This window comes from Folsomia candida, unplaced genomic scaffold (genome assembly GCF_002217175.1).
Source record: "Folsomia candida strain VU population unplaced genomic scaffold, ASM221717v1 Fcan01_Sc033, whole genome shotgun sequence".
Taxonomy (NCBI): Eukaryota; Metazoa; Arthropoda; class Collembola; order Entomobryomorpha; family Isotomidae; genus Folsomia; species Folsomia candida.
This window is the reverse complement of record NW_019091225.1, coordinates 195,770-463,963: the sequence shown is the minus strand read 5'-3', so window position 1 is coordinate 463,963 and position 268,194 is coordinate 195,770. Positions and strand designations below refer to the sequence as shown.

Here is a 268,194-nt window from a genome sequence, read left to right as displayed (position 1 = left end):
CTGACCGAGAGAGAGAGAGAGAGAGAGAAGTCCTCATGCTAATAATATTTCTGTCGTCATAAATCCTTCCCTTCTTTCTCCCTGTCCTGCATTTTTTACGGGCCGAATTGGAAATGAAATTGCAATACAGACTGGAATTTTTGTGGCTTGGAAATGGGACTGGTGACGTCTGTGTATGCACACATGTGTCCAGAATTAATGGAACTATTTGCGACGACCGACGAAGGGTAATATTTTTAAGGGTGAGATTTATTCTGGTCATAAGGACAGTGTTAAATTCAATTAATAAAATCTGGGTGTATGTATGTACACCATATGAACAAGTACGTACCCGCACTAATGACGGCATTTCAATAAACCAAAGTTGTCGTCCCTTTCGTCCTCTTATTTATCAATAAAAATGCATAGGGTTCTACCAAACTTTTTAATTCATCTATTCAATCGATACATGTTGCACTTGAATTAATGTCGATGTCCACATTATCTCCCAGCCAGCAGGACTGATAGAAAGTGCATTTTTTTCGAAAACTCTTAAACAAATGCATGCAAATGAATTCACCGAAATCCAATTTTTACCCTCTTCACTTTCCCGACCCCACCATTTAATTACCATACTTCATCCTTTTCACCCATTGATTCCTCCCGTACGATGAGCACACACACATTAAACAACCAGTGTCAAACTGGGGTTGGTAGTCTCTCACCCTTTCTTTTGTGGAGAAGAACATGGTTCAATCCCCGTCGTCATATTTTTCATGTTGCCTTCTTCTCCCATTAAAGCGCATCCCCTGATTAAACACCGAGTGACTAAATGGACTGTTGGGGTTAGCAGGCACATCGGGCCGGAAGAATAATAGCTGTGCTGCCATGCATGCACAAAAGTCATTTAGCTTTTGGGCAATGCATCAACAGTTCGCATCACATTTATTTAAATTCAATAAAAAACCATTTCGTCCGAGGGCTATAGAATAAGATCAAAGGAGACCTGGCTCCGAATAAATGTTAAACGGAGACCAAAATGGGAATCAAACATCAATTTATTAACTAAAAAGAGGAAATCCTTTACGAGCACATTGATGTATAATCGTGACATAACGGAGTACACACATATTTGTAAAGTTTATACAATTTGTTACACAATTTTGGCCATGAAACGGCAACACGTCTGTCTGCATTCCTGCCCCCTTCTTCTCGTAAATATTAGATGACAGGAAAGCTTTCCAATGTAGAAAATACAACGAACTAAGCTCAAAACTATGTAAAATGCACAAGTTTCAGTAAATTGCTCTCCACCTCAGCGAGGAGAAGAAGAAGGTGGAGAAATTTCCAAAAATAATCAAGATTCAGATTCAGCATGAGAATCAAGTAGCACAGGCACGACTCCGTCTTGTGGTTTTTTATACCTCTTCTCGCCTGTCTGGCGAGAAATGTGAAACTTTCCGAACTGTTTGCGGTGGTGGGGTTGATGATGGTTGCTTGGAGTCAAAAGTCAAGTTGTCGACGAGTGGATGTTGAGGAGTCCCATGTGAAATTGTGGTGAAATTGTGAAACGTACGAAGCGGGCATTGTGATGAGTTGGCCAACTTTCTAAAAAATTTACACCGCTTTCCTTTCTCATTTCAAACGTGACTTTTCACACCTTGATGCCCACCTGGAATTGGAGTGGAAGCAGGAGAGCAGTAGCTTTATACTGCTCTTTTCCTCCGTTTCTCTCGGTCTGTGAGTGGAATGAAAGTGGACACTATCGCTTCGACGCTTTCACCCGCCCGCAAACTGACGGAGATGGCCATCCGTCCCTCGTTACATCTATTTTTTTCGGCTACTACAAGTGCAGCTAAGTGGAGACAAAGAGGAAATTGATGTTGCTTTCTGCTTGACAGGACATCAGGATTCATTCTACTCAAAAAATTGTCTTTTCTCGGTGTACAAATGGAATTTGTGCGGTGATGAGACTCCTGGTCTGTGAGGTGTTGTAGACTTCTTGAAAGTATGTAGGAGCACTTTCAGTTGCAATTACAATTATTTGTATTGCTACATTATTCTAATGGGAATGACGTACTTAACAAGATTGCAGACAATATGTATTGTAAATATGTAAATATTTTAAATGTGTAACATGGACTGTAAGATTTAAAATAGTCTCAACAAATATTATTTTAGAACACATTTCGCTCTCAATTACATCAATACCTGGATCAATTTACTGGTAAGCGTATAATCCAGCACTCATGAGATCAAATCTTAAACATCTTGCAAATCATAACTTTTGTGAAAAACCTTGTATCTTGTGATCCATTCAAAGTCTACTTTATTTGTTAGAGAGGACAAGTAAAGTCTTCCATTTTCACAATTTGGTGGCACGTCTGTCAACACTATGTTCTTGATTTTTGAGTTCCAATCCAATTTCAGAGGAACAACGACTTCCATATTTTGAAGAATTTCGCAAAATTTGTCCAAAGTTGTGAGAAAAACATGCTCTACATTGTAAAACCCTTTAAGCATCTGAACCAATTCGTGAGGCGAAACACCTCCAGTGACGGACAACGTGGTCACTCTGTTTGGACAGTCCGACTGGAAAATTGCGTCTCTTACAGGTTTCCAGTCTAGAAAACCGAGATGATACCTGTTGTGCAGACACGTTGAGTGCGGTTTCAAATCCCCGTAGTTATTTACTTGCAAATTAAATTCTTTTGAGGTCATGTCTGGTACAACTCTATCACCGCGACCAAATTTAAAATCTGGATAAGTGTAGCTTTTCCTTGGGATCGTTTTAGCGGAGGTTGTTGTCGCTATTATTCGGTCGTCAGGAGTTATTGGCATTGATGACTCGTTCCAATTTGACTTCAAAGTAATGTTTAAATGTGGTGATGAAGTACTGTATTCTTCGGTGTCGTTGAACAATTTGGGGACTATGTATATTCCCAGTATAGGTGCCAAAATCAAAATTAAAGCTACTAGCACAACTAACACATCCCGCATGCGCCTCTTCCAAAGTTGTGTTGGATTTACGATTTTGCAGTTTTCACAAATATGAGTATCTCCATCCGGGTTGAGAATGGCATCTTAAATGTTATTTTGGAAATTAGAATTGTCCTTGCACAATGGAACACTGATTATGATAAATGAATATACCTGCTTCAGCGTTCAAATTCATACCTCTCAAGGTATCTTGCAAATACCTTACGGTAGCATCGTCTGGACTGTTTAGAACCAACTTATTCAAAACGGCTTTATAAAATACGTAATTGTTTTCTCCAAAATATTCTCGGGTAAGATTCAGCTTCACCAATGAGGCGGAATTGTTTGGAGCCAATTCATCAATAAATCGTTCATGATTTGAATTCAACTCTTTTGAGTTAAGTTTCTCAAGTTTAGCAGCCATGTAAAACGTAGTTACTTTTCCACCTATTTTGAAAATTACCATTTTTCATCAATAATTTCTCAATTGATGAATTGATTGATTTTCGTATTAATTTGACTTACCGCAGTGTTTTGACTGCACCGGCATTGTAATAAAATTTCAAATTCTTCTTGGACATGGGCCAAAATAGAATTACATTTCTTAAAAGGTTTGATGTTCAGGAGGAATCCCTTTTAATTTCCCATCCAGGGGACGAGTGCACACTCTAAGAAATTGGGTGATAGGCGTTATCACCATGCGAGTGGAGATAGCAAGGGTCACCGTAATGGTGATAAACCTATCACCGAAATTTGTCACCATTGGTAGTGACAGCGCTACCACCGTACGATGGTGGTAGTCTCTCTGCACGTGACTCAGAGTACGTGGCGGTGAGTTTGTCCTACTCCACGCATCAGACACAAATAAAGCAGCGGAGTTGTAATTGTAAAATTACTCCGTGTTTCAAAGTTTAGGAGGAAAAAAATAATACCGTTCCCAAATATTGGTGCATCTATTGACACGGTAAGAAAAATAAATTTTTATTTTGAAGTTTAAATTTACAGCACCAGGGCATAAATTTAAACCCACTCATATGCTGCGCGCCCCGATCGCTCAAGCCTATCAGTAGATTTTATTCTGCCATCGGGTTTAGGTGTATGTTGTACAGAATTTAACTGGCTTTCCAACGGTAGTACATTTGCACACGATGAGGTATGTACAAACCTCATCGTGTGGTACATTTGGTTATGAAAAAGCTAACGGGTATGCGTAATTAATCATACCAGGAAAAAACACACAAAAATTAGTTGCAAAAGTTTAAACCCGCTTCTTATTAAAAATTACTTCATAACGAAGGGGGGTTAAGGCAAGGGTTTAGCAATTATTTACATTCATCCTAGGTACTCTACTTGCAGAAAAAGCTAAGAAATGGGAAAGAATCGGGAGTTGATCATTCCGATAACAAATTATTGTAAATCTCCGCGAGCGAGACCTGGGGCACATAAAAATTAGTGCTATTACCAAATTTAACAAAAATTCAATTAAAACAATGATTAGGAAATATAACAATATAGCTACTGTACCAAATAAGCCTAAATCGGGACGGCCAACAGTTAAATCTAAGCGAATTGACTTAAATATTGCTTCAAAGGAAATCCAAAATCGTGGGATGGCACTCCAAAATTTGACCTCCGACAGCAGATGTCCTTGTGAGATCCAAATGAGCCCATTAATTGTGAAGGGGAGACCCAATGGACAAAACCTCAGGCGATGATGACCTCGAAAAAAAATGTGCCTACCTGTGAAAAGCTTAACCCGAAGCCTGAAATGGGCCAATGAGCATTCTGAAATGTCTTTAACTTGGAAAATGAATGTATTGTACGTTGCGTACAAGTCATTGCTGTTTAAGACCTTCCCCAGGTCTCCCCCGAACATAATTCACCCCTTTATTCACCAAAATACCAAGTTTTATTTTTTCCGACCATGATACCTTGATCCAGTTTTGGGTGTTTTATCCAGAATGCTCATTAGCCCGCGGTGGCACATCACCGCGCGGTGATAAAAAATGTAGATCTGTGTACCACCATCCGGTAGACGTCTATCACCACGATGGTGATAGTACTTTTTATCACCGCGTGGTGGTAGGTAACCACCATTGCGGTAGAGTCACATATAGTCACCGCTCGGTGATAGAATGGTGGTAAAATTTCTTAGAGTGCATGAAAACCAACGGATTGGACTCAATACATAGGTTATATTTACATTTACTACATACGTAGCTGGACAACCTCAAATCTCAAAGATAACGGATGATGTAAATATATGCAGAACTCAGTCAGTATAATTTAATCCCCTCCTCACTCCTGACCCAATAGACATATCAGTCAAATTGTTTTTTGAACTCACAAACCAACCGAACATACAAATAATGTAGGGTTTGTTTTTTTATTTCATTTTAATTCATTTGTATTTTAATTCATTTTTTTCTGAAATACCAACACCATTATAAAATGCACTATTTACAAAGACTTCACTTCATGGATATTGTATGTACATATAATAGCTACCCATCTCTGTTTAATTTGCATTGCAGATTTGTTGGTTTGCTCCCACTACAAATATATTTATACGGATAAACAAATATTTTCTGAAATTTTCTCAGAATGAAGCCAAGATAAGAAGAGTCAAAGTTTGTTTGTACCCAATTCACTATAAAATATATGCATTCCAGACAAAGTCTTACCAATGAATTGTGAGATCGGTCTGCATAAATAAGCATGCAATGTAACTCCTACAAGAAAATGTCCCCCTATTAAATTCATATATACACCTTCCCATTATACAACGTAAAACTCCAATGTAAAGAGTTCCACGTGCAAATTGTGCCTAGTACTCAAAAAATTTAAAACAACTCAGAAAAACAGAGTCTTTTAAATCTTTGTTTCAAATCTCTCGAGACTTTCCTCCTCGTCCTCGAAAGTCGTAAAGTTATGAGTGAAAGTGAAGTAAAAAGTTTAAAAGGAAAGGAGAGAAGAGGTTGGATGTCAGTGTCACTTGACGAGAGTCACGCTTTAAATATTATTCCTGCATTTTTGAAATTCTCCATTCTCTCGCTCGCACAATTTATGACTAGTTTCAAGGTAAATAATAATAATAAGCGAAACAGGGGGAAAGTGGGGATGCGTGTCCCATTCTTCCTAAACGACTCGCTCCTTTTCCTCCTCTCTGAATTTATTTTCCTTGAGACAACGAATTTGTAATCGGGCCGACGACCTGTTTTTCCTATTTGTATAACATTGCCCAGCATATTTTTATTGTCAGCGTTGCCCTTGTCGTAAATTTTGATCCAGGCGTGACAAAATTTTTTGGCGTTCTTCTTCATACACTTTGGGCAATGAATTGGACGTGTTTTGGTAGGTAGGGCGAGTTTTGGGTGAAAGTAACCACTTGCAAGAAATGCGATTATTTTGACCTGCAAGAAATGCAAGGCACAAGAAACTACGCCCCGCCGCTATATTTCATACGGCGTGTGGCTAGATTGCACTTTCTCCCAGTTTCTTGCACCTCGCATTTCTTGCGTTTCTTCCTTTCCCGTGCAAGAAATGTAGCAAACCTGCAAGAAACGAAACCCTGCTGGTAGGAAAGTTGAAGTGCGAGTGGTTCGTTGGTGGGTAAGGTTTATATTTACACATTTACTACCAAAGGAAATTGATCGTACGGTACTTTCTATGTAACGCACTGGATTTGTTTATGCTGTCAAAATTCACTTTCAACTTTCTCCAGAAAGGAAAATTGTCTCTCCTCTCCTTGAAGTGAGACAGGTGAGGCCACGCAATAACGGAGGGGAGCCCATGTAGAAAGCGAGGGAAAGTGTTGCTGGTAAGAAATCATGAAATAAAATATCCACGCCATAAACTGTCTGTCACTGTGTATCATATCGAAGAGAGAGAGGGAAAGAAATGCCAAAATACTCCTTAGTCAATAGTCGAGTCAATATTACTTCGCTTCATACATAACACTGAATGAAAAGAAAAGACGAAGGAGAAAAGAAAGGGGTGCGTTTTGTTGTGAGAAAGAGAAAGTGAAAGCAAAGGTAACGTAACGTTAGGAACTTAACAGCATGGCGTTTCGTAGGTTGAAAGGAAATAGCTTTCTTTTCTTGGTACATATGGACATGCTTATTGCGTGGTGGTGCTGAAGAGAAGTAACTGGCCATGTCTAAAACTTGAGTGCTACATAGTCAACCAAGCCAAGCAGTGTGTGCACCATAGTTCAAAGGGAAATGATTGTTTTATTCTTTGTTTTCGAGAAAATGCTACATGCTGATAAGTACACTGTTAAAAATCTGGTAGGGTCAGATATGTACTGCGTACTGGGATTGATTTGGTGATAATGATTACCGGATTGGTAGTAGTTTGTTTCTGAGTGGTAAATTTTTCATTGCGACAACTTTATTAAACGGTAATGATATTATTACCAGTGCCAGTAGATCGGTAGAGTCGTACTCTGGTCAGTAATGATTTAACACCAGTTTTCTAAGAGTGTACAAATACATATCCGCCATACACCACGATTGGCAAGGATTACACGGCTCCGAATTTCTCAAAGGATTTGACATCCCGTGCACTAAATGTATGATCTGCTCTGTAACGGATCACGTAAAACGAGACAAAACAATTTTTCAATGCTACATATTTACAAAAAAAGTTGCGTAATCACATTAGGATTATGTACATATTTTACACCACCACCGCCGCGTTCAGGTTATTCGTGCTAAGCGTGTATATGTAAGTAAAGTAATGACTGCCTTCAGCGAAAATGTATGTGTGTGCGTGTAATACTATTTCCCATGCCGTAAAACCATCACATTACATCCTCCACGAAAGGAACCCTTCATTCAACGAAGCAACCCCAACCAACAACAAATGGTGAAACGTTCCCAAAACCTGGGTGAAGTAGAAACCGGGTGAGTTTTTCCATTCCTTGGATCACTCGAGGGTTTCAGTCTGCTCTCAGAGCTGAGAGTGAAATGATCCTGTGGGGCTCATTTCTTCGTCTCGTCGGCTACAGGTCTGCCTGGTGACACCGCACTCTTATTTCTCCCCGACAGTGAAAAAGTCTGCTGAATCCCATCAATTTGTAAAATGTCGGGAAGTGGTTTACATAAAATTTCTTCACTTTCTTCACTCCCACCTAAAGAAACCAATGAAACGAGTCTTGCATGAAGTGCTAGAGAGGAAGGTTTAGAAAGTGATTGGGATTTTGAGACTGCATGCAATCCTTCTTAATCTTGTTTCCAATTAAGTCTTGGACATAAATCAGATCAAGCACCACGGGATCAAGAAGAAGAAGAAGCAACATCTTACCTACTCGATCGGGTCTCATTTTTAACCTCAATTCCTTCATCGATACATGGGTCTCAATTCCACCTGAAATTGACAGGATTTTCATTCAAGAGAGGAGGAGGAGGGAAAGTTTTTAAGTGACAGGTAGACGCTAAGAAGTCGTGGTTTGGTTGCACAGACTTGACTGACTCAATCTCGGTTTGGAATTTGGTTCCGTTTTATTCCATCACCACAGAGAAGAAGAAGAAGAAGAAGAGATCTCTGTCCGGAGTGAGTGACAGTTTTGTTTTACTGGGCAAAATAGAGACTTAATAGAAGAAGGGAGAAAGTTTGGTGATTCGCCATTTTTTTACAAGGCTATAACGAGACTTGAGCTGCTTTTTCCGGGGCAGATTGTACGGTCAGAAAACACACTTATCATTGCTTATCGTGTAATAAGTGGACGATAAAAGAAAAACTTTGTGGAGAAGCGGAACGCTAACTAACACGGATTCGTGAAATTATTGTAAGTTTAGATGTCTGTATTTGAAATGCATTATGATAAATTGACAGGAAATTTCAATTATTGGATTAAAAACTGCATATGGCTAATCATACGGGGAACGAATTTCTCAAATTACGCAATTGCACTCAGATGTCAGATTTCATGTCACACATTTCCCCATGGTGCACATTTCTAAAAATAATATTTTTATTAGCCCTCACATCCATATTACTCATATATTTCTGTACCCTTAAAATGTGCATCCTAACCGGTTTATCCATCCATCCATTAAAGATAAAAATAAAAAAGTGGTAAGTAAAGCCCGCAGGGTTTTAGCGGATAAAAATCTCCCGTCATTTCATTCAGTCCCAGACAACTTACCACATTAGCCAACCAAACCAATCCAAGCACTCAGCAAGAGTTAAATTTCAAGGGATATCAGCAGAACAGAAGTCCACTCTCTCTCTCTTCAATCCGTCAAATGGATGGATCTCCCAAAATGTTGGATTCTATATCAATTTATTCCATTCTATTGTAATAATAATCCCCGTTTGTGGATCGGAGAAGTGAATCAATCCACCCGGGAGCATGGACTTTCTGTTAGCAGGTCTCTACCCTCGTGGGGAGAGAGCTTCCTATTCCACTTGGTTTTACAAGAAGGAAAAAAAACTTGGATGATGAAAACTGTATGCTTAAAGTCAGTCGTACACTCTGAAAAATTGGGTGATAAATGTGACTACTTTGGTGATCGGGGTTGTTACCATTTCGGTGGTAGTATTGTGTTTCCGCTTGGTGATTATTCTGTCACCGAGTGCTCCCACGTGGTGATTTCGCTGTAGCCGAGCGGGGACATGTTACCACCATCCGGTAATACTCATCGGTCAGTAATAATCCGGTAGTAAAATTTCTTAGAGTGTCCTCGTAGCCGTGCTGCACCCCTTGCACAACTTTCCACAGGATTACTGATATCTAAAAAAAAAAAGTTGTTCTTGCGGTTTCTGTTTTGAGAGATCAAGTTTTTTTGCCTTTCTCCCCGAGTTTGGTGAAAGTCTACGTATTCCCGTGTGTTTTAGATTATACCCGTAGCGAGACTCCGACGACGACTTAAACCCTGATGTGTATAGTTTGGAGGAGGGGGGACTTTCACTAATGGGACCGGTGGCAACCACACAAACCAATAATACGGAGAGTGGGATTAATACCACGCCAAGTGAATTGAGCTGGAGGGAGGAATAACTAAGAAGTCATTTTGGGAACAATTGTGTAATGCACTCTCTCTCTCGCATTATGTGATGGGGTGTGTTGGGATGTTTTATGACCGTCTCAAATTCAGCTGCATCCATATCCATCCACTTTGAGAAGAAGGTGCAACCACTTCCTAGAAGGAGTCGTTATGCAATTTCGAAAGTAAAGTTTCCTGAATTTCCAAGTTTATTATGTTTTCGAGTTGGGGAGAGAAATTCCTCTCAAAGTCGGACCAAGATTATGGATGTGATTGCCTCTCTGGTAGACCGGCTGCTGTTCTGGTTTGGCCTTTGTCTTGAGCTTGAGACCAGTGTAAGCTTTCCTCCAGAGTAGATTATTCTATAGCTGGTGGGATCGTGTGGAGGGCTAAATGCGGTGCAGTAAAGAAATTGAAAGTTGAGCCTACGAACGAGCTGAGGTTTCCGTTTGAGAAATGGCAATAAAGTGTGAATTATTGAGGAAGCAACACGAGCTGTGTGCCACCACTGGCAATGTGACTCGTTCTGGGATAAGTTCAATTTTGGAGTGTATGTCGTGGTGATCTTGATCTAAACTTGAACTTGAGCCTGCCAGCCAGCCAGTGCCATTGCAGTTCTTTCTTTCATGTTGTGCATTCTGCTTTTTGGAGAAAAGTTGTGGAAGGAAAATGAGTCCAGATCTGAACGATGGCCACAAAGACATTAATCACTTTTTGAATGAGGCAGCTTTCTCTCTTCTTTGGTCATGGTCTTGACTTCGGACGAAGAAGAAAGGAGAGTAGGAAGAAAATCAGCCTCCAGCTCGGCTTATATGTTCGGTAACAACGGACCGATTAAAAAGAACTCAATGCTTGACAGGGCACTGTACGCGCTGCTACTTATTCGACCGACATGAAAACATCCTCAACCCATGCTTTCTCCTTTGCAGAATAAAATCTTGATTTATTTTTGATACAGTTTTTTAAAATTCTGGAAAAAATTACTTCCCTAGACTAGCAAAATAATAAAATGAAAAACACAGATAAATTCTTGATTCGTTTTTGATACAGTTTTTTTAAATTCTGAAAAAAACGACTTTCCCAGGCTAACAATATAATAAAATGAGTAACCCAGTGCATCGAGATATACATACAAAATCTGCATTTTATTAAAAAGAAACTTCACTTTTTTAAAGTCCCACCTGCCACCGAATTGAAAAACCTTGTTCTCTTTCATTATGTTATAAAATTTCGCTCGATTTTCGATTTACGTAAGCAGAGCAAATACCAACCAAACTCTATTTTTAGTTACGTAACATATTGAATTCATACATACTCAAACTTTCAAAGTATGTATTATAAATTTTTTGACATGTGAATGCACTTCTGCCATGCACTTTGAAACAAGTCAGTTCGTTAGTAGGATGCATACTTTACTACCTTTTGCATTCATTTCAATTTAACAAGTAACTTTGTTCCCTCTCTCGTTTGACCATAACAACCGACCCGTTTTTCTGGGCTGACACGATATGACAGCTTTCGAAATCCTCCTTCCCATGTCAATCACCATTTAGCCAGGGAGCACTGAGAACGCGGATAATGTTACGTCATAACGTTTTTGAAATGTAACAGTTGCTCGTGGAAATCCACTCGTCGCACATGTATCGCCAGCACCACCGTCGAGTTGACACAACAAAAGTGAGAGGTTTGAGAAAAAAGGAATGGAAAAGTAAAAATAGAAGAAAATGAGCTTTTTACATCCAACTCACGTCTGTCAGTCAACCTGCATCGGTATCGAACCAGAAAATAAATGTTCCTTCCCCTCTTATACTTTTTTTCCTCGAGTAATGTTTTACTTTACAAGGAAAAACGCATACGAACATAGTTCTCAATATTTTATAGAAGGACTGTAATCACCACTTTTACTACAAAGTCACTATTGAGTCAGGACGTAACTTCAATAGTCGTTTCTGTACGGACGTCATCATGCAATACGTTCTGCGATCATTTACGGTTATGTAACTCACAGTGCGAGGTCTCTAAGAGTGTGCTCTCCGATTTTGACTAAACTAGTGTCCATCGATCACTAATTTAATTAGTATGAAATTTAAATATTTTTTCCCACCTTAAATTTTGCTGTACTATTTTACCAAACTATATTTACAATTTTTTAAAATTTAGTGTAAAGCCGGTTTCGATTTTACGAAAATTTTAAAAACTGGAAACATTGAAAACCGATTTATCAAAATGTACCGATTTCCAAAAGACACGGTTTCCCAATGGTCATATTTGGTGGAGATGTTTGCATACAAAGAGGAAAAACGTGTAGTAAATTTAGAAAGTATACATACAATGTTTAAACTTATTGCGCATTTACTCCTCTTTGTATGCAAATATCTATGCTAAACCTGAGAATCAGCGGATATTGTGTTTTACAAATTTCATAAAATTTCATAATTAAATTTGTGATGGATATACACTAATTTGCTCAAAATCGGACAGCACACGCTGGGCGACCTCCCTTGTCAGTCGATAAATGCATGTTACATAATCAGTTTCGCTTTCACTAACTTCACTTTCACTCCCATTGTCACGGTTTGGTCGACTCGTCAAGGTTAACGAGCTCTAAAGGAAAGTTTGCCTTTCCTTGCATTATATTAACCGTGGATAAATATGTATTTGTCAATTTAACTTATTATTGAATTGCATTTGTTTATCTTGTTTTGGACCCCAAGTTATCGTTGGTTGCATTCATTTCCCTTCACTGCATTTCTGCATAATTTATCTCTTAATATTTAGTTTTCAAGGAGAATTATTACGTCAGTAACTTGAAACTCGTCCTCTCCCGCTTGGCCTGTCATTTCCACTGCAGCGAATTTGATTATTTGGTTACTTGATGTCAAAAAGTTGTCTGAAAAGTGAAAGGTGGAGGTTTGAGCGGACCCACTTCTTAATTGATTGACTCTCATAATTTCATGAAACTTCAAAACTTTGGAAACTTTGGAACGGAAAAGTTTCTCACATTTCGACTGATCTCATGTTTGATAGCAAAGTTCACTTAAAGCCAGACCACGACTACGTACCAAACTGGCTGACGTAACATAATAGGCAGTCGTCATAAACGAAATGCAGAATAGAGGAGAAAATTGACGGTTCATTTATTTATCTAATATTTGCCTGTCAAACTCGTTGTCGGACAGTAGTCGTCACGTGGCGCGAGTAACACCCATCATTTTATTCCAACCCTCCCCCACCTGACAATAAGCTATCTAAAAGGATCAGATAATAGCAACCACTCACTCCACACCCATTCCTCAACTACCAAACGTATGACATTTCCCACAAATTTCTACAGGGTGTTTCTCCCATCGATTTATTTATGGAGAAAGAGAAAGTGTTGTGTGTACATATTTATTCGTTAGTCCCAAATTGGGGGCTTCCAAAAACGGGTTTTATGATTTTGTACAATCTGTTAAAAACCGGTTTTCGATTTTTTGTAATACAAATTGTTTTGGAGCTACTATTAACCATTTCATGTTTTTCACGTAAAAATTACTTGTTCTGAAATATGTTTATCCAAAGTAATGCCTAAATTTTACCGGACTATATTTACAATTTTTTTCATTTGGTGTAAAACTGGTTACAAACGAAAATTTCAAAAACCTGAAAAATCAAAAACCAGTTTTTCAAAATGTACCAGTTTTTGGATGCCCTAGTCACAATTGTACAGATAAGTAATACATACTGGCCCGTTCTTCCAGACGCCGAGCTACAAAGCCGTCCACTAGTTCGTACAAATGTATGTACCTACTCGCCCCGGTTTATTGAAACGGTCTGACAAGACCAGTCGAAGAAAATGTCCCGCAGCGCTATTGTTCCGTTACGTCTGAATAATGATGATGTGCATTTCATTTCACCTTATCTCGGATAATATTGTTTACTTCATTTGGTTTCCCTTTCCTCCCACAACTTTCCACCGCCGCCGCTGCCAATAACGCCAAGGCAAGACCCCCTCTGGCCAAGTGGTCCGTGGTACATAAATTACGGAATCCGATCCATATACACGGATACTTATTTACTACGATTTCCTTCCAGGACGCGTTATCTCCATCCATCCATCCACCTTCTCAAAGGAAACCAATTACGGACAACAAACGCCATTATTAAATACTAGCTGCAATTCAATACACAATAGCCAAGTAGGACTTGGGCTGAGAAATATCTCCATTAAAGACTTTTCCCTTTGGTCCGTTTCCTCTTGCTTTTCCCTCGTAGCAAACTTAATAAGCACACGGGCCTCGTAATGACCAAATGCTTTCCTTTATGCAACAACAATAACGACCCAGCACCAACTCTCCATTTCTTAATTGCGATATTATTATGATGATCTCGTGTATGTATAGGTGCACTTAATGATAATGGTTTATCGGTTGAGTAAGTTGATACAAGAGAAGAGTTGTTCATTGTTGGCAAGAGAGCTTGGGTGGTTGGTTGGTCATAATACACAATTTGTATGAATAGTGTTTCGTTAATGGTCCACTCAGTTAGTTGGTCGTAATGGGTTTGGAAAGTGAAATACCTACACACCATTCAGGATGCAGGGTATCCATAAAAAATTCAGGGTTTCGTTTCTTGCGAGTTCGCTACATTTCTTGCAGTTGAAAGTAAGAAAAGGAAGAAATGGGAGGTGCAAGAAACTGGGAGAAAGTGCAAGAAATATGCGTCATGTAGCCACGCGCCGTATGAAGTATAGCGTCGGGAAGTAGTTTCTTGCGCCTTGCATTTCGTGCAGGTCAAAATAGATAGCTTCAAAAAACCACTTTCTCCCCGTTATTTCTTGCACGTGGTTACTTTCATCCGAAACACTGAAAAAAATAGCCCCCTTTACGACTGGACATGGTCGTCGTCATCGTCCTTGTCGCCTATTCTGTTAAGAGAGGTACGACACATCCTTGTTGTTCCGGTTTCTCTCATCTCATCTCATCTCATCTCATCTCCTCTCCTCTCTTCTCACCCCGAATTTGTGTGGACGTCACGAAACACCTCAACTTAACTGATCAAGTTAATCCACTCAAGTGTCGTTTCGAAAGGAAATGAGATTTCCATTCTGCTCCTCCCTCTTGTCTCCCCGCTTGTGTTTATCCTCTCAGAGATTTTTCACGGTTGAGGAGAAATTGAATCGTGTTATGTATTGAATAACAGGAGAACGAGACGAGACGAGAGATGGGTGCCTGGCTCGCACCGAGAGAAAGGACAGGATGGGAATTTAGTTTACATATTTGCATTTTAAACACGCCACTTTCCATTCTCCGGAGAAAGTGGGTGGGTTCGTGGAGGAGAAAGTGAAGAGCACACCTTGGCGGCGTATAATTCCGTCACCCAATTCAATCTCCCTCTCTTCAAGTGTATTGGATTCTATGCTTTCACCCACCCGCTCGGTTGTGAGTTGATATTGGACTTTTGACGACGAGAGTGTCCTCAATCTCATTTGGTGTCACTTTGTCAATTCAATCGGCCCTTTCTTCTCCTCCACACGCTGTATTCCGCTTTGTACTCGAGAAGAGAGTTGAAGAGGTGATTGTTTAAAATGTAGATTGTCTCAAGCTTCGTTAGAAAGTTTGGCGGCGTGGTGGTGGCAAAAAAAGTGGGAATATTTTTCGCCCAGGTTCCTTCACTCGGTTAGGATTAGTTACCTTGCTGCCATTCGATCGAGTCTGCATAGATTTTGGGGATGGATTGAATTTCGGAACATGTTGACTTTCCGGATGAGAACATAATATTTTGAGACATATTTTTTGTAACGAGCTGTACACGAAATATGGGAAAAGTTGAATAAGGATACAGTGGAGTTATTTTTACGTGACACGTCATTTGCGTATTTTTGGCCATTTTAGAGTTTATTTGACATATCGTTGAAAATGGGGGCATAGTGAGATTTATGCAAATGAGGTGACATGCACATCTTGCTTGCTCATCTATACTTCACTTCGTAACCCATGATGACACTCATTTTCTTGCTTATTACGCACGTGAAACGCATGATGCCACGCCACGCCACGCCACATAATAACAATGTAACGTAATGTTGCACATTATGCAAAACCAAGCGTCCTGTCAACAGGGTCGTCTTCTCGAAGAGTGAAAATGTTCGTCTCACTCACATATCTAATATTTTATCTCCTTTTTTCTCTCTCCTTTCCAGATTTGAAATTTCGTATTCAGCCGAGACGTACCCAGAAGATTTGATCATTTTGAACTCTGCTAACCAAAGATGGAGACGAGCCATCAAATTTGCATAATCTTGATGCTAATCATCATCGTGTCGGCGGGTGAAAGTGGGCTTTCTCCAGATTTGCGGATTTCTCCTCAAGCTTCCTCCCTCATTGCGGAACCACCACCACCACATCGGGGTAAGAACAAGACAAGCTCTTTGTTGTTTTGGTGGTGAGAAATGTTGTGCAAATTTTTTTTTGCAATCTCAATCCAATGATTTATGTGGGCTAAGTCAAAACTGGATTGGCGGACTGGATCACTTTCTTGAAGTAGTGTTTACACAGGAGCGGCAGAAACGTAGGATTTAATCCTTTCTTCTCTCCTTCTCTGCCAAAGCGAGGCGACCACAGCATTTAATCATAGTAATGGATTGCTTTAATAATTTATCCGTCCTCCTCCTCCACCGCCTCCGTCGGTCCGTGGGTCTGGTTGTTGGGGCGAGGAGACAGAGATCGGAGGAGAGGTCAAGGAGGGGGCACGATTTGTACTTGTCCGTCTCCTTATCCCTTTGAAGCCATTATCTCAATTTGTTTGCACAACACAACCACCAATCCACCCACGCAACAACCTGACCGAAATCTGGGTCAGGTTCTGTGAATGAATTGCTAAATATTCAAGTAGAATATTTGCGTTTGTATTTATTTATTCCTGCGTATTTATTCATGTCGGGCAAAGCCAAATTCATGGGTATAAATAAATAAGTCAATTTTGTAGAATTTTTGCAATTTGAAACGCCGATTTGCGAAAGTTTATTCAGTTCAATAATAATTATTGGAAATTTAGGTGACTTTCACATGTTAGTTTTTTTTAGGTACAGAATTTTATGAGGCTCGAATTTTTTTCGGAATTATTTGACCACATAAATTAGTCTACTTTCTCTCTTCATATATCACTATAAGTTCCCCGGTTTTTGTGTATTTATTCATGCCAGAAATTAACTAATGGGTATAAATAAGTCAATCTCGCAGAATTTTTGCAATATTTGCTAATATTTGCTACATTAAAGCGCCGATTTGCGAAGTTCTGTTCACTTTTAATATCTAATGTATTATTATGGTCATGAACTCGTGATACGCGTAGTACAGGATTTGAAGAATTCAATCTTTTTTAGGAATAATTTAACCCAGTAAATTTGTCCACTTCATATATCACCATAAGTTCCCCGCTTTCTGTGTATTTATTCACAGAAAGACATAAACTAATGGATATAAATAAGTCAATTTCGTAGAATTTTTGCAATAATTGCTACATTAAAGCGCCGATTTGCGAAATTTTGTTCATTTTTAGCCCGAGTCAGGGCTTATGGAACCGTCATGTCCGTCCGTCTGTCTGTCTGTCCGTCTGTCTGTCCGGCACGATAGAGCCAAAACGGCTGAACCGATTGACTTGAAATTTTTACCACATGCATATTGGACAAAATTAGGAAACGAGTTCGAAGATGGGCGAAATCGGTCCAGTGATTGACCGGTGGGGGTCATCGGAGTGGGTGGGGTCTTATGCACCAAAATTTCAAAATTGTCGTAGAAAGCTGAAATTTGGCACAGAGGTTGCTAATGGCTCCTACTAGATAAAAATGACTTCAAGTTGGAAAAATTTTCATCTTGAGCGACCCTATGGGGTGACCCATACCGATTTTTAAAAACCATCATATCGAACTGAAATTTGGTGGAGAGGTTGCTTATGGGGTTTAATGAAAGAATATGATATGATATTGGTAAAATTGTTATCAGGAGCGACCCTATGGGGTGACCCATACCGATTTTTAGAAATTGCTTTAAAAAGATGGAATCCGGCACAATGATACTTAATGGCTTCTAATTAAAGAATATGAAGTTAAAAGTGAGCAAAGTGCAACCAGAGTGACCCTATCGGGTGACCCATACTGATTTTTCAAAATCGTTATATTGAGCTGAAATTTGATATGGAGGCTGAAAAAGTGAAAACCACTGTTGGATAGTACATGCATACAGCTTAGAACTTCATGATGTTAAAGAAGCCCACTGGTCATGGTGGTCAAGGCACATGATTTGTAACTAATTCAAAAATTTGGTACCAAATAGTAGAAACTATCTAACAAACTTTTAACCATCCACAACACGGAAGTTGGTGATATTATGTCGGTCGGATGTCCCTGACTCGGGCTATATGGAGTCTGCACTGTAGGTTTTAATATCTAATGTACCATAAAAGGTCAGAAATTCGTGATACGCACAGTACAGGATTTGACGAATTCAATCTTTTTTAGGAATAATTTGACCCAGTAAATTTGTCCACTCTTCCTTCATCTATCACCATAAGTTCCCCGCACATTCCCTTTCTCTCCACTATTATGTACATTATTATGTATCATTTGTCCTCGAAACAAGCCCATCTGTTCTTCTGTCCTCCACTCCCTTCATCGTCCCACAATGCACACACAGATCCAGTCCAGACCAGACTACAATACGAGCTCATTTGCACTTTGTGGCATTTGTCTCACTTACAAAACCCGACATGCCAACAGAGATCATTAATAATGTCACTTGTTCACTATGTCATCTCATTTTCTGCGTCTTTCTCAATGAGCGTGACGCACCACAGACGGAGGCGAATAATGAGGAAATAAACGCGATGGACATTAAACTCGAAATGTAATGTCCCCCACAAAACCGAACAATTCGCTCTAATCGGTCAGAAAAGCAAGTCATTCTCGAAGCCACATTATTCACACGAGCAATCCATCCGAAATTGTAACACAGTCATAAACACGCGGTAAAGAAGAATGAGGAGCGTGTTACACATCTTCCACCAACGGTTTAGGTATGTAACTTATGCCGTTGTTTGTGGGGTGCCACTTTAATTTACCGAGCTCCCCGAGAAAACTACCAGAGTTGTTGAGTGGCTTTGGGATTTGAATTTGGAAAGTGAGTCGTCGTCCTTCGTGGTGAGAAGAACGAGCTCATAAACAAACGGGGAGCAATTTGCATTTGATGTCGGCAATAAGTCCACACGGTTTGTTGGAAAGGTGCGAGTTTACATTTTACTGCTTTCGTCTTGCTCATTATAATTACGAAAGCTACATAATAACAGTAAGACCGAGTTAGCCGAATGGGTGGGAGCATAAGTTGGTAATGAAACTCTGTAGCAAGCAGTTGTCCTCGTGAGTGAGAAATGGCGGAAGGGAAAGTTACTGCTGGCTGATGTATTATGCTCGTTTTAATACTTTCCTCTTCCTGCCCCACAAGTCAAGTCGACCGAGTTGAGATACGACGCGTTTACTACTTTACGACCTGCTGGCTGGCTGGTGAAATTTGTAGTTAGGCAGCCAAGAATTGTATGTACATATTTTGGTAAAAGAGTCCATGTTTGAGGTGTTACTTTCGGAAAGATAAGGGCCACTACGGAATGGAACATCATAAAGTTGTCCAGTTTATTGCAGATTTAACAGGAAAACTTCCACATATGTGTGTACACACCTTCATTAGACTGGATTTACTTGTGGAATGAAGCAGGTTAGTAGGTAGTGGCTGGATAAAGTTATGTCTGCCGTGGTCTACTTTCTCCTCTCGCAGAAATTTACGAGGGGAGAGAGCATGTGTCTGGTTTTTAAGAAGGTGGACACTTGCAATTTTATGCGTCCAACATAATTTAAAGTTGTGTCGGGGACAGGGCGCATAAACTTTTTGTTGTCCGTGGTTTCTCTTAAGGGGGTGATGCAGGGATGAGCATTTTTTCTAAAAAATTAAAAGTTCGGGAATTGCATGCAATTTTCCCATGAATTTGGTTGTCAACCACATATTAGAAATGAAATAAGTAAATCTTATCTTGGTCTTCATCTCTGAAGATGAGGAATAAAGTTCCGCGATTGATAAGATCCGTCAAATGGATGACCAGTGGGGGCCATATGGGTCGGGTGAAGCCCGTGGTGCAGAATATTATCCTTTGTAAAATTTGGTTGACAACCACATTCATGGGAAAATTGCATGCAATTCCCGAACTTTTAATTTTTTAATTTTTTAGAAAAAATGCTCATCCCTGCATCACCCCCTTAAGAGAAACCACGGACAACAAAAAGTTTATGCGCCCTGGTCGGGGAGCATCACTTAGTATGCTGAGAGAGAGTCTTATTTATCTGCCAGAGAGTAACAAAACCTGGAATGGAATGTCCAACCGCGTTCAAATGTGGAAAGGTAATTTGATGTCACGACCTGTCACCAAAACTGTCAACGGCAGAACAATCTCAATCTCGAAAAGAGACAAAGCCTTTGGGGACGCTGCTCCTCCTCCTCGAGTGAAATTGAAGATGGATGATGATAACTTATAACTTGTACTTTCGGCCATTTAGCAGACACTTGAGTGGTCGTGGATGGATCTGTCTCGAGTGGCCGAGGAGCCGACAGAGTTGGCTTTATTGTAAAATTGGTAAAAGCAGCGCATACACACAAGTAGCAGATTGTGGAGGAAAGGAGATTTATATTTGACTACTGCTGTGAATGTGGCGAATGACATAAATAGACACCGACCGACCAGTCGTCTCGGTGTCGGCAGGGTTTCGTTTCTTGTGGGTTTGCTACATTTCTTGGAGTGCAAAGGAAGAAAGGGAAGAAATGCGAGGTGCAAGAAACTGGGAGAAAGTGCACGAAATATGCGCCAATTAGCCACGAGCCGTATGAAGTATAACAGCGGGGTGTAGTTTCTTGCTGGTCAAAATACCTGCAAAAAACTACTTTTCTCCCGTTATTTCTTGCAAATGGTTGTTTGCCCCCCCGAAACACTGGTCGGAAACCTGCTCTTTTTGGTGGACTGGACTGGAGAAAGTTGTCCCTTTTCGTCCTTTCCTATATTTTCGAGGGGCAGAAGAGAGACGGGAACAAATGTTACGTCGCAAGAAGGTTTTCTGTGCGTTGTGCTGTTGTCTACACGAATAAAATGTCCATCCATCAGAAACAGTTGCCTTTTGGCCGTGACACGTCTGTCAACATGGTCCGTTACATGCAGCTCGATATTTGTACTATGTAGACCTGAACTTGAATTTATCGTAGTCGCGTTGCAAAACAAGTCTCGTTTTCGTTTTCACTGAATGCGTAAATAATTGTGTTTGTTTTTAGCAGGGCTGGAAGGATGTCATTTTCCGGTGAGATGGGAAGGCAACTGGTTCCAATCCGGTGTGCATCAAACAATCACAATCAATCGGAACACGATCAACACGAAGGGACGATGCTTAGAGATGGATGGAGAAAAGTATCTCGTCTATAATGAGTAAGCTAATTTTAGATTTTGGAAAAAAATCAGAAGTGAAAATGCACGATTTTGAGCTCCGTTCTTCCCAAGGTTTGGATTTCCGGGTGTGTTACACCCACAAAAAGAAGAAAATCTGCATGGAGAACACAACAGTCTTACATATCTAAATACGTGATTTGTGAAGAAATCAAATATTTATTGCTGTCAGAATAAATAGTTTTCACGATTCTTTACATAAATAAAATATTTTCACAGCGATAAAAAGTTAATTTCTTCAGAAATCATGTATTTTCGTAAGACTATAGCATCCCACATGAAAATTCTAGTCTTTTTGTGGGTGTAGCAGCCCTGGAAATCAAAATCCTTGGTTAAACGGAGCTCAAAATCATGTATTTTGACAAAGGAAATATTTTGCCTACCCCTGAAAATTTGACAACATTTAAACATTTTAGTGCCATTTTAGTGCCATTTGCAATATTTTCGGTTAAGTTTTTAATACTTTAATCACGAATCAGATAACGTATCCAAATACAATACCATATAACGAAAGCCACAAAAAGCTAAACCCTCCTCCCCCTCTCTCCTCCTGATTAACTAAGTTATTTCAATCACGCAAATGCAAATGAACCCCTGCACAAAAGGGCGCATTAAATTAAACTCAACATTATCAAAACTTTCTTATCCCTGCTTAAAAATTAGTGAAAGCGGAAGACGAGAGGAGGGGGACCCATAAAGAGAAATTGTTAATCAAGGAACAATTCACCATTTAAATTATCCACCAACCCACCAATCGGATTAAAATGGGCGAACCGTGTACTTTAAGTGGTCCCCGCAGGATTACAAAGAGAAAGTTAATTGCACACTCTGCTTTTTTCGCCCAATAAAGTAAAGTTGAAAACCTTTTTTTAGTTCCCGTCCATATTTTTTACCTGGCTTAATGACCCCGAACCCCTTCTCTTTCTCCCTTCATGTTTTGCTTTATTGGATTAAACTGTCCCGATAATGAGGAGGGGAAAAGACGACGACGATGACTAACAAACCCACCGACCGACCAACGGTGGCTGAGTAATTTTCACTTCCTTCTCGTTGTTGTTTTGTTGTCAGTGGCCGCGGAAGCGTGGGGACAGAGGGACAATGTCCTCACGGTTATTCAATGTCCGCATCATCTGCCCATGTTATGTAAACCCCGCCCTCCCCTATCCTACAATGTTAATGTCCCCACGGCTTCCGCGGCCACTGGATGTATGAAGGAGAGAAGCATTATTGCTGTGCGGTTACTGCACTTTTGTACTTTCTCCCGTACATAATTGTCATTTATCACGAGGCACAGTTTATCACATTTACTGCAATATTATCACCGGGATTAATTGCTTACAGGATAATTAACTCATTATTTGCGACTGGGTGTGGTTTGGGCCACCATTACTGTCGCGTCTCATTAATAAATGTTTTATTATTGTGATTATTACGTGTCTGATGATTAATTAAACTGCTCCCTTTCAGGAAGGAGAACTGCTATCGGTGCGGAATTTTTCACGAGCGGCACTACAATTTGATCACGTACAAGGAAACGTTCTGCATTACGGAGAGGACCTCGATCGAGAATCTCTGCAGAACGGATAAGTTTTCTGAAAATTTGTACTCAATGTTCCGCTTGGACGCGGTGCCGATCGACTGTCCATTCCGAGCACCGATGACTTTTACGTACAATGAGTGTCGAAACCCGGTCTCAAGTATTGAGGCGTGTTTAAAACCGTCCCAATTGTTGTTTAACTATCAAGCGTGTGCTGATATTCCGGGCAGTGAATCGACGGGTAATTAGAAAAATACGAGTTAAAAGTGGGCTTCAAATGTCTCACAGCGTATGCTCTCAGATTTTGACGAAATAAGCGCTAATCGATAACAAATTTAATTGATATGAAATGTGCGAAAGATACGATCTCCTAATGCGCAAGTTTGGCAGAGATATTTGCATCCGAAGAGGAAAAAACGCACAGTAAACTGGAAAGTGTAAAATCTATCAACTTTATGACGCGCTTTCTCCTCTTCGGATGCAAATATCTCTGCTAAATGTGAGCATTGGCAGATCTTGTCAGTTGCAAATTGTATATTAATTAAACTAGAGATCGATTGACACTAATTTGCTCAAAATAGGAGAGCATACTCTGTGAAACCTCCATTTTTTAAGTGAAAGTTGAATTTTTCTCTGGATAAATTGCAGTGGAAGAGTTGAGCTGTCTCGGCTCCTGGAAGGAGGGATCTTACCGCTATCTCGTCGGGTTAATTTCCTACCAGCATCACGCCTCTTATGAAGAAAGGTTCAGGTGAGTGTGTACACGCATAAAAGCAGTCTCGTATAATTTAGGAAACCAATGCATAAAATACTGGGTTTCTCAGGTGCTTTGTCTACGAGAAAGTGAAGAAGGGGTCGATAGGGCTGGGCCTTTTGGGGCATCAAGGATATTCCAACAGCATTGTTCGAAGTTCACCATTAACATTTAATTCGACTTCCTCGTCCTCCTCGTCCGCGTCCCTGACATCCGATGCGAACAGCAATAATAACAATAACGCCAACTCCAACACGGTCTTGTACCGCATCTCGGTCGGTGCGGATGCGACGTGTGATGGCCTTTCCCCGTACGAGGGATCCAGAACCATGACTTTCAGACGAGGTAAGGACGCACCTAAATAAATACGCAGTCAACAAAAGTAATTCCGGTTTCCTTGCTTAAACAAGTCTGAGACGGGAGAGTGGAATGATGAATGAGCTTTTTGGACAAGTAAATGACATGCTCCTCCAGGTCGACTGGTTATGGTTTGCGTTGCGTAATGCCCTGTAAACTGGGAAGGGTTGCAAGTGCAAGGAGTTTATTATTATGAGGAGAGGAAGCAGAAGTAAATCTCAGTTTTTAGCCCGAGCCAGGGCTTATGGAACCGTCATGTCTGTTTGTCTATTGATTACGCTCGTAAAACTTGCCCAGTCGACTTAAAATTTTGCATACACATAGAATATGCAAAATTACGAGGCGAATTCCAAGATTAGCAAAATGTGTGAAAAAAGTTTAGCAGTCATATAAACCCACCTCAATTATTAGTAAGAACCTGACTCGGGCTAAATAAGGCTGCAATATGGTTTTTTAAGTAGCAAGCCCATTATTCTGAACGAACCATGCATCATTTTCTATGCGGTTTCGAACCCTACTCTCTTCACTTTTGCTGACTGCTTTCCCTTCACTCCGTCCATCCATCTAATCCAATGCCATCTCATCAAATGGTAATTCTTCTGCTGCAACTCTGCTGCATTTCCTTTGATTGCAGTCTGCGTGCATGCAAGCAATGGAAACATACGTACCTTTGCTTTGTATGCTTTGTGCTTTCACTCTTGAAATCTCCTGCCTCCCTCTTTTCTTCCTGCCGCTTTTAAGAAATTCATTATTCATTACGCTGAAAACAAGGGGAATTCAAATTACTTGTGAATGCAGCAATTCAATGATACATACTTTCCAGTTAGTGGAAGATGGATAGAGAGAGAGAAAGAAAGTGGTAACAGAAGAGAAAGCAATCTGTATGTGAAATTTGGTCCGAAATTGACCATCTCTTCAAAAATTTCTTACTTTCCAGTTAGTCCGAGAAAGAAAGTGGTAACAGAGAAAGCAAAATTTGCCTCGAAAGTGACCATCTCTTAAATATTTCTGCTCTCTCAAATTCGCTACGAGATCACGAGAAAGATGTTCATGTTTAATCATCATCAGTTTAGAAGAGAAAGTAGGAATCAATTCTGGGCCAATTTTCTCCAAAGAGCAGTCGGTACATAGATATTTGCGTGTTGAAAAGAGTTTACTTTACCCCACGACCGGACTCCTCCTTCCGGAATGGATGGAGATGTTGGACAGAAGCCTGGGTGGGTGGGAGTGGTTGCAAAGATAACGCAGCATTCCTCCCCAAGGAACCATTTCCACGAGAGAGAGAAAGACAAACAAAAAGTGCTCCTTGTTTTACTTACACGACTGAACTGACGGACGGAGAAAGTCCGTAAGTAGTTCATCTCATCTCTGGCGATAGGTGAAAGTAAAGTGTTTTCTTCTTCTGTGCGGGGAGATCGTGAGATGAGAAACACCTTCTGGATTACTTTTTAGTTGTTCTGACCATCTGTGATCAAAACATTCATGATCTGAGCCCTTCTTCCACCCACTTTCTCTCGATCAAACAGTGGCCGCGGAAGCTGTGGGGGCATTAAAATTGTAGGGTAGGGGATGGAAGGGTTCATATAACATGGGGAGATGATGGGGACATCGAATAACCGTGGGGACATTGCCCCTCTGTCCCCACGCTTCCGCGGGCACTGCTATCAGGTCACTATTGAGTTAAGAAATTGCCAATTTTTTTTATCTATCGTCCGTCTCTCCCTGCCCGACACCTCCTCGATCTTGCATTACATTACGTAATCCATCCAACCGATGGACCAGACCACATAACAAATATCCAATTTATTTTTTTTTGTCTCTAGCTGTCCAGCCCCCGAAGCAGTGCTACTTTCCATCCTGGCTGCAAATCCATGCTCGTTGGCACACCCTGGATCAAAGGACACTCTTCATGTTTAATTCCACCGTGATGCGAATGGCAAATGGGTCAAAGGAGCACGTCGCAAATATCGGGACAACCACGGACCTTAACAACTTTGCGAATCCAAACGTTTTGACAAGCATTGCCCTCTGCTCGCAAATTGTGGAAAATCCGTCGCCCGATGAATACACGGTGGTCTTACAGGTCACCTCGTCCCAGTGGTAAGTGGATATTATTAATTTCATAGAAAAATAAAATCGTGTCAAGCTAACATAAAAAAGTAACGTCAAAGCAATTGAAAATTCCTTTAAAATGACACCACATATGTATAACAATTGAGGTCCAATTTGGCGTTTGACCTCACACCAAGGTCAACTTGACCTTGACAGCAGGGATCCTATTTTCTAACTCGGCCGAAGGTCACAAATTAGGAGCACAATCGTGTAAATGACATTTGCTTCTGTCGAATCGTTCTGGTCTGGAGATATCTTGCTTACAGACGGACGGACGGACAAAACGATACCATAAAGCAGATGACGCTACTTAAAAAAAGCATATCAAACTAATATCGTGTTCATTTGTATGCTGCATTTTATTAAACAGCGCAATTACTAAACGTCTCCACTATTGTTTTTCTTTCTCCTTCGTGACAACAATTTTAGTCCGTATTTACATTGTTGTTCATGTCGTAAGTGGACTGTCAGTCCGCGTAAGTAAAACCACCAAGGAAGCCGACTTCTCAAAATGATTAATGGTTTAACACACTCGAATAAATAGTGGAGGGTTGCCTTTGGCTGAGACAATGCTACTGCACGTTTTCTCATCTTGTCATTTCTTCACGGCTGGTAAATTGTTTTCGTAAAACCAACCAGTGAAATAAAATAAATGCCTACTTTTGGCAGAAAATAGAAATTGTACAGCACTCTACTCTCGAAGCTTAAAACAAAAAAGGGTACAATTTTTTTCCGTCTCAAACCATGCAAAGAATTCTTAACTTACGGCAAGAATGTTCCCTCTCTCGCCCAACTCGACACTGATTTAGATTTACTTTGACTCCGGAATTTAGTCCCATTTTCAGCTTAACTGAGAATGAACCGAGTGTAAAACTTTTTTCGCTTAAATGAAAGCAACATTAGAGAGAGGACTTTGCAATTCAAACATACATATTTTTTAGGACTTTTTTGAGACGAAACTCTTAACTTGAGCTGTGTAAACTTTGTTAAAAAGTAAGACTTTTATTAGGTGGTCTTCCCCTCTCGGAACGTATGTAGTCAGCATTTAAAAACTTGAAAAGTCAACATTTGTCGATCTGTCAACTGACAAAAGAGGAGCATGCAGGAAAAAAGAACGGGGTTTAATCAGTAGGTCGGATCTCGGCAGTTCTTATCACATTTGCTCATCATGTCATCCCAAACTTGTACTTTTACTAGGGTTTACGTGATTTTGAAAAATAAAATTTCCAGTGTGCAGCCCGAGTCAGGGTCAGAGTCCTATTTTAAATTTTTGTCCAACGAGTATTGCTAAATTATAATGAAAATTCTGTAACAATTTCTGCAAAATTTTGAAATTTTGGTGTATAAACCCCACCCACTGACATACATGCCCCACACCTGTCAACCACTGAACCGATTTGGCCCATACTCAAACCTATTTTCCCTTAGAGTATTTAATAATAATAATATTAGTATTATCAAATACTCTAAGTATTTTCCTAACTTTGTCCAATATGAATATGGTAAAAATTTTAAATCAATCGGTTTAGCTGTTTTTGCTCTTCGTGCCTGACAGACAGACATGACGGTTCCATAAGCCTTGACTCGGGCTAAAAAGTACGTGTGTAGTAATTTGGTTGACTAGTTAGTCTGCATATTCTTTCTGTTTTTACTGTAAAGTGAGGAGAACAAGGACTAATGAATTTGACATTTTTCTCCAGTTTGAAACGGATATGTGAATTATATAATCCATCTCGTTTTCCAGCTTTCTCAACCCGTCCTACATTTGTTCACGGATTGTTCGAAGAGATACGCACATAGTTGAGATGCAAATGGGGACATTAACTCGACAAGCTGACGATGCCTGTCATCCCATCAATTTCAACGCTAATCAGTTGCCGTATACGACGCTAACTTGTGAGTGACAAGAATCTCGAAGAAATTGCGAAACCTGTCATAGATTTAATTAATTCCTAATTTACTAAAAACTTATTTACAGCGTCCAACTCTGCAAAAAAGCGGTGTCCAAGTCTGGGTCACTTTGGCATCACGAGTCTCGCTCAGGAGGGTCGAAGTGTGCGAGACACGTGTAAAAATGGTCACCGATCCTTCTCCGTGGGCTGCAGTAGCAAAAATACGATGGAATTTCGAGTCCTCTGCAACACGGATGCCCATCCTGAAGTTGTTTCCGGTAAATTAAAGACAGATTTCTGTATAAGTAGTTTTTTCTAAAAAATAGTGAAGTGAATTTCACGCACCAAGCAGAACTGGAACGTTGCGAAATTTATTGATGACGTGGTAAAAAAACTTGAACTAGAAAAATGTAAATCTTTCTCGTTTCAGAGTACGCATGTCACGGTTGGTGGGAAGAGAATGGCATAAATTACCTGATAACCACGCTGACATCGCGATCCATCTCGTCTCCGGGACCACGAAAGTACTGGTAGGTTATTTTATTGCAGTGGCGGCGGAAGCGTGGGGACAGAGGGACAATGTCCCTACGCTTATTCATGTCCCCACGCTTATTCATGTCCCCACGCTTATTCATGTCCCCACGCTTATTCATGTCCCACGCTTATTCATGTCCCCACGCTTATTCATGTCCCCACGCTTATTCATGTCCCACGCTTATTCATGTCCCCACGCTTATTCATGTCCCCACGCTTATTCATGTCCCCACGCTTATTCATGTCCCACGCGTATTCATGTCCCCACGCTTATTCATGTCCCCACGCGTATTCATGTCCCCACGCTTATTCATGTCCCCACGCTTATTCATGTCCCCACGCTTATTCATGTCCCCACGCTTATTCATGTCCCACGCTTATCATGTCCGCTATTCATGTCCCACGCGTATTCATGTCCCCACGCTTATTCATGTCCCCACGCTTATTCATGTCCCCACGCTTATTCATGTCCCCACGCTTATTCATGTCCCCACGCTTTTCATGTCCCCACGCTTATTCATGTCCCCACGCGTATTCATGTCCCCACGCTTATTCATGTCCCCACGCTTATTCATGTCCCCACGCGTATTCATGTCCCCACGCTTATTCATGTCCCCACGCGTATTCATGTCCCACGCTTATTCATGTCCCCACGCTTATTCATGTCCCCACGCTTATTCATGTCCCCACGCGTATTCATGTCCCCACGCTTATTCATGTCCCCACGCGTATTCATGTCCCCACGCTTATTCATGTCCCCACGCTTATTCATGTCCCCACGCGTATTCATGTCCCCACGCTTATTCATGTCCCCACGCGTATTCATGTCCCCACGCTTATTCATGTCCCCACGCTTATTCATGTCCCCACGCTTATTCATGTCCCCACGCTTATTCATGTCCCCACGCGTATTCATGTCCCCACGCTTATTCATGTCCCCACGCTTATTCATGTCCCCACGCTTATTCATGTCCCCACGCTTGTTCATGTCCCCACGCTTGTTCAATGTCCCCATCGTCTGCCCATGTTATATAAACCCCTCCCTCCCCTATCCACAATGTTAATGTCCCCCCAGATGTCCCCACAGCTTCCGCCGACAATGTTTGATTGTCCTTACTTTAGTCTCAAAGCATACATACATACACATAACTAAATGCAGTAATATCGTTCTTACCACCTTTGCAGCTTCATCTACCGCGACATGCCAATCCCCCTCGAGTCGAAGACATATCAAGAAAAGTTAAAGTTGCGAAAGAAATCCTTCATCGGTGGTGACGACGAGCTTTTCCAGGATCACGATTTCCAACGGATAATGCAATTCTCAGCAATACTTGATTCCTGTTCACGCGACGTGTCTCCAGGGATCGAGGGTTTTCTCGCCTTCAACGTGACAAGCAAAGGTTCGCCTTTTCCGAAAAAAATCCAAATATGTTTGATAATTTTTAGCCAATGTTTCCCCCAATGGGGCAACTTGCTTGCTTAAAGAATGGGGGGAATTGCAGCAATAATTTTTTATCTGCTATTTAGGACGTTGCAACGACATATCAGGGTCATCAATACCAACCCTCTTGACAGACTTATGGCTGCTTGCCACCATTGTGCAGATGGTGATTGCGATGCAGTAGTGGCTCCTGAGATGATATCGTCCCATCATTGTAATGAAATGGGGAAGCTCCTTGTCCTCCTCGTCGTTGGCGTCTCGTCGTCAAATATTCTGAAAAAGTACGTACCACGCTGCGCTTACAGGGGAACAAAAAGATTTCTTTGGTTGATCTTCTTCTTGAGAAGGGATGCGTTTTAGAATAATGGATACGACACGGAGAGAGAGAGAGAAAGTTGCAGAAGAGAAGTAAATAATGTCATCGCCATGTGTTGCACTGTCTGCGATGACTTTCACTGCTGGACGAGCACAAGAAAAAAATCCAGTTTTTTTGCAATGTATGTAGTATAATCACTACCACCAGTGGCCGCGGAAGTTACGCTGTGGGACATTAACATTGTAGGATAGGGGAGGGAGGGGTTTGTATAAGATGGGGAGATGATGGGGACATAGAATAACCGTGGCGACATTGTCCCTCTGTCCACACACTTCCGCGGCCACTGATCACCGCCCACCCCACCCACCCTCGAGATAGATAAATAATACAAATTCTTAGTGCGTGCACTTCTTGGTATGAATTACTTAGCTCGTAATAAAAACAATCGATTCATGGAATGGAGGACTGAATGTGTAACAGGGTAATACAGGTTGTATACTATACTAACTTATGTATGTAATACTGAATGTATTAATTTATTAGTGATGAAAATGAGGAGTAAGTTGGCACACGGTTTTGCACAATTATTATAATATACTAGATATTCTTCACCTGTGATACATTTTAAAATGTGTACGTTTATATTTAAGTGAATGTACAAAATTACGGAATAAATGGTATAATTGTGTCGTATAGGTCATAAATTATCTTGTGAATTATTATGATTTCTTATCCAAATAAAGATTGTGTTTTGCAAAATAAACTGATAAGCTACTTATTCCTCGCATGGAGAGAAAGCAAATTTGCGAAGAGACTGAGGAGCTGACCACTAATCATGCCAAACCAAACCAACAACCGTGTGCACGTGGTATGACCAACTTCTTCCTTCTAGATGAGGTGATTTATCCCCAATCCTGTCCCATTTTCAAGTCGTCCGGGACGGATTTTGGAAACGGACCAAACCCGCAGTCGGAGCCTATGAGCTGGACGATATGTCAATTTGGAGAGATTTGGAGCAGAAACTGTCTCTCTCTCTTGAGGTGAATGTAGAGACACGAATTGAAATTCGGAGTGGATCACCGCACTAGACTGGAGAGATCATTCAATTCCACAATGACTACACACATGCCCCACAAACCGTCACTTTCTCCGACTCCTTCAATCATACTCGTTCGTTTCTGAGCCAGTGAAAAATATTGGGCGGCGAACAAAGTGTAAAACATTGATCCAGCCAACAATATAAATTGACAATAAGTTGTATGGCAGGCCGAGAAAGAGAAGAAGAATGAATAACACGATGAGAAAAGCATTACTCATCCGTGAGATAGGCGAGCGAAGGTAAGTTTTTTGCTCTTTTCGCTCCACCGGTGAAATATATTGCAGAAAATCGGAGCCTTGACAAGCAGCAGCTGAGCGGAGAAAGGCGAAAATATCAAAAATGAGGAAATAAATCGATGAGTTCTTTCGTAAATGGCAACTTTTCCACTTGAACGACCCCTTTGCCCGTAAGGCCAGTAGTACGTACACACATAACAACGTCATAATACTACACAGCCGGCGAATATATGAATCTGCTTGGGAGAACATTTTCACATTTTTGGCACGATTTGCTGCATTCTCGGATTGACTTTCTCTCACCATATCGCCATCCAATATCCGCAGAGGGTGGATATGTAGCTATTTTCGGCGGTTTCATTTGGTGACGACGGACGGTTAAATTTTGTGGGTTTGTTCCCTAACTCGCTTATAGCATAAAAATTTCAAAATATTTTTGAATATTTAATATTTCTAGGTTTTCGACATAAAATTTATTAATATTTCCGCTATTAATTGAAAAATCCGTAAATATTTTAGATATTTTTCAAAAATACATATAGTTTGTAAATATTTCAAGGATATGAAACGAATTTTTTTCTCAAAGAAATTCGACTACAAAAAAATTCAGCAATACACATTTTGCGAAAATGTGTTTTTTACATATTTCGTAAATATTTTCCCGTTTTTTTCGTAAATACATAACCGCTCTCTGATTATCCTACATACATGATGTATATGTAGCGGGATTCATACGTATGTATATGAAATTTATTTGGAGAGCTTCTCATGTCCGGATGCTCAATCTTACATGCATTTTGCTCAAGTCAGTAAGAAAAAATCTGTTTTTCGACATTTGCTGCTGCACCAAATACACGAGTAACAAAAATCCGTTGAAATATTCGGAACGCGGTCGAGCGAGTTAAAGAAGCTTGACTGCAGTCGAGGAATTGAAAAGTGGGTGATTTATCCCTTTCGTGTAAGCAACAAAAATGCAATAAAAAGTAGAAAAGTGTGATTTTATTCGGTGCAAAAAATAAAATTGGATCTTGTAAAAAAATGTGATACTTTTCCTCCTAAATATTTATAGTTAGTTAGTTAGCCAAGTTACTGTTCAGTAAAAAGTCATGTCGAATGTGATCCAATCGAGCAATTCATTATACTCGTGTCGATCAAGGGTCCAATTAGTGCGGGTGCTTTCACCTGAATGTAAGTAAGTAACTTGACTTTCACTACTTTCACAACTCCTCCCGAACCCAAGACTAATTGCCCTTCAATCAAGCTTAAGGAACTTGAGCTGGGCAGTAAACTGGATGGAATACAATTCATTGGGCACTTGAACTGACCACTGTGTGAGCCTTCACTTGTCCGTCATCATTTCCTCTCGTGCAGCCTCAAGTAATCCTTTCACCCATTCCATTCTTCGTCCTAAATACCAACCTAAACTGACTCTGACTCCACGAAAACAAAGAAGACCTTCCCATTTAGCGTGAATCCAATACATGTATTGATACCGAATGGCAGCATGATACCAACCATTCTGTTCCCTGACTGCCTGGCTCTCCATTTATTTGTATTCTTCCCTGCTTGTCATTCAGGGAGAATTAGAATTGGCAATTGACTTGATGCAGGGTGGATGGATTACATTTATTTTTACTGGCATCTCACCCAATCCGACATGTGGACCCTTGGCGGATGGAGTCAGACATAAGAATCGACAGCAGCGAAAACTACTAAACGTTGTTATTTATTTAATAGGATTACCAGGCTAAAGAGCTGTTTCAGCTCAGTGTCATTGCCAACCAGGCAATAATCTCGACAGTCGACAAGAATCCCGTCCAGAAATATGTAAGGGTTGGCCAAAAAATGTAACAATGATGCTCCATCTCTTGTTAAATATTATTCTTTCTCCTCCTCAACGAGATGAGAAACACGTTTCAAAATTTCTCAAAAATATGTTCCTCACTGTGTGCCCTTCTTAAATATTGGGTCGTTTAAGAGACAGTCTTGTTGTGGTTTGGATGGATCTCGTGTAACGATCAATTTGAGGGGTACAAATTGTACCCCGGATAATAAAACTTAATGTCTTGCTGGGTGCTCGTACCGTACACACCGTTATGTCAGCAATTGTAATGTGTACACGTTTTATTTTTAGTGCAAAACTATGCACATGTACGTACGAGAAGCATGCGTTAGTGTTGATCCTTCACGCTGATATGGTGAGACATTAATGGAATGTGGGATACTTATGACTATCATCATCTACCCCAATTCGTACCCAAATTCTCCCTGTACAAATAGATACACAAAATAAATCAATAGTATAAAATCACATGAAAACGCAATTTACAATCTCCGCTCCATCCATGCACCAACAAAACATTTCATTTGAGCTAATTGTACTGCAAACAAGCGTTACAACAAACTGCAAGGCGTGAAGAGTTCGAGAAGCCAAGCCATCAACTTATTTCCCTGGTGGCTTCACCCTAATCGGATTTTTACGGGATCGTTTCTACGTACGTATTTTTGGGAAAAATTGAAACTTCATGGCACTTGCGAACCAATTCAGGCCTACCCTTCCTTCACGCACCCACCTTTATTCAGTTGGGTGGGCTTTTGATGTTTTTATTGCCACTTTCTCCTAAGCAGCAGACTCAAAAATCTCAAGGGTTCTGCTCCTCTCTCCGATCCGATGAATTATTAACAATAAGTCTCCCAGTCTTTTTGGTGCGTGTAGCAAATGCATGATTTATTCGACTCGATTATCCTTCATCCACATATGGAGCGTGTCCTAATTTTTCTAAACTGCGAGAGGAAAAAATGTAGAGAGACATCATTGAATGGGTCCCATGCGGAGTATTGAATACCTTCCGAGAGAGGCAGAGGAGCTATACGTATCTGTCCATTTGGGGACTGGATGGGTGACTTTTTTGTATTATTCTCACATAAAAAATATACTTAGGCTCATTCATAAAATGTAATTTTGTGAAATTTAGTGAAAAATCGCTCCAAGCGTGGCCTACACAGTTGCAGTTAGGAAATTGAGGAGGTAAAAATAGTCTGATTATACATATCTTGAAATGGAGGTGTCCCAGCGTATGCTCTACGATGTTGAGTAAATTTGTGACAATTGATCACAAATTTAAGTAATATGAAATTTGCAAAAGGCATGATCCTCAAATTCGTAGGTTTGGCAGAAATACTTGCATCCGAAAAGGAGAAGCCACGCAGCAAATTTTGAAATTTGTGTCAAATTTGTCAATTTTAGGCTGCGCTTTCTCCTCTTTGGATGCAAAAATCTCTGCTAAAGGTGCGTATTGGGAGATTGTGTCTTTTGCAAATTTCATACTAATCAAATTTGTGACCGATTGACACTAATTTCCTCAAAATCTTCTCGCATACGTTGGAGACCTCCATTTTTAGTCCATAAAAGTTGGCATATCTCTCTCTCTCTCTGTAGAAAAAAAAACTTTGTTTAAAACCCGAACTGCTTGCCATCCTTTAAATAAAGTGAAAAGCAACCCCAGCCAAAAAGTAAGTAAGTCTAAGAATAAGAAATGAAATGATATGTGCAATTTTTCCTCTGCGGAGGAGGAGGTAGAGCAAAAATTTATTGGGAAGTTTCAAATTTATGAAGCTTCTTGGGAAAAGGAAAGGAAGTCGTTTCTATTCATGATGGAACTTCTAATGGCTGACTGGCTTCGTTTTCTCCGTCTCTCTTCATTTTCCTCAACAACTTACTTTCCTGACCCCAGGCTACTCATCTTACTTGCTGCTTGACTCTCTGCTTATTCTCAGACTTTTGGGTGGTTCGTGGGAGGAGAAATCACACAAATAAGCAGAAATATAGAGCAAATACGCAAAATGCTAATTTCACCAGAGAAAAGATTGGGTTAACAAGCAGACTCGTGAAATGAAATGAATGTCTGCAGGATGTTTGCATCTTTTTTGTATACTTCTTCTAGTCAAAGTAGAATTTAAATAAATAAAGAATTTTAATGAACTAATATTTCTTACGTGGACTAGTTTCTTCAAGGAGAAAAGTTTCCTTTTAGTGTATTCTCAAAATCTTTTGGTGCTTAAGTTATCCGTATTTCGCGTAATTTTTTACGTTTGACGTCGTAATCAGCCAATTAGAGTATTTTTATGTAAATATCGCTTTTAAATTGGCTTAGGCAAACTTTTATGTTCAATGGAAGTCATAATAAATAAAGTAGGTTTTTGACAAATTGCACTGAGGATTTCACCCGATTTCGTGGAATTGATTGTGTGGAATAAACTTGTCATCGTGCCCAGTGCAATTTCAATCCGGTTATTCTTCACAATATGCATGTGTAAAATAAAAAGTGGCCGCGGAAGGGTGGGGACAGAGGGACAATGTCCCCACGGGTATTCGATGTCCCCATCATCTCCCCATGTTATATAAACCCCTCACTTTCCCCATCCTACAATGTTAATGCCCCCACAGTTTCCGCGGCCACTGTAAAATGAAGCGATTTATGACATTCAGTTACGCAATATGTGCACACGAGCCAAGAAAAATTACTTGAACTCATTGTTGCACAAATACGAGAAAGATACTGGGAATTGTGTACGGACAGGATGCTACAAATAGCAGTTATGTACACACAACTAACGACGCCATTACGGAGAAAACATGATCATCAACTTCAAACTGCTCAGAATATTCATTTATGTAGGAACGTATTTACATTGCAGGCAAATAATAATGCGTGGTGGTGTGTCGTGACCCAGGAAAAATAAAATAAAACCAGACTGAAAATGGCATCATTATGACCGGTAAAAGGAGTAAGGTGTCCACATAATTTGAAGAAATGTGGTTTTGGAAGAGACAAAAAAACTATTTGCGAGATGGTGGCATTACTGTAAATCATTGTGTTGGGCATCCTTTTAGAGATAAAGGCACATTTATTTACTTGAATCATCATTTTGGGGAAGAAATGCACCACAGCAAAAATATAACATGTGCTTATCTGATTCATAGACATGTTATCAACTTGATTATTGCATTTATTGGATGTGGATTTGTACTGTTTCTTTATATAAAATGAAGAAGAGACGACCATATTTTTCTAATGAACTATGTTACATGATACGAATTGAAGTTGTGAAATCGGACAATGTGTAAGATTCGAACGCCAAAACACAAGTTTTAGTCGTAATGATTTATTTAATTAAATGGTGGTGGCGGCGCTGTCCACTCGTTTTCAAGTGACGTCACATTTTGGACCACCATTTTTTATTTCGTCTTTTCATCTCCAGACTCCAGCACAATTTTTCACAAATCATTTCCGAAAAATACCTGCTCCATATTCAATTAAAATTTTAATTGTGGAAGCAGCACCATGATGTCGAAGGCCGATCAATCCGTCGCTGGACCTTCTCACGGGGGAAATAGCAGCCAGGTCATGGCTGACACCGTCACCACGACCTCCAAAACTAATTCACATCAAAAGAGAACGGAACCGGAGGAACAATTTGAGGTGTATTTAAGCAGTGACGAAGAGGATCAAGAGGAAGAGATTGAGGAGAAGAAAATGGTGAGGAAATGACGACTTTGAAGTGTTCCCTAATAATTTTGCGGTATATTCATTGTCCGGTTGTTATCATTTTTCCAGAAAATAGTTTACACCCTGATGGAAATTAGACATTGGGTTCAAATAAAGAGAAAATCCTTCGCACCAAGCACCCATGCCGTACCGGTGAGATTATTGATTAGTGTTTCATTTCCAATTTATTCTGAATTTTAAGTTGGACTCATTTTGCCTGGTTATCTTTTGTGCAGACTTCCGAAGAGGCTCGGATTGCCAATCGCAAGTTTCACAACGTTGTCAGCGCGTTGGACGACCTTGTTGAAGTTCTGGACGAGAATAGACGCCGAGGATGTCGCCTCTACGAGATGAGAAGAGCCCAGAGTAATAAACTAGGAAAAGTCGCAACAGCAACAGAGCCAGAAATTGTTGATGACTGCGTTCAGGACGAGGAAATGTCGACAATTCCGGCACCGCCAGCCACACCAAGACCGTCAACTCCAACATTGCCAGTCGCTCCTCCAAGGCCAGTCTCGAACCAATTTGCAGCTCAGAGAAAATCAAGGCCGACTGGGGAGCGAAAATCAAACGACTCTACCAAACTCAAGTCCACCTCTGGCAGAAGCAGAAATATGGTAGTCTTTTCTTATATAGTATTTCATTCTAAGTATTAATTAGTATTAAATAATAATAAAGGATTACTTGTGGCTAGTCAAGAGTAAAAGATTATAAGGTTGCATTATGTTTCCATATGCCTGTAAAACGCGACTTCTTTCTACCACGATTGCTTGACATTTAGTATCTAGGTAACTCTTGGCTCTTTTAACGGTTGCGACAAATGGTGGAGTTACAAATAAAATAATTATTTTTTTAATCGTTGGTACACGTCCCCTGGGCCTGTGTACCAACGACTTTGACCTTTAATAACTTTTGAAAGGGCAGACATAGAGACTTGATTCTTAAAGATGAAATCATCGTAATTTTTAGCTTGATTTTTTAAGCAAAAAATCTCGAGGCTACTATTTCGAGAATTAAATTTGAAATCTGCAGCGTGCAGCCTTTATTTAGCCCGAGTCAGGGTCAGTGTCAGCTTCTAAATTTTAGTCAGACGACCTGCACCAACTACTATTCGTAATCGGCAAAAATGTTCCCATAATCCAGCATGCAAAATTTCAGCTCATTGACCAATTTTAAAACCAATACGGGTCTCAGTCTTCTGAGACTTTTCTGGGCTGGGCCCACAAAAATATTCATTTTCATATTCTTTAGTCTGATGTGCCCTTACCTATGATACAGAATTTCATTTTTATTCTACCAATATAAAAAGCAATGTGGGTCACCTTGTTAAATCTCTGTGGAAAAAATCTTAATATTTACTTCATATTTTTCAATCTGGTCTACCCCCGCAGGGTCATGCCAAATTTCAGTCTTCTACGAGTGTCTGGAGCGAATTTCATCTTTTTAATACAATTTTTAAAAATCGATATGGGTCACCCCCTTAAAGGTCCCTCCACATAAAAATGTTTTAATTCATATTTTTTCATCAGGGACCATTAGCAATCTCTGCACTAATTTCAGCTCGATTGGATAATTTTCAACAATCGGTATGGTATCGGGTCCCTCCAGTCGAAAATTTTCCCAATTTAAATTCATGTTCTTCAATTAGACACCATTAGCAATCTCAATGCCAATTTTCAGATTTTGAAATACTCCACCCACCCAGATGACCACCACCGGTCAACCACTTAATCGATTTCGCCCATCTTCAAATTTAACTCCTCATTTGCCACATACTACACATACCAAATTTAAAGTCGCTAGGACGAGTTTAACGAAAGTTATCGTAAAATAATCGAACGGACAGACGGACGGACATGACGGTTCCATAAGCACTTTGACTGAAAATTACATTTCCAACTGTAACCAATGACATTTTCAACAATTTTTAGTTTTCTAAAAATGAAAATTTATTTTGTAACTCGGCCATTTGTCGTAACCTTATAGATTGATAAAGTGTCAAATAATCTTGTCTTTCTACCTAATTATTGAATAATTAATATCCTTCCAGAGTTCCAAAACCAAACGCCACCGTTGCAACATTTGTCGCAAAATGTTCTCCTCCAAAGCTGCCCTGACCCTTCACGGTTTCACCCATCTCACCGAAGAAGAGAAGACCGTGGCGAAGCAGGGTTGGAAACACGTGTGCTTCTTTTGCAAGAAGAGGTTCTCCGCGGAATCTCGTTATCATATTCACCTGGTCACTCACACGAAGGAAAAATGCTTTCGTTGCGACCAGTGTGGGAAGCAATACAGTCGGAACAATGACTTAACAAGGCACCAGCACACCCATAGCGCCAACCCAAAACCCTTTAAGTGCGAAGAATGTGGCAAAGCGTTGTCCTCCAAGAGATATTTGCTCATCCACAAAAAAATGGTTCATCAAAAGCTGAAGGACGTCGACTGCCCCCAATGCCCCAAGAAGTTCAGCACCAAGTCGAATATGGTTGTTCATCTGAACTCTGTTCATCTCAAAATTCCGCACCCTTGCCCCCATTGCAACACGTCATTCACACGGAAAGAGAGTGTTCGAACACACGTGAAGAAGTTTCATTAAGAATCCCATCCTTCTCTTTCTCTTGCTAAATGAAATTGCATCAATGGAATTTTCAACCGTTTTAAATTATACAGATAATTTACAGATTTTACAATTCGATGAAATGCAATAATTGGTAACAATTGCTAAAGCAAATAATAAAACTTGTAAACATATTGGTTAATGATTTGTTGGATTTGATGTTGCAAAAAAATTAGTCAATTTTAAATAAATATGTAATACAATTTTCTACATGCTCTTATTTTTGGCAAATAAATTTATATGTAAATTGATCTATTTTATCCAATAATTTGACCTCGATTCAACCATGATTTACATTTCATAACGTTCATTCCTTTGCCTGTTTTCACTTACACAATTCTTTCACGTTCATCCATATGCCAATTAAGCCCGGTCAGGAACTGGACACTAAAACCCGAGTAAACTTTCCCTTTCTTTCTCTCTCTCTCTCCAGTAAACTTTATACCTTCTGATGGCATTCTAATCGAACCTTTGTTCTCCGAGGACTGGACACACACTGCTCTGCTGGCCCCAATCTGATATGGGCCGGAATGATGATGATGTGGAGTAGATAAGATGGAAATGAAGAGAAAGACGAAGGCTATGAAGTAAAATGGCACATTCTTCCGAGATAAGGGTGCATTTTATGGTCTGCTGGTTATACTACGCACAATGGAGGTCTCACAGCGTATTTTCTCAGATTTTGAGCAAACTAGTGTCAATTGATTACAAATTTAATTAGTATGAAATTTGCAAAGACAAAATCTCTCAATGGTCACGTTTGGCAGAGATATTTGCATCCAAAGAGGAGAAAACACGCAGTAAATTTAGAAGGTGCAAAATTTGTCAACTTTAGAGCGCGTTTTCTCCTCCTTGGGTGCAATACCTCTGCCAAACGTGACCATTGGGATATCATGTCTTTTGCAAATTTCATGCTAATTAAATTTGTGGTTGATTGACACTAATTTTCTCAAAATCCGAGAGCACACGCTGGGAGACCTCCATTGTACGGTGGAAGGAAGAAGGGAATGAAGACGGCTGCTGAATCATGAATACGCGGAACTCGTGTACCTACTTTTACCTCCTCAAAGTCTGATCCGGTCTGACCATCCGGTGAGAGAGAGAAAAGCGAAGGGGAGAAAGTCCGGAAATAAAGGAAGAGGGAACGAATTTTTGATTCCCATCAAAGATAAATGTAACCCATTCCGACTTTATGTAATAGTTTTTGCGCTTCGTTTCAGACATTTCATGACTGGTCATCCTTTCCTCCCAAGAAGGATTAAATAGTCGAAATTGAAGTTTTCTTCCGCTCCTCTCCTTTCGAACAGGGTTACAAAATTCATTCGTGTTCGACGCAGCAGACAAATTCCACCAGGCAAATTCTCTCTCAATGCACTTCTCATCATTGAATTGAACATTTCTCAAATAATATTCTCCTCCGTATGTGAATGAATGAATGATCGAACACATGGTTCAAGTTGATCCCCTCAAAAAAATTGACCACTTTTCCTTCGTGGCCTGACTTCAATATTTCTAATACGAGATGACCAACCAACTTTCTTTCATGTTTTACCTTATGGTCACTCACTTTTCCTTCAGGTTCTTCCTCCTTCAAGTAAGTCTACCAAATCCGCTTTTTATTAGACTTCCACGTAAATGGAAGAGACAGAGAGATGGAATATTCAAAAAAATGATGGATGAGATGAAACGACGACTTTTTTCTCCTCAACTTATTCCACCAACCTCAACCCTTTGACTTCTTGGTGGGGAAAAAGTATTAAAATTGGACGAATATTGGAATTTCGAAGGAATCACATATGTCCGAAACGTGGCGTGGGTTGTAAACTCGCCAAATTTTTTTTACAAGTAAAAAATACAGAAAGTTTTTTGTGACATTTTTGAAATATCTGTATTCATTTATCATAAATATTTTTCCTATTGTTTCAAATTCGTGATGGACCCTCTTTTCAAGTATGAATGGGAATCTGCCTCGGCAAACGTCAAGTTTAAGGTTGGCAGCCTCCTGAGCAGATAAGGCACCTCTTCGTAGCGATCATGCGAAATTGCTCGATCCATAATCGTCAAGTGGCGAAGATACGGAAGATTATCCGCAATGCTCCTCAGGCACCAGTGCGGTCTATTATTAGCACACGGACGCAGTTATTACAGGTAAATGCATAATAATCATAACTCGTGCTGATGGAAATGACCTCATGATAAGGTGAAACTCTTACCCAAGCTCGTGGCACGTGAGTCGCAAGGAAACCAAGGAACGCAGCTCGTTCAGGCCGAGATGCAAGGACAAATTTGTTAGCGTCCAACTCGTCCCTTGCTCAGCCTCGATGCGGAGGTCTTTCAAATCTGAAATTATTATGAGAAGCAGTAATTAACTAGATTATTTATGAGATGGATAAAGGCTATGAATTGTGTTTGCTTGCTTTTTAAGAGGGCGAGATGCGGTGTGACCCTGGCCTTGGCGCAGTCAGCCTTCCCGTCTACCACGTTGAACGGGACACCACACCCACACGGGAGGCGATGCTCGGTTTTCTGAGTCTTTTGCAAAAGTGAGGCAGGCAAACTGTGCAATTTTTTGGAAATGGGTAATTATTGCACTATTTTCATTGTTTTTTTTTGCAAAATATTCATAAAACTCTGTATGTAACTCACCCAGTTATACCGGAATCTGACAGTGCGAAAGAGGTCGTGATGCGAAGTGCCTCCAATGAAGGCCACCCCTCACAAATAATCTCCAACATTTTATCAGAGACTTTCTTTTTTAGGAAAGAACAAAACTTATTTTTAAAATTTCCCTAAAAATAGTATCAATTATTTTACCTTCATCATAAAAGTTTTCAGATTTGGAAACGCTGCCACAAGACTGCGAAGGACTTTGAACGCTTTCTTTATCGAGTGACTACCACTCCCAAAATTGATCTAATTCAGAAATATTTGAACAGAATTTTAATAAATAAACCCATAAATCAATTAGGCATTGGTTCCCCTTACCGCGAGATACTCCACCGTGGGGGCCGTTTTAATTGAATCTTTCACATAAATGTCTGACGGATTGACATTGCTTAGCTGCAATTTTTCCAGAACTGGAGCATACGAACAAATCGAATCCAGCATGATGGTCCCACACCAATTCGGGAGGCGAATCGTGTCCAACTCCTTCATCGTGGTTGGAAGCTTGAAGGCAATCTCGGGATTGTGGAGACTCTTGATTTCCATGTATTCCAACGAAGGGGCCACATTCTCCAAAAATGTCGTGAAATATTCCTGCGTCACGTCGCGAGACAGTTCAAACTCAATCGTTTTCAAGTTGGGGAGCTGCTTCTTGCCCAAAATGTGAAACCCCTTATCATCAAGACTTTTGAGGCTTAGAAACTTTAAGTTTTTAAATTCGCAGCGCTGGAACAAATTCGGCTTCAACATGAACGGCCACTTGTGCAAGTTCAAGTTCTTCAAGTGGGGTGAAAGTTCGAGGAGTTTTTCGAGCAGGAGGGCTTCATTTGATGCCCAATCGGGTTCACAAGATAGCACGAAGGATTCCAGGTGTTCCAATTTCTCGCGACCCTGCTTCTCTCCGAGGGAGTAATTGTCGATAAATATTTTCACCGAGGTGGCCTTTCTCTTCCGATAAGTGGTCGAAGTCAGTTCTGCAGTTGCAAATTCTTCCTGAAATAGGTTGAGGCTTAATTGCTTCAAGTTTTTGAGGTGGTGAACTTGCGATAGGAATCCGGCGAGGGATGCTCCTTCCAAGTTGAGGACCTAGTAAAGAAAATACTGTGGTGATACGGAACGGATTATGATATCCGGCTGACTACTCAACAACTTTATTCTTAGCTGACGATAAGTATGTAGGACTCCGCCAAAATCATCAAAATCACTACATTTTAATCATTTCTCGGCTCTCTGGGAATTGATTTTAGAATTATGGATGGCTAATTTGTGAGCAGGTCGTTTCTAATTTAAAAAAATATACGATACACTCCAAATTTCGACACTTTTTGAAGGAGGAGGTCTCAAGGTTAAGAAGCCTTCAAAAAAATTGAAACTGGCTTAACAAAAACTCACCGCCATTCTATCAATCAACACTGACTATTGTCGTGTAGAATTTTGGAATAAATTTCCCAAACTGAGAAATGATTAAAAATGTATTGATTTTGAAGATTTTGGCGACAATTCATCTATTCCTACGTTGATTACAGAGCAGAAAATAAAAGGATGGTCAGAATTGTTTTTGGATCCATTTCAACGCCATTTTTTTTAAATGTGCAAAATACGTTTATTACTAGTGAATAAAAGATCAGAAGTCCTGACAATTTGTTATAAAGTTAAATGATGCTTTTCTAAAATTCTTTACTTACCAAAAAAATAATTCTGGAAGACAGATTTGTAGAGCAGGTCGTTGCAAATTTATAAAAATATACATACACTCCAGATTTTGGCAGTTTTTGAGGTTTAAAAATCCTTCAAAAAAATTCGAACCCTTCGAACTTGCCTTTAAAACCTACAGTGCAGACTCCATATAGCCCGAGTCAGGGACAGAGTCCCTGACTCCTCCAGGGTCACTCTGGTTAAAATTTGCTCACTTTTAGCTTCATATCCTTTCGTGAGAAGCCATTAGGTATCACCGTGCCGGATTTAATGTTTTAAAGTAATTTCTAAAAATCGGCATGGGTCACCCCACAGGGTCGCTCCAGATAAGAATTTTACCAATTGCATGTCATATTCTTCTATTAAGACCCATTAGCAATCTATCTACCAAATTTCAGCTTGGTATGACGATTTTGAAAAATCGGTATGGGTAACCCCGTAGTCCCTCAAGATGAAAATTTTTCCAACTTGAAGTCATTTTTATCTATTAGGAGCCATTAGCAACCTCTGTACCAGATTTCAGCTTTCTACGACAACTTTGAAATTTTGGTGCACGAGACCCCACCCACTCCGATGACCCCCACCGGTCAACCACTTGACCGATTTCGCCCATCTTCGAACTCGTTTCCTAACTTTGTCCAATATGCATATGGTAAAAATTTCAAGTCAATCGGTTCAGCCGTTTTGGCTCTATCGTGCCGGACAGACGGACGGACGGACGGACGGACGGACGGACGGACATGACGGTTCCATAAGCCCTGACTCGGGCTAAAAACTGTAATTCTATTAACTAACCTCCTGACTAAAAATTTGTCGTCCAGAATTTTAAATAAACTCCCAGACTTGTGAAATGATTTTAAATGATTTTGGCGATGAGTCATCTATTCCTACGTTAATTGTAAAGCAGACAGTGTTTGGTCAAGTTCAACACCATTTTTTAAAAATGTGCAAAATACATTTATTATTAGTGAGTAAAAGATGTGAATGACTGACAATTGTTATAAAGTTAAATGATGCTTTTCTAATAAAAGTCTTACTTACCAAAAAAATAATTGAGGGTCCAACCACTTGGAAAAACTTTGTGGTACTTGGATCACCCATGTCATCAATTTTTAGGAAGAGTCTGCCAATCGGAATGTCCAAACTTCTACTCATCACGTGCGTGTAGTAGGACAAGCCCCGCTGGAGGATAATTGCCCCCTCGATCTTTCTCCGGAGGACGTAACAGGCCGAAGTGTTCCATCGCTTGCAAACCTGACGCACTCGGAGGATGTCATTGATCGGGAGGTAGCTGAAGATCTCTTTGAGTACCTGCACATATTTACATATTTACAATGGGAACGAAAACCAGATCATTTTTTGACAAGCTCAGTTTGAGAACCCAGCCTTGCAGAACCAACATTTAGTTCGGAACTTGCCCAGATGCGAAAAAATCAGAGCGTTATTGTCGCCGCAAGTTCGCGAAACGTTCGGTTTTCAAGCGGAATCTGTGTCTTGCAGCGCAAACTTTTCTTGTATGATTCCTCTTGAAAATCAAGCGTTTTCGCGAACTTCTGGTGCCTGAAATTCTCTGAATTTTGCACACCTGCGCTAATTCCGAATTAAATGTTGCTTCTAACGATTTAGTCTTCCAAACTGAGGTGGTCAAAAAATAATCTGGATTGAACAACATGGTTTACACGCCCTTATTGTTAGTCAATTTTATGCATAATACGCAAATTATAAAAAATTGCATAATAATCTTCTCACCTGCGCAGTTTCAATTGGATGCGTGGCCACGTATCTGTTTAAGAAAGAGCTTCTCATAAATTGGATCGACTTTTTCGCTTCACCTCCTCCCCCAGTTTCGTTGACCAGAGTCAGGGAAGACTTTGCAGAGCCACCGACCACTTTTTTCTTATTTCTTCCCGGCCAACACGGCATTATTGCTACTGATTGTTTATAAATTAGCGTAATAAAATTTTGCGTGTCAACCTTTCCAGGAACGAAATCGCAAACAATACTACGCACAATATTTAGAAATCGGGTGTTATAAAATAATCACTTATGCATTAATCGGTTGAAACTGGTAAGTGTTTACTTGCTACGATTTCCTCCGAGGGACAATGAACACTCAATTTACCATTGTAAATATCTACATATTTGCAGTTTGACTTTGTTATTGAAATATGTACGAGATAAATCAATCAGTCACTACATACTCGATATGCAGAGGATACCTACCTTCAAATAAGCTGATAAAATAAGTGACGGTCAGGTTAAATAATATTTATGTGGGACATGGACATGTCCATGTCATTCATGTCCCAGGGGAAAAGATACGCTGGAAAATTGGTGGCCATGCCATTTGCATGCACAATACTTTGCATGTTTGTGCTGCGTGTTTAAATATCAATCTATGCTAAAAAACATGATATGCATGTATTAATGCCTGCCGCCGGCTGGACATATTTCGTGTCTATTGACACTGGTTGATAAAAACTGCAGTTTCATTGTTTGACATGATCTCAAAGGTTTAAGCATTGCCCAGGTTTTGTCTCCAGGATAAAATGTTAACTTAACCTTCAAATTTTGATAACGTAATTACTTAATCTTACAGTTTTTTTCACCATTTCGACGAATTACACGAGTTGATACTGCTTAAAGAATTGAGCATTGGACATAATTGAATTGGGAAATTAAACGCAACAATATACTTACTTAATTGTTCATCTTATCTTGGTCTTATCTTCGTCTTATCTGAAGGAAAACTTTTGCCAAAGTTGGGTCTTGTTCTGTTCTCTTATTAACAAAAGTGTCAACCAAAGTCTCTCTCTTTCTCTCACCACTCACAAAATTCTCTCAGAATCAAACGCAGCCAGAACCGGAAGGAAGTCGAGCCCCTCACAAAGAGGAAGTCGTAGTCTGAACTTTCCAAGATAACGAGCACCAAAATCAAGTCATCTTAAAACTAGAAATGACACGACAACTTTATTCTTAGCTTAATTGCGTACAGAACAGAAAATGAAAGTATGGACAGAACTGCTGTCCGTTTTTGGGTCCAGTTTTGACGTCATTTTTTAAAAATTTTCAAAGCGAGTTAATTATTAGTGAGTAGTAGATGAGTTGAGTACGTTCTTGAGTGCTTACAAAAAATTCGTGGAGTTTATCGTGATTATTTGTCTAGTAATCTTACTCAGAAGAAAAATAAATGAGAGTCCGGCCACTTGGAAAAATTTAGTGACACTTGAATCACCCGTATCATCAATTTAAATCAAGTATTCAAAATTAAATTAAAGGGTATATTTTTTATCTAAATGATGATAAGATTTTCTCTACTTTGAATATCTTCACTTCACTTACTTTACGTAATATGAATTGACTGAATACTTTGTATTAAATACTTTTTCGAATGCCAAATGTAACAAGCTTTGAGAAAAGGCAAGTTTGGTTTAATTTAGTAATAAAGAAATAAATAAATACTTTTTTCAGATTTTTGGGTCCAATTCAACGTCATATTTCAAAAATTTTGAAAAATTCATTTATAATTAGTGAGTAGTACATAGATGTGAAATAAATAAAATATGTATCATAACGTGTTAATATTAAAATAAACAATTTTAATGTTAACACAAGATGAAATAAAATGAGACTAATAACTTAATAATTAGTATTCTTGTAAGGATTTCGTCATTTGAGCAGCTTATACTTCAAGTCCATCCACTGGCCCACATGAAACGCGTCCCTTCATCTGAATCGAATCTCACAACCAAATGTGTCCGTTCAGTTCTCTGAATGAAACAAAGTCCATTAGCAGCAGTCTCTCCAATTGGAATGGTCGATGATGTGAGACGAAATCAGTTCAGTGTGTCCCATTCCGAAACTTGGGTTGTTTTCACCCCAAAAGAAAGAACAAATAAACTCTGCGTCTCGTCGTCTCGTTCTCCAGTCTCGAGAGACCATTGAAAAATAAAAGTGTCACAGATTTGTACTAATAAATAGAAATTACCTCCCATTCAATCTTGATCTCATTGTACACACGACGACGAGACTCGGCGTTACTGCTATTATTTCCACTCTGTGTTTATGGAAGTGTAAATAAGGGCTGAAAATACATAGGCACAGTCGGAATGAGAATGAAGTGAGACTCGGCTCATTTATCCACTCACGACGAGCTTGTCTTTGAACTCGTCAGTAACTCTTGTGTCGCTAAATTGTTTTTTTCTCTCTGCAATTTCCATAAACAAAGGATCAAGAGGACGTGTGTACATACGTAGAAAATGCATGATTTGCCCAAAAATCACTCAAGTGAGGATGTAATACTACGAAATTTCTGAAACAACACAACTTTATCAAAGTGATGGACACATGAGACGCACAATTTTTATCATTATTTTCATTTTCATCCCTATCCATTTCTTTCTGTTCACACGTTCATAATCCCACGCTAAGAAATCATACAACGCAATATTGGTCCATTAAATAAGATGGATTTGTTTTCATCCCCGCGACGACGACGACGACGAGGACGACGACCTACTCAATTTATAGAATATTGATACCAATCAGCAATTGATTTGATGTTGATGGAGTATGAATGATTTATCGTGCCCAGTCCTCAGTCTTCAGCAACATATTTATATGAACCCATACACAGCCACAAAATGCATCCCACAATACGGTTATATTCCATGACCCAAAGTCATCTGCAGCACGGAAAGTAGGCGTGTGGGGCATCATTATCAGATCGAATGGTTGACAGTAATAATGATTTTGTCACGTTTTATTTTATTGCAGCTCCCACTACTCGATAACTGCATATCTGCTTGCTACACACATATTTATTGTCTTTGTTCCACGCACTCCTCGTTTAAATGGGCAGTTTACACACTATGGTAGGAAGAATAACACTATCGAGATAGTTGGGTACGTGTATCGATCATCATTCATCCCCCTCGTCCAGCTCGTCCCCTCCTTTGCAATTTACACCACCCCATCACCTTCCATAAATAAGTAGAGATACGTACGTGGAAATGCACTTCCTTCCCTTCTTCCTTTAAGACGGCGTGTTAAGAGAGCGAGAGAAAATCGAATATTGTGCAGGCAGTCATTAAATTAGGTGGATTGAGAAAATGCGTGTCCGGAGGAAAATGATGACGATTGGACGGACGGACTGGATGGGCAACGAATTGTTGGGAAAGGTTCGTCTGGTTCTGTTTGGTTGATCTTGTTCCATTCTTGTATTTCTTTTAGACAGGGTTCCACCCTGGTTTTAACCAAGAATTTTGGAAGTCCAAAATGTCAAAAAGCGTAGAAAATAGAAAATGGTACAAGTTTTGATCTGTAATACAGCATGGTTTAGAAAATTTATTAATTTCTCACAAGAAAACTTTTTTCTAAATTTTATGGCATTACAGACCAACCAAAATGCTCAAAATTAATGGGAGATAAGGGAGATTACATATCTGTGTTTTTGCATAGGGGTTGCAAAAAAGTCTTTAGAGAACTTGTAACATTTTGCCCCATTTTCCAATGTTGGACGCTTTTGGACCGTGTCCACTGGACACTGTTCAGTCAGTAGTTTAGGACGTCCAAAACGAAACACTGTTTTTCGGTCTGGTTGAGGAAATAAGGATGAGGGTGAAAAGGGTGGCAGTGCAGTTCGTATATAGAAATGACAGTGAAATCTACAACCCCAAATGAACACCCACCCTGACATTTCGAGGTAATAAATGGCTCTGGATTAAGGATCGTCCTCTTTTCTCCTTCCCCCAAATATGATTTTGAGGTTAAATTACGTATTATTATCGAATAGCTGACTGAGTTAGGGGAGCTTGCTTTCTTTTATGTCCACATTAAAGGTATTTGTTCAAATGGAGGAAACATACCTTGCACATCGCCTCGCACCGTTTTCTTTCTCGGTCCGTAATATCTGCACACTTTGAAAAGAAAATATTTAGCTAGGCAGTGAATTTTAAAACTCATTTCGACCCACGATAAAAAACAGGGAGGGAGCAGAAAATAGGATAAAACTCAAACTTATGCACTTTCTCGAGGTAATAAGTAAGGAGAAAAATACATTTCCACTTTTCAAAAGGGATGAAAAATCCACCTAAATCATGGCACAAATCTGGCCTACGCGACAGCCAGTAAATGAGCTTGGACCTGAATTATGATTACTTTTAGGCAGGGAAAATAAATAATAAAAAAATGCTGAAATAAAATAAAATGGGAAATAGACACGGTGCGAGTGGAAAGTTTTTACCGTTCGTAATCAGATTTCGAGCTATAAATGCATCAAGTACTTATGTACAATGGAAGTCTTCCAGCGTACTATTCGATTTTGACCAGATTAGTGTCAATCGGTCACAAAAATTAATATGAAATTTGCAAAAGGTACGAGCTCCCACTGGTCACGTTTGCCAGAGATATTTGCATCCAAAGAGGAGAAAACGCATAAAAGAAAGTGTAAAATTTGTCAACTTTACTGCACTTTTTCTCCTCTTTGGATGCAAATACCTCTGGCAAACGTGACCAGTGGGAGCTCGTACCTTTTGCAAATTTCATATTAATTTTTGTAATCGATTGACACTACTTTAACCAAAATTGGGAGATCGTGTCTTTTGAAAATTTCCGATCTCGCTTCGTTCCCACGTTATACTGCTAACAGAGAGACAGACAGACGGACAAAATCTTCGCATAAAGTATCTATCTGAAGCTACTTAATAATCCAAACCTGAAACCTTTTCTCATCTATTAGTCACAATAATAAATGTACTTTGAACATTTGTAAAAAATGACGTTGAACTGGACCCAAAAAACTGAAAACAATTTTACATATTTATTTCTTACTAAACCAAACTTGCCTTTTCTCAAAGTTTATTATGCATTCGAAAACATATTTAATATAATACAAAGTATTCAGTCAATTTATATGCATTACATAAAGTAATTAAATTGTGATCCATTGACATTAATTTTGCCAAAATCGGAAGGTATTGGGAGATCTTCGTTGTTAGTTTCATAATTGTGAAGAATTTTTACACAAACTTTTCCTCAAAATTTTCTCTATACTTCATCATCCACCACAATAATGATAATAATAATGCACAAAACATCAACTTGAAGGATGGCTGGATGCAGGTTTGTTCCTTGAATTTATTCACTTTTCAATTTTTTCAGCCAACAAAATCCCAGCACTTTCGTACAATTCTTCAATCAGTGAGTTCGGCAGGGTTGGATTTCAGAGGGGAATGGATTACAAGGTTCGCTGGGCTTCAAACACGAGTCTTTTGGGACTTTCTTTTTGTTTCATTTTTCACTTGTTACATACGCACAACGTAACGTGGGGATAAAGGAGTGGATTTTATGTGTGTGTGTACGTAAGTGAATTGAATTTATAAATTTTGGAGGAAAAAATACATGCTAGAAATGCACTCACTCACTAGTGCAGTTTTTTGAGGAGGGGGTTGTGGTGGTGGGGATGAAATGGATGCGATGTGGGTGAGACGACTTAACGTACGTAGAAAGCACAAGAGAAAAGTGTCAGAGAGACTGTCGACGTCGGCATTGTTTCGTTTGACTGATTTGCATCCAAATGCATCACATTTGACGTGAGGACATTGTCGGAGGGTGTGAAAGTTGCATAAGTACTTGTTCTGCATAAAAGGAGAAGAAGAGGGAGGCTTTAATGCGGGATAAATTCGGATAAAACAAAAACATGCGGCAAGACTTGGTACAGAATTTTATTCAATTTTGAAAAACAAAATGCCAGAAATGTACGGACAATAACTCGAATTTTGACACGAGATAGAGCAAAATTTATTATCCATTTCTGGTTGATAATATCCATCTGTAAAAAAGTCGTGATATTGACAAACACAATAAATAAGAATCTTGTCATGTGTCTCAACGTCCAAAACTGAAGGGGAAGGACGTATTCTCCATTTTTCTGCTGTTGGTCAAACTGCATCAAGACGTAAATGCTCACGACATGCACTACTGCAATTCCTTAATGGATGGAAATTCACCCTCGCCTTGGTCTTGGTCACACTCCGAATAAATAAATCAAATTTCAAGATTTCAAGTGGAAATAAGTGCCGTCTCGTAATTCGTATCGATATTGGTTTGTGACATGACATGCAATCGTCTCAGACGACAATTGACGACGACCCAGCAAACAACGTGACATTGGCAGTCGACCAACACAAGCAGAGGGTGAGTGAGTATGTATTAATGGTGAAAAAGTAGTATGCTTTTCTGCTACTCGAAGAAATCTGAATGATTAATCTGTACTTTTCGTGACCAAATTTTTAGTTTGCCTTGCGAAGGATAAGATCGGGAAAAGGGTTGACAGATATTGGGAGTCTGGGAATTAATGGGTGGCAATTTATTTACTGCTGCGTATGTATTCCGCCGACATGCGTTGATGGGTTTCATACGTCGCTAAATTGTTGTTGTTTTAGGCTTTGAGAAGGGATAACAGAAATTAGTGGTTGTATTCTAGAGGTTGTTCACTAACTGATAGCAATATTTTTACCATTTGTGTGTATTTATTAGGGTCTCCCAAGTTTGTAAAAAAGATCTGAAAAAGCGAAAAGCTAAAAAATCTGAAATCCGCTTTTTTCGCTCAATACTTGACTGTCCCGATTTTTTATCGCTTGAATACTCAGGAGCAGAGAATGGCTGGTCAGGAAACTTTCGAGTTTCTTTTAAAATTTAAATTTGCTTCATGTTGGATATGATAAAACAACTATCTAAGATCATGTAAATCCAAAAATTACCAAAATGGGATGAAAATAGGATTTTTGGCAAAGGTTTGAATGCGGTAGTTTTAGTGGTTGCAATGCTTTTCAGGGGGTGTGGCGGGCGCAGGTGGGGCAATGGAATAAAATCCTCCCTCACTTTTCATACACTCACCTGATATTGCAATATATTCCATAGGGCATCAAAATCGGGCGATGTCCCCTTAAACATGTCTCTGAGAGACTGATTTTTCACTCAAAGTAGTAAAAAGAGCGAAAAAATCATCTTAAAGTAGATTTTATTTTTGAGCAGAAAAAGCGGAAAAAAGATCGGAATCGCATGCGCAGTGCGGTTTACAAAAAGAGCGAAAAAATCGTGAGCGGAAAAAGCGATTTTTTTTACAAAGTTGGGACACCCTATTATGCACACGTAGTTTTCTTTTTTTACATGGAAAGAAAAAATCGGAAATCTATACATTTTTTTAAAAATCAGACAAGGAATTCAGCAGCCAACAAAAAATATGTCATCGCCACGAGTCAAAAGCTACGGTTTTATGAAAATGAAAAGTCCCCGCATTGCGAGAGAGATTTTTAATATTAATAAAAATTATCCACTGTCAACAACTGTGTTCTGTTTATTGGTTTTATTATTGGCAATTGTTATACAAATTCTGTGAGAAGAACGCATTTCATTGTATTGTATCATTTCGTTATTTAAAATTATATTTAATTTAAATATTTATTTATTTAGAAAATAAAAAAATAATCTGTATTATTTAAAACGGTTGAAAACTCCATTGATGCAGCTTCATTTGGCAGTAGAATGATTGAATTATGAGGGATGAAACTTCTTCATGTGGTTTCGAAGACTCCCTTTCTTTGTGAATGACTTATTACAGTGGGGGCAGGGGAGCGGAACATAGAGATGAACAGTGTTCAGATGTGTCCTCATGTCGCACTTGGTTCTGAACTTTTTGGGGCATTGGGGGAAGTCGACGTCCTTTAGCCTCTGGTGAACTCTTTTTTTGTGGATGAGCATAGATTGCTTGGTGGTAAAAGCTTTGCCACATTCTTCGCAATTGAATGGTCTTGGGTTGGCGCTGTGGCTGCGCTTGTGCACCCTTAAAGGACCCCTCTGGGAGTACTTCTTTCCACACTGGTCGCACCGAAAGCGCTTCTCCGCCACGGTCTTCTCTTCTTCCTTACGATGGTTGGAACGGTGACTTATTAGGTTTAATTTGGTAGAGAAAGTTCTTCTACAAATGTGGCAGCGGTGGCGTTTGGTTTTAGAACTCTGGGCAAAGGATATTGAAATCGATAATTAGGTAAAGAAGAGTTACACTTTACAGGCAAATGGGAGCGTAATGCAACCCTGTACTAATGGAATAGTTCCCGTTGAGTAATTATCATCAATCCATAATTTCAATGTTAAATTTTTACGTAATAGTAAGTATTATTTATTACTAAATAAATATTCCAAATCTTAGAATTTTTATAAGAAAAAATTACCATCTTTTTGCCAGAGGTTGCCTTGAATGTAGTGGAGTCGCTTGGTTTCAGAATTGGTCTTCGAATCCGGGTGGATTTTCTCCTGGTTTCACATTGGTTTGAGATTGACCTTTGTGGAGTGACAGGCGGTGTTGGAGTTGACGGTCTTGGTGTGGCTGGAGGATCCGGAATTGGCTCCGACCTTTCCTCGTCTTGAACGCAGTCAATTATTTCTGGCACTGTTGCTGTTGCTGTTACGAGTTCTCGTAGACGCTGGGCTCTTCTCATTTCATAGAGGGGATATCCTCGGCGTCTATTATCGTCCAGAACGTCGACAACGTCGTCCAACGCCATGACAAGTTTGAGAAACTTGCGGGCAATCCGAGACGAAGTTGGATATCTCTCTTCGGAAATCTGCGCAAATTGATAACCAGGAATGAGTCAAACTTAAAAAATACGGAGTAAATTGGAAATGAAACAGTAGAATCTCACCGGTACGGCCGTGGGGTTTGGTGCGAAGAATTTTTGCTGTATCCGAACCCAATGTTTAATATCCATCAGTACGTCAGCTATTTTCTGGAAAAATGATAACAACAGGACAATAAATATACGCAAAATTATTAGGGAACACTTCAAAGTCGTCATTTCCTCACCATTTTCTCCTCCTCAATCTCGTCCTCTTCATCTTCGTCGTCACTGCTCAAATACACCTCAGACTGATCCACCGGTTCCGTCCGACTTTCGGTTTTTATCGTTGAGGTCGTTCTGATGGTGTCAGCCATGACCCGGCTGCTACTTCCGGCGTGAGAAGGTCCAGCGACAGATTGATCCGCCTTTGACATCATAATTCTGTTTCCAGAATTAAAATATTTTAAATTAATAAGGAGCAGAAATTCCTCGGAAATGGTTTGAAAAAACGGACTGGAGACGACTGGAGTGAAGACAAAAACACAAAAATAAAAAATGGTGGTCCAAAATATCATAGAGAGAGTGCCACCACCACCTTGAATTCAATAAAATCATTATGACTAAAACTTGGATTTTGGCGTTCAAATTGTACCAAATAATCCGAAATTTTACGTTATGAAATTATACTATGAGGAAATTGGTACATAATAAATTACACAGTTTGTTAAAATAATTCATTGTCTTCAAAATTAGCAAGGCGTCAAATAATTGGCTTGGACATACAAATAGATTAGGAGGTATTCAATTTATTTATTTAAAAAAAATAAGCGTTCCCCAATTGCAAAATTTGCCAACGACTTGTCATCCTAAAAAAACTGTCCTTTAATAAAGAAATAATTGACGTGATGCATCTCACGTCCGCTTTATCCTTAATACGAATTGATTTTTATTGCCTTCAAGATTATTGTCACAAAAGTACCTGTGCAATCAGACCACCGATTAAGAATGCAACCGTGTCCTTTTATGAATTCAGAATGCATTTTATTACGATTATTATTATGTATTATTCATCCCGTTATTAAGCATGAACAACCACCACACATTGCAATCAGTCCTTGTTTAGGATGTGTCTGATTTTATATTCACATATATTTATGTTCACACACGAAGATAAGCATAATGTATTACTTGCATTACTTCTTGCATTACTTGCATTGTCATTTTTGCACTTTGCAAAAATGCGATGAGAGTGAGAGCCATACATTTTGCATGGGCATTACTAAACACATTGCACTATTTACTACCTGTTGGTTAGTAGTGGAGGATTTGTTTAAGCAGGTCTACACAATGCCACGCCCTAATAAACTAGATGCACTTTTGCGAAGGTTATTGAATACCAAAAGTTATGCAGGATAACAACAACGACGATAACACCTCGGTGAGCAGATTTTTACTCGTACTCTAGAAAAAAGGAGGAGTAACAACTACATCCTTTAATTAACTTCTGATTACAGATTAAATATTAATCTGATAAGTACAATGATAAGTAAATAAGTTCCAAGTTAATTGAGTGCAAATTGGATATGACTTTGATAAATTAGTGTGGTTTTGGGTCCATCAATTTGGGCGTATTTCGCACAAAATGCAATACCGCATTCTTGCCAAAGTAGGAAACAATTTTATGCCCATAAATTGCAACATATTTGCACTGCATCCTTCTCCAGCCCTTGTCATATATAAAAATCTACATCAATTTATTCCTAATCAATTGTTCACTCAACAATAATATGTACAACAATCGACAAATCTTACTCAGATTTAGCCAAGAATTCAACAATAGGGTTGTGCAGGAATGCAAATGTCACGTCAGTCATGTCACCAGATAAATGGCCCTCACAATCAAACCAATAGAGATCAATTTATTACTTATTCGCAAATAATGTCGTTTCATCGGTCAATTTGATGCGATATTGACGTTGAAGCTTCAGGAGCAGGGGTGAAATTTACATATTGCTTTTTATTATTTACAATCCACCATTGTCCCCACGCTGCCTGGCTGCCTGCACATCACGCGCAAGGTTAATTGGGTGCTAACGAGACGTTCACATGCAAACATTAATTCAATAAAGGGATGATGAAGAATGAAGTGAAATGATGTGATCGATGGCAGTATTATTGATCCCACATCACCACCGGTCCATTATTAGCGAGGGATTGGTCATTACTGACATGACACGGCGTAATAGCGTCAGTTTAAGGTTTCTCTTGTACAGGAAGGCCACAGGTCTGGGGGACGGACAGAAAAGGATTTCCGTTCGGTTGGCAGTCTAAAAAAATGTTTTTGGTTTCATTTGAAAGTTTGATTACCTGAAAAAGCGATAGAAGATCATTGAATGACTGTAACGCCACTGTTGTTATTTTTTTAAGTTGTTATTAAGCCCGATTCAGATTGTTATTAAAAAAAATAATACCTACAAGCACTACAACTTTATTTTTTATTTTTTGACAGATTGTGGTCATCTTTGAATTTATGCAATTCCTAATTTTGCATATTCTACATATGTACATGCATGTGCAAAATTTCAAGTCGATCGAATAAGTTTTACCTGCGTAGCCTAATCGATCGCCAGACAGATAACCACGCCGAATACATAAGTCCTGACTGACTCGGGCTAAAAAATCAGCATATATTTTTAATCGCATTTAACTAATTGATCAAATCAATTGCAAAAAAGGTTACGAAATCTAACCACCTCAAGAGTCAAAGTCAAAACAGTAAATAAAAACATCAGAAGCTTTGAACTTTAAAGTTGCAAATTAAGATGACATAATGAGTGGGATGGGTCAATACTTTATTTTAATCATCTGCCCATTACATAATTGTCTGAACTTGGACTTGGTCCCAGGCCCCATGAAAAAATGAGTCAAGCAGTCGAAATCTGTCAATTAGTTACTGATTGATTTATCACAAGTAAACGTAAATCTAACCTAATTTATTTATTATTAGAATGTGAACTCAAGTATCTATTATTTCAAATCAAGCCCTGTTTAGGGAATCGGGCGACATTTGCAAGCCAAGGTAAAGGGTAGTTGCACAATCCTACTTATTATGTAGTCCAAATAAGCACAATCCAGGGTACTCAATCTTATCTTGGGTCCTATTTTCACGTAGATTTAGTTAGTGGGCCAGTGTCAAATGTCAAACTTCTCGCCACCCAGTTAGGACAAGAGGAAAAATGCCTGCCTCCACCACCCACCCACTGCAAAACCCAAGTGATTCGACCGATTGATTACTTTTAAAAATAAATCACAAGACAAGACAATTAGTTTGTTATCGATTGTCTGATATTAATCTTAATCATCAACGCATAAAGTTTCGTTGAGCCCAAGTCACTCACTCAGATATTGAAAGGCAACATGTGCATGAAGAAAGAAAGGAAAAACCTGGTGGGAGATGGGAGACGATGACGAAGAATAATACAAAATGCTTTCAAACGATTTTGCAACACGTGAAGAAAAATTATTTTAAAATACGTACGTATTACGACAACAACACGGCCAAAATATTATTGTAGATATAAATGTGCACTTATGTATAGAGGGTGGATATGCATTTACGAAAAAAAAATTTTTACGAAATATGTAAGAAAAAAACATAAAAACAAGAATTTTCGCAGTATTTCTTAATATTTATAATCCCGTGGATTTTTTATAGTCCAATTTCTTTGAGCAAAAAAATCCGTCTCGTATCGTTAAAATGTATAAAACAATGTACATATTTTCGAAAAATGGCTAATATATTTACATATTTTTCAAATAATAGCAGAAATATTCATAAATATGTTTATATCTCTGAAAACCCAGAAATTTTTAACAATGTGTAAAATTGTTTTGACATTTTTGTGATCTATGCGACTTAGGTAACATCCCACAAAGTTTGACCGTTGGTCGACATCAAATGAAAACGTTGAAAATAAATACATATCCACCCTCTGATAACTTACATTCATATGTATGTAAATATGTGGAGAAAATCGCAGTAAACAAATCCAAAACTACTGACTGACCGAATCAAAACGAAATCAAGGTAGGTATAAATTTTATATTAATTTCGTTCCATTTAATTCGAATGAGGTCTAGGTCAGTCCTCGTCGTGGGGAATATTCAACCCATACGTATGCATGTACATACCAATAAATATTTAGATTCTACATTTCTCTGGAACTAATTGTTCAAAAAGTGCTTAGTTAGTCATGTTACTATTAGTTAGCTCTGGGCATGATAAAATCTTCCAATTATACAACTCTAATGGAAGCTGCGTGAGATCTGGCTTAAATTCGTATTCATTTCTGCCCATACTTAACAAAACGAAAATGAAATTCCCCTTTTCTAAATATCGATCAGCAACGGATAACTCAATTTTGTGGGGCGATGATGATAACATTGATCATGCAGAATTTGAAAGAAAGGAAAGTAAGAATGTGGCCCAAACAGTTTTATGTACATGTTTATAATCGGACACACTTATCTCGGCAACATTGACACATTTTTTTTATTTCACGTGTTCAAGACCCAAATTTGTACGGAATTCTAAATATGTACGAGGTGGATGATTAATTAGAAAAACACCCACAACAGCAACAATCGATCCCACCATTTGATACAATCGGACGAATGCATGAATATGTACGCGTGGCTAAATATTTACAGGGCTCACCCGTGACTTGTTACATATATAGAAACAATTTGTAAAAATTGCTGACACCTCGTGAATGAAAGAAGATGACTAATAACAAAGTGGAGGAGGTAAAAATCTTGGGCATAGGCAGACAATGGACTTTATTTACAGCGTTACTACTCCACTCCACCCACCACAGATCAAATATCGGAAATGATTTATTTACTCAGGTCAGGTCAGGAGCCATATTTACAAATTGAATAAAATCATAAAATTGTAAATCAAGTTCAAATTATTTTTTGAAAATTAAATATTTATAAGCGTGAAAAAAGTAAGTAAATTCTTTGACACCTTTCGAACCTATTTATTTATGATGATTAGGTACAATTTGCCCATTAAGTTTCAGTCCACAAATAATGATCAATTCGTCAATGTTCGTACAAGTGACAAGACAGCCAAACTGCACCCGTTGGGCATTTATTTTGTGCTTGCTTTGTCTTTCATTAATCTTTCGCAGATGAGCTCAAGTGCAGGATAAGCGGAATTTGTTGGTTTATTTTATTCTGCATTTAAACGAAACAATGGCCAGAGGAAAGAAATACACACCCTTTTGGTAAGGTCAATTCAATAAGAATGTAAATTGCACCCTGCTGCTTCTTACCACGGCTGACTGACTCGTATATTTGCCATCCTGCCAAATAATTGTGTTAACTAAAGCGTCAACGTCTCAATTTTTGTAATTTATGACGCAAAAGTTTGATTTAACGAGTAAGATAAGATTTTGATTAGTATAATAAATGCTCACACGTTGGAAGAATTTGGGTTCATTCAATTAACAATTTTTACAACTAAGTTAAATAAATTTATTTGATGGATTTGCATCCCGAAAAGTGTAAATTCAGAAAAATAAAGATTACTAAAATGCAATTTAGATTAAATAAGCGCGTGGAGATGTATTGATTTTAAATGAGAAACCCTATCGATTAACTATTAGCATTATCTGAACTCTAAAATTCATGGATAAGATAAGCCCAGCAAAGTTATCGGTCGATAATGACCAGACGACAAGTCCATCCCGTCTTGATTTTGCCTCTGACGCTTTGGCACCACTCCATTATTGACGCATTCCGTTTGGACATCTTTCCTCTGTACACAAGATCCTTCAAAAGTCGTGGGTTGATAAATAGTTGACATTTCGGCCGACTTGGTGGTACTCGTCGTCGTCGTAATATTTATCCTTACGTATTTATCCTTACTGCCAGCTGGCTGGCTAGCTGGCAGATTTGGTGGATGGATGCAAAGTTATATAAATCTGATCAAATCATTCAGCCGCATCTATTGTCGTGGTGGAATTGGTTCTAAAAAGTGGTCAAGCTCCCTTCTCGCCAAAAAGGCGCAATCTAATCTATTACCAAGCCATCAGTTTAGTTTAGTCAAGTGAATCAAGGAACGAACGAGAGCCATTCTCAGAAAGTGAATCTGCAACAAGTGTCTCACACTATTTCGTAGTAAATGCAAGTGATGCACGTTTTTTTGTCTGTATAAAATAGCGACTAATAAGGTGACAGTTATCGGGAAATTATAAAAAAAACAACGCTTCCTTCCGCATCGTGGATGAGACGATAATGTTCAAATTTGTGATATCGGATTAAATTATTAAAAATCGAGTGCTTATCAATTTTTATTTTACCCATGTCGTTCCAAAATTTTGGGATTTGTACACTTTAACAAAAAACTACAGGATTGCTGAAATTTTTGAAAAAAAACATGGAGTTTTTTAAGAAGGTATGTCAACATTCTCGACTCGACGTAAATCCCACTTTTCATTTCTTCACCGTCGTTTTACATGACAGGTTTGATCGTAATAACAAAGGAGCTGGTCTGGTACCTGTAAATAAATAAGTAGCAAAAAGGCACGAGTTTGTAGTACTTATCAGTCAGTTTTACAAGCATATCGACAACCCCGTGTGATGGGTTACATTAATTATCTCCCAGGCAGGCATGCAATACTTGCTACTTTTGTGTTTATGTCATAATTTTCGTCATCATGGTTTGAAATCGAAAGTTATCTTCGTGTTGTGTGTGCCATGTAAGTAAGAAGCTGACAAGAGAAATGTGAGATTCGTATCGTCGTAAGTGAGTCGATGCATCTCTTTTTACGACTGGATTGCCTACTTGTATTTTTATCTTTTGGCTACCGTATAGGTTGTTGTCTGATTTTCGATTTTGAGAGCTTACTTACATGCAATATGCATTAAGTAAGATCAAGCAGCTTTTTGACACTGCAATATTGACAAGGAAAAATCAATGCAGTTTCTTTAATAGTTTATGATAGGTGGATGTTTTTGAAGATGAAATTTTGAGACTTGATTCCAATTTCTCTTAATTTTATTGTCGTTTAAGTGGATGATTGTTGGATTCAAAATTTTGTAAAGTTGGACGCCGTTAAGAAAAATGTGATTAATTCGAATTTTATCAGAATTAATAGATCATCCGATTGATTTATTAATGTGAACGATTTTATTTGGATTTTACACAGTACGACAGATAACTTTGGCAATGCTGCAAAACTGAATAAAAAAAACTGGATAAACTGGACCATTTATTTAACCTGGTTTAGTTTTAGTTTGACGATATGCAAACTAAAGAGGACGGAGACACATGCATGCAATTTTATGACGATGTGTCCATTTCTTGAGGTAACTGTTATGACCATCAGTCAGCCTCCAGGGTGTTCTTTTTGGTAATGATGATACAATGGGAAGAAAGGCGAGGTTTTATTCCTACGAGAGGAGTACATATAGACAAATGTATCATCAATAGTGTAATTATTTAAGGATAAATACTACCTGTGTCGATTTTTTGCACCAAATCTGTCGGCCTTCACATCACACACGGAGAACGAGTTCTTGCTTGAGAACCACACCACAACCACCTTTTCAATAAATCAATCAGACTGATCTAGAATTGTAGAATGTGTACCAAGATTGTGCACAGAAGATTGCTAGGAATCATCGCCTTTTATGAAATGAAACAATGGGTGCAATAAGTAATGAATGCAATGTCAAGTTGCTAATTCAGCATTGGAGATGATTTCGCATTTAATTGTAATCGTCATAATTACAGACGGAAGTTTTAGTTCGATCAAAAAACGCCGATCCTTATTGAACTTGACTTTTATCGCAGTTTTTAATCGCATTGTGGGTCAATTTGGTCTCTAATTTTGCATCTGTCATCGTTGGATTGATGGCCGATGAGATAATTACTTATGGTATGACATTTTGACTTTTCAGACTATTTTTTGCCGTCTCCTCCTCATCCTCCTCATTTTCGTGGACATCAGCGTGGCCCAAACGGGGTCCAGTTTTTTCTACTATTACTCCCCAAATCAGCCCATGGTCGTGAATTCTCAAACGTTCGGATCCAATCCGCAAGCTTATCATCACTCGTCCACGAATCCGTTCGACTTTATCCCGTCCGACCAGACGAGGGAAGATCGACAGGGGGCGGTATACCCCACGGGGGAGGAGAGCAGTCCCTTCTTGCCCCAGAGGAACATTCCGTCATCCCTGCTGGACAAGATTGCTTTCACCAATGGGCCACCAACCCTGCCCTCGTTACATCCTCAGTACCAGTATAATTATCAGGTCAACACGGACCCACCACAAACACCTCCAACACCGACGAGAAGTGCAAATTCACTTTTCCCAGGACAGACGCAACCTTCAGGGAAACTCTTTAATTTCTTGAACCAACCGTTCCAATTTTTTCAAAATAGTTTCAACCGGTTTCACCACCAGCAGCAGCATCAACAGCAACAAGAAGAGTATGATGATAATCGACAGTCTCCGGTAAGCTATAATACTAATGAGGGGAAAGTAGCGTCGCAAGAATATGTGAGCACGCCGTCCAGAGTGGTAACGGTGCCACCACCCACGAACGACCAAAATCAGCAAACGATCTACAGTTACTACGATCAGGGACGACTTTCTCCGGCTCGTTTTGTTGTGCAAAAGCCTAAAAGTAAGTATCAACATAAAATTTTGAAAGGTGTTGGCTGTTGCTTTTCTGTGAAAATTTGCGTATTTTTTGCCCAGCCACCCCTCTCACTTTCTCCGTAAACCAATATTTCACCTCAAAAACGACCAAGGGTCCGGCCTCCTATACTTTCACGATCGAGGCCAATCCTACCGTTGGCCCTACGGCAAAAGTTCAGGTCAGCGTTGGATCAGATTCCCTCTCGTCTACTTTCCCCACACTGCCACCTGCCCTGTTTTCCCCTTCAGTGGCGACGAGAGAGAATAAAACGACGACGCAAGGTGAACGTGACGACGTGAATGTAGTTCAGTACGAATATTATGACGATGACGTCGTAATGCAGCCAGTAGTGACCACTACACCGACAAGTAGTTCAACACCACCTGTGGATTCACAGACACCAGAACCGCAAAATCTCGTCACTGAGAGCGCATCCTTTCCATCTTCAACGCCAATTTCTACCACGCCAGAGCAACAAGCTATCCCTGAAACGACGCCATTGCCAACCACCACCACCACCACGACCACCACTGTTTCTACTACTTCTACAGAAAAGATCAATATTGATCAGGAAAATGGTAACAGTGTTCGAAAACCCGTGAAACGAGTCATTATCGTGAGGAAGAAACTAGTCTCAGGGAACAAACAGCAGCGTAAGAATAATAATGTCGCAATAACGGTGAGTTATTTCACTAAATAAATATGTAATTTACTATTTAACGATCTACAAATACTTACAAACATGCTTTCTCCATGCATAAATATTTCAGGAGGTCGACTCCAAATTCAACAATGAGCTTGTAAATTCCGAGAAAAATCAAATTATTGAAAACGTTCCCACCTCGTCAACCTCCTCACGTCCTGAACCATACGAAATAATTTCGAGTCCCGTACCACCAAAGGCACAGAGAGTGAAGCGGCCACGATTCAGATCTTCAACTCCTGCCCCCACAACTACAACAACGACCTTCGCCACCACTACCACTACTGAACAAGCCCCCATCATCCTCGCCGCCGAAGATATCGAACCTGCTACGACCACAAGTCAACCAGAAGTCCAAACCACCACCACCACCGATGCCCCCACAACGGTGAGACACAAACAAAAGGAGGATTACTTTATTGAGCCTCTTATCACCACCACCGCTTCGAAAGCCGACTCACTCGTGTCGACGGAAACACCTGTGGCTCCAACAACAACCGATGCGAGACAAACGGATGAACAAAGAGATGCGGAATTCGAATATTACGAATATTATGACGACCAGACAGAAAATTCTTACAAGACGCCGTCCGTCACTTCCTCAACAGAGCCTTCTTCTACCACCACCACGGAACTGGTCTCCACATCCACCGAACTTTCACCATCGTCACCTTCTTCCCTCCGAGAGGATAATGCTGCCGCGATTGAAGATTCCAATAATCCCGTCACCACAATCCCAACAACATTGATCCTGGAAGCGGAGGAGGATGAGTTGATAGAACCATTGTCAACCACTGAGCCATACATTTCATCCACCTCCGCACCCACGACTGAAAAGGAAATCATGTCAGAGAGAGAAACCGCCACCACGACGGAACAAATACATAAGTCGGCAACAACGGAGGAATCCATTATCACGGCGACCACATTCAGACCAAGCAATCGACTGTCGACACAGGACGACGAGATGGACGAGGAGGTGACCACGATAAGGCCAGTGATGGACTATGACGTTGCCAAAATTGAAGGAGAGACAGCCACCAACGGACCACAAACTCTTCTAGAAAATACTCGTAACAATTTGCAAATTTTTAATGCATACCCAATAATTTGCACATTTTGGTTTCTGATTCAAAATTTTTAATTTCCATTTCCAGAAAATACTACGGATCTCACCGACTCGACGAATAATGCAAATCTGAGCACAACTACTTCCCAATTTGAGCACGACTTTCACCAAGAAGAGGAATATTTCTACTCGCAGGAGGAATACATTGGGCAAGATCCTCTCGAAGATGAGCGGATTCAAGAAGCTCAGAGACTCGCTTTACAAAATGCTCTCAAGAATATTCGAAGTCGGCAGCAGAACGCGTCAACGACAGACAAACCCGACGAGGAAAATGCAGATCCGGCAAAAAAATTTATTCGAAGACCTACAAATGTCAATTCCTTCCCTTCCAGTACATCGATATCCGTCTCATTCAGCAGCACGGAGCAGGATGATGAAGAGTTGGAAGACTCCAGATCCAATATTATCCACAAGATTCAAACTTTCAGGACAAAATTGAGAAAAGTGGTGAACAGGACGGGAAAAAAGTCAACCACTACAAAAAGACCGAGACGCGTTACGCGACCGCACAGCATCGTGACCCCGGCAGAAGTCGTGGCAGAAACGTCACCCCCAGTCCCCGAGAAAGTTGTGGAGGATCAAATAACTACAACTTCCACCACGACAACGACAACAACCTCCCCACCGGAAACTACTCCTAAGAAGAAAGAGGAAAAAGTCAAACCAACTCCACCCCCAACTTTGGGGTCTCTCATCATCACAGAAATTCTCCCCACGTCCACGTCCACATCCACCCAACCCAACACTACTACGACCGACGCAGCCATGCAGGATGAGCCCAGTGAAGATAACCAGGAACCCGTCGACTTTGAGACAGAAGACGACGATGACCGCAGAATATCAACGCTAATCTCGTCAAATCCAACCACAATAAAATCCACGGAGGAACCGGAAGAGATAATTTCCTCCTCCACCACGATAATCACGCAAGAAGGACTTTCTTCATCTCCACAAACCACAGAACTTCCGCTCAATATCACCACCACCACGACCACGCCAGATGAGACCCTTCTTGTCACCGAAACGTCCACCTCAAGGACAATTAGGGAACGAAAAGTCAAGGTTATCCTGAAAAGAAGGAAGGGTGCGCCGAAAGGGACGGGAACCGTGGCCAGACAAGTAGTTCGTACCAGAACGAGGGTAAAACAGCGAGAAGACGCAGAGTAAAGAAAAAAATTAGCCAATTTTTAAATTATAACGCAATCTTTGCATGCACTGATTTTGATTTCATGATACAATGCTTGTGAATTGGTGCTTTAGGATTAAATAGATTTAAGTGAGGTGGTGGTGAATGTTGACGAGTTTCTTCCAGTAAAGTTTGTATTGTACGCCATTTAATTTTAATAAACTTGTAAATAAATTATAACAACAATTACTATTTAAATACACATACATAATTGTAAAATGTGACTATGTTTATTTTGAAAAAAATCACCAATATCTTCACTTGTCATGGGTTCAGATTTCATGTTCTTCCGTTGTAGGAATAATTACCACCTGAGAATAAGTAGTGAGCGGAGGGTCGTCTGGAGGCATCACCTCTTCTTCTTCTCCTTGTTCTTCTTCTTCTTCTGAATAAAAGCAATCGCTTTCACTCTCCGACAATGACGACGACGAGGAACGCGATGTTGTACCTGAGCGATTATTATTATTACTATTATTGGAATGCATGGCTTGCTCAGCTTCTCGGATTAATTTTTTCAACTCTGAAAATCTAGGACGGTCGTGAGGGTTTCTTAACCAGCATCGCAGCATGACTTGATATCTGCAAAAAAATATTTCATAATTTGTCGAGTTTGGAAAACCAATCGAAGTTTAATACCCATTTTCTAAGCGGTTTATAATAAGTTTATTTAAGAAAATGCTAACTTTCACCTATACTGCGCAGGCTTGTTCAGACATAAGATTTTTGAAGTCAAAATATGAACAAAATCATCATTTCATAAAAATTTTTACTCACATTTCCTCATTTGCATAACTCGGCCTGCACAAATTTCTTCCACTTTTCAACTCCTCGATGAGATTCTGCACGAGGTACGCATTGTTCGGGAGGTCATTGTACGGGAGAAATTTACACCGGTTGAAGAGTTCCCAGAGCAGGACCCCAAACGCCCAAATGTCCGTGTCCTCCGAAAATTTTCCCGAATCCAATGTCTCCAGTGCGACCCATCGGACCGGAATTTTTTCACCGCACCGCTAAAACAAAGAATAATTAAAATCCAATCTAAGCAAACCTGAAAAACTATAAAACTTACGGAGACGTAATAATTTGATTCGTTTTGGTAGTGATTGTCTACTTGTTCCAACGTTTTCGAAAGACCAAGATCTGATATTTTAGCCGTCCAGTTTTTCGCCAACAAAATATTTCTTGCAGCGATATCTCTATGTACGATCTGAAATTTACGGAATTTAATAATTAATTTATATTTAGTCACGCTTTATTTTAAAGAAAGCTGTAATTTATCTAAATCGCTTTAATTTCTGTAATTTACCCCCAAACTTGACAAGTATTCCAGTCCCGACGCAATTTCGTAGCACCATTGAAATATCTGCGTGGTGTTGATTTTGCACTGTGCTGCAGAGTAGGAAACATCTCCTTCCGGTGATCTGCAAGATTGGGTACATACATATTTAACTAGTTACTATTTAATTGCACAAATAATTAATTATGTACATACCCCGGCGAAGAAGAACTGATCACTCCAATCGCCGTGTAATGAGTCGCGTTCACGGGTCGAACTTCGTCTTGAAAATTATAATCAGGAATACTTCTAAGAAATGAGTCCATGTCTTTAAGATGGCACAGCTCAAATACAATTTTCGGTTTTTCTATAAAATAAACAAAATAATACATTTTTTAGCTTTAATTAAAGTTATAGTCAAGTAGATAAGTAACCTTACTCGTTTGCAGCATGTTATGCGTGACAGCTCCAAAGAATCGGACCACGTTTTCATGCCCATCTTCCAATTGTTGCAGCAATTTGATCTCTTTGAGAAAATCTTCAAGCTCTTTTTGCGAGGGGTCGTCCTTCAACTCTTTCACGGCTACTTCGATGGTTTCACCACTCGCGAGGGTCAGAAGACCTTCGAAAACTTCGCCAAACTGACCCCCACCAAGTCGCTTTCCTAAAAATGGTCACAATTTTATTGTTTATATTGCAAATTATAACAGAAAAAAAAATGTTTGCAATTTTAGAAATCAGTTGACAAGAAAAAAATTGAGGGTTAAAATCTCTTGGAAAAAACGACGACTTTTTACCAAAAATTCAATTTACCGAATAAAACATATAAACTCTAATTTTAAACAAGTAAAACTACATAAATCGCGAGACGAACCTATGACAAGATTTTTTTGCCAGTCCTTAATTTCAAATGCCGTGTTGTACGGCAGTGACAGATAATAGTTTGGATCACCACGCTTTCTTACGCCTAGTTTTTCACCCTCATTAAATTCCCTCTTTCCCGATTGATTTTTTACTCCTTCGTAAAAATCTTTCTTCAATTTGGCCAGTGCTTTCGTTTCCCACTTAAAAAAGTTTAATTATCAATTAATTAGTAATCATTAAAGTTAAACTTGTACAATTTTGTACCTTTCTTCTCAAACATTTCGCTCCTATTGCCATCATTGTGAAACAAACGATCAAAATGCCACCAATCACGGAGAGGAAAACCCAATAAGGAAGTTTAGATTTGACCCATTCAATTGTAGTCGACTGGGTTATCGTTTGGTTGAGAATTGAACTTTTGGCGACACAAGTGTACACGTCTGTAGTGTGGCTGGGCCGATTACTGCTCGTGACATCGTAGATGACCAGGATAGATGACTCTAAAACGTTTTCACTCTTTCTAGAGTAGTTAACTGTATGAGTCCCATCGACATCCTAATAAATGTATGAATTTTTATGAAATTTCGAACTAAATACTTCAAATAAAAGTTATATATTTAGAAAAGTCCTTACATATCCATTCTTCTTCCATGAAATTGACAAATTTGTCCCAGAAGCGATGCAAGTGAGATTGTGTTCGTCGTCCTCACGACTTTCTTGGGACACTTGTTTTGCCCCATTTTCCCCAGTGAGAAATTTCAGAGGCGAATATGCTACATGAAGACATGAATTTTTGTCTAACCTTTCAAAAGTAAATGGTTTCATAATTATGTAAATACTCACGACTAATCGAAATGTTCCTCGATATTTCATACCACTCATTCGAGTACAATTTTGGCACTCGGCATATCAATTTGACAATATCGGTATCGTTGAAATGAATATCTACAGATTTTTCGTAACTGTCACCCGTCCGAGTAACAACCTCGCCTGCATAATTAAAATTAACATTAATTATCACGAAATTCACGAATAATTAATTGTTATTAATAATTAGTTAAACAAATTGTTATGTAAATATGTACCCGACGTAAAAGCTGGTATTTTATGACCATTTTTAAGCTCGACCAGCCACTCAATCCCATCCGCGGCGAGTGTACGGGACGCATTACATTTGAATCTGGACTCTTCATAAAGCGAGAAATTGCCAACATTTTCCCACGTTTGGTACTCGACGGGGATAAAGTCGATCGCCTTCTTGTAGTCGCGTTTCGGCGAAGACATTCCGGTTGCAGGGTTCAAATTTAATGCTAATTACATATTTAGCAAAAAAAGATAATGTTTAAAAACCAGTCGTCAAATTATTACGAAATTTCTGTCAATTTACCCTTGTTGCCTTTCACATCACTGAAAATTCCTTTCGTGATCACATCTTCATCACTTGAGCAGAAAATGAGTCCTCTGAACGAATCATTTGGCGAAGTTGGGAGTGTGAGGCAGTTATGAGACGTGTAGTTCTTACACTCGTCCGTATGAAATTTGCAGATTTGAGAGGATGCTAGCTGACCAAACTGTGGTAACAAATAATTTGCGGCAATTGACATTAATTAGGCTTTCAATTTTCGTATTCCATATAATTTCATGTAATTTCATGTACATATTCCTACCGGAGTTCCACAACTCTTGAGAAATTCGCATTCTAATGGATTACGACATGCTACCGAGGACATTGACGTAGCTTCGAGACATCTGTACTCGGATAATTGGAGCAATTGAAACCCCAATTCTGACTTATTTCCCATACCTGAGTAACATTTAATTATCCGTCATGATTAAAAAAATAGTAGTATTAAAGTTAAAAGTATTTCACATTTTCATACTTTTGCCACAATTCAGACTAAATTTTGCATAATTTCCTCTTCTACTTGCCACGTTGAAATTGCTATATTCCGAACACATGTATTCACCACTGCATGAAAAATTGGATATCATAAAGCCTTCCATGGGATTGTATGGAACGGTTGGAAGAACTTGTTCTCCGTCCTAAAAATCGCGATTAATCACGTGCAGAATTTCAATGAATTTTCAAGCATTGATAAATAAAACGTAAATAAATAAGCAGGACAGGGTTATAATGTCGAGATTTTGCTGAGTCGAAATTAATTCTGGTACCTTAAAGAGATACATTGGATAAGAAGCGTTTGTGGTCAAGCAGGGTAGCAAAACAAGTTTATCTTCTTGGGTAGAGTTGACTTTCAAAGTAATCAATTTATTTCCAGCGTACAGGAGATGAGGACTCGTATTTCCTGGAAGTCAAGATTTACAGGCTACAAGTTAGCATTTATTTATGCGGATAAGATACGATTTTAATAAGTACTTTGAGAAGACTAACCTGAAGTAAAAATATAAGTGGATGATTGTACAGCGACATTTTCAGCATTATCGAAACTATTCGCAGCAAGTCCTTCCGCAGAATTGTCGACACATTCGTACAGCCCGGTGGCACTTTTATGCGATGCTAAAACCACGGTGACTTCATTACAGAAGGTTTCAGGGTCACTCCGTGACGAAAATCTAGAGCTTGACGAGTCCAAGATGCTATTAGCCTGCGAAATATGTACCAATTAATCTGATTAGATCTATTTTCATGAAAAACTATGCATGACAATTGATGACAAATTTTACCAATAATCCATGAAATTTCAGAGTTACGGGAGATCTTGATAAGCACTTTACTTCAAAGGTATCCCCACTCGGGATTTCATATGAAACATTGCCCACACTTTTACTGTAGGCATTATACTCAACGTTGCCATTTGCCGTTTTTCTGCCCACAATTATTTCCCTATCCTTCCCAGAAAGGTGTCCGCATTTTGAGATCGCGTCATCCAAACGAGGATTAGGAGATTCACCGGTCGGCAAAATTGGGATTGATTTCACCACAACGAGCAACAAAAACACATGAAAATATTTTATTGTTGAGAACTGGCACATTTTTGCACGTGGAAATTTTCTAGTTCACTTAATTGTTTAGCATGTAATTGAGCAGATTCATCGAAACTATTTTTGAAGTATCACTGTTGCAGGAAGAATTAAGGTCAGGTTTACTAAATTCAAGGGAACAAGTGTTTCATGACTGATAGTTTTGGTAATGTTGCGTTGTTTGTAACTGTACGTATTTACATATTTACATTTGTGACTAAATGACTTTATGAATTATGTAACTAAAATGCCTCATGATTATTATTGGGGCGCGACAGGTTTGCGCCATCGGCGAAAGGTTGTTTGTATGTGTCTGCAAATATAAAAATAAATGTTTTTGTCAACTACCTTATTTATACGCTAATTTTAAAACAATCACATTTTCTCAGGTCCTCAAAAATAAATTTGCACCAACTTTCATGCAAACTTGGCTACGTAAATTCACCACGAATCCATTTAACAATTGCTACGTAGCAAAAACTGGTACTTGTCTGTTCAGAAGAACGAGCACTACTGCAAATTTTGTACATATGAGCTCACGCTCCGCTATAAAAAAAATGGCAAAAGCATATATACATACATAAGAATCGTATACTATTTTACTATGCATGCACAGTACAGTCATTGATATTGTCGATGACGACGGTCTTCTTCATGGAATTGGAGTGGCATTCGCGAATAAACGCGTTGGATCAACCAACAAAGAACAGGTTAGGATAGCTATAGCACATCATCCTTGTTCATGAAACAAGTCGCTTCTTTTAGGGATATTCTTTGTGGTAAATAGTTATTTATCTGACTGTTCAGTTAGACGTGCTTTGCAAGCCCCATAATAATAATTAATTGAGCTGTGTATTAAGTTCTGGATGAAGCTTATCAGAGAAATGGTGAGAAAAATATATTGGAAGTGTACAAAAAGTAACAAATACCCACAATTATCCGTCACAAGTTTATCATTTTAATCTTTTAACCTTGATTAATCCTTATTTTTAAGTATATTATAATTTTTAATCGTTTTATGCGTTTCAATTTTATTTCAGTTTTAGTTATAATTTTAATTTTATAGGTATGATAATCAGTCTCTTTTCAGTCCAGCCTTTGTATGGTTAAAGAATTGAAGCTGATGAAGAGTGGCGAATCAAGATACCCAAAGATCAAACAAAATACAACGTTATGGACATACGTATCATGTCCAACTGGTTTCGTATCTTTAATAAGAGCCGATTGCGAATGGTGATTTCCACGAAATTTAATGTCCTATGTGTGTGGAGTGCTAATAAGTAGCTTAACATGGCAAAGTTATGGGATAAATGTGTACTTACAAGATTCAACGAAATGAAAGACTCTTACCAAGTAATCACAAAGTAGTCAACAGGTCGCAAAAAATGTGATAGATGAATAAGCATAAAATAGTACTGGATGGTTCACGTATGTACATATGCAGAATACGACATACTGTATATAAACAAGTACTATTAGTTGGTTAATATCTTCCAGCAGAGCTATCGCAACCTCAATTAAATACATAAGACTCTCATCCACTAAACAACTTGAGATATGTGTTACACAATAAATGTACATAAATTATAATCCCCCAGTCGGGCTAATGTAAGTACTATATAGTATTCGAGACGGGGAACTTGAGACAAGTATAAAAGAAGTCTTAAACCGTACTTATCTTTCTTTAATCTTTATTATATTGATTTAATTAAGTTTTTGTAAACTATTTATTTCAAGGAGATCATTACATATTCGTGACTGTCAGTAAACAAACAATTATTAAGGGGTGAAGCGAAGCGAAATCCCTTTATGGAAATGTCTTGTCTGTCTGTCCGTATCCACGATAACTTTAGAACGGGTTCGAATTTCGACATACGGTTTTCGTCGACGTGCTTCTAATTTTTTGTAACGGGATGAGTTCGAAGATGGGCGTTGTAGGTCATAAGGTCACGGCGCCACGGTGATGACGCCAACGGTCAAAGGTGTCGAATTTTTTGTTTCCACCGTTTTAGAGGATTTCAGAAATCGCCATCATTTCGACGTGCGATGACCGTGTGACCGTGTCGCTTCACCCCTTTGCTACATTTCGTTTGCAACAGTTTATTAATTTAGAAATCTATCTGTAGAGTAGTAAAAGCTGAAGAAGGGAAAAATCCTCACGGCTGGTGAAAAATGGACCCTGCAAATTCTCGAAAATTCCCAGAAGCTTTTAAAGTTTCCGAAAAAGATTCTCCGTTTTCCCGGCTAACGAAATTCGAACCCACGAAATTTACTTGGAATCATTACAATCTCACGTAGAAAGAATGCATCTGCCCATAAATTTCTCCATATTCGGACCTTGGAATATCTGAGATTTATTAGAAATTAAACATTTCACAACAATTTCTTTTCAACGTCGAGTCATTACATGCAAAATTTCACATAAAATAGTTATTATTCGATTTGCTCTACATATGTTTCACAAATGTAAATGGCTTGATGACGACGATATACATATCTCGATTGATACATATATATCACGCTACACTTAACCCATACCCTTAACCTTATAATGCAATGGTGTGAAGTGTAACACTCAGATTTTGATGAAATTTTGGAGTTATGCAGTCCAAGTCAATACAATCAACGTTTCCTGAGGCAGTTTGCGCCATGGTTGGAATTTGTCAAAATATTTCACGTAAATTGTCACTTTTCCTTAATTTGAGCAGCAACGACTTGGCCGACCAATCCTTCCTTTTTAGTAATTTAGGGAGGATTTAGAATAATTATTTATATAGATCAACTTGGTCAACTTAAAGCAATAGATTTTCCAGAAAAGTGTGTAAAAATGTAAGATTGCGCAACAATTATTTACCTACTTTGCCTTATTATTGTGAGAATTAAGTGAATTTTGTGCATATTATCCTGCCCTATGTACACATATATGTACATGCATACATGCGTAAACAACATGTCATTGTGAGTCTCGTACGTAGTCTCGTCTTTACACGTGGAGCAATTTTTAAAAATTACAAATTACATATATTTCTGATAAACATTTAAATACTTATCTGCATTTATATTTAATACATTTGCGCTAATGTTATAGCTTAACTATGACGCAAGTTAGCCGTTATAACTGCATATGATTGAATTTTTGTTATTATGTACTCTGACTCTGGGTCGTAAATTACAACAAAATGGATTTACGAATCGTAAGTACAACTTGTAGTTAACAACAATTACCTGGAAAATATCAAGTAACTTTACCAGGTTGAAATTTACCATCACAAATAACGAAACCTACACTCTTACATAATTCAAGCAGCCGTAGTAGTAGTAAATAGTAGAAATTACATTTCTCAAAGATGAATGAAATCATGTCCCATTTTCCATCCTATTAGTTTACTCCGACGAGACGAGATGGTGATTCTTGGTGAGCCGTTCCTGTGGTTGAATCAAGTTGAATTTCCCTTAAGAGCAATTTGCCTAAGAGCATTTGAGAGCTTTCACAATTTCCTTCCGACATTTCCAGAATGGCCGAGAAAGAAGAAGAAGACGACAACAAAACAACGGCCCCCACCACCAACGCCACGCCACGCCACACTAGTTCTTTTTTCCAAAAGTGGTTGTTGTCGGTCTCATCTCATCTCTTAGCTGAAAAAAGAGAAAAAAACTCAACAGTTTTCATCTCCCTTTTTTCAGTCGGTCCTCCTTGTTCCGTTGTGTCGAACAGTGGCCGCGGAAGCTTGAGGACAGAGGGACAATGTCCCCACGGTTATTCGGTGTCCCCATCATCTCCCCATGTTACATAAACCCCTCCTTCCCCCATCCTACAATGTTAATGTCCCCACAGCTTCCGCGGCCCCTGGTGTCGAATAATGTTTCCTCGCCGTCTCGAAAAAATAAAACGTCTCCCTCCCAATCGCACCCATTGGAAGTGGTGCCGGAGTAAAGTGCCTTATGGAAAATGACTCGAGAAATGAAAGTGAAAGTATTCTTCAATTTTACTCCGGAGATAAAATATCACAACCAACCAACCAACATCGCATTTTCTGCTTGTTGTTGTTGTTTTGGCCATTTCAAATTTTCGAAATGGAAACATCCCACCAAAGAAGAAAGTGAAAGTTGATCAATATCTCGCCAACTACCATTTCCCGTGCGTGGAGCAGGCAGGCAGGAAACCACCACCGCAAGCAGTATCCAAATTCACCTCGTATCAAACGACGACGACGGAACAAGGAATGACTTTGTTGTTCCATGCCTGGCTGTCAGTCCAATTTAATAAGTTTGTGTCTTTATGCATGTATATTTACGCCGTGGAAAGTTTAAGTTTGCTTTGAAACCAACTAATTATGAGAAAAGTTTGTGTCTTTGTTTACCAAATGATTTCACTTCGCTCCACAAGTTTGGAATTATGTGGAAATGGTTCAAAAATAGGACGGCAATGTGTACTTAATAGCTCATTAAAGTCTACTTGGAGATACACAAGTATGTAAATAAATACAGTAATATCTGTACCTTAAACTACGTAACAGATTTCCTGATGGTAATTTTTTTGATACCACAAATTATGCTGCCCACAATCAAAACTCTCATCATTATTTTATGGCACAGGGAACAAAGATAATTTTTTGTTAATTACGAGCCTTCTGAACAACACACCGCGTAACTAAAACCATCCAAGTAAAGAGACACCTCCACTTTTTTTACTTAAACACAGGTCCACAAATTAATGCTGGTTCGTTCGTTACAATAACCTACACGCAGTGCAGTCCGTAACATATGCACGTTTTAAACAAAAGACGCTTCGCGAACCATATACTGCACACATAGTTTCTGTAGATTCCGACTGTTGGATTCAGAACAGCGGGGGTTTCTCGGGCAGGAAACGAAACTATAAGATTCCGCTTCTGGACATGAAATAAATGTTTTACTGGAGCATTTCAGAATTGAAATGAAGTTTGTATTTGCAACCAACGAGAGGAGACTATTGAGTCTTGCTGCATAATAATATTCCTGCTGTTGCCTCCCGTCCCATGAAAATAAACTACCAAGACAAACTGTCTCAACTTGTGTATTACCCTTTATTGAAAAACTACTCGTCGTCTCATCCACCAACTTCTGATATTCGCTAGTCAGTCCATATGCACATCCTGCATTTGATACACAGCAGCAGGTCGTTTTTATATGAGATTCAAAACTCAAGGCGGAATGGTACATGTCATCGTCCTCGTAGCTGTTGAATAATACGTTGCAGTCCTGCGAGATCGTTGTCGACCGAAAAACGCCGCAATTCAATGCATCTTAAAAAACCTACTTTGAAACTTTCATCAAGACCCTATTTTTTTGGGGGGGGGGGACGAAAGTCATCAACTTTTTTGGGAGGAAATTGCATAAGATTTTACAGCGTGTACGTATATAAACTACTCTTCTAAAAAGATTCATCCACTCGCCAAACTAACCATTAGTCCGTTTCAGAATCAGTTCAAATCCGAAAAATCCTGAGGGTTCTGTATCCCATAATAAGTTCCCTTTTTGTGGGATAACATTCACTCACTCACCATTGTATTTCACGAGCAGGAGCAGAAGACCGTGTAAAAGCAGAGAGCTGAAGAACTCTGTAGTAAAAGCTCAGCTTTAACCAGTTTGCCATCAGTCGCCTTTTGGGTTTGAGGGGATGCGGAACGACGACGACGGTTGGTAAAAGCTCTCTTCTTCTCTTCTCTTGTCGCCTGTTCTGTGGTTTGGTTTGGTAAAAAGCAAACGGTGGTTTGGTTTGTTCAGTTTGGTTATTTTGGTTTCGTTCTTGCGGTTGGAAAAGCTGGTTGAATGAAAGAGACTTGTCTGCACTGCACACACCACTTGACTTTCTCTAGAGATTCGATTTCGTGGTCTGCTCTGGTCTGGTTTGGTGGCAGTGTTAATCTGTATTAATCCGTGAGAGTTCAGTGTGCAGAGAGAGCAGAGAAAACAACATACGTATGTTATATACGGCATTAAATCAAACTTCAAACTTGTGACCAGACAGAGAAAGTGGAAATTGGAGAATGAGTAAATCATGGGTCGTGGTGGTGGTCCGTGTCGTCGTCGACGCTATTGCATAATGAACTAGCTCTTATTATTACATATTCCTTAGAATTGAGTTACAATTGTGTCCCCGAAAATGAAAGTCGTCCTGTGCAAAACTAAATAAGTGAGGATTGCGAAATTTTCTCTGGGTGCAAAAACTCGCATGTCGAAAATACAATTACTTTTCTCCCAGCATATAATTTTCTCGCCTTCATTTTACATTACACGTCGAGCGAGCGAGTGAGAAAGGCGTAATAAATTATTACGAAATATATATTCACGGAAATAATGGCGATCTAATCAGTGACACTGACTGAATTTTACGACATGAGGAGGAATCAAACTAATAAAATTCAAACTCAACGTTCATCTCCTCCGCCTCCTTCATGCCGTAAAAGTGCATGATTTAATCCAATCCAACCAAGAAATGAAAAGTCAACTTCAACCTCCAAGTAAGTACGTAAATGCCCAATAAGTAATAAAGTGGTCTTCATATTTACACATACATACGTCCTGTTCTTCTCTCCTTGTTATCATCATTTTCTTAACAGAATTGACCATACATACATAGCTTTGATACACAAATCTCACTGACTGACTGACTATGAATGCGATGACCTAATAAATATTGTTGCAAGATTAGGAATATAAATAAATTTGCTCTGCGTGACTGCACCCCCGAAACGATTTAAGGAGAAGATGAAGACGAAGAAGTACGTACGTAATACTGCTCCAATTTTATTTTCATCTATTTAATCCACCATCCATCCATCCAGAGAGAGAGAGTAATAAAAAAAAGTGGAGAAAAAAAGTAGAAATTGCTCTCATGTGGACTGTGTGCACCTCACCAAAATGGAATTGGTTGTGACATCGATCGATTATATCCGTATCGCGTTTGGAAATTTGAAATATCATTCCAATTTCATTTCCTCGGAGGAGTCGGTGTGTAATCATCGACCTTATTTTAAAATAAAATTCGTATATGTACTGACAATCCAGACCAGAGACGTTGCAAAGGGATCGGTGGATTGGATTGGATAGATTTTCGTATGTAGCATCATTATCCCAAAACTGGGCTTTTGTACCGTACATATTTATTATATTGAAAAGAAATGTGTGTGTGATTTTAGTCCCATAAAATATCTACCACCCTGTTTTTCTTCCAAATCCTTAAAAAATCATTCCTTTTCTCTTCTCTCACCAACCAGCCAACTACTGGGAACAAACTTGTTAACAAAACAATGTAAAGAATCCAATCCACACACCTGGAGTCTCACAAACCAGCAAACCACACAGTGTTCTTATAAACCGTAATACCACCACCGTCGTCGTCGTCATCAGTGACTTTGACTGAGCACAATTCGATATCCTTGTCTTCTTTCTCTTTCTGATAGTGGAAGCAATCCGCAGGAAAACTCTTCTTCTTCTCAAGAAGAAGACTTTACTGGGGACTTTACTTTGTTTTATCTCAGCCATGTGTGTCTCTGCCTCTTATTCTCTCCATAGTCGATCCTGTTTGTATGTATGTACATACAGACTTATGTGTTGCTTTAAGTTAAACAAACACAGACAAAACGGTGACATTTGTCTCTTCAGAAGAAGAAGAACTTATATAAACCTCTCAGAGCGTTTTTCCTTACGAAGAAGGAAAAAAGGTTTGTTAACGTCATTTTATCAGCAGAGGTTACATACAAAAGGCGTTAGGACATGGTTTTGACGAATTCATGCCTTAATTGCGGGATGGATTTTAGTCGTAGAGATTTCTAACTTTTTTTATCTGAAAGCCCATGTCTCAAACTATAGGTAAGCATATCTGGCTTCCGATTTTGTGTACTCTGCGAAATGAGGCAAGGTCAAATTTGGAGAGGTGTCCTTTTTTAGTTTTCCAAACCAGTGTTCTTATAAAATGGCGTCGAACAAAATATTTTTTTCTGAGGTCCTGATGCAAAAATAGTTTTTGCGACTATTTTTAAGGGACTTAGCATGCTTTTCACTATATAAAACCACTTTTGCCTCATGCTTATCTTTTAAGTCCGTTTTACAGTCTAATTTCATACTTGTCCTAATGAAATGCGCTCTTTAACGCAACTCTTCCACTTTTAAGGCCCCCACATTTTACGACTTTGATGCTAAAAATCCCTAACGTGGTTTTTATCCAAGGTACATATAGTATATTGCACTGTAAGTACTTTTGACAAAATTTTGATAAGTGGTTACACCCCACGGACTGAGTTTTCATCAGACCTAATAAACTTTTTGGAAAAGTTCCCGTCGTTTTCGATGTCGAACTTCAGAAATAATTTAACTAACCAAAACGCAATAATTTTATTATTTTGTCACTTGTACCTTGTAGATAAAATAGTTCTGCAGCAGGGGACACCAAAAGATTATTAAAATTTATTTTCGAAAAAATTTGACCATTAATTTTCCAAATAAGTTCACGAGTTTTTTAGGATTCTGCGACAGCTGATTAGCTCGGGTCCTTCTATAAAACTGTTTACACAAAATCTTGACTGTTTGTTTTAATATTACTTAGGACACTTCCAGCTTTACCCTCAAGCTGCATTTGACCCGGTGGGTCAACTTTCAAGGTCAGCAGGTTAATTTTTCCGCGCACGGTCTGATTTATCATTTTTTGGGCAAACTATCCGCGATGATGGAAGGCCCACGTTGTGTGATTCATTACGGATTCTTTTATTATTACATGCAATGATTATCTAGGGTTATTATATTAACAATCATTCACCTCTGACCTCTTTGGTTATCATGCTATATAAGCAATTAAGTTTGGAAAGTGTTTTTTGGCTTCTACCAACTCCGGGGGCACTGTAGGGTGCATTTGTGAAGCTATCACCCTAAAATTTTAAAGATATCTTTTTGAGAGTATTATCTTGCAACCTACCAAAAATCAGTCCAAAATTCAACTCCCCGCCAAAGATATTCACCCGAGAATTCGTCAAAACCATCACCTAACGCCTTTTGTATTCGACTTTGTCTCGTTACTTAGAATGGAGGTCGTCCAGAGGGTGCTCTCTGATTTTGAGCAAAGCAAACTGGTGTCAATCCACCACAAGTTTAATTAGTATGAAATTTGCGAAAGGCACGATCTCCTAATGGACACATTTGGCAGAGATATTTGCATCCGAAGAGGAGAAAACGTGCAGTAAATTTAGAGAGTTTAAGATGTATCAAATTTAGGGCGCATTTTCTCCTATCCAAATATCTTTGCAAAACCTGAACATTGGCAGATCGTGTCTTTTGCAAATTTCATATTACTTAAATTTTTTACACAAATTTTCTCGAAATCTGAGAGCATACGCTGAGAGACCTCCATTGTCAGTTTGTGAGGCAAGGTGGGACTTTTTCGACGCTGCACGTTGCGTCCGAAAGACTTATTAATACTTGTTAAATTCCCTATCTATCGTATCATATCGCAGACGACGGAGAGAGATGAGGTGGTTAAAGAATGCTCATTATACGTATGGATGGGCGTTCAAAATCTATTTTGAAATCCAAGTTGGGTTTGTGGTCGTATCTAAATCGTGTCATGACATGTCAAAGTCGTCTCGTCATGCATGTTATTACGCACAGACCCGAGAGAGCAGAGAGCATCTCATTTCTTATCGGACTTGTTATAAAAATCTCGTCGTCCGTTCCTTGGCATTGCATTGTTTCAGTAGTTTTCGACTTTGTCCGGCTGTCAGCACGGAGAACATTTCCGTTTTATCATTTCTCCATATTCTCATTATTATTATGACATGGAAGAATATTGTAAACGAGCAGGTGAATAAATATTGATGCAGATAAGGCCAGATTATGTACCTCCCCGAGAAGAAGAGTTGTATAAGAAGGGATTGATCATAGTCAATAAGAAAGGAAAGGAAACGGCTGCCTATCCAAAAATCAGAATCACATTGTTAAAAGAGTCGACTTTTTCGTCTTGATTGATATTGATGAGTGACTGAGCAGAATATATTCAAAAGCAGCAATCCCTTCACATCAGTCTCAACTTTTGACAAGTTGCTCTTCTCACAAGTCACACACTAGTTTACAACAATACCTACGTAACCGCAGTGGCCGCGGAAGCGTGGGGGGACACTGACACTGTTGGAGGGAGGGGTTTGTATAACATGGGCAGATGATGGAGATATCGAATAACCGTGGGGACATTGCACCTCTGTCCCCACCCACGCTTCCGCGGCCCCTGCGAGCATGTACTCGAGATGCAGAGAAAAAGGCACCAGAAAATTAGGTCCGTAATATTTACTACAGTATTTGTGCAGGAGTAAAAGGTAGGCAACTTATTTTTTCGCCCGACCTGTTTGATTGAAGGAAGGTTGATTTTCTCAGCTTGGTCGTCGTCGTTTTTGTTTTGTTAAGTTTTCTTCAAGCCTGTCAGCTGCATGATCTTCTCGTGATGATTCTTCTCTCTTCTTATACAACAACAGAAACGCGTAGGAAAGAGAGTGTGTTGCATGCAATCGCAATCAGCATCAAGTCTCACTCAAGAATTTGTCGGAGAAAATGTAAGTAGGTAGTAGAAGAGAAAAAGTCAATGTTTTATATTCCTTCTGGTTTGATGATCTCTCAAGAGCTTCGTGAGTAAATAAGTCCCAAGGCACCACCGTTTCCATCAAAAAAATCAAGAGCTCTCTCCATTTGACCCCGTTTACTTAATACCAAGTCACTTCTGTTTACTCGCCCAAATTCTCACCACCTGAGAAGAGACTACTTTTATTTTATTTATAAAATATTTTATTGCATCTCTAACTCTCCCTCTAAAATTCGTGCTGGGTTTTGTTTTGTGTAAGTACACATTTTCAAATTTATTGTAGGAGGACGTAAAGTGTTAAAAATTCGATGGTTTTTGATCGTGTTGCATTCATTTATTTGAGGAGGGAATAAATAAATTCTACAGGTTTTAAATTTTCTTTGGCATCTGGAATCCCACCCACCAGAGAAGGGAAAGGATATCGTTAAAAATTCTGTATCATGGTATTTTTAGGATGCAGTTTTAAGACGAGAAAACTTGTGTACAACGATGATAACATAAACTGGAATGAAATTGGGCTAGCTGAGCAGTGGCCGCGAAAGCCTATGGACAATGTCCCCACGATTATTCGAGGTCCCCATCATCTCCCCATGTTATATAAACCCCTCCCTCCCCCCATCCTACAATGTGAATGTCCCCACGCCTTCCGCGGCCACTGCAGCTAAGTGAGTTTAGTTTAGTTTAGTAGGAAAAGGTGTAGAAGTGGAAAAATACATAAGAGAAACGAGGAGAAGAAGAAGTCCTCTTCTATTTCTAATTTCTATATACGTCCAACTTTTTCTCATTCGAGTACAAAAGTCCATTACAAGCCGTATGTACAATGGACGAGAACAAAAAGTGAAAAGAAAACAGAGAGGATATGATGGCGGCGGTATACTCTATTCGAGCTGATTATTAAAGACCTCGCTTAAATAACCGGCAGCCTGTCGGTCGGATCCCTTTCATGTACAATATTTTAGCCACGGTGTTAATACGAGAAGGAAATGCACCTTGAATTTATTTAGTGAAATAAAAGGTAAGGGCATCTTTAGAGTTATCTCACTCATCCTCTTAGCACAGTTCCTTTCAAAACCTCCCTTAATCTCATCCAGGAGCATCGTAAAACAAACGAGAACTAGTGGTTATACTGTAATGGATTTAAAATACGTCACGAAACGATGCCATTCCCAGCGCAATACGTATGAGATGAGAACCAGGTTAAAAATAAGTGTGATACGGAAAGATTGATATTTATTTTTCTAAAAAAAGCAAACTTTTCCCTTCGAGAATTACAAAACGATAGGATAGCCAGCGGGATGGAAAGAAAATATAGGTGAAAATCCACCAACTGCTAACCATTGTTTTTCATGGATTTGCGGCTTTGTCTCACTCTCGAGAAACCAAAGTTGCACTTCGAAAGCTAAAAGAACACAAGAAACCTTTATTCTGTTAAGTAAACTTGAGAAGAGTAAGTAAGTGTAGCGTATTTATCAAGGGACGCCTGCACGGTTGGATGGATGGGTCGCCTCTTATTCTACAAGTAGCCTTACTACTGACGTGTTACTTGATACCTTAATAATAACGAAGGGCCAAGTCGGGCCACTTAATAGCACGGAGCGAGAGGAATCCTCCCATTTTTCAAGGACCTGTCCATCTCTTCATATGTTCCCTTTTACTCAGGATCAGCCATTCCATCCAACAAAGCGTCACATTCTAATACAAAAATATGTTTCAAAAATTGCTTTCCAACTTATTTAAACTGTTTTGAGGAGCCTCTCCTGGAAGTGGAATTGAATTGCAGATGAATTGCATGCATAACATAACATATCGCATCGTATTTTGTGCTATCTCTCATTTCTTCGTCCTCCTCCTTTTTTATATTTACTTAGCATCTCGTTATGCAATCCAATTTTCCCAAGGAGCAGCAGCTACGTACGTAGAGAAATCGAAAATAAATCGAAAGCACCACGACGGGACGGGAGGAAAATAACAACAAAACCTTGAAGAGAGAGAGAGACAGACAGGGCGTTTTTCAATTTTTAAATTCATACATGAGCAAAACATCCCATCCAGAATCCACGGGAAACGTGGTGTGATGGAAGTGCCAAGAAAATTTAGATTCAAACTTCCATCCTACATACATAAATTCTTGACATGTAATTCAGTCCAGTGGAAATAAAGTGAGACGATATTCTATTATGCTGACCACCAAGCAGACTTGTCCAGCTTTTTGGTTTACAAAATCAAACCCAAACCCAAATAGTGTGGTTTGGTTTACGCATCGTCGAGCTAATTTTCTTGTGCGTGAACCACCCACCCACAACTAACCAGAAACTAAACCACACAAAAACGAGGGTCAACTTTTATTTATGCAGACATGAGAACAAAGACTGCATATGTATTATATATTTACGGCTTGGTTATGTACTGGATTGGTTGGTTGGTTGGTTGGTCAATTACTAGGAGCAGAAGGTTACATAACGTATTTCATGTGTGTGAAATTGACGAGTTGGTTGTTTCTTATTACCACTTTTTTCTCCTGCCCAGCCAGACTTATTTAACGCAATGACAAACTTTTTCAAATTTCCGTAACGAACAATGCACATTATTTTCATAATTATTATCTATGTATTCACTACGCTTGTTAAAAAATTACTCATTATAATCGAGTTTCTCCCCCTAAAAAAACATCAAACTCACTCACTCAGAGGTGATTATGGGTTTGATGTTTTTTTTGCGTAGTAATTTTTAAAATGTGCGTACATGCATAGTTCGAAAGAGAGGATGCACTCGATTTGTTGGTCGGTCGTTACGAGGAAAATGCAATTGTTATCTTAAACATGCGTGAGAGAATAAGTGTGTGCGAGTGAGTGCATGTGTCAGTCCAGTCCAGTCAAAAAGTCAATCCACTTTAAATTGTAAATTGTGTGACACCCTCAACATTTGCTTCATCATTTTCACAATTGCACTGACATATTTATAACTTGTGTTAATTTTGTTGAACGAGAGGATGAGTGAGCTGTCGGTCCGTCCCGGGTGTAAGTATGACGAAGTGTGTAAAAGTTAATCAGGAGATTGATTAATGAGAAAGAAGGCCATTAGAGGAAGGAAGGAAGGTGTCAGGGGATGAATATGAATGAGAACATTAAAAATCTCATAATCCATTACGACGACGACTCCAATTGTGCAGCTTTAGAGTGTTACAGCTCATCAACCCTTTCAACTCTACCGGCCAGGCCGAAATCCCATACGTTTTCTTATGCGTTACATAGATTCATGATTTCTGAAGGGGAGAGAAATAGTCTTCCAGTCAGTGTTCCGTTTTTTGCCGGTTTGGTGCATACATTTCTTGCACTGCAAAGGAAGAAATGCAAGAAATGTGAGGTGCAAGAAACAGGGAGAAAGTGCAAGAAATATGCGCCATCCAGCCACGCATCGTATGAAGTATCGCGGCGTGGCGTAGTTTCTTGCATTTCTTGCAGGTCAAAATACCTGCAAGAAACCACTTTCTCCCCATTATTTCTTGCAAGTGGTTACTTTCCACCCGAAACACTGCTTCTCCATTTGAAAAGTCGACCGACACAAAATTTAAATATGTAAAGTCGACAAACGCTGAAATTAAGTTGAGAAGATGAAAAATACAAAAGTTTTTTGCAGACAAGAGAAAATAGTCGAGTTTGCCATTTTATGCGAAAATGCACTTCGTTATACGTTACGCAAGGCGAAATTAGCATATTGTGCCGTCCTCTGAGAAATATTATATTTACTCTCCGGAAAGAGTTATGATTCGAATGGAGAAGGTCTGCCTAGTCGTCTCCCCTAATTAGCTTTCATCTCGGGGAACACCATACACTAAAAACTTGAGCAAAACAAATTATGCCCAGCAGAGTGGGGATAAGGAGAAGAATGGGTGGTGGGGGATGTCGTCGTCGTCGTCGTCGTCCACAATAAATGAGAAGCACACTACGAACATTTATAGCAATATCTTCCGTAATCAACCCTTACTGCATTGTTAATTCAAGTTTTGTGTACACGCTATCCTCCTTCTTATTACGCAAGTTGGGACAGTTTTGTGTCTGAAATCGGGTAATTAGTTCTCCAAAGCAGATGCAACACTTGGCTTTATTACTGTCATAACTTTGTTGCGTATAATTTAAGACTTATTCCACACGCAGGGCTGACTTCCACTCAATGTCAAGTCTTGTGCTATTTTAGTATCGAGATGGTTTCGTTACTATAAAAAGTACGTGAAATGTAATGTCTTCGCTTCCCTAATAAAATGATTCTCATTATTTCCGCATCTTTTATTATATCCTCCAATTCTATTGTTATTTCACTCTCCGTGACTGGATTTGACTGAGGCTGAGCTGCAGGTGGTGAGATCCAGATAACGCCTCATTCAACTTCGATTAAACATTACCCTTCAAAAAGTCAAGTTCATCCTGGATGAATTTGTTCCTTCACGCACTTTTCATTCCCATGTCATAAGCAGTAAATGTATATCTACAAAAATAAATGACTTGTACATATTTACTCCTCAATTTCAATTCAACCTCACGAAATGAAATGAAATGTGTGATCTGCTGGTGCAGCAAATGAGAGAATGGAATCTCTCTCTTCTGTTTGTTCTAATTATCTCTGAACTGCAGCTTGTTCTTGGTGCTCACACGCGTTTTATTTTATATTATTATTTGTGACGTTTATACGTACAGAAGGGCAGATGTTTTGTTAGGGGAGCTATTCAAGTTATCACACGACACGCACATATTTACAACTCAACTTTGTGCTGCTGACACTGCATAAAATTTTAGGAAGAGGACACGCATAATAAGTATGAGTTTTGGTGTTGAATTTTAATTCCAACTTTTCCTCAAAGAAAGATAGATAATTTCCTATGAATTTGGGTAAATTTTCTTATATACACACACAATAATTGCCCTACGTGCTGCCATTTTTATACGTACCTTGATCGATAATAATACAGATAAATATGACGTGAATGTGTACATACTTTTTCGATGGATGGGTGGTCGTGGTCCTATTATGTATCTAGATTAAGATTTTTGGGTGTGATGTTTACCCCCGAAAAAGGGTTTGATGATAAGACGAGGAGCTATTAAGAATCATTAGTGTTTTTCGTTAGGTGGGTATAAAATAAACGTTGTTGGTATCGACCACATTAAATAATTATCAAAATAAACACTTGGACGGAAGAGTCACGTCGTAGTTTACATTATGTTTTTCGAGCTCCAAGAACCGACCCACCGAATGTAAATGTTTACACAAATTAAATTAAATGAGGCTTTATTTTGCTTCTTTCGTGAGAACAGTTTAATGAGACAGTTTATTTATGTCGGTGCATGGTGGTTCAAGCTATTTAATCCAAAACGATGGATCAACAACTGATATTACGTGTAAGTTGAGCTAGAAATGCGTTATGTAACCGACGTATTTCTGTACAGTTATTTCTTTTGGGACAACATTGTACCCAAAGTTTATTGTTACTTGGCCATGTGGTGATAATTAGTCATCTCAAGTATGTAAGTAAATACAAAAAGTGTGAGAAAAATTGGGAAGGATTTATAGATCGAAATCGGTAAATAATACTTGAACATGGGTGCCGTTATTAATGGATCGCTGCGTCCTTTTGTCAGTCTGGGCTAATTTCTCCTGTGGATTTTCTTACCTAGAAAGTCTGCTGGCCGGCCAGCCATTCAAAGAATTGAATTGCACAGCAGGCGACAATTTAACCTCTTGAGTTTCAGTTACACATTTATGTATCAACAATGAAGAAATGGATGGAGGGGGTCAAAAAACGTTTCACTTTCATAAATACGAACGGTGCTCGAAATAGGTAACAATAACATGAAGTATTGTGGATCGAGCAATCAAGGATATGGATGGATTTTGAATTAGCCTGCGGATTTTGATCCTTGATTTGAACCACCACAATTTCAAACTTTAAGCTCGCTCTGCACACAAAATCAGAATATGTATGGGCGATAAGTACCTTATTAAGTTGTCCTCTGCTTTGGAAGGGATTTTCTCTCTAATTACAAGTGCGTATTGTCCTCGTCCTCCACGAGTGTCGTCTTTGTTATCCAGACACTACACGACTCTCTCGGGTGGCGGTGGCGGTGGCGGTGAGGATGTAGTTAGTTTCGTAATGTTGTGTGTCGAGCCTAGAAAATCTGGCACACAATACGTATTGATTTTTCGAACGCGAAATTAATATTTGATAGTTAAATAAAGTCTCCTTGTGCAGAATAAATGGCTGCAGAAGAGGGGAAAAGGAAACTGGAGAGAGATTCACTTGTCGCACCGAGCCAGACATAAGCGAATTCTGATCGCTCTGCAAAATTGGGTAGGGTTCTGTCCAAATCTATTTAAAAAATTGTGCATGAAATTGTTTACGCGAAAGTCACAATTTAAAACGGGTTGTTCATACAAAAATTTTGTTTTTGTGTCTAGATTTTTAAATTCTGACTGTATACTTTCATGAGTTACATTTGACATTAATTTAAAATTTCGAAATTTTTTAAACCGAAAATTTGACCACATAACCCACATTTCTACCACAGACAACGATACCCTGTCTAATACACGCTCAGATTAGCTTTATCTTGCGGTTTCTCTCTCTCTCTCCTTGAACTTTTATTTCGCAGAAATTCCACTTGACATTTTACAATCAAACAGTCCTCCGTAATTCGCTCATGAAAAAATATGCAATTTTTTTACACAGTTCAAAGGAATTCAAACATGCTAAAAAAGATGTCTGGCTTTCTTTATCCACAGGTTTAATCAACCCCACGAAGAGTGTTTAAGATGCTGAGCAAAATGAGAAAGTCCCGTCAAATTTCACTCCTCTGGGTGATTTGGAGTGTGCTCGTGGTGAGCGAAAATGGCGAAACGCTCCTTTCCGATCCCAACTATGATGAATTGATGTCGGAACAATCAGCCTCAAATTTAGCGTTGAACGGAGGAGCCACGGCCGAAGCGAGAGGTAATTTTCTTCTCATATCAATTTTCTAAATGAAAAAAATCCCGAATTTTTTTATAAATTCGTCGTCGCCCCATAAATATAAAGTCATGATGTGATAAGCTTGAGATAATTTCCCCAACCACGCACGCATCCCATCCACCACGTCGTAAAGCAAGTAATGAAATTATGCCTGACTTTCACTCATCCGCAACAACTTTCGAATTGACAATACCGTCGAGTATTGTGTCCTGTAACTCATTTCAGTTGTTTGGAATCATGGCGAGATGGATGACGAAGGAACGAGGGTGGTTTTGTTACTCGATTTAAACTTTGTTTGCTGTCAACTTTTCCATGCTGCGTGTCGCACATGCATAAAATTTAATTCGGTGGTTGGTTGGTGGTCGGGAGAGTTTCAAAATATATTGTTCCATGTGTGTGTGTTGCGTTACACCAAATCATTTATCGTCGTGGGCAAATGAACATGACAAAATTATTGTTGTTGTATTGTGTGGGGGTGCTCGTCTTCTCCTTTCCAGATAATGTAATAAACAGGCTTAAACGAAGATAGGAAAGTGGCGTCATCCAGTAAAATGTAAAATAATACCACATGAAAATTATATATTTTTGACCTTAGGTCTTGTCCTCATTAGTTGGTCGGTGGTCAAAAATATTGACGGAATTGATTTCGTGGTGAAATTTCCTTTAAAAATTAAGGTTAAATTTAATTGTAGACCAGGCCCCCTGGCGCTGTGGGGGTGGTCTGATTGACCCCATTATCGAATTCGACAGAGGTCTAAAAATTAGAAGCGCCATGGCGAAAGCGGCGTTGGATTATGTTGCGGCGTCCTGGAGACATCCTGCCCACAAACGGACGGACAAAACGATCCAAATAAGCAGCTAACACCACTTCATAACGTTACATCATACACAGCTCCGAAAATTCCCTTCCGCCTCCCGCTTCGGTTCATCTATCTCCGCAAATTCAATTATCTGCAAGTAATCCCAGTCTGATTAAAGTTGAAAGGGACGCCTATATCTGCACCAGACCGGGGAATAGCTCATCTCTGTCGCTCTGTCTGTTTCATCTCTATCCCGTCATAATCATCATCGGTCTGGTGGTGCGGTGGGCATCGTGGTGGTTTTGGTTTTATATGCTGTTGCCCTTCCTCCCGTTCTTGCTGAGGTTTCCCTCAAAATTTTGGAAAACCGGTTTCAAATTCAACAACTCTCCCTGGAAATATTATTATTATGTACATCCTCTCTCTCTCCGTGCACTTTGTTGTAATGAGAATGGGCTGGTTGGCGTCGTCATTACGCTGTGGTTTCGTTCGTTTTGGGTGGAGAACGACGGAGGTGGAGGAGTGGAGAGAGATTGCAGATTGAGAAATTACAATTTTGATGAGAGAATTAAATAAGGGGAAGGTTAGACTCGAGGAAAATGGAGAAGTATTATCACTCAGATTTGGCTCACCTACTATTAAAAGATTCACTTTGATTATATCAAACTTTACTTTTTTGACGAAAAAGTTGAATCTAATTTAAATACAAATTTATTATTTCATTCCCCGTCTGCGCGCCAACCGAGGAGGATTTGCTCTTGCACGAGCTCTCCTAAATTTATTTATATTATATTAATTTTAACTAAATTTAATTGGTAATAACATTAATTTTAATTGGCAATGTGCGAAAATCGTTCTTTATCAAGCTGGTCAACTATTCCAGTCAAAATTTGTTTATTAATTCTTTATTTTAATGTGTTTTTTTACAATCTGAATTACCACGCGGCCTCTGTCCCTCACTCCTCGGTTGGTTGGGGAATCAAAAATTGGTTTGTATTTCAAAATTTAGTTGGTTTTTTGTGCATTTTTCCAACACAATTTATAATTTAAGTAAGTTATTAATTAAAATTTGTCAATTGGTTAAATATTGGATTATCTTATATGTATCTAAATTTTACAAACATTACTAGTGTTGGTATGCAACCAACATAGTCGCGCCAGTAGGTAGCGAGTTAGTTTTGTTTTGTTCATCTAGTTAAATTTATAATTTGACGTCGTTGACGGTAGTAGTAATGGCTTAAATAGGATGTAAGCTCACGAAAATAGGCTAGTGTGCTATGCTAAATTCATTTTTGTGCATTCCCTAGTACTAGTAAATGAGGATAATAAAGGCTATTATTATTATTATTATTATTATTATATTACATTTCCGCCCCTTTTTTAAGACTTGTTTTGCACCAAGTACATATTTTTCCATATTTTGCATAAGATGACCTTTTAATATACGCGATTACAACATTCTGACGGAGGGCAAGGTGTCCATAAAGAAACTCATTATTACCAACTCCCGTTTTTTCTACCTTGCTCAAAACTTCTTTTGAATTTCAATAAGCCAGTCTGCATCATGTCATTAATTTACTTGGAGAGTAGAGTGCCTCCACCAGAAAATTCTGTACGTGCCAAGTACAGCCGAGGTAATTGGGATGTTAGAAATCCAGCTTTTTGACAGGGATGGAAAAATGCGTAGAAATTAAAAAGGAAATGATCACATCTTGGTGGTTAGCTAACTAGGTGTAACTTTTAGTCGTGGGCGGATGGTGTTCACGAAAAGGCTTCTTCTTCTTCTCGAAAATTAGTGAAATGAAATTGAAAGCTAGTCATGAAAGGAATTAAGTAGTAGATACTTGGCGAATCCATTGGGTATATGTTCACTCCAAGTAGGGCAGAATTTGTGGGAGTATCAGGCTCAAAGTAGCAAGTGGTCAGTCGAATCAATCCTGGTTCGTTAAAAGAGAAATAAAAGAAGTACATTCAACACCCCGGGGGAACCATAACCATCCCGTCCTCCCCGATACCATCACAGGCAACGGATTAAGTTTACATATTATTCTCCTCGGATAGATTCTAGATTACGAGGAATAAGGCAGCTAGTTAGCTATTCAGAGAGAGAGTTGGATAAGTTGGACTGCTGGGCAGGGGTCGCGGAAGGGTGGGGACAGAGGGACAATTATTTGATCATCTGCCCATGTTATACAAACCCCTCCCTCCCTTGTCCTACAATGTTAATGTCCCCACGGCTTCCGCGGCTACTTCTGTTGGATCGGGCAGCTGAATGAAACTTTACCCATTCAATGAAAAGATTACACGATCGTGACAATCTACCTCATTAAATGAGGATTTTGTGTAATTGTCCACCACTGCCTGAAGTGGATTCTGGAAGCCGTCCAGTCCAGTTGCTTGATTGAAATGAAACCAGTCAAGGATTCAATTTACTAGAAAAGTTTTTGAAATTGGATGGTGCAAGTTTCAGAATTTTATTGAAATGAGCCAAAAACTTGGAGAGATAATGGAGAGAGAAAGTGACCAATTAGATAATTTGAACTTGAAGCTTATCGAATTTCAAGTTCGCTCTTTTTGTTGGATTGCATTTTCTGTATTATTTCCTAAAAAAAAGTGGTGATAGCTTTTTTCTATCCGGACAAAATGAAACTTGCTGTCAATCCGAGTAACAATGCCAAGTAATAAAGTTGTCACGATGTAATCCTTACTACTCTTGATCCGTCTTGCACACTCTTGAGCCCGACTGACACAAGGTCCGGATCGAGTTGGACAAGATAAGCCGAAATCAATAATAACAATACGAATCGTCTCTCTCATGATATATTTGCTTGGTAAAGATTATAGGACAAGAAAAAACATTTATTGCATTTTTATTGAAATGTCAAATAACGACAATTTTAAAAATTAGGACAGCCATGACATACATAATTATAATTTTCCAAGTTTTTCAATCATTTCCTCTGCGCTTTAAAAATATCTCTCGAGACATATATCTTGACTACTTAATTTTCAGGAAAGTTTCTTGCATCTTGTACCTTGTATACATGAGCAAGGAATACTTTATACCTTGTGCCTTATACTTCTTCAGTAAGTATCTTCATTTTTGTATCTTGTATCTTACCCACCCCACCCCTGATAAATATTTTCCTCCCATACATACGTGACAAAGTTTGAGTTTTCCCGATGCATTTATTGTTCCATCAAAAGAGAGAAGAAGGACCATCCCGTATCATCATTACGGACTCTAAGGCCAAGTTTAGTATTAAATTAGTGTGCGTGTGCTCCTACTTAATTACATTTGTTTCGCGAGTTTGTTGTATCACTGTCTCGTCCTTCCTTCCAGTCTACTTACACAGTCCCCTGTTCTCTACTCCCCAAGTTTTTCCCGTGCTGCTGTTCCACTGTTCTTATGTCTCATATGTCTTTCCAATTAAGCGAATTTCCTTGGTTTGCCTAACTATGTATGTATTTACCACGACGAGACGAAGAAAGTAACTCTGTGCCCGAGAGAGGAACTAATGGATGTCAAAGTTCTGTCGACCAAGTTGCCTGTCATTTTATATGTTGCGTTCGTACAAAATCGCCAGTGTTTCGTTTTCGAACCATCCAAAAGCGTCTAAAATGTCCAAAAGTGTCCATCTTTGGAAAATGGGGCAAAATGTTACAAATTCTTAATTAACGACTATTTTGCAAATCTATGCACAGATCTCCAATTAATTTGGAGCATTTTGGTTGGTGTACAATACCACGAAACTTGGAAAACTTTTGTTTTTGATGTTGTCTTATGGGAAACTAAAACAATTCTAAATCATGCGTATGTATTACACATTAAAATGCTCAAAATTAATGGGAGATTGAGATCACATAATTTACACGTCAACGGATATGAAACAATTCAATAATGAACTTTTTGCCCCATTTTCTATTTTGGACAGTTTTGGATATTTTGGAAGTCCGAAAATGGTTAAAACCGGTTTTGAACGCCTGTTTTTGCCAGTGATTAAAACCACCGCGAATCCCTGTCATGTCGACACAGACGACAGCGAGCAATGCATCCAACCAAGGAATCATAACAGGATTTGATTTGATGATAAAACTTGGACAGCAGCAGTCCAGTTTGCTTTTTCTTTGAAGTGGATGAGTGGACAGTGGTTGGAGTTGTTCGGACCCGAGACAAACTCGCCGTAATAATTTTATCACACAAAAACAAAGATTCCTTCTTAAGCGAAACGGAGCAGAGTGAGTAGACAGACATGTCATCATGTTGTCGATTTTGTCCTCGGACTGTGTGGGATTTGGATGCCAAAGTGGGAGGAATGAGACGATGTAATATGGGAGCTTTGTACTAGAAATGTCTCAATATGAGGATCTCAGGCTCGTAGGAGGATCAAAGAAGGAAATTGTTTTTCTACGAGGGAAGGATTATGTCAGACGTATTATTTTACAGGACTGGGATGACGTACATAATTGATTTACTGATGATAAAATAGGGCCATCTGATACATAAACTCAAGTCAAAAATTAATATATAAATAAGTCGAAATATCGAAATATTCAATCGAACTTATTTTTTTACCTCCAGCTTCCGGATGTCACTTTAAAGAATCATTCCGTGGATCTTGGTTCCAGTCTGGTATTCACCATGCGATTACAATTGCACGGGATGCAATTAGCACAAAAGGACACTGTGTTGAGAAGGAGAATGAGAAATACCTCATGTACAATAGGTAAAGGAATTGGACATACCAAATTAACAACATTTTTGAACAGTGGTCTCGGAAGCATGGGGACAATTATTCGATATCCTCATCATCTACCCATGTTATATAAACTACTCCCTCCCTCATCCTACAATGTTAATGTCCCCACAGTTTCCGCGGCCACTGTTTTTGAAATACTTGTCCAACTTTTCACACGAATTCTTTCTCCCACAGGCGTGAAAATTGCTACAGATGTCTCGTCTTCAGTGGGGAGAAGCACTACAACATACTCCAATTTAAAGAATGTAGGTTCAGTTCACACCTGTCAAAAGCATTGCATAATGTTTCTCACATCGTTTTAAATTTTATTCACCGACCACATTTACAGCATTCTGCATTCCAGAGAAGAGATCTCTGCGCGAAATTTGCTCAACAATCACGGGAGATGCGAATCTCTACAGTAAAAATAACTTCTTATTAAGACCTGTCTCATATTTGGGCTTGGTTTGCTAAAGTATTTTTTGTTCTTAGCAATGTTTCGGCTGGAAGCTGTCCCGATGGACTGTCCTTTTAAAGGTCACTTCACCGTGAGCTACAACCGGGGCCAAGGAGAATGTCACTCTCCCATCTCAAATATGGTACGTACTGATATTTCTTAATAACAAGAATCTCATCGAAATTGGAATCTTGTCCAGAATAGTTTCTCAGTAAGTATTTTCTTGTTTCAGGATTCTTGTACAAAGTCGTCCAGACTGGTTTTTAATTACCAATCTTGCCCAGATATTCCTGGCAGTGAAAGTTCGGGTATGTTGCAAGGCTTTCTTTAATTAATTTCCCTGTTTACGCAAATCTCGTGGAGTAGAAATGGAGAAGGAGAGGAGAAAAAGAAAGTTGAGGGAATTTTTGCCTTGGGATACATACACATTTTCCTCGCAGTGGAGTTGAGGAGACTACCTTTAAATTTTTCCTAGCATACGCATACATACATAGTTCAAGTCTTAATAGAACAAAAGTGCGTAACTCTAGTGTGTATTTATGTACATATACCACGATTTAAGAATTTTGGTAGAGTATCATCCAGTAATTGTTCCAGTCTTAATAGAGAAAAAGTGCATAGATTGAGAGTGCACAGTGGCCGCGGAAGAGTGGGAACAGAGGGGAAATTCGGTGGTTATTGCGGTTATTCGATGTCCCCATCGTCCGCCCAGATTATATAAACCCCTCCCTCCCCCATCCTACAATGTTAGTGTCCCCACATGTCCCCCACAGCTTCCGCGGCCACTGGGAGTGCATAGTATACCACGATTCGAGAATTTTGGTCGAGTACCATCCAGTAATTGTTCCTTCCAGCGGATGCCAATAATAAGCCTCGTTATTACGAAGGAAGGCCTTCACTTTAATATTCATCTTCTTCGCCTTCGTCATCTTCATCTCAACTTATTAAGCACCGAACAAAGTTATCTTTCCTTCCTTTCTCTTGAGACAAGGAGACCTCCCTCCTCGAGTTAATTTACGCATTGTGTGCGTACCCCAGACTGAGCTGCTACTTCTTCTTCTTGCTTATTATTTACTACTTTTGCCTGTTCTCTCTCTAGCAGAGAACATCAACTTGATTACTTGAGATGCAAAGAATGAGTTATTTCCCATTGTATTCTAATGTTTCGCTTATTTATTTATTCGCTCAGTTGAGGAACTCACCTGTTTAGCCAGTTGGAAGGAAGGGTCATCTCGCTACTTTCTGGGCTTGATTTCCTACACGCACCATGCCTCGTATGAAGAGAGGTTCCGATGTTTTGTGTACGAGAGGATCAAACATTTTGGACATTCGCATTCTTCAGGCAAATTCCACACCCATTCTCACAGCTTGGGCAGCAGCAGCAGCAGCTACAACAATAATAATAACGCGACTCCTACCGTGGATCAAGTTTATCGGGTAGCCCAGTCTGGAGATGCGTCTTGTAATGGTAGGAATATTGCACACCCACTTTTTTCACGTCACGTGCCGAAGAAATCTCTTCGATCTGAATTAATTCCACGTAATTTTGCAGGTCTTTCATCCATGGAGGGATCAAGGACGATGATACTGCGGAGAGGTGAGTGCGTTTTAAATTCAGTTAAAAATTATCATCCGTCAAATTCGCATCAATTTTCTGATGAATAACAACACCAAATTTTTAGCATGTGTATTTACCAAAAAATATGCAACAATTCTCCACCCCGTTTTAGTAAATAGTATGTATTTACATTCTTCTTTTATGCATTTTAATACGCACAATTGTGTCCTTATCATGTCATCTCGTTTGGATAAATGTCACCATAAAATTCCAAATTCTTCCTTTTATTCTCCTCTTTTTCTGATAATAACGTAACGAGAAAGAATGGAATGTTGTGAAATTATCTATGAGACCGTGGGACATGGAACAAATGTTGTTACTACTTTTTCCTGCCTAAACTGCATTTCCTGGTGAATTGTAAAAATGTTTCTTGTTGAGGGGATGATATTTAGGAGGATGGCAAGCAAGCAACATTATGTCGTTACTTTATTTTCAACACTTTTTTTCCATCTCCAAAACCACAATGTACAAATATGTATCCGCTACTGGTGGGTTTCCTCTTTTTAAGGGGGGAAAGTGCAGCATGTATTCATTCACCAACATGCGAGGGCGGAATGGAATTTCACAAAAGAATCTCAACTTCATTTTTTTTCACGTGGGATTATTTAGTTTTAGTTTTTTTTACTTCATTGAACATAAGTGGTTTACTTGCAAAAGAATGAGAAATTCTGTCTCATTTTAGTTTTGCGGGTTTGCCATGATTTTAGCGTCGATTAACAAAATTATCGAATACTTGCTGATAACAAACGTTAGTAGATAAAAATGATTTCCAGTAATTTACTGGCAGTAAATAATTTATTTACAAGTTATCAAAAATTCATTTTAAAATAAATTAAGTAGAAAAAATATTACACGCATTTTTTGTACTCTGGACCAGCCCAGAATCTCAATGTCTATGTTCTCACCAATCCCAAGTGACTTTTATGAAGAAAAACTGAACAAACTTTTTATTCTACGCAATCCAAGTTATGTATGTGATCTTGGAATGTGAAATTCTCCAGAGTCTCGGCCTCCCCCTTTTTCCGGAAGTATTTTTATTCCTTTTCTCTCTCCCATTTTACCCATTCCCTTAAAGCAGCCAGTCTTCGTCTTAAATAGTTGGCTGGTTGGTGTTGAGTGAGTAATGGGCAATTTCTCAGGTATCCATACATAGAAGATGGCTAACTTTTTGAAGAAAAACTTCACATCGTAATAATAATAGGACCGCCTCGCACTATTAACTCCCCATGAGATCATTTAGTTTGCAGTGAATTTTTTTGTCTCTCTCGAGCCTTGACTTAAAGGAGAGAAAGTTAGTCAGGAGAAAGGTTGAGTGAAAGTTGGGTTGAGGTTGCGGTGCTGCTGTTCGTCTTACAATAATAACTTTCTCCTGGTGGTTAGTGCGTATTTTTACTTTCTTATGACGGCTCGAGAATTCTTCCGGGAATGCTGAATTATGTTTGTTGGGTTAGAAGTCGTCGTCTCAAAGCTAAATTATCTCTCAGATTTTTTTCTGATTCGGGAGGAGAAAGGATCTCCGCAAATTGGGAAGGTTATGAAAAAAACATTTATGATGAGCTATCCCTCTTCCTCCAGAGTAGATTTCTGAGAAAAGTTTGCTGTCCGGGGTTTTAAAAGCATCTGCAACAATTAACGCCTTTTAAGAAACTTTTCACCTACAGAATCACCCACAATGTGCCCAAGGTGGCTGAGCTGACTAACTTTGGAAGGAGTGAAAGTGCAGACAAAATCTCAAAAATTAAGTTAGCTCGACTTTCTCTGCTCGTGGTTCCTACTTACAATGGAGGTATCCCAGCGTATGCTCTCATATTTTGAGCAAACTAGTGTCAGTCTATCACAAATTTAATTAATATGAAATTTGCAAAAGATACGATCTTCCAATTTTCAGGACGGAGATATTTGCATCCGAAGAGTAGAAAACGCGCAGTAAATTTAGAAAGTGTAAAATTAGTCACCTTTTTGTCGCGTTTTTCATCTTCGGAAGCAAATATCCCTTTCAAACCTTCGAGATCGGGCCTTTTCCAAATTTCATATCAAGTTCCGCCAGTTTGGTCAAAATCGGAGAGCACACGCTGGGAGATCTCCATTCTAAAAATAAGCAGAATACCCACCAGCAACGGATAGGTTAGTGGTGTTGCTTACCAAGTTAGAAAGCCGTCTGGCCTTTGTGTCCAAGACCTCCTCCATAAATCAGATAAATGCGAAGTTCACGTTCAAGAACGGCCAAAAAATGCAGCCTGTTTTTTTATCCGAGCCGACTTCAGCATGCACCATCACACCGAATTATATTTACTTTCCTTTACCACGTGCTTTCTCCACTGGAAATTCCACCAGTCAGCAGGATTCGTGGCATAATCAGACAACCAGCGCTGTGAGAAAAAAAATAAAGCAGGATTTATACATTCAAAGTGGTGGTGGCGACCAGAAAAAAATGGTGTAGGTGGGTGGGTGGGTGGTAATGCTACTGGAGAATTCAGGACTGCATGGAACAAAGATTTGGTGTAATATCTTATCTTTCTCCACCTATGTGAATTTTATTTCATTCTTTTCTCTCTCTCTCTCTTTCAAGTCTCTGAACGGGAATAAATTCAGATCCGGCCAGATTTTTTTCCACTTTCTCCATACTTTGGACCGAGTTTAGAGAAATTTCATGGGGCGGAAGGAGATCAAACGAGTTTTATATAAAGCTCGTTTTTATTTAGTGCATGAACTGCATTTCTCCCAGCTTTCTTTGGCCTTGTATGAGGCGAAAGAGTGACTGCTGCCGCTGTGATGGGTTGCAATTCACTTACAACATTTTAAGAACATTGGATTTTGATGGGACGATGATAAAGATGAGATGAGCTGGCTGGGAGTTAAGTGAGAGGAGACAGAGATGAGGGAAGAAAACGCCAAATGGCTTTTACAGTCTTGCGAGAAAGTACGTAGATTGATGTGGATAGCGAAAAGAGAAAGTTGTTAGGTGCACGTGTGGATGTGGAGGAGGAAAATTGTCCAGGGGGCAGAGAGACGAAGAACACGAGTAATAACGGTACAATCCTGTGCAGATCAATTTTTTAGGGGAAAATGTATTACAAGATGCGAGTGGGATTTGCATTATTAAGTATTTTGTTGCATTATTATCTACACTTGTCGGGTTTTAATGTGCTCATCTTTTTTTGGGGAAAAAGTTGACAACATGCCCAAATCAAATGTTTACAGTGTTTCGGATGAAAGTAACAACTTGCAAGAAATGACGGGAAGAAAGTGGTTTCTTGCAGGTATTTTGACCTGCAAGAAATGCACGGTGGGAGAAACTACGTCCCGACGCTGCGCTGTCCTTCATACCGCGCGTGTCTAGATGGCGTATATTTTTTGCACTTTCTCCCAGTTTCATGCACCTCGCATTTCTTGCATTTCTTACTTTTCTTACTTTGCAATTCAAGAAATGTAGCAAGAAACGAAGCACTGCTAATATTGTGCATTTTTCTTTCCGTACTATCGCTCGTGTTAAATGAGAAAATTTTCTTGTCGCGTGGCTAGTTGGTGAAAGCAGTCGAGAAAATACTTGATTTTTTTTTGTACAGTGCCTGCCGCCAAGCCGTGTCAGTTCCCCTCGTGGATCCAGGACCACTCCCACTGGCACACTCTCAACCAGGGGTCAACCTTCACGTTTCTCTCTGGAAATCTGCAGTACAGCAATTTTTCCGAGTTGGCTGGAACCGGGCCAAATTCTCTCGCTATGAATGCAATGTGCTATCAGGTGCTGGACACGACGACGAGTAGGGGACAAATGATGACCGATCCCGACTACGACCCCACCAACGTGGTCATCATCCACGCAACGTCGGAATGGTAGGGATGAATTTCTTGTAAAAACTGTCGTAAATTATCTCAAATTTTTATTTCATGCAGCAAAACGGGCTACGTTTGCACCGCATTTCACCAAAGAGATGACAATATAATGGAAATTCAGTTTGGTGAGTGAAAGTTTTTTTGGGGAAAGTTTTTTTCAAAATTCCTGCTATTTTTATCTGGTTATTTAGTTGTACCTTATTTTCCAAAATTCTCGACCCGCTGTTTTGTATTTTTATCTGGTTTTGATATCCCATGGAATTTCGACCTTGACAGCGTTTGTCTCATTATGTACCATTCCTGGATATCTTTTAAATTAATTTCGAATTCACCATGTCCGAATCTTACATAAAGTCCCGAATTCCATTCCTACTCTGCACACAATTTCTGTATGCACGTTCAACCGGACGAAATAGCACGTACATTCGATGCATTTCTCTCTCTCCATAAATACATACGTGCAGTTCCATCCTCTTCTTCCTGTCTCGTCCTTGCAGCACACCAGTAAATACGAAAATGTAAATGATTTGTGCACTTTAATTGAACAGGAAGCATGGCGAGGAGAGCGGAGGATGCCTGTCAAATATCAAACTTTAACTCGTCTGCGGAACCGTATGTCACTCTTGTTTGTAAGTTGTTTTGCCCTTATTTCACTTAATCTCGTTCCTGGCATTGATGTTAATTAGCTTTCGAGAATGCTTATCTACATCTACACGTACATGCACTCCATGTACCTAAATACTCGCATAGTCAATATAACATGGTGGGTTTGGTACGTTACATTAGCTTTTAAATGTCATTCTCTAAATACATATCCATCACACCATCAAAAGTCAACTACCTCTCGAGCATTTTGCTGGTGGTGGAAATGTCAAGAGCAAATGTAATATATTATTTTACACTCACATGTAAATACCACTCGCAAGTAAGTAATTTGTTAAAAGTTATAACAACATGTCGCAATTTAAGCAACCTTATCAATCATTTCTCTCATTTTATGCCTAAGAAGAAATTGCATGTTTTGTTAAATAAACTGAAAATCATGTCTCCTTTATGGAATGTTTTTTAGCTAGAATAATAAAGCACCACATTTCTTTCTTCCTTATTTCCATAAAATGTATACTTACGTAAAATTTAATTGGGCCCTCTTTTTCATTAAACTTATTATTATGTACACACCACACGTCCCTCTGGCGAAATGCATGTATGAAATGAAACTAGTCGGACAAAGAGAGGACGACGACGTGCTTCTTGAAAATATTTTTATGACATTTTAGATGATGAAGGCAGCGCATGAATTCCAGTTTAACCCGTTATTAGCATCTTAGCTGAGGAGAGCGATTCTCATTAAAAATTCACACAATGTTGCTGCCTGCTTAGAGGGGTGCAGTTAAGGAAGGAACGCTGAAGGCTCTGTCAGCACACACACACAGGTTTTCGAACTCGTTGGAAATGAAGCAATAAAATAAAGGCAAGAGACGTACGTGGCTGTCTTTTATCCGGGAGTGCGAGCATGTGTGTGTATGTGTGAGCCCAAGTTTTATTAGTGATCCCGAAATTTGAAACTAATAAAAAGTTGGGCTCTTATTACTTACGCTCGTTGCATTTTTATTTGTCCAGCGAGGGCTAGAGAGCGAGAGAGAGAGAGAAAATCAGGGAAATAGATGAGGTGGAAGAAACAAGAAAAGTGATAAGTATTCAGCCCACGAACGACAACCTTTTTGTTATCCACTCATTGAAGGATTAAGAGGAGGTGTAGTTGTACGTACGTACGTACGCTTAACTATTTGTTGTGTTTCTGGGTCATAAAATAATGCTCTGGTAGCAGTTAGCAGTTTGTTAGTGACGAGGGATGATAGCAGTGGCCGCGGAAGGGTGTGGGGACAGAGGAACAATGTCCCCATCATCTGCACATGTTAGATATATAACCCCCCTTCCTAATCCTACATTGCTAACGTCCCCAGATGTCCCCACAGCTTCCGCGGCCACTGGATGAAAGTTGGATAGAGAGCAACATATTTACTAACTAACAGCATTTCCTGATCGGCTGGCTACTTAGATTTGCTGGAAGGTTACACTTAATTGCGATCGTGTCCATAGTAGTAAATATGTAGTCGTCGTGAATGCATACATACTAGAAGAATGCACTCCGTCTCGAGTAGCACATATCTAGCTTGCTGCAATATGTGAGCAAATTAAGCCATAAAACTTAATGGAGACGTTGTAGCGAAGAATATTATGTGTGCTGAGCTGAATGAATGGGAAGGTTTGCACAAGAGATTTTTGTGTATAAAATAATGGAACAAGATTTCCTCCGAATTTTGGCCCGTCGGTATGTAAAAGGTGACATCATGTTTGCACTCTCAATTCTGTGCGAGCGTGAAGAAAATCAAGACATATTTAGTTTGGCAGAATGTTGCCAGTTAGTTTGCTTACTTACTTTTCCCTCTTGTGGTCTGGTCTGGTTGGTCTGGCGACTTTCTCCTTCTTCCTTCACCGCAATATATATTGTTGATCGCTGATCGTGTCCTGGTTTCGTTTGCTCAAAAGTATCCAAGATTTGAACAAGTCGGAACCCACATTCGGTTCAGGAGGCATTCTTTCCTTGAGTCTTTTTGGCCAGAACTGTTGACTTTTCCTGACTGGAGGCTTGCTTTGCTTGCGTTGTGTTGTCCCGGTCTCGATCCATACAAAATCCAAGCAATTGAGGAAGACGAAGAAGATTGTGGAGAATTGCAACTTGAGGAAGAAGAAAGTATCCCCGGTTTGCTACGTTTCCTGAATTTTAGCAGGCAAGAAAATAACCCTTCAGGGAAATGGGGATGGATGCAGCAGGAGCACCACCACCTCCGCTGCTGCTTTTGCAGAGGAAGCTGGAAACTAGGAAAGACAACGTCTGGAATTCTAATTCTGGAATGTCAGCCTCCAGCAAAAAGGACTCGAGAGTAGCAAAAGTCACAACCAACAGATCCGATAAAATATCACCAACAGTACATTCATTCAGCTTATGGCTGAATCTGTGCCTCGTGGTTTCCTCAACCCTTTTGACTTTCACTCAATAATAATCTCGCCTTCCCCACTTTAGCACTTTTAATGATTATCGCTCGATAAGGCACGGAGGAAAATGGATGGAGGATTAAAAGTTCAGTACTCAATTATTTTATGGGTTTCTCTACCAGCTCAAAGTCGAATTTTGATTGTCAACTGGATTCAAATTAATAAGTGGAGTGATGGAAATGATAAGGACTTGGTTAATTTATTGACGGCGGTGGTGATGATGACGATTTCCCTGCAGATATATTTAGGGAAGAAAGGAGAGGAGGAGAAGAGAGGATGGCTGATAAGCCAACTTTCTCTTTGTGAGAGTTTATTTGTTAAATTAGAATTGAAGGCTTGACGGAGAAAGTGAAAAATAATATAATTTCCTTTCTCGTTAGAAAGTCAGTCACTTATCCGACGAGATATCAAACTCTTCTTATTTGGTCTGTGGCGGTGGCGGCGAAGGTGTGAGTGTGAGTGGAGAAAGGCGATTAAATATTTGTGATTCAAAAGTCCTCGAGTAGTCGATCTCCAACTTTTTCGTTTAGCACTCACAACCAAAATCTAGGCAGTGGTAGATGAGGACTCAATAAGGTGCGATAGGTATGTACATATCTCACCCATCACCCAGCAGAGGTGGGGAAAATATTTTAGGAAAATACAGGATTTTGAGCTCAGTTCTACCCAGGGTTTGGATTTCCGGGGTTGTTACACCCACAAAAAGACGAAAATCTACATCGAGAAGGCACTAGTCCTACGAAAGTACAGGTTTTTGTTAAGAAAGTAACTTTTTATTGCTGTCAGGATACTTGATGTTTTTTAAATCGTGAAACCAATGTATTTTCGCGTACATTAGATTGCGTAGAAACTTTAAACCAAAACCCTAAAACTCCTAAATTGTCTTTTCAATTTTAGTTGTACAACACTACATAATTTAAAATTAAACCATTCCAGTATTTTAGTAAAAAGAAATCATGAAACATCAAAATTGTAAATAGTTGCAGTTTAACGTCATTTATTTAATTCACAAGAGAATTGCAATTACAAATTATATTAGATGTGGTGCCGGTCCAAACAAACATAATATGTCGTTTCATAGCATAATACTTTTCTGTAAAGTTCTATATATTACCGTTTAGTTTAAAACAGGCTTCTTGACTTGGTCGGAGAATCGAACTCGTTGCTCGGAGAGTAAGTGGGAATCTCCGACCAAGTCAAGAAGCCTGGTTTAAAATGTATTTTGACAGTGATAAAAAGTTAATTTCTTCACAAAACCTGCATTTTCATATGACTGCTTTATTCTCCACGTGGATTCTCATATTTTTGTGAGTGTAACACCCCCGGAAATTCAAACCATGGGCAAACCGGGGCTCAAAATCCTGCCTTTTTCCAAAGTATTTTGCCCACCCCTGCCACCCACCCAGCCAGTTAGGCAAACTTAGTCACCAGTCAAATGGTGAGTGCCGTGGTTTGGTTAGAGATTGAATGATTCCTCCTCCACCATCCGGCGGAGGAGCCTCGAGGGCTTTCACCATTTCAATTCTTTCCCAGTTTTAAAGCTTTTTCATGTAATCTGAAAATCTGCTGTGCGGTCTGGGCCGCTGGCAAACTGATTCTCGACTCGGGGAGAAAGTTGTGATGATTGCGATATGTTTTTATATTTACTCTTTCCACACGATTTAAGCCCAAAGTGGGTTACCAGCCAAACCAAACCAAACCAAGCCACATATTGGCCACCTTATGTATGCATTCTTCATATAGACTCACTCCGGATCTTTATTATTGCACGATTGCTGACGTATATGAGATTTCTTCAAGGTTTTTCTTCTTCCTTTATTTTTAGCCGCAACGCCCCAGAGGATCCAATGTCCCAATGTAGGTCACTTTGGGGTGACGGGGTTATCCTGGAATGGGAAACGAATTGGACCAGACTCCTGCCGAAATGAGGAGCGAGACGAAGAAGATGGCGAATCTAATGTGAAAAATAAGAGTCCCAATTCTCTCTCGGTGGGGTGCTCATCTCCGGAGTCGATGCAAATCCGGGCCAAATCTCAAATTTGTGATAATATGGACGTGTTTGCAGGTGAGAGAGTTGAAAAAAATGAGAAATTGTCTGATATGAGATACCTGTTTTTTCTGTGAGGGTATCATTAATCACATTCCTCGAGATCAGAGAGAAGGAATGTGACTTTGTGATAAAATCAAGAAAGAGAGTAATTGAACCCTAACAAGATTTTAAGGGGCTCCCTCCCCGCGTAAGGAACCAGTGGCCGCGGAAGCCGTGGGGACAGTAACATTGTAGGATAGGGGAGGCAGGGGTTTATACAAGATGGGCAGATGATGGGGAAATTTGTAAAGTTAAGACGACGCAAACCAAATAATAGCAAACTCGGAAATGTATTTGTTAACCAGATCAATCTGGTTGAGTATGTACATAACATCAAAATAATATAATTCAACAGATAACAGGGAATCAGTGGGTGCGCGGGCCGTGGGGACATCTGAGAAGTGGGGACATTAACATTGTAGGATAGGGGAGGGAGGGGTTCATACAACATGGGCAGATGATGTGGACTTCGAATAACCGTGGGGCCATTGTCCCTCTGTCCTTCCGCGGCCACTGTGCGTAACCATACTGTCCACACTACTGGTCCACATGGTCAGATTGGAGGAATGTTGATTAATGTTTACTCATTGCGCGCTTCCTTTTAGATACTTGTCGGTTATCTCATGCCATTTTATTTCATTTGTTCCTCAGACTACAACTGCCATGGTTGGTGGTCGGACGGGAAGAAGGGGATAACATACGTCGTGACGACTCGATCATCCTCTCACCAATCTCACCGACCACAACGACATTGTTTTGCTTTCCGAGATCTGTCCTGGCGTTGGTCTCCCCATAATGCGGAAAAGCAACGCGTCCGCTCCCACCCTTCTCGCCATGATTTCTCCACCAACGGCGATGATGATGATGGTGATGGCATGGAGGACGGAGACAATTTCGGTGGTCAACTAGATCCCACGAATGGTCGTAATAATAATAATGGAAAAGTCCAACTGCTCGAATTCTCCTCGTTCTCTGACTCATGCCAACGCAACGTGGATCTCGGACGGGAGGGAGATTTCGCTTTCAATTTGACCAAAATTGGTACGTAATGTCCACTACCTAAGGATTCTAATGCTTTTTTCACTTGATAATTCACCACCCCAAAGCACACACATACATAGTTGACAGCTCAGTAGGAAACTTGGTTTATCGTTGCTTTACAGTACACCACGCAGACGACGCATCTATCTCAAAATCTCCAAATCCAAGTTTTTCTTTACATTCTTTCTCCTCCAGTGAAAGCAAATTTGGCACAAAAAAGTTCAAAATTCTATTATCTGTATTCGTCCTGCCTGGGACGTCCCCTCCTTCGTAACATGTCACATCTGACCAATTCTATTCAATCCGCTTATGTTCGACCAGACCAGCCAGCAATGAAGCAATTTTTCTCACCCCTACCGATCAGATGGCAACTTTTTGACTTATTTGTATTTATTGAAACTAACAACGAGTAGTCCCCCATCCGGCACAATCTGTTTGCTTAGTAGGAGAGGTCCAAAGTCAAGTCAGCGTTGTCTTCGTAGTCAACCCTTCCGGGAATTCCTCGTCTGAAGGGAGGGAGTAGAAAAGTCAAAGAAAAATAGAGACGGGAATGTGGAGACGTGGACTGGACCGAGTTTAGTCCACTTTTATTTGTTTTTATACTGACGGACTGACTGACTAGAGGGAGAGAAGGACACAAATCCCAATATTTGGATAAGAGCATATGTCAACATCATGCTGCTCCCTCGCTTTAATCCCTTATCCACTCACTCACTCACTGGCTTATCTTATTTCACAGGTCACTGTTCCGACATCAACGCTGCACCTGATTCCAACCCGAATCATCTCATCCTCCTGATTTCGCTGACCCTCCTCCTCTTCTTGGGACATTTGTGAGTCATCTGCATACATACATCAAACAAAAGTCCCTATAAACACTGTTGAATGAATTGAATTACTGTACGTAACAATAATAAATACGATGCAATGTTGAGGTTGTTTTGTTAAGGTACATATTTAAGATTTATATCAGAGAATGTTGAATATTTCCATGTTTATATGTGCCGATTAATGAAAAAGATAAGGTATTTATATCCCCGGATAAGACAACAACAACAAAAACAATTACTTCAGAATGTTATGCAACATGACATGCTGCTCCGCTATCTTTCCTGAGTGACTTGCAAACTTTGGACAAGCACGAAATAATAATAAAGTGCAGAATCATCACCAGCATCACGACGGACTTGACTTCTTGAAACAGGGTAACAATCTCGAATAATAATTCCAGTTTAGAGTTTTAAATCATTGTGATAATAAAAATATACGTACGTATTAACATTTACATATTAATGCTAAAATAAGTAATGGATAATGTGTAAGTAGGAAAATTGTTGGAATATTGTTATACATACTTGAGGACACAGTTACTTAATAAAAAAAGTAATCCGATACAAGAAGACACCAAAAAAAGTTCTCTCTTATTTTAGTGGATAAGTGGAAAAATATTTAAATAAATGTGTGAGACAACTGCAGACGACCAAAAAGTCTGGAAAAGTTGGATAACGTCACCCACGTCATCACGTCACTGTGATGCACCCACCAACTATGCAGCTTATAAATAGGAGGAGAAAATGAGATTTACAAAAAAGAACTTGGATATAACGTATCATCATCATGTCATGTGATTCCTCTCATGCACAAAACATAAGCCCAGCTAAATTCTCACTGCTGCTGCTCCTGCCGTCAAAATTTTAAGCATGACCAGTTTCCATTCTGGAGACTTAAAACTTCAAAACTCAACTTTCTCTCCCCTCTTTTCACTACTCGCCGGTGGTGGTGGTGGTAGCCTAGCTGAACAGGAGCCAGGAGTGGATTTGCCCAGATACGAGACAGCTTTTATACTTACTTAATTTACACTTTATTTCACCTCGGTTAACTTGCATCCAACTTTCACTCGGGGACATGAGCAGAGCAGTGGATGGACGAGGACAAAGTTAAAAATTGAATTTAAATTGCCCCAAGTACTTTCTCTTCTACAGGGGAAAAGTTATACACCGGCATTATGTCATTATCCATGGTTGATGGTGTGCAAGTAGTCAAACTTTTGTGTACATGTATCGCATCTCTGGCTCCCCCTCATCCAAATATGGCATCTGTTTCGTCTATTTCCTCCCCCTAAATATTTTAAATCCCATGCACTACACCAAACTTTTCTCTAATTTAGACGAGTTCTGTTCTGATGTTTTCACTTTCACTTGGTTACAATCCTCATTACCTAAAATTTTGGGGAACAGAGTTCTTTGATGTCTGCATTGTTTGTTGGAAAATAAGATAGGGCGACGTATATATTTTTAGATGGAGAGATTTTTTTTCGCTCTGGTCAGAGGAGCCACTTCATCATCGTCATCGTCACGGTAGTCGTAATAGATTACGATGTTATGATTAAGGGTGGGGTTTCGTATTTAATATTATTTATACGGTACGCACAAGTGTGTAGATTGTATGGCTCGTGGGCATGGCGCGTTCCGACGACGAAAGTTGGAGTGGCTGGTGATCTTGCTTTGTTGTTGCATTTACTTAGTTCGTGTCCTCAATTGGTTTCAGAAATGTGTGGGTGGGAGTGAAAGCTGAAGGGAGAGAGATTCAGGCAGATTATGCCGTCCCGTATAATTAAGGAGGGCGAAGGAAGAAGAACAAGACGAATATTATGAGCCTCGCCTCTCTCTCAAAATGAATGAGAAAAGGATATAAAACTTTTCACACAACTGCGACTCGACTGCCACGATTAGTGGACTTTCGTACAGCAGAAATGCTCCAGTGCACCCTCTCATTCATTCATCAGCAAGGGGCAAATCTACACAAAAACAAAACCAAATCCATCGCCAGCTCTATTTTACTTACTTCCTTCCACTCGTTCAGAAATGGTGGGTGGTGGGAGTGAAAGTTGTTTCGACATTGTAGATATTTCTGTTAGTGGAGAAAATCATTTCATTTTATTTTATGAGGGAAAATTGCGTAGCGTTTTCCTCCACGTTGCGTCATCTCATACGTGTAATTGTTGTGGGTGGGAGGGTGCGACAACGACAGGGAAACCGTGGGGCTGAAATATTACGGAGCGGAAGTGAATTATGTGATGGCCAACGCTACTCACACACACACTCACAAAACCACCAGTATTTTACGCCACGAAAGTAAAAGCAGCAGCAGGTCTGCTCCAAAGTAAGTAAAGGAAGAGAGCAAAAGCACTTTTGTTTAGGGGCAAGGGTTGCCTGCCTGAAAGTTCAGGACACGCGCTCACGCATTTATCTCCCCAAATTACTCTACGTGCGTATGTCACCTGTAGCTGTCAATAAGATGACGGGATGGCCTGGCCGGACCTCTAATAGCGTAACAGAGTAAATAAGCTTTTAGTGGTAAGTGTGCACGAGGTCAGAGAGGGGGCATTTTTGTCCCGAGAGAGATTTGACCTTTGGGGCCGAACAAACCACTGCAAGTGAGTCAAAGTGAGGTTGTAAATCTTTCTGGGCGGCAGATTGCAAAGAATTGTGTTTGCTTTTGTAAACGGGAAAAGGTTGGACAAAGTTGGAGCATGAAAATGATTGCTTCGGATTAAGCCAGCATTTGTTGGAAGAGTAGTTTGTCCCGTCGGACATGCAAGGCTTCGCTCAAATCCACACAATTTCAGGTAAAAACGGTCCCACTTCCTGTCCACCCTTGTGAAACCTCACTTTCACTCGTTTCCGCTCTCTCGCTGCGTGCACCAGTGGTGAATAAATTCGGGAAAAGTACTTCACAATGGAGAAAAGTTGGGTGGTGATGCATTGTGGAATTATGTATCGTGGTTGGTAGAAATAATCCCGCAGTACAATGGATGGCGGTACAGTGGCCGCGGAAGAAGCCGTGGGGACATCGGGGACGTTAACATTGTAGGATAGGGGGGGCAAGGGGTTTATATAACATGGGAAGATAATGAGGACACCGAATAACCGTGGGGACATTACCCCTCTGTCCCACGCTTCCTTCCGCGGCCACTGATGGCGGAGTGTATATTACAAAAACCATTCCCATTCTCATACATACTTTTCTCTTTATTTTTTGCGTGTAAGTCTGTAAAGACATGGATTCAATTTCATAGTGCATACATATTTGCGAGTCGGATACATACCTATTTATAGAAAAATCCTGCTATTTGCTCGACAGCGAATTATGTCAAAACCGAACCGACGACAAAACCCACTTTTGTCAAACTTTCCTCTCACAAAAGGTGAAAGGACATTTAATTTCGCCATTTAATTTCCATACAAATAGTGATTTATGTGAAATTAGCAAGCTCCAAGTAATAAAGACCACCTCGAGGGAGCATTTATTCTTTTGATGAGTCCTGCCTAAGTGAGTGAGTGGTCAATAGTGCATATAATAATACATAAAGGAACACCTCACTCGGCGTCATGCAACTTTTACATTAGTCGATTTATTTCAGAATTTCTCTCCTTTATAAAAATGTCAGTGGGACCTTTCTCCGACTTTTTGGAACTCTGCGACAAACAAAAACTGCACCAAAAACAGGTCTGAACCCGACTTCCTGTTCGGGTCGTAATAATAAAAAGCTGTTTTATTTACGCGAGTCGGTAACAAATAAAATATGCTTTTTACATCTGAACCTAACCGCTAACTAACTAACTAGAATCTCGTTCTTGCATCAGTTTAATCGGATGAAGAACACAACAAAACCTTAAAAAAGCTGTCAGCTATTCTTCGAATCAATAATGCCAAACACGACGCAACCCCATGCTCACTCACTGTTTCTCAATGTCAGGGGAACTAATTTACTTAGGTAAATAAGAACCTAATGCGGACTATTCTAAGCCAAACCGGGAGGGGTATCTTAATTTAAATCCTTATAAATTAAGTCAACAATGTGATTATGCACACACACCGAGAAAGTAAAGTCGATATCAATCCTCCCTTCGGAAATCCAAATCCAACAATGGAGGTCTCCCAGCGTATGTTCTCTTCGATCAAAATAGTGTCAATTGATTAAAAATTTAATTAATATGAAATTTGCAGAATACATTGCATGCAAATCCACAGGTTTGGCGGAGGTATTTGCATCCGAAGAGGAGAAAACGCGCCATAAAGTTGACAAATTTTACACTTTTTAACTTTGCTTGCGCTTTCTCCTCTTCGGATGCAAATGCCTCCGCAAAACATGAGAATTTACATATGATGCATTTTGCAAATTTCATATTATTTAAATTTATGATCCATTGACACTAGTTTGCTCAAAATCTGAGAGCATACACTAGGAAACCTCCATCGTCAGTCATACATGCACTCCACCCCCACATTCGCTCTATTTGTATGCGTATTGATTTCCTTCGCTCCAAACAATATTGACAATCCTTCCTTACTTCTTTTTTTACTACGTACTACCATTTCTATTATCCATCAGCATCTTATCTGGTTCACCTTATCATCAAACTACACCCATATTTCGTGGAGAACACGTCGTAAAGCTAAACCATTGCTGTGTATGTCACTCTGTTTTTTTCCTGAGATGAAAGAACTCTCGTGAACCCCTTCGTTTTTCCTCAAATAGAAAAATCGTAATAAAATTCACGATCCAATTTCATTTCATGCAGGAAAACAAAACAAAGAAAACATTACATGATTCGCATAGCACAACATAAATCGTAAGTAAGGTTTCCCCCGTTTTTATTTTATTTTCCGGGGAATTAAATCCAACAATACAACAACAACAAGTCGAAACCCCACCAACCAGCCAACAATTCCCCCATATTTTTATGATTACGACGAATTCAGCAATAAGTCGTACACAGTAAGAATTCCTACAAAAGAAGATGAGAAGGAAGACATGAATATGAAAATAATATGAAAATTGGTTCTGCTTTTTTATGAGTTTAAGCATTCGTATGACATATCTCGTGCTTTGTGCTCTTTCTTTGTGAATAGTCAATAATTTAATAAAAACACAATCAACCGTATGAACCACCACTTTGAACCCTTTTTCTTTATTCTGCTCGCTGGTCCACTCTTCTTTGTGTCCAGATATGAAAACTGACTGAGAGGAACACGAATTAAACTCTGATTTGACAGACGTACACGCGAGAAAGGGGCAGATTTTGGATTTGACTTGACTGTGACACTCTGTTTTGAAAGGGAGGAAGATATAAAAAAAACTTGATTTCTGGTCATGATTCTCAAGTACGTTTTTATATAATAAACTTTTTTATTATTATGTAAAACTTGGTGGTGGTGCTCAGAGTGATGGAATTTTTCGTCCAGATTGTGGTCGTATGTAGTTAGTTGACACGATTTTTTTATGGAGAGGGGTTTTGACAGCGAGATTAAAATCGAAGCATAATTTGCATGATTTCTAGCTTGATTGTTGCCAGCTTAGTTTCTATCGTTCAAAGAAAACCTTCACGTTCATCTTAAATTATTTGATTATTTAATTTTTAAAAAAATTATTTATTGCATACTGGCGTCCAGCACGTGCAAAAATTTGGTAAATTTGGTACGTACGTACATACATGTCTATTAAAACAGTTCGTATTTTGAGGTTATCAAACACTATGAAAACTTGACACTCACTCCCCTTTATTTTTACATAAGTGTATAGTACATAAATAAATAATTTGATAATTGTGGACAACATTGCCAAAGTGTACAAAACGGGAAACTGGAAACTTGAAGTGTCACGTTATGGTTCGAGAAATAGGCTTTCACACAAAATAAATAAGTTTGCAGTGAAAACTTTGCACTCTAAATCGTTGTCTTTTTTCATCACTACTTACACACGTTACTAAATTTATTTTGTTTCATTTAACATTTGTGTCAACAACAATACGTTCCGATAGAAGTTTGCATCTCTTATACGACGTGCTTAATTATTTATTGCTGCATATGCAATATTGGCGTTCAACACGTGCAAAAAAATCACATTTTGTGGTGTGGTGGGTACACATATTTGTTGATAGATTGTGATTTACAAAATGGAATTTATCCGGATATGGAATTATTTATATTTATTAAGTCAAGATAAGGTCAACGGCAGTCAGGAAAGAAAATAGGACTAATTTTTATGACATGATTTCGACGCGTCCTCCTCGTAAGGAAATTATTGCCGTAAAAAAAGTCATCCAATTAACCACACTTTAACCAATTCATCATATTTATGAAATGACATGAATAATAAATCCGAATTTAGAAAACCACAATAAATATTATTGAGGGTCCGAATCTTTTTTTATTTCACAAACAGTTAAAGCATTTCAAGATTTAAGGTTAAATGAAGATTTAAATTCATTCATTTCAAGAAAAAAAATATTGTCCATTTGAATCGTTGACTTGATCCCATTGTGTGCAGCCAGCCATGAATTATTAGAAGCAACACTGCACGGTGGCCGGAGTGCTGGGACAATCCGAAGTGGGGGCAGAGCTACCAGATCCATGAAGCATTTTCCCAGCAGCAGTGCAAGCTGCGGCGTCCGTGCAGACCTAAAAAGGAAATAGATTTAATTTATAATGCAAACTTAATCAATCATAATTTCAGTGGTTCGTCTTTCTACATTTCTTGCACTGCGAAGCAAGAAATGCAAGAAATGCGAGGTGCAAGAAACTGGGAGAAAGTGCAGGAAATATGCGACATCTAGCCACGCGCCGTATGGAATACAGCGACGGGACGTAGTTTCTTGTGCCTTACATTTCTTGCAGGTCAAAATATTTAGCTGCAAGAAACCACTTTCTTGCAAGTGGTCACTTCCACCCGAAACGCTGCATAATTTAAATCTTAATCATAATTTAAATTAAATCTTACTCCGCTCTTTCCAGTGCAGGCAGCATCTTGCGTATACTTGCTGGAGTCTTGGGCCAAGGCTAAATACAAAAATGGACAAAATATTTTAGAAAATCGTTCAAAAATTCGAAGCATTTTTCATGGAAGGTATGTAGCGTTTCCTTACCTTGGACCAAGATTGCGGAGAAGAGAACGAAAATCAGGATTTTGTTCATTTTTGAAATTTTGGAGATGATTTTTGCCTGAGCAGATTGGTTTTAGTTATTGAAGAAGATGAGTTGGTAGTGATAACAGTGGGAAATATACAGCAGTCTTTTATAGGTGACCAAATCAATTAAATATGTTAATTTTATTGCGGCACAGCCTCCATAATGGTATTTTTACCATTATTATGCATGCGTATCCAATCATTTCCAGTCTCTGTGTCCTATTTCTGGTTTGAAGGTTGTGCGTAATAGTTTCTCGAAGAAATTATTATAAAATGCCCGTTCATAGTCAAGGATGAATTTTGAACATGGTTGAAATACAAAGTGCTATGTGTGGTTGGTTGTATAAGTGGAATGGAATCATTAAATCTTTACATCTATTTCACCATAATGACGGAAAATTGCTAAATCCAGTTCCAGTTTTGTCCTACTTTTTTGTGTCCCGTTGGACATTGCACACTTATTACCATACCCCGGAAAAATATTTTTTTATCCTACCCTACTCATGTTGAGCTCAACACGAGTAGGGTAGGATAAAAAAATATTTGTCCGGGGTATGCTTATTACAAATACACTTCATTATTCTCTTCAGCTTGGAATATTTTAGTCTTGTGACGCTTGAAAGCAATGCTAATATGAAAATCGAGATAAAAGCGCTGCAAATCCAGAATTCTGGATTTAGAAATCATAAATTTTGTCGAGTTACAAAATAGCATATTTCCGATCTGTTTATAAGTTTTAATCATTTAAAATATAAAATTTTACAAAAGACGTTAAAATGACGAAGTAATTAAATTACGTGAAATTAATTTTTTTCTCAAAATGAAGAACATATTTGATATTCCACAAAAAGAATATATTCCCTGTAACGGGAAATGGTTCTAAAAAATGCATTCTTCACAATTCTACTCTAACCCAAAATTCATAATAAATCGACATCTGCTCTTACCCGATATTAATCTTAATCTACGAAATCTAACACATTCATATTTCCAGACTCCACTGAACGTGGTGTCCTATATACAAAAATTTAATAAATTCATTGCCCATGCACGATCTTAATCACCACCTCGGGCTTTTCCAGCAGCAAAGCAATATTCAACTTGTACCTATTGAAATAGATGGTCTTTTTTTAAACCCACTCTACTCACTCTTTTAAAAGTGTTTTAATTTTCACCCGGCCAACCAACCAACATACATTCGTAATCGAATTATCAAGAAGGCAAACCCGTCATTATCACCACAATTTATGAAAAGCCGATCCACCTCTTTCCAATACGGGTAATTATACCAAATGTACGTACATACGTACGCGGTGGACATGAGAGAATTAAGGCGCACATGTACATGCAGCTGAATCAGTAATGCTTACGTAATCCAGTTTCGTTTCGTTCGTGTCCGAAAAACCAGACTTTTGGTCAGCCAACACTTGAATATTATGGGTCATGCTTAGCCACAGTCAACTCAAATAAATATCCAGCACCCTAAAAATCCGGAGAATAAAAATAGTCACGAGAACAAAAAGGGCTTAATCATGCATCCTCCAACCAAATGCAGACTGCACATTTATCGTGGAAAGGAAGGAAGGATGGTCAAAAAGCAAATAATTTTTCATTTATTTATTTATTTCTCGTCCTCCTCCATACATAAATCTACTCGTGGAGATATGATGATATCATATCCAATTAAGGATCCATTTCACCCAGCTTAATTTTCTCACGCCTCACATTTACGTTTATTTATTTAGATTTGGTTTCAGCTTTAACTCGTTATGCACGAAGTGCTTACTTGAAATTGAGCTAAATGGCCAATTCAATCCCGATTCTTTACCAACCAACCATCTCATCTTTTGTTTCGTTGTGTGGAAAGTCAGCCCTCATGGGTTGCCTACGTATTTTCTTCCAGCTTTGTGGTCTATGCTTCTCCTGCAGAGAAGTTTATTTAAAACACATAACATAACGTAAAGTTTGTACGTGAGCCAGCAGTAAAAGTACGTTTGCAGAAGGAACCAGTGTTTCGTTTTGGACCTACAAAAACTTATTTGGTATTGTCCAAAAATGTCCCAAACAAAATGTCCAAAAAGCGTCTAACATTGGAAAACGGGGCAAACGTTACAAGTTCCTTATTAACGCCGTTTTTGCAAATTTATGCACAGGCATATGCAATCTCCCATTTATTTTGAGCATTTTGGTGCGTAATACCACAAAATTAGGAGAAACCTTTATTTTAACGCATTTTCTAATGAAAAATTAAGAAATTTTCTAAACCATGTCATATTACACAGCAAATTTCTCAAAATTAATGGGAGATTACATATACGTCAATGGATTATCGAAAGATTCAATAATACTTGTAACATTTTGCCCCATTTTCTATTTTGGACACTTTTGAACATTCTGGACGTCCAAAATTGGGTGTCCAAAACTGGTTAAAACGATTTCGTACTGTCTTTGGTTAAAACCACAGCGAAACCCTGGAACTGGAACGATCATCACATCAGGAACCGATTTGTGGGACAAAAGGGTTGCCAGAGTTTGGACGGAGTCACTCCGTCAGTTCATCGTCAACAACGGAACCATTAATTTTATTACGAATACATTACATCATCCTCGTCATAAGGGTGCTTCTCTCTTCCTTCCTTAATGGCATATGCCCCATGTTGCTCACCAAAGGAAAATGAAAGTGAGCATAATGGAGCACTAAATATCAATAAAAATACACGGTCGAATAAATTGTAATGTAAAACAGGGTTATTTAACTCATCATGAATAAAAAGGATGCGTATGAAAAGTTGTGATTCCCTCCAGAGCTCCCAGTCATCCAAAGTTACTGCACTGCACACGTGGTGACCTGGTTTATGCCGAGGGGCACATTTTCAACGCACCGGATGGGATACTGGACCATGGAAAATTATTATCTGCGAGGCGTGAGCGCATAAATGATGACTTGAATAATAACAACGAGAGAGATTTACATAAACAAGAGCAAATTTCAGCCTGTATTTTAATAATTTTAAATATGACACAAAAATTTGAAATGAAAAATAAAATAAAAGTTGAAATCCAAGAATATGATGCGAAACTTTTAAAACAGTTCTTTGCGAAATGAGAATCCAAACTCGTCACACTTAATCTTTAAGGAGCGAGCTAACGCCGGGGGTCCGCAGTAAAATACCGTAACTTTCCCCTTCTTCTGGTCCTGCAGTTGTTTGAAAACCTAAGAAAAGAAGAAATGTAAGTACATACCACCAAATTATGCGCATTTGCCCCGTTCTGCACCACCCACCTTGCTCCAATTTGGTCTTCCTGCATGCGTCCTCGTCTTTAGTCCGGTGATGAGGTCGCGTTTTTCCTAAATGTAAAATATTTCGTTATCAATAAACATCTCCACCGTGGTCGCAAGAGAACAAAGGACTAATTTATTAATTTACCCGATCGTGCAAAAGATCTAGGGCAAGTTGGAGCCCGACCGCTTTCATATCAGTTTTAGCGAGAGCACTCGTTATATACCTGCAAATTTTGGGAGGTAATGAATTATTCAGAGGTCTACTCAACGCCTACACACTCCAGTCTCAAGTGACAACAGGGACGGTGTAGTGGTGCTGTCATGTCATGCTGTCGTGGTGGCAATAGCACCAACGACCACGACCACGAGGAGGTTAACCATTTCACCTTCTCGTGAATATTTTATCCAACGACTTACATGTGCAGGTCTAAAAATCTCTCCATCGCTCCGCCCAGCTCGGCTTGCTCAATTTCGAGCTGCGACAATAGGTGGACAAACCATTCAAAGGATCTTTGATCCCTATTTATCCAGAAAAAGTCGACCTAGATATACGCAGCCAGAGGAAAAGAAGTGTGTCATTTGGGTGAAAGTGCAGTAATAATGGGGTGAAAGTAACCTTTTTCAAGTTGATCACCGACTGTGGCAATTCTGCACACCATGTGAATCTGCATCTTGGACAGCAAACCCTGGAAAGTCAAGAATTTATTGTATTTTTGGATTATGTTATGTTACATTAAGGAGAGCCGGTGAAAAATATGGGTGTGCATACCTCGTGGTCCAGTATCGGTGCATAATGGACTGAAGAATCGAGGCAAATGGCGTGACCCCTATTCCCGTACCTATTTTAAAACCATGTCAAATTGACCAGTAACAAATTGACCCGGACAAATTGACCCCACGCTATATTGACCCCATGACATACACGTACCAAGAATACAGTAAGTAGTACGGTACTACTTACTGTATTTTTTGGTATGGGGTCACTATATCGTGGGGTAAATTTGTGGCTGGGTCAATTCAACCCGTAACCTACTTACCTATTAGAACAGCATGTTGTGCTCGGAATATATGACTCGACGGCGCTCCATACGGTCCATCGACATAAATCTGTCATAAAAATCCCATTCTCTGTAGTAAACTGTATACATCCACACAAACAGACTGCTACCACCACTACGTTACATAAGTGCTATCTCTCCTCCTCCTTCTACGATCTAGATTACTGGCATCTCTTTCCTCCTCCAGAGAACGACGACAATTTCAACCATACATATCACTAAAGAAGAGTCCTCTCATCTCCACTATCTGGGACATTAAAGTCACATCTCGGTTTCGATCTTGGCCTCGCATTTCGCATGGCTCGTGCATGTCGACAAGCAGTCCGGGGACAATTCCATCTTACTCTTTGTGTCTTATAAACCGTGTAAATAAAAAGAATTCCGTACCTCCAACGGTCTCCCCACGACCAGTGACCCTTGACCCGTCCTGGTCGTCCCCATAATGGGGTGGAGCTCATTAGCCTCAATCACTTCAAAGACGTCCAACGAGGTGTCACAGTTGTTGGCTCGTCCTTCCTCCGCCAGTCGGTCTTTATCCGCACCACCACCACCAACGTTCTGCTGCTGTTGCTGCTGCTGTTTCTGCTCGAGCGTCGCAGTGGCCCCATCATATTCATAGCTGGGGGTTTTGAGAGAGATGATAACTGGTTTATTTCGCATGTATCGTAAACTTCGTGGGACTCTGTTGTTCCGTTCGCTGAGTCCGATAGGAGATGAGACACTGGTGGATCGGGTGGTGGACGGTTTTCCACCAGATCCATGACCTAAATCTTCCTCCACCTCATTCACAGATGCGGAGCGGTGAAAGTTCTTGGGAGAGTTCCTTAAGCTATGGACAAGTAATAAAATCCAGCCGGAGAGAGAGATGTTAGTGTTAATAAATCTTGTGTTTTGAGAGCAATAAAACTATAAATATTCATAAATCTTGCAGCGTCGAGTGCCTCGTAACGTAACTTACTTGAGCTTAACGACACGCTCGTGGACATTTGGCAAAGATTTTGTTGAAGTTAATTGTGGCCTCGGTCTCAGTCTGAGGGGGACCTTTTTGTCCCTAATTATGGCATCTTGCTCACTCATTGTTTCCACTGAGCTGGACAAGTCTGTAGAGTTTGGGGGAAGATTATGTTACACACAGTGTGACAGAGGTGGGTAAAATACTATGGCAAAATATAGGATTTTGAGCTCCGTTCTTCCAGGTATGTTACACCCACAAAATGGTGATAATTTGCGTGGGGAAGACATCAGATGTATGAAAATACAGATTTTGTGAATAATGTAACTTTTTATCGCTGTCAAAATACATTTTAAACTAAACGATGATATAAAAAACATTACAGAAAATACCGGAGAAAAAGACTTAGAAATTCGAGTCTGCTCTGAATTTGCCATAATTTAATACACATGTAAAACAATAGATTTGTCCTAACAAAAAACCATACAGTTGTAAATAACGGGAAAAGATTGATCTAATAATATTTTGTAATTCTAATTCACTTATGAATTTATTAACTGACGTTGAATTGTAACAAGATTAAAATCTTGAAGTTCTTACCATAAATTGGGCTCTCTATCTGTATATATAAATCAAGTATTTTGACAGAAATAAAATATCGTGAAAACAATACATTTTGACACCGGTAAAAAGTTAATTTCTTAACAAAACGTGTACTTTCGTAAGACTATTGCCTTCCCCACCTAAATTTTCGTCTTTTTGTGAGTGCAACAGGCCCGGAAATCCAAACCCTTGCAACCCAGAACGGGCTCAAAATCCTGTATTTTCAAGTATTTAGCCCAGCCCTGCACTTCAGACTGTACATAATGCTACCTAATTATGTACGAACCTTGAGCAGATCTGTTGACCGAAGTTTTCGACGAGTTTGAAGTGGGATCGATCGTTTCTTGCGAGTCCGGCACGCCCACCGTGGGCAACCGATTCCTCCTCTTCTCCGATACCGCGATGAGCTCCACATTTCCGGCGCTCTTATCTTCCCCAAACTCTCGCCTTTTATAGAAACAAATTGTCAACTCCCAAGCCATAAATTTCTTTAATTTAACATCTTCGCATACTTATTGTAAGCATCAGCAGATTTTATTGTCGCGACGGACACAAATGTGTTGAGCCGATCTCGTCCGTAGTCATCAATAACATTAATTTTCTGCTGCTCATTCTCAAAAAACTCGTACAACCGGGTCGTCCATTCTCCAACGGCTCGTATGTGAAGCCAAATGGCGTCTATCAAGAAATTGGATTTTATTTCGCGAAAGAAAACGTATCAACTCCAGTGGCCGCAGAAGCCGTGGGGACATTAACATTGCAGGATAGGGGAGGGAGGAGTGTATATAACATGGGCAGATGGTGGGGACATCGAACAACCGTGGGGACATTCTCCCCACACTTCCACTGCCTCCAACTATAACTAACCGGATTGTTCAGGAGCACTGGAAATGGTGAAAGGATGCCATTCATACTTTGCTATGCGGGGAATACGGATAAACACGTAATCGCCGGGATGGAACTCGAAATTTGGGGGGCGACGAATCACCAAGTGAGTAACTTTGGAAGGAAGCAGGATTCCCGAACTGACAGAGGTCCGTCCTCTCCCCATTCTCCAATTGTAGTAGCGAACAACCTGAATTAAAAAATGACAGCAAGATTGAATTGATGCAAGAGAAGAAAAAAATATGTGTCTGACGTAGAATGACATGACGTGTGTATTAAATGAGCGTGTCAGTCAGTCCGCAAAAAAAATATGTGAATCGATATTGATCGACTTATATATCCACACACCTTTTCTATTAAAAAGATAATTCCAACGGCAATAAACCATTTCCAAAAGTTGGGGGCGTGAATTATCAATATAATCCAGAATGCAGAGTAGAGAAGGTGCGTCCAGTAAAACACCTGAGCATATCAAAATCACAATTAGAACCGGAAACAGAGTCACAATTAGTCCGGTATTTTTACCTCAAAGCATCCACCCCTTCGTACAAAGGGTAACGAGCAGATAACCATTATGGTCAAAATCATCATTAAGGCGACCCCCGTGTTGAACGCGTAGCCTGGAACGAGCCCCAGACTGAGGACGCCTTTCTGACTCGTGGGTTCCGGCACGAAGAGAAAGTCCAAATATGTCCAATTTCCAGAGTTGACGACCGGCGATGGTACGAGGCTAACGTCTGAGGAAAACCAAATTAATAATAATAATATGTAAAAGTCAGGCAATAATGATGAATGAATTTCACTCGAGAATCATAATAAAACCGTTTTACCAATATTAATCAAATGCATCACGGTGTGAAGAATCCCAAAGAAAAATATGAACCATCCGGCCATCTTGTGAAAATACATGTGCTGTCGTTTTGTAACAATAAATTCATCATGTCATTTTCATGCTAAAAAATGCATGCAAAAAATTAACTGCAGACCTGATCGATTGGCAGAAATGCAGAGGCTCCCCGCGACCGGAGAAAGGTCAAGAGACCTCGTAACATCCTAAAAAAATCAGGTTTTATCATCAAATTTACTAGAGAAATTAATAGAATGCAAGTAATTAATTTACTTACCATACGACGATAAATGTACAATTAAAATTTAAGCATTGGCCTAAAAATGAGGTAAGTCTTTTTCAATTCAATTAATTTAATTCTTGATTCAATTGATTTACGTCTCGTGTCAAATAATTTATTACCTGCGCCACGAGCCAACATTAAGAAAATAGTCTTATCCGGATCATCCCGGTGAAATACTATGCATCTCGACACGAATAAACTGACAATTTTTAGAAGAAATCAAATTCAAGGCACTTAACTTAACTATTTTAATTATTAATTAATTATAATTACCTGACATTTGTGACCAAATATAAACACAACCAACACAGGTACACGGTATTATTCTTGAAATATTTTAACGACATTTGATGAGGTTTAAGTTTCTTTAACGAATTTTGTAATCTCGACCGATCCGACTCTTTCGGTTTTGGAGGGACTAGCCACCGTTCAATACTTTTTCGGGAAAAATAGAAATTATTGTATGCATACACAGATGTATTTCATAAATCGTTTACCTGATGGAGAGATTCTCTAATAATCCTTCATGCTTTTGTAACTGCGCTTTCAACGCGTCAAACGTCAGCGCCCCACGCCGTTCCACGTCAGCGTCCTCAAATAACGCCATGGTCAGCTCGTGGATTTGATCATCGCTGAATTTCATTCCGTTTTCCTCCATACTTTACAAAATATGTTTTTGTAATTTAATTATTAAGCTAAATTTTTGATTCAACAAGTTTTTATTTTACCAAGCCCTCATAACCTTGCCCAACTCCTCGCACTGGATGGAACCGTCGCCATCGACGTCGTAAATTTTAAAGAGAAATCGCAGCTTGTCATCAGGCTCTTTTCCGGCGAATTGATGCATCTACAAAAAACATCATTTGACATACTTTTCGCTATGTTAAATATTTTAGTTGAACTTACAGCATCGATAAATTCCTGTAAGCTGATTGAACCGGAGGCATCATTGTCAAAAATGTCAAATACTCGATCGGTAAAAAATTGCTGAAATAATTGATTAATTATTTATTTGACATATATTTTTTTAATGACAATAGAAGAACTTACATTTTTAGTTTGTATAATTTTCTTAAAGTCTTCCTTCGTAATTTCATTATTTTGTCCGACATATTGTCGAAATAAATGTTCCAACCTGAAAAATAGGCACATTTTGCAATACATATTTTAACCCTAACATGACTAGTTTACTACAAATTAATTACGTACCACTTAATACTCTCCTTCGTTAATCTATTGTTCGTTCTGTAAAAAAAATATTTTGATTTGTGTGAATGTCTATAATATATTTTTTAAATTTAAAATATTTAAGTAAGTCAAAAAATTTGTCAAAAATTTAAGCAAAAATTCATGTCATGTATGCTTTAAAACCTAAATTATTACCTGGCAGTACTCAACGCCGAGATAAATTCCATGATTTCCTCCGCCGTAACAACCCCATCCAAATCCCGGTCGATAAGCCGGAAAAATTTGTTTAGAACCTGCCCCATAATTTTTCCTTCACTTATCACTCATTCCCTTATTCCGTAAAATAAAGACAAAAATCACTACTTTACATACATTCTTGGTCCGGAAGATCATACAAAACTGATCAAACTGGACATTGTCTTCGCCACACAGCGCGTAAGCTACAGACTCCACAACCTCCACGAAATCCACTTGTTTCTCCTCTCTGTAAATATTAATGAGTCCAATAAATCAGTCAAATATGGTTATCTCCCATCTCTCAGCAATCATTCTTATAGGCTTAATTATTAAAAAAGCCCTTTTCAAGACGGCATTTTTATATTTATAAACCCATCAAAAGTCTGTACCACGAGCCGTATATGTATCTCCTCCAGACGAGAAACACAAACATTTCGCAAAAGATCAAGAACTTTTATATTGAATTAAATCATCTTTCCCATGTGCAGCAAAGCACAGCAATTCTCTTTTGCGGACCAGAAAAATCTTCGCCTTCTTAAGAAGATCACAGATTGGAGTAAACTGAACACAAGATTTTATGAATCATTGTATTGTACTGATGAGAAGAGAACGAGATTCATGATTCTCGGTAAATTCTGAGAACCTGTTGCTGGCCAAGTTGAAGTCAAAGGTTGAAATGTATGTATGTAATACGGTCGGTTAGTTGCAAATGTTGCATGACTAAAGCCATCATTTATTTTACTTACTTCAGTAAGTTGGGGACAATATGCGAAAAAACAGCAATTACTATTCCTTAGTGGTTACTCATCTCATCATATGTCCCAGTATGGCTAAACTACTACTCGGCAAGTGTAACATAATTGGTACTGGTTTTGTATTTGTGTTATACAAAGCCGACTGACTGGAATTATTTGGTTTTGGTGTGTTATAAAAATGAGGAATATCGTAAGTATTAGAACGTCATAAAATTTCGATACTTCGTGATTCCTCCTCCTCCCCTCTGCTAAAATATACAAAAGATCGTGGAAGAATTTGCAAAAAAATGTGTAAGAGCATTCACAACAATTGTGGTGGGGTCCAGGAATGTTGGTAAGAATGCTAACAGTTTGCGTGTCTTGTCAATGTTTCCTCTCTCGTTGACTGACTAGTTAATAATTAAATGCTCAAAAATCATGCAAGTCGCACTATTTCAATAACAAAGTTCATGCTAATTGCTCACTCATGGGGCCGCGGAAGCCGTGGGGACATCGGGGGACATTAAAATCGTAGGATAGGGGGAGGAGGGGTTTACATAACGTGGGGAGATGATGGGGACATCGAATAACAGTCCCCACGCTTCCGCAGCCACTGTTGTCCACCATGAAAAAGTTATGTTTGCTTGTACATAATTTAATAAGTTTGCTTGCATTGTTGTTAAATAGTTGGGTTAGAAGGAGGAGGCTGGTTTTCTTTATAAAAAGTGGAACAACAACAACACCTCGGTAATAACCAAACCATTGGGACTTTAGGACAACGGCGGTGGTGGTGGTGGCGTCTATTTGGTAATTGATTGATCTAATCATTGAGATTGACTGGACATATAAAAACTGAAGAATTCGTAATCACTGGACTGATCTCATCTCATACATTTAACGGATGAGCTGAGCTGAAACATGAATTGAGAAGAGTTGTAATCCCATTACATCATTTACATCTTGACCAGCTTTACTTAACTTTGATCTCTTTAATCCCAAAATGCTGCACATATTTCCATGTAAGTATGTACTTCGCACGTTAAAGACTCATAAATTTAACGAGATTGACACTGGCACCAGTACCAGCAATAAAATGGGAACAAGTAATTTGAAGCACTAATAATTTAGTTATGGATAACTATAAATGCCATATTATTCACACCTTGTGCATATTTTCCAATCAGACAACCTTCATCTTTAATCATTTTTTTGCAAAATTACATGATAATTAAATTATTTAAAAAAATCTTATTAAGTAATTTGTTTTTCTTGATACCTTTGCAAAGGTATCAAGAAAAACAAATTTTGTAAATCAACAAATCAACAAATGATGAACAAAGGTAATCCTTTGTTCGCGAAATTGAACGCGTATGCAGCAACAGGTGTGATTTTGTCTGCCTAGATGGAAGTAACATCTTTCCTTCTTAAACAAAGAGATGCTATCTAACAACGTACGTACACTGTAGGGATGTTACTAATTAATTAAATATAAATCGTTGTAACATTAAAAGTGAGTTCCTCGTCTTGTAATACGGGGATAATAGATACAACTTGGACAAAATGGTCACAATATTTTGACATACTTTTGACGACCTCTTCATCACAAAGGGGCAAAATAGATCCATAATTTTCGAAATTTTGTCAAAAACTCAAAGTTGCTGTAAAAATTGTATAATTTTTTTGGCTATTCTACACATTTTGTGCATTTTGCACTGATTCCACCAATTCTTTCGCACCATTTTGCGCCACTGATTGTTCGATACTAATTGTGTTATTCAATAGGGGAGGGATTCCTATTTAATTGGCACAAATTGATGCAAAAAAAACTCGTTAACAGATAAGAGGAGATCAATTCCTCCCATGTTACGCAGGGCGAGCTAAAGAATATTATGAAATTTAGATTCGTCTTTAAAATTCTAACTTTTTTTTCATGAAAAATGAATTTTTGCTACTAATAAGGCAAAATTTAAACTACTCGAATGTCTTTCCACAGTCTTAACGCCGGTGGCAAGAAATTTACAAAGTACATATTAATGATTTAATTGGACTACATGTAGCGGTTGTTTGATATGCTAGAAATTTGGGTAATAACAAAAAATTCTGTAATTACCTGTCCAACCGAGATTTGAGAAATTCAATCCACTCATCCTGATTCAGCTCTTGTTGCTTCTTGTAATCAAACAGTTCGAAAAGTTTCCGAAGCAAATCCTGCAAAAAATATTAAAAATGCAATCATGAATTATAGTATCGAGAAGTTGTGGTTTCTTTTTTGCTCGAGTATTGTTACTCGGTTCCATCGCAGCCATTACATTGTCAAGGATTCACTCAGGTGGGACAAAAAGTGCAGCAAACTTGCAGCTCAATGAACTAATCAAGTGCAATAATGCACTTTTGTGCAAAGAAATCCTGTGTTAATTTAGTCTTGAACAAAACCAGGCTCACATAAGCTCTTTCGATTCATAAGTGACAGTTCCCAGCAGGATGTAAAAAATAGAAAGAAAATGGAACCTTCAAATTACAATTTTCAGAATTTGATTTTCAGAGTTTTAAGGTTATTGCGCAGCGTGAAGAAAGAAATTTAATGGATTTTTTATACATACGTTTCATTTGATCCCGTTTAACACATTTGCTTGAATTTACTTCCTGAAAATGTGTCAAAATTTTATGTACAAATTAGAGATGGTATTTTACCATAATTTTGTGTACAGTAACAAGATACTTTTTTGTATATATTTGGTGCCAAAAGTAATTTTGTATAACTTTGTACAACTGCATAAACTCTCAAATAGAACATTTGGAAAGAAAATTGTTTTCTCCAGATTTATAATAAATACAAAAAACCGAAAGTTACTAAACAATAGTTTATATATTTAATATTTGAACGTATTTCAAGTAAATACATTGCACTTCATAAAGTCTTACAAAGTATGTATTTCGAAATCATTTTTCTGACTCTAAATTTAAGAAAAAATTGCATTTACCTACACAGCCTCATAAATCTGGTCATGACTAATGCCTGCCATGTGCCAGTCCGGAGTTTAAATATTGATATCGCATTCTCAGAATCCATTCTGAGAAGAGTGACACGACATTCTGCTGATGTCATTCAATTAAATTAAACTGAATTCACGGGAAAGTATTCCGGTACATTTAAATTGTATTGGACAAGAATTGTTTCCAAAATGACCACTCAAATTCCACTATGAGACTTTTGATCAAGTAAAACTTTGCAAATTCTTGTGCCAGCCAGCTTCATTCGTCATCATCATCTTCGTGATTTGTTTAATGCCACGACATTTCGATTTCATCAATGAGCAAAAAACAGTAAGACGTAAGTACTTACACACATGGAATAATTTAAAACTTGACAGATTCAAAATTAGATTTATGCAGCAGGACCGAGACGATCTGCACGTCAAGGTCTTCACAACCATGCTGAGGATGAGACGAGCCACGCGAAGCATATCAGTATTCTTATAGTGCAATATTACATATGCTAATCATTCGTACGTATGTAGCTTAATAATTTTGATATGCAAAAAATACTTTGATTGATTAAAAGTCAATTTTAGTTCATAAGCAAAAGGATGTGACAATTCGTACAAATTGATTTGCATATAATTATCTGATCATATGTAAATTACTCTTAATTTTGCATGCAGTTTGTTTACTGAAAACTTTGCAATATGTGAAATGTCACAAATTGAAACCACTTACACACATGAAATAGATATTTTAATTGATGTTGATATCGAGAAGGTTGTAATCGACCGGAAAATAATTAACGTTCAGGTTTTCGTCAATGATATCTGTCCATCACATTCGTCATATAAGAATGTTGTACTGTATTCTCGACTAGGAACTAAATAAATTGGTGTAATTTTTTTCACTCTCTTTTGCAACCTTCAACTCATTATTGTCCACCCCTGCAAATCATCGCAGTCTCAAATCTCACTGCTTAAAAACCTGGTTTAACCAAAATGAGACAGGTGCAATCCGTCACTCACACACGACCACAATAAAAGCGCAACAATCTACAAACTAAGCTGAGATCACCAATACTCAGAGTGAGGAAACTACATATTTCGCAGCACCCCCACCAACCAACAAGTCATCAATCGAGTCGTGATTTTTTTTTCGCCAAAAAGTGAGACCCGGACCTATGATTAGAGTTTCTCATGACGAAGGCTGAATCTATGTAACCCTTGTTAATATTAACTATATGTCTCATGAAATAATGGGCGGCGTGGTGCTGTCCACCTCTCTCGCACATGCATTATTTACTGCATATTTTGTAGCTCTAAAATCTTCTTGATCACCGGCTTTAGTGATCAACAAAACATTATTCAGCCGTGTAAATACTTTGCCGGAGGCTAAACTATTTACATCATTCGGCTAGACACAGGCTTACAACACTGTGATTTTTGCAGATTCTTGGACTCAGCTCAACGTCATTTGTAAAAAATTTCCAAAATGCATTTATTATTACTGTTCATCCAATATTAATAGTCGCAATTTCTTGGAAAATTTTCTGAGAGGTTATTTGGTTGCTAATTGAAAAATAAATAATCTGCCAGGTAACCTTTCAGAATTTTTTGCGACTAATAATACTCAATATTATTTGACACTTTATCATTCTATACATGTTGCGACAAATGAATTGTTTCCAACACAAATTTTCATTTTTGAAGAAATTAAAATTATGTACTGAAAAAATGGTGTGAGTGGACCGTTGCTAAGCTGGAAGATTGAGATGACCCCCCAGGTCAAATCCGGCTCAAGTGATCTCACACCCTCCAGTGGGGTGTCAATCGATCGGTCTAGATCATACGATCACTTTGGTATATTATAGAATTTTGTGAGATAAGAATTGGCTGTGAAATTCCTGAAAAACTTATATTTTGGAGATATTCTTCAAAATAAACGTTTTAGTTTTCTGAAATAGTACACTCGAGATTTTTAGCTTAAAAAATCAAGCTAAAAATTAGGATGATTTCAACCTCAGGAATTAAGTCTCCATATCTGCCTGTTCAAAAGTTATTCAAGGTTAAAGTCGTTGGGCCCGACAAGGGGACTTCCGGCCCAAAGATTTAAAAATGAAAATTTTTTTTCAAAATAATTCATTTGTCGCAACCGTATGGGGCACCGCCCATAGAAACGATGTCAGTTAATCGTGAATAATACTGGATGAACACACGATTGCTTGACTTTTAGTGCCTAGTTACCCTTAACGGTTGCGACAAATGGTCGAGTTACAAATAAAATAATTATTTTTAAAATCATTGGTGTCTGAAGTCCATCGCACAGACACCAACTACTTTGACCTGTAATAACTTTTGAATGGGCAGACATAGAGACTTAATTCTGAAAGATGAAATCATCGTAATTTTTAGCTTGATTTTTTAAGCTGAAAATCTCGAGGGTACTATTTCGAATAGTAAACTTGAAATTTCCAACCTTTATGTACCCCGAGTCAGACTGCAGTTATTGGTCAAACCAAACATTTTCAATGAAATTTTATTGTACCAAATACATTTAAACTTGTGGGGTGCATATTTTTTTTAGTCTGTTCAGCCATTTTGTCTATCGTGTTCCGGAAGGACATATGGTTCGATAAGAACTTACTGAGGCTAAAAAGAAAGCAACTTTGCGGGGCCTTTTAAGATTGCATTATTCACTGATTCTAAGAGCAGGATTCGTAACGAACATGTGCATATAATTTATTTTTGGCATAAACCATTACAAAACACTAACTTAATAAACTCTGAAATTTTTTCCTATTTTAATTCATATTGTTACATTAGGAGCCATTACCAACTTTTCTATCAGATTTCTGCTCGATGTGACGAATTTGAAAAATTGGTATGGATCATCCCATAGAGTCTGCCCAGATGAAAATACCTTGAATTCATACTCTTCCATTAGTAGCCATTAACAATCCCCACAAAAATTTCAGCTCTATTGGATGAGTTTTAGATATCGGTAGGGTCCATCCAGATAAAAATTTTTACAATTGTACTTTGTAAAAATTTTTTCAGTAGAAACCATTATCAACCTCTGTACCGAATTTCACCTTTCTACGACGATTTTGCAATTTCTATACATAATACCCGACAAACTTATATGACCCCCACCGGTCAACCACTTGTTTCGCTTATCTTCGAACTTAACTCCTCATTTGACCCATACTACATGCGTTCAAAATTTCAACTCAATCGGATTAGTTTTACAACAGTTATCGCAAGACGGGCAGACGGACGTGACGAGTACATAAGCCCTGACTCGGGCTGCACACTGGAGATTTTAAGTTTACTATTCGAAATAGTACCCTCGAGATTTTTAGCTTAAAAAATCAAGCTAAAAATTACGATGATTTAATCCTAAATAATTAAGTCTCTATGTCTGCCCATTCAAAAGTTATTAAGGGTCAAAGTAGTTGGAGACTCAAACGCCGTTTTTGAACCAACGATTTAAAAATGAATGTTTTATTTGTAACTCGACCATTTGTCGCAACCGTTAAGGGAGACGCGTTACCTAGATACTTAAGGTCAAGCAATCGTGGGATGAACAGTAGTTATTAATAGATAATATTTTCGTGATAATCTACCGTACACAAATTTTATACTTTTCAAATTTACTGCGTTTTCAGACTTTGGATGCAAATATCTTTACCAAACGTGTTATTGGGCGATAGTGTCATTTACAAAAGGCGTTAGGACATGGTTTTGACGAATTCATACCTTAATTGTGGGATGGTTTTTAGTCGTAGAGATTTCTAACTTTTTTTATTTGAAAGCCCATGTCTCAAACTATAGGTAAGCATATCTGGCTTCCGATTTTGTGTACTCTGCGAAATGAGGCAAGGTCAAATTTGGAGAGGTGTCCTTTTTTAGTTTTCCAAACCAGTGTTCTTATAAAATGGCGTTGAGCGATATATTTTTTTCTGAGGTCCTGATGCAAAAATCGTCTTTGCGACTATTATCAATGGACTTAGCATGCTTTTCACTATATAAAACCACTTTTGCCTTATGCTTATCTTTTAAGTCCGTTTTGCAGTCTAATTTCATACTTGTCCTAATGGAATGCGCTCTTTAACGCAACTCTTCCACTTTTAAGGCCCCCACATTTTACGAGTTTGATGCTAAAAATCCCTAACGTGGTTTTTATCCAAGGTACATATAGTATATTGCACTGTAAGTACTTTTGACAAAATTTTGATAAGTGGTTATACCCCACGGACTGAGTTTTCATCAGACCTTATAAAATTTTTGGAAAAGTTCCCGTCGTTTTCGATGTCGAACTTCAGAAATAATTTAACTAACCAAAACGCAATAATTTTATTATTTTGGCACTTGTACCTTGTAGATAAAATAGTTCTGCAGTAGGGGACACCAAAAGATTATTAAAATTTATTTTCGAAAAAATTTTACCATTAATTTTCCAAATAAGTTCACGAGTTTTTTAGGATTCCACGACAGCTGATTAACTCGGGTCCTTCTCTAAAACTGTTTATACAAAATCTTGACTGTTTGTTTTAATATTACTTAGGACACTTCCAGCTTTACCCTCAATCTTCATTTGACCCAGTCTGTCCGTTTTCAAGGTCAGCAGGTCAATTTCCCGGTGCACGGCCGGATTTATCACTTTTCATGGAAAAGTATCAGCGACGATGGAGGCACAACGTTATGTAATTCATTGTGGATTCTTTTATTATTTCATGCAATGATTATCTAGGGTTGTAATATTAACAATCATCCACCTCTGACCTCTTGGGTTATCATGCTATATGAGTAATTCAGTTTGGAAAGTGTTTTTTTGGCTCCTTCCAACTCTGGGGGCACTGGAGGGGGCATTTTTGAAGCTATCGCCCTAAAATTTTAAACATATCTTTCTGAGAGTATGATCTTACAGCCTACAAAAAATCAGTTCAAAATTCAACTCCCCGCCAGAGATATTCATCCGCGAATTCGTCAAAACCATGTCCTAACGCCTTTTGTACAAATGTCATATTAATTAAATTTGTGGTCGATTGACCCTAATTTGGTCGAAATCGCAGAGCATACGCTGAGAGATTTGCATTCTGAGATCAACTGGTTAACAGATTTGCATCTGCGATAAGTGAGATTATTTACTTCCAGTGCAGATTTCTGTTTTTGGCAATATTGTAAAACAATATTTGCACTGAAATAAATAAATTGATTTAGATCAACCAGCCAGGGAGAACGTCTTCACTAACCTTTTTGCTAAATATGTCAACAAACATGACCTCGCTGATCCCTTTTTGTCCCATCGTCACAGCCTGCACCATTTTCCTCAAATCTCTGATACACTTCCGGTGCGCATTTTCCAGGAAGCATTCCTCCTGCATGGACGGACTCGCCAGAGCAGAGCAGTCCACATACTCGCAACCACTGCTTTCTCCCTCGATGTCAACCGCGTCCGCTTTTCCCTTCGCCTCCACCACGACGGAAAAGCCATCGTCCACTTCTTCACTAATGTAGGCCAGGTTGTCCACCCCACTGCCCGTCGTGCTGGTGCTGGTCTGACTCTTGTAGAGACGATGTCTGGCCAGGAAGAGATCACTTTTTGTCGCGTGTGCCGTCCTTGATGACAGTGACGAACTGTTTGAGCTGTTTTCTCCGAGTTCGATTACCTCAAAGTTTCCGATTTCGACTGGAATCGAATTTGTACTGAATTGATAATCTGTGGCTTCTTTACGTTTTCCGTCGGGGAGAAAAACGTCGTTTTCGATGTCAATAATCCCCACATTACTGGACGCGGAGGAGGAAGAAGACCTCCGATTCCGCACGTTTCCTCCTGCCGCACTGTCCGGACTTGTGGATTCTGAGTGGATTCCACTACTGGCCAAGTCCTCTTCAATGGAACAAGACTTCGGTGTGTCGCCATTTTTACCATTTTTTTGGTGATGCCCGTTTTTCTCGGTTAATTCGTGCTTGCTTAATACTTCGGGTGCCTTGAAGGGCATCACGTCCCCCTCAGATTTGGATTTTTGCCTCCTTTTATTCCGGTTGTGGAGGTAATTCGTTACTTGTGACATTTTTAATGGGCTACTCTTCCCATTATTCGACTGAACTTGGTCCCCCTGATTTTCCTGCTTTTGTTGAACCATGTTCTCAATACTGACAAGATTTCAACCACCCACACGCAACATCCACTGTTACGCAAAACTAATCTCACACTCAATTAAATATTCGCGATACGGCCAATTTATCGGTAACCCTCACAATGTCAAGATTCCATAAATAAACTAATATCCAGCAGAGAACGACGACGACGCCGTGTCCCGCATAATAATAAGGTTTTCACTGCACAAAGTAAAACCACGTCAATCTCACTCAAGTGACTTTACCGAAAGTATTCACACACCTTTATATGCAAACTTGCCCTTTGTTGGTTTAAGCTAATCAGCAGAGAAGTAATAAACCGTGTTCGTTGTTACTGGATAAATTGGTGTAATGAAATGAATGAATTAATGACGCTATTTTTGGGTGGGTGCTATTTTTTCTCAGTAGCAATCCCCACCGAATATTTTAATTGTTGGCAGTAGATACTGGATAGATGCTTGAAAAGTCGCAAATTTAACTCATTCAGAAAAAAGTCGGAGGGCACGAACACAATACAAGTTTCACGCTGCGTCGAAAGGTCTAGGCCTCGATTAGCAAATACGCGATTATTCGTGCTAATAAAACAATACAAATATTTGCGACGACTCGTTAACAAACACAATAATCATTCTGGAATTAACTGAACTGGTTCTGCAGCAGCGAGTCAACGGGTGAATCTCATTCTGAGGAAATGTATCTGGTTATACGGAGCGTCGTCGTCAACTATTGTTGAGTTGAGCTAATCAAATGAATGAATGAATGAATTGATGGTTTTATAATGCGACACATTTCGACCACTAATTGTCCAATGTCACACGTCTGTCTCCCTTTTTTTGGCGACTTTTGTGCTAATTGGCAATGTAATTGTGGGTGAGCACAGAACTTTATTAAATTAGCATGTCAATTAGCATTGACAAGTCCGTACAAATAAAATTATTAATCACGTACACCAAATCATCACTGGACGCAATGGAAATCTTCGAGAAAAACAATCCACACGCTTTCTTTTTTTAAAATTTGTCACGGCGTTAACGCATGACAAAAACTATTTCCAATTTCCAAAAATTTTATAATTCCGAAAATATTACTTTCTTATCTCAACAATCTACGACGACACGACCACCACATTTCTGGAACAACAATGTCACACAAGAATGAACCTCATCCAAGCATGCCTGCCAACACTCACTCGCAAACTAAAAATCTAATCCTTTCGACGGTTTGATTGATGTTTCATTTTCCAGTCTTAACATTAAACGCCTAATGAGCGGATGGATTATGTTCTGTTAGTTGAACACACTTATAAACTTTTTGAAGACATCGGACAAAAAAACTTGAGGCAAATCAAGCTATTCTGAGACTCTGCCTGCAAAATGTGGTACATATCTACACACAAGCACAAGGAACACATTATTACCATTATCATCATCAAGTCTTAAAGATACGAACAGCGACTTGAAAAAAAAATCTTATGCATAAAAATGATGTTCCACCCTCCATCTCAGTCAGTACCTTTCCGTGTTGTTGGGCGAGCTAATAAGTCTGTGGGTATATTTTAGTGAGCTGGAGGTTCTGAAGAAAATTGATGTGTTTATGGCCAAGCAAGTCATTGTTGTTTCAAGTGAAGAAACAATGGAAGAAGAATTCATCGTGAAAATACCCAGGCTCAAATGGTCTGCATAATCATAATTTGTCCAGCCGATTGAGAAGTTGGTGGATGGAGATGATGATGGTGTGAATTTTGATTGTAATCTCTCTCTCCTTGTATTTTTATTAATTCGCGCATGTATCAAGTCTCCAATTACGTTAGTAATCTATTCATACCGCTTTTTGAAAGGTTAACGAATTACTAATTCATTTACAGTGACGTACAATCAAAAATGTGGTGACGTCCTGTAACGTGTACGTGTGGCGTGATCGGTTTCAAAGACTTTTACATAATCGGCTCTCCTCCTGGGCTTGTAAGCGTCGAATTAACACGCAAACAATACAACGTACAGGTCATCACCTAATTTGTTTCTCTACTAAAAAAGTATCAAGAAGACAATTACTTTTACTTTTTTGTGGTTAACGTAATAACTAAAATGCAATGTCATTCCCAATTTCTGCAGAATTTTCTGCTTGGAAGTGGTTTTCCCCCAGAGATATTTTACTAATTTGTCCAGCACGATTATTCCTCACACTCCAAACTGTCATTCGTATAATTTCTTGGTCATTGTTGTCTTGTCATTGAACACATGCTTCATGGCGCAAAAACATGGTTTAAGAAATCATTACGTATCAAAATCACGAGAAAGATGGCTAAAAATGACAATGACAAATAGATAGCACTGATTGACGTGGGGTACATGTCTTTCAATTTAAAACATAATTCCATCGGAAGAATTTGAGTGAGGTTATTGTCGTCGCAAAGCGAATTTAAATTCTGTTAAGTGAGAATGACGCCAAATACCCGGATACTTATCTGAACATCGGTGGATAAATAGGAAGTTTATGCCAGTTCATTGTGCGAAATTGAACTTGAAAAAATATTTGAGGAGTCAAGATAAGCGTTTGTTTATTACTCTTGCAAAAACATTTTCCATGAATTGGTTGGTCGCATCATTGATGATATTAAACTCCTGAATATTCTCGGCATGCATTCCATTCGAAGTTTGCAAATTGTTTGTTCCTTGCAAATAATTGCATATGCATCTTCACAAATGATACCTTTCAGTTGTGCAAAACCCAATGTTTACAAGACTTTCATTTATTTCTGCAAGCTATTCAAAATTGTGCACAACATTTTTGCAAAATGTCCTGGCAGACAACAAACTAATACAGATACTATCTTTCCATCAAAATATTTTCTAGATTTTATGATAAGCCCAATTTAAACTGGGGAACATAATTTGCCAAAGTAATAATTGGTATCATGCTACTGCACAAATGTCATAATACAGATTTCTTTCAAGTTTAGAACAATACAAAATTAGTATCAAAGTCAAAATCAGAACGAATCGTGACGCAGAAAGAAGGGCACTTGCTGTTGCACCTGATTATCTGTATTCGACAGTAATAAGAATTAGGGATAATCCGGATATTTTTGGTGAACAAACAGCTAACTTAAATTAAACAAAGGATGCATTTGCTGGCCTGGCCTTTAACAATACTTCAACTTGGTAATAAAAACTATCACTGAGTTTTATCTCCCATTATCTCCCACCCAATAATAAGCAACTACGTAGCATTAATAGTCAATAGGTCGGCTTCCTCGTTATTATCGGCTATGCGTTCCTTCTTATTGAGTGTTGTAAAAATAGTCATAGGTACTCGCTCATGCAAATATTACGAGGCGTTTCCTTGCGGCAATAATTCAACCAAGAATACAAACAAATGTTCAAAGGTAAAACTGAACCAAGTCTAAAATGCATCGTATTTATTTAGAAACAGAAAAAAATTCCCGTAGGATTTTTTGTATTGCAGAAAACTTGAGATTGCACGAAAGAAATAATGTTTGTTGCAGTTGATTCTGAAATTCTTGACGAATAAACCATAGATGAGAGATTGTGTTGCAGCAGCACTCTATATAGATAGCGCATTTCAGAAGGGAACGGTCAGGGGAGGGGCGGAGCTAAGCAGCAGGTGGCACTCCCACTTTCACCCAAATCTGCGGCAATCTCAAATCACACTCACCTGCTTAAAAATGTTTACTTTTTTCATTTCACACGAAAAGTGTTAATTAAAATTAAGAAAACAAATATTTAAAAGATAAACAACTTGATTCTAAACGTATTACTTATTACTATTAAAATTCCATAACGTTGTAACATAAATATTCAATGTCTGGATCGTGGCAAACGCATTTTAGTTAAACAAAACTTCAAACCTTCCAAAGGGTGAGTAATTTTGAAATAAGTCGTCCCAAGAGTCAAAATAATGATTAAATGTTCTTTTTTGCAGTTTATCAATATACTGCCTATTACGTTTACGACACACGGGTCGTGTACCTATCGTGGAGTTTGTGGCTAGGCTGGTTTGCAGATTATTTATTACATACATATAATCAAAAATTGCTCCGCAAAATACCACACTATTTACATGGATTTAATTCTGGTGTAATTTGTATTATCTAGAGAATGGTGACACGCTCTGGGTCGATAAATCCTCCAACTCACCATCCAGCAATGCACCAAAATCCTGCAATTTTTAGCCAGCTTAACTTTATGAAAACTACGGCCTCCCTTGAACATTTGTATTTTTAATTTGGTGATTTTGAATTTTAGGAAGTCCTGCTGGTCAATGAAAAAGATGAGAAAAGTGTCGGCAAAGGATCGTCAACTGGTGATACCATTACGACATCATATTTTAACGACTTTGTGCATGAAAACATGTTGTTCTGGGCCTGTTCAGTTTCCAAGCCTGAGGGCTACCGAACCCTACAAGTGTGGAGAGAGAATAAATACCCATTCTTAGCTCTTATTGTTCTACAAAAATAATCCAATGACCATTGTGCGAAGGTAAAATTGATTAATACCGATTTGCTATATTTATGTATTATATGTACTGCTCGCGCCCACAATATTTACAAAGTTACTATGTATTTAGAATTGAAGGAGAAACAGATCCTTCGGTGGTGCTCCCTTGACTTCACCAAGGTGTTGCTGACAATGAAGATTTCCTTGTCGCTGCAAGACAGGATCGCTATGAACGGGACATGACGCAACATTTACGTCAGCAACAGGACGAAGCCTACTTACAAAGTTTTAAAGCTGATCAGGAAAAGGAGAAACGAAAGAAGGAGTAAGTAAAGAAATTACAGGAAGAAGAAATGGAAAAACAAGGAAAAATCGACGAAGAAATTCAACATATTGAGGTGTGTGTATTGTAAGTATTATTATTAAGTAGTTAGTTCTGGAATAACAAATATCCTATGTTTAATCCGTTTAATATGTCGTACAAAAATTAAACTTTTTGTTTTCTTTCTACAGGATATTAAACGGCAGCAAAAGGAAGCTGGTGAAGCACTGAAGATCAACCCCCAGTCGATCATCCCGACACTATCCGTACCATAATTAAGATTCCAAATGGTACAAGACTGGAACGACGTTTTCTTAAAACAGATTCATTATCGGTAATTAATTATTATTTATTTCTACTTCTTCTCTTCATGAAAATAATATTAATGGATTTATTTATTTTTGCTTTATATAGCATCTCTACCAGTTTGTCTTTAGTCATGCCGAAGCACCCAACAATTTTGATATCGCCACAAACTTCCCCAAGCGCAGTCTTCCTTGCAAGACGACGTCCAAAGGCAATCCAACTCCTCCGACATTCATGGACGTTGGATTAAGAAAAAATGAAATGTTGTTTGTATATGATTTAGAATCATAGTTCATTAGTTTTAATTATCGTAATAGCTTAATCGTCACCTCAATCCCTGATATCTCAATTAATTATTCTAACAATTCATTTTATAGTCATTTTAATTTCGGTTTGGTGCGTAATTTTATTGCTCGTAAAATCAATCCCAATTTTTATCACAGAGAATATTTATTAGATATTCTCTTCGTGTCGTCGTATGTTATTAGTAAGATCAAATCTTGAAACGTATCGACGTCATCACATTGTATTGTATCCAGCATGTTGGTTTTAGAATTAAACTATTTATTTAATTTTTAAAGGTCCTCCAAGATTCGAACAATTGCATAATTTATTTTACTGCATGAGAAAGTTTCCCAACAAGTCTCATATTTACCTAATTCTCATGTTGCCCTGAAAGTGGGCTGTAACTTTCGGGCAGTTTTGCTCGAAAGTGCAGCCCCTTTTTTTAACATGACAAGAATACAACTGCCTGTTCCATGTAGACTGGGGCTCTCTATCTCTCTTCCCTGGAATAAACTGCGTGATTGGTGGTTTTGGACGGAGAAACGTGCTACACATAAATCCGATAATTTCTTCATGAGGTTAATAAAACTTGACACTGACATTTTAATAACCGGACTGGCTGGTGTACACACATTTATGATGGTGATCATAATAAATATGAAATCGAGTACATACATATGTATTTATGTACAACACTTGACACTACTGTCCGGTTTATAAAATACATTGATAAATAATTTCTTACGGACTGTGGTTATTTTTGCGCAAAAATTTACGAAACGTAATCGGATTTTTAAGAAATAGATACATAACAGATTTTCAATTTTTTTAATGTTTTTGTAATGTTCGTTGATTAATAAATTATACATTTATCCGAAGGATGATTTGAAATGTATATCCTTGTTAATTTGCATAACCAATAACATTTAAATCAAAAAATTATAACGGAGATTATAATACAAGTGTAAATTAAGAGTATGTACATAAAATACTCCTAGCTTCATGGAATACATCAATTCTTATGAAGTATACCATGGTTAAAGCAAGAGCTAGTTATCCTGCACCAAAATATCCACAAACCAAGAGAAAACTCATAAAATATGGGAAAACAATGAAATAGAATTTTACCGTATAAAGAAAGGTGCTAATTTGTGGTTCATTATTGGGTTTAACTCGTCATGCAATCATCATTTCATTACCACAAAGGTGGGTGGATCTCATGCGACATCTTTCAATTATGTACATACATTTCGAACATGACGTGTAACATTACAGCACACCTAATTTTCGCATGTCCTTCACGACAATACTGCGTCATCTCGTCATGAATGTGAATGACACTGTCAATCTGATAATTAATTAATGAAATGTGCATATATTATGTGCACGATGCTAATTACATGCAACACATGGAGAAATTGACTCCTGCCAATTTTGTCAACTTTATGAGAATTTTATTGTCAATTGTTGCATGCTTTTGCCCATAACTTTCGCTACCTACTTATTACAGCACACAAAGTAGCGAGGTGGTCACAAATAGTGAAATGGTAATCATCAGGTGTCAATGAAACCCCAAAAAATAAAAATACTTTGAACAGATGCCAATTCTGAAGCAGAAATTTAATAATTTTTCGAGGATGGAGCAATGCCATGTCAATAACCAACTTAACATCCCCATTGTTTAAAATTAGTTACAAGCCCTTGTATAATTGGGTCAGAAAGCGCTGTTTGTGTAAATTCAACCACCTCCAATTGATTTTCTGAACGAAAACTGCACCCTCGATGCAAATGTACATACGTGGACCCACCTGTCCTTTCTTTCCTGCTGTGACCACGAGTCCCTGATGGGCAGTCGTGCCTCGTTTCTCAGACTGCATTCAATACGAGTGGATTTCAAATTTGACATTTATACCCCATCGTCCTCATCGTGCACACATATTGTGCTCATTTTTATGGCAAGTGTTCCATTATTTGGGTGAAAGATGAGCAGGAGATCATCAAAACTGCCAGAAGGTGTGTAGTAATAAAGTTACGATTTTTTCTTTGGATGACGGCATTGCATTCTTGTCGTGGTTTTAGAATTAAAATCAGCCAAACATACGTAATCCAATCCCTGCAGCGTTTCTTATGTGACTTACTTTTCCATTCATGTGTGCAGGCCAGGTATATCAGGGTTTCGTTTCTTGTGGGTTTGCTACATTTCTAGCACTGCAAGGCAAGAAGTGCAAGAAATTCGAGGTGCAAGAAACTGGGAGAAAGTGCAGGAAATATGCGACATCTAGCCACGCGCCGTATGGAATACAGCGACGGGACGTAGTTTCTTGTGCCTTGCATTTCTTGCAGGTCAAAATATTTAGCTGCAAGAAATCACTTTCTCCCCGTTATTTCTTGCAAGTGGTCACTTCCACCCAAAACACTGGGACACATGTACGTACAAAAGGCTTGTATTTAGAGAGAAAGGCAAATTACTTGTCAAATTTTTTGTCCCAAGGAAAACTATGTACAAACAAATACCAACATTTGACAACTCGGTGGTCATTTAAGCTTTAAAAGTCCAACTTAAATGATGACAAATGATACTCATGCGGAATCTCAGTACGGTGTTTTGACGCTATGAAAACTCAAAGGTTGCATATGACTTGTTGAGAATTACGTACGTACTTTACTCTTACCAAACCACAAGTGCGCATTTTGTAATAATAATAATAATACTACAAATAATAAGTAGTGGTTGGTAGCATGCGGCTCCTCACAGAGCACTTGTCGTAATAACCATAAAAGTAAATAGCATTTACACATTACATTAGACAGATTCTTATGTAAATTGTACTCACATCGCACGCAGAGTGATGGGGGAAACTTTTTCACTAAATAAAATCAGTTTAGTTAAAGAAACCCATTTTTACATATTTTTAGGCATTTCATTTACAGGTTGGGCATTATTGCCATAAAATAAACTTTCGTCAGTGGCATGACATGTAAACAAGTCTACAAATCGTACCTTCAGCCAAGGCCTGAAATACAATTGTTCATACATAATTTCAAGGAGAATGAAGTATTTATGGACATTTTGTTTTGAATACAGATGAAAAACAACGGTGAAAAAATATTGTAAGTAGAAAAATAAATTAGATTAGTGTACAAAAAATGTTATACTTCGACGCCGTATAGTCGCTCTCTCGCTCTTACAGTGAGGGATTTCACGTCAAGTTCGTAACCTACGTAACTGCGTTAGGTTTGTAAGTTTACACACTCTTGACGTGAGTTGACTTTGTAAACATTTTCGTAAACTTTTTTTTGTAAAAAAATATCACATATAAAACGTCATCAAAATGTTGCTAGCCAACTTTATCCTAGCGTAGACCAAATGAAATGTAATTATTTTTGAATTTTTTTGCCTAAAATATCAGTTTTTCAGGAATTACACAGCCATTTCTTATGTCACAAAATTCTATAATATACCAAAATGATCGTATGATCAAGACCGATCGATTGATCGATCCCCACTGGATGAAGTGTGTCAATTTAGCCCGGATTTAACATTTGGGGACTTCGGATAGCGACCAATATTTTCGGCTGGCAGCAATCTTTTGTTAAATAATTAAATTAATTTGCATGTTGATGGGACGAAATCACAAAAAAATTACAATAGACAATTCGTCTCTAAGACAATTTCAACCGAAAATGCAAATATCAAACTCGAATTATTTACGAACTTTTGTTTACGAACCAAAAACATGCGTTTGAAGTGCGTAAGTTTCGTAAATGTTCGTAAGTCAATTTTCCTTAGAAATGTGTGTAAAAGTTCGTAAAAGTTTGTAAGCTTACAAACCTTACGCAGTTACGAAGGTTACAAACTTTGACGTGAGTTCCCTCAGTGTTTCCCTAGGTTTACCAGGTGTCATATAATGGACAATTGGATGGGAAACAATCTACAAGTAGAATTTTTAAACCAAATTTTTGATCCACGTGTTATCAAAATTTTGAATAGTGCAATAATAGCATTGAAATTTGTAATCAAAATTTGTAAATAAAAAAAAACTATGTACTTCATATATTCTTAACTGAAATAATAATTAACCAAGCTTAAAAAACTGTTGTCAAATTTTATTAATAACGCTATTAAAACAATTATCATTTTAGCCATGTTTTTTGCAGCAATGAAGAGACGGATACAATGAGAAAGAGGACTTTCACTTTTTCAAGAATGGCCAATCTTTTGACGTTGTAATCACATGCCATCCAAAATTCTTCAAAGTTAACAAGTAAATTAAAACAATTTTGCGTGTGACATTCGACGCGAATAAATATAAATCTTTCGTCCTTGTCGCAACAACTTATTATGCATACATCATACTTATGTCATGTCTTATGTACATATGTACATATCTACAAGTTTCGGCTAACAAAGCATAAAAATTGCCAATTATTCCGCTAATAATCGCACCTTGCTAAATAATAATAGCGAAAATGCAGTCAGCAAGAAGGCGTCAAACGGGTATGCAAGGTAATTACGTTCGACTAATACGGAACAGCGGGGGGACATCAAATAAACCATAATTACTGGATTGGATGGGATTAAATGGGCAACAATGAATACATCTCATCCCTGACTTGATTCTCAGTAATGTAATGTTCACTTGTTCACGCATAAGTAACAACTTAATGACACGTTATAGTTGATCATCAGTCCTTTCATGGATGAAATTCCGCTGATTACGGCCATTTTAGGATGTCAATTCTTCAAATATTCATACTCTTGGTGGACCTGTTCTTCATTTCGTACCCCACAAATCGTGCCCGTAAAGTAAATTTATAGATCGGTGAAGAAGGGAATTTTTTAAAAAGAAGCCAAATTCCGATATCGAGTCCACGTCGTGTAGCGTGTTCCGACCACACAAATCAAAGAATGCAATTTGAACTGTCAACCACACAACGGAGCAACTTATAACCCAGAGCAATTAAGGTTTTCAAAGCTTCATTAGGCAAAAAAAACTGCAGTTACGTTTCTAACTTATCCGACATGCATGCATAAACATTTTTATGGCACGTGCACACCCTGGTAATAATTTTCACCAAAGTAAAATACAATCAATTATCAAGGTGATTCCAACAATTTTGAAGAAATTTTGATCATTATGCTTAAAAATTCAATCAGCTTTCTCCAATTACACTGTTAAATGAGTGGAATTAAGTAAAAGGACGTCACATCACGAGCTTATGTAATTGTGTGCTCATCAATGAGTGAAATTAATGCCATGTGTCCTGTCCCGTCCCTTCGTCCTCGTCCAAATACGTTTTTTAAGCACTGAAGGCAGAATCAAATCAAACACCATTTACTTATTTTTAAGCCAAGGATAATTGTAATTGCTGCTAAACAAATACGTAATGAGTACTTTTATTTGATTCTGCTCAACTACATAACTTATCTTCCGTGCACATAATAAATATTTTTGGCCTATCCTCCACCTCCCTCCTTAAATACTTAGGTATCATGCATGTACTTATCATCGTGTCATGTCATGTCACTTCGTGTAATAACACGAAATCGTCCTTACGTACCTAATCGGCCTCGATATATCATTTCTGTTTTTGGTTGGTCACTTATTTTTCTAAATTCCACTTGTCATTGTAAAAAAATCCTAAATGTTGACCAACCACAAGGCAGACTTTATTTAGATGTTTGGTTGGTGGCCTATCCCTTCTTCAGAGAGTGTCATATCAAAGCAGGAGACGATTATTTATGGAATATGTAGTACATACATATTCCATAAATAATCGTAAGATAGTAGCAAAAAGTACCTATTTTTTGAGAATCCTACACAAATATGAGAAAAGTAAACAATGAATGAGTGACCTCATCTCTTTGTCTTGAATGAAGGGGAGCTTCTACTTTAACATAACATAACATTAACTTAATTTAATTCCCATTTATCTTTTCAATTAAAATTTCATTTCATAAAATGTTTTAGAAATTGGTAAATATTTAGTATTATTTATTTTACTCGTCTTTGTCTACATATCTCCTAGTAGTTATTGCAGCATAAATAATACGTAAAAACTTGTTGTCCAAGGTGGCCCATGTACAAAGTACAAGATAATCTTCACACCTTTTTTACCTCATTTTATGCAGTAAAGAGAGCTGTATATCTGTATCTGTATCTCGATGAAATATGAGAATAATTGGCACTCAGGAAAGTTAATTTACGTAATGTGATGTGATCTGCATATGACACAAACAAACATGCAGGAGGCAGTAAGCAACTTCCATAAAATTGTGTACATGCAAAAAAAAAAGTTGCGCCTGGTTTGGTGGTCAATGGTCGGAATTTACTTACTTATCTGACGATACATATGGAAAGTTTGCAGCGTCAAAATACTTAATTTTGCATACCTTGCCCAACAAAGAGGGAGAACCATTTGTCAATGTAACTTGATCTCATTAGGTGAGATGAGATGGGCGTAATTAGCATAAGAACAAAGCAGGGAACAAGGATACGTAGAAAAATTGGTTTACAATTCACAGGTGTGAATAAGCTAAAAAGTGTCATAAATTTGATACAGGTTGGATGAAAAGTTTCAATATACAACATTCCGAAATAGGGGAAAACGAACGTGCAGTAAATTTGGAAAACGAAAAATTTAAGGCACATTTTCTCCTATTTGGATTCAAATATCCCTGCCAAAATTGAGAGATCATGTCTTTTGCAAATTCCATTCTAATTAAATTTGTGATCGATTGACACTAATTTGTACGCTGGAAATCTCCATTGTTATTGGTCACCTTTCCGTTTAAATTACAAAAAGACGAGAAGTTGCAATTCATAATGAAAATGTTTTTTTTCTGCTAAACCAATCATCATAAGTCATCTGAGAAGGATGAGACGAACCCACCCGTCCGCGTGTTTGTTGGCTACCCGATTATTTCTTAATCCTCCCATTGTGCGTTCAGAGGTGACATAAAATATGAGGTTTCATGCAAAGTTGTTTATTATGAGGGTAGGATTCGATTGTCTACTTTGCAATTGAACACGTAAATTGTACTCAAGTGTAATCAAGTAGCAGAGAAAGAATATTCTATGAAGAACAAGTTCCAAAAGAGAATGTAATAAAATATTTCAAAAATAATTGAAGAAACTTAGAAAATCTCGAATTAAGAGACAGTCAAAAATTTCAAAAATCTTTAATTCAAACAATTTAGAAAATCTCGAATTTAAATTATATTATATGTTTTTGTCGGTGACAAATATCTTTCACGTTTCTCATATCCAAATTTCACATTATTTTATTGGTCACGAAATCAGTCTTTGTTTCCAAAAGCCGCAAAAAATGGGCTGCTTTCATTTTCATTATTTTTAATATGCATAAATTGAGAATGTCAATTTTGGTGAATATTTTTACAGAAAAATGTCATATTTTCTCCATTTTGTCCAAAAATAAGAAAAGCAGACTCACCTCTTCCTCAATTCCTTGCAATTGGTAGACAACTTCCTTCTGATAAAGCGAGACTTGGCTGAGAGCCTTCGAAATCCGCTTGTACGCTCGGCTCTGTCGAATTATCTCCGCACTGGAACGTCTCCTATCTGTCGTTTCGGCAATTGTTGTCGCCGCACTAAGAACACTCGTCTCACTTTCTTTCCTTTTTTGCACCACTATTTGTGACTCGTTTAGTTCATCGGGTTTCGCAACAATGACGGTGTTATTATTGTTATTATTAGTTTCAGAAACTTTATCAGTCTCACTTTCCCCTTGACTCTTGGTCACCTCTTGTTCTTTGTCGTACTTGCTTTTGTGTCGTTTATGGTTGAAAGATTCCTCGTCCTCGTCCTCACTTTCTTCCAGGACGAAGGACAAGTTGGTCTTGCCGAGTTCCTTGTCGGGACCTTGATGCGCCGAGAAACGTCGCCGAGGTGGCGGTGGTTTCTCCAAGTCGGAAACGTCACCATCCTTTTTGTCCAAGGTTGACTCCGCGTTGCTCATTTTACGGAATTGCTGCAATTTGTTATTAATTCAGGTCACTGGATCTTTACGTATTTAGACAGTAAATCTGATTGCAGGTTGTATTTATTTCAGCTAATTGTTCACTAATTATGAATTTTACCTCTGCTGATCGATTTAAAGTGCGAAAACACTCCGAATGACACTTTGGACATTGAATATTTGCCCACCCATCTTTTAAGATGGTTAAACTTCCACGACTTCCACGTTTTATGAACATGGCTTAAAATTTCTTAAAATTTACAAATCTGCCAAGAAAACTATCTCACTCTAACAATAAGAGCTGCATTATTATTAAGGAGACGAATTACACATGTCAACCTTCCAGAACCGAAGGTGGAGATTTGGTTACTGAGAAAAAGCGAGAAATTAAATGCAGTTTGCAAGGTTGTGATTTTACAATTTAAATGTAAATACAATAACATTTGTCGTCTCGTAAATGTGGTCGCAAACATTAACCAAGTTCACAATGGATTCTAAAATTAAAAAGACCTTAAGTTCAAGTCTTCTCCCATCCAATACAAGGCACGCTTATTGTAAAAATTTTCATAATTTCGTCGTAAAATTTTATTTTGTGTATTTTCCCACATCTTTAAACCTTTAAACCTAAACCTTTAATTACTTTTCAAACGAACAGAATCAATATTTCCTGACCTTTAGTTTCTCTTACGACGTCGCCACATACGTAACGGAATGATGAATACGAAGTTAAAAAATAAAATAATTTTATGTAACGCCTAAGTGCTTACGATTTACACGTGTGTGTGGGTGTGTTCTCAATTAAGTTTTCGACCAAAACCATATTTTTGATTGACACCTCGTCACATTTGACATCACTCACGCACTTTATCTGATTTTTTGTTTGCCAAAAACATTCACGCACAATTGTGAAAAAACTCAATCAATCAATCAACACGAAATCTTAAATCGTTGAAAACTTCTACATGAAATGTTTTTACATGGAGTGAAAAGGCAAAAATATACCAGTAGAGGAAGCCCTTTTGTGTGCACACAATTCTTGATAAAATCGCGTACAGAATTTATTGTTGTGATATCAATATTTGTAAACAAATTCAGACGAAATTGCGTTTTGGTACCGTAAAAAATAACAACTCTTCATGCACAAGCCAAATTATTATGACTGCTTTCTTTAATAATCAGAGGGTGGATATGTATTTATTTTCAACTTTTTCATTGATTACGAGATACGGTCAAACTTTGTGCGTGTGCTTAACTTTTTAGATCATAATTTTTGTTTTTACATATTGTCACTTATTTCTAGGCTTTCGGACATATTTATAAATATTTCAGCTATTATTTGCAAAATCTTTCTGATATTTTTTTTCAAAAATACATATATTTTGAATATATTTTGAATATATTTTGTAAATATTTGAACGAAACGAGATGAAATTTTATTGCTCGAAGAAATTAGACCACAAAAAATTCATATAAAAATTTCGCGATAATTGTATATTTTTTTCCTTTTTTTTCGTACATATATATTCCTTAAATAGTCTCGTGTTTTTTCGTAAATATTAACTACACATTTCAGCGATTTTTCGTAAATACATATCCGCCCTCTATTAATAATTACTGTTTTACAACGTGTCATATTTATGCATTTCTCTCTCCATCCAGTCCAGTAACGACGATACGTTATGCATCGGGAATTAACTACGCCATAAAAAAGCCCAACTTACTTTTACTCTTTTTCCAAAGTGGGAATTTTATCACGGATTTCAAACACGTTCGAAAGTAAATAAAGTCAATTTAACAACGCCACAAAAATCATTCCCACGGCGTCTCCTTGATTCCATGCCATGTATGAAAGTCCAAAAGTTGGTCACTTTGATTGGTTCAAGTTGTTGGTTGTTGTAAACTGACGTGAGTATCCGTATGACAGAGTGCTTTAATATTTTCCTTTTAGTCACTTTATTATTTTACGTCGAGCAGAAGTGGGCAAGATCTTGCTGAATGGTGACAGAGGGCAAGCAGATATTTAGGAATACGTGGTACGAGAAGAATAATAATAAGTGTTGCAAGTTGAGATGTCGTCGGTAAAAATCTCAAGAATCTCACTCAACACCAAGACCAACCACTAAACGTAAAGTCAACAATTTAACAATTATATAAAATCATAAAGTGAAGTGAAATTTGCAATCGTATGAACTGACTGAGGATATTCCACTGACTAAAAATCTCACTCGGCGTCCATCCATCCATCCATCCCCCAACTAAACAATCAGCCAGTTAGTTACCTTTTTGATATGATAATCACGAGAATATAGTGAAAGAAAGGATGGCTTGTGGAAAAGTGACCGATTAAATTGGCAGTGCCCAAGCTTGGCTGCGTGTACATGATCGATGAGGGGAAGCACTGCAGCCTAAGAAATAAAACTGCAGAATATTTAATATAAGGGGTAAGATTACAAATACATTTGTGTTTTAAGACAATGAGCAAGTAACATTGTTTGAGACGGTGTGGTAGACAAAAACTGAGGAGATGCAAACAAATGAGACCGAAAACTATGTACTTTTTCTTCTGTATCATATCTACTCGTTTAAAAAAAGTATGCATTAATAAATTAGAAAAATAATACAAAAGTTGTCTCATGTGGTATGTTTACAAAGTTGGATTCCTTCATTAATTGTCATCCTTTTAATGTGATATTCATGTTCAGGCGTAAACAGGGATGGATAACAAGACACAGACTGCAAATCAAATTTAAGAGAAATGGCGACTGATATGAATGGAAATTCAGAAAATTGTGGTTGTTTAAATAAATGTAATGCGATATGAGTTAGACAAGCCTCCAGTCCAGTCAGTCCTGTCTCCATTTTTTAATGTGCATTATGCATACGTTCATTGTAACAATGAAACTTTGCCAGATTCGAGGAAAGATTGAGTTGACGTTTATTTTGCATTTGCGACAGTAGTCCATTCGTATTTTGCAAATTTAGCTTGACGGGCCACATGTGTTTAATTTAAAATGCAAAATCCATCCCACTGGCCACTTGTCACTTTCTTGTTGGATTTACACAGCTTTTTTTGGCATGCATGCACCACCACCTGGTCAAAAAGATCTTGGTGAAGAAAACGTAAAATTATGAACAATGACACTTTCTACAAAATGAGGTGGCAGTGGCAGAAACATTGCTGAACCTTGAAGCCACTTTCTTCAGCGTTTTGAGCAGCATCACGGTAGCAATGACTCGAAGAATGTGCACAATTTATGGACTAATTTAACAATGAAAATCAGTGCATGGCTCAATGACCAGACCGACTTTAAATCTACATGTGTCTAATTACTGCGTATTGTTGAGAGGACCTGCATCCCCAATTTGGTCAGAGGAGGATTTACAATTACACAAGTAAACGCTTATTATTGTTGTGGTGGATTGATCATCGGGATAAAAAGGTGTTTAAAAAAGTGATACAATTGATTTTAGAGTGGGAGGATGTGCAATATTTTAGTAATTGCCATATCTGATAAGAAATGAGGATTAAATCCATACCACAATTTCATTATTGCTCCAAATTTTAAAAGAACAGCGACTTAAAGTTGAAACGCACGTCCTTCGTCTGTTTGAAGAGATGATGAAGATTAATCATTTTACACCTCTTGCATATTTTACACATGTACAAATACAGAGTGCAAGTAAATAAATAAACCGTTACAAACGAACATAAAAAAGTGGCGTCATACAGTAAAATGTAAAATGACAGCATATGAAAATTATGTATTTGTGACCTTTGACCTCCTCCTTACGATCATGGATTGGTCAGAGGTCAGAAATATTGACGGCGTTGGTTTCGCAGTGAAAATTTCTTCAAAATGGCACGCTATATGTAAATTAAATTCAATTTACTTATGGACCACACCCCCTGTCGCTGTGGGGGGTCGTCCGATTGACCCCATTGCTGAACTCGAAAGAAAACTAAAAATTAGAAGCACAATGGCTAAACGGTGTTTGATTATGTTGAGGCATTCTGGAGATATCTGTCTACAGACGGACAAAACGATCACAATAAGCAGTTGACGCCACTTAATAATGCATTCACCCATCCATCCATCCAATGCAACTGCACTTACCATGCGCAAATTACAATAGTTTAGCTCTTGTGTGCATAATAATTGTTCGTTTATGTACTTTTTCCTCGTCGACTCCCCTGAAAAGGTGTGATTAAGAAAAAACGCCGCTGCCGCCATCGTCGTCATCATTGTCATCGCCAGAGTACATCAAGAAGTACAGTATTGCTCTCTCTTAATCGTCATGTTTCTCAAGGAAGGAGTAATTAGCGAACAATAAATATAAATCAACAATCAATTTACAATTTATTACCCCGCGGTCGTGTGTATGTAGAGTGAACTGCATGCACAACAATATGGCTAAATTGTGACGCTTTTGAGAGTAATGTGCCGTAATTATTGCACACAGAGCGAAACAATGGTAATAATTGCACGTGGGCTTACATACGTAGCGAAAGAACGTGATTTATTTGTCATCTTATTGTTTTGGCACCTTGATTTGATAACCAACAAGACGCGACAAACATCTTCTCCTGCCAAAAGAGAGAAAAAAGACATGAAAAATTCCATATTTTTGATAAAAACCATTTTGCCAGTGACCATAAAACATTTAATGTCAAAACTTTTTTTGGTTTGGGAGATAGTTTGGGCGAGAAAAAAAAGCGAACTGGACATGTTACCACCAAGCAAAGCACAAGTCAGCCTACACGTTTATCTGTACCTCTCATGTAAAATGGGCCATAAAAATGATTAATTAGAAACAACCCTTGATTTACAGAGACTACTTTACCACATACAATTTAGCGTCAGATCCATAATCCCTTAAAAAACAGCTCTATTTCTTTTCAACAGCAGTTTTTTTGAGGGGATAATTATTGTAGTTTTAATGTTATAATCAGAGACTGAGATTCTCTGAGATTCTCTATGCAACACTTTTGCTATATAGCAGATTACTCCAATTTTCACAAAATAGTTATGTATTCTGTTACATATGTACATATGAACTTGCTTTGGCATTTCCATATCTGGGTCGCCTTGGTCGTTCGTTGTGTTGTGCAGGTTGTGAAGAGGATTGCAAAATTCCCATGGACAAATAAATGAGTTCATTTTATTGTAGACTTTCTGCAATACGACCAGAACTGGTGCAGAGACAACGAAGGAAAGCGTGGCGTAGGTGGAAGTTTACGATTATGCAGAAAATATTTTCTGCATGTATGTGCCAGGGTAAGAAATTAATCTTATTTTGCCACGAAATGGACCGATTATCGATTACTGATGTTTATATTACCATTCATCTTTTTCTTATTGTGTGTCATCATTTTGACAGAATTGGGCTCAACCAATTTCATCTTGCCATTTTTTCTCTCTCATTTCATGGTAATCCACACAATGAGCCAATGATTCTATTGTGAATATTTTGACCTCAAATTATTGCATTGCATTTAATTCTATCATTTGTTTGCCACACAATACTTTTGGGAAAACTACCCATGAAAATTTGCCAATTTTATGCAGTTGCACCTGCAAAACAGTGTGATGACCATGATCCAAACAGTTGCGAATTAGGGGTATTTATGTATCTAATAATAAATATATGTATATGAGGAGGATCCCCATTTGTCTGCTCAGACGAAGCTTGGGTCTCAAATTGATAACACAAATTATCCATATTGATAAAAAATGGGGCATGTAAAACTGCAACAAATTATTTTCTTGCTACTATTTTTTATACGGGAAGATTTCGGGGCACCATCGTCCTCCCAGGATGCGGAAGGTATTTATATATCCAATTGCACTCTAAAAATTTTGGTGTCATTCTAATATTGAATTACGTAATCTGTGATCATTTTGCTGCTGCCAGGTAGTGGAGCAGACCCTGTCTTGTGTAAGCTAATTATTATAAGCGCATTCCTGCCTACAGATTAATTAAGCTTTTAACTGCTCGCATAATTACGATACTAAAGGATTTGTCACATTTATATTCAGTTGTGAGGGACGACTTCAATGACACGAAGAAATATTTGGTCATTGACGACATGGTGCTGACAAAAGACCTCAACAAGGCTGGCCTGATAAATCACGCCTGGCCAAACGCCATCGTTCCCTACACCTTTGCGTTGACGATAAGTAAGCAATTTTTTAAGTGCTTAATAATAATCTACTTAAGAAAATCGTCCTTAACTCGTATGAATATCAGAGGGCGGTTATGTATGCATGTATTTTCAACTTTTTCATTTGCTCGACTACTCACAAAAACTCACAAAAAATTTCGAAATATTTTTACATATTGTCACATATTTCTAGGTTTAACTTTAAAGACATATTTGTAAACATTTTCTCCATTATTTGAAAAATACGTAAATATCTTAGGTATTTTTTCAAAAATACGTATATTTTGTAAATTTTTGTAAATATTTCAACGACGTGAGACGAAATTTTTAGCCCAAAGAAATTAGATCCAAACAAATTTAGAGATTTATCTCAAAAAAATGATCGCTTCTGTCGGTTTGGTCTAACATATTTCGTATATATTTATGCGTTTTTTGTAATTATTTTCGAATTTCGGTAATTTAATGTAAATACATATCCGCCCTCTACTGATTATGTTGTATGCATAAGGAACTTAATTAATCATGCATAAAATTGTGATTTGATCGTTGTGTAATTATGTATCACGACAAATAATTACTCACATGTCGACACGCGAGTTGTTGACAAGTAGAAAATTACTCTATCAATTATAAATTGGAAATTGAATTTGCTTTGCTTCAGTCCCGCAGCAAAAGGCGATGATAACTTCTGCAATTGCCGAACTCTCGACGAGAACATGCCTCCAATTCCGACCCGCAAAGAAGGACGACGCGTATTGGCTTTTATTTCAAAATGACCCCATGAATCAGGGCTGTACATCGTACGTGGGATGGCAAAATAGGAAAAATCAGGTCTATTAACTGCACTGTAGAATATTATGCATTCAAAAAAACTGTCTGTCTGCTAGTTAACGGGCTAATTAATCAATTAATTAATTTGCACATTTTTTATTCAGCAAGTCCAACTAAGCACGAACTGTGCGAAAGGAAATGCAATTCATGAGATTATTCATGCCGTCGGCTTTTACCATGAACACACGCGAAACGATCGTGATGAGTATATCGTGGTGAATTATGCTAATGTAAATCCCGGTATGTGCATAACTAATAATTAAGAAAAATTACAATTTTTTCCCCAATTTTTAGCCCGAGTCAGGGCTTATGGAACCATCATGTCCGTCCGGCCGTCCGTCCGTCCGTCCGTCCGTCTGTCCGTCTTACGATAACTCTCGTTAAACTCGTCCTATCGACTTGAAATTTGGTACACATGTAGTATGGGGCAAATGAGGAGTTAAGTTCGAAGATGGGCGAAATCGGTCAAGTGGTTGACCAGTGGGGGTCATATAGGTGGATGGGGTATTATGCATCAAAATTTCAAAATTGTCATAGAAGGCAGAAATTTGGCACTGAGGTTGCTAATGATGTCTAATGAAAGAGTATGAATTTAAGTTGGAAAAAATTTTATTTTGAAAGACCCTAGGGGGTGACCCATACTGATTTGTCAAAATCGTCATATCGAGTTGAAATTTGGTAGATAGGTTGCGTATGGGGTTTAAGGAAGAACATTAAATGAAATTGGTCAAATTTTTTATCTGGAGGGACCCGAGGGGGTGACCCATATTGATTTTTGATAATCATTTAATTGAGCTGAAATTTACCATTGACGTTTCTAATAGCTCCTAATGAAATAATATGAAGTTAAATTAGTAAAATTTTTATGTGGAGCGATCCTAGGGGGTGGCCCATACCGATTTTTATAAATTGTCTTAAAAAGATGAAATTCGGTATGGTGATACTTAATGGTCTCGTATGGAAGTATATCAAGTTAAAAGCGAACAAAGTGGAACCAGAGTAGCCTAGGGGGTGACCCATACCGTCTAAAAGTAGCTATTTTAAAAATTGGTAACTGATATTCGAGAAATTGGTCATACTTGAATTGGCGAGATGAGAAGAAATAAAATTAAAGTGAAAGCTATTCATTGCGTTTTCTATACAGTTCAAAAAGGCACGCAAAAAGGCAAATAGGCAAATAGGAACAAATAGCAACAAGGCTGACTTTTTGCACACACTGGTCACCCCCATTGGTTTGGAAAACGGGCGTAGACGACTAAAAGTTGGCGTGGTCCTGCAGGGTTAGATTAGCTTAATAAATGTAAAGTAAACTTTAAGATTTTTTTGCCAGGAGGACCCAGTGGGGTTTTTGGAATTGGTTAAAGAAGCTGCAATTTTTCTGCGACGATTGCGAATAATTCGCAATCGACAAAAATTTCCCCATAATGACCGGTACCAACTACTATTAGTAGTTGGTTTGTACCGGTCACTTGACAAACATTTGGAAGAGGACTCTGTCCCTGACTCGGGCTATATAAACACTGCACACTGTAGGTTTTTGTTGATGTAATTTTTACATGTTTACTAATTTTTGGAACAGGACAAGAAAACAACTTTCGAAAAGAGAACGAATTGGACCCACCACCCGAAACGAGCGTGTTTGACCATCCGTACAACTATGACAGCATTATGCATTACGGGACAAATTATTTTTCAAAAAATGGTGCCAAAACTGTGGAACCTTTGGTTAGTCAGTCGATTGCTATTTTTGGTACAAAATTTGCACTTGTTTGATTTTGCAGAACCATCCTGGTGCCAGTGGAAAGGGAGACAACATTGGGCAAAGGGAATATCTCAGTCAAGGCGACGTGGACATGCTTAACAAAAAATACGATTGTACATACATAAAAAAAATTTAAAAAACGCTATCAAAAGTATGCCATAAGTAAAGTTATCGAAATTTGTAGGTCCCACGTTGGCAAATGTAGAGGATGGCTTGCAATCTACAAAGCCACCCGCACCGATAAATGCGAACCCGGTGTGCAACTTTTCTCCACAGTTGCCAATTTGCAGCAAGGGAAAGGTTGAAGCTTAAGTAGAAGAGAAAACTAGTAAAAATAAACGATACTGTTTTATTCTATAATAATAAACAGATTTCATAAATTTGTAATGGATGGCTGCATAATTAATTACAAAGTTAAACTAAAAACCCATCGAGCTCATTTATTACTATTTCGTAAAATGCACCAAATTTCTTAGCAGTCAAGTGCATCTCTTGTCACGGGGAATCGCAACTTTGAAATACATATACGTTAAATCAATAAAAACGAGCAATAAAAACGAGTGAAATTAGATATTTACGTGATGTGTGACTTGTGAAGGATTAAATTCAATATTACGATTGCTATTTATTAACAAAAACACATTTATTGATAAAATATAAAGTACACTTAATTATTGATAGTTGGCTTGGGCGCAGTAGAGGAAAAACCTGATTTTGGTGTGTTGCATGGGAAAACATTCATTTGATTCAGATAGGCGTCCGAGATCACCATTCGGCCCTTTACAAGATTTTTGAAACAAATTAACCTATCATTTAAACTATACTACATCGTAAAATAAAGAAGTTGAAATGGATCAGTTGAAGTTGATACTGGATCGCTTAGCAGGAGAAGCGTTAAATTATTAGGGATGAAAGTTCTTCACGTGTGTTTGAACATTCCCTTTCTGAGTGAATGACTTATTGCAGTGGGGGCAGAGGTGCGGAATTTTAAGATGCACTCCGTTCATATGAACAACCATTTTCCCCTTGGTGCTGAACTTTTTGGGGCATTGGGGGCAGTCGACGTCCTTCAGCTTCTGATGAACCATTTTTTTGTGGATGAACAGAGATCGCTTGGTGGACAACGCTTTGTCACATTCTTCGCAATTGAATGGTCTTGGGTTGGCGCTGTGGCTACGCTGGTGCTCCTTTAATTGACCCTTCTGAGCGTATTGCTTTCCGCACTGGTCACAACGAAAGGGTTTTTCCATCGTATGGGTGACCAGGTGAGTATGATACCCAAATTCCGCGGAGAACCTCTTCTGGCAAAAGAAGCACACGTGTCTCCAACCCTGTTTCACCACGGTCTTTTCCTCTTCGGTGAGATGGGTGAAATGGTGAGAGGTCAGGCTTGATTTGGTGGAGTAATTTTTGCGACAAATGTTGCAGCGGTGGCGTTTGGTTTTAGAACACTGCATGAGTAAAGGATATAGTGAGCCACAATTCTCGTAATCGTAATCGTAATCTCGATTATAACGTAATGGTAAATAATTAAAATCAAGGAAAGATTACCTTCTTTCTACCAGAAGTGGAATCGTTTGATTTCCGAATTTGTCTCCCAGTCGGCCTTGATTTTCTCTGAGCTGCAAATTGGCTTGAGACTGACCTTGGAGGAGCGACTGGCGGTTCCGGAGTTGTCGACATTTCCTCGTCTTGAACGCAGTCAACTATTTCTGGCACTGCTAGTTTCAGCAGATGATGGCGTTGAGCTCTCCTCTTCTCATAAATAGGAAACCCTCGGGGTGTCGTATCGTCCAGAACGCCGATAAGATTACCCAGAGCGCGTCCACACACGTTGATCAGTTCGCCACATGAGCGGAAAATCCTACACAAAATTGGAGCGGATACCTGGAAAAAATGATAACCAGTAAATTTAAAAAATACAAATAAATTGGACGCGAATCAAGAATCAATGTGACAGCCATTGACTAGAAAAATGATAACAACAGGACCACAAACTGCGCAATTTTTATGGCCATTTCCTCACCATTTTGTTCTCCTCAACCTCAACCTCGTTCCCAAACTGTTCCAGCAGGAGTTCCTTTCTCTTTTGATGCGGCGTGACCGTTGAGGTCGTGGTGACGGTGTCAGCCACGACCTGGCTGCTAATTCCGGCGTGAGAAGGTCCAGGGACGGATTGATCGGCCTTTGACATCTCTGCTTCCAGAATTAAAATATTTTAAATGAATAAGGAAGGAGCAGATCTTTCGGAAATGTGAGTGAGATGAAAGGACGAAATAAATAAAAATGGTGGTCAAAAATGTGACGTCATTTGGCCAGCGAGGAGGAATAGTACCACCACCACGGTTTAATTAAATAAAATCCCGATTCTTACCACTTCGATTTTGGCGTTCAAATCTTACACATCTTCCGATATTAGGAAAACATAAAATGAAATTAAAAATTGCACTTTTAAAAAATAATACTGGTCATGGTGGCCTGCATAGGTCCTTGAGATTAGCAAGACAACAAATAACTAGCTCGAGCTTATGAAGGGCGGATGAAATATGGGCTTTGTTTTAACATATTTAGCGTTTTGCAATTGCAAAAATTTGCAAACGACTACTTAATATTGGTAAGTTTTTTATAATGTACAAACAAGCAAGGGAACATCAAAATGTCAAAATAATAAACGGTCAGAAAAAATTGTAATACATGCAATGCAATAAAAACGGGCAATATTAGTTACGTATGCATGTAGGATTAATTTTTTCTAAATAGACGTATCTTTATTAACAGAAACACATTGAACGATTTTGACCATAGAACTTTAATACGGTATAACTAATTATAAATTATGTATACCCTATTAAATTTAGGATTTCACACACACTTTGAATATTCGGGACACAAAACCAGAAGATCTTGTTAATCAGTATTTGGTCTCTGAGCTATCCACTCCTTAATTTGTGGAACGGCGTAAAAGTCATCTATCAATTTTTTAAGGGCTGGATATCCATCCACGAGTGGAATTTTGCTTCGATTCATAAAAATCGTCATACAGTGAGCAAACACGATGTCCACCCAGGTCATATTTTTCCCCACGAGCCATTTCTCATTCTCTTGCGCGATTTTGTCAAACTTTCCCATGTAAAATGGAATCGTGACTTCTTTCAGTTGCTTAAACAGTTCTCCTTTTTTCGCATCTTCGTCCGGAACCATTGTGACCCCCATTAATTCTAAAAATCGTATCGTTTACACACTTTTTACATGAATATGATGCTTTAATATTATTTACTTACCTCTCCCAAAATCCCTCATGGCATCAATAATCTCGTCACATTTTGCCTGCTCAAATTCATCAGCGCCTGCCAAGTTGAACCTCAACGCCAAGAATCTGCAGATCGCGGAAGATTGTGCAATCGTCTTTCCGTCCACTTCGAGAACGGGAATTTTCCCCTAAGGAAGTGCTGATGTCAAAGAAATTATTTCCGTCAAATATTTATTTTGAATCCAATCTTAAACTTACAATCCTTCAAGTCTGCAGGCAATTTAGGGTAAGTTGATTCATTTTTAGGAATTCGGTGGTCCTCGAACTCCACGCCAGCCACTTTGAAGAGGTATCGTGCCGGTTCGCCAAGACCTAATACATATGCAAATGCGGAGATGGAAGAATCCTTACAAAATTGTGACTTACTTAGAAAGTGTACCTAAAAAAACTGTTTGATTATTTACCTTGAAGATCGTAATAGGTGAGTTTGTATTGTGACATGTTATCGCAATTTGAAGTTCGGAACAGAAAATTCCAGGTGAAGAGAAACCTTGTGTCCGGTCTAACTCTGAGCAACAACTGTGTGACAAGTCAAAAAATTGTATGCATGTATTTGTAATAAACCCACTTATTCGTGTGTTCTGTTGTGACTCAGCGATCGATGTCCTTCAAACTAATTGTCCGTATCTGCTTAAGCACTGTGAATGTATTTTATGCAACGTTATGTATACGTAATAATACGTATGTCAATCATCACATGCTTTGATGTACGTGTACATTTTTTTGCAAACTACAATCATTCAAAAGCGTAAGTATTGATACACTTCGACGACTAGAACCGATTTATGCAAAAAATGCAAAAACATTTACAAAATTTTAGATAAGATTTTTCTACTTAATCGAAACATATGATTTATTCCGTCAAAGTGAATACATGTATGAAATTGAGATTTGTATATAATTATCCCTCGACCGGTCGCTCTTTAATCCACTCTTTGATTTGTGGCACGTCCTGGAAATCATCCAACAATTTTTTCAAGGATGGATAATTTTCCACCACTGGCAGTTTAGTTCGAGCGATGAGCATCAAAAGAAAATGGGCAACGATGACATCCGCCCAGGTCACATTTTTCCCAACGAGCCATTTCCCATCATTATCTTTCGCAATTTTTTCAAACTTCCCCATGTAGAAGGGACACGTAATATCCATCATTTTCTTCATCATCTCGGCTTTCTGGGCGTCATCCGTTGCCGTCATGATGCCTCTCCATTCTAAATAGTTGGGTAAGACTGTAAGATAAGGTCCAATCAAAATTGACAGTATTTACATAAATACCCTGTGCAAAATCCCGCATGGAATCAACAATCTCGTCACATTTGGCCTTTTCAAACTCATCAGCGCCTGCCAATTTGAACCGGTTTGCCAAGAATCTGCAAATCGCGGATGACTGCGCGATCCTCTTTCCATCCACGTCCAACACGGGGATATTTCCCCAGGGGAGAGCTGGTACGAAAATCAAGTGCATATTGTAATCTTCCATTTTGACATGAATTCTATCCGTCAAAAAAATGTTTCGACTCACAATCCTTAATATGGGCCGAGAGCTTGGGATAGGTCGTGTCGTTTTTTGGAATTCGATAGTCCTCAAACTCCACGCCAGCCAGCTTAAAGAGATATCTGCAAGGTTCGGCAAGACCTATGGATTATGATAACAAGTTAAATCGGGTAAATTACGAATGTACTTGATGCACATTTTTCTATGAAATTTTGTAAAATTTACCTTGAATGTCGTAGTAGGTGAGCTTGTATTGAGACATGTTTGTTGTAGCAAGTTACGAGAAACTGGACACTGAGGAGTTGGGCCGGATTCAGAAAGCAAACTGTGGTACTGGTGCGATCGATGTGATGTATTTATATAGCAATGTCCTTCAAATTTATTCGTATATTTTAGCTTTGTGCGTACATAAGTCTGGTCTGTATTAATTGTACATATGCTATGCATGACTCATTGTCATATTCATTCGGTTATGTAGGACTAAAAAAGCATGGATTTGTCTATAATTATAAAACACACCTCTGTTTTCGTCACGTCAGGTGCCTGATGCTAATATGAACATTGCGTGTGTAATGTAAAGATTTAAAATCATGCGGTTATCAATTGTCATATGATAAGTTTTAATAACCGAGAAAAATATCAAACTGTTGAATGTGTTTAGTGGTACATACTAAATGATGAAGTGCAAGGCACACTCGGCACACATAACGAAATAGTTTTGAGATCTGGAGGCAAATTGAGACAGAACGTGTCGCCTTTAGGATCTCTTGTCAAAGAATCCAGTTAATTTGAGACTTAATAAAATCTATCTAGCTTATTTGCATAAGATCATATCAAAATTAGTACATACACTTATAAACCACGTCCATTACACATATTTCGCATTTTCGCAATTTTTCAAGTATATAAGAGGTTTGCCATGTTTTACTAATTGAATGCAGTCTTAGGATTACGAATAAATATTATTATTGGATTAGTGTAAACCGCTTTGTTGATCTATTCAATCCGCGTCCTTGGTAAAAATCAATGTTTGTCTTATTAATAAATACTGAAGAATAACGTGTCTGCCATTCGGACTGACTCATGTCCATATTTCGCTACATCATTTGAAATGCATATTATTACATCTCTATTACCTACTTACCATGAAAATGAGTTGATTTTTGCATTCATTGCTGGACAGAGCGGAGCGACCTTCACTTGTTTTATCATAAAAAAACAACACACTCGACTTGACGCCACGATGATGGGGAGGTAATATGCAATGTTGGATGAGATGGTTCGTGGGATCACTCGGTAGAAAGAAACATGCGATGCGATGCTTGTAAAAATTGGTTAGACGAATGAATTCCACTACTTGAAAATTTTGGGACACTATTTGGGACACTAGTCGTAAGCTGGGGAATTATTTGGGTCACTATTTGGGTCACTATTTCCCGATCGACTCAACAATTATGTACTCTGGCACATGACAATCCTGATCTGAGGAAGATTAGATTTATATGCTGCACGTTGAGTTTCATACTTTTTAAATAGACAATTGCCTACTGGCATTTTATTTCTTACTAAATTTCAAAAGTCGAAAGGATTTCGTATTTGAAAGGAATAACGCCTGAATTGGAAAAATTATAGTTTTCAGAGATAAAATTCATAGATAGATTAATGCGTTATTGACCTGAGGTGGGAAAAATCCTTTATTTTTTCATTTATTAAAATTCAGTTACAGGCCTCTTTTTAATCCATTCCTTAATTGCCGGAATTTCGAACACAGTTTTCTGCAACTTTTCAAATTTGGATAATCCGCAGTAATTTCGGGACCAACTGTTACTTCGAACAAATCCAAATAATTTGCATACTGAATGTCGACCCATGTCAATTTCTCTCCGACGAGATAGCCTCCACTATTTTTCTGGCTGATAATTTTATCCACTTTGTTGAAATATTTTGGAACTGTAACTTTCACCAAGGCCGTTTTTAGCTCTGCTTTCTTCTCAGCATCCTTCTCAATAAAATAAGCTCGCCATTCTGACGAACAATCAAATTCAACTATTAATGTTACCGATTAAAATGCTAATTCGTGTAGATTTTATTTTTAAAAATGTCACCTGCAAAAATGTCAGAAAGCACAAATGCCAGCTCGTCAATTTTTGCATTTTCCCAATCATTTGATCCGGACAGGTTGAATTGTTTTGCCAAAAATCGAATTATAGCGTTCGACTGGGAAAGTTGTTTGTCTCCGATATGAAGAACGGGCAATAGACCGTAGTCATATTCTGAATTTGAACAAAATGTTATGAAATTATATTATTAGGCTTGCAAACTAAATTTCAAAATTTTATTGGAATACTTGCACTCCACTAAAATTTCAAATAATTCAAAATTTGGTTTAAAATAAACTCACTTTCTTTATTGTGTTCTGGCCACGTTTCTCTTGGAATTCGAATGTCCTCGAACTTGACGCCAGCAACGACGAATACCATTCTTATCGGCTCGGCGATGCCTACATAATATTTAGAAATAAGTTTGCGACATGTTAACTTTTGTCGAAAATGCAATAAGTGCAACAGGTATCATATTTACTTCGCATGTTGAAATACGTAAGTTTGTAATCCTGGTCCATCTTCTTGTCTCGCTAATAAAGTTAGAATTTTTTAAATCCAAAAACGAAATGCAACTCAAAAATTTATGTATTTTCGGAGTAATTAATTTGTCAGACAGATGCTCGAGGAAAATCGTACTGACTGACCGGTATGCAATTGCATTTAAATGCAACTATTCAATTGACCCTTATTATCTTCATCATGCATCGTTGTGTCATTTCATCAGTCTGCAATCCAGTAATGCTTGAATGAAACGTTATGTTATGAATGATTCAAGTGGTCATCATTTTTTTACCCTTATGTAATAAAATGCACTTGACTTTTAGTCCATGCTTTTTGCATTGTGGAGTTTTATTACACAGAGCAAACACCTAAAATCACAGCGTTGATGTTATGTAATTAATTGACTGAACTTTGAATTATTTATTAATTAAGAATTATTCGCAAAAATAATAATAAATAATGAATAATTTAACATAATAAAACAATTAAAAATAATAATACAAAAATTATTTCTCCTGCAATACATGCAAATAAAATTTAGAAAATGCACAAAAATGAATATCATCACGAATTTAATGATGTGATTCATTTAATGTGATTCATCTTTTGCAATTTAAGATATTAAATTAATATATCATACACTTATTTCAAATCCATTGCGGTTTAAAAATAAATCTAGAATAATTACAGGTTAAAAATTAATTATAAAAACCATTCTGGAGATTTATTTATCATGAAACTGAATTGTGTAGGCATTGAGAATGAGAGAAACTTCTCCCGGCATTCAAGACTTACAAATTGAGTAAAAAGTTACACGTAAACATTTGTTTTGACAAGAGCTAATTTTAGTTTGTTCAATATGAATTAAAGTTAACAGTTAAACTAAATATTTGTTCAGTAAGTTTGCCAGTTTACTAAAGTTTACCCAACCTAAACTAAATGCCATAATTCATCGTTTGGAGTCCAATTTTTGGACAGCTGCTAACGAAAGTTCGATTTTTGTATTTTTGTAAGTTAAAGTAAATTTTTGGTGTAACATTTAAGTAATTTTGGCTGGTAATTTATCACCAATTCTAGAAATTGTACTATTAAAATCATTTCCAGGAGAACAGCACCTCGACTCTGAACCATTGTGGAGGCTGACGACGAGAAGATCACCTGTTTCCTGTCATAATTTGAAACTTTCACATTAAAATTAACTTTCAACATGAAAATAGACGTGGAAGGAGACATGGAGCCTGCCGAAACCTTCAAGGGGTTCAAACTTCCGTGAGTCCGCGAGATAAGATCAGAGTTGGCATTTACCAAATCCAGAAAAGTATTTGTTGTTATTTACTAAATTACATTTGACTTTGCAGAAACGATGGAAAGTTCAGTCTTCCCAGTATTCCAATCCCATTGACGAAACAAGAAGCGATGGAATGGTTTTCGACAAGACGACAAAGTATTCGCCCCTGGTCCACGTTCTTTTCCACGTCTCGATTTAAATATCCCAAATCAGCACAGCGCCTGAGTCGTCGAGTCGTGCAAAATGTAGACCATTTTCAGAGCAATTACTTCTTCGTATTCATTGGATTGTTCATTTACTGTTTGTAAGTTTGTGGAATATTATACCATTTAAATTCTCGTAAGTTTAATAATATCCCGACTTTTTAGGATAACATCGCCTCTCTTGCTGTTCGCATTTGCCATCGTTCTCGGAGTATGTTACGGAATCTTTGTCAAGAACACGAATCGTCAAGTGACCTTGTTTGGGAGGGAGGTGTCTCTCGCTCAGCAGTACAGTCTCGTCGGCCTGTGTTCTATGCCCCTCTTCTACTTGGTGGGTGCGGGTGGCGTCATGTTCTGGGTCCTTGGAGCTTCCTGCTTTCTCATCATGGCCCACGCTGCCTTCTACGACTTCGAAGGACTAGTTCAACCGTCTGAAGAAACCTTTGAGCTTACGATGGAAGAAGTTGTTTAAATTAAATACATACAAATGAAAACCAAATTGTATGCATGTGGTAGACAAAAATGTCATAATAATTATGACCTCTCGAGTCAAGATTGTGCGCATCAATTTATTAATTCTTTACCCCGTGAATGAAATTAAATACCAATAATTGTTCTGTTTTAAACTATAACAAATATCTATATATGACTGTGATTTGATTGCGTTCTTAAAATATTAGGAATAATGCATGTGTGAAGTTCATGGTTAGATTATAAATTAAAATAATAGCTTTACTGTGTTGAGATGACGGAAAAATAAATGAAATGCAATATTTAAATAAATTATGTCAAATACAAACAATATATCAATTTTCACTAATTTTCAGCCTAAAGCAGGTAGTTTCTACGACTCAACCAGTCTTGCATAGAACTGTCGCTCCTGTTTTTGTGGCTCGAATTCATCACACCGCAGCGGGATTGATCCAATGTAAAAATCACAAACAATCACAAATATTTGTGCACATGTAAATTAAATCTAAACTTTTTCACGGCACAGCTCAGTCACAAATTAATTTTTGGAACACGAAAGTTGTTAAGGCGTGACCAGCAGTAAGATGAAGAAGAATTCTGTTACTGCTGCAAAGGTGGAGAAAAAAGCGACGACATCGCTGATTATCTTGAATAAGCATGCGAGGGATACCAGGCATAACCAAACGGTTGGAACTACACGCTATTTTCCAACGAATACTTCGGTAAGTAAATTGTTTGTTATTTTACATCGTCGTTACTTCAAAAATGTGGCCCCAAATATACACGAAATTATAGTTGAACTATTGCTAACAATTTTCAGAGTATCGACGCCCCTAAAAATTCACTATTCAACTTTAACTTTGGCGTTGGCCATCATAAACAACAAAAAGTCCTCAAAAGGGTTAATTCTACAATACCTCCACAAAGGCCGGAAAGGGTTAATTCTACAATATCTCCACAAAGACGGGAAAGGGTTAGTTCTACACAAAGACCGAAAAGGGTTAGTTCTACAATAATACCTCCACAAAGACGGGAAAGGGTTAGTTCTACAATATCTCCACAAAGACCGAAAAGGGTTAGTTCTACAATAATACCTCCACAAAGACGGGAAAGGGTTAGTTCTACAATTCCTCCACAAAGACCGGAAAGAGAACTTAGCGACTCAGAGGAAGAAAAACCTTCAATCTGGCGACGACGACCACGTCAAATTTCATCATCGTCGTCATCATCTTCAGATGTATGTGTGCCTCTTCTTCATCACAAGTATGAAATATCACCACCACAAAATGTGAAATCGGAAGATGATGAAAGTGATGAAATTAGTGAAATTACCCCATCCCCACCACAAAATGTAAAGTCGGAAGATGATGAAAGTAATGAAATTAGTGAAATTACCCCATCCCCACCACAAAGTGTAAAGTCGGAAGCTGATGAGATTGAGGAAATTGTCCCATCCACACCCGAACCTAGTGAACATAGTGATACTGGTGTACCTAGTGCACATACTGATGTCGAAAATGATGAAGAGAATGCAGATATGCAATTCAGAATCAATGCTGACGAGGCTGCATTTTTAGAATTACGGAACTCTGCTGCCACCGGGAACAATGTTGAAATCAGAGCATCCATCGTCAACAATTCTGTCGACATTAAAGAACTAAGCGATCCCTTACTGTTTCAAGAATCTGATCCAGGAGTTATGGTTGCTTCGTTTGGTCTGTATGAAAATAGAGTTACTGGATACATTAACATCGCTCCGAGAACATTGAAACCGATGAGTATTTCTAAAAATGTTCAAATTGTATGTTGCTATTAAGTATTTATTACATTAAGTTTTCGTTTTATTTTTGTTTTACTAATGTATAAACTGATTTTGTTTGGGTGTATTTGTAGATCTGTTGGGTATTGAAAGGCAGCGTGGTCGTACGATCAACACAGTATGAAGTCGTTGACGGAACTAATTACCTCATCGGAAAATCTTTAACGACAGGTGCTTGCATTGTTGTTCAACCATATACTCCGTACATGATGGAAAACAATGACCCCCATGAGGTAGCGGTTCTTGGATATGTCATGATCTCTCTTGATGAAGGCAGTTAGGTTATTTTTAAACGCTTTGTTACAAAGATGTTATTTTATATCAAAATCAAAACGAGACTACTTTTTTATTCGAAATAACAAATGTACCACAATTATTTGCCTTATTATTAGTATTCTTTACATATACATATATTGTATTTATGAGTGACACGATGTTTTGTCAATTGACAATTACTTGTGTTAAGCAGCCTTATGATAGATCGCTTTCTTTTTATTCATTGAATAAATTCAACGGTATAACTTTAAATCGATAAACTGAATCTCAACTGTGATAATAGTTTCAGTATGATTGTCTTTATTATAAAATTTATATTACGTCTTTTGTTTCTACACTCCACTAAAAATTGAAGAATCACCCGATCTGAATCAATATATTTTCATCCATGCTTCCCCCCAAACTTTCCTCCAAATTTCCCATGTCCTCCTCCTCTGTGACCATGACCGTGACCGTGTCCACCATGTCTTCGTCCCCCACCGCCATGAAACTTTCGATGTATTTTTTTCAATCCTGCGTCCGCTGGGGTAATTATTGTGGCAAGGGTTGCAAGTAGAATTGCAATATAAATGTAAATCTACATATGAAAAAATAATGTGTAAAATATAAAATTGCATATGAAAATTGAGGCAATACAATAAATTACCTTGAGATTCATGGCGAATCAGATGTATCGATGATGAGAAGGATAACAACAACTAACGGCACATTTTTAACGTCGAAGATCTATATATGTGAAGACTTGTTCCTGGTCCAGTACCCATAATAGTTTCCTTCACAGGTTATTAGCAGACACGAATTGTGGATTAATGATTGATTAACCTGTCTTAATCAGAGTTTTGTGGAATGAGCATAATTTTCCTATCTTAAGTAGCTGGTACTACTAATAATTGCCTTGTCAGGCGGAAGGGAAGATGCCCAAAGGCGTCGATTAAAATTCAGACAATGCAATGGGAATCTTATGAATTTGTTGCTCGTCACGTTTCATAATGAAAAAAATTAATTAGTTTCAAGGTCAATTGTAAATATCTAGCAGTTGCAATACTGTTTTTTAATTTCATCAAAAATTGAAAATAAGAATACACATTTTAGATCCTTAAGCTACTACAAAAGTTGAGAACGGGACAGAATAATACTCTCACTATTATTGAATTAGCATAGCCTAGCTTATATTTATTAAGAACACTGAAATTTTAGTAACATTTTACATTCAATTAACTAATTTTAAATAATAAATCAGACTTGTGTCGAGATTCAAAAATTTTGGTAAATTCTGTTGTGTGCTGAACTATTAATTCTGATTAGAAAAGCAATACATACAAGGTAAGAGCTGAAGCCATTGTAGTTTAAAACTCGGTTACTGGTCGCTTATCAATCCACTCCTTAATCTCTGGAGTTTCAAAGACAGCCTTCTGCAGCTTTTTCAAATTCGGATAAGCTGCAGTAACTTCAGGGCCAGTGGTAACTTCAAACATTTCCAAGAAATGGGCGTATTGAATATCAATCCAAGTCAGTTTTTGTCCGACGAGGAAATCTCCACCGTTCTCTTTTTGAATGTTCTCCACTTTTCCGAGATACTTTGGAACGGTGGTCTCAATTAAGGTTTTCTTTAATTCTTCCTTCTTCTCTGGGTCCTTTTCCATGAAATACTTTCGCCATTCTGAAGAAATATGCAAATAGAATTGCTTTTAAAAAACCTCACAATTTGCATATCGTCGCTACACACTATTCCCATTATATTAAGCACATATTAATGTCATACCATACCCGAACGGAAATCAACCATAACATCCGCCAATTCATCAACTTTAGCAGCTTCCCAGTCATCTGCTCCTCCCAAGTTGAATTTTTTCGCCAAAAATCGCGTTATAGCGTTCGATTGGGCAAGTTTTTTGTCCCCCACTTCCAACACGGGCAACTGGCCATATTCAAACTCTAAATATTTAAAATAGAATTAAACAATGTACCAAATCTCGTACAAATTAGAGTTCAAATTTGTTTTAACCACATACTCTCCTTATGCTGGGCCCACTCCTCCCTTGGAATTCGCACATCTTCGTACTTTTGACCAGCGACTGCGAAAATCATTCTAATCGGCTCGGCAAGACCTGTATAATAAATAAGCAAGTAGTATTCAATAATTAATAATAATTCATTAACTACTAATCTTACCTTTCATGTTGAAATACGTAAGCTTATAATCCATTTCTGCCATTATGCTCGAGAGATGCTGCTACCTACAAAAAATAGATTCAACATAAAATTTAGTTATTTCACGTGGTTAACAATTCGAAATATTCTGAAACACAGAGGGCAAGGACAATTGAACAATTTTAGGATCAATACTTACCAGTTCAGAAATATTTAATTGTTGATTTTTGCAGCCGTCTGTCTGGAAAGAAAGAGGAGTGATTTTTTTGTTGTCAAAACCAAGCAAAAGCCAACTACCGACTGAAGCTCAAACAAGTGGACTCCTCCGATTTGTTTCAAACCAAAAACCAAACGCCGGGTCCACCACGCTCAACGTACTTATGTGGACGTTGCAAATAATTCGCGAATTGAGCAAATACACGCCAAATTCCTAGATTTTGTGGTGTATCCTTTTCCTTTATGTGCTCACCGTCTACCAGGCATATTCATTCACTCTCCTCTGTCCTTGTCCAGCGGTGATTGTTCGGTTTCAAGGACATTTGACACATTAGGGTTATTTTTGCAACTAATATTTTTACAACCCGGACAAGGATCATTAGTCATCTATATGCATTTGAAATGAATGAAAACTTAATGTAAATTAATAATAGGTGTGAAAGAATTACATATTTTTGCAATGAGTGCAGCATTTTATTTTTTTCGATAAAATGTTTCATACATTTTGATTGGAAGTTGTAGAATTATTTGGAATGAGATCTTTTTACAATGGGTCTGCACCATTAGCCATTTTTCCTGTGTGTGTAATTGGGATAATCTTTTCGTTAGCGTCCCCCGTAACGACCTTCACTCTTGGAATGGTGATCATGAGAACGCCATCGGTACTCAGCTCGCAGACGACTTTATCATCAAAATCGTCAGGATTGATATCTGCAGGGAGTGGATATCGACGCGTGAAGGAGCGAGTGATGTATCCATGCTCATCCTCTTTCTGGAAAAGATGAGATTTTGAAAATCATGAAACGTTCATTTTAACATTCCAAAATCTATGCACGAACTTCTTCATGTTTCGCTTCCACCACGACATTTTTATCCACTGCTTTCACCGTGAGTTCGTCAGGGCTGAAATGCTGGCAATCCAGTCGGATCTAGATAACAACACAATAGAATGACGACATTGCAAAAAACCTATCAGTACAGCTTTGCTTAGCCCGAACCAGGTCCTAATTAATCCTAAGTTATTTTTCGACTCCTTACTAAATTTTAGCTCAATATATAAACTCTTAGAAATCGGTATGGGTACCCCTTATTACCCCTCCGGTTACTTTTTGTTCATCTTTGACTTCATATAATTTCATGAGAAGCCATTAGGTGTCATCGTTCCGAATTTAAGCTTTTTACGACAAGTTCTGAAAATCGATATGGGTCACCCCAACGGGTCCCGGCATATGAAAATTTTACCAATTTCACTTCATATTCTTCCATTAGGGGCCATTAGCAGCCTCTATACCAAATTTCAGCTCGATTGGATGATTCTGAAAAATCGGTATGGGTCACCCCCTCGGGTACCTCCGGTTGCCAAATTTTCCAATTTCACTTCATATTCTTTCATTAGGAACCATTAGCAACCTCTGTGCCAAATTTCAGCTTTCTACGACAATTTTGAAAATTTGGTGCTTAATACCCCACCCACTCCGATGACCCCCACCGGTCCAAAACTTTTCTGGTCGAACCCATCTTCGAACTCGGTCGTTGCATTGCCCAGATACATGTCTGTACCAAATTTGGTCCAAATCAGTCAACTCGTTCGAGAGTTATCGAAAGACAGACGGACAGACGGACGGACATGACGATTACATAAGCCCTGGTTCGGGCTAAAAAATATTGATTTATTGACGAATCAATAAAGCCAAGCCACACAAATGTAATGCATTACACCGATTCGTTTCGTTTCATTTTTCTTATCACAACAAAACCAAACCTGAAATTTGTCCTGGTTGGACGTCACTTCGGAAAAGCCAGACTTCCTGTGAGGCAGGAGGTGGAGGGGAAAGTGGTGGTGCAGATGACCAAATGAGGGCGGAATGTGGACGTCAGAGTCCATCGGTATCCCATTTCCAAAATGTTGACAAAATATCCGATGCGGAGAATAGTTTCCGAAGGGGACCAGAGTTCGGAGGGGGAACATTATTTTCTGTATGAATTAGGAATATGTTATAACTTTTGTAACTATATAATGACCACGTTTTTAGAATTACTTACGACAGGTGTGGCAGGTCAGTTTTTCGGAGCTGTAGAATTCTCAAGTACTGCTCGAACACAAATGTCAAACTTTATACCGTCCGATCTTACTTTTAGCCTCTGGACCGACGTGATCAAACTGGGTACGTGAGACCTTGCACGATATGTATGTCTCGGTATATTAGAGAAAGTAGGCCTACATGGAATGCTGGCTACTTTCTCTCCATTCGGAGAAAGATCAATATTTCTCCAGAGAAAGTTTCTCGGCAAAATTCCATGCACTGCGGTGTATTTCATGCAATTCTTCCATTCACTTGCAGTTAACATGCAATACGTATTTATGTACATAATATCATGAAACGGCATCATGGTATAAAACCAATTTCAACTGGATTGAACGAGTAGCTAGTACATACATACATGCATAAAATTTGACTATGATAAGTTAGTGACTAGTTTGGTAGATACTTGAACATTTAAAAATCTCAATTTTTCATATATGCTATAATTGTTATCTCTATTAACAAAATCATGCCCAATTATGAATGAGAATGAAAATCATAGTCCTGTCATTTAAAATCAATTATTAAAATTTCGAGCAGACAAACAACCTTGACATCCAAATCCAACGTAATGAATGGTATTCGTATTATGAGATATCGGGAAGTATTATTATCATTTTTACTGGAATAATATATAATTTCCGGATGACGTATAAAAAGTAATGAATTTTCCCCAATAAAAAACATAATGATGCTTTTTTGCAGTTATGAATCTGTGGTCATTACTTTTTATTTAATTGTTATAATCCAGTTCTTAGTTATTAATAGGTTAGAAAAATGCATGTGAATCGAAACCCATCATTACAGGCATGCAGTGTATCCGTTAGGTATATGAAAAATTAATGCTCTTCCCATTAACCTACCTGAAAACAGAAGTTTATAAAATGAAAGATCAACCTGAAATATTTTACTGTATAAAATTGCTTGGTCTGTCAGCTTGTTGATATTTTTGCACAAAATTTATCATTTTCAACAATCATGGAAGTATTTACAGATGCTGAACTTGCAGCTTTGGAACAAGTACATAAAAAATCATATATTTCTGAATTATAAATTTTTATAAATCTCCACATTTTCACAGTTCCGACCTCGTGTCGTTGACGTACTTCCGGACGAGTATGCTAGAAAAGATGAAAACTTAATCCGATGGTTGAGAGGTGAATTTTGACTACTTTAAATATTATTTTTATCGTGTCAAAAAATATATTTGTAAGGTATGTAATGCATAAGTTTATCATAAATAGCAAGAGATCTGGACTTGGACAAAGCGGAAGACCTCGTCAAAAAGGTATTGGGATTTGCGTAAAAATTTACAGTTTTGCACTCTGACAATTTAATACGAATATTTCCAGTCAATGCAATGGAGACAGGACAACAAGATCGATACCATAATTGAGTCCGGGATTGATTCTGAAATGCAAAAATTGTTCCCGTTTTACATCGACGCGATTGACAGGGAAGGCCGAGTTGGTAAAAAAAGACAAATTGATTTATTATCAGAGCGATGTTCTGGGATTTTTAGGTGAAAATTTATCAACATTATTTGCATGAATTCAGCCCTCACATGTCCAATTGGAGAATGGGATGTTCGAGAATCTGTCGAAAAAGATGGCCCCGAGAAATTTATCCGGTATTCGCGACAACTTCTCGAAACTGTGAGTCGCAGGGTGCGTGCCGTGCATGAGGAATCTGGAAGCAATCTGCCCAAAGGAATTCGTATGATTAGTTATCACTTATTTATTAGGTAATAATTAATTTATTAATAATTAAATACTAATTATTAGGTTACACCATGATTTGTGACTACGAGGGATTCGGGCTTCGCCAGCTTGCAAATATGAAAAGTAAAGTTTAGACTAAAAAAATTTTCAATTTCAGAATGAATATAGGATTAAATTTTCAATATTTAGGTGTAAATACCATCTTGCAGATTGTTGGATCATACGAGGTACTTATGCATATATAATTTGAGATATACTATTCGGAACTTGTTAATGATGTTCTTTCAAATGCAGGCACATTATCCCGAGACGCTGAATACCGCATTAATCATAAATGGTAACGCATCATTATTACTTACATGAAAATGAAAATCACTAACTTATCGTTATCAAGTACTTATCAAAAATTATCAATCTCAGCTCCAGCAGTGTTTTCGGTCCTATTCAATTTAATGAAACCCTTAATGACAGCTCGAACAATTAATAAGATTCAAATCTACTCATCCGACCGAGCAAAATGGGAACCCGAAGTTTTAAAATTAGTCGACGCGTCGCAAATTCGACCCAGATTTGGAGGTTGTAAACCATAAACAACATAACATTTTTGTAATAGTAATGTAATATTAATACGCCATTAGCACATTTGAGGCAAATAAATGATACGCAAAATAATACAGGTCTTCTTAATGTCGCATTATGAAGTTATGAAATTATGAAGTTATTATGTTTATAAATTTTCGAATTTTCAAATGTTTTTGGGCACGAGTGTTTGTCAAGATAATACGACCGAGTTTTCCTTATCGGATTTTATTATTTCTCGGAAAGTGCATGGAATCATTCTGCCCTGTTGTATTTATGTACCGTGAGATTGAAATATGAGGAGGCAAAATGCTTGTTGTCACTGTCACTTCGTATTTTATAAACAACCGACCGACACGACACACTCCATAATTTGCTATTTTAATATTTTTTAACAAATTTTCTACGTAATTTCCGAAATGAATTCTTCGTCAAAGAGTAATAATAATAGGACCTTGAACAGTTTAACTGCCAAACGTCGCTCTCAACTTCAACAGAGCTCATTGAACGTAATTAAAGTATTAAATTAAATCTAAATAAATTTGGTAATACTTAATTATTTTTTTCATACACAGGATTTGACATCAAGTTCTATGTTCTCTGTGCCGACTTCTGTTAGTGCTCAGAACACCAACACGGATAACAAGAACGCTGATTTAAATGATCCAGATTTGCTGAACAATTTAGAAAAATTGATGCGCATACAATTTGACGACGAACCACTTCTTCAAGTCGCAAATTCGCCAAATTTCATGGATAGGATGCATTATCAAACTGAAATGTTTTTACAAGATCATAGTCTCAAGGTAATTAAAATCTATATATTTTAGCTAACTTACAAAGGGTTTTTAGAGAAAATAGATTGTTATTTGTTTTTCATTTAGGAAATTGCAAAAGAATATCAAAAAAGAAAATTTAAATCAAAAGACGATCAACTTCTTATCACCAGGATGGATGACGTTCTTTCAAAAATAGAACAGTCACAGGAAGAAGCCCTCGCTATTTATTGTGAAGCCAAGAATCAGGTAATAAATGACTGCGTTAGTTAAATAAATTACTTCTCTACGTATGTGATAACGAATGATAAATATGCTGTTTAATGTTAATTGATTCCAGCCATTTTGGATTCCCGCAGAGATAGATCAGCTTGACCTTGTTTACAGATCTAAGCTTCAAGAATGGGCGAATGTAATGCATAAATTTTCAACTACTTATCAAGATTCTATCCAGCTTCGATTTAAACGACACAGCCTGGCACCCAAGAGTTCTCCGCAAAAGGGCAACGTGGGAGGAGAACAATTTGTACAACAAGTGTCTTTTATTAATGAAGAGTTAGGCAAGGTTTCGAAAATTTTAGATAACCTTGTAACTTTATAATCCATGTAACTTCTTAATTATTCAGCTATTTTAGTTCGGTCACTTATTTTCAAATGATACGCTGTCATATGTAAAGTACATTTCATCCCTAATCTAATATAAGCCTAAGAAGCATGCTATCTTTTATCTGCAATGTGATATAAAGTAATAAATAGTTCGATATGTGTGTAGGTTAGAGAAACTTAGTTTAAAATAAAAAGTAAGCAGTCTAAAATAAATTCCGTTAAATTAAGAAGAGTACTTGCTTAATTGAACTTAAAATTGCATTAGTAATATTGAATTATTGACAAACATAATACAATGTCAATATTTGCATGCCATGGCTGGCACACCTCCATCCACTCGGCTATTCGATGCAAACTGTAAAATTGATGACATGTATTACTTAATTATTATATTTATGACGTAATCCATCCATGCCCATTAATGTCATCACTATTTAGGTACATCATTAGATCATCGCATGATTCTGACTTTGTTAACACCCATTTCATATTACATAGTTCATATACATTTGACATTTCTAAAATCCTTTACGCTTATAAATTGAGTTCTATTTAGGTTCCACCATTTGATATGTAAATAAGTAACAAAGTTGGTGATAAGCCCATATTTACTTATGTTATCATTGTTTCAATACATGCATGCATGATAAAAGTTTGTGAAACAAAACGTATCGTTGTTCCTCAAGCTCCATCGATTTGAGTGTGGGAACAACCGGACCAGATTTCGCTTATTCACTTCACTCCACAACAAGCATGTCAATAAAGTATTGATTTCGCCAAGGATCGATCACTGCCAACTTTGCAACTGCAATTAAAATTAAATATTTTAGTGGAGCTACTTTTTTTACGAACCACTCCACACCATGACCACCTCACCAGCAATTATATTGAATACAAGGTTTGAATTTTGAAGACGACCGTGGTTGTCGAAAAAGTAGGTTAAAAAAATTCGGACAATTTTTTATCAGGTTTTTGAAGTTATTATGTGATATATATCACACTATTAATTGCTCATGTTGATTCTAATTTACAGGGAGTGGAACTAGTCACTTTTAGGAGCAGCAAAACAAGAGCTTCTCAATCAAATTCTAAAGATACTCACTCGTTTGTAATTATTCCAATTAACGGAGACTGACTGAACTAAAGTGTTTGACAATTCGGTGATTTGTAAGGATTTCCCTTAAAATGGAGACCAGAACGACTCGTTATCGCGGAGAGCGTCGCACGTTCGAAAGTTCTTCATCTAACTTTGAGCTTCCAAGTCGCTCCTATGATTCCAAGAAGAGACAGCGTCGTACAGAAGAACCCAGCGTGCTTACCTTACTTCCAGTCATTCTGTTTACCTTGGCAGTTTTTTGCTTTATACGGTATGTCGACTTTCGTCTTCCAACGCCATTAAGCGTCGCCGATATTGGAGAGAATCCGAAGAGGTAAGGATCTAAAATTATGTGAAACTACTGTGATTAAAAGAAGTTTACTTAAATTGTTCTGTTTAATATTTATCACTCAGTTTCATTGAAGAAAGAGCCAGGAATGATTTAATAATTTTGACAAGTGTGGGACCTCGCGTTGCCGGAAGTCATGTTAATGATATCACCACTGTAGACACGTTGACGAGGATTATGCAAGAGATTCAAAGAACAAAGCTAGCAATTCATAATATTGAGTTTGAAGTACAAAAACCAATCGGATCTTTTTACATGTAAATTAGTTATAGTCCTTTCTACTTATTTTTCCAATTAACGGGAAATTTATTGTAAAGTTTAATTTTTTTCAGGAAATTTCAAGACGGTTTGACATCGTCGTATTCAAATGTAAGTGTACACAAGACATAATAATTAATAGTTGCGAAACTCTTCTAAAACATTGTTTTCTGAGCACAGATTCCAAATTTTGTTGTCAAATTGGAACCAGTGAATCGAGTTACAAATGATTCCGTTTTGGTAAACTGTCATTTTGACACTGTGCCTGGATCGCCTGGTGCTAGTGATGATATGATAAGCTGCGCTGTCATGTTGGAGGCGATACGAGTGCTTTCTCGAGATCCAACCCCACTTCGAAATACTATCGTGTTCTTGTTTAATGGTGCTGAAGAAAATGTCTTGCAAGGAGCACATGGATTTATCAAGGGGAAAGTTGCTGGATCGGATGAGGTTGGACACGAATGGACGAGAAATCTAAAATGTTTTTTGAATTTGGAAAGTGCTGGTGCTGGAGCAAGAGAAATTCTATTTCAGACAGGACCAGGTTCGATATAGATAATATAATTTTGCTAGTCATAAAAAATGGCAGACGTACTAATTTTCTACACGTTTATTTTTAGGAAACGGTTGGTTGGTTGAGTCGTATTCCAAAGTTCCTTATCCGTGGGGCTCTGTTGTTGGTGAAGGTAGTTGAGCATTATAAAACATGTTTTCTAAAAACCAAATAATTATAAAGATGTCGTTCCTTTATAACAGAAATCTTCCAAAGTGGTCTGATTCCATCTGATACTGATTTTCGCATTTTTCGTGATTTCGCACAAATTCCGGGTTTGGATATGGCCTTTGTTAAGAACGGATACGCTTATCATACCGAGTTTGATAACGTCGAAAATGTAACTCCTGGCAGTTTACAACATGAAGGAAGTAACGTCTTAGCTCTCTTGGAAAGCTTGGGAAATGTGGATTTCTCTAAAATTCAATATGGCGACACAAAAATGGTGTTTTTCGATGTGTTTGGATATTTCATGATCTCTTATTCACAAAAAGTAGCTGTCGTGTTCAATCTTTTCCTTGGGTTTCTTGTCTTGGCAATTGCTTGGAATGAAGGTTGGTAAATATTTATATGTGTGGGTAATAATTCATTCGTATATCTAATTCAGGTAAATAAATAATGTTAAATAATTTCCTTAGTTGACCGAAATGTCGGAACAATGGCGTGGCATGTTTTCTCGACCCTTGCCGCTTGGACTGCTGGAGTAATTTGCGCCCTTATTGTTGGACTTTTACTCAACGCCTTCAAAATGCCTAGTCCATATCACTCTTACCCAATGTCTGTATTTCTAATTTTTGGCGTGCCATGTCTCATTGGTCAAGTAATCGTCTACTCTTGGGCACTGAAAGAAGACAACGACTTTACTTGGATTGCAGGAAAAACTACTCTCGCACTTTGCCTCATCCTTACAACGCCTTTCACGAGAATCGTTTTCTCCATCACGTTTAACCTGTTGTTTGGAATTGTTGGATGGTACATTGCCAGATTGATTTTTAAAGGTAACCAACCAAAAATAAGTATTAAATACAAGTATGAGGTTAGCTGTTTGAACTACTCGTGTGTGTGTGCTGTGTCAGTTAATTAACGCTTTTTTGGGGAACCCATTATTTATTGTTGTACAGGTGTCTCTTCTTCTCCCGTATCTGTAGGATACAAATTGCGACTTGCGTTTTACTTGGCCGTCGGAGAAGCATTTCCTATGGCGCTGTCCCTCTACTTGGTGGCTGGATGTTTAGACACGTTCGTACCCATCATGGGTCGCTCTGGTTCAGATTCAAACCCAAATTTATTCATCGCCATTCTAACATCATTCACTCTGACGGTCCCTACTGCCACCGGAATTGTTCCAATCTTTGTGTATTTCAAGAAAGCGTTTCTTCGTGGGAGCGCCATCGTTATGCTCGTACTGCTTGGTGTGCTGATTTTTGTCGTTGGAAAGGTGCCATACACTGATACGACACCAATGAGAGTTCATTTGATTGTAAGGAATAAAATTATTTGCAGTTGGAACTTACGTATTTACAACTACAGTATATGTCTAATTATCTAATAATAACTTTTATTGTCAGGAGGTGGATCGGACGCATTTCGATGCTGATCTAACTACCGTAAAGAAACGTGACGCTGGACTCTGGTTATTCAATGTTGACCCAAACATTCCCATGTTTTACGATATATTGGGCGAAAATATACCTGAATTGAAGCACAAAAACCACGTCGAAATTGATGCCTACGACTGTGAAGATTTATATTGTGGATTACCATTTATCTTTCCCGTCAAAAAATTGATTCGGTAAGTTTACCAATTTGCTGGTAAGCAATTAAGTTATCTAATTCCAAATTTGCTGTCTAATTGTTTATAGGAGATCGCATTGGATTCCAAAACAGATTACACTACCTAATGAAATGACTTCCAGAGTAAGAATGGAAATTACTCAAGACAGCTTTATATCAAGTGATGTTCGTCGAATAACTTTCTCCTTCGTGGGACCTGATCACATGACGATCAACTTTAGTCCTGGTAAAAATTATGACATCGTCAAATGGACTCTCACAGACAACGTTCCGGAACCAATGTCTGTCCTCTGGAAGGGCAGACCCACTTACTTTGTGTATCACGCTAGAGGGATTGCTTTTGAAAGATTTGACGTCACCATTGACTTCAAAAGGAAGGCAAAACCCGACCCCACATCCAGCGACCCTCTCGTCGACATAAATTACTCTGCATTTTATCTGCACGGCGCTGAAATGAAATCACCGGAGATGTTGCAGTTTATCAAAAAATTGCCCTCGTGGACGTATGTGCTAGGATTTACTGGTGTTAGTCATGTATACCATGTCCCTGTTTAGTCATATTTCAACTCAAGCTTTAATTTTTGTTATACATAATTATTTACGTTACATGGAACTAGCTAACTCATCCTAAATTCATTAATAATTTTGTGTGTACTTATATTTTTGCGTGTTGTGATAGAATATTCCTAAATATTCTGCCATTAATTAATTAGTCGGTTTAATGCAAAGGGTTAAATTTTCATGAGCAACCCCATGATCAAATTTATTAGTCAACCACTGCCTAAGAAGCTAACCTGTACTTATCCTAGCCTTCCAATTATACTTCCTTGCTATTACTTAAATATAAGTAACATTCTGTTAATTAAGTATTAAATAACTCAATGCAATCAATAAATAGAATAATAAAACAATATTTAAACCCAGCACCAAATTATTTATTTATTTAATGTTTAAAATTCAAGTGTCCAGCGAATAATGATTATCTACATTTCGTTAAAAGAAGAACTAGTTTAGTAAAAAGTATTTAGTAAAATTAAAAAAATTGTGACGTAAACTCTAATCCACAGGTACACATATTAAAATGTTTGCAAGTTTCAAACTTGAAGTTTGCAATGCATGGGTACTTTATGCACCAGTATTTTCATGTTCCAACAACCATTTCTTGATTGTTGAGCCACCCATAGAATAATTTCCAATTTCGCCATCTGCACGAATTACACGGTGACACGGAATCATGAGTGGAATCGGGTTCTTTTTCATTGCAGTTCCAACGGCTCTTGACGCTTCTATAATTAATTAATATGGAACATTGATAAGTAAATTTTAAATAAATAAATATAAAACTTAACAAATGTATGACTGCTCTTACTTGGATTATCAATAGCAGTCCCAGCCAATTGTGAGTACGTAACCGTTTTCCCAAACCCCACCTTCTCCCCCAACGCTGTCCATACTTTTCGCTCAAATTCGGTACTGGAATCGGTTGGAAAGCAGACGGGGGGAATTTTTCCAGACAAATTTGAAGGATTTTCAAAATATGAGACAAGCCAATTCACCGCTTTGTTCATGGGAGTTGATCCTTCCTCCGCCTCCAATGCTTTCTTGGGTATTTCTTTTACATTTCTGTAATAAGTAACACTGTTAAGTTCAAACCTTCTTATCAATTACATAGCTTACGTAAATAAATGCTTACCCTGCAGAAACGTTCGGGTCGAAATTCTCGTCGATTTTAGTAAGGGCGAGATGATGCACTCCCTTATCGCACGCTTTAAGGGTACACACACCCAACGGGGTCGTGACCTCTCGTACAACGATGGGGGTCTTAGTCTCTGAACAAGTTGCCATTTTTCTATTGAGATTCCAAACTCCTGCATCAACAATGAAATAAATTTTTAATATTCCAATAAGTTTCTGAATGTGCAATAACAAATAAATAGTACAACAATACCTGCTGAAAATCGTAAGATGTGCTTTTGGTGGATGTGGATCACTGACAACAACATACACGAGGAAAACGTAACGATTTATACTGAAAACTGGAACAAGTTTTATCCTGACTTTGTTCAACAAACAAAAACGTTATGACGTTTCTTCCTAAATCCCGCTTTCCCCACAAACGCACAAACTCAATTTGAGATTCACTTGGAGAAAGTCGTCTCAACTTTCTCCCCTGCTAAAACACATTGTTCAGACAAAGCTCGTTTCTGGGCTTGGTGATTTCACCACGATAAAGACTAATTTATGATCACCACTCAATTTTCCGTATGAAATGGGTAGCAAAAAACAAAAATATCATGATTTATCATTAAAACTGAAAATTATCCGACCAAATGGAACCCATCATTAGCGAAAAATCACTCAAATTGCAAATCCTGAAAGTCTTTTATTTATTATAAACATTCATTCCCATTTCCATCATGATATTAAAACCTACAAAAAACTAGATAAATATAATGAAATACTCCCAACAAATCAGAAACCAATTTAAAACGGATTTATATTAAAGTTTTGAATTTTCCAGTTAATAAATTCTTATCACGCTCATCACTTATTTCCCATTTATTTAATCTCCACCCAATCCTTTCCTATCTCTAGTTCTGCCCTGCCATTGTTGAAACAACTTTTATTTCTCGGAAACTTTTGAGCTGAGAGCGTTCTCTTATGTATACAACTCGTCGTCCTCCTCCCTGCCTGCCTGCCTGTCAGTCAATCCAAACTCCAAAGTCGGCCAGGGAGAAAGTCGAAAGAAAGCAAACTCAAACTTCAAATCCGAATCGGATGGAATGGATGGACAAATCCCCATTTCTCACTTCTTCACCTGATCTCACTCCAGATAAATCTTTGAGTACTGACAGCCTAAGAAGATGGAAGAGTGCTGAAGAAAAGCCTAAGTCGTCGACGTCCTCGTCGTCATCATCACGTTGGCAAAGTTGTTCCTCTAAAGAAAACCCCGTGGTCAAGTCGGAACGGAAACAAGAAAATAAATCTGTTTGGCAGCAACTTTTCGTACAAATCTTAATCATCTTTCTGCCCACTTTATACTTTCTCAAAGATTTACAAGACTTGGTTCAATGATCAATATTATTTTTGATTTTACTCAATACTTATTTCACTTTCACCCCCACTTAGTCTGGTTTATCGGGGCTCAAAGGGTGAAAAAATAATCTGCACGGCTTACACATTTTTCTTTCAATCACTAATTTCAACGGAAGCTTGCCTGTCAAAGTCTGGAAACGTTAATATGCTCGATCTCTTAAGGTGAAAGCTGAGTGTCAAATCTTGGAGGGAAATCATCCCATTTTCACTCATGTCTGTATGCATACCGAAAATGTGTACTATTTATCTACTAAATAGACGTGAATTCGAGTCATCAAGTCAGATACTGTTTCAACTCTGAGGCTATGTACGTACATAATGACGCCTCGAGGAAAGTAGAAAAGTTACATCACGACTTGATAAAACCCTTGTTTGTTGGTTGTGGATTAGGCCGAGAAGATGAGGTTGTCTTGAGTCATGACAGATGACAAACTGTTTTCATCAACAAAATCCAAACAAGATGCTCGCATGCATGGGATCGCTTCCCTTCTTCTTCACGCAACTTCACATCGGGCTGTCGGTTAATATCACGTTTCATTTCATTTAATCATTAAACGTGTACATACACATCTATCCATCTTTGTTCTTCGTCATTCGTGGTGAATGTGAGAAGTAAGTGAAAACAAGGGAGAAAGTATGCGTGGGTATGTATCACAATGTGCATGAGCGATCGCTTTCACCACGCAAATACACATGTAACCCTACCCACTAACGAATAACAACCTGTATATTTTGCTGGGGGCTCCGGATGAGTGATGTAGATTGAGGAGATGACTCTGTTTCTTTGGGTGTAATCAGGTTCCCTCAATTTCGTCATCCATCAGCATTACCAAATAAGTCTTTGACGTGATTGGTTGGAGCGGGTGTAATTTGTTAAATTAATAAATTAGTGGTGGTCTGGTGCTGTTGGGGGATGGCATGCTTTTGGGAGATCAAGAAGGCCTGAGAAATGTCCGCAATAAGGTGAAACGATGTAAGAAAAATTCGTATGGATGTGTTTTTATTACTTTTTAGCCCAATTTGAAGAGAAAAATGATGGTGTTGATGGGTGATAATTTTTTTAAACACGAAGATTTGCATAATATTCAAAGAGTCATTTTTTATATAAATATTTTTTAATGTTTTAACACATTGGCCCGTAGTACAAACATCAATAATAAGCATTGTTTAAATTATGTTGGTTTCATGTTTTTTAGCCCAACTGGTAAATATTTAGTAGCATGTAATAAGTCGAGTCGTATATGGGGAGAAATTTACACGGATTTTTTCTAAAGTCCTACTTTTTTTACTCAATTATGGGAAACTACGTATTTCATAAAAATACTTAATTTAAATACAGAATTAAGCTATCATTATGGTTAAACATTAATTGATTAATTAGTTTTATCATGAAATTTTTTACAAAAGGTTATTTTTGGATATACATATTTATAGTACTATTTTTTAATAATCGTATGTAATAATAAGTACTTTCCATATTTTCATGCGTGCAGAATTTTCTTTTTGTGCTATCGGTTTAATACAGCGATTTCTATTCATTTAATTTCGTTTCATATCTCTTACAGAATTAGGTGACTGACAACTTCAGGCTAAATAAATAGATAGTTGGTGTTTGGATGCGGTTTTTTTTAGTGAAGGTATAGATTTACCAAAAGCGATAGAGTAACTACATGATGAAGCACTACTAATAATGCGAAGGTGTCAGCGGATAACCTCAGATATCGACCGGGTCAATTTTAATTTGCTCAGTGGCAAAAATAAGAATTTTTGCATTTTTCTTAATGTGTCAATTTGACCGCTTGGTGGAATTTTCAAAAGTAGATTCAGCCAAAACTTGGAGTTGTCAGAACGCTGTAACTTTCTTGATTTTGGAGCTATTAAAACAATTGAGAACATGCACATATGCCCAAAATTGTGTTCAAATTTTGAAAATTAAAAATCTTGTTGAATCTTGGGGTTTTTCAAAATTTAGAAACAGGTAAAAAATGTATAAAATCGAAAAAATTTTAAGAAACTATTTTCGAATTCGCTGTCTTCTTATTTTTGCCATTGCACAAATTAAAATTGGTCCCCTCCAAATATCCTGCTACCCACTGACCCCTCCTCATCCCTAATACAGTGTATGAATAACAATAAAAAAGCGATACACGAGAAGAGTATAGAATTTTCACAATCAGTTCATTTGGTCAAACACATCACAATTCTTGAATTGTCAATCAATAGCTTAGTATAAAAATCTGCACTCTTTTTCATTCCTCCACTTTCTCCTTTTTTGACCGTGTTCTTCTTTCGGCATCATCTGCTCCTGACCTGAACCTTTTCTCAGATTGGGTAACATTTGATGAGAGTCAAGCTCTCCACACATCGCTTCACACAAGAGTCATCCTCATCTCATCCATTGTTGCGTCATGTCACCATCACCACTGACGAGACGAACGAACAGTTGGACAGGACAATGGCAACGAAATTCCTTTCATTGCTTTTTCCCCTGTCTCACAGAATCCAAGTGATCCGTGATTTCTCTCTCGCACAAAACAGCTACTTATTTCTTATATTGGGAAGAGGACTGGACGTACATTTTGAGACTGGACTGGACATTACATAATATTGGATTTCTCTCTAAGCTAACCCCACCACCATTCTTCTGCTGCTGGCCTCGTCCTCCTCTTGCGGTTGAGACTGGGGCGAAGATGTCAATAAAGGAGATGAGATTCTTCCCAAGAAGGTTTTGGCAAACAGAGAATAAAACAAATAGCTGACTACACTCGGCGTCGTAGTGGTCACAAAAAGGGTAATATTATTAGTATTATCTGCTATCCCTCCCGGACACCCGACCAGAAGGAGGGCCAATAACACCATGGCCAAAAAGCAGGGATCACAATGGGTTGAAGAACGGGATCCAGCACCACCCGTCGTCATCGGTTCGGCACATTGTCCTGAAGCAGAAGTAGAAGAAAAATTATTATATCACTTTCATCTCAAGTAAAACGGAGATTAAAAGAGAGAAAGTCCTTAAAACGGGAAAGATTTATTTTTTGGAATGTGTTCCGATAAGAAAACACCTCTTACCGTCTATTGTGAGATTGAAAGCCCAAATGCCTTCCGCATTAGGTCTCACGTCTCTGCGACAGGTCTCACTACTGCTAAAAAACGAGAGACCCTCGTCCGTCTCGAGGTATGTGAAACAAAAACGACGAGCCGACGTCGATGAGCGACTTAATGGCGATGCAATCAAGTACCCCGTCCCATTCTCCTCCCAAGTTCCGTGGCACACGTAGGCTGATTATCGCAAGGAGAAAGAGAGAGAGACATTCCATTATTCGGGGAACGATATTAATGGGCACACTGATAATGGGGACGATTCTATGTTTTTCTAGACAAAGACTTACATGTGATTGGCTCTTGGGTTATGCATTTGCTGTGAAAGTCCATCGTGGCTCGTTGGCCACAACTGAAAATGTAGCAATTATTTATTTATTTCTCAATTTGCCCCAAAGAGAAAGCAGCAATATCTCCACTTACCCGACCACGACACTGTGGAAAGCTCCGTGTTGAGCTTGCTGTATATTTTGAACGCCCCCCGTGAGACACAGGTCACCCCCAGCGACGAGTCCGCTGGCCATGTATTTCCCTAAATACGGGCATCTGTGACTGTGGGAATTCGCTTCTGCTCTAATGAGGGTCACATAAGGCAGATTTGGTCCTAAAGCGTCCACTTTCCCACAGTCATAGTCATCATAGCCTTTCTTCCCTATTTGCAGTTCGATCACGTGGGAATGCCTCCGAAAAAAGTGGATGCACACGGTTGTACTCGCGCTGCAAGGAAATATATAAAGTAGACTCGGAAATTTCAAAGACGACGAGTCTCATCTTTATCCGCATCTCAACTTTCATGCATCTCAAACTCTGCCTATTTTTTACTACTTTCCACACTCACCATCCTTCCGTATGTTGCGCCACAACTGCAACATGATCCTCGCCGAGTTCTTTGATATTTTGGCATGTGATCCGTGTCCCCCCAGAGAGCAGAACGTACGGGTTCCCACTCCCGGGAGAGGAGAGGACAGAATTTCCAAAATTTCCGGTATTGTAATACACCCCACCCACGCCACCACCACTCCTTTGGTGCAGATAACCTCCGGATGTCGATGATGACGAGGATCCGCCGTCTTGCACCGTTGTGTCGGCAATCTGCATGGTGGAATTTTTCGGATTCGTCTTCGCTGAGACTTTCCCATCCAACGAGTGCCAATGATGCGATGACACCCAGGCCGGGAATTTGCATTTCACTCCGCCACTCTCATTCACTGGAGGAGAGATTAACAATGAGCATATTATTTTATATAAGGAAGGGACTCGATCTTTCTTCATAAATACTTTGGCTCCCCTCTTTTCAGACGGAAATTAACCACCAAGCAGCGTCTCCCATCAGCCAATTTTATTCCTCTCTCTCTTTAATTCATTCATTCACATTCCTCCCGTGGCATGAGAGATGCAAGTGTAACGACTGCTTGATGATGACGACTTGCTCAATATTTGACATCATCACGAAGGAAGGAAGGAAGGAAAGATTCTGTATGCAAAATTTGTCGAACTTGGTCTTCCTTCCTCCCTTCCTCCCTTCCTTCCCCTCGCGCATCAGCTCAAACGGAAATGAGGAGAGATGGCTTATCATTGTAAATTCAACACTTTTTATCCTCACCTCACCCTATTTTTCCTAAAATTTTGTTCTAAATTTTTGTGAGAGATTTCCAAGTCATTGTTACATATTCTTGCATTCTGCGATTTTGGCGTTATTTTAGATGTACATAAATACACTTTCTGCAAATTGGTATTAAATCGTTACTGACCGGAGTATGTGTTTATGACTCTACCGGCACGGGTAAAAACAGGCATTACCGTTGCTAACAATGTTGTGGTACTGAAAAATTTACCACTCAGAAACAACCTACTACCAATCCGGTAGAAAGTTATTACCAAATCGGTACCAGTACGGAGTGAATATCTGACTCTACCAGGTTTTTAAGTATCTTTGTCTAATATTATCTTGATGACATTAACTATCAACAATTAACTTGAGCACGCACCTTTAGTGAAGGTCATTGTTTTCGCCCCCTCCACCGGAGACGAGAGCCCGTTGCAAGTTGCATCTCCCGACTGAGCCAATTTGACGATGGTGTGACCTTTCACAATCTCGTAAATGAAGCATCGGTACCGATCCTCGTTACTCGCGGCGAGCTGATAATTTAATTTGCCGACCAAATAATGGTAAGTGCTGTCCCGCCAGACACCAAGACACTGCAACTCCTCCACTGAAAGTACAAGAGAGGAAATGAAATGCCACCCATTAATGACTCCGGCCACTCCACCACTCACTTTACCATCCCGTAAAATAAAGTAAAAGCAAAAACCAAGCCAACTTTTACACTTGAAAATGCACCACGGCACTCTGGATACTTTCACCACGACCACGACGTCCACGTCTTCTTTGTACATGCGACAAACCAAATTGGCCTTGAGACCAGACAGATCCGTACGAAACTAGTCATTCCATTCGCCTCGTGTGTTGTGTCCGGTGGTGAAAGTGATCGCAGAGTGGTTTGCTTAAGAAGGGATCGCTCAAAAAAGTGTGGTCAAACTTTCTTCTTTTTCAATCAGAAAGACCACCAAGGTTTCGATCCAAGTTTTAATCATTCATCGGGTCAGCAGGGATTACACTCTTGTTTTTTTAGGCTGCATAATTCATTGCTTTTACTTTTTTCTTGACGGACATATTTACCTTTGCTTTCCGTTTCTGGATCGGGACATGCTTCATATCTCAGGAGAAGTCTGGATGGCTCGGTGCACGTTTCGACATGACTGACCGGGCTTTTGCAGAGGCCCGTCCCTTTGTTGTAGGTGAAGGTGTACGGCCCCCTGAAAGTGAAAGCAGAGAAAGAGAGTTAACTTAAATTGGTGGTGGTGGTGGTATTCGTCTCCAGGGATGAATTGTTGCTTTGGTCTCATTCTCTCTCCGATGTGACCCACCTTGTCTGCCCATCTTTTGTTTATTTTAGCCCGGCATTTACATCATCTCGTCTGATCAAGTAATTCTGGCAGTGCGGGCAGTGTTTCGGGTGAAAGTAACCACTTGCAAGAAATAACGGGGAGAAAGTGGTTTCTTGCAGCTAAATATTTTGACCTGCAAGAAATGCAAGGCTCAGAAAACTACGCCCCGTCGCCATACTTCATACAGCGCGTGGCTAAATGGCGCATATTTCTTGCACTTTCTCCCAGTTTCTTGCACCTCGCATTTCTTGCTTTTCTTCCTTTCCACTGCAAAAAATGTGGCAAACCCGCAAGCCACGAAACACTGCTCGCATTCATACATATGCACTAAATCTCACCAAAGAAAGATCCACCCTTGTGGTCTGGTCTGGTCTGGTGTAGATAGACTTGCATAATAATCATCACTCACTAAAACTCACCCACTTTTGCATCCTCTTCGCCTTTAATCACTTTGCTTTGCTTTACTTGAGGGCAATTTACAAAGCTGAAATTTGACTACTTATTTCGAGTGGATCATGTAATGGGTATAACAAACCGTGGAGGAGGAGGCGTAGTAGAAACAGTAGTGGAAACAGAGATCTCTCCAGAATTGTGCAACTCTCGCTTGCCCAGTTATTAAGCAACCCGAACGCTAATTCCTCTTTGATCAAAAGGGCTCCCTCTTAGCGAAAGTAGAATAATGAGCAGATACATTCAACCCATTTCACTTCATTGCTGCTTAATTGGCTACTTTGGTCGGATTGAGGAGCGGAATATGGAGATAAAACTTACTTAAAAGGACACGACACTGGTTGAGCGTCTATCCGAAATAGCGAGTAGAGCGTCGCATCCCCGGGTATTTGGCTGCACAAATTGTCCAAGGAGTCCTTCTCGGGACAATAGGGACCTGCAAAGTATTCAATATTTCATTTTATCACCAAATCAAAAGACCTCACACGTTTCAGGAACAACCCAAAATTCAGACGGTTTGAAAAAATTATAAACTTTGATAAATCGATTTCATTCCCGTCAAGTTGAGAAACATGAAAAGCTACTCAAAATATTAGTGTAAAGTTTTAGCTTGGGAAAGAAACCAAACGCTAAAGTTTTCATTGTGAAACGTGAGCTATTATTGAGTCGGATATATTATCGACGACTTTTACTCTTTACTCCAATAAACGCTTACCACACGTATAGCAAATTGCTCAACTACTGTCATCCAGTGGCCGCGGAAGCCATGGGGACATTAACATTGCAGGATAAGGGAGGGAGGGGTTTATACAATATGGGCAGATGATGGGAAATTTTGTAAAGTTTAGACGACGCAAACCAAATAATAGTAAACGCAGAAATCTATTTGTTAACCAGATATTCGAGTTGTGTAGCATCAGGACACTATAATACAACAGATAACAGGGAATCAGTGGCTGCGGAGGCCGTGGGGACATCTTGGAAGTGGGGACATTAACATTGTAGGATAGGGGAGGGAGGGGTTCATATGCCATGGGGAGACGATCGGGACATCGAATAACCGTGGGGGCATTGTCCCCACGGTTCCGCGGTCACTGTATTCCATCCCATTTTCCGACCATGAAAACGCTGCTGTACCTACGTAACTTGAGATATCATCATTTGCAGCAACCTTGATCTTGCCCCTATAAATATACCCCATACGTGACAAACTACCAAGTATGAATGCATCCCACTCGCACATTTGAGACTGCAGTCTCCATTTTCATTCATGAAATACACATGCATACCAGGCCACAAAAGAATATGACATAAAGGACCATTATCCCTCCGCCCGTCTAAAAGAAAGGAAAGAAAGATCAGTCTTTCCGGCTCAACAAAGTCATGTCGGAAGAAAATGTGCGTAACCGAATTCAATATTCAATGTCAGACTGCTTCCGTCAAAAGCCAAAAAAAGACAGGAATCCTTCTCTTTCGTCTGTCATGCCTCCAATCCAATTCAATCCACCCGTCCATCCGATTTGCAATTTATAAGGTGGCTTTCTCCAAAAGTGATCGTCATCTCAAACTCCTCCCATGCAATTGAGGGCACATTTTTACAAAAGTATTTACGGGTGAGTGATATCCATCAAAAACCTAAATATGAATGAATGATGATACAGGTATAGCTTACTCCATGACCAGAGGGCGGATATGTATTTAGTTTCAACTTTTTCATTTGATGACGAACGACGGTAAAACTTTGTGGGTGTGTTCCCTAGTTCAAATAGATCATTAAAATTTCAAAATATTTTTATGCATTGTCACATATTCATATTAGGTTTTCAGAAATATTTCCGCTATCATTTGAAAAATGCGTTAATATTTTAGAAATTTGTTAAAAAAATACATATATTTTGTAAATATTTCAACGATGTGAGACGAAATTGCTTAGCTCAAAGAAATTGGACTGCAAAAACCCCCGAGTATTCAATTCAAAAGTACAAATTTTTCGAAAATTCTCATTTTTATGAGTTTGTTTGTACATATTTCGAGAATATTTTGGCGTTACTTTTATTAGCAAATACTAAATATATATTTCAGTTTTTGTTTTGTAAATACATATCCACCCTCTGTCTACATATGACAGAAGTGAATCTTGGCTGCCGTGTTTTACCGAAAGTAAGAAAAATTTCTACTCGCATTATATATATTTCCCTCGTCTTTCTTTTCATATCCGCGTCAGTCAGTCAGAGATGCATTTCTTAAAGATGCGACTGCACTGTCCAAAAATATCCGCCTGCACCATTACGATGCACGCCTCGTCCGAATATGTGATCTTCTTCCCCTGGAAAAAGAAATCCCCTCACTTTCTCTCTAATTCTTGAGATGGATGGGCTCAAATCCACCTTGACTTGCAGCACCCTCGCATTATTCCTCCCATTACAGGAGAAGTCCGTCATCCAACCAACCAACCAACCGCTTCATGTCCCGTTATGTATATTATATTGCTTTTTTATTCCGAACCTTCTGCCCAGGATTTGCTTGACTGGGTGGGTGGAAGTGTATGCAGGAAGTGAATTGAGGGGAAAACTTTTGTGATTTGGAGGAGCGATTCTCTTTCCGACTTATCAAATGGATGGATGCGGATGATCACGGGATTATTTTCAAATTTCGAAATATTCGAGATTGACTCGAAAGGTGAGAGAGGAGAGAAAGCGGGCTCAAAATTCCCCTCGGGTCCCTGACTATAAGTAGCTTCCTCCCAGACCCTGCTGTTGCTGGGGTTTATTATGCATGCATGTACGTGCACGTGTATAATATGTATCGAGGATGGATTTCATGAGATGCACCTTGTGCACGAAAACGAGTCATCCTAAGCCCGACTTATCTCTGTGCATTGATGTACTTGCAATGAAATAATTAAAGGTAGGTACGTACACCTGTGCTCGAGTGAATACTTACAAATTCTTGTTAGATGGGACGAGAGGGATAGAAAATGTCTCGGTGATATTGTTCAGGTTCGATCTCAATCTATCGGAAAGGATTTAAATGTTGTACTTACTTTCTTTGTATTCGACGACATTGTTGTGCCGAGAGTTTATGACCAGACATCGGTGGCAGTTGGTCGCTCTGAAAATAATAATAGCACATCGTTAGTTGGTTTGTTTTGATATTTACAAGGTTTAAAATATCATGGTTAGGTACACATTTGTAACAAAAATAATTCTGTGTGCATGCATTTTCGTAACAACAATTAGAATGTTAACCCATGTCAATATTAAGGAAGGGTTTGCCTCTGGCCAGTTTATTTTAGGCAACAATAGGCTAAAGGGTTCATGAAACATACTCCGATTTTACACTGATTTAAGTAAAGTGCGAACTTTTGTTGAAAACAGTTTTAGTTGATTTTTAACCTTAGCACTGACACCAGAAAGATTATTATTATTTAGAAATGGTTTGCGGAAAAGGACGAGATGGACATTTTCCTGCGGTAAGTATAAGTTAATAAAACCATGCAGAGTCTAATAAAGCACAACTTACAACTACATAAGTTACTATTACATATTGGATACGATACGAATAGCCATCTATGACAAAGAATTTCACATTTTGCACCATGCAGAATTATATGTGAATTTGCCCAAAGTATGATGTCATGTATAGTAAATTCGACAGTATGAAAATGAGACTCTACTATATTTCATTCATTTGCACAGACGCATCAAATTCCATAATTTGCATGAGATCGACTCCCTTCGCATTCTCTACACCTCCATCCTACTACATGTTCTTCAATATTTACACTAATACAAATTTAACTAATACAAATTATTACATATTAAGTGTCCAAGTGCCTTTATGATGAACAGAGATCGCCTGAATAATCTGATTGATTCTAAAAGTACGTACATTTTGCTAAATATTCCTGTATGTATTTTTTAAATAGTTGTAACCAAAACGTACTCTAATACAAAAGTATTTTATAGTGCGAGAGCTCGCTGAGTTGCGCTCTCAGCTCGTAATGTATAATGCTGAGGTTACCGAAAGGAGCAATGCCATTCCTGGTAAACTAATTTATATATTATCAAGAAACCTTAATTGTACTATATGTAATTTTTTAAGATTATGCAGAGGTCCAGCGCCACGATGCCAATTTGGATTCGGCTCGAGTAGTGGAACCGTTATCGCAATGGTCATCTCAGAACAGGAATGATAATATCAAAGGTTAGTAAATATGTGCATTACGCTATTATTATGTGCATATGTATATTTGGATTTTTAATTGCTTTTCTATTATATGTAGGAATGAGGGACGAATTAAAAGGTAGCTTAAAGTTATTTTAATTTCATATAATGGTAATGCTAACTATAATGGAAAAATAAATTCTGCTTAATCAATTGAACTGCAGAATACGAAGACCTTGTTAACGAGCAGAAACGCGACATCCAGAATTGCAAGCGAAAGGTTCGCTCACTTTGCGGAGTCAGGATTCCAATTCCGTATGACTTGGAGGGACTCATGATAGACGGTGAAGATGACCAGTAAATTTAGGCCATAATGATTATTCAATGGTTACTTATGTGTGTCAACGGTACTGGTTCCTGAAAGTGTGAAATTATTCATTTCCAACTCTGTCTAAAATTATTACTAAAATTGAATTATCTATTTCCTGATTAACTTTATAAAGAATTATCACTATCATTACAACCCTCACACGACGTTAAGTCCCATTTCCACTTTATTGTTGGCATCTCGTACGAAATTTTGTTGAAAGCGGAGCCTCTGGCTGGTCAAATATCAAGAATTCCCAGGGCATATCTCATTTCACAGTCAACTTGACCACAGTCAGCCGCGCATAGTAGTAAGTCACGTATGTCAAAGGTAATAATACAAACAGGAACTGCTCTCGCCCTCACCAAACTCTCTAAACTTTCTCTCCATTTCCATCTGACTCAAATTCAGAGCACTTCAACACAACTTGTGCTGTTGGGAGAAAGTCTCATGTCTCACGGCCACATTGACATGACTCTACAAACTACTATCCAGTACAGATATACAACGTTTAATATCACAAACAACCCAAGAGCAAAACCACCACATCCCGTGGAGGAGGAGGAGGAAGCATTGCCTTCAGCATACAGAATTAACTCAGCAGAATTAACTCAGCAGAATACTCTGCTGCTTCTGCTGCTGCTGAAACCAAACCACAACAACAGGAGGGCCGTGATACTGCAGTAAACTATGAAAATACCAGTAAGTCATCCAAAAGTTGAAGAAGAAGACTGCACCATCGAGTCATAATTTCAGAAATGTTTATTACTTACTACGCACCAAGAGTTTCGTTTCTGAACGCTATTACTCTGTCTGATCCAAAATTTAATTACGCATTTAACACACGAACTAAAATCCAATATGGCCTGCAAGAAAGTCGAAACATAACGTGTGATGTGACCCATTGCAGTGTCCACACCATCCGCGGACATGTTTTGTTATTCTGCACACTTCATTTTATTTAAGGCATGGAATCATAATGCGATACCGTGTTATTCAGCCGGATTTCGGCTCTCACTTTCCCCACCCACCCATCCACCTTATAATAACAACAACAAAGTAGTCTACTCTCGAGTCAAAGTGGGATATGTAAGTGTCACGCGGAAACGACGGAAATGCTGGGCTGGGTTTTCTTCTTTCTGTTATTCACACGTCGGGCTGTGTGCCCCGGGCAGTATCACATTTCGGTTTTAAGACGTTCCTCGACTTTCTCCTGCATGCATGACACATTACACCCACGCAGCGACGAGTCGTCACTGCAACTTTTTCCCCTTGTAGCGGAATTACGCATGGGTATGATGATTTCATAGAGAAATTGCACTACTTTGAGAAACACGCGTTACATACTTTGTGAATCTATTTCCATCTAGACAACTAATTCGGGACAGAATACTATGTAGAAGAACGGGACGGAAATGAGGACATGAAAATAAAAGAGCGAGCATCAACCTGACTCGGAAGAATGGACGCAAAATGAGCAAAAGAAGTAAGAAAGGTATCAATATCACTTCTTCTTCAGATACTCTCGGACGATGGATACCTTATCCGTGTCCAGTGGCCGCGGACAATGTCCCCTTGGTTATCGATGTCCACATCACCTGTCCATGTTGTATAAACCCCTCCCTCCCCTATCCTCCAATGTTAATGTCCCCAGATGTCCCCCCGGCTTCCGCGGCCCCTGTCCGTGTCCCATGTGTGTGCAGGTATGTATGTATCTCATTGTGTCTCCTCAATGGGCGAAGGAAACAACACTGGTGGTGGTGATGGTGCTCCCATAAAAATGAGACCCTCCTCGATCCCTTGTCCTTTTCCTGGCCTGCCTGGTGGATTGGCTGGGTGTGTTAAAAAGAGTGGAAAATCGAAAAGAAATTGATTCTCTTCTTTACCTTTCTTTCTTTCTTTCTCTCCGTCCGTGATTGTGAGAGGTATTATTTCTCTCCGTTCCTTTCTCTTCTCTCTCCCCAATTCCACTTTTTTTGTCCACAGGCCACTTTCTTTCCGAGATGAGGAGATATGGACTCCGAAAAGTCTAACCCAGTAGGAGAAGAACAACCATGTCGACATTTGATCATATCTCGCCCGAAAACTGTCGGAGGGGATTGTATGATTTATTAGACGTGGGGTTGTTTCAATTATTTGTGCAATTGTGCATTCCTTCAGGGACATTGCGACGAGAACGACTTGACTGTCACCGAGCCAGGAAGTAACCAACTCATCAAGCGAGCAACCTTTCTCTGCGATGTGATGCGATGTGATGCAGTAATAATAAACGGTCGGAAACAAACGTAACAAAGTGGCGTCGTATAAACAATGTAGAATTTTATTTATGACATGACATGAAAATTATGTAATTTTATGACTTTTGACCTCGTCCTTACGGTCATGGGTTGATCGGAGGTTAAAAATATTTCTACGGCGTTGATTTTATGATGAAATTTCCTTTAAAATGACGCCCCATATGCAAATTAAGGTTAAACTTAATATTGGTCCACACCCTCTCGGAGTGGTCCGATCGAACCCATTATCGAACTTGCCCGAGAACTAAAAATTAGACGCACACTGGCGAAAACGGCGTTTGATTACGTACAGGCGTACTGGAAATGTCCTTCTTACGGACGGACGGACAAAACGATCGCAATAAACGGCCAACGCCACTCACTAATTCTACACTTTCGGGTTGCCCCGTTGTTCCCTCGTCACAATCATACGTACGTAATGTGCTTGATACATAATGCAAAGCGAGGGATGTTCCGTAATTTTCCTGGTGTGTCCCAAGATAAGGATAAGAAGACACACGGGGAGGGAGGGAGGAGGATGGCGGAGAATGACAAAATAAGAGAACAAAGGTATGCATGTAGTTGGAACGGAAATAAATAAACGAGGGTCACATAATCTTCCTAATTAAATTATCAAAGGGTGTCAGATTTCAAATTCCTTGCCAATTAGTAAACTCCCCTCCGACCAAATCGTGCCAAGAAGTGCACCCTTTGTTTACTTGCTCCACACAACTTAAAGATTTGGCCAGAATAATGAAGCTTCGCACAAATAGTGTCTCTTCTCCCTGCCGGAACTTTATGTGACGATAACACAAACATCTTAATTTTAAAGTACACACGACACGACGTTCTACTCTACTCCTTGAACTGAATCCATTTCAAATTCGTAACGTACAAAATGGTGGAGAAATTCTCGACGAGAGGTAAGAATTAAGTATTCATCAAGAGTAAGTAAAACCCTTCCTTGCCGTGGATCGAGAAAATCTTTCATCAGAATTCCAGATCAGGATTCCTTCCCCGAGAAACTCTAGTACTTAATATCATACCGTCTTCGAATCGAACTTGGACGATAATAACACCGCTCAAGACACAAATACGCGGAATAATCAGGGCTCCACGTATTTACTGGGGAACCCATAATTTCCACAAATTGGTCCCTCTCTATCCCTAATCTGGGGGGAAGATATGATTCGTACGTGCCAATTTTAAGGGGCACGATAATAATTTAATTTTGTTAGCACAGTTTATTCCTGCAAAAACCTAAGTTTTTAAAAAATATGCTATACCAAGAGACCATTTCCCACATTTTAAAAAAGCAGGTTCATCCATAAAATATTTCCAATATATTTTAGATAGAAATGCATCCAAAAAATTGAGAAAGCACTTTTCCCCCGCCAAGTGAAGGTGACTCTCATTACAAATTCTGGCCACGAAGATGGGGGCACAGCAGCAGCAGGAGGAGCGGTGCGGTGGGACGGCATCGTCATCGCGTCGTGTGGCATATCATGTGATGCACATAACGGTACATCCACCTCGAAAAGAAGCGAGAAAGTTGTTTCCTTCCTTCTATTCCATCTCTTTTATGGGGAAAAGGGGGGAAAACCTGGCTGGTCTGGTCGGTGGAGGAAGAAGAAGAGTTGCAGAGGCGAGCAAATGAGATCACATCATATCACACAGCAATCATACAGTCTTGTCATACCTCCTTTCTCTCGACAACAAATGATGCTCATTTTATCAGCAACCTCATCCCAGCCTTACATATATTTCCTGAAAATCTCGGCTCTTCTTCTTCTTCTTCCCCGAATTCATTCATCCATTTGAAATTCTATCCTTCAGGTTGTATCATTTCGCAGGAATTATGAAGAAAAAGGGGTGTATGAAATTATTTGGATCTTCTCCTCCGTCCACCATTTTTCCTTCCGTGGGTCTAATAAGACTTAATAATTGGGAGGAGGAAGTCCCATTTTCTTCTTGGAGCGGACGGGCGGCCTAACCGCGTGTGTAATTATGTCACTGGCCCAGTTATTCCGCTCCAGAGAGAGGACAAACTTTATCATGACAGGGCAGCGCAGTCGAGAGATTCCCAAGAGCCGTCTGTCCCTTTATTAATTCACATTTTTGTATACGAATATTTAAAATGCAACAGAGAGCTGCGTTCGTACCGCGAAGAAGAACGAGGGCATCTCTTTCACTACCGAGACCAGTACCGGCAGGGTTTCGTTTCTTATGGGTTTGCTAAATTTCCTACAGTCCAGACAAGAAAGACAGGAAATGCGAGGTGCAAGAAATTGGGAGAAAGTGCAAGAAATAGGTGTCATCTAGCAACGCCCCGTATGAACTATCGTGGCCGGAAGTGGCTTCTTGTGTATTTCTTGCAGGTCAAAATAGCCCTTTCAAAAACCACTTTCTTCCCGTTATTTCTTGCACGTGGTTACTCGCACCCGAAACACTGCCTACCGGACTTTGGTGCTCCGTTGGTGAAAATGTGAGCGAGACCACTTTCACTTGGACCACTTCTAAGATATGATTCCGCTCGGTGGTTGGTGGGAAACAGCCCATTTATAAAATTCCATTTGCGTATTTCACAAAGATCCGCTTAAAGTTACGTACCTACGTAAAGTCATCCCGCAAGATTTATGGGGCTTTTTAACTCGTGAAATTAAAATGTTGGACAAATTCCGTGGAGAGATATGTACGTATGAAACTTTCCAGTTTTAGGATAAAATGTCACACGAGATTTTACTCGTGTGTTGATGAATAATAGGGCAAACCTAATTTCGTCTCTATAAGAAGACAACGTAACGTATTAGACAACTAATTCGGGACAGAATACTATGTAGAAGAACGGGACGGAAATGAGGACATGAAAATAAAAGAGCGAGCATCAACCTGACTCGGAAGAATGGACGCAAAATGAGCAAAAGAAGTAAGAAAGGTATCAATATCACTTCTTCTTCAGATACTCTCGGACGATGGATACCTTATCCGTGTCCAGTGGCCGCGGACAATGTCCCCTTGGTTATCGATGTCCACATCACCTGTCCATGTTGTATAAACCCCTCCCTCCCCTATCCTCCAATGTTAATGTCCCCAGATGTCCCCCCGGCTTCCGCGGCCCCTGTCCGTGTCCCATGTGTGTGCAGGTATGTATGTATCTCATTGTGTCTCCTCAATGGGCGAAGGAAACAACACTGGTGGTGGTGATGGTGCTCCCATAAAAATGAGACCCTCCTCGATCCCTTGTCCTTTTCCTGGCCTGCCTGGTGGATTGGCTGGGTGTGTTAAAAAGAGTGGAAAATCGAAAAGAAATTGATTCTCTTCTTTACCTTTCTTTCTTTCTTTCTCTCCGTCCGTGATTGTGAGAGGTATTATTTCTCTCCGTTCCTTTCTCTTCTCTCTCCCCAATTCCACTTTTTTTGTCCACAGGCCACTTTCTTTCCGAGATGAGGAGATATGGACTCCGAAAAGTCTAACCCAGTAGGAGAAGAACAACCATGTCGACATTTGATCATATCTCGCCCGAAAACTGTCGGAGGGGATTGTATGATTTATTAGACGTGGGGTTGTTTCAATTATTTGTGCAATTGTGCATTCCTTCAGGGACATTGCGACGAGAACGACTTGACTGTCACCGAGCCAGGAAGTAACCAACTCATCAAGCGAGCAACCTTTCTCTGCGATGTGATGCGATGTGATGCAGTAATAATAAACGGTCGGAAACAAACGTAACAAAGTGGCGTCGTATAAACAATGTAGAATTTTATTTATGACATGACATGAAAATTATGTAATTTTATGACTTTTGACCTCGTCCTTACGGTCATGGGTTGATCGGAGGTTAAAAATATTTCTACGGCGTTGATTTTATGATGAAATTTCCTTTAAAATGACGCCCCATATGCAAATTAAGGTTAAACTTAATATTGGTCCACACCCTCTCGGAGTGGTCCGATCGAACCCATTATCGAACTTGCCCGAGAACTAAAAATTAGACGCACACTGGCGAAAACGGCGTTTGATTACGTACAGGCGTACTGGAAATGTCCTTCTTACGGACGGACGGACAAAACGATCGCAATAAACGGCCAACGCCACTCACTAATTCTACACTTTCGGGTTGCCCCGTTGTTCCCTCGTCACAATCATACGTACGTAATGTGCTTGATACATAATGCAAAGCGAGGGATGTTCCGTAATTTTCCTGGTGTGTCCCAAGATAAGGATAAGAAGACACACGGGGAGGGAGGGAGGAGGATGGCGGAGAATGACAAAATAAGAGAACAAAGGTATGCATGTAGTTGGAACGGAAATAAATAAACGAGGGTCACATAATCTTCCTAATTAAATTATCAAAGGGTGTCAGATTTCAAATTCCTTGCCAATTAGTAAACTCCCCTCCGACCAAATCGTGCCAAGAAGTGCACCCTTTGTTTACTTGCTCCACACAACTTAAAGATTTGGCCAGAATAATGAAGCTTCGCACAAATAGTGTCTCTTCTCCCTGCCGGAACTTTATGTGACGATAACACAAACATCTTAATTTTAAAGTACACACGACACGACGTTCTACTCTACTCCTTGAACTGAATCCATTTCAAATTCGTAACGTACAAAATGGTGGAGAAATTCTCGACGAGAGGTAAGAATTAAGTATTCATCAAGAGTAAGTAAAACCCTTCCTTGCCGTGGATCGAGAAAATCTTTCATCAGAATTCCAGATCAGGATTCCTTCCCCGAGAAACTCTAGTACTTAATATCATACCGTCTTCGAATCGAACTTGGACGATAATAACACCGCTCAAGACACAAATACGCGGAATAATCAGGGCTCCACGTATTTACTGGGGAACCCATAATTTCCACAAATTGGTCCCTCTCTATCCCTAATCTGGGGGGAAGATATGATTCGTACGTGCCAATTTTAAGGGGCACGATAATAATTTAATTTTGTTAGCACAGTTTATTCCTGCAAAAACCTAAGTTTTTAAAAAATATGCTATACCAAGAGACCATTTCCCACATTTTAAAAAAGCAGGTTCATCCATAAAATATTTCCAATATATTTTAGATAGAAATGCATCCAAAAAATTGAGAAAGCACTTTTCCCCCGCCAAGTGAAGGTGACTCTCATTACAAATTCTGGCCACGAAGATGGGGGCACAGCAGCAGCAGGAGGAGCGGTGCGGTGGGACGGCATCGTCATCGCGTCGTGTGGCATATCATGTGATGCACATAACGGTACATCCACCTCGAAAAGAAGCGAGAAAGTTGTTTCCTTCCTTCTATTCCATCTCTTTTATGGGGAAAAGGGGGGAAAACCTGGCTGGTCTGGTCGGTGGAGGAAGAAGAAGAGTTGCAGAGGCGAGCAAATGAGATCACATCATATCACACAGCAATCATACAGTCTTGTCATACCTCCTTTCTCTCGACAACAAATGATGCTCATTTTATCAGCAACCTCATCCCAGCCTTACATATATTTCCTGAAAATCTCGGCTCTTCTTCTTCTTCTTCCCCGAATTCATTCATCCATTTGAAATTCTATCCTTCAGGTTGTATCATTTCGCAGGAATTATGAAGAAAAAGGGGTGTATGAAATTATTTGGATCTTCTCCTCCGTCCACCATTTTTCCTTCCGTGGGTCTAATAAGACTTAATAATTGGGAGGAGGAAGTCCCATTTTCTTCTTGGAGCGGACGGGCGGCCTAACCGCGTGTGTAATTATGTCACTGGCCCAGTTATTCCGCTCCAGAGAGAGGACAAACTTTATCATGACAGGGCAGCGCAGTCGAGAGATTCCCAAGAGCCGTCTGTCCCTTTATTAATTCACATTTTTGTATACGAATATTTAAAATGCAACAGAGAGCTGCGTTCGTACCGCGAAGAAGAACGAGGGCATCTCTTTCACTACCGAGACCAGTACCGGCAGGGTTTCGTTTCTTATGGGTTTGCTAAATTTCCTACAGTCCAGACAAGAAAGACAGGAAATGCGAGGTGCAAGAAATTGGGAGAAAGTGCAAGAAATAGGTGTCATCTAGCAACGCCCCGTATGAACTATCGTGGCCGGAAGTGGCTTCTTGTGTATTTCTTGCAGGTCAAAATAGCCCTTTCAAAAACCACTTTCTTCCCGTTATTTCTTGCACGTGGTTACTCGCACCCGAAACACTGCCTACCGGACTTTGGTGCTCCGTTGGTGAAAATGTGAGCGAGACCACTTTCACTTGGACCACTTCTAAGATATGATTCCGCTCGGTGGTTGGTGGGAAACAGCCCATTTATAAAATTCCATTTGCGTATTTCACAAAGATCCGCTTAAAGTTACGTACCTACGTAAAGTCATCCCGCAAGATTTATGGGGCTTTTTAACTCGTGAAATTAAAATGTTGGACAAATTCCGTGGAGAGATATGTACGTATGAAACTTTCCAGTTTTAGGATAAAATGTCACACGAGATTTTACTCGTGTGTTGATGAATAATAGGGCAAACCTAATTTCGTCTCTATAAGAAGACAACGTAACGTATTAGACATACATAGTTTCACCACTGCTGGTAGTAATAAAATGGGGCCAAAATTCAATCAAAAAGCACATCCTCATCCACCCCGAACTGAGAAATTGCTACCTATAGGAAATTACGAATGTAAATAAAATTCATCAAACAACAATGGCTGAAACTTCATTGGACATAAATTCACGTCAGCGCTCAATTCACCATTCAATGAATCTCTCTCTCTCTCCAAAAGAGAGAGAAGGAAACTTTCAAGTAAAATTGTTTGCGAAACTTTCACATCACATGCATATAATAGGATCAAATAGGTTGGTGAGTGATGAAATAAGGGGAAAGTATACGTTGAAAATTGGGGCCAACTATACATACGACCCGACTGATTTCCTCGACTTCCTCTGCTCCTCGAATAACGAATCACATCATCACTAAAAAAATCTAAATTTCAATAGCCTGAATTTTATCGGGAGCACTTGCAGATTGGAAACAGTAGTGGTGCTGAATCAAATCTCTCGACTTGAAAAGCTGCCAATAGTCGGAGGAAATTTGGGAAATGCAAAATTTACAGGATTCATTCATTCACTATCATATTGACTTTTTACAGCTTTCCCCAACTTTTCCGGACTGCTCACTTGCTCCGGATCGGTTTTTTTTTCTGGAAAGGAAAAGTTGTTGGCTTATTCACATTTACTTTACGATTTGAATGAACAGATTTTTATTTTTGTAGGGGAAAAAAGTTGTGCAATTTTGTAGTGAATGGGAAATTTGAATAGAATTGAGGCAGGCAGGATAAATAAAATTAGTTTGTTAATCAGCGACAATGATTGAATAATATGGAGCAATATGGACACTTTTAAAAAAAAAATGAATAGGTACACGTGCACCGCCTCGTTTTTATGGCCATGCGTGATCGTAAATTCACTTATGTAATTCCACTTATTTAAATTCTTGTGTGAAGCATCAAAGCATTTTTTTCTCCTGGGTAAAAGTCGCCCTCAATAAAAAATACAGTTGCGATACACTCTTTTTCATTGATCTTCAAAAGATGGCTTAATAAAAAAAAGGTGCTCAAATCCGTCTTAGTTTCTATGTATTTATTTCATGCTAAATAAGTACCTGACTCGATTTCACGCAATAATGCCGAATTTTCCACATTTAAGCGTAATTCGTCTCAACCTTTTTGCAAATATCTTCAAATAACTCTTTGTCCCACCCACCACTACAACCCAGTAAATATTTGAGCCAGTCAGTCACTAAATTTTAAATTGCCCAAAAACTGAAATCTTTCTCTCTCTACTCACACTTGAGAAAAAGAAATTGGAGCAGAACAAAATTCCATCCTTTTTTATCACCAGTTTTATGAATGATTCCACACTTCTCTGAAGAGAGAGAGAGAGAGGCGTTTCGATGTAAATTGAGAATTTGAATAGCAAGCAGAGGCAAGCAACCTCCTAAGCAAATATGGTGGGAGGAGATGGGGAACGGTACAAATTGCCACTTTCTGTATTAAGTCATCCGATATGCGTACACTCTAAGAAATTGGGTGATAGGCGTTATCACCATGCGAGTGGAGATAGCAAGGGTCACCGTAATGGTGATAAACCTATCACCGAAATTTGTCACCATTGGTAGTGACAGCGCTACCACCGTACGATGGTGGTAGTCTCTCTGCACGTGACTCAGAGTACGTGGCGGTGAGTTTGTCCTACTCCACGCATCAGACACAAATAAAGCAGCGGAGTTGTAATTGTAAAATTACTCCGTGTTTCAAAGTTTAGGAGGAAAAAAATAATACCGTTCCCAAATATTGGTGCATCTATTGACACGGTAAGAAAAATACATTTTTATTTTGAAGTTTAAATTTACAGCACCAGGGCATAAATTTAAACCCACTCATATGCTGCGCGCCCCGATCGCTCAAGCCTATCAGTAGATTTTATTCTGCCATCGGGTTTAGGTGTATGTTGTACAGAATTTAACTGGCTTTCCAACGGTAGTACATTTGCACACGATGAGGTATGTACAAACCTCATCGTGTGGTACATTTGGTTATGAAAAAGCTAACGGGTATGCGTAATTAATCATACCAGGAAAAAACACACAAAAATTAGTTGCAAAAGTTTAAACCCGCTTCTTATTAAAAATTACTTCATAACGAAGGGGGGTTAAGGCAAGGGTTTAGCAATTATTTACATTCATCCTAGGTACTCTACTTGCAGAAAAAGCTAAGAAATGGGAAAGAATCGGGAGTTGATCATTCCGATAACAAATTATTGTAAATCTCCGCGAGCGAGACCTGGGGCACATAAAAATTAGTGCTATTACCAAATTTAACAAAAATTCAATTAAAACAATGATTAGGAAATATAACAATATAGCTACTGTACCAAATAAGCCTAAATCGGGACGGCCAACAGTCAAATCTAAGCGAATTGACTTAAATATTGCTTCAAAGGAAATCCAAAATCGTGGGATGGCACTCCAAAATTTGACCTCCGACAGCAGATGTCCTTGTGAGATCCAAATGAGCCCATTAAGTGTGAAGGGGAGACCCAATGGACAAAACCTCAGGCGATGATGACCTCGAAAAAAAATGTGCCTACCTGTGAAAAGCTTAACCCGAAGCCTGAAATGGGCCAGCTCATTACCAGACAGTGACAAGGGGAGCATAATATGGTGGTGGCACATCACCGCGCGGTGATAAAAAATGTAGATCTGTGTACCACCATCCGGTAGACGTCTATCACCACGATGGTGATAGTACTTTTTATCACCGCGTGGTGGTAGGTAACCACCATTGCGGTAGAGTCACATATAGTCACCGCTCGGTGATAGAATGGTGGTAAAATTTCTTAGAGTGTATGTACATATGTACACATCCAGCCGTATGCAGAGATAGCGGCCCATCTTCTGTCCTGATTTTTTCCTCTGGCCCTATGTTTCGGATGAAAATAACCACTTGCAAGAAATTAAGTGGTTTCTTGCAGGTATTTTGACCTGAAAGAAATGCTAGACGTAAGAAACTACGCCCCGTCGCTGTATTTCATTCGGCACGTGGCATATTTCTTGCACTTTCTCCCAGTTTCTTGCACCTCGTATTTCTTGCGTTTCTGGCTTAGCAGTGCAAAAATGTGCCAAAATTGTAAGAAACGATACACCAGGTGAAAGTGGCCATTTGCAACAAAGTGGGTTTTTGTAACTATTTTGACCTGCAAGAAATACAAGGCGCAAGAAACTAAATACGACCTACCGCGATAGTTCATACGGCGCGTAGCTGGATGGCGCATATTTCTTGCACTTTCTCCCAGTTTCTTGCACCTCGCATTTCTCGGTGCAAGAAATATAGCAAACCCTCAATAAACGAAACCCTGCAGCCTTTTGCATGAACCCTCCATATTGCGGAGGATGTGTACCCATCTAATTTTTTCCTCCTCTTGTGCGTAGCTCACTTCCCACGGGGCGACGGAAGAAGAGGTGCGATAAGCGCTTTTATAGGAAGTACGTAGTAGAAGGGTCTCCTGCCCTCACGACGATCAAACCAGACCGTGAATTGCAAAGAAGAAGAAGAAGCGATGCAAAAGAGGAGATCACTCCCGAATGTGACGTTGTGCAGTCTTTAAACCAATTTTATTTTGCAGCCCGGATGGAATCTTGCTCTCAGAATCTTAGCAAGTGACTGACTGAGCAGTGAAAGTAGGCCGAATACACAGAGAAAGGATTTGCTCCTCTTCATCTTCATCCTCGCACATCACTCTTTTTCTATTTGCCGATACTTACTCGCACACATTACACTTCTTCTTCCTCTCCCATTACTGCCTCGCATTATGAGTGTACTGCTGGGAGCAAAAAGACCAAGAAAATATCATAATATCGTCTTAAGAGGGGAAACGGAAACGGAGAGAAGGATCGATTTTTTCCCATGTTTATTTATCCCAGTTAGATATTTATTTTTTTGATGGGTGTGTAAATATCGGGCAATTTTCGAAAATAATTTATCCAGGCGGTAGATAAGTAGCGTCAGATAGATAAATCAGCAGATTGGGCAATCAGACAGAATCGGATCGTCTCACGTTGTCCCAACAATGCACGTTTTATTTTGAATGCAATTCGATCAAAGAGGAGGAGGAAGTCTCATCTGATTAGATCCAAACTGATATTGTGCATGAAGCGTGGTTCTCAAGTTGTCGAAACCCATCACATTAACCTTCATAACGAGATCGAGAAGAAGGGAAAGTGAGAAGAAAAACCGACCAATATTGCGTAATACTCGTTACCTATGTATGTAGAGGGGCGTCAGTGTTTCGTTTTGGGAAAAAGTAACCACATGCAAGAAATGACAGGAATAAAGTGTTTTTTTTCAGGGATTTTGACCTGCAAGAAATGCACGGAGCTAGAAACTACGCCCCGCAGTTCATACGACGCTTGGCTAGATGGCGCATATTTCTTGCACTTTTTTACACTTTCTTGCAGTTTCGTGCAGTTTTTTGCACTTTCTTACAATTTTTGGAACATTCTTTCGGCTTCTTGCACTTTCTTCCAGTTTCTTGCACCTCGAATTTCTTGCGTTTCTTACTTTTCAGTGCAAGAAATGCATGTAGCAAACCCGCCAGAAACGAAGCACTGATCGGCGTCATTCCCTTGCACCCAGCTTGTCTCTACATCTCATCACATTATCAAGGGCGAGATGCGAATTGTGATCGGTGCAGATCAGAGGAAACCTTTCTCAAAGGTCTTTCTCCCTCCCTCCTCCGACGTAACGTAATGCAGCCAAAGCATTCATAAAACGTGATGAGGAGTCGTAATGCCCAATGTCAATTTAAAGTGAAAAAGCTGACACCCTTCTTTCTTCTTTAGAGAGCGGATGAGAACTCATCTTGTTTTCCATTTCCGACTTGGCTTCCCGCCGACGACTGCCCTCCGACCACTTTCACTTTTGTAGTATTTATTGCATTTCTTCCGCCTGAAAAGAAAGCACATTTACCAAATTAGGGGGACATGACGAATCGTAATTCACCACTCCTCCGCCTCCGTCTGGTATTATTATTATTCATCCATTCATTCATTGAGAAAGTGGTGGTGGTTGTCTAAAAAACAGTGATAGTGGAAGTTGGGGGGGCATTATCATTGAGAGATTGGAGAAGGAGGGTCTTATCAACACGATTTTCCTGAATTTCTGGGGGACAATGTCCCTCTGTCCTCCTGATTCCGCCGCAAATGCTAAAAAATTGGAAATCATGGACACGACGTTACTCGTGGGACAAAGAAATCTCAAGCAGTATGGATGGCGTCCCTCCTACTCATTCAGATCTTGTTCTTGTTCTTGCACAGGGTTTGGCCCAGTCACATTAATTAGTTTAAGTATTTCTCTCGTTCTCTTTCGGACCCTCTTGGAAAAAATATTGTGATTTTGACTCAAGTGGTTTTTTGGTTTGCTTTCTTCTCGAGAAAGTAATTTATTATTTTGCTCCTGATATTGCCCACTAACCAACCAACAAAGCTTACTTTCTGGCTTTGAAGTTTTTCTCTTTCGGTGAAAGCGTCGTCCTCGTCGTTGATTCAAATTTCGAGGAGATACGCATTTTCATTCCGTCACTTACACAATTCGTCGAGACTTCTTGAGAAAGTGGGCACAATTGCGGAACTGACATTTCCACCCTTTGTTCCGTCATACTTGCTTAAATTTTGTGCATATTTATCGTCAAGAATATTCCGGAGAAATTGAATCTTACAAATATCAAATTACGTTTCCATCTAATTTCAAGTGAGAGAAGTTAATTAAGAAGATAAAAACGAAGGCAAAAACCCATGTGACACTTTGAGCGACATATTTCCCTTTGAATTCTGTTTCATATTCAAAATTACGAAATTTCTATCTAGAGGAACGCTGATTTCATTTGTGTCGCTGTGCTCTCTTAGAAATCCAGAATTAAAATAATACCAAGTGGTGTTAATCCCATGACTCTACCAATATGGCATTGATACTAATACCGTGTAGTAATAGCTCATTACTAAAATTTTACTATGTCGGTAGCAAATTTTTACGGTCCGGTACAATATTAATACCAATCGGTCGCAACTTTAATATCGAGAAATAATCACATGCCTGCCTGTACCAGATTTCTAAGAGTGTATATACCCACATATTTCCACAATGTCCCATTTATTTTCCGGCGCTTGATCCACTTTAATTTAATTTAAGTAATTTGACTAGCTTATGAAACTAAATTAAATTTTCGCTACATTCTCAATCAACATTAATTGCATAAAAGTCAGTCATAAACATGATTAAGTCTCCGAGTCTCCGCGCGTGTGTCTGTTCATATTTATTTATTCGGAAACTAAATATCATCTCCTTGTTCTCTTTTTAATAAGCAAATAGACTTTCTCCTTCCCACGCACGTAAATAACTTTGGATGCGAGGAAGAAAAAGAAAGGCGGCTGAATTATTTGGTCGCCGACCTTGGCGTTCAATTAGGCTTTATTACGACACGCTGTAAACAATTAATGGCCACGGCTCGGTGGTCGTGTTACGTGTTTGAGAACTTTTATCTAATAAAAAGTAATAATTCTAATTGCAGAACCAAGAATAAAATACGCGGGGCATGGACGAGAGGACGGACGACATAGAAGAAGATGCCCATCATCTATGATGATGATAATTTCCATTTCAAGGGTGGAGGATTCGTTCCTGCTGCTGCTGCTGTCCTGTAATTTTCCGCGTGCCCCAACAACTCCGGAGTCCTCTCGTTAATATTCAAATGTAATCTATGTATAGGAAGGACGGGAAAGAAGAAGGGCAACATCTTCTTTCTGGCAGAAGAGATAGTAGGGCGACTGTTTCGTTTCGAGCGGGTTTGTCACATTTCTTGCACTGAAAAGCTAGAAATGCAAGAAACTGAAGGAAAGTGCAGGAAATGCGCGCCATCTACCCACGCGCTGTATGAACTATAGCAGCGAGAAGTAGTGTCTTGCGCCTTGCATTTCTTGCTGGTCAAAATTAGTGAAAACACCAGTGTTTAGTTTCTTGTGAATTTGCTAAAATTCTTGCACCTCGAATCAAATAATGCAAGAAATGCGAGGTGCAAGAAACTGCAAAAAAGTGCAAAAAATATGCGTCATCTAGCCACGCGCCTTATGAAATATATTGGCGGGGTGAAGCTTCTGGCGTCTTGTAATTATTGCAGGTCAAAATAAGGAGCCTCAAGAAAGCACTTTCTCCCTGTTATTTCTTGCACGTAGCCACTTCTACCCGAAACACTGGACATTCAGCCTCTTCTGGGTGGGTGAATGTAGGGGGAAGCAGGCTAATAACTAACCCAAACCCTACGCTACGCTACGAGAGAATACGACTCCACGGGATGAAGTATCCAATTAAAATGAAAGTTTAAGAGTTATGACGGGAACATGGGAAAGTTGGCTGCACGAGAGGGAGACATAAATGAGTGGGGACACTCTCGTACTCTACTCTTGGCAAAACTTGACTTAATTTTAATTTCCGCAAACTTGGATAAAATTCACCCAACAGGATTGGATCAGCGGATCAAAATGTTTGTAATTTCGACCAGATTGTAAATAATCAAAGTAAGAAGTTTTTACCAGCACGAGGGGATTATTACTAATCTTAAATTCCCCTGTATACATACACACTTACAACTAAACTAAAAGCGCATACAAATAACGTCTCATGTGAACAATGGATCCGAATCTCGCTTTCACTTTCACTTTCCCCTCGTCGTTCCGTCCAGGGACAAAGAGGGGAAGGGATTCTCTAGGCTGAGAATAATAAAAAAGACAGTTGCAAAAATATACGACCTAATTATGCTGCCCACATATTGCATTACACGCGTGCTTAGATGCCGGTCGGGCTTTCTCTCTCTTTTGAAATATGGGCTTTCCCTCAACAAAAACCGTGTATGTATGGAGATAAGATCGCCCAGTGCAAGAATCCTGCCCCTCTTTCTTCCCCTCGCCAGTCAGTAGTTGTGTAAGTGAAAGCGGAATTTTGAATTAGACCAGATTCCCCAAGAATTATGTTCATATTATTCATGCATTATTATGGGCTCGCTACATACACACTATTTATTCCATCCAAGCTAAAGTTGTTGCTCAAGAGGAAAACTTACTTTTCAACGAAGAGGAATTTATCTCCCATCATTTCATAGCACGTTCCTTTCCCTTCGATGGATTTGCTGTCAATCAGGACAGGATTTGGGATCCCGGATTGGAACCATTTTCCACTCCTGAAATTTTGTTTACGCACAAAAATCTTTAGGAAAAGGTGGATCACAATTTTTGGGGAAAGTTTCTGACTTTTTTTTTTACTACTCACCATGCATCGGGGAGACGGCAGTTCACTGAAATGTGAAAATTCAGAATTATTAATACATACGTTTACTTAAAAAGGTGGGTGAAAGTCGGGTGGACTTTCGTCGACGACTAGATTATTATTTATTGGAGGAATTTATCATGGAGAAAACATTAATAACCGACATCAATCTGCCCATCGGGCAATTCAGGATGTAAAAATGCTTTCTACTTTCCCATTTTATTACAGTTCACTCCAGGGGAGCTGTATTAAATCCTTCAAAAAGTTGAGATATAAAACTTCACGGAAAAGATAAGCCGTTTCTACTCGTTGGTGGGCATTACTTTTACTTACGGACTGGACCACATTTCAGGACTTGTCTGTGCATTGGTGACTATGTAAAAGATTGTATCGGCAAAGTGAAAGTAGGTGGCGGACGGGGAATTAATGTGGGTTTGGTGGGTGGCAGTGTTTTTGTGGGTGGCGAAAAAAAAGTTGCGAGTTTAGTGCACCATTCGGACCTTGCAGAGTGCTTGATGATACAATGGGTGGTACAGGGTTTCGCCTTGGATGTTCAAAACTGCTTTTGGAAGCTGTCCGGTACAAAAGTATGTAAAACTGTCCAAAATTTTAGTTAGTGTTTCGTTTTGGACGTCTAAAACTACTTTGGGTCCACAACTGTATAGAAAATTCTTGGATGTTCAAAATGTCCAAAAAACGTTCAAAGCTTGGAAATGTTACAAATTCGTTATTAATGACTTGTGTTGCAAATTTATGTATGCATAGATGTGTAATCTCCCATTAATTTTGAACATTATAGTTGGTGTGTAATGCCACGAAATTTAGAAAAACTTTTGTTTTAACATGCTGTCTTATGAGAAATTAAGAAATTTTCTAAACCACGTCGTATTACACAGCAAAATGCTCGAAATTAATGGATTACATATACGTAACGGATTATCCAAAGATTCAGGCTTAAAGAACTTTTAACATTTTGTCCCATTTTAGGTTTTGGATACTTTTAGACAATTTGGACATCGATCCAAAACTGGTTTTGGACACCCTGTTGCAAACAATGGTTAAAACCACCACGAAACCCTGGCTGTCCAAAACGACACCAACTTTTACTTTTGAAGGCGTCCCGTAATTTCAAATATCATCCCCGAAACGGCAAAATTTCCACAAATCTCTCATAAAAAATCACCAGTAGGTACGTAGCCGCTTCTTTAAGTGGTTTGTAGTTGAGAGAAGAATGGGATAAGTCGCCAGTATATTGAGAAACGCATGCAGATTTTATATTTATGCCACAAAAGCATTAGTCGGATGGCCATTAGGGTCCAAAAAAAGTTTAATCATTTCTGCAATATGACTCTTCTTAAGGATTACACTTTTAGCAAAAATCGCATAAAGTTGAGAGTAAAGTGAAACATTAGGCAATCTCGGGCTACCATCGGTCGTCGGTAGCTGGAAAACCACCACAAAATCCGCTCCTCCTTACACAAGAGCCTCTTAAATCTGGAGGGTATGCGTGTAAGCCTCGTTGAATCTTAAGCAGCAGAACATCATTCCTCTTGTACTTTGAGTACCACTTGGTCACTTGGATCATCATCATCGCATGGGACACCACCACCCACTCGAGATGGTCATAAGCAGCGGCCGCGGAAGCGTAGGTGGGGACAAAGGGACAATCGGTTATTCGATGTCCCCATCGTCTGCCCATGTTATACAAACCCCTCCCTCCCCCTGTCCAACAATATTAATGTCCCCAGATGTCCCCACGGCTTCCGCGGCCACTGGTCATAAGTAAGAAGACTACGCGCTTTTCGAATCACTTGAATAAAACAAAATCACCCACCAAGAAAGTCATCATTCTTAAAGAAAGTTACGATTTAAATAGGTGTGTTAGCAAATATTTTGAAATGGGATTCTCTCTTCTCTTCAGAATTGCTTATAGTTTCAAGAAATGCTGCACAATTTCGAGCAACAGAACAGACATCAGCTTGGGAGGAGTAATCCCCTAATCTTTATTGAGGATTTAAGTTACGAAATTCCAAACGTAGTGTAAGCCGTGCCAGTCGAGTCGAATTTAGGCAAGGCAATGGTACACGAACGTCGCATCGCTGAGATTTACTCCGTCTGTTTTGCTTGGCTGCCAGTCCGTGTTTAAGTTTCCGAGCTGTTTCAAAGAGTCATTTGGTAAGTAAGTGATGTCCATTTGGGGTGGGTCGTGATGGTTTCTTTCGAAAGAACGGCGTCATCACTGATTGAAGATTTACTACTAATGCGACTTAATTCTGGGAGAAACTTGAACAAAAAATTAAGACGGGATGAAAACAGAGACAGTAAACAAAAAATGTGGAGAAATTCTTAAATTCAAGTCGCAATGGAGGTCTCCCAGCGTATGGTCTTAGATATTGACCAGACTAGTTTGAATTGATCACAAATTTAATTAATATGAAATTTACAACCTATGGGCACATTTTGCAAAGATATTTGCATCCGAAGAGGAGAAGTCGTGTGCTAAAGTTGACAGATTTTGCACTTTCCAAATTTACAGCACATTTTCTCCTCTTCGGATGTAAATATCTCTGCTAAACGTGACCATTAGGAGATCATGTCATTTGCATATTTCATAATAATTAAACTTGAGATCGATTGACACTAATTTGCTCAAAATCGGAGAGCATACGCTGGGAGACCTCCATTGTAAGTTTTAGAGCCATCTTATTTACGAGAGGACAGACACAGAACAAACTCATATTTTACTAAACTAAAATATGTAACGCATTCCGACACGGCTTGACTAGTTTCAAGCAAAATTTCTCAAGGTTTAGACGACTCAACTCGCACTTTCTCTAATAAGAGAAATACTTTTCCCATTTTTCATCATCAAATGAGACTAAAAATGTGCACCGTACTTATTACGACGTATGTATACCAACTATGCATCCTCTTACTTTCGAGCAAAAACAAACGCTCAAGATTATCAAGACGATATCTTCCTCCACCTCTCTCGAGGTGAAAGTAAGTGTGAAATGTGTGCGAAATTTTGACCCAACTAAAAACTTGTGATCTCTCCCACACTTATTTCAGTCTGGGATCGATCGAACTTTCTCCACCAGAAAACAAGCTGCTTGCGACCAGTGGCCGCGGAAGCATCGAAACAATGTCCCCACGGTTATTCGATGTCCCCATCATCGCCCCATGTTATACAAACCCCTTCCTCCCCTATCCAACAATGCTAATATCCCTCGATGTCCCCACAGCTTCCGCGGCCACTACTTTCGACTGGTTTGTTTGTTGCTGGTGCGAAAAGACGAAGTAGAAAGGAAGACCAGACCACCACAGACACCACCACCACGATCAAATATATGTAATGCATATTTGATTTATGGCTGTGGGAAGGACTCGTTCGTAAATATAAATCCGCCACCGAGTGAGGATTGGAGGCTGCATGTGGAATAACTCGAAACGAAATTTGTAGCTGGGACGATCAAACAGCGAGAAGCAAGCCGCAAGAAAGAATACTGATAATGTGGGAATGAACGAGTGTGTATGTGTGTAAAGGAAATAACAAAACAGACGAGGAGAAAGTCGACACAGATGAAATCAGCATGTTGTGGATACATAGATTTGCCCCATTTTATCGCTCGAGCCACATATGCTCAAAGTCCGGTGCGATCTGGATTGGATTCTGTGTTCTATTTATTTCGCAACTCCTCTCTTGTTCCATCCATTGTTTCTTTCGTCTCATATTTGAATCTGACCATAAGTAAATATGTATGTACATATCATGAAAAATGGTGGGTGTCCAGTGAAAGTTGGGATTGTGCAGATCAGAACAGAACACAATGCAGAAATATATTTGGATCAGTGCATATGTACATAAACACGGAAAATATTGCGGGATTTTTGCCCCTTCACTCTAAAATATTGCGACATTTGGTCGATGCAAATCCGTGTCAAAATTCAAAACTTTTCGGATTTAAATGAAATATGTCTTAAATCCGGGCAGCTTTCAAACCGCTTTGTCCATGTCCACGGATTTTTATTTTGTCTACGACGCAAATTCCTCTCTCCAGCTGAGAAACGGTCCCCTAAAAGTATCGATGTGCCCCCAGTGCTCAAAACTCATCCTCGGATTAAAGGGTTACCATCTCTAAAATGAATATGGGTACATGCAAAGTGTAAAGTTTACACATAACTTTTTTTTAGATACACAATTGTATTTACTGCACACGATGACGTCTTCCAAACAAAAATGCAGCCTCCGATTCGACATACTTTTCCCGAATAGAACGTGGTTTACATTTTCTTTGGACAAGTTTTTTTCCATAAATCAGCATTCTTCAAACGTGGAACAGGGAGACAAATGGCGTCTCCTTATATTTTGTCAGGTCAGCGTGTATCCCGGATTACTCCAATTTTTGTTTGGTCCTCCTGTTTTATCAATTGGTGAAGTGGAGGTAAAGTGAAAGCCCCAAGAGCAGTTTGAGCAGTGGTGTTATTTATGGGTTGGACTTTTAAGGTGTCGTCGTCTCAATTGGGGTGAAACTTGGGAGCAATATGTAAAATTTTGCTTTATTTTCCCACGAAACTAAAACTTGTATTTATGATTTTCAGATGAAGGTAAGTAAATAATTGGGGTCTCATTTTGCCATAAATTGTGCCCTTAATTTTCGTACGACCTACACACATTTCCTTTTACAGGACACGTACAATTTTCCCAGTCAAAATCAGCCCCTCATTCTCTCAGACTTGTCAACCATTTTGCTAATCATGTTGTCAGTTGCAACGTATTATGAATGCTTGTTTTCGCGAAATAACAAACTTCTTACTTACTCACCAACTCAGGGTGGTACATACATAAATCCAATATAAATTATTCATATCGTACCACATACTCTCACAGGATTGACAGAAATAAATGGATTTCCCAAACTCAATCACACAAAGGAAACCATATTGGTTTCGCATAATGGAAACCTAAGCTAAATTTAACACGCGAAAATATAATGTCGCAAAATTGCGAAAACTGGAGAGATCATACCCTCCCAACTCGACAGCCTGACAGAATATTAGTTTCGCATTTACTTATGTACATACAAAGACCAGAGAAAAATGGAGGAAGTCGTTAAATTTCAAAGTAAGTGCATGGCCAGAACGCGAAACGTGCTCAATTGCGAATTTTTCTCCCCCTTTCCAATTTCGCCGATCTGTTTCGCAGTTCCTTCTTTCCTACCAAGACGACAGGCCAACCAGCCAACCATCATTGAGAAAAAGTAAGTAAGTAAATGACAAACAGGCGGAATAATGGGTGAACATTTCTGAAAATTAATCTTGTCAACGAGCCCGTAAAATAGGGGGAAGTGTGGAAAGGAACAAAAGTGTGAAGATGTAATACGCGTCAAAGTCGACTTGTTTGTTGGCATATGACCAAAATCTTTAAGACTTAAACCCGGAAATATCTATGTCGGGGAAGAAAGAAATCCAAAACCCTTCCCTGAAAACAACAACTGGGTCCCAAAAATACTCTGTTAATAATCCTCAAAATCATTGCGGTGGATTGGATGCGCAGTCCCATTTTCTTAATTGGCGTCCCATTGAAAAGAAACACGACGGTTTTGATTACGTGGATGAACCAGAAATCATTACAGCTCTTCCAGGAAGACGAAAAAGTCGAGGTCAATCCCAATTTGGGACTAAACTTGGAGTCCCTTTGACCTGAAATGTGGAGCTTGACTTGTGTTTCCGGTCTTTTTTAACGAGCAAGGCAGCATTCGAACTCGACTAAATCCTGGTTATATTATGATACCACTGCTTCGACCGCACTTCAACCCGACTTTTCCTAATCCTCCCACGAGCAGAAAAGTTGAGACGTTGCCGACAGAAGGAACAACCGGAACTCATTTTTAGTCTGTGAATAAATGGGATTTTTCATTATGCGTAACAACTATGAAACAGGCGATTTCATTCATTCACCAGTATTTCATCCCGTCTCTGCTACTTACTGGAGGCTGAGTTATTATCCATTCTGCTCTCTTAAAAAGGAGGAGGGAGCAGAATGAGACAAGCTATAGAACGCTTACGTACTTGTGTCTTTTGGGAGTAAAAAAAGTTTCATCTTGGTAAAAAAGATGGATAAATTGCAAACCCTTCATCGTGATTCCTTGCTGGTTGGGTTACGCTTGCCTAATTTTAATTTTAGATTTAATGTATGTACGAATAAACGGTTATTTTCAATAATCTGCGTAAAAACAAAATAAATATGACCAAAACGATATTCGTTCGGATCGGATACAATGGGGTCGGACAAGCCATGTGTGGCATTACTAATCTTTAGAAGCATAATTAATAAGCTTAAAATTTGTCCGGATTCCGGACAAATTTTGCATTTTACTTTGTGCCAAGTAATTTTAACATTTGACAACTATTAGTTCATTTAATCTATGTCTGAGACATTTCAAATCTGAGATTTGAAATGTACGTTTGCAACTGACTTGATATATGAGCAAAATCGTCATCGTATTTACACAAGTTGCATTTAACAAATTTTGACGTCGAGGTTTGACCAAAAATAAACAAACTGTTTTATTTACTACATATTTTCTCCATTCGACCACAAAGCTGTGGATATTGGATGCTGTTCCCTGAGTATTACCCGCTCAGAAAGTGTGTGCATGTGTACATCCATCCGAGCGATCCGCCCCATAAATAAATAAGTGGCACATAATCAGATGGCAAGCACATGGGTGTTGAGTTGACATATTCTCGGCCGGAAAACAAGTACTAAATCTTCCTGAGAGACTGCTGTATTTTTTGTCAAGTCAGCTTTCCACGGCTCCAACAGAATGATGATCCCCAATATTTCAGCAAAAATCCAGACTTACTCAGGCTTATCAACACCATAAGCAGACCGAATGACCAGGCCAGTCGTACTCTGACCTCAGCATTTTTAAATTTTCTGGTTAAAAAATTGAATTTTTCTCGGCTTACTTATCTAAATTTTCCTTTACATACATTTTTCTCGGTATCTTCACTGCTACAGCCGTGTGGAGAGAATTGTAACAATTTTGGGGGTTTGGAGAAGAACAGTGTTTCGTATCTGCATGTTGTTATAATCTTAGAAAACTGGTATTAAATCATTACTGATTGGAGTACATGTAATGACTCTACTCTACCGGAACTGGGAATAACAGGAATCACCGTTTTGTAATTTTGTGGTAATGAAAAACTTACCACGCAGAAAGAAAATACTACCAAGCCGGTAGGAAGTTATTACCAAATCAATACCAGTACGGAGTAGATAAGTATGTGACTCTACTAGATTTTTAATAGTGTACATTTCTTGCACTGTACAGCCAGAAATGCAAGAAATGCGAGGTGCAAGAAACTGCAAGACATATGCTACGTACCGTATGAAATATAACGGCGGAAAGTAGTTTCTTCCCATTTCGTGCAGGTCAAAATCCCTGCAAGAAACCACTTTCTTCCCATTATTTCTTGCAAGTGGTTCCTTGCACTTAAAACACTGGCGAAGAATTTATTACAAAAAGAAGAAGAGCCATAAGGAAGGAAGGATGCGCCAGTTAGCGTAATCTTAACAGTTTCGGATATCATTCAGACTTTGGAATCCTAAACTATCATCATCAGCACGACGACCATAAGGATTTCGTTTCACTCTTCCCTCTCCTTCTTGGTGTTAAAATTGCTTCAGCTAAACCGACAGGCGTTGCAACATTCGTTTTGTTGCTAATTAGAAATTCCTCCTCGTTAAAGACCTCATCGCTCCATGCTGCTTAGTGGAAAGAATTTCCAAAAGATAAACTCACGTCCGTATGCACACCAGTTGGATGCAGTTGCACGCACAGTCCCGTTTTCGGTCGAGGGATGCGATGCTTTATTACTTTTTACGTGTCCCGTCGGGAATTCGGACTCATTTTCAAATTATTTTTATGGCAGCGGTGCGAATTATTTGGAATTTTGAAGAATGTCTTTGCTGAGGTTTTAGTGCTTTGGGGAGGAGCTCAGAATTTTAAGGAATTGTTGACATGTACTTTTTTATAATTGTAAAATTATTTATGCGTAATTTAACCAAGGTTCTAATTACAAATGGAGAGGTTTGCAGAATGTTAATTGACTAAGAATTTAAATGGGGACATGTTTCATAAAAATTTGTATCCTCAAAAATTTAAAATTAGAATTTTAAGAAATTGAACATTTTTATAATTGCAAAATTATTTATGCATGATTTAACCAAGGTTCTGATTACAAACGGAGGTTTACAGAATGTTAATTAACTAAGAATTTAAGAAGTTTCATAATTTCTACCCCAAAAAAATTAAATGTCGAAAACTACTAGCACCACAATTTTCTCTAATTTGCATAAGCTGGAATTAAACTTTACTTTGTTATGTACATACATACATAATTTATTTCATTGGAAATTCATTACGTACACGAAACCTGTCTCCTGCTCGTGTCTGAATTTTAAATTTTATCCAGCCTAAATTACGCTCCACTCATTACAACTTTTGTCTGACTATAATTACACGTTATTATACCGTGAAAATACAGCATTATGTTCAAAACAACCGATACAACTACATAAAGGCGACACGACTATTGTCTAGTCTAGTTTTAATGCCACCTAAGTACATACGCACGTAGCAAATAATAAACTGATGACAACTTTCACCCCAGAACTTCCATCCTTTCATTCCCATATAAACCCCATCCTTCAAAGTTTCCAGTGGGAACTAATTATTCCATTATTGAGCATCAAATCCCTAATATAATGAGTACTATTGAACTTTGAAATTCCCAAAGGGAACATATTCATAACTGCGTATACACGTCCACGTCTATCTGTTAAGCAGGCAGCTCATTATTTCCTGCTTAATAAGTCATACCCGTCATTATTTGAATGCGGGATCTCTCTCTCTCTCTCCCGTCAAAATTAGGGTAATAACGAGTAAGCCAAACATCTGAGCTCTCTCTCTCTCCTGATGACAAATGGTTATGAGGAGAAAGCAGGCAAGAACTCGATCCTCGGTGAAAGGAGGACTTAAAACGTTACGATACTTTTCCTCCTCCTTTGTTGGCCGCTCTTTCGTCACGGCGGAGAATCAATTTTACCAGGAAAACAATGAGATTCGAAAGCTCCACGTCGAAATAAGTCAACTATACAAACCACCCCAACATTTATCTATTCATAAAACTAACTTTCCCCTCCGTGCAGTCACTCAGCCTACTTGGCATAATGGAGTGCACTACACATTCCGTAGTGCAACACGTCAGGAATGAATTCGAAATTTAAAATTCCTCCACCAGTCAAAGTTTCCTTGACTTTGTTGCAGCTGGGATCAAAGCGTCAAAGGAAAATCTTTTACGGCAGGTTTTTATTGTGATCTCAATCCTTTTTATCTCCTCCTTAAAATATGACAGGCATGCCGGCTAGCGTCTCCCTTCCCTGGAAAAAAGTCGTCCTATGTACGACTCTAACAAGTCGTAGGATGACTGTATCATTCATCTTTGTTTTGTGGTTTGGTCTGCTCGTGACATCGTTTGGGTCGTAAGGAATGGGACGATGATAACCCGAAAAGATAAGTTTACTCAGTCATAAAAATGCATTTTCCAGATGGGGTTACATACATATTTACAGACCACACGAGACCAGACCATCAAATGAATAGTCTCACTAAGCATGGAGGTCTCCCAACGAATGCGCTCTGATTTTGGTAAAACTAGTGTCATTCGATCACAAATTTAATTAGTATGAAATTTGCAAATGAAACGATCTCCCAATGCGCAAATTTGACAGAGATATTTGCATCAATTGCATCCGAAGAGGAAAAAAACGCGCAGTAAATTTGGAAAGTGTAAAATTGGTCGGTTTCTCCTTTTTGGATATATACCCTTTTGCAAATATTTGCAAAATATTTGCCAATATCTCCCAGAAACATGACCACTGGGAGATCGCGTCTTCTGAAACTTCGATATCAATTAAATTTGTGATCGATTAACAATAGTTTACTCAAAATCGGACAGCATACGCTGGGACACCTCCATTATAAGCTGACTTCTGGTTCTCAACGAAAAAACAACAAGACAAAGATAACTCAGGATTGTGAAAGAATGCAAAATGCTCATTTATTCGTGCCGCGACGAGAAGAAGATGAAGATTTTCCTCCTCCACGGATGGAAAGGGTGGTTAGTTTGGCTTGAGGAGGAGGACGTTCTGTCGTCTCAATGTTAATGTTTCCCTTCCACACTTTGTCACAGACGGCATTGAGTGATGACTTCAATATAAAGCGAAACCAGAAAAAAACCAACATCAACACGACGCCTTCACTTTTCAAGAACTTGGTTATGGAACAGATGAAGCGCGCAACTTGTAACTTTGTTTCCAACGGGGAGATTAGTTAGCAGGCTTGTTCTCGTGCAGGGTGTGAGCACAATCATGCCCGTCTTATGAGGGAGAAAGTAGGCCCGTGTTTTCTGAAACCCTGCAGCCCACGGAAAAGAATGCATCAAGCGAGAGAGAGAGAGATCCATTAAAATGAAGTGAGGGGTTTTCCCTAGACATCCAGCTGTGTGCAGAATGTTGACAGTCTCATTTTGCATACTTACTACCCCACCAACTTAACTCGAGAGAGAGAGAGTCGTGACATTTCACCAGCATCAAGATTCGTCAAACTGTCTCCAAGTCTAAATTGTGAAATTCAAAACCAAATTTTGAATTGGAGACGGGTTCGTTGTAAGAAGTGTTTCGGGGGCGAGTAACCACGTGCAAGAAATAACGGGAAGAAAGTGGTTTCTTGCGGGTATTTTGACTTGCAAGAAATGCACGGCGCAAGAAACTTCTATACTTCGTACGGCACATGGCTAGATAGCGCATATTTCTTGCACTTTCTCCCACTTTCTTGCACCTCGCATTTCTTCCGTTTCTTGTTTTGTAGCGCAAGAAATGTAGCAAACCCTGGTTGTAATTTTTGTATGGTATCTTTCTTGGCATCAAAAACGCCCGCATTAATAGACCCACAAACACTATACATTTCCCCCAGAAACAACCCTTCCCCACTTCTTATTACACTCTGAACTTATTTACCACGTATGAAATGAATAACACACCCCGCCGAATTGTGTGTGTCCCTCTTTTCCATCAGACCAACTATTCGAAATGACTTTCTTTTGAATCTTTGAGCCCCACGGTTGTTTTGCCTAACTCGGTTATTTCCAATCCAATCCGGCATTTCACGCACCCGTACGCACACTTCCACTCCACACACAAATACCTCCCTCCATTCCATTATTTACTATTACCATTACACAACATGATCACGGCCATGCGATGATGATGATGGGGAAAACAGGGAAAATAAAACCCGACAAAGTCAGGGTTACGATAAATGCAACAGGGTTACGGCATCCTTTTCCCTTTGATTTCCAACCCGTGAAAGCCAGCCAACCAGCCAGCCATGCATGCATTTCCTAAATTGGAGTGCATTTCATATTCAAAATGTACATACGTACGTACAAAATTGTCCCCACTTTGTCGCACAAAAACTGTCAAAAGTCGTCACTCCGTCAAACGGTGACATAACGGATTAAAATTTCACCAGCGACGATGAGTCAGTCCGTGTTTATGCATTATTAAACCGTGTATGTACAAGTTCGGCTCATGGGAATTTTATTTAACCATGTTGCACCCCGCATTCCATAAATTTTATGGCGGTTTTAGTCTTTAGCTGCGATCCTGCTGGTTTGGTGAACAAACTTTGTTCCCGAAGAAAGAGAAGCGAAGCGGAGCAATATTTTATTTTCCCATTTGTAATTTAATGCGAGTCATTTTCTCGGCCGAAATGACACTAACAATTCTCAAGTACATGGGGAAAGTGGGAAGAAAACAATGAGCGAAATAAAAGTTTGCTTGCATCATTCAATTTATTTCGATGGGAATTTTTATGCGGGGAGACAAACCGTAAAGATTCGTCGTAGAAGGAGAAGATGACGCACTCTAAGAAATTTGACCATCGGGATTATCACCGACCGGGCGGCAGTTTCCAAGAGAAGGTTGGATATGTCACCATTCGGTTACAGCGGAATCACCACGTGGGAACACCCACTACTAGCTGCATCACCAAACGGAAGCATACTACCACCGAAATGGTAACAACCTCTATATTTGTCCCCGGATTTATTAGAGTGTCCCCATTCGGATGTGAGATTGAATCTAAACTCGTAAAGTAAATCTTACCATGATCATGATTGTATTTATTTGTGTTGCTGTATCGCCCGTAATGTGGACTATCTTCTTGATGGAGTTGTTCCTTCTCGTCAGAATCCGAATTTTGATGTGGCATTTCCATTATTTCGTCCTCCTGCACTTCTTTGCCATTTGCTTCTGGGTGATGATGATGTTTCTGCTGCTGCTGCTGCTGATGGTAATGGAAGTGAGAAGAAGTCTCGTCATCATTCTGGGAATCACGCCTTCTCCCATCAACTACTCCACCGTCGTTGTCGTTCCCATTGTTCACGTTGTTGTTGGTGGTGGCGGCGGATGGTCGGTGATGATGGGAGTGGTAGTGCTGACGAGGGGTGTTGTGGTGGTTGTGATGAATATTATGGGTGCGATGGTGCTGGTGGTGGTGATGATGACTTTTTGGCGGAGTGAAAGTAAAATCCTCGTCCAAAGTTGAGGTGGCCATTGTGTCTGGAAATAAAAAGAAAGACACAAAATGAGACGGAGGTGACATTCGTTGGAAGAGATGAAGAAGGTGAAGGTGGTTCATCTTCTTCTGAATGTATTGGCACCTTTTTTTTACCAAAAACTAACTGAGAAGATTATTAAGTTAAAGTGAAAGTTTGAAGATAAATTAATGATTTTTAGATAAATTTGATATCTTCTATGCCACTAGATATTTGTACATTTTGTTATATACGCAATTTTCGACAATTTTCAAAATTCGTCTGTAGTGCCTCAAAAATTGCAACATTTGGTATGGATATTTCACCGACAAATTTTTACCACAAATTATTAAAATTATTAAAATTATAGAGTAATATTTGGTCAAGTTTGAAGCCAAATTTATGAGTTTGACATAAATTTGATATATTTTATATCGTTAGATAGACGTTTCATAAGAACGTTTCGTATATCCTTGACATTTTTTTTCAGGTCCACAACTTTCAACCATTTTCAAAATTTGTGTACTTATAAAATCCCCAAATTTTTTTTTTAATTGCCCGCAAAAATTTCCTAAATCAAAAACATTTTCTTATCGTTATTACGATTATATCGTTACATTATCATCGTTGAACAAAGCACCATAATTTTAACCCAAATCAAGCATTTTGATATTAATTACTTATATCAGCAGCTACTTTCTTCAACGTTCAAGTCTACAACAGTTTTAGAAATTTTATCACGCCTCCATTTTTCAAGGCCATGTACCATTTTCTTCTAAATTCTCCTAAAATCGTACACTGACTCACCACCTGCCTTATCCATCCAGCCCAGCCCACTATTAAGGAAGAGAGAGACCATATTTATCTAATGTATTCTCTCAACACTTCAATAAATATAAATTTCCGATTCTTCCCCCATCTCGCACCGGGCAGGAGAGGAGACAGGTCGTTCCTTGGGTGAAAATGAGGGATACTTTCTTCCTCACCAAGCACCGTGATCATGATGTGGCGGTGGAGAGCGCAGTTTTGGACCACTCAACCCCCCACCGCGTTTGCTTTCTCTCGTAATTTCCTCCGAGAAAAGTTAATCATTTTAAGGCGAGAGAGAGACTACACCGAGGGCAACCTTTTCACGTCCTCTCCTCTCATCCCAATAGTCAAAAAAGAATAGGAGAAAAACTCGCTGCGAGAGAGCGAGGGTCGCCTGAATTGGTCGTAATGGTGGGGAGAGAAAGTAAGTGGCAGGGATAAACAATGGCATGCTCAATGCACCTAAAACTCAGACCTGCAGTGAGATGCAGTTCCTCTTTGTTGTTATTTCTTACTTCTACTTCTCTTCCACTAATAAAAACCCTGTGAAACATTTTACAAGTCGTCGCCGTACTAATTGTAATGGGAGCCATAACCTTATCGCGGTTCGTTATATCAGATCATTACCCGGCCGCCTCTTAAAAGTTTACTTTCAGTACCTTCGTATTATTTCAATTATTGAATAAAAAATAACCCAATTTTTCCACATCTTCAAGATTTTCTTTTGGAGAAAGCAAGCCCAGCAGTCCATCATTTTTCTTTCTCGCCAAGAAGCAAAAAAAAGTTTTCATTTGATGTATAATTCACCCACCCACCCACTCGAGTTGACGCCAGTAAATACAATTATACTCGTGACTCTCTCTCTCCAACTGCATTACAGCCGTATCACTTTGTAACTGCCAAAAACCGGGTGTGAGAGTGTGTGCCACAGCTGGAGCTGAAAGGCGAAAAAGTCTGCTTTTCACTCTGATGCACCAACACCCAGAGAGCGAGGCATCGGCATCATTTTGAATGAATGCTCATATGCTCCTTTCTCTCACCAAACCCACGCTGAAAAACGGGAAGGGTTCTGCATTCCATTTTCGGGAAACGACACCCGATTTCTGAAGGAAATTCTCCACGAACAATTAGAACAAATAGAACCCCCGAGTTTGACACAATTTCTCATTCAGAAGAGCCGTGTAACAGAAAGGGAAATCTGTGTAGCACGGACTTTCACTCTCGTCGTAGCGGTCGTCGTCCTCCCGACATTTAACCCGTCACATCACGGTGACGAATCTCTCGCGGAACAAAAAGAACAAGTGTCAGATGTGTAACGGGAGGAAGACAGATCTCTCGCGGGGAGAAAGATTGGGTGCGAAATTAATTAGAAAAGGAGAAGATTGACGGATTTAGGACAAGTAGTAGGAAACTTGAATCTAGTAAATTAACGGTCTTCTTCTTCTTCAAGAACGGCTTTCTCTTTAGCTGTTTATTTACACTTGGAGACTATTATGTAATTATACTCGCGTGAGGGCACATCCTCACCACCACTATTAACATTGTTCATAAATACTTGGTGAAGATACAAACTACGAATGGAGGTCTCCCAACGTATGCTCTCAGATTTTTAGCAAACTAGTGTCAATCGATCAGAAATTTAATTACTATGAGATTTGCAAAAGACACGATCTCCCAATGGGCACGTTTGGCAGAGATATTTGCATCCGAAGAGGAGAAGCGCCCCATAATGTTCATAAATTTTACAATTTCCCATTTTACTGCACGTTTTCCCATCTAGGGATTCAAATATCTCTGCAAAATGTGACGATTGGAAAATAGTGTCATTTGAAAGTTTCTTACAGTCATATTGGTTATAACCTTTCTGCCCAAAAAGTCCTGTTTCGATAGGAATCGAGCGTGCACGCGCTCTTCCCAACTTTTGCACGAAATTTTAAACTTTGTCCTAGAGATGCGAAATTTGGCATGCACATGCACCAACATATGCTACATCATAATATAACATCAATTCCCGTTCCATTCGCTATAAATTTTTCAGGAAAAATCAAAAACCAAATGTCACTCGTATTCAATTTGGTTTTTGATTTTTCCTGAAAAATTTATAGCGAACGGAACGGGAATTGATGTTATATTATGATGTAGCATATGTTGGTGCATGTGCATGCCAAATTTCGCATCTCTAGGACAAAGTTTAAAATTTCGTGCAAAAGTTGGGAAGAGCGCGTGCACGCTCGATTCCTATCGAAACAGGACTTTTTGGGCAGAAAGGTTATAACCAATATGACTGTACTAATTAATTTTGTGATCGATTGACACCAGTTTTGCCCAAAATCGGACAGCATACGCGGTGAGACCTCCCTTTTAACTAGTAAATACTAACTTTCTCCTCGCTCCGTTTTGCGGTGACGACAAGTGGATAAAACTTCCAAACAAGAAGTTGTACGTACAAGTGTCAACGGGTAATAAATGGACATGCGAGTGAAAGTTATGTATGTACGCCATATTAAATCTGAGATGGACCCATCTTGACGTGACGTTTTGGAGATTATACATAAAACTCATACAATTAAATGAACCCGTTGGCCATCATACCACCTTCATACGAAACCGACCCAGCAATATGACGCCCACCACCACCAACCAACTGCCTCCAAATATAATAAGTTACTCACTCACTCACTCCCTCGCTTTCTCCCCTGGACATAATTCTCCCCGAGTGAAATTTTAATTCGCTAATTACACTCTCGCGTAATTCAAAACTTGAAAACAAAACCGCACTTTCTTCCCTGAAAGTTGTCCCGTCGTAAATTAAGGAAGGAAACATGAACCCCAACTTTTCTTCCCTGCTGCTGCTGCTGCGGTATCCCTCCCCGTGACGTGACAGCACACCCGATGGCTTCACATTTGCTGCCTTGCCTTGTTTGTGCGCTAATTCCAGTTTACGTTACCTCATTAATTCTGCGGGGTTGGATTTCTTCGACCCAAAAGCGGTGGAGAGTTGTCTTTAAATATGCTGGATTCCTGTGTGATGCAATGCAATGCGATGCAATATTTGGACATGGCGTGTCACTGCACAGCACAAACATCGCGAGAGACAGGTCGTACACGGCGTCTCGCTGTCAACGAGAGACGAGTGCGGTTAAATCCCACGGGGTTAGGGACGAGGTAATAGTTTTAATTACGTAAACTTCCCCCAAATGAATGCGAATGCGAATGAATGTGCATGAAGGGCGGCGGCGAAGGCGGCAAGGAATCGTTTAAATAAATAATTTGATACGGTCTTTCGATAACTTGGTATTGATCTGGAGAGCAGAGCGGTAGTCGTGTAAGTAATGTGATCATGGGGACGGTATACACTCTTAGAAAAGTGGTGTTAAATCATTACTGACCGGAGTTCATATATGACCCTACCGGTATTACTGTTTAGTAATTTCAGGTTACTGAAAAATTTACCATTCAAAAACAAACTACTCATATTACCAATCCGGTAAGAGATTATTACCAAATCAATACCAGTGCGGAGTAGTATGTCCAACAATTCTTGTAAATTATGAAAGAATTTATAAATACTGATGAAATTAAAAGATTCCAGACTTTCCCCGCTTTATCGTACCGTGACATTTCGGTCATCATATTGATGTGAAATATCTGATGATACGTCGCCTCATTTCGTCCATGTATTTTATCCTTATTACTTACACATCCCAAAATCCCACGTCACTTTCTCCTCCTCAAGAAGAGAGCTTCCGGTCAGTGGGGACATCCACTTTCCACCTTATCCTCTCCTCTCTCCGCTCGCACAGTGAGTAGCAAAAAAAGTGTGAGAATCCTCTCCGGACTGACACTTGATAGCAATCCTATTACATTCATAGGCATTCTGGGACAAAGTCATTTTTGCCTCGACTTCCTCTCACAACTCACTTTCGGACAATCGCTAACTAAAATCTGAGAGACTTCGGAAGAAGAAAAAACCGTTCCTTTCCTTGCTCTTCACCGTATTTTATTGCCACCAAAAGTAAACCGAGACAAGGCAAAGAGAAGAAAGCTGTGTTCTCAAAAATCCTCCCGCTTTCACCAATTCTTTAACTGCTATCAACTCAAATCTAAACCAAATTACGGAGAACCTGTTACCACCCGAGCAAGGCCCAGCACTTGACATTTTTCCACATCCTACAAAAAGAAAGTACTTCGGAAACATGACCAGCTTTTCTTCTCAGACATGATTGCCAGCGATGACAACGAGTCCGTCCGTCGTCGTCGATATTGGCAGCATGGCGAATTGAATGGCGTTATGTAACCGTTCCCCTTAATTTGATCGGGTACCCATACATAGACATACACGCACTGGACTTGGTGTTCAACTCAAAGTCCTTGAGTTTTTGCCAATTCTGAGACTTTTAACCTTTTAACAGGATTATATTGCCTCGATCCGGTCCGTTCGCTAGCTCATGATCTGATTTGATTTCGATAGATTTCACTCCTTGAGTCCGGTCCAAATGGGATGACATTATTATTGCCGGGAAGAAGAAAAACTACTTACTTTCTCCTCTCCTCTCATAATATGATTATTAAGCCCAAGTTTTTTTCGACACTTGAAAAAAATAATGTTACGCCGAAATTAATTTATGTCACGTCACGCCGACAAGGAGGACATCATTTGTTCCATATTTTTCTTCTTCCCCGTGTGAGAAAAGGAGACAGGTTTAATATGCTGTGCAAATAAATCGGATCGTGTGTGACTGGATCGATGGCTGCTGCTTTCTCTCCGTGACTACTACTTGCAAATAATCACATTAATCCAGCATAGTTCACACAATCAATAAGTCCCACTGGCTGGCTGGCTGGCTGGGTCTCACGACCAACAAAGTTTTGTTGTTTGTCAAGACGAAGAGAGTTTTTAGTTTCGTTTGCTTGCTAGTTTTTTTTCATGTGCAAAAGTCCCAAGTTTTGTATGTATGTACTTTCTTATGGTGGATTGTTGTGTGACAGCTCGGTTGGTGGGTTGGTTGGTTGGTCGGTTGGTTGGTGAATCTTGAGAAATATTTCCGCTCCAGAAATTTCCGATCCTTATAATCGAAAACGGAATTTGTTGGATTGTGATCTGAGGGTTAAGCCATATGTGTCGCAGTAGAGAGAAAGAAAGCTTAACGAGGGCGAGACTGTGGGTTATGGTTTGGGGAAAGAAGTGTATAAATATATTTACTTGGACTCGATACATTTAGCATAAGTAGATAAATAGATGGATGGTTGAACTACTTTTTGACGAGGGTAGTAGTTCTGGTCTGGTATTTATGATGCATACAAGGACACATTTTATGGCATGATAAGCCACATTAATAACAATAAATAAATTGAAGGTCGAATGGGTTAATATTTCATTGATTCCTTCCTCATGGAAATAATGGCACGTTTCTAACCATGAACTTTCTCTGTTTTTTGCGATATCGAAACAACGATGGTATTCATTACGAGTCGCATCGTTAGCTACGTTAGCCAAGAAGTTTCGCGAAAAAATTTGGCTTCAAAATTCATTTTGCGAATTTGCCCATCTCCGGATTTAGTTCGCAATTTTTTTCTCTAAACTATGTGGCGATACAAACATTCAAACTCGTAATGAATACCCCCAATGAATCTGAATTGTATCCATTTTCCAGCCAAATCCGAAAATGCAGCCCTCGAGCAAGACCCACCAGCAACAATCCTATTTGGCACTCCTCTCTATTCAGCCACTTTCTCTTAACGAAGGCTAAAGTAACGATCATCATCATCACCACCACGGTGTCTGTCTCTGAATAATAGCGGTGAGCGAAATGAGCGTGGTGAAAGTCAATGGAGAAAGTGATCATTGTGGGGAAAACTTGCTCAACTCGCTCATTTATTTGTGCGGTGGTTGGTTGGTCTTTCTGAGCAACAAACAAACCAATGAATGAAGTATGCAGTGCGAAGAAGGTGAAGTACCTACCACCACCACCGCCGTTCTTCTTCTCCTCTCCTCTTCGCCAACTTATCTCCTCACTACTGAATTATTTCTCCAAATGCTACCCCGACCCGAATGGCTTAGTGGATTTGGATTGTTTTATTTGAAACTATTCCATTCCACGACTTCTTCTCCCTCACTTTTCGACCCACCGACCGATCCCATCCCGCGCCGTATTCAATATTACTTCCGAGAGAGCGCACAGGAAATTGGAGTCCACTACGGAAAGGAAAAGCATATTGGTGAGGATTTCTGTGCTAACTCTCTCAGAATTCAAAGAGCCAAACCACAGCTATTTGTTCCACTTCGACCCATTGTTCATTCGCGTTGTTGTCCTCCTCACCGCCGCCACGACGAGAACACGACCCAGTGTTTCGGCTGGAAAGTAACCAACCACTTGCGAGAAATAACGGGAAGAAAGTGGTTTCTTGGGGGTATTTTGACCTGCACGAAATGCAAGGCACAAGAAACTACGCCACGCGCGTGGCTTGATGGCGCATATTTCTTGCACTTTCTCCCAGTTTCTTGCACCTCGCATTTCCTGCATTTCTTGCTCCTGTGCAAGAAATGTATTTAGCAAACCGCAAGAAACGAAACACTGCCAGCGACCACGACTACCCTCTTGTTCTCCAAGTTTTGTTCTCCCATTTTGTTTGTTGGCATCAACATCGGCGGGTTGTGAATGCATAGTATGGTAAGTTTGGGGATGGGACGTGTTATAGAAGAGCTGCTTTCATTCGCTATACATTTATCTCAAGTTTCCTTTGTTTGGACCGAGTTAATATTAGGTTTGATAGTTACGTTACGTTACGTTATGCATGTAGTTCGATGAGACAATGCTACTCAGACGATTGGACTGGCTTTCCACCGTCCACTGTATTCGTGTTGTACACATAATTTAAATTGTAAAAAAATGTAAAATCGGGCAAAATTTTAGTGAAAGTTTGAAGCCAGATGAATTATTTTTAGATTAATTTTATAAGTTTTACATCGCACCAGATTTTGCACTTAACACCAAAATATTTAGTTCTGGAAATTTTAGGAGCTATGTATGCATTTTCAAAATTGGTGTGTAACTTAAACCCAAAAAAAATTCAAAATTTGCCCAAAAATATAAAGTACATTTTTTCCCAAACTCATAATTATTAAAATTGCACAGAATTTTAGGCAAAGTTTGAAGCCAAATTAACGATTTTGAGATAAATTTGATATGTTTTATATCGCAAGATATTTTTCTTCTAAGCTATTTTCTTCATGTACGTGATTTTCAACCAATTTCAAAATTCGTGTTCAATAAAATTACAAAACCTAATAATATCTAAAATTTCACAAATCAAAACCATTGTCTTACCATCTTCCGAATACATGGCGGACACCATGACCACTCCACTGATTGAGAGCGCGCAAAGAATCGCGACGCGAAATTGGCAGTGATACATGTCCCTCATTTTGAAAAAAATTGTTTACTTCAACAGGTTCTCAATTATGGGTGGATCATCAGAGAAATCTGAAATAAAAAAGAAACGTCGTCAGATTTACATAATAATTTTGTCGGCATTTTTGTAATCTATTTTATTCGAAAAACAAACAAAATTGCATTCTTCTTCAAGGAGATTGCATAATAATTCAAAGTGAATACATACATGAAAATCAGGACTGTTTACTCATATCGTGTAAGGCGACAAGTTCTCAAAAACTTTTTCATGCCGTAACACATTTCACATTTCTTTTACGATTCTTCAGATTCGTTCAGTTTACAAGTCACTGCTTCCTTCCTACATACATATGCACGGAATGTGGACACAGTGGCCGCGGAAGTTGGGGGACATTAACATTGTGGGGATAGGAACTTATTAACATGGGCAAGATACAATTTTGCTGAATTTCTCGTGGGACAATGTCCTCCTGTTTCCGCGGTCCCTGTACCGAAATAGACTTTCTCCTCCTCGTCGACTCCTTTGTTCAGGAGGAAACTTTTCAGAGAAATCTTTTGCATTTTTCTCTCCGGAAAAATTGAAATGTTTTCACAAGTCAAAACTCAAATATTGCGATTTGCTTGAGAAAAAACTTTTTTTAACTCGAACCTTTTGACTCGTGTCGATTGTGTGAGTGAGAGCAAGTGTGAATTTAAGAAGGGAAAAGTGTAAGTAAATCGGTGCTCCTTGCCACCACCGACCGAAGCCGTCATGTAAAGTGCTTGTACTTTAAGTTTACTGTTGTAGAAAGCTTTCTCAAACTTGCTTAGCTTGAATTGAGTGAGTAGTGAAGCTGTCCCGAGGGACACATGAGCACTTTTTTTAGCCCGGGTCGTCGCCTAGGTGGTGCAAAGTTAAGTTGTTCTCGCACTTTCTTCTTCAAGGCAAGAATGGGACGAGAGGGGAGAAGAAGAAAGGTGCGTGTGATTGTGTTTACATCAAAGTAAAAATTTACATGTGTCACATTTTACTCATGGAGGAAATAGAGAGAGGAAAAAAAATCTCGCCAAATTGAAGCTTACGAGGAGACGAGGAACAGATTGGGTTTCCGCTTTGAGGAGAGAGAAGAAACGACAGGTGCGAAAAAAGGGAGGTGGACGTTTAAGCAAACGTATGTGCACAATTTTCTCCAGAGGCATAAATGTTAAAAATCTGGTAGAGTCAGATTTACTCCGGACTGGTATTGGTTTGGTAATACCTTGCTACCGGATTGGTAGTAAATAGTTTGTTTCAGAGTGGTAAATTTTCCATTATCACAACATTGTTAAACGGTAATGCCCGAGTGTCTCAATAAATGGATGACAATATATGACGATAACTACATAAACTTTTAACTTTAATAACATAAAACCCAAAAAATTTCAAAAAACTAAACATATAAAATAACTTTTTACCAAGTTATGAGAATTAAGTATTAAGCTGCGTACATTTTTAGGCAAAGTTTGAAGCCAAATATACGATTTTGAGGTAAATTATGTATATTTCATATTATTAGATGAGTTTGCCACAAGTTATTTAGATTGTATTTATATATGTACTCTGGTCAGTTATGATTTAACACCAGTTTTCTAAGAGTGTATATGTACAAATACAGACTTATGTAGCAATTTTGTCCCGAAATGCAGCCGCCTATCTGCCAAAATGCTTGTCTGACACGGGTTAAGCCATTAATTCTGATAACCTACAAATGCCTCCGTCCAATCCACCACCCCGACAAACAATAAACTTATTAAGCCCTGGTCTCTCCGACTTGGAAGGAAGACGTTGGATCGAGCGGAATTTACATGCAATCTTTGATTGTGAATTGTCACGCGACACAATAAACCCGACTTTCTCCGGCCTCGCTTTAATACTTGTGTACCACTATTTTATTGAGCTTTCCCTACATTTTCGACCTATATATAGAAGTACAAACAATGTCCGCGGAAGCGTGGGACAGGGGGACAATGTCCCCACGGGTATTCGATGTCCCCATCATCTGTCCATGTTACATAAACCCCTGCCTCCCCTATCCTACAATGTTAATGTCCCCACGGCTTCCACGGCCACTGAGCACACACAATGTTTATGTACTTACACGCAAGATGAATTTACGAGCAACATGCTGTAAATCAATCTTTCGTTTCGATCTGTGCGTCAAATTTATTAATACCAGCTTCTTCTACACCGCCTTTATTTACAACAACACTTCTACTTCTACCATTCGCCCTATTTTGCACAATTGTTTAATCAGGCATGCAAATCTGAGGCAAAATCTGATAAATTATGATGTGTCTTAATGCATAATGACTTAAACATTATGTCCCGTTAATCCGCGGATCGATAATAATAATATGTAAATATGCAATCCGACGGAAGGAAACGTGGAGAAATTTATTTATTAGTGAGCATGTAAAACTACGTCATTATTATCACGGATAATAAATAATAATCGTATCTGATTCAGCGAAGGATTTTATCAAGCGTTGTACTTTCTCCCGGGACTTGTTTCCCGTGTGGTGCAGGTTTTCATCCGATTTTGACTTATCAAGAAAATGCTTTGATGATGTTAGCCCATAAATATTTTTGAGATTTAAATGTAGCTTGTGGAATGACCGGAAAGTTGAGAAATGTTGGTGAAGCCCGGTGGGGAATCGGGTATCATGTATTTATCATGCATAATCAGAGGGCGGATATGTATTTATTTTCAAGTTTTTCATTTGATGACGACGGATAGTCAAACTTTGTAGGTATGTTCCCTAACTCAAATAGATCACAAAAATTTCAAAGTATTTTTTCATATTGTTACATATTTCTAGGTTTTCAAACACATAAATATATTCATGAACATTTCTGTCACTATTTGAAAATACGTAAATGTTTAGATATTTTTTCAAAAATACGTATTATAATAAAAAAAAATATTTCCACGATTTGAGTTGAATTTGTTTTTACTCCAAAAATATTAACCACGGGGCATTACTTTAGAAAAATGCAAATTTTGTGAAAATTTATTTTTTCATGTTCTTATGTACATACATATTTCGCAAATATTTTGGATTTTTTTCATATTAAATACACATTTCAGCCATTTTTCGCAAATACATATCCCCCCTCTGCTTACAATACACAAAACCGCATCAAGAACACAAAACCCGTCATTCATTCCTCGCTTATGTATCCTTTCCTTCCTTTGATATGCTCATGCACAAGTTGGTAAAAGAGAAAAGTATTTGTGTTGTTGTTGATGATGAGATGATAACGATGGGCGATGATCGGTACGAAATGAAAGGCTTATTAATGCATGCATGAAATATCTCCACACTTTATCCACTCCACGAGCCAACTTTTATCATCACTACAAACAACCCAACACGACGCCATGAATCATCACAACAAACCGCCATCCATGAAAAGGAAAAGTTTCATAAATTCACCACGAACCAAAAACAACATCAAACAAACATTTGCGGTTTGTTTTATACACGTTACGTTACGTTACGAGCATTTCACTCGGGGTCGTTTTTTGGTCTTGGTTGGTTAGCCAGGAGGATGAGCAGAGGTCGACATCGACATTGTCGACACGACTACTGCACCACCGACGATATCAAGAAGGGTTACGACGAGTTGGGAATTCTGCCAGTGACCGCGGAACAAGGGGGGCACAGGACATTGCCCCAACAAAAATCATAGCTTGCCCATGTTAATAAGTCCCATCCCACAATACTAATGTCCCCCAACTTCCGCCGCCACTGAATGCTACGTTCTTACGTCGTCGTCCTCGTCGGCGGAAAAAGACAAAGATAAAGGTTCAAATATGAGCAAACTACACGAACAAGCTGCAGCCCTCCGGCGAAAACATATCCATTGGTTAAATATTGCATTGTTAGCTCAAAAAATTTATCCGCAAGAGTGACATCAAGGGATCAGATGAATGCGACGAGGTTGGAGGCAGATGGGTAAATATGGTACATTTATTACGTCCATTTCAACCATGATTATCCAGTTAAAAGGCTAATAAGTTGGGTAAATAGGGAAAATCTTGGAAAATATTTCTATTTTTCCAGGAATATTTTGAGATTTTATAAATTTGGTTTATGTTAAGTGCCGATTGCGAAAATTTTCAGTTGTAATCAATAAAAAAATAATATCAGATACTTTCTCTATAGTGAGGGTATTAATAATATTGATATATTTACGAGTGATTTTACCAGCAGTCCTTTTTCGAACTTTTGTGCAGCCCATGATAGACTTGGACTTCCTCGGATGCTGGAAAAGGAGGCAGAGAAAGAGAGAGACGGAGAAAAATGTTCAATTTAATGGGAAAACAGCTTCCGGGCAGCAAGGGACAATTTTGTCCCTGTCCAAATCCACAGAGTTCTCTTTCTTTCTCTCTAACCCAACCGGGTCGTTGGTTATTCGGGTCTCCCAAGTCAAGTCAGCAACTCGACCCACTCTTGAAAATATTTTGCCGTCTCTAACTCTGTCCTCCCGTTAAATTAAGAATGATACCACCACGAGCAGTATTCGAGGACCACTGCTCTCCCACCCAACACCCACGCACCCAGGGTTTCGGGTGCAACTGCAAGAAATAACGGGGAGAAAGTGGTTTCTTGCAGCTAAATATTTTGAACTGCAAGAAATGCAAGGCGCAAGAAACGACGCCCCGCCGCCATACTTCAAACGGCGCGTGGCTGGATGGCGCATATTTCTTGCACTTTCTCCCAGTTTCTTGCACCTCACATTTCTTGCAGTTCATACTTTGCACTGCAAGAAATGTGGTAGCAAACCCGCCAGAAACGAAACCCTGCACGCACCTCCTTCTCTTCCATTCCCCATTTATCCCCCGTTTCCACGGTGGGCCACATTTTTCCTGCTGGGGTGCGATGGGAGTGTCGCGAAGGACTCGCTGATTCGGCGGAAAGAGAGACAGTGCACCCATCATTTATGGCTGTTTGGTCTTAAAAGCTGTTAAATGCTTTCTCTCTCTGCATTTCCGATCTCCTCGCTCGAAACATTGTCCACCACGTTGCGTGATTTATGGAGTGTGCAGGTTACTCATGTCCGGTTGTCCACCCATCCGTTCTTCAAACTAAATACCGCACCACCACCATCACCATTAAATGAGCAGCAGATCGAGTGATTTTACAGAGAGGAAACTCTATCCGTAAGTAGCAGTGTCATCAAATAAAATAAGAGTGGTCGAATGGGTTGATACTGCCCAGGCTGTTGTTGGATTAATGACACTCGAACAAGGAAACTCTCTTACACAACTTGACAACAAATGAGACTGGGTTTCAGGAGAAACTGTTAACAAAACATGACACCGACCAAAGTCCGATCTGGTCAGGTCAAGTTTGGGAGATAGTCAAATGTCCGTGACAAAACGACCACAAAAACTCATCACACACTCGATAATGCCCATGCCGCGAGAGATATGTACCCAGCCGTATGTTAATGTGAGATGAAACTTTTCCGGTTCCCGTCCACATGAAATATGTGGAACTCGAAGTGAAACAAACTGGCCAAAAGCTGCGAACTATGGAACGGGGAAAGTAGTAAGTAGCGGTTTTTAATGGTACGTGACCGTGTCAACTTGTTGTAACGGACAGGAAATTTGAGATCATCAGTCTAGAATTTATTTAACTTTTGATGCCAGTGTTTCGGGTGGAAGTAACCACTGGCAAGAAATAACGGGGAGAAAGTGTTTTTTGCAGGTATTTTAACCTGCAAGAAATGCAAGGTGCTAGAAACTACGCCCCGCCGCTATATTTCATACGGCGCGTGGCTAAATGGCGCATATTTCTTGCACTTTCTCCCAGTTTCTTGCACCTCGCATTTCTTCCGTCTCTTGCTTTGTAGACTACAAATTGTAGTGCAAGAAATGTAGCAAACCCCAAGAAACGAAACACTGACTTTTGCATATTCGTATCGAAAAATTATTGCTTTTTTCCTTACTAATGTCTGCCAAGGTCATTAATTTGTCTGTCTCGTTTTCCTCTAATACTTAATACTAAAACTTTATTATTTCACTCCGCTTTTTATCTTCTATGCCACTTTCTCCCCCACAATTAAACACGGCTTAATATATTTAAGTTCGTGGCAGAAAGTCGTTTCAAACTGGCATCTTCTCAAGTATCACATTCACTTTGCATCAAAAATCATTTAATCTCACGCACTTTCTCCAGTTGACTCGTCAAACAGTAGGCAGTCCGTCAGTTGGGGGAGACGATACATAAATTCGTCTGTCGCATTAAAAAACTTAGACATCGAGCATATTATATTTAAACGCATGAAAATCTTGCCAGTCACCATCTCCAGCTTTCTCCATCCACCCAAATATCCCAATTAAATTTCAAATTTAACTTTTCTCCGTAATCTGTGGGAAGGAAATAATTGCTCTTTTTTATTTCTTCTTGATTTCTTTTTGATCTCTGCACAACCGTTTCAGTCGAACGACTGCTTTTACTTATTACCCCGAAAAAGTTAACCTATATCATCATCCTCGTAAAGTAACGTTGGATGGGATGGAATCGTAAATATAGTGGTTTTTGTGGTGTGCCGGAATACGCCTAAAGTTTATAATTACACTTCTGAATGGAGGAGGACAAGCATGTCTAATTTTATTTTGCTCCTTTTTTTTAATAAATTAAGCTACTAAATTTTATTGTCAAGTCGAGCAGAGAAAGATCAGAGACGAACGAGGAGGAGGAAAGAAAGCAAAAGTGATTCGGATTTGAGTCAAAGTATAAAAAATTGAGATAATCAAGACACAAAAGGCGCAATCTATTCCGCACCCTAAAACCCTTTCGTATGTACGTCGGTATTATTGATTGTACCCGCTTTAAAATTAAATCTGCCCCTTCTGCATATCCCCATTTTTTTCATAAAATTACGTTAGATCGCAGCGAGTTAAAGTATTTTTGAGCTGGGAAGAAAAAAAAAATCTCGATAAAATTGTTCTCGCTACATTAGCCAGCCTCGCGTCCTTCCGTTATTCACAAGTCAAAGTCAGCCCGTAATAATATTGCTCCTCCGCTCCTGCCTGCCTGTCGGTGGATTACGGGCTTTAGATAAATTTCCTGCCTTTTCCTATTATTATGGGAAACTTGGAAGCATACGAAAAAGAGTTGGTGGTGGTGGTGGTACATACGGCTCCAAGTTATGTAACAGTTTGGCTAAACCTGCCCCCATGTGTACCAGAAAAATGCAGAATTGAGACGAAAGTTTAGTTTAAATGAGTCAAGTTTTTGCGAGAATGACATGATTAAGAGAGAAAAGATGCAGAGCAGCGTATGAAAAAAGAATGCGGATCACATCACAGCTTTAATAACGTCATTGTTGCCTTGTAAAAAAATATTTTACATACGAATCCAACTCCAACCAACTAAACAAAAGTATTCAGATTGTTTTCTCTTCGTCATAACTTTTCTATGGGCGTACGTATTCCAGTCAAAAAAGTACGTAACCTTTCCATTTACTGTTCCTGGCTGCCCCCAATATTCAAGCTGCATCTACATATTGTTTTAGAGGCCGAAATCTCTGCTCTTCCTAAGCTGGCTAGGCATGTGTTTAGTTGAGCTTGTCCCTTGTTTGGTGGGTCGTGTAGTGGAGCATTATTATTGAGCCATCACATCGCAAAGCACCCTTAAGCCTTAAAAAAATCTGAATATGTATTAGATTTTTTCCCCTACGACACAGCTCTTTGTTGTTCTTCAGCCCCTCTTGAGCCGCGTCTAATCAATTTTTACGGCCTATTATTTCCCATGCAACATATTCTCTCTCTCCATCTTGTTCCCAATATCATTCTTCTGGATGGGCAGTAATAGTTTACTGATGAAAAGATAAAGTAGGCTATTTATTGGAGATGCCCTGATTTCTACGGAGGCATCCATCCATCCATCGCCCGCTTTAATGGAGGAAAGAGAAGCGAGCGAAATGATCCGTCCTTGTCGCTGAATTGGATTGGATTTCAGTCTCGGAAAACTAGGTTGTTTCGTATTAAGAGCGACGTGGGACTCGTTAGTGGGAACGGAAATTTGGAATTTAAACCATACATACTTCACTAATTTTGATAAGCGTCTCATCATCAAACTTATCTCTTAGCAGGTTCAAATAACCAGAACTGGGCCACAGTGGGATAGACAAAAGTTATGAATTATTGTCATCGTCCTACCAAAACCATGTCAGTTTCAGTTTTAAATTAATTAATAAAACAATTCCCACAGATTCGCCCCCTTTTCCCGAAGAAGAAATGAATCTTCAGCCTCACACTGAATTAAGTGCATATGAAAAGAAATCAATTATAAATTTGCCTCTACAAATTAACAATGCCAGTAATTAAACCCAGATTTATTTAGTTTATATTCCTCCAAACGAAGGGTTGATCCCCACATTCTCCTCCGCGATGATGATGCATCGTCACCATCTCCTCCATGAATTTTAGACTTTATTGAAGTGACAGTGACTGGTGTTTGGGTGGGAACGGTGGCGGCGGTGTGTTGACTGTGAATGTCTGTCACACTCGGGCATGATGTACGACATTTGTCTGTTGTCCTAATAAGTGATCGTTCCTGGAAAAGGAAAAGGGAGAGAGCGAGGGGTTAAAATTGAACTCTGGAGCAAATGGGTCCTCTTCTGTGTGGTTTGGTTTTAGGAGAGTGTGTCGAATGTTGATGTGGAACTTTGTCCTCGAAGAACAAACAGGATTGTGGTTTTACTTTGTCGCGTGTCCCTACACTTTGGTCGGATCGGAAAAGACTCCCTTCAGTCCCGATGAGATGAGAGTCATGATTTCCTCCTCTCCACTTCCAAACTAGTTAATGCCTCGTGTGCCGTGTCGTGTGTGTTCCTCATCGCAGCAAGTGCATTTTGATTGGATTCATTCTCTTCCTCCAGTAAAACTTATGCAAACACATCCCGTCCAGATTATGGGATCTGCTTGGTATCTTCTTTGGCCGGATTGGAGAGGGAAATAAGTGTCTCGACGGAATGTGTGTGGATTTTTGGGTGACAATTTTATCCGTGTAAGTGGAATGAGTAATCATTTTTCAGCCGTGTTTCTACTTATGTAAGAAAATTGCAGCTTCTCCATGTAATTGAGAGTTAAGCTATGGGATCCGTTTGCATGTTCGACTGTGTAACGACCATGCACGAGCACATATCAGAATCATTAAGCTAGGAGGAGACCCCTTGAGACAGAGAAAGCTTGGACAGACAGGATCTAACTGGATGGAGGAAATGCATCAATGAATATACGACCTCGTTTTCACGTTCTGCTTCCCCCAGCAGCAGCCTCCTCCTCCCTCCCAGGGACGCACCACACCACACCGCACCGCACCGCCAGACGTGATGCAATCAAAATCGAATTCCAAATTCAAACTTACGTACCAAATGCCGACAAAACACATACGCTCACACGACCCTGGACCAGAGTTGAATATGGATTCAGCCAACTATGGGGTAAGTAGTAAGGTGGTAAGTGATGGTAAGTGACAGTGACAGACCATGCCATTCCTTTCCGGGTGAATAAATGAAATGAGATGAAATGTACAGGTTTCAGGGGTACTTTTGTATTGTTGGGAGCTATATTTAGTAAATAATATGAATGGATGGGGAGGCATTGGAAAAACTAGTTTTCAGGATGTGCAAAATTCGAAAGCAGTGTTTCGGGTGAAAGTAACCACTTGCAAGAAAGTGGCTTTTCCAAGTATTTTGACCTGCAAGAAATGCGAGGTGCAAGAAACTGCAAAAAATATGCGACATCTATTCACGCGCCGAATGAAGGATAGTGGCGGAGCGTAGTTTCTTGCATTTTCTCCCAGTTTCTTGCACTTTACATTTCCTGGATTTTTTGCTTTGCAGTGCAAAAAATGTATCAAACCCGCCAGAAACGAAACCCTATTCGAGAGGATGAAGTTACAGAGAAAGTTTTACCTGCAATTTATTTAATAATTTTTAGAAAGCATTCACCGTCCGTGTCAAGTATCTAGTTTTCATCCTCATCTCTCTAATTCGATGACAGGAAGAGAATCTGCTTGTGTCTGTGACACCATTGTTTTAAATAACTCGTTCACCTTTTCATCCTCCGCCGCCCACACGCATTTAAACATTTAAATCCCACACCGTGTAATACAACCTTATGCATCTTTCAAAAATAGATATTGATCATCATCTCCTCTTCTCCCGTGTAATAAAAATATTCAAATTAATTCCACCTCTCTCTCCAACTTGGGAGGATATTCCTTCAATAATTTATTATTCGAAAACCAACCGCACTCACTTTCCCCGACAAGCAGTGAAGTGAATCATTTCAATTTTCTATCGTTGTATGGACGCCCACGAGAAACTTTTATTTCTAAAAATAAGGTTTCCTATTTTTCTTGTTAGTAGTTGAATGAAAGTGAATTTTTTTCCTCCTCCCCTGCTAAATATTCCTCGTCATCTTCCTTCACCCATCGGGAGGAGATCCCGTCCCACCGGTCTGACATCTCAGATTGTTCATTAATTATTCACTCATTCACTCCCATCATTCTTAATTCTTTTATCGTGCCTCCACTCCTGCTGCAGTAGCGAACAATCAACAAACGCGTGGGTAAAAAGGCCACAGTGTAGAGTTGCTTAGCCCGAGTCGGGTTGTTCATAATAATTTTGAGGTGGGTGTAATACAACAACTTTTGGTTCTCGATAGATTTTACTCAGATTCGAAATTGATTCGAACTTAAAGTTGCATATTCTACGTGAGTACAAGATTTCAACTTGATTGAATGAGCTGTACGAGCGTAATTCATACAGATACATAGAAAATCATGACTGATACATAAGCTACGTATGACTCGGGCAAAAAAGTCAAGAATAATGAATTCTAACTTGATTCCTAACTTTGCATATTCTACAAGTTTTGTGCTCTTCGACAGATTTTACTCAAATTCGAACTTGATTTCTAATTTTGTATGTTCAGATATAGGTAAAATTTCAAATCAATTGGATGAGTTTTACGAGCGTAATTGATAGACAGACCGACAGACAATCATGATGGGTACATAAGCCCTGACTCGGGTTAAAAAAGTCAAGAATAAGGAAAAGTTTTTTCCATCTATTTTTTTACTTCACCACCAAGCAAGCAAGCAGTGTATCCATAATAATGCACACATTGCGGAGGAGGAGGAGGAAGGCAGAAAAGTGCGTAAAACGATGGGAAACGCGTTTTTAAAACGACTAGCTTTCTTACCTCGGTCATATATTATTCAATCGGGCATCTTCTTCCCTGATCTAAATCCCATCCGACCTAAACCTTGACTTTTTTAAAAAGAAGAAGATTCTCCTGCTCTTCCTCTAGATACCGAAAAGACGGAAAAGTTAGTACTAAATCCTGCATTTACTTGACAAGGTGGGGGTAAAATTGTCATAAATTCTGCCTCTTGTCATTTATTCCGGGAGGTTGATAAGCGTACTTATGCAAGATCGATATAAATACATCCACATTTTGGTATTATACCCCAAAAAAGATGGGATCCATTTGGGAAGTTAATTCATAAAAATTTATTTCAGCCGTTGAATACATTACGATTTAATTCTGACTCTTGATTAGTATTCATTTCCTTCTCGTGACGGGTTTCACTTAACGTTAATAAATACATTACTTTTAGCTAACAGACATCCATTCAGGTTCGATTATTGTAAGAAAAATATATCGTCTTCTTCGACATTACGAATTCGGATTGACAAGTAACACGCGTCTCGGGACTAACTTTATACCTTCTCCGGGGGGAGTAGGAATAAGGAATAGGCATAAATGGGATATTTTGCTTTACCCCCTTCCACTCAGCCTCTCCCTTCGTCGTCCCATTCTAATGGCTTCTTATTTCAATTTCCTACTCGTCCATCCAGCCAACCTAATGACATCCCGCTCCCTGAGAAACCTTCTTCTCCTGCTAAATTGAAACTTAAGCGTCCAATCATCCCTACAACATCACTCTATCCACATATATGCACACCAGTGGCCGCGGAAGTGTGGGTGGGGACAGAGGGACAATGTCCCCCCGGTTATTCGATGTCCACATCATCTGCCCATGTTATACAAACCCGTCCCTCCCCCATCCTACAATGTTAATGTCCCCCGATGTCCCCATGGCTTCCGCGGCCACTGTACATACACCCGTAATATTAACGGCCCTCCTAATGATGGAGAAACTGAGCAAATAAACAGCGCTCTCTCCTTCTCTCCCAACCATTAACATTTACATTAAATCAGCTTAACCAAAAACAATAAAAGCAAAGTTAAGCAAACCATAAAACCGGAGGGAGGCATAAAAACACTTTGAGTAAAAGTGGAGGAGAGTAAGTCGTCTTCACTTCAATTCACGTGGCCAAGTTGTTGCGTAACCTTTTGCATACGTAGTCTTCAAGAAAAGAGCAACGCAAAACACACCAATAATGCACAGAGAAATCCCACGCTGTGCTGCGAGCCTAAAGCTCAACACAACTTTTCCCCCAAAGTACAATTCACTTAAGAGGTTACGTCATTTGAAGAACAACTACCAACCAAAACCATGAATGTTTTCAGACAATCTCGCCCGTTTAGCATATAATTCCCATAAGTTTTACCTACCCAGAGCAAAATGGGAGCTTCTTCTCTACTTATCTGGCGAGGTCAGCATGGGTCGTGAGCTAATGGAGCTACTTGAAATAAATGAGGCGAAATTAAAATTATGAATGCCACATTTTTACAGATTATGTACCACGACCACGAGAAGATAAGTGCGTGTGTGGGTGGGTGTTGTGTTTTGCTCCTAATGGTTGGTTGACACCACTTCACTGAACTACTTATTTACTTACCATTTTGTGTGCCCTTAATAGAAGCAGACAGTTGAGTGCTTACTAACCCATCACATCGCCAACCAACGTTGTGCAAATAAACAAAGATTATTGAAACTGAAAGGAGGGCTTTTTCTTTTCGGGGGGATTTTCTCCGTGACGTCGTCCTCGCTAGTGTTGCGTTTTGCAGGAAAAAATTCGTTATCAATTTGCTCACCACCGCATCCCGAGCATGGTGCAGGACCCTTTTTCACAAAATATGTAGCTAACCTTGCCTGCTTGCGATATGTGATTTGCTTCATTGCCCTCACTCGCCCCGCTTTTGTATCATCCTCGCTCGATCGGTTTTGCAAGTGCGTCATTCTTCGGTTGGCAGATAAATCCTAAACACGCTTTCGTTTCGGTTTCTTTGTTCATTTGACTCTTCTCAGGATGACGAAAAGAAGAGAAAGTGAAGTAAAGTAAAGCTTGGACTAAACTGTGCTCTCGTTTCCACAGTGGCCGCGGAAGGGTGGGGACAGAGGGACAATTTTCCCACGGTTGTTCGATGTCCCCATCATGTTATATAAACCCCGCTCTCCCCTATCATCCTACAATGTTAATGTCCCCAGATGTCGCCCCGGCTTCCACGGCCACTGCTCCTCTCTCTTCAGTCCGATCAATGTAATCTTTTCGCTTTTACGGCCCCGATTTTGTTTTGATTCGTGTTGACTAGTGTTTCCTGAGACTCGCATTGTGTCGAGGGCATTAAATGTACACAAATAGTGGACAAGTTCCTTTGTGATGTGACGATGGGAAAGGTCGCAGTGGTCGAAACGATTAAAGTGATTATCTTTAAAAAGGATTGTTAAGCAGTGTGGGTGGGTGGGTGGGCTGCGGGGGTGGTGTGCACCAACACCAACTTCTTCTTCCTGCCAGGCAGCCTCATCAATATCCATCACGTAATAAAACCTAGTTTAGTTATCCCAGCGTGATGAAGTCGTCAAGCAGAAGTCGTCGACGAGGAGGAGAAGAGTTGGTCGGACATAATCCTGATAACATAATGAATCGATGCAATGCAACGATAATGCCCCATCGAGCAGAAGACTTTTGTTTGTGAGTGAGCAGCCCAATCCTCTCACTAAAACTTACTTCCAGCCTAACTCATCCCCACGTTCAGATAGACTTTCACTTTCACTGGAGAATCTTCCTATAGGAAAATCGATCCTCGTCCCGAGCTATATTTGCACTTTTTGAAAAACTTTTCCAATTCTCCAATCTGACGATATCTATTTGGAGATTGCTCATTATTATCTATCTGCGGATTTTGTGGCATTAGAATGACAATGGAGACATTTGTAAAACGAGTGAGGAAATGAAGAATGGAAAGATTTGATTAATTCTGGAGATTCGTCGTTATTTAAGTGAACCGATTTTACGATTTTGATTTGGGTAAAAAAGAAAGTCGTTAAGCAGCTTTTCGTTACGGTACACAATGGGCATGTTGAGTAAACAAGAAAAAAATAGTCTTCTCACCACCAACCAAACCACATAATGCAACAGTCTCCCCAACGATAAACAGGGGAAAGCAGTCAGGAGAGGAAAAAAGTAAAGTTAGTAAACGAAGCAAAAGTATCTCGAGAGAGAAAGAAGATTCATTTATTTCTCTCAATCATCTCAAAGTAACAAAGTTCCCGTTTCTCCATTAGTTATGGCTTCACGTCTCTCTCATCCTTGCAAAAACTGCCAACCCAACCACCACATCTGGCCGCGTACATAAGCACTTTCTCCCGTTAGAGAACCGACTTCAAGTAGCTCAAACTGCACACAAAGACAATGAGCGAAACCTACGCAAAGTGGCCGCGGAAGCGTGGGGACAATCGGTTATTCGATGTCCCCATCATCTGCCCATCTTATATAAACCCCGCCCTCCCCTATCCCACAATGTTATGTCCCCCGATGCCCCCATATCTTCCGCGGCCACCGCCTACCCGCGTATATGGATTTGATGAAGATATCATTTATTTTGCCAGTGTCATTTCTCGGATGAGAAGATTGAAATTTTTTTACTCGAAACAAAAATCCATTACTCCTCCTATTTTGCCGCAGTGTGATATGAAACACGAAGAGAAAAATCGGGCCGCAGCTTGGTGCAATTTTTCCAAAAAAACTATTTTGCATTTCACCTCCGCTCCAGCCAACCCAATCTGCCCTCATCCGATCAATATGCATTACACGGGATTTTTTGGAACGGAATAAAAATTACAACTGCCACATGCCTCGACTACAAATGGCATGCATGCAAGCAAGCAAACATTGTTGGCGGAAATCCGAGTTGCAAATTACTTTCTTTTTCCCCACTCCCATTTTTCTTTCCTCTCCCGATAAGTAAGTCGTCTTATGGATTTATGTACAAGGAACGTGCAATAATAAATGTGGTGGTGGTGGTGGTGTGTGTAATGGGATGTTCAATACGGGTCATTTATGTCGCTGAATAATCGGACATGTATCTAACGGCGGGCGGAAAAGTGTAGAATGCATCAAATTGATATTATACACCGCTGCTGAGTGATAAAGCTAATCTACTTTCTCTCTCCTCTCTCTCATGGGGACAGAGGGGCAATATCCCCACGGGTATTGGATGTCCCCTTCATCTACCCATGTTATATAAACCCCTCCCTCCCCCCATCCTACAATATTTACGTCCCCACATGTCCCCACACCTTCCGCGGCCACTGTTTTCCAAACTATGCATGCATGTACGTACACAAATATGTACGGATTGGGCCTTCGCACGCGACGCGTATATTTTATTACGGACGAAACAAGGGCATCATATCCACTCCACTCCACGCAAAACCGGAATTTTATTTATATTTACGACCGAAATATTCCCGGGTATAATATAAACTCAATTCAATAACGTGTATACAAACATACGTTGTTGCGTACGTACGTACAATGTTTGCTGGTTGGTGGCTGGGCAAGTGGAATGCGAACCGTGTTGGTTGAACAGTTCGGTTCATGACAGAAAATAATTACTTGAACATAAACCCAGCAGACCTGAAAATTAAGAAGAACTGCGTGTTGGAACTGTTCAGCCAAGCACACGCTTCATATCCCGTCGACTCGAGAGAGAGGAAACGTGTATTCCCCGTAAAAACTGACTGGATACGTATGGGATCCTCCTAAAAATGAAGATGTCATCCTTCCCCGTTATTAAGTATCAGTAAAAACAGGATTTATCACCCGCCTTGGAGAACGCCTGCCTACCCACACGACCAGGTAAAGCTGCCGTAAATGAGTAATCGCCATTTACCAACATAGTCAAGCTTGATAGCCCAATTACACCGAATTAGAATGTAAATTAAGTGGATGTAGTTGTAAGCAGGCATTTAGTAATTTAGCCACAACTGCACCCACCACCACCTTCTTCTTCGTTATCCTGGTGGATTAATGATGAAATTGTGGCTGCAAACTTAAAAGTGTTTTTCGCCATGACATGCACCCACGTATTTACCAGACCGCCAAGCAAGTAAGTAAATTGGTGCACTGGTTAAGTTGGTTTCATTACGTTGATAGTCTACTTTCTCCTCATTAGCGGAACTGGACTGGTGGTGGTGGTGGTGGTCTGATGGGAAGTAAGTAAGTAGGTTGAACTCTACAGGGTATCAGTAATCCAGACTGCTTTGCCCTCTGCCAAGTCGGTGGTGGTAACTGTAAATGGGATGGGGATTTGCTTTCTCTTTTATGGAATGGGACCGGTTGTTGTGGTCTTCGCTGTGGTGGTGGTTTGGTGGACGCATAGGTAACCTAAGCCTCCAAATTAAATGATTACGCTATGAAGATGAAAGTTGAAATTAATTATGAATCCGGCCCGCCCACCAGGTTTGCAATTTTAAACGAATTAATATTCTGAAACACTAATCAAGTCGGGAAGAAAGCAAACCAACGAGAGTATGAAATGAATTGTTTATTATTGCGATGTTATGTTGCAATATTGGATTCCATAAAGGAGGACGCCCAGTCTAGTCGGGCAATATAAAATTAATTTTCTAGTAAGGAAAATATTCAAGTATTTATTTATATGGACGGATCGAGGGCCCCTAGCGCAGGATACCGCTAAACCACAGCACCTGTCTTCGTAGGTAGGTACACTCTTAGAAATTCGGTATTAAATTAATACCAAGCGGTATTCATATATTTATGACTCTACAAAATGGTATTGATAAGTAGTACCGACCCTGTAGTAATAGCTCGGTATTAAAGTTTTACCAGATCGGTAGCAAATTTGTACGGACCGGTGTAATTTCAATACCAAGCGGTAACAACTTCAATACCGAAAAATCAATACCAGATTTATAACAGTGCACACATATGCATCCCAGAATTTATAGTTTCGATTATTCTCGAGTGTCCAAGCCCAACCTTGCGACGAACGACGATGGTGACCGCCACCGCATACCGTTTAAGAGGAACGGAACCCACTACTTACGTACCTTCATAATTCTAAAAATAAATACGAGTCGTTGCCCAAAACCGCTGTGACCTGACCATTGACGTAAATATGTACGGAACGTAGTAAATCGTATGATGCATGCACTCCTAGGGCGAAAGAAAAGCAGATAATAGAATAAACTAGCTGGGAAGAATTGTTGTCCGGTTATTAACATTTTATTCCCGTTACGTCGACCGGCCTGGCATAAAAATAGTTGGAGGTTGGAAATGCAGCAGGTACTCCCTCCTGGTTATCATGATCAGAAAGCTCTCCTCGAAATGAGGGGAAAGCTGGTGCTCGATAATGACCATGATAATGGAAATAGATTCATTTATGATTTATGACAATTCATGGAGAAAATGGTTTCTTTTATGTCCGTATAATGTATACGGCTGAATTATTTGGATTGTGTGTGTGGCTCGACTCCAATGAAATGAATGCACTTTTGGGTTGGGTCGGATATAGAAAAACCAAACAGAAACACACACGCATCCGTCCATTCAATATCCGTCTGGCTGGACCTTTTTTTCGAAACAGGGTTCCCCAAAAACCAACAATTTCCTTGTTGGTTTCCATATTTTGTAAACATTGAAAGGTTCGACGCATTCTTTTCAGACGCGTGTTCATACTTTTGACAACACAAAAAAATCCACCCTTATTAAACACGATTTTGGTCAAGAAATCCATCCATCTTTCAAGTCGTGCTGTTGCTCCTGCCTGCACTGCAACCCTGCCTCCTTCCTCCTCCTCCTCTTACTTTCTCTCTCTCGACGTAAGTAAGTGATAAGCTGACAAGCATATCTGCCAAGCCGACTATCAGACTCGAATCATCTCCACGAGCAATATTAATAATACTCCAATAATAAAAAGCTAAGCTAACTGAATCAATGTCAGCTCGTTGCAGTTCCGTCTACATCCGTCCATCTCTTGTTATTAATGATCCGTCTCCATTACGAAGAACGAGGAGGAGGGCTGGTCTGATCCACATCACATCAAAGCAGCAATGAACAATATGACAATCTCAAAGGAGCAGAATTGTGCAGCCCGGTCGGTTGCAGTAAGAACCCGGGATGCAGTCTTTGTGTAATTCAATAATACTTGACTTATTATTGAGTGTACCATTTGAGACTCAAGTGCAGCCCAGCACAGGTTGCAGTCCGTCCGTTCAGTAGCAATAAACCATTAAGATATGGAACCATTACCTATTAATCTAATGAATCTAATGCTTCACTTTCCCAGAATATTATGATTACGTACGTGATACGCTCTCGATGCATAAATAATTAACGAGAACTACCCTTAAACACACACACACGACGACTTCGACGGTGTACTTTACATACTTAACAACTTTGTTTAAAACTTGGCAGCTACATGTACGCTGTTCGTTTCATATCTAGATAATCAAATATTTGCCGTAATTCTCTCTCTCTCTCTTTGGCGAGGGCATGGGAGGAGGACATTCATCAAATTAGTCCCTGTTTGTTACTTACTCATGAGAGCAGTAGTGGTTTGGCCTGGTATCCAGGCAGTGGCAAACCTAGAAAACTGCTCCCGTATCTGATTCGACTCTTAATGAAATCGTGCACAAACCGGATTCACACAAAGATTTATCCCCTCTCTCTCCGACTTCTTGCCTCGAGCTGAAGCAGTAGCAGCAACCAACACATGATATCAAATGATGCACCGATTTTATTAAATGAACCAGAGAACAAGCTCCACACCAGCAGAACAGCGAGTTTTACTGCACGCTAAATAAAATCTCTACAGCAGCGAAATGGTATCACTTTCATTCATTCATTTTTCCTTATCCAACACAGTGCAGCTGCATTCGGGGAAAGAAATCCCATAAAAAATCCGAGCCCTGTATGTGATCTCGTTTTCATGGATGGATCAAGTTTCATTTTACTGCATCTCATACCCAGTCCTGTTTTGATTTGTGGGTCCCGTTTATCAATTAAAAACTATGGCCACGTACAATCGGGCCCACGTCAATAGCAACCAACACAAGTTCTATTCTCGTTTGTGAGTGAGTGCATTGTTCTTTTTCGGAGTTAATAAGGACCCAAGAACACAATAAAGGCCACGGTTTTTTATACGCTATGTACCTTCTCTCTGATCCTTTATCCTTGTCGATGTCGAGCTTTGACGTGGGTTTATCCGTAATTGAGCAAAAAATGTGACAGGCACCACCCGCCCGTCGGCCTCAGTCAGTCAGTCAATTCTGCTCTTATGTCATACGTACGTCTCATGGCTTCATATGCACATACTTTCCCTTTCCTTCCTCAACTTCCATCCAACCACAACGTGTTCTGTTATGCATTATTACAAAGGTTTGATTGGCACGGAGCGACCCTCCCGATCGGTGTCCTTACAATTATGCCATTTTTTGTCATAGTGCCGGATACGGATTGCACTTAAGAACCCTTGTAAATACAATGGGCTAAATATAATCCAATTTGATCGGAGAGTGGCGAGAAAAGGGACACAAATCAGAGAGTCAAATCTCAAATAAAGCCGTGTAAAAGTCTCTCCTGAAATGATCCTTCCTTCCTTTTTTTTGGTTCACCAGTTGGTTATAGTGGAATGACCAGAGGGCGGATATGTATTTATTTTTAAGTTTTTTTATTTTCTGACGATAACCGGCGGTCAAACTTTGTGGGTGTGTCTCCTAACTCGAATAGGCCACAAAAATTCCCTTTATTATTTGGAAATAAGTATACTTTTAGACTTATTTCTAAAATATATATGTATGTACGTTTTGGAAATATTTCAACGATGTGAGACGAAAATTTGTGCTTGAAGAAATTGGACCACAAAAAATCCAGAGCATTAAAGTAAAGAGAATAAAAATTCTTGGGAAAATTCCTATTTTTATGATTTTTTTCGCACATATTTCGTGAATTTGTTAGTGTTTTTTTCATAAATATTAAACACACATTTAAGCGATTTTTCCCAAATAAATACATATCCGCCCTCTGGCCATGAAACACAAGGGGTCTCTCCTTCCTTCTCTGTCGGAGGAGAAAACTTTTAACGGGATTATTATTATGCGTTCCATTATATTTATGGTGTTGGTGATGGAGAAGGGAATTACTCTCTTCAGTTCCACCACGGCTCTCACATTCATCCCATTTTTTAAGTGGACGTCGAGTCGTCGACTTGACGGTGAATGAAACTCGGAACTTTCACCATTTTCAGCACAAGTCTCTTCATAATAAAAGCAGTGAAATGGCAGAGATTTTTTTTGCCAAGGAAAACTTTTCCTCAATGTCAGTCAGTCAGTCAGTCAGGTTACCTTGCGTAAAAAGAAAGGTAGTCGTATCTTTTTCGCCAAACAATCAAGCCCACCGCGAGACCAAAGTTGATTGATCTATCTCATCTGTGTGGTTAAGGTGGGCTGGGTGGGTTGGAGTGGGTCAATCGATAAGGGAAACACATTACGTAACACTTTAGGAAAAGAATTGCCTATTTTTCTCTCCTTTCTCCTTCCATCAATTGCAGCAGGAAAAGTCAGTGTCTTTATTTGGCAAGGCCATTAGTATTATTATTGCTCCTTCTGCCTGATACATATCAGTGGCCGCGGAAGTTGGGGAGGGGCATATGGGGACATTAGCATTATAGGATAGGGAAAGAAGGGGATTATACAGCATGGGAAGACGATAGGAACATCGAGTAATCGTTGGGACATAGTCCCTCTGTTCCCACGCTTCCGCGGCCACTGTGTATGAAGCAGTGGCGGCGGAAGCGAGAGGGGGGCACCTGGGGACATTAGCATTGTGAGATGAGAAGAGGAAGGGCTTATTAATATTGGAAAGGTAGGATTTATATGAATTTCTGATGGGACAATATCCCCTTGTCCCCCTGCTTCCGCGGCCACTGGCAAATGTACAATTTTTTTGCCTATGGAATTTTCATGGTTTTCTATTTTCATTCTTGAAAGCATTTTTGTTTTCTTTAAAAAAACAGTTAAAACGCTAATCGTGCCAACTTTAGTCGACTTGTTGGGTTGGTGAAAGGAGAAAAACGTGCATAATGTGAAATATTACGAGACGTAGATTTAATCCTGCGGCAATAAAGTTAGGTAAGTGTGCCAGATTGTCACTCATTTTTCATGTCGTTATGCTCCTTTCAAAGGTAAAAAAGCTATCTAGAAAGCATTTTATGCAACTAAAAATAAATACAAGAACTCTTATTACACAAGAAAACCAATTTCGACATAAATTTTACTTTTCTCCTGCCAACTAAAGTACCAACAAAACCTTCATTTTTAAACCAAAGTACCGACTTAATGACGTCTGGAGAGTAATAATTCCTCCAGGTTTTTTGCAACCTTTTTAATTTCGCATATTGCTCGCAAATTATAATGGACATGGAAAACAACAGTTCAACTTTTTATCGGGTACATAAAACAAGAAGTAAAATCACCTACCTTTCTCTAATTGCGAGGTGTATGGCTAGATGTACGAGTAGGCGGGTAGCAGCATGAAATTCGGGCAGGATACTTAAGTTCAGTTCTGCTATACCCACAATTATTTAAAGTTGTTGTTGTCCTTTTTGATCACCGCGATGATCGCGAAAATCGATTTTATTGTCAATTTTACAGCTTACGTATGCAATTTTACTTCGAGATGAACCAGCAGATTAAATAAATTTACATAACTAGAAGGAAAATTCAAGTCTATTTAACGCAGCAATTACAATTATCCAGCAAATTTCACATCCAACTCAAACCAGACACGACAAGCTCCAAGTTCTTCTTGCGAGTGGAGTTTCAAGATAAGCGAACTGAACTGTAATGTTTGCGGTTTTGTAGAATTCGCTACTTTGCAATCGGGATGATGACAACCTCGAGTTCAAAGTTTATACTGGTTTCGTTCTGTGGTTTTGTTTTAAATTATATGTCACATTTTGAAAGGAGGACGACAAGTCGTGTTGCCAAATGACATGACAAGACACAAGTTTCTGCTTTCACTTTCAGCAGGTTAAGTCAAGCAGGGAGAAATATATAAACGGTGAAGAAACACAAAGCACAACTTGCCCCGCTGGTTGGTTGAAGAATTAGAGTAGTTTTACCTGTTCCACGTCAGGTTGGAAAGCTGGCTGGCTGGCTCCGTGTTTTTCCTCGCCTTCAGTTTTGCGACATTAGCAGAAATCAGTAATCGATACTTTCTCCGCGCTTCTGTTGGGTCAAATATGTATGTGCAGAGGTTACTTGTAGTTGGAATATGTATGTCTGTATCCTCTTCCTCCACCTTCTGCCAAAAACCAGAGCTCCTGGTCGAGCCGTTGATGATGATGATGATGACAATAGGTGGGTGAAATTGAGCTTTTTAGGTCACAAGAAGCCAAAAGCCAAGAAATTCGCAAATTGCCAAATTGCTCTGAAAACTGTTTACATTTCGGCCACACAGAGTTTGCCTCCTCTTTGTGGGACGACAGCTATTTGGCAGAGGGGTGACTGGACTGGGTCGGAAATGTTTTGGGCTACACACTTAATGTCACTCGATTGCTTTCACTTTGGAGAAATAATTCGATTCGATTTAAACAATGGTTTATTTGAGATAATGTGGGTGGAATTGGAAACTTCTTATTTTTTAGAAAAAAATTTGTAGAGAAAATTTTTCGAAATTTTTGAGACTCCGAAAACGCCAGGGCACCACAAGAATCTAGTCGCAGAGAGAGAGAAGACCCTCACCCGAACATGACAGGAATGAAACTGAACTGAAATCCGACTTTGTTTCTGGGAGAGTAGAGACGAGAAGCCGGGTTTTAGCCAGGGAGAAGAGAGACTCAGTAAATACCCGGGTATTGGGAGCTCACTCTAATACATCGGTCCCTACTTATGTACGTACGTAATACGTAGTCAGCAGGTTGGGAAATAAATGGTCTGAATGAGACGACGACGATAGCAAAGTTTGGGATTTGTACATACTAACTGATCGAATCTAGCGGACCACCAAATGTCAAATATTTGCGTAATTCAGAATCATCCATAATTATTGCCATTTTCACATTTGTCCCTGAAGCAGCCCCAACCACGTCATAATATTTAGTTAGCGTTACACCGACTGGACAGCATATCAAGCAAGAAATTGAAATCGTCTCATAATTCCCGACAGAATAATTAATCCTTCAAGTGGAACTATGGCCAATAACGTGTTTATTTTAACCATAACCTTTCTCTCCATAAAACAGGTATTATTATTACATACCTGCAGCTATTTTTGGCCACATGCTTGCTTAATTTACATGTCGTGCATTGTACACGATAAGAGACCGACCGACAACCTTGGAAAACTTTCTCTATTTCCAGCCCGTAACAAAAAGTGTCGTTTAATGTAAGAAATACAATGGACAAGAAGTTAGGTCTGCTTTCTCTCCAGAATTCCTTCCTCCTCTTTCTCTTCGATGAAATGCATTCAGCAAAAAAAGTCGGTTTCATTCTTCCCTCCCGGTTAGTTTATTTAAGAGAAATACTAAACTAAAAAACACAATTTTTTCTCGAAATCTCCACCGAAAACGGACCAACCAAACGGTCCGCTTTCTCTGACGAAGACGCATTTTGTTTGTGATCCAATTCCTGCACTTCACTCATGCACTTCACCCGTCCACGGTCAATCACGGCTGCCTATACATAAGTACATTCATAAAGTAACTGCACACGTACAACGGCAATATGTGCACACTCGGCGGAATGGAATTGAATTGAAGAGTTGGTCAAACACGCAAAAATCTCATCAACAAAGCACAACCTGCATATTTTCCTATTTCCTCTTCCCATTACGAAAACTCATTGAATCTCGTGTGTAGCACTTTATGTATTCCAGAGATTTCAAAGGTCCCACAGGGAAAGGAAAAATGGCTCAGATTTGATCCACATTTCTTGTATTTTTTACCATTTTTGCACAGGGTTTGCTGAGAAAATGAGGGATTCCTTTGTGTATGGATGGATATGCAGTAGTAAATCGTACACATCCGGTCTGGTCGAGGCATTGCATAACGCCCTGCTTTTTACTTGTTTGGGAGGCTGGCTGGCAGTGTTTTTGTTGATGTTGGGGTTTATTTATATGGACGGCTAGCCAGCCAGCCAGCAGGCCAACCTGCTCCTTATTGAGCTTTCTCTGTCTCCGTGGTGGTGGAAGTGAGACGAGATTTCGATCCAAGTTTCAAGGTGGTTATTTTATGAGGAAAATCGGCACATATTTCAGCCTAATGTTTACATTTACGACAATTCCTCCGGCTCCGCGAGAGAACCTACACAATGTCGATCGCAATCTTGATACGGGGGAAAATTGGAGATTGTACTGGTGTGAGGAAGAGGAAGAGAGAGAGTGAAATAAGGTGTGACCATAGTCGTGGTGAAAGTTATTGGGAATAAATCCAAGGGAGAATTTTGGGGGTTGAAATGTTCCCGAAATTTCTGCACGGACCTTTGGAGATACCCCACTGACTGACTCTCTCATCTACCAGACCACAATCACCACATGACTTAAAGTCCAGGTCAGACCGAGGTCTTGGCCCCAACTTATTATTGGCTCTTATTTCTATTTGTATTTGGTCTGTGCTTTGTATGCGTGTGCGGTATGAGAGGAGAGAGGAGGCCCACAGGGTGAGGGGCTCCTATACGTACACTCTAAAAAATAAGGTGACAAACGCGACCACTGGTGATCGGGGTTGTTACCATTTCGGTGGTAGTACACTCTTAGCAAACTCGTATTGAATCATTACTTACTGACCGGAGTACATAAATGACTTCACCGGCACGGTAATAACAGACATTACCGCGTGGTAATGTTGTGGTAATGAAAACTTACTACCCAGAAACAAATTAATACCAATTCGGGGGGAAGTTATTACCAAATCATTACCAACACGGAGTGTATACATGACTTCATCACATTTTTAACAGTGTATGTTTCCACTTGGTGATAAACTGTCACCGAGCTAATGGTGAGTGTACCCACGTGGTAATTCCGCTGTAACCGAGCGGTGGTTGACCTATTATCACCAGCCGGTAAAGTCGCATATCCTCACTGGTCGGTGATATGATAATCCGGTGGTAAAATTTTTTAGAGTGTATGAAGTGAAGGGCGAGAAAATGTGAGAAATCCGGGCGAGCTCTAGCTTTTGGCTTCCTGTCCGATGGATTATCTTTATGGGATTGCTGCCCCCTCTGATTTTGATTAGATAGAGTGCAAAATTCTTATCTCTCTCCACACACGAGAGACAGAAATGAAATGGATGGAGAAATCGAGGATGTAGAAATTGCACATGTCAGCCCCACCACCACGAACCCAATACGCGACGGAGTCACACCATTTCTGACTTATAAATATATTGCACTATATTTCATACTCGCTTTCTCCCCTGCTTTCACTTCCTCTTCCAGCTAAATCTACATCTGCCTACTCAGTCCGCTCTACTATGTACGGGTGAAATATGACCAAATACACGACAACTTTCTCACTCCCTTTTCAGGAAAAAGTCAAATTAATAAATATAAATAATTGCGAGTAGCCTTGATTTGAAACATTTTTAGCCCGAGGCAACGCTTATGTACCCAGCATGGTTGTCTGTCTATCGATTATGGTGGTAAAACTCATCCAATCGACTAGAAATGCATACAAGTAGAACATACAAAATTAGGAATCAAGTTAAAGGATGAGCAAAATCTGTCGAAAAATAAATAAATCGTAGCAAACAATATGTAGCAATAGGGTGAAACAAGTAATTTCCCCAAAAATTATTTGACCATACCCCTGACCTCGAGGGGGGGTTCAATTGACCCCAAAAGTTGATAAGATTCTCCCCCTGGGGTCATATGTATTATGCCGCAAACCGATCTCGATTATCTCGACCCGTTCTCCTGTTGAAGGACAGACAGACAGACGGAAAAAATTTCACTCAAAAGGGTTTCACACAGAAGTTCTGGTGATATATATTCTACCCACCTAAATTATTGATAACAACCTGACTCGGGCTAAATAAGGCTGTAACGTGTGTTTTATTCCTTGTTTTTGTGTTTGACTGGGTGAAAGTGGATTCGAAAAGATTGAACAGCGAAGCAAAAGTAAAATCCACTCCACATGAGGTGGATGAGGTGCTGCTGCTGCTTGGAGTTGGTTGAGGAAGGCTGCTGACTTGGCTGATTTCATGGGAGAGAAAGCAAGCACCCGTCAACTTCCTTTCTCCTTCTCTTGACGACACAACTCTTAACTTTTCATTTTACAATGTCACAATCGCTAAACTTGATGTGACAGGTTGACTATTCGACAACTGAAATATGACATCGGCTCTAATGTCCCGTGAACAAGGCGGCCAAAGTACATTATTGTACTTCATAAGTGGGCATGTTATTTTCTAATGTAAATACGTACGTATGTACACTCTAAGAAATTTTACGGGATTATCACAGTATTACCGGATGGTAGTAATAGGCCACCGCTCAGTTACAGTGAAATCACCACGTGGTGTAGTCACGTTTGTCACCGGGATTTTTTACAGTGTATGTGTACTCTAAGAAATTTTACCACCGGATTATCACCGACCGGTGAGTATATGTATATGCAAATCTACCAGATGGTAATAATATGTCACTGATCGGTTAGAGCTGAATCATCACCTGGGAACACCCACCACTAGCTCGGAATATACTACCACTAAACTACCACCGAAGTAGTAACAACCCCGATCACCAGATCCGGTGTAGTCACGCTTGTTACCGGATTTTTAAGAGTGTAATAAGTCAGGTTTTCTGAATTTAAATTTGTGCAAATTTCTTATCTAACCACCTCCACGTACTTTTGGCAAGGTAATTATTTTCGCAAGTTCGCAATCAACCTCGAGGCAAACCGGATTGGTTTGGTTTTTCTTTAGAAATCTTAAGAAATAGGTTACACATTTCTTCTAACTTATTTATTTTGGTTCACCGTTCACTGTTTACTTTCTCCTTTGAAAAAGAAAAACCTGGAATTCGTAAAATTTCTTTTTATATCCCAGTTCAAAGATTAGATCTAAAGTTTGCCCACAAACAATGCATTTTATGTGTGTTGAGCCCCATCAAAGTTAAAGGTAAATGTGCCCCTTAGTCGGGTTCAGGTTGGCATTTGAAACATCTTAAAACTACGCAGGAGGAAACTGCCAACAGCCAAAAACTAAGTTGCCTACTAAATAAAACTCGTTGTACTGGGCTGCATTTAACGCTGCCTTCTGCTGGAAATGTTCCCATTTGTGGGCGGGTGGGTGGTCCCCTCGCATCAAAGTCGGCAGGATAGTAATATCGTTAAGCGTGACAAAAACAGGTCATGAATCAATTGAAGGAGGAATATAAATAAGGATTAGACTCCTAAAATGTTACGTTCCCGACTCATGCATACTGCACACAATTTGAGAACTGGGTATCATTTTACGAAAGAAAAAAATAATGGAAAATTCCCACTTTCACTTTGGACGACACACACTTCTTTTTTTCTTATTTGACTAGTTGGCACTGCAAAATTGTGTCAATCACAAAATTCCAAAATCATAAATCAACTGTTTTTTTCCTTATTTGCTTTTCGTAAGTAAATTCAATTTAGAAATCAATTTAACTCTCGAGAGGAGTTCAGGAAGAAAAGTGCCATTATACTCGTCGCGGAATTATCCCCTATCACGCAATACGTACACGTGACACGTCATCCTTTCACTTATTGATACGCGTAATTGCACATTGCGGTCGGTCGTACTATAAGCGCAACAGAGCGAAAATAACATTTATGCATTCGTCGACTTTTAATATCAGGGGGTGGATGAAATATGAATGAAAAGCAAGGCCAGCAGCCAACGCGGCGGTATCATCGGCGTCATCATCATCGCAACGATGAAAGTTAGTTGGCCCCCAAAAGGCATCGTATCATAACATAAGATGAAATAGTGCATGGTACGGCTTTTTGGTGGGTGGGTGGAGGTAATGGGATGTGCAAAATCTTTCCCCCACACACACACAGCCCTCCATCAGAAGTAAAGTAAAGAGATGAGGGTCCAGTAAAGGGCTGAATGTCACGTTAAAGATAATGCTAATATCCCATTTTTTCCGGTGGCATGCATATCGCCGCGAGTCAACGGGTGCCTTATGACCTTCCATTAAAACGGGCAGGGTGGCTGCTTTTTGATGAAAACAAGGCCTACATACGCAATTCGTTCCTCTCTCTCTGTGTTCTTCTGCCTTGACAAATTTAATTTAATTACGGCTTTCGCGAACTGGAATTTGGTTGGTATTTGTAAACAACACATTTTTTCGCTGAGCTGCTCTTGAGAAGAGTTGGGCAGTCTATAGAGAAACGTTCCTCTGTGAGCAGAACCCTGTGCAGGTCGTGTTTCAAAGTGGCTTAAGCCTCCCCATATTTCCACTCCTTCACTAAAACTATAAAGCTCTTTACTTACTTTGAAACTTGAGCTGTACGCATATTTCAGGCCGATCAGGCAGAGCACATACATACACAAAGTGAGGAGGGCGCTTGAGAAAAATAGACTTTCCAGCCACTTTATGATGATGTAAGGGTACAGACAGAAGTAATTTTCTAGTGGCGAAATATCTAACGGGAGCAAAATTATTTTTCAGCAGGGAAGGAAAAAACCAGACAGACAGGTCTCTTAAATTTTGCGACAAAAACGACTAAATTAGGATAACGTGACGTCGTTTTTTGTAAAAAATGGGCACAATTCGAAGAGAAAGTGGCATGTTTATATATCGACTTCGATTTCTTAAAAAACAGTGTTTGGTAAAACTTTATAATATTTTTTTCTAAAAATAAAGTCCCATTTATCCGTACTGCGATTTATCCTAAATAAAAGCAGTGTACCCCATTTTGTGAAACTTTTTACAATATGTATTTTTTTCAAAATTGTGAAACAAACGAGCCCATCCGTATCAACGAATGGGTGGGAAATCGTGTCGTGAAATCCTTTGAATTGTCAGAGTTGATGAAATTTCTTCACTTTACGTCCTCCTTTTCTCATTCGCTATTTGTATGTAAAGCACTTTCCTACACGCACTCTGTACTCAACTGTACTGCATATAAGCAGAAGAAGAGAGCTGCTTTTTAGTGTTAGTGCTTACTTACTTGCTTTACTTCTCGACATCATCATCGCCGTCGTAGTCGTCGTCTCATCTGGGAAACTAGGTCTCGTTCTTTGTACGTATACAGATCCACTTTTTGGAACAATTTTCACTCGTGTCTTGGAGGAAACGTGGAGCAATATCTATTACGACTTAGGAGCAGTGCTACATACACACCCAATTTACCCCAACATTGTATCACCCACCACCACCAATTTTATGTAGGCAAGACGATTGTCATGTCGTCTTCTTGGGCGAAAACATGGCCCAAATCATCACAAGGACGTCGTCGTCATCATTTTTAACCCCGTTGTTCCAATGGAAATGTGCGACAAGAATGGTTACGTAAATCTGTATGGAAGTTTTGTGAGGGGAAAAAACTCCCCTTTTTTCAATGTTGGTCTAACTACCGTTTTATTTTTATGGGATGACGTGAATTGAAGAATTTTTCAGTTCACGGTTCATTTCATACTTGTAGAAATACATGTAAGAAATGCGTACATATTATCGTCGTGTAGGTCAAATGTTAAGATGGTTGGTGTGTGAGTGAAGAAGATTTGAATTGCATGGGGGAGAGGATCCTTTATTAGGAGGCATGATTATTATTGGGTTGAGGGAGACGGAGAAGAGTGATTTTGAATGCATAGTTTGGATTTTCTCACGTTTTTAGAGTTGTGTGAATTGTCCGGAAGTTTCAGAAAGAGTAAGATGACATTTCCGGAAATGTTGCTACATGTGCACCTCTTACTAATTTTCACCTTATCTGGCTTGCACCTTGTTGCTGCAATGGGTACAGGAATTTGTTCCCCTCCCCTCACATCCAGCTTATTGTAAGATGAAATCCTATTATGGTTTTGGAATGTCTGTCTGTCCGTACGTCCTTCTGTATGAACGATAATTTTAGACAGAATTCTCAACATACGGTTTTCACCAACGTGCTTCTTATTTGGTTTCACCCTATTGCTACATTTCGTTTGCAACAGTTTATTTTTTTAGTAGACTTTGAACAAACTTGGTTTTGGTTCAGGGTGAGGAAGGTGTGCCAAGTTTATCTCCCCTTTAATGGCCTTGGGCAGGAAAGGAATTGCCACACGTGATAAGTGCCCATGTGGGGCTTAAACGCTCAAAAAGTTCAACTCTGATCTGATTCAATGGCCAGATTGACTTTGACCATGCTCGGAAATGGTCAAAATTTGGTTCCCCTCACGATTCCGGAGAAAGTAATATGCGTCCACATACTTTTCACGCCGTCAATTCTATCATGGTCCAATCCAACAATCGTACTATACAAATGTTCTTAAACACTACATATCAAAATTTAACTCCTCTTCCTTCTCAACGACGACATCATAACCTTCAAATTGTCCCTTTCTTAGATATTCGAATCGAGAAATTGTCATTCCTCCGCCTTAAAAACCTTGTTACTCTTCTTAAGAACAGTATACATTTCTGGGGGCGGACGCGGACGCGCGGAGGGGGGCTCACTTTATGTATTCCTACACTTTCTCCATTTCACATTACACGATGAGCCAAAGTAATAAAGAAAACAAAACTTTGTGCGTCCGTCCATCGAGGAGGAGGACGAGCTGCAGGGAATAAATTGGTTTTAGTGCATCGAATAAAAGTTTTACACTCAATGCAGCCAGCCAGCCAAGGCAATATTGAATCGTTTCCTACGATTACGATTCCTTATGTCTTCGATCCCACGCCAACAACATTACGGAGGAACAAGTACGACGACTATGTCCCTCCCTCAGTTTCTGTACTAACCCAACAAGTGCTGCAACGTAGCCTTCCCATCCCGGGGGACGTATCGTGATGTAATTTAATGGGAACTGCGGATCTGTTTCTTTTACTTTTGTACTTGTAACAGTACAATTCAATCAACTCATCAAGTTTGGTTAGGAAAAAAACCTAACTTGTTTCGTCGAGTCGTTATTATCTGTCTGCACGGGTATTACATAGTTTTGTGTATTCTGCTAATTTAATTTCGACTAGTTTTATCTATGGCTTGGCATTATTTTTACTGTTCGAGGTTCCATTACACTGCGTGTTTAGAGGCATTTAATGAATGTTTTATTGGCGGTGTTATCCCATGGCTTAGGTGGCTTAGTAAATCCCTCGGTATGTGGATTTACGCAATTTTTATAGGTTTCGAAACAACTTATGATGATTGAGGTCACACGAAGAAATTTGTCATGAAAAATGGACTCGATCTTGTCCGGAAAATGTGTATTCTTTTATGCGTCAAGTCAATCACAGTATTTAAAACTTAAGTAATCCATATGATTTTCTCAAAAATATGCTAACCATATGGTTCCTAATTTTCCCCTCGTTCCGCAACTAGATGCAGTCCATCCACCCCTCACACCAATTGCCTTGGCCAAGCTATGCACCTTCATGGAATTTCGTATACATATGTACATTTCGAATAACTTTGATGATTAAGGTCACGCGAAAAAATTTGTCATGAAAAATGGACTCGATCTTGTTAGCAAATGTGTATTCTCTTAGTCGTCAATCACACCATTTGAAACTTTAATGATCCATATTTTCCCCAAAAATATGCTACATATTTCCTTAATTTCCCCCTGATTCCCAAACCAGACCCACTCCAGACTCCAGTCCACCCACCCCTCACACCAATTTCCTTAATCAATCTATGCACCTTGACAGAAACAAAGTGAGCCACGTGTTGGGACCCTATTCGTCAAAATGACTGATTGATCTGGAAATAATTGGCAGGTTAACGTGCACTAATTGAACCTCTCTCCGACGGACCAAACGGATCTCGGAAATGGCAAACGAAACACCAAAGACTTACCCGACGAGACACACGTGACTATAAAAATAAACTAATTTTTTATTCACCTTATTCTCCCCCGCATTCACCATTTACTTCCTTGGTCGCCTCCATTACTTATCCCCCGCAACTTATCAGATATATTTATTATTCAACTAGGAGCAAATACTGCAACAAACTTTTGTATCGTTTTGTTGAGTCGAAATCGATTCCGAGGTGGAAAATGGGAAACAAATGAAGCAAGAGAGAGTGTGTTATTTGCCGTGTCCAGGGCGCATAGCCGAGTGCAGGTAGTTAGACTCTAATGACAGGAAACTTAGCCGCTTTTGACATGGAACGTGAAACATGGACATGTGAGAATTGCTTCTGGTCGAACCACCCCCATTTCTTTCACGATCTGCGATAAGCAATCCACCCAAATTGCACGGCAGGACGATGCCACGTCGGCCGAGAGAAGTGAGACAAGTTGTGTTTTAATTTGGCCTCATGAGTGAGTAAGCAAGCACATTTGTACGGCCGGCGTGTTAGGAGTGGGAGGTGGGTGGTTGTCCAGCCCGAGTTCCTGTGGGTGCTAAAATTGTAGCAAATTACTCGCAGTCATGAGAAGTCATTTGTTTTCTTTTCGTTTCGTCGGCAGAGAGAGAGAGAAAGTGGGAGAAAGTGGTGTAAGGGGAGGAGGAGTGAGATGGTAGGAGAAAGTGGATTTTTTGGAGTGGATTATAAAATTTTTGAAAATGAGATGACCCTGAAATTTCGAAACTTGTTTGTTTACTTAATTTGTATCTCTTATTCTGAATACGCAATGAGTAACCTAGTCGTTATAAAATATAGAAAATCGATGAAAGAAGGTGAACCTATCTAACAATTACAAAAATATACCCGATATCAAACTTAATCAGAAACGACAACAAAATTATACAAATTTCACTAAACACATACATATGTCGAGTCCAACCTTTCAAAACTCGTAGCATAAAACATCAAAAATTTATTTCAAAACTATTTTGCATCCGAAAATCAAAAAAAATCCAACCTGACTGCATACCACCGTAAACCACATTTCTTAGCTTAGCCTTTTTTCTTCCAGAACAAGTTAGCACTATAAATAAAGATAATTTTGAGAGAGAAATCTAAGAAAGCTGAATTTGACAAGATTTGCTACACCCGTTTCAATTTGGCCTTCGCCTTATCATGCCTTATCGTTTGCAGCTTCTCACTCACCTTGTTATTAAATATTTTGTATTGAATTTTTTAATGGATTCAACAGAACACAAAAACATTTTTTATTCCAAACAATTCACTTCATTCTTCTACATACATACAATTTTCTTTTTTCTTTTCTTTCGTGTACATATTGACACGACCAGCCTGGTCATGAGAGCTGAATAATTTAGCAGATTTTGTGTTTTGAACCCTTCTTTCTTCCTCCCCTTGTCCCAACTTGTGGCTTGGTCACACCACACCATTATTATCTCCATTGTTCTCCTCCCATGCACACAAACTTTCTCCAAGTGCTGTAAATAGCAGCTTAACTGAATTTACCCTGCTCTCAACTTGCCACGAGGATGAATTAACCTGTAACAAAACTGGACACATATTTACATCCATCCAAATAAGTAATCCACTCATGTGAGCCAACCAACCAAACTTGTGTCTGACTAGTTCTGACGTTACATTACTTAATAAACATGAATAAATCCTTCACATCGAGTTGGAAGGTGCATTAAAAAATTTGTTTGACATGTCAGCCTTAAATGTCACGTCTCTCAAATTCGTGAACTTTTAAACATGGATTAATGGATGGAACTGTTGGATGATGACGCTCCGAATTTAAAATGCAAATGTGTATTCGAGTCTAAAATAGATTCTGCATGCTGTCCATGCTTGATAGCGGCACGACACGGGTCACATCATGTCCATTATCGTCCTCGTCATCACGGATGGAGGGGAGATGGGGACAGTGGCCGCGGAAGGGTGGTGACAGAGGGACAATGTCCCCACCGTTGTTCGATGTCCGCATCATCTCCTCATGTTATATAAACCCATCCCACAATGTAAATGTCCCCACAGCTTCCGCGGCCACTGATTATGGAGAGAAAGGTGAAGTTGGTTGGCTGGAGGAAAAGCCACTTTGTCCATTAGAAATTCATAAATCATACATAAAATTTATGACGTGTGATTTGAATGGGGCAAGACGGCTGGTTGGTTGGTCGGATAGTCGACTCCACTTCAAAGTCTCAGCCACAACAGGTTCCTCCTCATTAGATAAAAGGACTCTCTCTCTCTTGACATGACGTGCCACGCGACGCGACGCCACGCTCGATACGAACCACGGACGGAGGGGAATTACAGAACGAGAAGCAAACCACAAACAGAAAATGAAGGAAATGAAGAAGGGAGAAGAAAGTAAGATGAACGCGGAATGAGACTGAGCGAGCTTCTTATACTTTACAGAATTTGGGACGATTCGGTCGGGAGAATTTCTAATGAAGTAATAATGCTGAATGTCGAACATAAATAATATTTAATAAGTAAGCTCCTCATTCTGTTGTAGGGTTGGTCTTTAGTGTAATTGCAATATTCGTTCGTCAGTACATACATTATTCTACCCTTTTGTGTACCTCTTATTACAATTATTAAGCCCCACAATCCGCATGTATTTGTATGTATAGGCGCATTGCAGAATTTAAATAGTCAGGGGATCATTACGACAAACAAGTATTTAAAGAAAATGATTACTATTTAGTCAAAATATGTATGTATGAATTTCTGAAGATTTGCTTTCATCTTTTTCTCGTGGTCTTGTTAGTCTTGGGAGGATTATTTTCTTCATTGATGATACGGCGGAAATAGAGACGGGCGTAATTATGAACAAACGCTTTGAAAATCTGGTAGTTATTTCCTACTTTGAGAAGAAAAGGTGGAAAACAGGTAGAAATTTCGTGATCCTGTAATTTGTTCCTATTCATGAGTCTTTCTTGTTTGTATTTGCGTAATATAACGTGGTCGTTTGTAAAATATCAACTAGAACACGAGCACACCACGAATCTAAAAATTACAAAAATATACTGATACCAAACTTAATCAGAAACGACTACAAAATTTAACAAGTTTCGGCTAAACACATATTCTGAAACTAACAAATATCAGTAAATATCTGAATTTGAAATTTTCTCACATTTCGAACTAGAGTCCAATATTGTGTACACGTATCTCGTGCATGTATGGACTTTGAGCTCAATTTCCCATTCATTTATTTACATACAATCGCAAACCGTCCATCCATTCAAGAACTTTGTCTCCTTGCTCAATGTGACACCATGAATAAAATAAAGCAAGCAGAATAGAAGAGAGAAGTGGTCACCAACCAAATATCATCTCATCCAAATGGAATAAATAAACCTGGTTGTGCAACTCGTCCACCCATCCAATGCCATTCCATTGTCATCAACTTTCTCCCGTTAACTACCCACCCATCACATCAAGGTCCTCCATCCAATTCGCAAATATTGACTCATTGGTTTTCCACGACAGCGCGTCAATACAACAACACGTGGACAACACTTAACTCAAACAATACTCGTTTTGCATGTACATATCCTGTTATATTCCATTCAGGAAAATTACTCCTCTTATACCAAACTAAACGCTAAAACCAATGCCTGTCAAACTATGGTTCCTCCACCCAAAAGAAACACCAAGCAGCGCTACATTCACCTGACTTTCACCTCACCTCACATAAATGGGCCCAGCAATCTGCCCCGGCAATTAACAGCTTATACGATGGACACAATAACATCGACCCCTGGCCATCCTCGGACTGAAATAATATGAGTAATTGCACCATTCGCGATTCATTCCGTCATAAAAATGTGTATATACCTGCCTTGTTGTTGCCTTAGACCAACAAAGCAGAAGTAATAAAAACTTGTGTCCAACCCTACAGGTCCACACCCAAA

General features: G+C 39.0%; 22 protein-coding genes, 1 long non-coding RNA gene and 1 pseudogene across 30 annotated transcripts; 12 read left to right on the top strand and 12 right to left on the bottom strand.

Moving 5' to 3' along the window:
- Nucleotides 1-1,019: 1,019 nt before the first annotated feature.
- LOC110860670 lies at nt 1,020-4,042 on the bottom strand. Its single transcript, XM_022109762.2, has 3 exons — nt 3,484-4,042; nt 3,133-3,405; nt 1,020-3,062 (listed from the first exon to the last, which is right to left on the bottom strand). The coding sequence occupies exons 1-3, from the start codon at nt 3,506-3,508 to the stop codon at nt 2,242-2,244; spliced, it is 1,119 nt and encodes a 372-aa protein (XP_021965454.1). The 5' UTR covers nt 3,509-4,042; the 3' UTR covers nt 1,020-2,241.
- Nucleotides 4,043-5,513: 1,471 nt separating this feature from the next.
- On the top strand, nt 5,514-30,653 carry LOC110860669. Of its 3 annotated transcripts, XM_035860518.1 has the most exons (13): nt 5,514-8,514; nt 8,601-8,749; nt 16,132-16,339; nt 21,290-21,440; nt 22,926-23,236; nt 23,644-23,746; nt 23,820-24,094; nt 25,930-26,206; nt 27,963-28,114; nt 28,197-28,388; nt 28,541-28,640; nt 29,830-30,044; nt 30,172-30,653. In XM_035860518.1, exons 3-13 carry the CDS (start codon nt 16,201-16,203, stop codon nt 30,267-30,269), a joined length of 2,013 nt encoding a protein of 670 aa, XP_035716411.1. In that variant the 5' UTR covers nt 5,514-8,514; nt 8,601-8,749; nt 16,132-16,200; the 3' UTR covers nt 30,270-30,653. The 3 variants fall into 3 exon arrangements, with proteins under 3 accessions (XP_035716411.1, XP_035716412.1, XP_021965453.2); XM_035860519.1 differs by having other exon boundaries at nt 5,514-8,749; nt 21,293-21,440; XM_022109761.2 differs by having other exon boundaries at nt 5,514-8,749.
- Nucleotides 30,654-36,197: 5,544 nt separating this feature from the next.
- On the top strand, nt 36,198-39,990 carry LOC110860668 (endothelial zinc finger protein induced by tumor necrosis factor alpha). The gene is made up of 4 exons (XM_022109760.2): nt 36,198-37,276; nt 37,355-37,438; nt 37,522-37,902; nt 39,336-39,990. Exons 1-4 carry the CDS (start codon nt 37,082-37,084, stop codon nt 39,879-39,881), a joined length of 1,206 nt encoding a protein of 401 aa, XP_021965452.2. The 5' UTR covers nt 36,198-37,081; the 3' UTR covers nt 39,882-39,990.
- A 1,691-nt stretch (nt 39,991-41,681) lies between these two features.
- LOC110860553 lies at nt 41,682-47,271 on the bottom strand. Its single transcript, XM_022109614.2, has 9 exons — nt 46,962-47,271; nt 46,011-46,192; nt 45,303-45,572; nt 42,888-43,652; nt 42,717-42,815; nt 42,549-42,652; nt 42,320-42,459; nt 42,116-42,242; nt 41,682-42,018 (listed from the first exon to the last, which is right to left on the bottom strand). The coding sequence occupies exons 2-9, from the start codon at nt 46,182-46,184 to the stop codon at nt 41,817-41,819; spliced, it is 1,881 nt and encodes a 626-aa protein (XP_021965306.1). The 5' UTR covers nt 46,185-46,192; nt 46,962-47,271; the 3' UTR covers nt 41,682-41,816.
- A 6,348-nt stretch (nt 47,272-53,619) lies between these two features.
- Nucleotides 53,620-55,782, bottom strand: LOC118439302 (zinc finger protein 350-like). Its single transcript, XM_035860508.1, has 4 exons — nt 55,126-55,782; nt 54,965-55,048; nt 54,494-54,886; nt 53,620-54,278 (listed from the first exon to the last, which is right to left on the bottom strand). Exons 1-4 carry the CDS (start codon nt 55,453-55,455, stop codon nt 53,817-53,819), a joined length of 1,269 nt encoding a protein of 422 aa, XP_035716401.1. The 5' UTR covers nt 55,456-55,782; the 3' UTR covers nt 53,620-53,816.
- A 5,103-nt stretch (nt 55,783-60,885) lies between these two features.
- LOC110860667 (mucin-2) lies at nt 60,886-66,816 on the top strand. Its single transcript, XM_022109758.2, has 5 exons — nt 60,886-61,343; nt 62,852-63,581; nt 63,656-64,275; nt 64,367-65,372; nt 65,457-66,816. Exons 1-5 carry the CDS (start codon nt 61,326-61,328, stop codon nt 66,593-66,595), a joined length of 3,513 nt encoding a protein of 1,170 aa, XP_021965450.1. The 5' UTR covers nt 60,886-61,325; the 3' UTR covers nt 66,596-66,816.
- On the bottom strand, nt 66,741-88,480 carry LOC110860507. Its single transcript, XM_022109561.2, has 18 exons — nt 88,329-88,480; nt 71,440-72,049; nt 71,147-71,360; nt 70,927-71,060; nt 70,635-70,797; nt 70,422-70,558; nt 70,142-70,325; nt 69,840-70,064; nt 69,598-69,744; nt 69,388-69,527; nt 69,019-69,309; nt 68,765-68,954; nt 68,330-68,554; nt 68,107-68,257; nt 67,921-68,035; nt 67,684-67,821; nt 67,389-67,624; nt 66,741-67,193 (listed from the first exon to the last, which is right to left on the bottom strand). The coding sequence occupies exons 2-18, from the start codon at nt 71,746-71,748 to the stop codon at nt 66,887-66,889; spliced, it is 3,306 nt and encodes a 1,101-aa protein (XP_021965253.2). The 5' UTR covers nt 71,749-72,049; nt 88,329-88,480; the 3' UTR covers nt 66,741-66,886.
- Nucleotides 77,378-108,376, top strand: LOC110860666. 4 transcript variants are annotated; one of them, XM_035860542.1, is made up of 16 exons: nt 77,378-78,239; nt 88,584-88,682; nt 89,114-89,321; nt 94,722-94,866; nt 95,074-95,144; nt 95,228-95,299; nt 95,371-95,477; nt 95,568-95,643; nt 96,525-96,803; nt 96,888-96,932; nt 100,520-100,787; nt 100,848-100,912; nt 101,336-101,416; nt 105,670-105,909; nt 106,585-106,974; nt 107,714-108,376. In XM_035860542.1, the coding sequence occupies exons 3-16, from the start codon at nt 89,144-89,146 to the stop codon at nt 107,809-107,811; spliced, it is 2,115 nt and encodes a 704-aa protein (XP_035716435.1). In that variant the 5' UTR covers nt 77,378-78,239; nt 88,584-88,682; nt 89,114-89,143; the 3' UTR covers nt 107,812-108,376. The 4 variants fall into 4 exon arrangements, with proteins under 4 accessions (XP_035716435.1, XP_021965449.1, XP_035716436.1 ...); XM_022109757.2 differs by lacking the exon at nt 88,584-88,682; XM_035860543.1 differs by lacking the exon at nt 88,584-88,682 and having other exon boundaries at nt 77,378-78,243.
- Nucleotides 108,377-117,911: 9,535 nt separating this feature from the next.
- LOC110860665 lies at nt 117,912-135,371 on the bottom strand. Its single transcript, XM_022109756.2, has 28 exons — nt 133,251-135,371; nt 127,125-127,222; nt 124,416-124,527; nt 124,239-124,336; nt 124,065-124,100; nt 123,906-123,990; nt 123,762-123,842; nt 123,584-123,702; nt 123,353-123,514; nt 123,129-123,290; nt 122,975-123,054; nt 122,850-122,889; nt 122,712-122,778; nt 122,556-122,637; nt 122,251-122,462; nt 122,074-122,187; nt 121,708-121,915; nt 121,353-121,518; nt 121,127-121,287; nt 120,244-120,385; nt 119,673-120,114; nt 119,265-119,334; nt 118,997-119,066; nt 118,844-118,913; nt 118,645-118,769; nt 118,373-118,451; nt 118,228-118,293; nt 117,912-118,158 (listed from the first exon to the last, which is right to left on the bottom strand). The coding sequence occupies exons 1-28, from the start codon at nt 134,142-134,144 to the stop codon at nt 118,027-118,029; spliced, it is 4,173 nt and encodes a 1,390-aa protein (XP_021965448.1). The 5' UTR covers nt 134,145-135,371; the 3' UTR covers nt 117,912-118,026.
- Nucleotides 135,372-138,766: 3,395 nt separating this feature from the next.
- On the top strand, nt 138,767-139,814 carry LOC110860664 (FAS-associated factor 2-like; the record flags this gene model as incomplete). Its single annotated transcript, XM_035860539.1, has 3 exons — nt 138,767-138,921; nt 139,110-139,137; nt 139,333-139,814. Coding segments are annotated over 3 exons (366 nt in total), but the record flags the coding sequence as incomplete, so codon positions are not given.
- Nucleotides 139,815-142,247: 2,433 nt separating this feature from the next.
- On the top strand, nt 142,248-143,832 carry LOC118439285. The gene is made up of 2 exons (XR_004837336.1): nt 142,248-142,620; nt 143,668-143,832. It is a non-coding gene; the product is annotated as an uncharacterized LOC118439285 (long non-coding RNA).
- A 9,314-nt stretch (nt 143,833-153,146) lies between these two features.
- On the top strand, nt 153,147-156,667 carry LOC110860561 (nematocyst expressed protein 6). The gene is made up of 8 exons (XM_022109623.2): nt 153,147-153,315; nt 153,403-153,426; nt 153,528-153,668; nt 154,314-154,483; nt 154,588-154,723; nt 156,063-156,208; nt 156,265-156,358; nt 156,430-156,667. Exons 1-8 carry the CDS (start codon nt 153,222-153,224, stop codon nt 156,555-156,557), a joined length of 933 nt encoding a protein of 310 aa, XP_021965315.1. The 5' UTR covers nt 153,147-153,221; the 3' UTR covers nt 156,558-156,667.
- A 173-nt stretch (nt 156,668-156,840) lies between these two features.
- Nucleotides 156,841-158,478, bottom strand: LOC110860663 (oocyte zinc finger protein XlCOF20). Its single transcript, XM_035860509.1, has 3 exons — nt 158,272-158,478; nt 157,797-158,132; nt 156,841-157,696 (listed from the first exon to the last, which is right to left on the bottom strand). The coding sequence occupies exons 1-3, from the start codon at nt 158,437-158,439 to the stop codon at nt 157,148-157,150; spliced, it is 1,053 nt and encodes a 350-aa protein (XP_035716402.1). The 5' UTR covers nt 158,440-158,478; the 3' UTR covers nt 156,841-157,147.
- Nucleotides 158,479-158,976: 498 nt separating this feature from the next.
- Nucleotides 158,977-161,423, bottom strand: LOC110860695. Its single transcript, XM_022109787.2, is given in 7 exon segments — nt 158,977-159,463; nt 159,527-159,694; nt 159,754-159,867; nt 160,459-160,767; nt 160,832-160,999; nt 161,079-161,192; nt 161,277-161,423. Coding segments are annotated over 7 exon segments (1,221 nt in total). The 5' UTR covers nt 161,314-161,423; the 3' UTR covers nt 158,977-159,152.
- A 1,295-nt stretch (nt 161,424-162,718) lies between these two features.
- LOC110860696 lies at nt 162,719-163,841 on the bottom strand (annotated as a pseudogene).
- A 605-nt stretch (nt 163,842-164,446) lies between these two features.
- LOC110860698 (prenylated Rab acceptor protein 1) lies at nt 164,447-165,949 on the top strand. Its single transcript, XM_022109789.2, has 4 exons — nt 164,447-164,663; nt 164,759-164,923; nt 165,013-165,246; nt 165,311-165,949. The coding sequence occupies exons 2-4, from the start codon at nt 164,862-164,864 to the stop codon at nt 165,615-165,617; spliced, it is 603 nt and encodes a 200-aa protein (XP_021965481.1). The 5' UTR covers nt 164,447-164,663; nt 164,759-164,861; the 3' UTR covers nt 165,618-165,949.
- Nucleotides 165,950-166,055: 106 nt separating this feature from the next.
- LOC110860694 lies at nt 166,056-167,976 on the top strand. Its single transcript, XM_022109786.2, has 3 exons — nt 166,056-166,338; nt 166,437-167,417; nt 167,510-167,976. Exons 1-3 carry the CDS (start codon nt 166,201-166,203, stop codon nt 167,714-167,716), a joined length of 1,326 nt encoding a protein of 441 aa, XP_021965478.1. The 5' UTR covers nt 166,056-166,200; the 3' UTR covers nt 167,717-167,976.
- Nucleotides 167,977-168,730: 754 nt separating this feature from the next.
- LOC110860697 (probable glutathione S-transferase 5) lies at nt 168,731-170,214 on the bottom strand. Its single transcript, XM_022109788.2, has 5 exons — nt 170,062-170,214; nt 169,884-169,948; nt 169,724-169,819; nt 169,479-169,646; nt 168,731-169,371 (listed from the first exon to the last, which is right to left on the bottom strand). The coding sequence occupies exons 2-5, from the start codon at nt 169,924-169,926 to the stop codon at nt 169,058-169,060; spliced, it is 621 nt and encodes a 206-aa protein (XP_021965480.1). The 5' UTR covers nt 169,927-169,948; nt 170,062-170,214; the 3' UTR covers nt 168,731-169,057.
- Nucleotides 170,215-170,526: 312 nt separating this feature from the next.
- LOC110860530 (alpha-crystallin A chain) lies at nt 170,527-172,280 on the bottom strand. Its single transcript, XM_022109589.2, has 4 exons — nt 172,122-172,280; nt 171,841-172,053; nt 170,918-171,007; nt 170,527-170,850 (listed from the first exon to the last, which is right to left on the bottom strand). The coding sequence occupies exons 2-4, from the start codon at nt 172,045-172,047 to the stop codon at nt 170,623-170,625; spliced, it is 525 nt and encodes a 174-aa protein (XP_021965281.1). The 5' UTR covers nt 172,048-172,053; nt 172,122-172,280; the 3' UTR covers nt 170,527-170,622.
- A 767-nt stretch (nt 172,281-173,047) lies between these two features.
- On the top strand, nt 173,048-176,071 carry LOC110860620 (SEC14-like protein 4). The gene is made up of 12 exons (XM_022109692.2): nt 173,048-173,182; nt 173,244-173,319; nt 173,407-173,450; nt 173,515-173,632; nt 173,720-173,878; nt 173,947-174,006; nt 174,073-174,110; nt 174,178-174,220; nt 174,304-174,971; nt 175,038-175,268; nt 175,347-175,487; nt 175,579-176,071. Exons 1-9 carry the CDS (start codon nt 173,141-173,143, stop codon nt 174,471-174,473), a joined length of 750 nt encoding a protein of 249 aa, XP_021965384.1. The 5' UTR covers nt 173,048-173,140; the 3' UTR covers nt 174,474-174,971; nt 175,038-175,268; nt 175,347-175,487; nt 175,579-176,071.
- Nucleotides 176,072-176,554: 483 nt separating this feature from the next.
- Nucleotides 176,555-180,807, top strand: LOC110860537 (endoplasmic reticulum metallopeptidase 1). 2 transcript variants are annotated; one of them, XM_022109597.2, is made up of 11 exons: nt 176,555-176,778; nt 176,878-177,274; nt 177,355-177,546; nt 177,622-177,658; nt 177,728-178,091; nt 178,168-178,233; nt 178,304-178,654; nt 178,739-179,098; nt 179,249-179,580; nt 179,669-179,892; nt 179,963-180,807. In XM_022109597.2, the coding sequence occupies exons 2-11, from the start codon at nt 177,030-177,032 to the stop codon at nt 180,447-180,449; spliced, it is 2,658 nt and encodes an 885-aa protein (XP_021965289.1). In that variant the 5' UTR covers nt 176,555-176,778; nt 176,878-177,029; the 3' UTR covers nt 180,450-180,807. The 2 variants fall into 2 exon arrangements, with proteins under 2 accessions (XP_021965289.1, XP_021965288.1); XM_022109596.2 differs by having other exon boundaries at nt 176,556-176,778; nt 179,222-179,580.
- LOC110860538 (methylated-DNA--protein-cysteine methyltransferase) lies at nt 180,808-182,011 on the bottom strand. The gene is made up of 4 exons (XM_022109598.2): nt 181,843-182,011; nt 181,588-181,762; nt 181,264-181,517; nt 180,808-181,180 (listed from the first exon to the last, which is right to left on the bottom strand). Exons 1-4 carry the CDS (start codon nt 181,895-181,897, stop codon nt 181,020-181,022), a joined length of 645 nt encoding a protein of 214 aa, XP_021965290.1. The 5' UTR covers nt 181,898-182,011; the 3' UTR covers nt 180,808-181,019.
- Nucleotides 182,012-184,069: 2,058 nt separating this feature from the next.
- On the bottom strand, nt 184,070-255,031 carry LOC110860661. The gene is made up of 14 exons (XM_035860470.1): nt 253,765-255,031; nt 231,937-232,092; nt 223,368-223,823; nt 211,133-211,157; nt 210,927-211,043; nt 192,532-192,599; nt 189,810-189,924; nt 188,770-188,906; nt 188,078-188,302; nt 186,928-187,297; nt 186,513-186,806; nt 186,380-186,441; nt 186,060-186,269; nt 184,070-185,926 (listed from the first exon to the last, which is right to left on the bottom strand). The coding sequence occupies exons 2-14, from the start codon at nt 232,031-232,033 to the stop codon at nt 185,610-185,612; spliced, it is 2,493 nt and encodes an 830-aa protein (XP_035716363.1). The 5' UTR covers nt 232,034-232,092; nt 253,765-255,031; the 3' UTR covers nt 184,070-185,609.
- On the top strand, nt 192,802-194,184 carry LOC110860557. 2 transcript variants are annotated; one of them, XM_022109620.2, is made up of 6 exons: nt 192,802-192,960; nt 193,314-193,371; nt 193,457-193,534; nt 193,602-193,694; nt 193,774-193,794; nt 193,880-194,184. In XM_022109620.2, the coding sequence occupies exons 1-6, from the start codon at nt 192,922-192,924 to the stop codon at nt 194,014-194,016; spliced, it is 426 nt and encodes a 141-aa protein (XP_021965312.1). In that variant the 5' UTR covers nt 192,802-192,921; the 3' UTR covers nt 194,017-194,184. The 2 variants fall into 2 exon arrangements, with proteins under 2 accessions (XP_021965312.1, XP_021965311.1); XM_022109619.2 differs by having other exon boundaries at nt 192,810-192,960; nt 193,593-193,694.
- Nucleotides 255,032-268,194: the final 13,163 nt, after the last annotated feature.

What these genes read in the sequence shown, in the direction of transcription:
- LOC110860669 (XM_035860518.1), top strand. Translation starts at nt 16,201, where the DNA reads ATGGAGACGAGCCATCAAATTTGCATAATCTTGATGCTAATCATCATC. An exon ending in ACCACCACCACCACATCGGG is followed by an intron (nt 16,340 to 21,289) that starts GTAAGAACAAGA and finishes GTTTGTTTTTAG; the next exon opens with CAGGGCTGGAAGGATGTCAT. An exon ending in CCGGGACCACGAAAGTACTG is followed by an intron (nt 28,641 to 29,829) that starts GTAGGTTATTTT and finishes CCACCTTTGCAG; the next exon opens with CTTCATCTACCGCGACATGC.
- LOC110860620 (XM_022109692.2), top strand. Translation starts at nt 173,141, where the DNA reads ATGGAAGTATTTACAGATGCTGAACTTGCAGCTTTGGAACAA. An exon ending in TGACAGGGAAGGCCGAGTTG is followed by an intron (nt 173,633 to 173,719) that starts GTAAAAAAAGAC and finishes GCATGAATTCAG; the next exon opens with CCCTCACATGTCCAATTGGA. An exon ending in TACCGCATTAATCATAAATG is followed by an intron (nt 174,221 to 174,303) that starts GTAACGCATCAT and finishes TATCAATCTCAG; the next exon opens with CTCCAGCAGTGTTTTCGGTC.
- LOC110860661 (XM_035860470.1), bottom strand. Translation starts at nt 232,033, where the DNA reads ATGAGGGACATGTATCACTGCCAATTTCGCGTCGCGATTCTTTGCGCG. An exon ending in TAAATACAATCATGATCATG is followed by an intron (nt 211,158 to 223,367) that starts GTAAGATTTACT and finishes TTCACATTTCAG; the next exon opens with TGAACTGCCGTCTCCCCGAT. An exon ending in TTTCAATCTCACAATAGACG is followed by an intron (nt 185,927 to 186,059) that starts GTAAGAGGTGTT and finishes CTTCTGCTTCAG; the next exon opens with GACAATGTGCCGAACCGATG.
- LOC110860670 (XM_022109762.2), bottom strand. Translation starts at nt 3,508, where the DNA reads ATGCCGGTGCAGTCAAAACACTGCG. An exon ending in GGTGCAGTCAAAACACTGCG is followed by an intron (nt 3,406 to 3,483) that starts GTAAGTCAAATT and finishes TTTTCAAAATAG; the next exon opens with GTGGAAAAGTAACTACGTTT. An exon ending in GAATTTGAACGCTGAAGCAG is followed by an intron (nt 3,063 to 3,132) that starts GTATATTCATTT and finishes ATAACATTTAAG; the next exon opens with ATGCCATTCTCAACCCGGAT.
- LOC110860537 (XM_022109596.2), top strand. Translation starts at nt 177,030, where the DNA reads ATGGAGACCAGAACGACTCGTTATCGCGGAGAGCGTCGCACGTTCGAA. An exon ending in GGCAATTGCTTGGAATGAAG is followed by an intron (nt 178,655 to 178,738) that starts GTTGGTAAATAT and finishes TAATTTCCTTAG; the next exon opens with TTGACCGAAATGTCGGAACA. An exon ending in CAATGAGAGTTCATTTGATT is followed by an intron (nt 179,581 to 179,668) that starts GTAAGGAATAAA and finishes TTTTATTGTCAG; the next exon opens with GAGGTGGATCGGACGCATTT.
- LOC110860553 (XM_022109614.2), bottom strand. Translation starts at nt 46,184, where the DNA reads ATGCCGTGTTGGCCGGGAAGAAATAAGAAAAAAGTGGTCGGTGGCTCT. An exon ending in GACCCTCAATTATTTTTTTG is followed by an intron (nt 43,653 to 45,302) that starts GTAAGTAAGACT and finishes TTTCTTTACTAG; the next exon opens with GTCCTCAACTTGGAAGGAGC. An exon ending in TCAGATTCCGGTATAACTGG is followed by an intron (nt 42,460 to 42,548) that starts GTGAGTTACATA and finishes AAAATTGCACAG; the next exon opens with TTTGCCTGCCTCACTTTTGC.
- LOC110860697 (XM_022109788.2), bottom strand. Translation starts at nt 169,926, where the DNA reads ATGGCAGAAATGGATTATAAGCTTACGTATTTCAACATGAAAG. An exon ending in GTGGGCCCAGCATAAGGAGA is followed by an intron (nt 169,647 to 169,723) that starts GTATGTGGTTAA and finishes TTAAATATTTAG; the next exon opens with AGTTTGAATATGGCCAGTTG. An exon ending in TATGGTTGATTTCCGTTCGG is followed by an intron (nt 169,372 to 169,478) that starts GTATGGTATGAC and finishes ATATTTCTTCAG; the next exon opens with AATGGCGAAAGTATTTCATG.
- LOC110860698 (XM_022109789.2), top strand. Translation starts at nt 164,862, where the DNA reads ATGAAAATAGACGTGGAAGGAGACATGGAGCCTGCCGAAACCTTCAAG. An exon ending in TTCAAGGGGTTCAAACTTCC is followed by an intron (nt 164,924 to 165,012) that starts GTGAGTCCGCGA and finishes TTGACTTTGCAG; the next exon opens with AAACGATGGAAAGTTCAGTC. An exon ending in GGATTGTTCATTTACTGTTT is followed by an intron (nt 165,247 to 165,310) that starts GTAAGTTTGTGG and finishes CCGACTTTTTAG; the next exon opens with GATAACATCGCCTCTCTTGC.
- LOC110860561 (XM_022109623.2), top strand. Translation starts at nt 153,222, where the DNA reads ATGGGGCATGTAAAACTGCAACAAATTATTTTCTTGCTACTATTTTTT. An exon ending in GTCCTCCCAGGATGCGGAAG is followed by an intron (nt 153,316 to 153,402) that starts GTATTTATATAT and finishes TGCTGCTGCCAG; the next exon opens with GTAGTGGAGCAGACCCTGTC. An exon ending in GCTTAACAAAAAATACGATT is followed by an intron (nt 156,359 to 156,429) that starts GTACATACATAA and finishes CGAAATTTGTAG; the next exon opens with GTCCCACGTTGGCAAATGTA.
- LOC110860530 (XM_022109589.2), bottom strand. Translation starts at nt 172,047, where the DNA reads ATGTTCCCCCTCCGAACTCTGGTCCCCTTCGGAAACTATTCTCCGCAT. An exon ending in CCAACCAGGACAAATTTCAG is followed by an intron (nt 171,008 to 171,840) that starts GTTTGGTTTTGT and finishes GTTGTTATCTAG; the next exon opens with ATCCGACTGGATTGCCAGCA. An exon ending in TGGAAGCGAAACATGAAGAA is followed by an intron (nt 170,851 to 170,917) that starts GTTCGTGCATAG and finishes CATCTTTTCCAG; the next exon opens with AAAGAGGATGAGCATGGATA.
- LOC110860666 (XM_022109757.2), top strand. Translation starts at nt 89,144, where the DNA reads ATGCTGAGCAAAATGAGAAAGTCCCGTCAAATTTCACTCCTCTGGGTG. An exon ending in GACGATGATACTGCGGAGAG is followed by an intron (nt 96,933 to 100,519) that starts GTGAGTGCGTTT and finishes TTTTTTGTACAG; the next exon opens with TGCCTGCCGCCAAGCCGTGT. An exon ending in ATCCACGCAACGTCGGAATG is followed by an intron (nt 100,788 to 100,847) that starts GTAGGGATGAAT and finishes TATTTCATGCAG; the next exon opens with CAAAACGGGCTACGTTTGCA.
- LOC118439302 (XM_035860508.1), bottom strand. Translation starts at nt 55,455, where the DNA reads ATGATATTTTGGACCACCATTTTTTATTTTTGTGTTTTTGTCTTCACT. An exon ending in AGATTGAGGAGGAGAAAATG is followed by an intron (nt 55,049 to 55,125) that starts GTGAGGAAATGA and finishes TCATTTTTCCAG; the next exon opens with AAAATAGCTGACGTACTGAT. An exon ending in CAAACCCCACGGCCGTACCG is followed by an intron (nt 54,887 to 54,964) that starts GTGAGATTCTAC and finishes CAATTTGCGCAG; the next exon opens with ATTTCCGAAGAGAGATATCC.
- LOC110860538 (XM_022109598.2), bottom strand. Translation starts at nt 181,897, where the DNA reads ATGTTGTTGTCAGTGATCCACATCCACCAAAAGCACATCTTACGATTT. An exon ending in CATCTTACGATTTTCAGCAG is followed by an intron (nt 181,763 to 181,842) that starts GTATTGTTGTAC and finishes TTGTTGATGCAG; the next exon opens with GAGTTTGGAATCTCAATAGA. An exon ending in GACTGCTATTGATAATCCAA is followed by an intron (nt 181,181 to 181,263) that starts GTAAGAGCAGTC and finishes AATTAATTATAG; the next exon opens with AAGCGTCAAGAGCCGTTGGA.
- LOC110860663 (XM_035860509.1), bottom strand. Translation starts at nt 158,439, where the DNA reads ATGTCAAAGGCCGATCAATCCGTCCCTGGACCTTCTCACGCCGGAATT. An exon ending in AGGTTGAGGAGAACAAAATG is followed by an intron (nt 158,133 to 158,271) that starts GTGAGGAAATGG and finishes CATTTTTTCCAG; the next exon opens with GTATCCGCTCCAATTTTGTG. An exon ending in CCACTTCTGGTAGAAAGAAG is followed by an intron (nt 157,697 to 157,796) that starts GTAATCTTTCCT and finishes TTACTCATGCAG; the next exon opens with TGTTCTAAAACCAAACGCCA.
- LOC110860557 (XM_022109619.2), top strand. Translation starts at nt 192,922, where the DNA reads ATGGTTTGCGGAAAAGGACGAGATGGACATTTTCCTGCG. An exon ending in TAATCTGATTGATTCTAAAA is followed by an intron (nt 193,372 to 193,456) that starts GTACGTACATTT and finishes AGTATTTTATAG; the next exon opens with TGCGAGAGCTCGCTGAGTTG. An exon ending in AATGAGGGACGAATTAAAAG is followed by an intron (nt 193,795 to 193,879) that starts GTAGCTTAAAGT and finishes ATTGAACTGCAG; the next exon opens with AATACGAAGACCTTGTTAAC.
- LOC110860665 (XM_022109756.2), bottom strand. Translation starts at nt 134,144, where the DNA reads ATGGTTCAACAAAAGCAGGAAAATCAGGGGGACCAAGTTCAGTCGAAT. An exon ending in TCGTGGGGAGACCGTTGGAG is followed by an intron (nt 119,335 to 119,672) that starts GTACGGAATTCT and finishes TTTTTATGACAG; the next exon opens with ATTTATGTCGATGGACCGTA. An exon ending in CGGTGATCAACTTGAAAAAG is followed by an intron (nt 118,770 to 118,843) that starts GTTACTTTCACC and finishes GCGTATATCTAG; the next exon opens with GTCGACTTTTTCTGGATAAA.
- LOC110860668 (XM_022109760.2), top strand. Translation starts at nt 37,082, where the DNA reads ATGATGTCGAAGGCCGATCAATCCGTCGCTGGACCTTCTCACGGGGGA. An exon ending in CAAGCACCCATGCCGTACCG is followed by an intron (nt 37,439 to 37,521) that starts GTGAGATTATTG and finishes TCTTTTGTGCAG; the next exon opens with ACTTCCGAAGAGGCTCGGAT. An exon ending in CTGGCAGAAGCAGAAATATG is followed by an intron (nt 37,903 to 39,335) that starts GTAGTCTTTTCT and finishes ATATCCTTCCAG; the next exon opens with AGTTCCAAAACCAAACGCCA.
- LOC110860667 (XM_022109758.2), top strand. An exon ending in ATAATAATGTCGCAATAACG is followed by an intron (nt 64,276 to 64,366) that starts GTGAGTTATTTC and finishes TAAATATTTCAG; the next exon opens with GAGGTCGACTCCAAATTCAA. An exon ending in AACTCTTCTAGAAAATACTC is followed by an intron (nt 65,373 to 65,456) that starts GTAACAATTTGC and finishes TTCCATTTCCAG; the next exon opens with AAAATACTACGGATCTCACC.
- LOC110860694 (XM_022109786.2), top strand. Translation starts at nt 166,201, where the DNA reads ATGAAGAAGAATTCTGTTACTGCTGCAAAGGTGGAGAAAAAAGCGACG. An exon ending in ATTTTCCAACGAATACTTCG is followed by an intron (nt 166,339 to 166,436) that starts GTAAGTAAATTG and finishes AACAATTTTCAG; the next exon opens with AGTATCGACGCCCCTAAAAA. An exon ending in TTTCTAAAAATGTTCAAATT is followed by an intron (nt 167,418 to 167,509) that starts GTATGTTGCTAT and finishes GTGTATTTGTAG; the next exon opens with ATCTGTTGGGTATTGAAAGG.
- LOC110860507 (XM_022109561.2), bottom strand. Translation starts at nt 71,748, where the DNA reads ATGTGCCAGTTCTCAACAATAAAATATTTTCATGTGTTTTTGTTGCTC. An exon ending in GCAAAAAAATCTTGTCATAG is followed by an intron (nt 68,555 to 68,764) that starts GTTCGTCTCGCG and finishes GACCATTTTTAG; the next exon opens with GAAAGCGACTTGGTGGGGGT. An exon ending in AATCAAATTATTACGTCTCC is followed by an intron (nt 67,625 to 67,683) that starts GTAAGTTTTATA and finishes TCTTTGTTTTAG; the next exon opens with CGGTGCGGTGAAAAAATTCC.